At 40.3% G+C, this 288,358-nt stretch overlaps 2 protein-coding genes across 2 annotated transcripts; both read right to left on the bottom strand.

Moving 5' to 3' along the window:
* Positions 1 to 140,727: 140,727 nt before the first annotated feature.
* LOC137375051 (pneumococcal serine-rich repeat protein-like) lies at positions 140,728 to 225,748 on the bottom strand. Its single transcript, XM_068041677.1, has 109 exons — positions 225,615 to 225,748; positions 225,237 to 225,366; positions 224,814 to 224,928; positions 223,536 to 223,631; positions 222,258 to 222,353; positions 221,769 to 221,846; positions 220,979 to 221,074; positions 220,490 to 220,567; positions 219,700 to 219,795; positions 219,211 to 219,288; positions 218,422 to 218,517; positions 217,933 to 218,010; positions 217,142 to 217,237; positions 216,653 to 216,730; positions 215,862 to 215,957; positions 215,373 to 215,450; positions 214,582 to 214,677; positions 214,093 to 214,170; positions 213,302 to 213,397; positions 212,813 to 212,890; positions 212,022 to 212,117; positions 210,742 to 210,837; positions 210,253 to 210,330; positions 209,462 to 209,557; positions 208,973 to 209,050; positions 208,182 to 208,277; positions 207,693 to 207,770; positions 206,902 to 206,997; positions 206,413 to 206,490; positions 205,622 to 205,717; positions 205,133 to 205,210; positions 204,342 to 204,437; positions 203,853 to 203,930; positions 203,062 to 203,157; positions 202,573 to 202,650; positions 201,782 to 201,877; positions 201,293 to 201,370; positions 200,502 to 200,597; positions 200,013 to 200,090; positions 199,222 to 199,317; positions 198,733 to 198,810; positions 197,943 to 198,038; positions 197,454 to 197,531; positions 196,663 to 196,758; positions 196,174 to 196,251; positions 195,387 to 195,482; positions 194,898 to 194,975; positions 194,107 to 194,202; positions 193,618 to 193,695; positions 192,827 to 192,922; positions 192,338 to 192,415; positions 191,547 to 191,642; positions 191,058 to 191,135; positions 190,267 to 190,362; positions 189,778 to 189,855; positions 188,987 to 189,082; positions 188,498 to 188,575; positions 187,707 to 187,802; positions 187,218 to 187,295; positions 186,427 to 186,522; positions 185,938 to 186,015; positions 185,147 to 185,242; positions 184,658 to 184,735; positions 183,867 to 183,962; positions 183,378 to 183,455; positions 182,587 to 182,682; positions 182,098 to 182,175; positions 181,307 to 181,402; positions 180,818 to 180,895; positions 180,027 to 180,122; positions 179,538 to 179,615; positions 179,170 to 179,300; positions 178,747 to 178,885; positions 178,258 to 178,335; positions 177,467 to 177,562; positions 176,978 to 177,055; positions 176,187 to 176,282; positions 175,698 to 175,775; positions 174,907 to 175,002; positions 174,418 to 174,495; positions 173,627 to 173,722; positions 173,138 to 173,215; positions 172,770 to 172,900; positions 172,347 to 172,485; positions 171,858 to 171,935; positions 171,067 to 171,162; positions 170,578 to 170,655; positions 169,787 to 169,882; positions 169,298 to 169,375; positions 168,508 to 168,603; positions 168,019 to 168,096; positions 167,229 to 167,324; positions 166,740 to 166,817; positions 165,950 to 166,045; positions 165,461 to 165,538; positions 164,671 to 164,766; positions 164,181 to 164,258; positions 163,391 to 163,486; positions 162,902 to 162,979; positions 162,112 to 162,207; positions 161,622 to 161,699; positions 160,832 to 160,927; positions 160,343 to 160,420; positions 158,195 to 158,290; positions 156,915 to 157,013; positions 149,774 to 149,962; positions 142,427 to 142,681; positions 141,374 to 141,649; positions 140,728 to 140,759 (listed from the first exon to the last, which is right to left on the bottom strand). Exons 1-109 carry the CDS (start codon positions 225,746 to 225,748, stop codon positions 140,728 to 140,730), a joined length of 10,218 nt encoding a protein of 3,405 aa, XP_067897778.1.
* Positions 225,749 to 225,756: 8 nt separating this feature from the next.
* LOC137375050 (uncharacterized) lies at positions 225,757 to 243,655 on the bottom strand. Its single transcript, XM_068041676.1, has 17 exons — positions 243,616 to 243,655; positions 242,035 to 242,109; positions 238,336 to 238,434; positions 236,847 to 236,942; positions 236,358 to 236,435; positions 235,566 to 235,664; positions 234,781 to 234,858; positions 233,767 to 233,865; positions 232,490 to 232,585; positions 232,000 to 232,077; positions 231,210 to 231,305; positions 230,720 to 230,800; positions 229,930 to 230,025; positions 228,651 to 228,746; positions 228,161 to 228,241; positions 227,371 to 227,466; positions 225,757 to 226,187 (listed from the first exon to the last, which is right to left on the bottom strand). The coding sequence occupies exons 1-17, from the start codon at positions 243,653 to 243,655 to the stop codon at positions 225,757 to 225,759; spliced, it is 1,815 nt and encodes a 604-aa protein (XP_067897777.1).
* Positions 243,656 to 288,358: the final 44,703 nt, after the last annotated feature.

Here is a 288,358-nt window from a genome sequence, read left to right as displayed (position 1 = left end):
AGATAAAGACATCCTTGCCCCCTGCCAGCTCTGCTTTGCTTCCTTCTATTCTAAGCCAGCTTAGCATGCAAGGGAGAGGGCAGAATGTCAGTGGTTGTGTAGCTTTGTGCTTGAATGATGTGCCTGTCATAACTGAGTTGTTGCAGATATGTGGAGCCAGCGAGAGGTGACTGTGAGGTTGGCAGTTGAAAGGAGCGTGAGGGTGTTAGTTGTGAGCCCTGAGTGCTAGGGAGTGCTGTTGCGTGAGTGATGGGGGTGTTTTGCATTGAGCAGTGTGAGAGGTTGATGTTGTGGTGGGTAGGAAATGTCATGTGACGATGCATTCACTGACCTTGAGCACTATCATAAGGTCATAAGACCTCTTGTGGCACTGCTATCAGGTCCAGACTCCAGGAGTTGACCTTCCTGGGTATCTGCTCCCATTCCCTTCTGAAGGTGGTCCTTGTGGGTCTCCTGTCCATTTGCGGGTCCTTGGCGTCTCTCCTCCTATCCACCAGCACCACTAATGCCTCCAGTACCGCATCCGTCTCTATGGATCTCTCTGTCTGCCTTGGTGTTCACTTAGTAAGAATTTATATTGCAACATTCTTTTTGTGCAGTTTCCCTTTAGGATATAGCCTTCCTTTAAGAAAAGCAGGCTGCCTATACCACATGATCTGCAAACATAGCTGCAGGAGCTTACCAGCAACATTCTGGTGCATACAGCTAGCTCCACACTCATTCAGAGAGGTGGGTATACGAATTTTGCATGTTGCCCACCTCAATTTGAACAGGTATGGACAGCTCATGACTTGTGAACTACATGCCCAAAAAACAGGCCTATCTAAATCTCCAGCCCTTAGATTTATAATCCAATCTGACATTTCAGTGTACTGAGGCAGTTCTACACACTTGAAGGTGTTACCTTTTGGATTAGGCATTAAACCAAGGCTTTCTCTACCCTTTCAGCTGGACATAAAAGATCCCATGGCACTATTCTAAGATAATTAAGGGCATTTTCCAAGTGGTCGAGTCAATATTTATCTCTCAAAAATAGCACCAAAACAGATTATCAAGTCAATTATCTTATTGCTATTTGTATACTGGCTGCCATATTTAAATACGTTACAAATCTTACACTTCCAATGTATTTTAACAGCAATGAAGCACTTTGGAACATTGTGAGAATGAGAAAGACACTATATTAATTACAATTTCTTTCTTTTTAGGTTGTGCACAAACTCTGTGTGAGAATCATACAAATTAGCTCCATATGTTCAATTATTCTGTCTGCCGCTAACTTTGGTGCACACTGGTATACTTACCAACATATTCACTCACATGTTACAGTCTGTCAAAAACGTCACCCTACACTTTACTCAAAAATTCTCAGCAATTATATTGAACTAATTTAATGCCATTGGTTCTTAATAGAAATTAATATCAATGTTAAATAGTAGTTCTACCTTATAGAAAAGGTTTCCAACACCGGATGAGAGGTCTGCATCACTCCAGAACATGGCAATCATGGGTGGTTCAGAACTTGCAGTAAATCCATTAGGTAATGGATTGGTATAATGGAAAATCTCATTCTCTGATGATGGAAACACTATCAGGCCATTGTCTGTAAACTGTCAATCAAAAAAGTTTTTTAGTGACTTAAATAAGTAGCTTAAATATATTGCAAGGGAAAAGTAGTATAAAGTAAATATAAACAATACTAGCAGAGACCAGAAAAACATTGGTGGTTAAATTAGTAGACTTAACCAATTCCAACATTGCATCCACCCCTCCTATGCCCCATTGCTTCTTGCCCTCATGCTGGCCCCGCCCCCTCCCATGCTGTTCCAACCCCCCCCATGCCATGCCCACTCCTCCCCCCCTCCCCACCTCCTCAATGTCCCCAGGCAGGGTAACCTTGTTGTTGGGCTTCCCTCACCTTCTGTAGCTCTTTTTCTCCACCAATCATTCCCCTCAACCCTGCCCCACCACTGCCGCCACCAAGCATTGGCAGCCGCATGTGCGTCGCAGGCTCCAGTCCTCCACATGCCCCAAGTGCTTACGCATGCGCCCATCAAATTAACCCACTGACCAATCAGAAAAGTGCAGAAAAAAACCATTATTACTATAAATGAGTGCTGGCACAAATGAATTTCAAAATTGAATGAATCTAATTATGAACAATATTGCTGATCCTATTACTTTGATAGACAGGGAAGCAATACTTCAGATTAGTCACCTGAAAAATTGTATGAAACCGAAGAAATGGCAATTGGCTGGTTCATTACTGGGGGGGAGGGGTGAGGAGTGTTGGACTCAGATATCTTATGGCACTGATTTTCCTCCCAGGCGCTAGATAGGCACAGCATGGATGAAGTGTGCTGTGTCTGTACAGGCCCCAAGCACTTGCATTTGGTGCACTGGGTCACTTGCATAGTCTGGTTGCACTTCTGGTACAGGCCCACCCCTGGTGTGAGGATGGTGCTGAGAGGGTTGCAGTTGCAGGGCTACTTGTTAGGCCTAGGGTCTTCTGTCTGCTGTTGGAGAAATCTCTCATTTTCTGTTGCACAGGAGGCTTGGAACATCCCCTCCCTCCTCGTTTTTATGACTGCCGCTATCCTGTATCTGTTGTAAATGCAGGTCTAGGCCCACCTTGCTTGGGAAGCCCTGGAATTATGTAAGCATTTCCCAAGTACTTTGGTGAGGAATAATGGGGCCCATAACTTTACCATGTTCTACATGCGAGAAAGATTGGATAGGCTGAAGTGTTTCCTTTGGAACAGAGGAGGCTGAGGGGAGGTATGAGGGGTCTGGATAGAGTGATAGGAAAGACCTATTCCCCTTAGCAGAAAGGTTAATAACTAGGGGGCATAGATTTAAAGTAACTGGTACAAGGATTAGAGGGGAGTTGAGGAGAATATTTTTCACCCAGAGGGTGTTGGGGATCTGGAAATCACTGCCTGAAAGGGTAGTAAGGGCAGAAAACCACATTGCATTTAACAATTACTTGGATATGCACTTGAAATGCCATAATCTTTGTAGCTACCGACCAAGAGCTGGAAAGTGGGATAAGGCTGGATGGCTCTTTTAAAGCCGACACTGACACACAATGGGACAAATGCCCTCCTTCTGTGCTGTAAATTTTCTATATTTTCAATGTTTCTGTGCGGGTGCTCAATTGTGCATGATTCCTCTCTGGTAAAGCATAATTGTACATTGATGCACCGTGCTGCTGGCTAGCTCAATTGTATTAGATAGTAATCACTTCTGTTAGGATTATGTTTGTGTTAAATCTGTGATGAACTAAAGTTTTAATTAACGTCACTTCCAATACTTACATAAAGCAAAGGGTACCGAGTTTTCCCAAAAGCAAAGTCAATTTCTGGCTTAAAAACAGGAGAGACGACATCAGGCAATTTTTCCGTCAGCCTTTCATCACCAGCTTCTTCTCCATATTCAAAAAGTTTGGCAGCTAAACAAAGGCAAAAATATACAAATATGAAAGAAGAGAAACATTTTCACTAACAAAGGTAGAAACTTTTTTTTAAAACTCATTCTCAGGTCATAGATGTCACTGGCAAGGCTGGCATTTATTGCCCTGAGAAGGTGGTGTGGGGACATCTTCTTGAACCACTGCAGGTTTGATATAACTGGATTGCTTGTTAGCTCACTTCAAAGAGCAGTTAAGAGGCAATCATGTTGGTGTGGGACTTCAGAGAATTATCCCACATAGAACGAGGCCATCCAGTCCATTGTGTCATTGTCTGCTCTTTGAAAAAGCTGTCCCGTTAGTCCCATTCCTGTACTCTTTCCCCATAACCATGCAAATTTCTCCTTTTTGAGTACATTGTGTCAGCTGTGCCTCAGTTGGCAGCCCTCTTGCCTCTGAGGCAGAAGGTTGTGGATTCAAGTCCCATCCTAGCACAAAAACCTAGGTGGACATTCCAGTGTAAAACTGATTAGCAAGCTGCCTGTGGACTTGTCATTCAATTAGGGACAGTAGGTGGGTGGAGGAGGGAGAGCCAACCAGTGCACTGGCAGCCTTCAGAGTGGCTGGAATGTCAGTCTGCTGAGGCAAGAGCCTCAAAGGAGGGTGGAGCGAAATGGCTGCAGGAAAAGGCTGAGGGAATTGGCAGCCATCTCTGCCCTGAGCACCGTCTGTGAGAACAATTTCCAGGAGCTGCTCTTACAATGGCAAGCCTCGGCCCGCAGATGCCCTCAGGTTTGCAGATAGCATCTTATTTTTTTTCAGAGATACAGCACTGAAACAGGCCCTTTGGCCCACCGAGTCTGTGCCGACCAACAACCACCCATTTATACTAACCCTACAGTAATCCCATATTCCCTACCACCAACCTACCTTAGGGGCAATTTACAATGGCTAATTTACCTATCGCCTGCAAGTCTTTGGCTGTGGGAAGAAACCGGAGCACCCGGCGAAAACCCACGCGGTCACAGGGAGAACTTGCAAACTCCACACAGGCAGTACCCAGAATCGAACCCGGGTCGCTGGAGCTGTGAGGCTGCTGTGCTAACCACTGCGCCACTCTGACCTCCTGCTGTGCAGGCACCACCCCCGAGTAGCTGAGGTTGTGACACAGCGTGTCCCATGCAACGCTATCAATATTGCATTACCCCAGGAAATCGCTGCTAATTTCCCATTTAATAAACTTAATTGGCTTCCTGCCACTGCTGGGCGGGTTACCGTCACTACATAGAAGCTGCCTCTGGGAAATGTGATATTGTTCGCACCCTGCCCCCAAACCCGCCTCCAAGAGCCCGGTAAAATTCACCCAATGTTTCACATTAAACCATTTCAGTTCACTATTGATAATGAAAGTACTTACATTCAATAGTTTTTACGACTGTTGGCGTTACAGTAGTAATTTCAGTTGAAGCACTGCTTCTGTGTACTCTGGTAGTTGAGGTAGTTGAGGTGGTTGAGGCAGTTGAGGTAGTTGTTGCGATGGTTGTGATTGCCGGAGTTGTGGGGACTGTGGTTGTTGCAGTTGTCGTGGTTGAAGTAGTTGATGTTGAAAAGACTACAGGTAGGCCTGTAGAAGCATTCAGTTATACAATGACTTTAAGATAATGAGACAATCAAAAACATTTTCAAATACAAGATAAGAGTTAAGGGAAGTTAAGGCAGTGGTCAGAGGTACGTTTTCTGAAGCAAGGGTGAGGGGTATAGCCAGGCAAAAGAGTGTAAGGTGCAAGTTGGAAAATAGAACAGGAGGATTCAGAGATAGGGGCTGTAGAGGGAATATGGAGGTTCTAGAAGAGAAAACAGGTGAATGGAACTTATAGTAGAATAGAAACCAGGAGTACGACAGGCATTGGATGAAATAGAGTGGTTGACAATACTGAAGGCCAAAGGGTGTTAGGAGAACCAGCAGAGATAATGCACTGCAGTCACAGTCACATAAGTTACTATTTTATTCTGTGCTTGTACTTACGACTGAGTATATAAATTAAAGATTGCATATCCTCATGAAACTATTTTGTTGGTTCCTCTGTGGAATGAGAAGACGGTTTCAAGGTCTATGGGGGGCTGGGTGACTCTGGCCAGGTTTTTCTGATTAGATAAGTCGTGTTTTATTGAGAACTAGTGCAACATTCATTCTGTTAGGAACATAGGAACTGGAGTAGGCCATTCAGCCCCTCAAGCCTATGCTGCCATTCAATTAGATCAAGGCTGATTTGTATCTGAATACTACCTACCTGCCTTGGTTCCGTAACCCTTAATACCCGGGCCTAACAAAAATCTATCCAGCGCAGCTTTGAAATTTACAGTTGACCTCGCCCCAACAGCTTTTTGGGGGTGAGAGTTCCAGATTTCTACTGTAATTATGGTGGCAGTCTCTCAGTAGATATAGAGTTGTCTGTGTCCCTCTATACCCACTAGGTAGCCTGGAGTAGGGAGTATGACTGAATAGGCATTTGCAAAGCCAGAGGTAAGGTGCAAGCAAAAGAAAAAACTTGACTTGACTTGAACACTCTAATTTCACAGACAGGCAAGATTCATTAAGTACAATGGCTGGGATTTGATGAGTGCTGCGGTGTTTCCGATGGCGGAACTGGAAGTTGTTGGTATTTCTGCTTTCGCCCTTTTTCCAGTTTCACATACAATTTTACATGCAAATTAAAGGGGACGGTAGACACGTGTAATCATGCGGCAGGGACGGACTTTCATAGGTGGGACCTGCCGTCACTCTCAGAAGACGTCTATCAATCTTTCTGTGTTGTAAGCCTCAAGGATCAGCAGCCTTCGCAATTATCTGTTATTTGCAGCCACAGAAAATCTTTAAAGTATTTTGCACTAATGAGTATTCATAGTGTGGAAATGCATGCAAAGCTGCAATCTGTCACCATGCAGGGGGATCCCCAGACGGCCACAAACATGCCGCTGACTTAATTGCAATTCAAAAACCCGCCATCGGAAAACCAAAAAAAACACATGCCGAATTAAATCACCACACACACCACCAAAGCCGCTCTTGCAGAGCCCATAAAATTCCCTCCAATGTGTCAGTTGACAGAATCCTTATGCTATTAGAGAATTAAAGCTTTAAATACCCTGTGCGGGGATTAGCATGACAGTGACTATCAGTAGACATGTCTCGTCTCTTGAAAATTGGGTCAACGCTGCCTGATTTTGTTTCTATGCTGACCCCTGTGGTGCAGACACTGTACTCAGAAATATTCTCTTTGATTACCTTCTGAGTCCCCTCACTTTATACAAATGTCCCAATATTTTGAACAGTGTATTGGGCAACTAGTGCCTTTTCCAAGATCCGGATGATCTCCATGTCTAAAGGCAGATGATTTGGCTACCACCATTTTGACACTCATTGCACAATTGGTGATTGCTATTTTGCAATTTTCTTTATTTGTTCCTGTGATGTGAGCATCACTGGCAAGCTCAGCATTTGTTGCCGAGCCCTAGCAACCCTCGAGAAAGTGGTGGTGAGCTGCCTTCTTGAACACTGCAGGCACACCCACGGTGCTGTTAGGGAGGGCATCCCAGGATTTTGATCCAGCGACAGTGAAGGAACGGTGATATATTTCCAAGTCAGGATGGTGTGTGACTTGAAGGGGGACTTGCAGGTGTTAGTGTTCCCATGTGTCTGCTGCCCATGTCCTTCTAGGTGGTAGAGGTCGCGGGTTTGGAAGGTGCTGTCGAAGGAGGCATGATGAGTTGCCGCAGTGCATCTTGTTGATGGTACACACTGCTGCCACTGTGCCTTGGTGGTGGAGGGAGTGAATGTTTAAGGTGGTGGATGGGGTGCCGATCAAGTGGATTGTTTTGTCCTGGATGGTGTTGAGCTTTTTGAGTGTTGTTGGAGTTGCACTCATTCAGGCAAATGGGGAGTATTCCATTACACACCTGTCTAGTGCCTTGTAAATGGTGGACAGGCTTTGGTGAGTCAGTAGGTCAATACTTGCCACAGAATTCCCAGTCTCTGACCTGCTCTTGGAGCCACTGTATTGAAATGGCTAGTGCAGTTAAGTTTCTGATCAATGGTAACCCCCAGGATGTTGCTGGATGGGAATTCAGCGATGGTAATGTCGTTGAACACCAAGGAGAGATGGTTAGATTCTCTCGTGTGGCTCAAATCTTACTCACTACTTATCAGTCCAAGACTAAATGTTGTCCAGGCCCTGCTGCATTAAGAATTAAGAAACCTAACCGTTTACACAGGGACTTGCCTTTTCATAAATAAAAGCAAGATAAGATAGATGAAAGAAAGACATGAGTATCTATGAAAAAAAGCAGGCCTGCTGTAGATAGCTTCTACAGTTCAGTAACATCAATTGTTTCCATACATTGTCTGAATGGGGTAGATTTCAACTTGCTGCCTGGCTTTCTATTCCATTGAATTCAATAGAAAGGAGAATCAGGCGCTTTCCATAACAGGTGCCGATCTGCAACCCCAGTTATAGACCTGGGCAGCAATTTGAAAATATACCCAATATGTTATTTTTGCAGAGTTGACTCACTCTGCAATATTACCACTTGCTTGATAGCATAACCCAGAGACAGTATTTAAACGTGTACTAAATTTTTCCCTCTATTTTAAAGTAACTATTAAATGGATTAACACCTCTGTCAAAAAAGAAGAGAGAGAATTTCTACCAAGGACACGGTCAAGTATATAAATATGTTCCTCACGTGTGCAGTTGGGTCCTTCATACCCACTTCGACATGTACAGTTGAAAGAGCCCTCAGTATTGACACACATGGTATTGTTTTTCCATGAACACACGTTTCGGTCAAGACACTCATCCACATCTGATGGAATAGTGCAGAAAAACAGTATAAATTATTACTATTCATTCTAAAATTATTGGAGATGATCTTTGTTTGTAATTGTATTTTGCAGTGTTGCATTTGTAGTCACAAATTACAAGAAGATATGTAAACGAGAATAGAAACGTCCCATTGATAGGGATGACGGAGAAATAGATGGGGCAATTATCAAAAGAAGAAGTGGACCTGGAGAGTTTTGAAACCTGAATGGTGGGTGGGGCTGCAATTTTGGTATACATTTCTTTGAGGTGGGGTAACATGATCTGAAATATAGCAAGAATGGGAAAAGCAGGAGATACAGCAATCTTGGTAGGATTTTGGAGAGATATAAGGAGAATTATGTCTCACATACAGAAGGATCAGGTAATAGAATTTCAGAGACATGAAGCCAGTTCGGCGGAATGATTATTAGGGAAGACAAATAAAATCAGTCCCGTGCAGAAGACATCAGTTTCCAATTTAGAATGACATAACATGACAAAGACAAACACTGCCTTCTTTTATAACATATAAATTATCATGAAGTTACTCTGATATCACTGCTTTGTTTTCTCTGATGCTGCTGTTGATGAAAATGTTGCCTCATAAATAAGTGTCATTATTTAGTGAATGCTTTGGATTTTTGATAAATGATTGGGATCAGCATGATAGCAATGGTTACGCTGCTTTATTTCATGTGAGAGTATAGTTATGATCATATTCATTTGAGTCAATCAATACAAGTTATCTTTGTGTAATATGATAAAGTAAAGGTGCTTTTTTGCCCACATCAATGGACCACCTTACTAGATTTAACAGATGTCTTCTAACTGATTCTTCAGTAATTATTACTTTTTTAGCAAATCTATACTTTTTAGCAAATCAAACTGTCCTTACCGCCTAACCGCTTTAAAAGCCTCTCCTTGTCCCTCTCTTTTTATCATCCCTCTGTTCATAGGCAGATAGCAATCAAAGGTGCTTTTGCAAGTGATTGCCCTTGATCATAGGAGGAGAAATTGAGGCTGCATGCCTTGGAACACCCTGTCTGCCTCATTTGCATTACTGTGCTGTGCCTGCAGTTATTGCTGCCTGTTCATTCTCCATGGGGAGCGCTAAATTCCTGTAGAGCATAATAGGGCAGCGATTCAAGATATTAGGCACTATAGAGAGGAATATTGGGGCCAGTATCTCTCATATAAGGAGAGATATTGTTGTCGGTAATGTTATTGTTCTTCTGCTTCGTACACTCTTACTAAATTCCTTTCCCCAATTTTTTAAAGGAACGATTGGCCAGTTTTACAACAGGATTAACACCTCTGTGAGTACAATCGTGTGAGGAAGATGGTCTGAGTGTTTGTAGAATGACTTGAGGGAAAGCAAAATGCCATAGGGACCACAATATTCTAATCCAAGTTTTGGAATATGTTTTATAACTCTGAATATAAATTGGTGAAATAACCTGGTGTTTTTATTCTGAGCAGAAAGACAAATGTGAACAACAGCTGTTATGAGAACAATTCTTTCAAGAACATAGTCCTGTATATAATTACATTCCTCACCTGTGCAGTTCGCTCCGTCATACCCACTTCGACATGTACAGTTGAAAGAGCCCTCAGTATTGACACACATGGTATTGTTTTTCCATGAACACACGTTTCGGTCAAGACACTCATCCACATCTGATGGAATAGTGCAGAAAAACAGTATAAATTATTACTATTCATTCTAAAATTATTGGAGATGATCTTTGTAATTGTATTTTGCAGTGTTGCATTTGTAGTCACAAATTACAAGAAGATATGTAAACGAGAATAGAAACGTCCAATTGATAGGGATGACGGAGAAATAGATGGGGCAATTATCAAAAGAAGAAGTGGACCTGGAGAGTTTTGAAACCTGAATGGTGGGTGGGGCTGCAATTTTGGTCTACATTTCTTTGAGGTGGGGTAACATGATCTGAAATATTGCAAGAATGGGAAAAGCAGGAGATACAGCAATATTGGGAGGATTTTGGAGAGATATAAGGAGAATTATGTCTCACATACAGAAGGATCAGGTAATAGAATTTCAGAGACATGAAGCCAGGTCGGCGGAATGATTATTAGGGAAGACAAATAAAATCAGTCCCGTGCAGAAGACATCAGTTTCCAATTTCGAATGACATAACATGACAAAGACAAACACTGCCTTCTTTTATAACATATAAATTATCATGAAGTTACTCTGATATCACTGCTTTGTTTTCTCTGATGCTGCTGTTGATGAAAATGTTGCCTCATAAATAAGTGTCATTATTTAGTGAATGCTTTGGATTTTTGATAAATGATTGGGATCAGCATGATTAGAATTAGAATTAGAACTAGAACATTACAGCGCAGTAGAGGCCCTTCGGCCCTCGATGTTGCGCCGACCTGTGAAACCATCTGACCGACACTATTCCATTTTCATCCATATGTCGATCCAATGACCACTTAAATGCCCTTAAAGTTGGCAAATCTACTACTGCTGCAGGCAGGGCGTTCCACGCCCTTACTACTCTCTGAGTAAAGAAACTACCTCTCACATCTGTCCTATATCTATCACCCCTCAACTTGAAGCTATGTCCCCTCGTGATAGCAATGGTTACGCTGCTTTATTTCATGTGAGAGTATAGTTATGATCATATTCATTTGAGTCAATCAATACAAGTTATCTTTGTGTAATATGATAAAGTAAAGGTGCTTTTTTCCCCACATCAATGGACCACCTTACTAGATTTAACAGATGTCTTCTAACTGATTCTTCAGTAATTATTACTTTTTTAGCAAATCTATACTTTTTAGCAAATCAAACTGTCCTTACCGCCTAACCGCTTTAAAAGCCTCTCCTTGTCCCTCTCTTTTTATCATCCCTCTGTTCATAGGCAGATAGCAATCAAAGGTGCTTTTGCAAGTGATTGCCCTTGATCATAGGAGGAGAAATTGAGGCTGCATGCCTTGGAACACCCTGTCTGCCTCATTTGCATTACTGTGCTGTGCCTGCAGTTATTGCTGCCTGTTCATTCTCCATGGGGAGCGCTAAATTCCTGTAGAGCATAATAGGGCAGCGATTCAAGATATTAGGCACTATAGAGAGGAATATTGGGGCCAGTATCTCTCATATAAGGAGAGATATTGTTGTCGGTAATGTTATTGTTCTTCTGCTTCGTGCACTCTTACTAAATTCCTTTCCTCAATTTTTTAAAGGAACGATTGGCCAGTTTTACAACAGGATTAACACCTCTGTGAGTACAATCGTGTGAGGAAGATGGTCTGAGTGTTTGTAGAATGACTTGAGGGAAAGCAAAATGCCATAGGGACCACAATATTCTAATCCAAGTTTTGTAATATGTTTGATAACTCTGAATATAAATTGGTGAAATAACCTGGTGTTTTTATTCTGAGCAGAAAGACAAATGTGAACAACAGCTGTTATGAGAACAATTCTTTCAAGAACATAGTCCTGTATATAATTACATTCCTCACCTGTGCAGTTCACTCCGTCATACCCACTTCGACATGTACAGTTGAAAGAGCCCTCAGTATTGACACACATGGTATTGTTTTTCCATGAACACATGTTTCGGTCAAGACACTCATCCACATCTGATGGAATAGTGCAGAAAAACAGTATAAATTATTACTATTCATTCTAAAATTATTGGAGATGGTCTTTGCAATTGTATTTTGCAGTGTTGCATTTGTAGTCACAAATTACAAGAAGATATGTAAACGAGAATAGAAACGTCCCATTGATAGGGATGACGGAGAAATAGATGGGGAAATTATCAAAACAAGAAGTGGACCTGGAGAGTTTTGAAACCTGAATGGTGGGTGGGGCTGCAATTTTGGTATACATTTCTTTGAGGTGGGGTAACATGATCTGAAATATAGCAAGAATGGGAAAAGCAGGAGATGCAGCAATATTGGGAGGATTTTGGAGAGATATAAGGAGAATTATGTCTCACATACAGAAGGATCAGGTAATAGAATTTCAGAGACATGAAGCCAGTTCGGCGGAATGATTATTAGGGAAGACAAATAAAATCAGTCCCGTGCAGAAGACATCAGTTTCCAATTTAGAATGACATAACATGACAAAGAGAAACACTGCCTTCTTTTATAACATATAAATTATCATGAAGTTACTCTGATATCACTGCTTTGTTTTCTCTGATGCTGCTGTTGATGAAAATGTTGCCTCATAAATAAGTGCAATTATTTAGTGAATGCTTTGGAATTTTGATAAATGATTGGGATCAGCGTGATAGCAATGGTTACGCTGCTTTATTTCATGTGAGAGTATAGTTATGATCATATTCATTTGAGTCAATCAATACAAGTTATCTTTGTGTAATATGATAAAGTAAAGGTGCTTTTTTCCCCACATCAATGGACCACCTTACTAGATTTAACAGATGTCTTCTAACTGATTCTTCAGTAATTATTACTTTTTTAGCAAATCTATACTTTTTAGCAAATCAAACTGTCCTTACCGCCTAACCGCTTTAAAAGCCTCTCCTTGTCCCTCTCTTTTTATCATCCCTCTGTTCATAGGCAGATAGCAATCAAAGGTGCTTTTGCAAGTGATTGCCCTTGATCATAGGAGGAGAAATTGAGGCTGCATGCCTTGGAACACCCTGTCTGCCTCATTTGCATTACTGTGCTGTGCCTGCAGTTATTGCTGCCTGTTCATTCTCCATGGGGAGCGCTAAATTCCTGTAGAGCATAATCGGGCAGCGATTCAAGATATTAGGCACTATAGAGAGGAATATTGGGGCCAGTATCTCTCATATAAGGAGAGATATTGTTGTCGGTAATGTTATTGTTCTTCTGTTTCGTGCACTCTTACTAAATTCCTTTCCCCAATTTTTTAAAGGAACGATTGGCCAGTTTTACAACAGGATTAACACCTCTGTGAGTACAATCGTGTGAGGAAGATGGTCTGAGTGTTTGTAGAATGACTTGAGGGAAAGCAAAATGCCATAGGGACCACAATATTCTAATCCAAGTTTTGGAATATGTTTTATAACTCTGAATATAAATTGGTGAAATAACCTGGTGTTTTTATTCTGAGCAGAAAGACAAATGTGAACAACAGCTGTTATGAGAACAATTCTTTCAAGAACATAGTCCTGTATATAATTACATTCCTCACCTGTGCAGTTCGCTCCGTCATACCCACTTCGACATGTACAGTTGAAAGAGCCCTCAGTATTGACACACATGGTATTGTTTTTCCATGAACACACGTTTCGGTTAAGACACTCATCCACATCTGATGGAATAGTGCAGAAAAACAGTATAAATTATTACTATTCATTCTAAAATTATTGGAGATGATCTTTGTAATTGTATTTTGCAGTGTTGCATTTGTAGTCACAAATTACAGGAAGATATGTAAACGAGAATAGAAACGTCCAATTGATAGGGATGACGGAGAAATAGATGGGGCAATTATCAAAAGAAGAAGTGGACCTGGAGAGTTTTGAAACCTGAATGGTGGGTGGGGCTGCAATTTTGGTATACATTTCTTTGAGGTGGGGTAACATGATCTGAAATATAGCAAGAATGGGAAAAGCAGGAGATACAGCAATATTGGGAGGATTTTGGAGAGATATAAGGAGAATTATGTCTCACATACAGAAGGATCAGGTAATAGAATTTCAGAGACATGAAGCCAGTTCGGCGGAATGATTATTAGGGAAGACAAATAAAATCAGTCCCGTGCAGAAGACATCAGTTTCCAATTTAGAATGACATAACATGACAAAGACAAACACTGCCTTCTTTTATAACATATAAATTATCATGAAGTTACTCTGATATCACTACTTTATTTTCTCTGATGCTGCTGTTGATGAAAATGTTGCCTCATAAATAAGTGTCATTATTTAGTGAATGCTTTGGATTTTTGATAAATGATTGGGATCAGCGTGATAGCAATGGTTACGCTGCTTTATTTCATATGAGAGTATAGTTATGATCATATTCATTTGAGTCAATCAATACAAGTTATCTTTGTGTAATATGATAAAGTAAAGGTGCTTTTTTCCCCACATCAATGGACCACCTTACTAGATTTAACAGATGCCTTCTAACTGATTCTTCAGTAATTATTACTTTTTTAGCAAATCTATACTTTTTAGCAAATCAAACTGTCCTTACCGCCTAACCGCTTTAAAAGCCTCTCCTTGTCCCTCTCTTTTTATCATCCCTCTGTTCATAGGCAGATAGCAATCAAAGGTGCTTTTGCAAGTGATTGCCCTTGATCATAGAAGGAGAAATTGAGGCTGCATGCCTTGGAACACCCTGTCTGCCTCATTTGCATTACTGTGCTGTGCCTGCAGTTATTGCTGCCTGTTCATTCTCCATGGGGAGCGCTATATTCCTGTAGAGCATAATAGGGCAGCGATTCAAGATATTAGGCACTATAGAGAGGAATATTGGGGCCAGTATCTCTCATATAAGGAGAGATATTGTTGTCGGTAATGTTATTGTTCTTCTGCTTCGTACACTCTTACTAAATTCCTTTCCCCAATTTTTTAAAGGAACGATTGGCCAGTTTTACAACAGGATTAACACCTCTGTGAGTACAATCGTGTGAGGAAGATGGTCTGTGTGTTTGTAGAATGACTTGAGGGAAAGCAAAATGCCATAGGGACCACAATATTCTAATCCAAGTTTTGGAATATGTTTTATAACTCTGAATATAAATTGGTGAAATAACCTGGTGTTTTTATTCTGAGCAGAAAGACAAATGTGAACAACAGCTGTTATGAGAACAATTCTTTCAAGAACATAGTCCTGTATATAATTACATTCCTCACCTGTGCAGTTCGCTCCGTCATACCCACTTCGACATGTACAGTTGAAAGAGCCCTCAGTATTGACACACATGGTATTGTTTTTCCATGAACACACGTTTCGGTCAAGACACTCATCCACATCTGATGGAATAGTGCAGAAAAACAGTATAAATTATTACTATTCATTCTAAAATTATTGGAGATGATCTTTGTAATTGTATTTTGCAGTGTTGCATTTGTAGTCACAAATTACAAGAAGATATGTAAACGAGAATAGAAACGTCCAATTGATAGGGATGACGGAGAAATAGATGGGGCAATTATCAAAAGAAGAAGTGGACCTGGAGAGTTTTGAAACCTGAATGGTGGGTGGGGCTGCAATTTTGGTCTACATTTCTTTGAGGTGGGGTAACATGATCTGAAATATTGCAAGAATGGGAAAAGCAGGAGATACAGCAATATTGGGAGGATTTTGGAGAGATATAAGGAGAATTATGTCTCACATACAGAAGGATCAGGTAATAGAATTTCAGAGACATGAAGCCAGTTCGGCGGAATGATTATTAGGGAAGACAAATAAAATCAGTCCCGTGCAGAAGACATCAGTTTCCAATTTCGAATGACATAACATGACAAAGACAAACACTGCCTTCTTTTATAACATATAAATTATCATGAAGTTACTCTGATATCACTGCTTTGTTTTCTCTGATGCTGCTGTTGATGAAAATGTTGCCTCATAAATAAGTGTCATTATTTAGTGAATGCTTTGGATTTTTGATAAATGATTGGGATCAGCATGATTAGAATTAGAATTAGAACTAGAACATTACAGCGCAGTAGAGGCCCTTCGGCCCTCGATGTTGCGCCGACCTGTGAAACCATCTGACCGACACTATTCCATTTTCATCCATATGTCGATCCAATGACCACTTAAATGCCCTTAAAGTTGGCAAATCTACTACTGCTGCAGGCAGGGCGTTCCACGCCCTTACTACTCTCTGAGTAAAGAAACTACCTCTCACATCTGTCCTATATCTATCACCCCTCAACTTGAAGCTATGTCCCCTCGTGATAGCAATGGTTACGCTGCTTTATTTCATATGAGAGTATAGTTATGATCATATTCATTTGAGTCAATCAATACAAGTTATCTTTGTGTAATATGATAAAGTAAAGGTGCTTTTTTCCCCACATCAATGGACCACCTTACTAGATTTAACAGATGTCTTCTAACTGATTCTTCAGTAATTATTACTTTTTTAGCAAATCTATACTTTTTAGCAAATCAAACTGTCCTTACCGCCTAACCGCTTTAAAAGCCTCTCCTTGTCCCTCTCTTTTTATCATCCCTCTGTTCATAGGCAGATAGCAATCAAAGGTGCTTTTGCAAGTGATTGCCCTTGATCATAGGAGGAGAAATTGAGGCTGCATGCCTTGGAACACCCTGTCTGCCTCATTTGCATTACTGTGCTGTGCCTGCAGTTATTGCTGCCTGTTCATTCTCCATGGGGAGCGCTAAATTCCTGTAGAGCATAATAGGGCAGCGATTCAAGATATTAGGCACTATAGAGAGGAATATTGGGGCCAGTATCTCTCATATAAGGAGAGATATTGTTGTCGGTAATGTTATTGTTCTTCTGCTTCGTGCACTCTTACTAAATTCCTTTCCTCAATTTTTTAAAGGAACGATTGGCCAGTTTTACAACAGGATTAACACCTCTGTGAGTACAATCGTGTGAGGAAGATGGTCTGAGTGTTTGTAGAATGACTTGAGGGAAAGCAAAATGCCATAGGGACCACAATATTCTAATCCAAGTTTTGTAATATGTTTGATAACTCTGAATATAAATTGGTGAAATAACCTGGTGTTTTTATTCTGAGCAGAAAGACAAATGTGAACAACAGCTGTTATGAGAACAATTCTTTCAAGAACATAGTCCTGTATATAATTACATTCCTCACCTGTGCAGTTCACTCCGTCATACCCACTTCGACATGTACAGTTGAAAGAGCCCTCAGTATTGACACACATGGTATTGTTTTTCCATGAACACATGTTTCGGTCAAGACACTCATCCACATCTGATGGAATAGTGCAGAAAAACAGTATAAATTATTACTATTCATTCTAAAATTATTGGAGATGGTCTTTGCAATTGTATTTTGCAGTGTTGCATTTGTAATCACAAATTACAAGAAGATATGTAAACGAGAATAGAAACGTCCCATTGATAGGGATGACGGAGAAATAGATGGGGAAATTATCAAAACAAGAAGTGGACCTGGAGAGTTTTGAAACCTGAATGGTGGGTGGGGCTGCAATTTTGGTATACATTTCTTTGAGGTGGGGTAACATGATCTGAAATATAGCAAGAATGGGAAAAGCAGGAGATGCAGCAATATTGGGAGGATTTTGGAGAGATATAAGGAGAATTATGTCTCACATACAGAAGGATCAGGTAATAGAATTTCAGAGACATGAAGCCAGTTCGGCGGAATGATTATTAGGGAAGACAAATAAAATCAGTCCCGTGCAGAAGACATCAGTTTCCAATTTAGAATGACATAACATGACAAAGACAAACACTGCCTTCTTTTATAACATATAAATTATCATGAAGTTACTCTGATATCACTGCTTTGTTTTCTCTGATGCTGCTGTTGATGAAAATGTTGCCTCATAAATAAGTGCAATTATTTAGTGAATGCTTTGGAATTTTGATAAATGATTGGGATCAGCGTGATAGCAATGGTTACGCTGCTTTATTTCATGTGAGAGTATAGTTATGATCATATTCATTTGAGTCAATCAATACAAGTTATCTTTGTGTAATATGATAAAGTAAAGGTGCTTTTTTCCCCACATCAATGGACCACCTTACTAGATTTAACAGATGCCTTCTAACTGATTCTTCAGTAATTATTACTTTTTTAGCAAATTTATACTTTTTAGCAAATCAAACTGTCCTTACCGCCTAACCGCTTTAAAAGCCTCTCCTTGTCCCTCTCTTTTTATCATCCCTCTGTTCATAGGCAGATAGCAATCAAAGGTGCTTTTGCAAGTGATTGCCCTTGATCATAGAAGGAGAAATTGAGGCTGCATGCCTTGGAACACCCTGTCTGCCTCATTTGCATTACTGTGCTGTGCCTGCAGTTATTGCTGCCTGTTCATTCTCCATGGGGAGCGCTATATTCCTGTAGAGCATAATAGGGCAGCGATTCAAGATATTAGGCACTATAGAGAGGAATATTGGGGCCAGTATCTCTCATATAAGGAGAGATATTGTTGTCGGTAATGTTATTGTTCTTCTGTTTCGTGCACTCTTACTAAATTCCTTTCCCCAATTTTTTAAAGGAACGATTGGCCAGTTTTACAACAGGATTAACACCTCTGTGAGTACAATCGTGTGAGGAAGATGGTCTGAGTGTTTGTAGAATGACTTGAGGGAAAGCAAAATGCCATAGGGACCACAATATTCTAATCCAAGTTTTGGAATATGTTTTATAACTCTGAATATAAATTGGTGAAATAACCTGGTGTTTTTATTCTGAGCAGAAAGACAAATGTGAACAACAGCTGTTATGAGAACAATTCTTTCAAGAACATAGTCCTGTATATAATTACATTCCTCACCTGTGCAGTTCGCTCCGTCATACCCACTTCGACATGTACAGTTGAAAGAGCCCTCAGTATTGACACACATGGTATTGTTTTTCCATGAACACACGTTTCGGTCAAGACACTCATCCACATCTGATGGAATAGTGCAGAAAAACAGTATAAATTATTACTATTCATTCTAAAATTATTGGAGATGATCTTTGTAATTGTATTTTGCAGTGTTGCATTTGTAGTCACAAATTACAAGAAGATATGTAAACGAGAATAGAAACGTCCAATTGATAGGGATGACGGAGAAATAGATGGGGCAATTATCAAAAGAAGAAGTGGACCTGGAGAGTTTTGAAACCTGAATGGTGGGTGGGGCTGCAATTTTGGTCTACATTTCTTTGAGGTGGGGTAACATGATCTGAAATATTGCAAGAATGGGAAAAGCAGGAGATACAGCAATATTGGGAGGATTTTGGAGAGATATAAGGAGAATTATGTCTCACATACAGAAGGATCAGGTAATAGAATTTCAGAGACATGAAGCCAGTTCGGCGGAATGATTATTAGGGAAGACAAATAAAATCAGTCCCGTGCAGAAGACATCAGTTTCCAATTTCGAATGACATAACATGACAAAGACAAACACTGCCTTCTTTTATAACATATAAATTATCATGAAGTTACTCTGATATCACTGCTTTGTTTTCTCTGATGCTGCTGTTGATGAAAATGTTGCCTCATAAATAAGTGTCATTATTTAGTGAATGCTTTGGATTTTTGATAAATGATTGGGATCAGCATGATTAGAATTAGAATTAGAACTAGAACATTACAGCGCAGTAGAGGCCCTTCGGCCCTCGATGTTGCGCCGACCTGTGAAACCATCTGACCGACACTATTCCATTTTCATCCATATGTCGATCCAATGACCACTTAAATGCCCTTAAAGTTGGCAAATCTACTACTGCTGCAGGCAGGGCGTTTCACGTCCTTACTACTCTCTGAGTAAAGAAACTACCTCTCACATCTGTCCTATATCTATCACCCCTCAACTTGAAGCTATGTCCCCTCGTGATAGCAATGGTTACGCTGCTTTATTTCATATGAGAGTATAGTTATGATCATATTCATTTGAGTCAATCAATACAAGTTATCTTTGTGTAATATGATAAAGTAAAGGTGCTTTTTTCCCCACATCAATGGACCACCTTACTAGATTTAACAGATGTCTTCTAACTGATTCTTCAGTAATTATTACTTTTTTAGCAAATCTATACTTTTTAGCAAATCAAACTGTCCTTACCGCCTAACCGCTTTAAAAGCCTCTCCTTGTCCCTCTCTTTTTATCATCCCTCTGTTCATAGGCAGATAGCAATCAAAGGTGCTTTTGCAAGTGATTGCCCTTGATCATAGGAGGAGAAATTGAGGCTGCATGCCTTGGAACACCCTGTCTGCCTCATTTGCATTACTGTGCTGTGCCTGCAGTTATTGCTGCCTGTTCATTCTCCATGGGGAGCGCTAAATTCCTGTAGAGCATAATAGGGCAGCGATTCAAGATATTAGGCACTATAGAGAGGAATATTGGGGCCAGTATCTCTCATATAAGGAGAGATATTGTTGTCGGTAATGTTATTGTTCTTCTGCTTCGTGCACTCTTACTAAATTCCTTTCCTCAATTTTTTAAAGGAACGATTGGCCAGTTTTACAACAGGGTTAACACCTCTGTGAGTACAATCGTGTGAGGAAGATGGTCTGAGTGTTTGTAGAATGACTTGAGGGAAAGCAAAATGCCATAGGGACCACAATATTCTAATCCAAGTTTTGTAATATGTTTGATAACTCTGAATATAAATTGGTGAAATAACCTGGTGTTTTTATTCTGAGCAGAAAGACAAATGTGAACAACAGCTGTTATGAGAACAATTCTTTCAAGAACATAGTCCTGTATATAATTACATTCCTCACCTGTGCAGTTCACTCCGTCATACCCACTTCGACATGTACAGTTGAAAGAGCCCTCAGTATTGACACACATGGTATTGTTTTTCCATGAACACATGTTTCGGTCAAGACACTCATCCACATCTGATGGAATAGTGCAGAAAAACAGTATAAATTATTACTATTCATTCTAAAATTATTGGAGATGGTCTTTGCAATTGTATTTTGCAGTGTTGCATTTGTAGTCACAAATTACAAGAAGATATGTAAACGAGAATAGAAACGTCCCATTGATAGGGATGACGGAGAAATAGATGGGGAAATTATCAAAACAAGAAGTGGACCTGGAGAGTTTTGAAACCTGAATGGTGGGTGGGGCTGCAATTTTGGTATACATTTCTTTGAGGTGGGGTAACATGATCTGAAATATAGCAAGAATGGGAAAAGCAGGAGATGCAGCAATATTGGGAGGATTTTGGAGAGATATAAGGAGAATTATGTCTCACATACAGAAGGATCAGGTAATAGAATTTCAGAGACATGAAGCCAGTTCGGCGGAATGATTATTAGGGAAGACAAATAAAATCAGTCCCGTGCAGAAGACATCAGTTTCCAATTTAGAATGACATAACATGACAAAGACAAACACTGCCTTCTTTTATAACATATAAATTATCATGAAGTTACTCTGATATCACTGCTTTGTTTTCTCTGATGCTGCTGTTGATGAAAATGTTGCCTCATAAATAAGTGCAATTATTTAGTGAATGCTTTGGAATTTTGATAAATGATTGGGATCAGCGTGATAGCAATGGTTACGCTGCTTTATTTCATGTGAGAGTATAGTTATGATCATATTCATTTGAGTCAATCAATACAAGTTATCTTTGTGTAATATGATAAAGTAAAGGTGCTTTTTTCCCCACATCAATGGACCACCTTACTAGATTTAACAGATGCCTTCTAACTGATTCTTCAGTAATTATTACTTTTTTAGCAAATTTATACTTTTTAGCAAATCAAACTGTCCTTACCGCCTAACCGCTTTAAAAGCCTCTCCTTGTCCCTCTCTTTTTATCATCCCTCTGTTCATAGGCAGATAGCAATCAAAGGTGCTTTTGCAAGTGATTGCCCTTGATCATAGAAGGAGAAATTGAGGCTGCATGCCTTGGAACACCCTGTCTGCCTCATTTGCATTACTGTGCTGTGCCTGCAGTTATTGCTGCCTGTTCATTCTCCATGGGGAGCGCTAAATTCCTGTAGAGCATAATAGGGCAGCGATTCAAGATATTAGGCACTATAGAGAGGAATATTGGGGCCAGTATCTCTCATATAAGGAGAGATATTGTTGTCGGTAATGTTATTGTTCTTCTGCTTCGTACACTCTTACTAAATTCCTTTCCCCAATTTTTTAAAGGAACGATTGGCCAGTTTTACAACAGGATTAACACCTCTGTGAGTACAATCGTGTGAGGAAGATGGTCTGAGTGTTTGTAGAATGACTTGAGGGAAAGCAAAATGCCATAGGGACCACAATATTCTAATCCAAGTTTTGGAATATGTTTTATAACTCTGAATATAAATTGGTGAAATAACCTGGTGTTTTTATTCTGAGCAGAAAGACAAATGTGAACAACAGCTGTTATGAGAACAATTCTTTCAAGAACATAGTCCTGTATATAATTACATTCCTCACCTGTGCAGTTCGCTCCGTCATACCCACTTCGACATGTACAGTTGAAAGAGCCCTCAGTATTGACACACATGGTATTGTTTTTCCATGAACACATGTTTCGGTCAAGACACTCATCCACATCTGATGGAATAGTGCAGAAAAACAGTATAAATTATTACTATTCATTCTAAAATTATTGGAGATGGTCTTTGCAATTGTATTTTGCAGTGTTGCATTTGTAGTCACAAATTACAAGAAGATATGTAAACGAGAATAGAAACGTCCCATTGATAGGGATGACGGAGAAATAGATGGGGAAATTATCAAAACAAGAAGTGGACCTGGAGAGTTTTGAAACCTGAATGGTGGGTGGGGCTGCAATTTTGGTATACATTTCTTTGAGGTGGGGTAACATGATCTGAAATATAGCAAGAATGGGAAAAGCAGGAGATGCAGCAATATTGGGAGGATTTTGGAGAGATATAAGGAGAATTATGTCTCACATACAGAAGGATCAGGTAATAGAATTTCAGAGACATGAAGCCAGTTCGGCGGAATGATTATTAGGGAAGACAAATAAAATCAGTCCCGTGCAGAAGACATCAGTTTCCAATTTAGAATGACATAACATGACAAAGACAAACACTGCCTTCTTTTATAACATATAAATTATCATGAAGTTACTCTGATATCACTGCTTTGTTTTCTCTGATGCTGCTGTTGATGAAAATGTTGCCTCATAAATAAGTGCAATTATTTAGTGAATGCTTTGGAATTTTGATAAATGATTGGGATCAGCGTGATAGCAATGGTTACGCTGCTTTATTTCATGTGAGAGTATAGTTATGATCATATTCATTTGAGTCAATCAATACAAGTTATCTTTGTGTAATATGATAAAGTAAAGGTGCTTTTTTCCCCACATCAATGGACCACCTTACTAGATTTAACAGATGCCTTCTAACTGATTCTTCAGTAATTATTACTTTTTTAGCAAATTTATACTTTTTAGCAAATCAAACTGTCCTTACCGCCTAACCGCTTTAAAAGCCTCTCCTTGTCCCTCTCTTTTTATCATCCCTCTGTTCATAGGCAGATAGCAATCAAAGGTGCTTTTGCAAGTGATTGCCCTTGATCATAGAAGGAGAAATTGAGGCTGCATGCCTTGGAACACCCTGTCTGCCTCATTTGCATTACTGTGCTGTGCCTGCAGTTATTGCTGCCTGTTCATTCTCCATGGGGAGCGCTAAATTCCTGTAGAGCATAATAGGGCAGCGATTCAAGATATTAGGCACTATAGAGAGGAATATTGGGGCCAGTATCTCTCATATAAGGAGAGATATTGTTGTCGGTAATGTTATTGTTCTTCTGCTTCGTACACTCTTACTAAATTCCTTTCCCCAATTTTTTAAAGGAACGATTGGCCAGTTTTACAACAGGATTAACACCTCTGTGAGTACAATCGTGTGAGGAAGATGGTCTGAGTGTTTGTAGAATGACTTGAGGGAAAGCAAAATGCCATAGGGACCACAATATTCTAATCCAAGTTTTGGAATATGTTTTATAACTCTGAATATAAATTGGTGAAATAACCTGGTGTTTTTATTCTGAGCAGAAAGACAAATGTGAACAACAGCTGTTATGAGAACAATTCTTTCAAGAACATAGTCCTGTATATAATTACATTCCTCACCTGTGCAGTTCGCTCCGTCATACCCACTTCGACATGTACAGTTGAAAGAGCCCTCAGTATTGACACACATGGTATTGTTTTTCCATGAACACACGTTTCGGTCAAGACACTCATCCACATCTGATGGAATAGTGCAGAAAAACAGTATAAATTATTACTATTCATTCTAAAATTATTGGAGATGATCTTTGTAATTGTATTTTGCAGTGTTGCATTTGTAGTCACAAATTACAAGAAGATATGTAAACGAGAATAGAAACGTCCAATTGATAGGGATGACGGAGAAATAGATGGGGCAATTATCAAAAGAAGAAGTGGACCTGGAGAGTTTTGAAACCTGAATGGTGGGTGGGGCTGCAATTTTGGTCTACATTTCTTTGAGGTGGGGTAACATGATCTGAAATATTGCAAGAATGGGAAAAGCAGGAGATACAGCAATATTGGGAGGATTTTGGAGAGATATAAGGAGAATTATGTCTCACATACAGAAGGATCAGGTAATAGAATTTCAGAGACATGAAGCCAGTTCGGCGGAATGATTATTAGGGAAGACAAATAAAATCAGTCCCGTGCAGAAGACATCAGTTTCCAATTTCGAATGACATAACATGACAAAGACAAACACTGCCTTCTTTTATAACATATAAATTATCATGAAGTTACTCTGATATCACTGCTTTGTTTTCTCTGATGCTGCTGTTGATGAAAATGTTGCCTCATAAATAAGTGTCATTATTTAGTGAATGCTTTGGATTTTTGATAAATGATTGGGATCAGCATGATTAGAATTAGAATTAGAACTAGAACATTACAGCGCAGTAGAGGCCCTTCGGCCCTCGATATTGCGCCGACCTGTGAAACCATCTGACCGACACTATTCCATTTTCATCCATATGTCGATCCAATGACCACTTAAATGCCCTTAAAGTTGGCAAATCTACTACTGCTGCAGGCAGGGCGTTCCACGCCCTTACTACTCTCTGAGTAAAGAAACTACCTCTCACATCTGTCCTATATCTATCACCCCTCAACTTGAAGCTATGTCCCCTCGTGATAGCAATGGTTACGCTGCTTTATTTCATGTGAGAGTATAGTTATGATCATATTCATTTGAGTCAATCAATACAAGTTATCTTTGTGTAATATGATAAAGTAAAGGTGCTTTTTTCCCCACATCAATGGACCACCTTACTAGATTTAACAGATGTCTTCTAACTGATTCTTCAGTAATTATTACTTTTTTAGCAAATCTATACTTTTTAGCAAATCAAACTGTCCTTACCGCCTAACCGCTTTAAAAGCCTCTCCTTGTCCCTCTCTTTTTATCATCCCTCTGTTCATAGGCAGATAGCAATCAAAGGTGCTTTTGCAAGTGATTGCCCTTGATCATAGGAGGAGAAATTGAGGCTGCATGCCTTGGAACACCCTGTCTGCCTCATTTGCATTACTGTGCTGTGCCTGCAGTTATTGCTGCCTGTTCATTCTCCATGGGGAGCGCTAAATTCCTGTAGAGCATAATAGGGCAGCGATTCAAGATATTAGGCACTATAGAGAGGAATATTGGGGCCAGTATCTCTCATATAAGGAGAGATATTGTTGTCGGTAATGTTATTGTTCTTCTGCTTCGTGCACTCTTACTAAATTCCTTTCCTCAATTTTTTAAAGGAACGATTGGCCAGTTTTACAACAGGATTAACACCTCTGTGAGTACAATCGTGTGAGGAAGATGGTCTGAGTGTTTGTAGAATGACTTGAGGGAAAGCAAAATGCCATAGGGACCACAATATTCTAATCCAAGTTTTGTAATATGTTTGATAACTCTGAATATAAATTGGTGAAATAACCTGGTGTTTTTATTCTGAGCAGAAAGACAAATGTGAACAACAGCTGTTATGAGAACAATTCTTTCAAGAACATAGTCCTGTATATAATTACATTCCTCACCTGTGCAGTTCACTCCGTCATACCCACTTCGACATGTACAGTTGAAAGAGCCCTCAGTATTGACACACATGGTATTGTTTTTCCATGAACACATGTTTCGGTCAAGACACTCATCCACATCTGATGGAATAGTGCAGAAAAACAGTATAAATTATTACTATTCATTCTAAAATTATTGGAGATGGTCTTTGCAATTGTATTTTGCAGTGTTGCATTTGTAGTCACAAATTACAAGAAGATATGTAAACGAGAATAGAAACGTCCAATTGATAGGGATGACGGAGAAATAGATGGGGAAATTATCAAAACAAGAAGTGGACCTGGAGAGTTTTGAAACCTGAATGGTGGGTGGGGCTGCAATTTTGGTATACATTTCTTTGAGGTGGGGTAACATGATCTGAAATATAGCAAGAATGGGAAAAGCAGGAGATGCAGCAATATTGGGAGGATTTTGGAGAGATATAAGGAGAATTATGTCTCACATACAGAAGGATCAGGTAATAGAATTTCAGAGACATGAAGCCAGTTCGGCGGAATGATTATTAGGGAAGACAAATAAAATCAGTCCCGTGCAGAAGACATCAGTTTCCAATTTAGAATGACATAACATGACAAAGAGAAACACTGCCTTCTTTTATAACATATAAATTATCATGAAGTTACTCTGATATCACTGCTTTGTTTTCTCTGATGCTGCTGTTGATGAAAATGTTGCCTCATAAATAAGTGCAATTATTTAGTGAATGCTTTGGAATTTTGATAAATGATTGGGATCAGCGTGATAGCAATGGTTACGCTGCTTTATTTCATGTGAGAGTATAGTTATGATCATATTCATTTGAGTCAATCAATACAAGTTATCTTTGTGTAATATGATAAAGTAAAGGTGCTTTTTTCCCCACATCAATGGACCACCTTACTAGATTTAACAGATGTCTTCTAACTGATTCTTCAGTAATTATTACTTTTTTAGCAAATCTATACTTTTTAGCAAATCAAACTGTCCTTACCGCCTAACCGCTTTAAAAGCCTCTCCTTGTCCCTCTCTTTTTATCATCCCTCTGTTCATAGGCAGATAGCAATCAAAGGTGCTTTTGCAAGTGATTGCCCTTGATCATAGGAGGAGAAATTGAGGCTGCATGCCTTGGAACACCCTGTCTGCCTCATTTGCATTACTGTGCTGTGCCTGCAGTTATTGCTGCCTGTTCATTCTCCATGGGGAGCGCTAAATTCCTGTAGAGCATAATCGGGCAGCGATTCAAGATATTAGGCACTATAGAGAGGAATATTGGGGCCAGTATCTCTCATATAAGGAGAGATATTGTTGTCGGTAATGTTATTGTTCTTCTGTTTCGTGCACTCTTACTAAATTCCTTTCCCCAATTTTTTAAAGGAACGATTGGCCAGTTTTACAACAGGATTAACACCTCTGTGAGTACAATCGTGTGAGGAAGATGGTCTGAGTGTTTGTAGAATGACTTGAGGGAAAGCAAAATGCCATAGGGACCACAATATTCTAATCCAAGTTTTGGAATATGTTTTATAACTCTGAATATAAATTGGTGAAATAACCTGGTGTTTTTATTCTGAGCAGAAAGACAAATGTGAACAACAGCTGTTATGAGAACAATTCTTTCAAGAACATAGTCCTGTATATAATTACATTCCTCACCTGTGCAGTTCGCTCCGTCATACCCACTTCGACATGTACAGTTGAAAGAGCCCTCAGTATTGACACACATGGTATTGTTTTTCCATGAACACACGTTTCGGTTAAGACACTCATCCACATCTGATGGAATAGTGCAGAAAAACAGTATAAATTATTACTATTCATTCTAAAATTATTGGAGATGATCTTTGTAATTGTATTTTGCAGTGTTGCATTTGTAGTCACAAATTACAGGAAGATATGTAAACGAGAATAGAAACGTCCAATTGATAGGGATGACGGAGAAATAGATGGGGCAATTATCAAAAGAAGAAGTGGACCTGGAGAGTTTTGAAACCTGAATGGTGGGTGGGGCTGCAATTTTGGTATACATTTCTTTGAGGTGGGGTAACATGATCTGAAATATAGCAAGAATGGGAAAAGCAGGAGATACAGCAATATTGGGAGGATTTTGGAGAGATATAAGGAGAATTATGTCTCACATACAGAAGGATCAGGTAATAGAATTTCAGAGACATGAAGCCAGTTCGGCGGAATGATTATTAGGGAAGACAAATAAAATCAGTCCCGTGCAGAAGACATCAGTTTCCAATTTAGAATGACATAACATGACAAAGACAAACACTGCCTTCTTTTATAACATATAAATTATCATGAAGTTACTCTGATATCACTACTTTATTTTCTCTGATGCTGCTGTTGATGAAAATGTTGCCTCATAAATAAGTGTCATTATTTAGTGAATGCTTTGGATTTTTGATAAATGATTGGGATCAGCGTGATAGCAATGGTTACGCTGCTTTATTTCATATGAGAGTATAGTTATGATCATATTCATTTGAGTCAATCAATACAAGTTATCTTTGTGTAATATGATAAAGTAAAGGTGCTTTTTTCCCCACATCAATGGACCACCTTACTAGATTTAACAGATGCCTTCTAACTGATTCTTCAGTAATTATTACTTTTTTAGCAAATCTATACTTTTTAGCAAATCAAACTGTCCTTACCGCCTAACCGCTTTAAAAGCCTCTCCTTGTCCCTCTCTTTTTATCATCCCTCTGTTCATAGGCAGATAGCAATCAAAGGTGCTTTTGCAAGTGATTGCCCTTGATCATAGAAGGAGAAATTGAGGCTGCATGCCTTGGAACACCCTGTCTGCCTCATTTGCATTACTGTGCTGTGCCTGCAGTTATTGCTGCCTGTTCATTCTCCATGGGGAGCGCTAAATTCCTGTAGAGCATAATAGGGCAGCGATTCAAGATATTAGGCACTATAGAGAGGAATATTGGGGCCAGTATCTCTCATATAAGGAGAGATATTGTTGTCGGTAATGTTATTGTTCTTCTGCTTCGTACACTCTTACTAAATTCCTTTCCCCAATTTTTTAAAGGAACGATTGGCCAGTTTTACAACAGGATTAACACCTCTGTGAGTACAATCGTGTGAGGAAGATGGTCTGAGTGTTTGTAGAATGACTTGAGGGAAAGCAAAATGCCATAGGGACCACAATATTCTAATCCAAGTTTTGGAATATGTTTTATAACTCTGAATATAAATTGGTGAAATAACCTGGTGTTTTTATTCTGAGCAGAAAGACAAATGTGAACAACAGCTGTTATGAGAACAATTCTTTCAAGAACATAGTCCTGTATATAATTACATTCCTCACCTGTGCAGTTCGCTCCGTCATACCCACTTCGACATGTACAGTTGAAAGAGCCCTCAGTATTGACACACATGGTATTGTTTTTCCATGAACACACGTTTCGGTCAAGACACTCATCCACATCTGATGGAATAGTGCAGAAAAACAGTATAAATTATTACTATTCATTCTAAAATTATTGGAGATGATCTTTGTAATTGTATTTTGCAGTGTTGCATTTGTAGTCACAAATTACAAGAAGATATGTAAACGAGAATAGAAACGTCCAATTGATAGGGATGACGGAGAAATAGATGGGGCAATTATCAAAAGAAGAAGTGGACCTGGAGAGTTTTGAAACCTGAATGGTGGGTGGGGCTGCAATTTTGGTCTACATTTCTTTGAGGTGGGGTAACATGATCTGAAATATTGCAAGAATGGGAAAAGCAGGAGATACAGCAATATTGGGAGGATTTTGGAGAGATATAAGGAGAATTATGTCTCACATACAGAAGGATCAGGTAATAGAATTTCAGAGACATGAAGCCAGTTCGGCGGAATGATTATTAGGGAAGACAAATAAAATCAGTCCCGTGCAGAAGACATCAGTTTCCAATTTCGAATGACATAACATGACAAAGACAAACACTGCCTTCTTTTATAACATATAAATTATCATGAAGTTACTCTGATATCACTGCTTTGTTTTCTCTGATGCTGCTGTTGATGAAAATGTTGCCTCATAAATAAGTGTCATTATTTAGTGAATGCTTTGGATTTTTGATAAATGATTGGGATCAGCATGATTAGAATTAGAATTAGAACTAGAACATTACAGCGCAGTAGAGGCCCTTCGGCCCTCGATGTTGCGCCGACCTGTGAAACCATCTGACCGACACTATTCCATTTTCATCCATATGTCGATCCAATGACCACTTAAATGCCCTTAAAGTTGGCAAATCTACTACTGCTGCAGGCAGGGCATTCCACGCCCTTACTACTCTCTGAGTAAAGAAACTACCTCTCACATCTGTCCTATATCTATCACCCCTCAACTTGAAGCTATGTCCCCTCGTGATAGCAATGGTTACGCTGCTTTATTTCATATGAGAGTATAGTTATGATCATATTCATTTGAGTCAATCAATACAAGTTATCTTTGTGTAATATGATAAAGTAAAGGTGCTTTTTTCCCCACATCAATGGACCACCTTACTAGATTTAACAGATGTCTTCTAACTGATTCTTCAGTAATTATTACTTTTTTAGCAAATCTATACTTTTTAGCAAATCAAACTGTCCTTACCGCCTAACCGCTTTAAAAGCCTCTCCTTGTCCCTCTCTTTTTATCATCCCTCTGTTCATAGGCAGATAGCAATCAAAGGTGCTTTTGCAAGTGATTGCCCTTGATCATAGGAGGAGAAATTGAGGCTGCATGCCTTGGAACACCCTGTCTGCCTCATTTGCATTACTGTGCTGTGCCTGCAGTTATTGCTGCCTGTTCATTCTCCATGGGGAGCGCTAAATTCCTGTAGAGCATAATAGGGCAGCGATTCAAGATATTAGGCACTATAGAGAGGAATATTGGGGCCAGTATCTCTCATATAAGGAGAGATATTGTTGTCGGTAATGTTATTGTTCTTCTGCTTCGTGCACTCTTACTAAATTCCTTTCCTCAATTTTTTAAAGGAACGATTGGCCAGTTTTACAACAGGATTAACACCTCTGTGAGTACAATCGTGTGAGGAAGATGGTCTGAGTGTTTGTAGAATGACTTGAGGGAAAGCAAAATGCCATAGGGACCACAATATTCTAATCCAAGTTTTGTAATATGTTTGATAACTCTGAATATAAATTGGTGAAATAACCTGGTGTTTTTATTCTGAGCAGAAAGACAAATGTGAACAACAGCTGTTATGAGAACAATTCTTTCAAGAACATAGTCCTGTATATAATTACATTCCTCACCTGTGCAGTTCACTCCGTCATACCCACTTCGACATGTACAGTTGAAAGAGCCCTCAGTATTGACACACATGGTATTGTTTTTCCATGAACACATGTTTCGGTCAAGACACTCATCCACATCTGATGGAATAGTGCAGAAAAACAGTATAAATTATTACTATTCATTCTAAAATTATTGGAGATGGTCTTTGCAATTGTATTTTGCAGTGTTGCATTTGTAGTCACAAATTACAAGAAGATATGTAAACGAGAATAGAAACGTCCCATTGATAGGGATGACGGAGAAATAGATGGGGAAATTATCAAAACAAGAAGTGGACCTGGAGAGTTTTGAAACCTGAATGGTGGGTGGGGCTGCAATTTTGGTATACATTTCTTTGAGGTGGGGTAACATGATCTGAAATATAGCAAGAATGGGAAAAGCAGGAGATGCAGCAATATTGGGAGGATTTTGGAGAGATATAAGGAGAATTATGTCTCACATACAGAAGGATCAGGTAACAGAATTTCAGAGACATGAAGCCAGTTCGGCGGAATGATTATTAGGGAAGACAAATAAAATCAGTCCGGTGCAGAAGACATCAGTTTCCAATTTAGAATGACATAACATGACAAAGACAAACACTGCCTTCTTTTATAACATATAAATTATCATGAAGTTACTCTGATATCACTGCTTTGTTTTCTCTGATGCTGCTGTTGATGAAAATGTTGCCTCATAAATAAGTGCAATTATTTAGTGAATGCTTTGGAATTTTGATAAATGATTGGGATCAGCGTGATAGCAATGGTTACGCTGCTTTATTTCATGTGAGAGTATAGTTATGATCATATTCATTTGAGTCAATCAATACAAGTTATCTTTGTGTAATATGATAAAGTAAAGGTGCTTTTTTCCCCACATCAATGGACCACCTTACTAGATTTAACAGATGCCTTCTAACTGATTCTTCAGTAATTATTACTTTTTTAGCAAATCTATACTTTTTAGCAAATCAAACTGTCCTTACCGCCTAACCGCTTTAAAAGCCTCTCCTTGTCCCTCTCTTTTTATCATCCCTCTGTTCATAGGCAGATAGCAATCAAAGGTGCTTTTGCAAGTGATTGCCCTTGATCATAGAAGGAGAAATTGAGGCTGCATGCCTTGGAACACCCTGTCTGCCTCATTTGCATTACTGTGCTGTGCCTGCAGTTATTGCTGCCTGTTCATTCTCCATGGGGAGCGCTAAATTCCTGTAGAGCATAATCGGGCAGCGATTCAAGATATTAGGCACTATAGAGAGGAATATTGGGGCCAGTATCTCTCATATAAGGAGAGATATTGTTGTCGGTAATGTTATTGTTCTTCTGTACGTGCACTCTTACTAAATTCCTTTCCCCAATTTTTTAAAGGAACGATTGGCCAGTTTTACAACAGGATTAACACCTCTGTGAGTACAATCGTGTGAGGAAGATGGTCTGAGTGTTTGTAGAATGACTTGAGGGAAAGCAAAATGCCATAGGGACCACAATATTCTAATCCAAGTTTTGGAATATGTTTTATAACTCTGAATATAAATTGGTGAAATAACCTGGTGTTTTTATTCTGAGCAGAAAGACAAATGTGAACAACAGCTGTTATGAGAACAATTCTTTCAAGAACATAGTCCTGTATATAATTACATTCCTCACCTGTGCAGTTCGCTCCGTCATACCCACTTCGACATGTACAGTTGAAAGAGCCCTCAGTATTGACACACATGGTATTGTTTTTCCATGAACACACGTTTCGGTTAAGACACTCATCCACATCTGATGGAATAGTGCAGAAAAACAGTATAAATTATTACTATTCATTCTAAAATTATTGGAGATGATCTTTGTTTGTAATTGTATTTTGCAGTGTTGCATTTGTAGTCACAAATTACAAGAAGATATGTAAACGAGAATAGAAACGTCCCATTGATAGGGATGACGGAGAAATAGATGGGGCAATTATCAAAACAAGAAGTGGACCTGGAGAGTTTTGAAACCTGAATGGTGGGTGGGGCTGCAATTTTGGTATACATTTCTTTGAGGTGGGGTAACATGATCTGAAATATAGCAAGAATGGGAAAAGCAGGAGATACAGCAATCTTGGTAGGATTTTGGAGAGATATAAGGAGAATTATGTCTCACATACAGAAGGATCAGGTAATAGAATTTCAGAGACATGAAGCCAGTTCGGCGGAATGATTATTAGGGAAGACAAATAAAATCAGTCCCGTGCAGAAGACATCAGTTTCCAATTTAGAATGACATAACATGACAAAGACAAACACTGCCTTCTTTTATAACATAGAAATTATCATGAAGTTACTCTGATATCACTGCTTTGTTTTCTCTGATGCTGCTGTTGATGAAAATGTTGCCTCATAAATAAGTGTCATTATTTAGTGAATGCTTTGGATTTTTGATAAATGATTGGGATCAGCATGATAGCAATGGTTACGCTGCTTTATTTCATGTGAGAGTATAGTTATGATCATATTCATTTGAGTCAATCAATACAAGTTATCTTTGTGTAATATGATAAAGTAAAGGTGCTTTTTTCCCCACATCAATGGACCACCTTACTAGATTTAACAGATGTCTTCTAACTGATTCTTCAGTAATTATTACTTTTTAGCAAATCAAACTGTCCTTACCGCCTAACCGCTTTAAAAGCCTCTCCTTGTCCTTCTCTTTTTATCATCCCTCTGTTCATCGGCAGATAGCAATCAAAGGTGCTTTTGCAAGTGATTGCCCTTGATCATAGGAGGAGAAATTGAGGCTGCATGACTTGGAACACCCTGTCTGCCTCATTTGCATTACTGTGCTGTGCCTGCAGTTATTGCTGCCTGTTCATTCTCCATGGGGAGCGCTAAATTCCTGTAGAGCATAATAGGGCAGCGATTCAAGATATTAGGCACTATAGAGAGGAATATTGGGGCCAGTATCTCTCATATAAGGAGAGATATTGTTGTCGGTAATGTTATTGTTCTTCTGCTTCGTGCACTCTTACTAAATTCCTTTCCTCAATTTTTTAAAGGAACGATTGGCCAGTTTTACAACAGGATTAACACCTCTGTGAGTACAATCGTGTGAGGAAGATGGTCTGAGTGTTTGTAGAATGACTTGAGGGAAAGCAAAATGCCATAGGGACCACAATATTCTAATCCAAGTTTTGTAATATGTTTGATAACTCTGAATATAAATTGGTGAAATAACCTGGTATTTTTATTCTGAGCAGAAAGACAAATGTGAACAACAGCTGTTATGAGAACAATTCTTTCAAGAACATAGTCCTGTATATAATTACATTCCTCACCTGTGCAGTTCACTCCGTCATACCCACTTCGACATGTACAGTTGAAAGAGCCCTCAGTATTGACACACATGGTATTGTTTTTCCATGAACACACGTTTCGGTCAAGACACTCATCCACATCTGATGGAATAGTGCAGAAAAACAGTATAAATTATTACTATTCATTCTAAAATTATTGGAGATGATCTTTGTTTGTAATTGTATTTTGCAGTGTTGCATTTGTAGTCACAAATTACAAGAAGATATGTAAACGAGAATAGAAACGTCCCATTGATAGGGATGACGGAGAAATAGATGGGGCAATTATCAAAACAAGAAGTGGACCTGGAGAGTTTTGAAACCTGAATGGTGGGTGGGGCTGCAATTTTGGTATACATTTCTTTGAGGTGGGGTAACATGATCTGAAATATAGCAAGAATGGGAAAAGCAGGAGATACAGCAATATTGGGAGGATTTTGGAGAGATATAAGGAGAATTATGTCTCACATACAGAAGGATCAGGTAATAGAATTTCAGAGACATGAAGCCAGTTCGGCGGAATGATTATTAGGGAAGACAAATAAAATCAGTCCCGTGCAGAAGACATCAGTTTCCAATTTAGAATGACATAACATGACAAAGACAAACACTGCCTTCTTTTATAACATAGAAATTATCATGAAGTTACTCTGATATCACTGCTTTGTTTTCTCTGATGCTGCTGTTGATGAAAATGTTGCCTCATAAATAAGTGTCATTATTTAGTGAATGCTTTGGATTTTTGATAAATGATTGGGATCAGCATGATTAGAATTAGAATTAGAACTAGAACATTACAGCGCAGTAGAGGCCCTTCGGCCCTCGATGTTGCGCCGACCTGTGAAACCATCTGACCGACACTATTCCATTTTCATCCATATGTCGATCCAATGACCACTTAAATGCCCTTAAAGTTGGCAAATCTACTACTGCTGCAGGCAGGGCATTCCACGCCCTTACTACTCTCTGAGTAAAGAAACTACCTCTCACATCTGTCCTATATCTATCACCCCTCAACTTGAAGCTATGTCCCCTCGTGATAGCAATGGTTACGCTGCTTTATTTCATATGAGAGTATAGTTATGATCATATTCATTTGAGTCAATCAATACAAGTTATCTTTGTGTAATATGATAAAGTAAAGGTGCTTTTTTCCCCACATCAATGGACCACCTTACTAGATTTAACAGATGTCTTCTAACTGATTCTTCAGTAATTATTACTTTTTTAGCAAATCTATACTTTTTAGCAAATCAAACTGTCCTTACCGCCTAACCGCTTTAAAAGCCTCTCCTTGTCCCTCTCTTTTTATCATCCCTCTGTTCATAGGCAGATAGCAATCAAAGGTGCTTTTGCAAGTGATTGCCCTTGATCATAGGAGGAGAAATTGAGGCTGCATGCCTTGGAACACCCTGTCTGCCTCATTTGCATTACTGTGCTGTGCCTGCAGTTATTGCTGCCTGTTCATTCTCCATGGGGAGCGCTAAATTCCTGTAGAGCATAATAGGGCAGCGATTCAAGATATTAGGCACTATAGAGAGGAATATTGGGGCCAGTATCTCTCATATAAGGAGAGATATTGTTGTCGGTAATGTTATTGTTCTTCTGCTTCGTGCACTCTTACTAAATTCCTTTCCTCAATTTTTTAAAGGAACGATTGGCCAGTTTTACAACAGGATTAACACCTCTGTGAGTACAATCGTGTGAGGAAGATGGTCTGAGTGTTTGTAGAATGACTTGAGGGAAAGCAAAATGCCATAGGGACCACAATATTCTAATCCAAGTTTTGTAATATGTTTGATAACTCTGAATATAAATTGGTGAAATAACCTGGTGTTTTTATTCTGAGCAGAAAGACAAATGTGAACAACAGCTGTTATGAGAACAATTCTTTCAAGAACATAGTCCTGTATATAATTACATTCCTCACCTGTGCAGTTCACTCCGTCATACCCACTTCGACATGTACAGTTGAAAGAGCCCTCAGTATTGACACACATGGTATTGTTTTTCCATGAACACATGTTTCGGTCAAGACACTCATCCACATCTGATGGAATAGTGCAGAAAAACAGTATAAATTATTACTATTCATTCTAAAATTATTGGAGATGGTCTTTGCAATTGTATTTTGCAGTGTTGCATTTGTAGTCACAAATTACAAGAAGATATGTAAACGAGAATAGAAACGTCCCATTGATAGGGATGACGGAGAAATAGATGGGGAAATTATCAAAACAAGAAGTGGACCTGGAGAGTTTTGAAACCTGAATGGTGGGTGGGGCTGCAATTTTGGTATACATTTCTTTGAGGTGGGGTAACATGATCTGAAATATAGCAAGAATGGGAAAAGCAGGAGATGCAGCAATATTGGGAGGATTTTGGAGAGATATAAGGAGAATTATGTCTCACATACAGAAGGATCAGGTAATAGAATTTCAGAGACATGAAGCCAGTTCGGCGGAATGATTATTAGGGAAGACAAATAAAATCAGTCCCGTGCAGAAGACATCAGTTTCCAATTTAGAATGACATAACATGACAAAGACAAACACTGCCTTCTTTTATAACATATAAATTATCATGAAGTTACTCTGATATCACTGCTTTGTTTTCTCTGATGCTGCTGTTGATGAAAATGTTGCCTCATAAATAAGTGCAATTATTTAGTGAATGCTTTGGAATTTTGATAAATGATTGGGATCAGCGTGATAGCAATGGTTACGCTGCTTTATTTCATGTGAGAGTATAGTTATGATCATATTCATTTGAGTCAATCAATACAAGTTATCTTTGTGTAATATGATAAAGTAAAGGTGCTTTTTTCCCCACATCAATGGACCACCTTACTAGATTTAACAGATGCCTTCTAACTGATTCTTCAGTAATTATTACTTTTTTAGCAAATCTATACTTTTTAGCAAATCAAACTGTCCTTACCGCCTAACCGCTTTAAAAGCCTCTCCTTGTCCCTCTCTTTTTATCATCCCTCTGTTCATAGGCAGATAGCAATCAAAGGTGCTTTTGCAAGTGATTGCCCTTGATCATAGAAGGAGAAATTGAGGCTGCATGCCTTGGAACACCCTGTCTGCCTCATTTGCATTACTGTGCTGTGCCTGCAGTTATTGCTGCCTGTTCATTCTCCATGGGGAGCGCTAAATTCCTGTAGAGCATAATCGGGCAGCGATTCAAGATATTAGGCACTATAGAGAGGAATATTGGGGCCAGTATCTCTCATATAAGGAGAGATATTGTTGTCGGTAATGTTATTGTTCTTCTGTACGTGCACTCTTACTAAATTCCTTTCCCCAATTTTTTAAAGGAACGATTGGCCAGTTTTACAACAGGATTAACACCTCTGTGAGTACAATCGTGTGAGGAAGATGGTCTGAGTGTTTGTAGAATGACTTGAGGGAAAGCAAAATGCCATAGGGACCACAATATTCTAATCCAAGTTTTGGAATATGTTTTATAACTCTGAATATAAATTGGTGAAATAACCTGGTGTTTTTATTCTGAGCAGAAAGACAAATGTGAACAACAGCTGTTATGAGAACAATTCTTTCAAGAACATAGTCCTGTATATAATTACATTCCTCACCTGTGCAGTTCGCTCCGTCATACCCACTTCGACATGTACAGTTGAAAGAGCCCTCAGTATTGACACACATGGTATTGTTTTTCCATGAACACACGTTTCGGTTAAGACACTCATCCACATCTGATGGAATAGTGCAGAAAAACAGTATAAATTATTACTATTCATTCTAAAATTATTGGAGATGATCTTTGTTTGTAATTGTATTTTGCAGTGTTGCATTTGTAGTCACAAATTACAAGAAGATATGTAAACGAGAATAGAAACGTCCCATTGATAGGGATGACGGAGAAATAGATGGGGCAATTATCAAAACAAGAAGTGGACCTGGAGAGTTTTGAAACCTGAATGGTGGGTGGGGCTGCAATTTTGGTATACATTTCTTTGAGGTGGGGTAACATGATCTGAAATATAGCAAGAATGGGAAAAGCAGGAGATACAGCAATCTTGGTAGGATTTTGGAGAGATATAAGGAGAATTATGTCTCACATACAGAAGGATCAGGTAATAGAATTTCAGAGACATGAAGCCAGTTCGGCGGAATGATTATTAGGGAAGACAAATAAAATCAGTCCCGTGCAGAAGACATCAGTTTCCAATTTAGAATGACATAACATGACAAAGACAAACACTGCCTTCTTTTATAACATAGAAATTATCATGAAGTTACTCTGATATCACTGCTTTGTTTTCTCTGATGCTGCTGTTGATGAAAATGTTGCCTCATAAATAAGTGTCATTATTTAGTGAATGCTTTGGATTTTTGATAAATGATTGGGATCAGCATGATAGCAATGGTTACGCTGCTTTATTTCATGTGAGAGTATAGTTATGATCATATTCATTTGAGTCAATCAATACAAGTTATCTTTGTGTAATATGATAAAGTAAAGGTGCTTTTTTCCCCACATCAATGGACCACCTTACTAGATTTAACAGATGTCTTCTAACTGATTCTTCAGTAATTATTACTTTTTAGCAAATCAAACTGTCCTTACCGCCTAACCGCTTTAAAAGCCTCTCCTTGTCCCTCTCTTTTTATCATCCCTCTGTTCATCGGCAGATAGCAATCAAAGGTGCTTTTGCAAGTGATTGCCCTTGATCATAGGAGGAGAAATTGAGGCTGCATGACTTGGAACACCCTGTCTGCCTCATTTGCATTACTGTGCTGTGCCTGCAGTTATTGCTGCCTGTTCATTCTCCATGGGGAGCGCTAAATTCCTGTAGAGCATAATAGGGCAGCGATTCAAGATATTAGGCACTATAGAGAGGAATATTGGGGCCAGTATCTCTCATATAAGGAGAGATATTGTTGTCGGTAATGTTATTGTTCTTCTGCTTCGTGCACTCTTACTAAATTCCTTTCCTCAATTTTTTAAAGGAACGATTGGCCAGTTTTACAACAGGATTAACACCTCTGTGAGTACAATCGTGTGAGGAAGATGGTCTGAGTGTTTGTAGAATGACTTGAGGGAAAGCAAAATGCTATAGGGACCACAATATTCTAATCCAAGTTTTGTAATATGTTTGATAACTCTGAATATAAATTGGTGAAATAACCTGGTATTTTTATTCTGAGCAGAAAGACAAATGTGAACAACAGCTGTTATGAGAACAATTCTTTCAAGAAAATAGTCCTGTATATAATTACATTCCTCACCTGTGCAGTTCACTCCGTCATACCCACTTCGACATGTACAGTTGAAAGAGCCCTCAGTATTGACACACATGGTATTGTTTTTCCATGAACACACGTTTCGGTCAAGACACTCATCCACATCTGATGGAATAGTGCAGAAAAACAGTATAAATTATTACTATTCATTCTAAAATTATTGGAGATGATCTTTGTTTGTAATTGTATTTTGCAGTGTTGCATTTGTAGTCACAAATTACAAGAAGATATGTAAACGAGAATAGAAACGTCCCATTGATAGGGATGACGGAGAAATAGATGGGGCAATTATCAAAACAAGAAGTGGACCTGGAGAGTTTTGAAACCTGAATGGTGGGTGGGGCTGCAATTTTGGTATACATTTCTTTGAGGTGGGGTAACATGATCTGAAATATAGCAAGAATGGGAAAAGCAGGAGATACAGCAATCTTGGTAGGATTTTGGAGAGATATAAGGAGAATTATGTCTCACATACAGAAGGATCAGGTAATAGAATTTCAGAGACATGAAGCCAGTTCGGCGGAATGATTATTAGGGAAGACAAATAAAATCAGTCCCGTGCAGAAGACATCAGTTTCCAATTTAGAATGACATAACATGACAAAGACAAACACTGCCTTCTTTTATAACATAGAAATTATCATGAAGTTACTCTGATATCACTGCTTTGTTTTCTCTGATGCTGCTGTTGATGAAAATGTTGCCTCATAAATAAGTGTCATTATTTAGTGAATGCTTTGGATTTTTGATAAATGATTGGGATCAGCATGATAGCAATGGTTACGCTGCTTTATTTCATGTGAGAGTATAGTTATGATCATATTCATTTGAGTCAATCAATACAAGTTATCTTTGTGTAATATGATAAAGTAAAGGTGCTTTTTTCCCCACATCAATGGACCACCTTACTAGATTTAACAGATGTCTTCTAACTGATTCTTCAGTAATTATTACTTTTTAGCAAATCAAACTGTCCTTACCGCCTAACCGCTTTAAAAGCCTCTCCTTGTCCCTCTCTTTTTATCATCCCTCTGTTCATCGGCAGATAGCAATCAAAGGTGCTTTTGCAAGTGATTGCCCTTGATCATAGGAGGAGAAATTGAGGCTGCATGCCTTGGAACACCCTGTCTGCCTCATTTGCATTACTGTGCTGTGCCTGCAGTTATTGCTGCCTGTTCATTCTCCATGGGGAGCGCTAAATTCCTGTAGAGCATAATAGGGCAGCGATTCAAGATATTAGGCACTATAGAGAGGAATATTGGGGCCAGTATCTCTCATATAAGGAGAGATATTGTTGTCGGTAATGTTATTGTTCTTCTGCTTCGTGCACTCTTACTAAATTCGTTTCCCCAATTTTTTAAAGGAACGATTGGCCAGTTTTACAACAGGATTAACACCTCTGTGAGTACAATCGTGTGAGGAAGATGGTCTGAGTGTTTGTAGAATGACTTGAAGGAAAGCAAAATGCCATAGAGACCACAATATTCTAATCCAAGTTTTGTAATATGTTTTATAACTCTGAATATAAATTGGTGAAATAACCTGGTGTTTTTATTCTGAGCAGAAAGACAAATGTGAACAACAGCTGTTATGAGAACAATTCTTTCAAGAACATAGTCCTGTATATAATTACATTCCTCACCTGTGCAGTTCACTCCGTCATACCCACTTCGACATGTACAGTTGAAAGAGCCCTCAGTATTGACACACATGGTATTGTTTTTCAACGCACACGCATTTCTGTCAAGACACTCATCCACATCTGAAGGAATAATGCAGGAACACAATGTTGTTAATCATTCCAAGAGAATTGGGATGATCCGTGTTTACTATTGGTTTTTCTGGTGCTCAATTTACGGTACCTCTGTATTTGTTATTCCTGAGACGCTGAGTAAAACTTTCAGAGTTGTAACTGTTAAAAGGTTTACATCTGATAAATTGCCGCCTTCCCAGTATTTGCATATCCCTTGGTGTCAGTGGACTAAATCTAAAGAATGTTCCTACTCATAAAATATGTTGTGTTGTATTGCTTGGAAAATGACTTATTTTGTTGCATGTCCTGGGTCGTTAGCCATGGAGGAAGATATGGTGGAACTGATCAGTTTTTGAGACCTGGCCTGGTTTGCAACTGTTTTCTGGGAACCATAACTTTTGCAAAGGGTAACACAAAAACATATTAAATTCTGTGATTTTTATGCTTACCATTGCAAGTAATACCATCTCCGGAATATCCAGCCTTGCACTGACAGGAATAGGTACCCTCCAAGTTAGCACAGAGACCTTGAGCTTTGGAGCAGTTATTTGTTTCTGTCTTCAGGCATTCATTTATATCTGCAGAGTACATTTTCTGGTATTAGAGAAGACTTCATGCAAAGACTTGGTCATAAAAAGGCGTAAATTATGTGACTTTATTAAACTTTTTTAAAACAAATAACTGCAATAAAATTGTTTAATTTCTCGCATTTCTGCACTGGCATCTGTTAATTGCTCCCTTATTGTAAGTTGTGCAAAGAAACATTAAGGCTTTGAGTACCAGTAAGAATACCCAATAAACCATTCTTATCTGATACTTTTATTTTTTCACAAGTATTGGATGAAAAGTGGCACAGCAGGATGCAAAAACCATCAATCAGTATTGAGCTGAAACATGCACACCTCCTCAATGAGTACAGATTTCACAATGCTAATAGTGATAGCGGCTATTTAAGTTTAGCCAGTGCCTCCCTTGATGGCTTTATAGGGAAATATGATGTTTGGTCGACACAGAAAGCCTAGACAAACCTAGAAGAGCCCGGATTTGTTGGTGTTCGCCTCTGTTGAGTTAGCTGGTCTTAGCTGAGGCACTGGCAATTCTATAGTCGACTTCAGCAGCCTCAAGCTATTGAGGGAAAACTTGTCAGGTTTGCTAGTCAGCAACCCATATGTGTGCATGTGTATGTATGTACACCTGTGCGTTGATGTATGGAGAGTTCATTTTGGGCTTAGCTGTGTGATTGTCATGGATAAATAGCTTTGCAAGCTCATACATGTAGAATAGATCATTGGGTGAGATGCATAAGATAAAATAACTTGCTATATTTTTAACAGCTTTAATATTAAGGGCTAAATAAGTAGCTGAATAAATTGACCATAACTTTAACACAATAACAGTTGTAGTAAGTTCAGAACTACCTCCATTGGTTCAAAATCCCTTTACATTGGTGTAAAAACCCTGAGGAAAATTAATTCCAACATGTTGCCCTAATCTTCCAATCTTCCCTAGATACGGGGAAGGTGCCAGAGGATTGGAGAGTGGCAAATGTGACACCCTTATTCAAGAAAGGGTGTAAGGACAGTCCTAGCAACTGCAGGCCAGTTAGTTTAACATTAGTGATGGGTAAGGTTTTAGAAACAAAATCAGGGGAAAAAATCAGTGGGCACTTGGAGAGGTTTCAGTTTATTAAGGAGAGTCAGCACAGATACAAATCTAATTGAATTTTTTTAATGAAATAATAGAGAAGGTTGATGAAAGAAATGCAATGGATGTTGTCTATATGGATTTTCAGAAAGCATTTGACAAAGTACCATATAAAAGGCAGGTTAGTAAAACTGAGGTTCATGGAATAGGAGGGTCATGGTCAATGGTTATTTTTCAGACTGCAGGATGGTAGACAGAGGTGTTCCCCAAGTGACAGTGCTAGGACCACTGCTATTTTTGATATGTATAAATGACTTGGATACTGGAATTCAAAGTAAAATTTCAAAATTTGCTGATAATACCAAAGGTGTGGCATACAGTGAGAAGGATACCAATTGACTGCAACAGGACGTAGATCGGCTAGCAGAATGGGCAGACAAGTGGCAGATGGAATTTAATACAGAGAAGAGTGAGGTGATGAGGAAGAGGCAATATAGACTAAATGGCACAGTTCTAAAGAGTGTGCAGCAACAGAAGGACCTGGGGGTTCATGGCCATAGATCGTTGAAGATGGCAGGACATATTGAGAGAGTGGTCAGCAAAACATATGGGATAAAAACAAGAAATGCTGGAAACACTCAGCAGGTCTGGCAGCATCTGTGGAGGGAGAAGCGGAGTTAACGTTTCAGGTCAGTGACTCTTAGTCAGAACTGGCAAATATTAGAAATGTAAAAGGTTATAAGCAAGTAAAGTTGGGGGGGGGGGGGGGCAAGAGATAACAAAGGAGAAGGTGTAGATAGGACAAGGTCACAGAATAGCTGACCAGAAGGTCACGGAGCAAAGATATGTTAATGGTGTGTTGAAAGACAAAGCATTAGTACAGAAAGGGTGTTAACGGACTGAAAATTGAACAGCCGCAAGTACAAACATGAAAAAAACAGGGGGCAAGCAAACTGAACAAACTAAGATGAAATAAAATAAAATAAACACAAAAAAACATTTAAAAAAGGAAAAAGAAAAAAATAATTAAAATGAAAGTAAAATGGGGGCCCCGTCATGCTCTGAAATTATTGAACTCAATGTTCAGTCCGGCAGGCTGTAGTGTGCCTAATGAGATGCTGTTCCTCGAGCTTGCGTTGATGTTCACTGGAACACTGCAGCAATCCCAGGACAGAGATGTGAGCATGAGAGCAGGGGGGAGTGTTGAAATGGCAAGCAACCAGAAGCTCGGGGTCCTGTTTGCGGACTGAGTGGAGGTGTTCCGCAAAGCGGTCACCCAGTCTGCGTTTGGTCTCCCCAATGTAGAGCATATGGGTTCTTGGGCTTCATAAATAGAGGTATTGAGTACAAAAGCAGGCAAGTTATGCTGAACCTTTATGAAGTTCTGGTTAGGCCCCAACTAGAGTACTGCCTCCTGTTCTAGCCACCACACTTTAGGAAGGATGTGAGGGTCCTTGAAAGGGTGCAGAGGAGATTTACCAGAAGGGTTCCAGGGATGAGGGTATTTAGTTACAAGGTTAGGTTGGAGAAGCTGGTGTTGTTCTCCTTGGAGCAAAGGAGACTGAGGGGAGATTTAGTTTAGTTTAGTTTACAGCACTGAAACAGGCCCTTCGGCCCACCGAGTCTGTGCCGACCATCAACCACCCATTTATACTAATCCTACACTAATCCCATATTCCTACCACATCCCCACCTGTCCCTACATTTCACTACCACCTACCTCTACTAGGGGCAATTTATAATGGCCAATTTACCTACCAACCTGCAAGTCTTTTGGCTTGTGGGAGGAAACCGGAGCACCCGGAGAAAACCCACGCAGACATAGGGAGAACTTGCAAACTCCACACAGGCAGTACCCAGAATTGAACCCGGGATGCTGGAGCTGTGAGGCTGCGGTGCTAACCACTGCGCCACTGTGCCGCCCCTAATTTGATAGAAGTGTACAAGATTATGACAGATTTAGATAACATAGACAAAAAAAAGCTGTTCCCTTTAGCTAATGGTGCAAAAACTAGGCGGACACAGGTTTACAGAGTTAAGTTTTTGGGCAAGAGATGCAGGGAGGGCTGTGAGGAAGAAGATTTTTACACAGCGAGTGGTAATGACTTGGAACTCGCTAACTACTGGGCTGTTGGAAGCAGAGACAATGAATTCAAAAGGAAATTGAATGGGGACTTGAAAGGAATAACCTTGCAGGACTATACAGATAGAATGGGGGAATGAGACTGACTGATCACTCTCCAGAGAGCCGGCATGGACTCAATGGGCTGAATGGCCTCCTCTTATTTATCACATGTTGCTGATTGTCAATTATATCAGGTGAAACCATGGGCCGAGATCGATGGGGAGCTTCAAAACTGGTGCGGCGCACGCACAAGCTGTGCGCGTGGAGCTGCCGCGATACTTTGCATGGCAGCTCATTTACATGGAGAGGGTGGAATGTCCGTCTCTGATGACATAGAGGGGGTGGGTGCTCTGCCCCAACAACAGTGTCCGGTGCCACCACACAGGCACCGCCACCATTTTTAAAGGGCTTCAAGCCCTTCAGTTATATTTGAATTCTAAAAGATCCCGTTGTTCCAAAAATCAAAATAAATTTTGAATATAACTTTGAGTCCCCTCTCTCACCATCCCCCACCCACTGCGTACTCAATATATAAATTTCCCTATTCCCTCCCCCCAAAAATTCTTTGCGATCCCAAACTTTACCCCCCGAACTTCATTACCTTTGACCCTCAACTCCTTCCCAACATCTGCGAACCAATAGGAACCGTTTTTCCCGCTCCCGCCGCCCTGAAAAATTCAGTCCTCCCCCCTCCTCACTAGTGTCATGCCACGGATCTCCGAAAGCGCGGGAGTTCCGGCAAATGGCCGGAATATCGGCGTGGGATGACCATCGTGACGAAATAGGCAACTATTAATTTATTATCATTAATTTAAATATGTTAATCAAGTTTTTTCACCAAGCGGCGAGGGGGCTGCCACGAGGCCTTACTGCCACCCGTAAAATGGGGCGGGTCATTCCCGGCGTTGTAGCCCATTGTGGGCCTCTCCCAGAAGTATTTTTCAGGCCCCCTGCCATGACCCCTGACATCGGGGAGCTGGTAAAATACAGCCCCATTTTACAATCTTTAGGTACCTTTGCATGTTCCACTGCTATTCAAAAATCCATTCTTGCATTCACATTTGAAAGAGCCTTCAGTATTAACACAGAGTTGCCCAATCTTTGAACAATACACTGGGTTTTGGCATTCATCAATATCTGAAATTACAACAAAGCAAAATAATTGTGAAAACAGGTTTGTTTTTTTAATTCTTAGCTGGTTGAATAATTGAAAACAAACAGGGATATATTGGAATATAGTGTTATTAATCAATAGTCAATTTTCCCTATGCCAACTACAGCACATTTTCTGAACTCTGCATTTTAATTTTTTTACCCCATCTCCTGCCATTGACATTAATTATGCAAACATCAGCCTCATCACTGGTGCTAGAGTAATGGTCCTCAGGTAGAGGGAGACTGGAATTTATACTGATTAGGACAAAAATAAAGGGCCGAATCTTCTGCACTTAGACCCTGCTGGAACGGCGGGACCATTTGCGGGTTCGCAACCTGAGTAACTAATTAGTGAGCTTAGCCGAGGCTCTTTTCCAGAGCCACAGCATTAGCATCCCGCCTCCGGGTTCCCCAACCAATCAGGGAAAGCGGGTAGGATGATGATTTTTGAGGTTGCATCAACCACTAGAATGGAGGAGACCTGAAAAGGCTGCTCCACAGATCTCACACTCTTAGATGGAGGTCCTGTTGCAGGATCTGAGAGACTGCAGTATGGGAAGCTCTCCCAACAATGCGAGGAAGAGGACAATCTCTCCGACCAAGCAAATGTGGATAGAAGTGAATCAGAAAACCAACAGCAGAAGTGTGGTCCCTCCAACCTGAAGACAGTTCACCAAGAAGTTGGAGAATCTCAGGAGGGCAGGAAAGGTGAGTGGCATAGAAATTTCAGGTGCCAAGCCCCACAGTCTTGTTTTCCCAGCATTCTCCTGCACAGCATTCTTCAGGACAAACCTTACAGCTACATTCATTCCTCTCTCCCCAAGCATCACACATATGCATCTGAGCAACCAGCACCGACACTTGTTCTCAGCCTACTGTCCTCTTGCACCCCTGCCTCAAAGTTACCCTCTACAAATGCTATCCTTACCTTTTCTCTACACAAGCCATTATGAACAATCACGTCTCTCTGTTTTTTCTCCTTGCAGGAGAAGCATGTACACAATTATACAAAAGCCAGGGACCAGGACGTTGGGGAATGTGGTGGGGTGGTGCCCTCCAGTGACAGGCGTCTAATCGGCCATACAATGTGTGCCCACCTGCTCCACTGGGAAGGAGTTCTTGTTCTAGGAGGCTGTAGATGTCAGCACCGTCCTGCAGTGAGAGTCTGAGCCTCCCGAGGCACTGGTGCTCTGACATGTCAGGATAGCTGATTCTCTACCTGTAGGCCCTGTGTTGGGGGTTTCCCTTGCTTCCAGCTGGATCTCAGTGTCCATCCCTTCTGCTGTTTGGAGGGGCATGTGGCTGAGGCAAGGGCAGCTGGTGGTGTTGCTTTTGCTGTATGTATTTACTGTAAATCTTTTCTTTTTGGAGTGGGATTTATTTACCTGTTACTATTTAATACCTTGTCTAGTAGTTAATAGGCCAAGCCATACTCTGGTAAAATGTTTAATTTTCTATCTTCTGAAGTCAAGAGGTCATGTGTAGCCTGTGACATATCCCAGTAATCATGGGGACGCAGTGGTGTAGTGGTAATGTCACTGGACTAGTACCCAGATCCCCAGGCTAATGCTGTGGGGACATGGGTTTGAATCCCACCAGGGCAGATGGTAGAATTTGAATTCAATTAATAAATCTGGAATTAAAAAGCTAGTCTAGGAGTGATCATGAAACCATCGTTGATTGTTGTAAAAACCCACCTGGTTCACTAATGTCCTTTAGGGAAGGAAATCTGCTGTCCTACATGTTACTCCAGACCCACAACAATGTAGTTGACTCTGAAATGGCCTAGAAAAATATCTGGTTGCACCAAACTGCTACAAAGCCTAAGAAATAGAATGAAACCACATAGACCACCCGCATCGCCCTAGGCACCAGAAATGACAAACCCAGCCCTGTTGACCCTGCAAGGTCCTCCTCACTAACATCTGGAGCTTGCCCCAAAGTTGGGAGAGCTGTCCCACAGACAAGTCAAGCATCAGTCTGACACAGTCATACTCACCCAATCATACCTCACCGACAATGTCCCAGACACTGCCATCACCATCCCTGGGTATGTCCTTTCCCACCGGCAGGACAGACCCACCAGAGGTGGCGGCACAGTGGTATACAGTCGGGACGTAGTTGCCCTGGGAGTCCTCAACAAGACTCTGGACCCCATGAAGTCTCATAGCATCAGGCCAAACATGGGCAAGAAAACCTCCTACTGATTACTGCCCCCACTCAGCTGATGAATCAGTACTCTTCCATGTTGAACACCACTTGGATGAAGCAAAATGAGGTCTCAACCTGGTGAAGCTACAACCCAGGACTACTTGCGTGCCAAACAGCAGAAGCAACATGAGCTAAGCAGAGTGAAACAATTCCACAACCAACGGATCAGATCTAAGCTCTGCAGTCCTGCTACATCCAGTCATGAATGGTAGTGGACAATTAAACAGCTAACTGGAGGAAGTGGCTCCACAAATATCCGCATCCTCAATGATGGGGGAGCCCAGCACATCAGTGCAAAGGGCTGAAGCATTTGCAACAACCATCTGCCAGAAGTGCCGAGTGGATGATCCATCTCAGCCTCCTCCTGAAGTCCCCAGCATCACAGATAACAATCTTCAGCCAATTCGATTCACTCCACGTGATATTAAGAAATGACTGAAGGCACTGGATACTGCAAAGGCTATGGTCCCTGACAATATTCCAGCAATAGTACTGAAGACCTGTGCTGCAGAACTTGCCACGTCCCTAGCCAAGCTGTTCCGGTACAGCTACAATACTGGCAGCTCCCCGGCAATGTGGAAAATTGCCCAGATATGTCCTGTACACAAAAAGCAGGACAAATCCAAACTGGCCAATTACCGCCCTATCAGTCTACTGTCAATCATCAATAAATTGATGGAAGGTGTCATCGACAGTGCTATCAAGCGGCACTTGCTTAGCAATAACCTGCTCAGTGACGCTCAATTTGGGTTCTGCCAGGGCCACTCAGCTCCTGACCTCATTACAGCCTTGGTTTAAACATGGACAAAAGAGGTGAGGTGAAAATGATTGCCCTTGATATGAAGGCAGCATTTGACTGAGTATGGCATCAAGGAGCCCTAGCAAAATTGGAGTCAATAGGAATCGGGGGGAAAACTCTCTGCTGGTTCGTCTGTCTGGTTTCATTCTTTTCTTAGGCTTAGTAGCAGTTTGATGCTATTGAGTGTCTTGCTCGGCCATTTAAGAATCAACCACATTGTGGTGGGTCCAGAGTCACATGTAGGCCAGAAGATTTCTTTCCCTAAAGGACATTAGTGAACTAGATGGGTTTTTATAACAACCGACAATGGTTTCATGGCCATCATTAGGCCCGCTTTTAAATCCAGATTTATTGAAGAATTTGACCTTCTGCTGTGCTGCGATGTGAACCCATATCCCCACAGCAATACCCTGGGTCTCTGGATTACTAGTCCAGTGACAATATCACTACGCCACCTCCTCCCCCAACTGCTATGTGCAGAATGTTATTTTCAGCTGTCAGACCTGTGTTACATTGCCAATGGCTATTGCAAAAGGAGGCCTCATGCCTGCATACATATTCAGACTTCTGCCCCCAGGGGATTAATTTTTGTTGGAAATAAGCAGTTGGGAGTGTTAACCATCTGATCACATCAGATACATTGAAAAGTAGTTCATTAAGTTCCTGGGATGTCCAATGGACTGAATGGGTATTTTTAAAGTACAGTTTAAAGTGTGGGCTTCTCTTTGTCCTCCTTGTCTCGGGAGACAATGGGTAAGCGCCGAGAGATGGTCAGTGGTTTGTGAAGCAGCACCTGGAGTGCCTATAAAGGCCAATTCTAGAGTGACAGACTCTTCCACAGGTGCTACAGATAAAATTGGTTGTCGGGGCTGTTACACAGTTGGATCTCCCCTTGCGCTTCTGTCTTTTTTCCTGCCAACTGCTAAGTCCCTTCGACTCGCCACTCTTTAGCCCCACCTTTATGGCTGTCCGCCAGCTCTGGCGATCACTGGCAACTGACTCCCACGACTTGTGATCAATGTCACAGGACTTCATGCCGCATTTGCAGACGCCTTTAAAGCGGAGACATGGACGGCCAGTGGGTCTGATACCAGTGACGAGCTCGCTGTACAATGCGTCCTTGGGGATCCTTCCATCTTCCATGCGGCTCACATGGCCAAGCCATCTCAAGCACCGCTGGCTCAGTAGGGTGTATATGCTGGGGATGTTGGCCGCCTCGAGGACTTCTGCGTTGGAGATACGGTCCTGCCACCTGATGCCAAGGATTCTCCAGAGGCAGCGAAGATGGAATGAGTTGAGACATCGCTCTTGGCTGACACACGTTGTCCAGGCCTCGCTGCCGTAGAGCAAGGTACTGAGGACACAGGCTTGATACACTTGGACCATTGTGTTCCATGTCAGTGAGCCATTTTCCCACACTCTCTTGGCCAGTCTGGACATAGTAGCGTACCCCTTTCCCATGCGCTTGTTGATTTCTGCATCGAGAGACAGGTTACTGGTGATAGTTGAGCCTAGGCAGGTGAACTAATGAACCACTTCCAGAGCGTGGGCGCCGATATTGATGGATGGAGCAGTTCTGACATCCTGTCCCATGATGTTCATTTTCTTGAGGCTGAAGTTTAGGCCAAATTCGTTGCAGGCAGCCGCAGTCCTGTCGATGATACTCTGCAGACACTCTTCTGTGTGGGATGTTAATGCAGCATCGTCAGCAAAGAGGAGTTCCCTGATGCGGACCTTCCGTATTTTGGTCTTCGCTCTAAGACGGGCAAGGTTGAACAACCTGCCACCTGATCTTGTGTGGAGGAAAATTCCTTCTTCTGAAGACTTGAACGCATGTGAGAGCAGCAGGGAGAAGAAGATCCCAAACAGTGTAGGTGCGAGAACACAGCCCTGTTTCACGCCACTCAGGATAGGAAAGGGGTCTGATGAGGTGCCGCTATGCTGAATTGTGCCTTTCATATTGTCATGGAATGAGGTGATGATACTTAGTAGCTTTGGTGGACATCCCATCTTTGCTCGTAGTCTGAAGAGACCATGTCTGCTGACAAGTGTGGGCTTAATTATATTCTATCCAGCACAAACTCTAAGTAGTACCATGCTACCTATTGGAGATTGTCTCACATGTCTTGCTTTCTTACATTTAGGAGTCAGATCACTGGCCTGATTCCAAAGTTTATTGCCACCTTTTCATTTACATGAAAATGGCAGCATAATAGCAGCCTTAAAAGCATGATGATAATATTTCAGCAATAACACTCTGATACTTAATTCCATGGGCTAAATTTTATTCACAAAATTAGTGGCCCGCACATGTGGGTAGCTCGTCGCCGTACCGCCCTGATCTTGAGCCCGGCGGCTCATTTAAATATGCTGGGCTGTCCACCAACACCCCTCCCAAATTATGTGTTGGGGGCGGGCTCTGTGACGCCGGCAACAGAGTCAGCTGCCTCTGCACAGGTGCTGGTGCCATTTTTAAAGGGCTGCCAGACCTGTACAAGTGAACCCTGTACCCACCCCCAAATACACTTAAAATTAGTTTTTGACCCATTCCCCCCGCAACCCCCAAAACACTTACATTGTTGATTTGACCTCTGCCCCACCCACTAACTCTACAAAATGCAGAGGTCACCCCTTCCCCCCACCTACACTAGAAATGCAGCACTGAACCCCCTCCCCTACGTCACTAAAAAAAGTCCTAAACTCACTCCACCTCAGTGGTGCCAGCTGTCCCTGGATTAGAAAGTGAAGGCACCTGAGTGCCGGCTGCTGCATGGAAGATCGCAGTGAAAGGTATGCAAATGTATGCCTCTCCTTTATAGAGTCATAGAGAAATACAGCACTGAAACAGGCCCTTTGGCCCACTGAGTCTGTGCTGACCAACAACAACCCATTTATACTAATCCTACATTGATCCCATATTCCCTACCACATCCCCACCTTTCCTCAATTCTCCTACCACCTTACCTGCACTAGGAGCAATTTACAATGGCCCATTTACCTATCAGCCTGCAGGTCTTTGGCTGTGAGATGAAACTAGAGCACCCAGTGGAAACCCACACAGTCACAGGGAGAACTTGCAAACTCCACACAGGCAGTACCCAGAATTGAACCCGGGTAGCTGGAGTTGTGAGGCTGCAGTGCTAACCATTGCACCACTCCTACTATTTTATTTAAATATTTAAAGTTGGGTCCCATCGCCGAGCGGCAGGGGCCGCCATGCAGCCCGATGTCAGGAGCTCAACAAAATCCTTATTACTTATTACTCTTATTACTTTTTAATGTTTGTGACATTAGTTTTAGATTATATAGCATTTCTGTTTGATCAGCATCATGCTTAAAAACTGACCAACTTATATGGAAATTTCCAAGAAGTGCATCATTTTATGTGTTAATTAAAAATGTAAAAAGGAAAATCTACAGGAATGTAATCAGACTGAGCAATTAGTTTAGCAGTTTAACATGCCTCATTTCTCAACTGGGCTTTTAAAAAGTGACAATTGCACAAAGCATGCAAGTTATGGTCAATAGTTGTGAAATGGAAAATTGACAAGTTGTAGAATAATAAAAACACTAAATTAGCGCTGTTATTTATCAAAGTGTAAAGATATTAAACAGATAACTTTATGAACTATAATCTAAAGCTAATGTCACAAACATGAAAGAGTAATAAGGAATTAAATATCAGTATTATTGCTGTAATATTATCTTCATACATTTAAGGCTGCTATTTTGCTGCCATTTTCATGTAAATCAAAAGGTGACAATAAACCTTGGAATCAGGCCAGTGATCTGACTCCTAAATGTAAGAAAGCAGCACATGTGAGACAATCTCCAGTAGGTAGCATTGTACATACAAAGGAGTGAGGTTTACACCAAGCAGGAGCAGATTGACCGCTCGATTCCTGTGCCCATTGAAACCAATGAAAATCACAATCGGGTGGTGTGTAAAATGGGCAGCCGATCCACTCCTGCCTCCTCTCTGGCCCAACAGTAAATATAAAAATTCCCACTCCAAGGAAACAAACACAACTGGTCAGTAAGACAGGAAGTTCCAGTTAAGATGTTGCCCCAGTATATTTCCGGGTGTTACTTATGTTCAATCATGTCCCACATGAAACCTTTTTAGAATGTTAGGTACCGATGCTACATTGTCACTTAAAGACACAAATTAACAGACCTTCTGTTATTTACCTTGGCAAGAACCATTTACCCTTTCATATCCAGTAAGGCAATTACAAGTATAATTTCCAAAGGTGTTTTCACATGTCTCTTTTGAAGAACACTTTCCAATGCCCTCTACACACTCATCAATATCTGCAACACAAGGAAATTCCATCAGTAATACTCTTTATTAAATTTTATTTTACCCATATTGAATCCATAATTCGTCTATTTTGAGGAGCTTCAAGGGCAGGCATTCCTGATACTATGCCTGGGGCTAGTGGATTGCCTGGCTGCAGTGAATACAGGAAAATCGGCTGGGGAAAAGCACATGCTCAGGGAATGATTTTCCGTCTATTTAAGTTAACGGAAAATCTATCCCCAATTCTCTAGGCATTTAAATCTGTAATATTCTGCGATGAAAAAACTGCTGTATATTTTGCATTGTGGATAAATTGCTTGGAATTATGTTGCTATAGCATTATTCGAGTTCATTCAAGAGAAAAAAACAATGTTGGGTCTCTATGTAGGTCTGTACTTAATGGAATTAAAAACAGCAAATGCTGGAAATACTCAGCAGGTCAGGCAGCATCTGTGCAGAGAGAAACAGAGTTAACGGGCCGAATTTCCATTTTGCTATGGAGGTGGGACCGGAGGCAGATGGACCCTCAATTTCCCACTACCAGCTGGTGCGCTGGTCTCCTGCCATTGTCACACTTCTGGGCAACTTTCATGGAGTTTTCATGGAATTTTCCAGTTGGTATGGGGGTCCCCCGCTGAGGCTGAAGCACGGCTGAAGGATGGAGGCAGCCTCCCGGTGGCAGGCTGGGGGTGGGGGCCTGTGCTCCATCTAGCTAGGAAACCTCCCCCCACCACACCCACCATAGCCATAGAACTACAGTTACAGCCGCTGGCCGTCAAGTGGATGGATTGCCCCTCCATGATGATGGCCTCGCAGCTGCGGCCTCTTTGATTTTAAAAACTTGAAAAAAGTCTTCAGCAGGAGCCTCTATCATGAAGCACCCTCTTTTTCTTATATCTACATTGGCATCTCCCACCTCTGATGGTAGGGCTGTTGATCTCTCACTGCTGGAGGGCCTCCGATGGGCCCTCCAGCCTTGGGTACCTGCCCGCCGTCCTTCATTGGACGAGGTTCCAGGAGGCAGCTACTTAATTGGCCGTGACTTTGAAAATTGCTCTCTGGGTCCCAGCACTGTCATGTGTTGGTTCCCAACCTGCATTTCCTCCTCTCAGCAGGTTTGGAACCCACAAACGACAGTCCAGCCCAACGTTTCAGATCAATAACCTTTCACGAGAACTGATGGAACGTCATCGAATTGAGATGTTAACTCTGTTTCTCTCTCCACAGATGCTGCTGGACCTGTTGAGTATTTCCAGCATTTTCTGTTTTAATTTCAGATTTCCAGCATCTGTAATATTTTGCTTCTGTACTTAATGGAGCCCATTTCATTTTTTTTAGTCTGTTACACTTATTTAAAATGGTTTTGAATGCATGATAACTTAATTCAGAACATACATCATTAGTATTCTGTCATCCATTATTTTAAAGAGGCGTTATCCTCTTTACAATAATATTTTGATCCATTAAAATAGTTTGCTTTATGATAACAAATATATGGTAAAGCAGACAGCACCTTCACAGAATGTTCCATTTTCTCTTAATCCAGGCAGACAGAAGCACAAGAATGAACCCAGTGTGTTTTGACAGCCAGCGTTATTAGGACAGTCATCCAGAAACTTAGTACATTCATCAATATCAGTGCAGTTAGAACCTTCATATCCTTTATTGCACTGACACATGTATGAACCATCTGTATTGAGGCACGTAGAATTCAAGGGACAATCGCTCAAATGTTGTGCACATTCATCTATATCTATATTCATTTAAAAAGGGAAAACAGAAAATATTAAATCTTGCAAAATTAAGAAAAAGTATGACACCAGCCTAAAGCACATTCATGAAAGGTTTCAAGATCATTTGGTTAATTTTGATCGGTCCCTGGGTCCTACCACTTATCACCGCCTTTCTCTCCATGGTTACAATTTATCTGTTTATGTCCCATATTGATCTTGCTTTTTCACTCATATGAAGTATTACAGGGAGAGGGACATCCCAACATTGTCAGTGCTAATGATGGGGTTAAACAGAATTCATTAGCAATAGTGAATTAGCGATAGGCATAAAGTGAATACGGGTGGATTTGAAATCGAGTTAGCAGATGCAAATGACTTGTGACAGATCTTATTTAAGAAATGCCGCTGGAGATATTTAGGAAGGTTTTAAAATATATGGAGAAAAATATGAGAGGGGAAGAGCACTTCAGAAACATGCATGAGAGATGAGACCTTGAAAACAAGGAGGGGGTGGAGACAGTTCTGAGGGACATGTGTTGGCAGGAGGGGAAATTTCATATATATGTAGAGTATTTGTTGTATGAGTACTTTGTGATTAAAAAGTGAATGAACTAGTCATTTTATTTAGAGCAGAAAGACAATGGGACAGATTTTGGGCTCATCCTGATGGAATTCCGGTTCTGATTCTCCCAGGGGCAGGATAGGCCAACAACAGCCTTCCCAATCAGAGGCCAAATAAGGGCTTCTTCCCAACACCACTGGGATCTTAATTTGTGACTGACAGAGGACCCCCACTAGGAACAAATGTACCCCCACAAATGTACCCCCTGGGGTACCCTTCCTCCTGGACTGAACGCCCACCCTGACTTTTTGGCCTGCCTCCTACACAAAATCCAGCCCAAACAACCACTGTTACGAGATCAATTCTTCCAGAGGCACAGCCTTATATAAAAATATATTCCTCACCTGTGCAATTGGGTCCTTCATATCCCCTTAGACATGTACAGTTGAAAGAGCCCTCAGTATTAGTACAGATGGAATTATTTCCTGGACATGCATTATCTTCAAGACATTCATCCACATCTGAAAGAATAAGTACATTAACAAGAAAATGTATTACAGTATATATGACCGACCGCCCCTGTCAAAGCCCCCAATCAAAAGATACGATTCTAATTGTGGTGGGACCAATGTATTGTTAATTCAATCCGTCATTCCACAGATCAGCTAACATATCATTTAAAAACTTTCCAAAATAAAGAAAGACCCACCAAATTGTACCACCTATTAACCCCCGAATGAGGCTAACCAAACCAGGTGTCTTTAAATCAACAAGTTAACTCTTTAATTAAAAGTACAAAATTCTTAAACACTATGAACATTTAAAAATAGAAAAATTAGAGTCCTTGGAAATTTACAGTCCAATGTTGTTCAAATTCCTCGCAGAATGTTGTTCGAAGTCCAGCGAATTTCAACAATTAACAACTTGCAAACACTTTCAACAGAATCAATTTGACTTTAGAGTTTTTTTGAGGGATAAAAGATTATCACAGTCTAACTTCCCTTTCTTCAATTTAAATTACCAGACATCTCTGTCTTGGCTTGACTTTTTAGAATTTCGAGAGATAATTAAACAGACAAAAATCCTATTTCCTTCAGTTTACATGATTGAGAGCTCTTTTTCAGTGCTGACACCACAGCTGTCTGTGTCTTCTGTCTGTGTTCAGTTAGGACAAACTGTCTTCAACTACCAGTTTCGCATCAGGCTCACTCCCAGTGGCTGTATGTATGGTATCGAGAATGCATCCTTTGAAGCGCAGTCTCCAAATGGCTGTTTCTAAGGCAACAAAAATGCTCCTTCCTATGACTCCTAAGGCTTGCTGGCTCTTAAAGCAATACTGATCCCTTGCAAGCCTGAAAGGCAAACCGCATATTCCGAAAAAAAAACTGCAGGACCGTGACATAGAGTAGTTTGTATAGTACTAAATTATAAAAAACATATTAGCTCGGATTTTGCAGTTAGCAGAGAAGGAAGAGCACTTGCTGTTCATTCCACGTAACACTTGCCCACAGACTTTTTCTGGGCTTTTGTACTCAATTTGTGATTATTAGAGAATCAAAACAGCACGGCATCCTCTACAGGGGATCTGGGACAAGGATGATCTGAACAAAAAATGGCATGTTCCCTCAACCAATCAGACTGAAGAATCCTTACCAAGACATGTGCAGAGTCTAAACCAGAAAGTTAGAACATTTAATTCGATGCCTAATCATGTACAGAAAGCAAAATAAAAAGAGGGAAAGAAAGATGGGATTAAGAGATAGAGATAAAAGAGAAAGAAAAAGTAAAAAGAAACTCCAGCAACAATTAAAATCTGAAGGGATGAGACTCCAGCCTTTTAAAAGTAAATTTTCAGTGCCATAAAGGTTGTTTGGCAGTAATTAAGACTTATCACCCTGTTAAAAATTCACTTACACGTGAACAGAAAAACCTTAATTTTTTTTTGGCATGTTTATTGGGTATCCCGTGAAGAAGTACAGCAACTCATTCCCTTTACATAATTGAATGCCGCGTCTCTCAGTCAGATACTGTTAGAGCAAAGCTTCTGGAGGAGCAGGTCCACTCGGACAGCAATTTCCTGACTTCTGCATTTTATATTGTATGTGTGGATTACTCTTTAAAAATAGTGAGCGCTGTTACCTCACAATTATTCTTACCGCTAAATCTGGGCCCGAATTAATATTTGAAAAATTGACAGATAAAGAGATTGCAGTGGAGTGAATTATAAATTTCATAATTTATACTCAATATCACAGTAATACGGAATTGAAAAATAAAAACTAAGTGATGAAAGATTTGGTTTTGATGTTTGCCTAAATAACAGTCGCTGCACTAAAGTAATTTGTTAAATGTGAAGTGCTGTGAGACATTTGGGAGAATTGATAAGATGCAAGTTTTTTTTCAGATGTAGAGATTGAGCCGTATGACAAAACTCAGCATTGGGCAGAAATTTCCCAGCCCCGTGAAGGCGGCTTTGGAGCTGGTGGCGGAATGCGGGGCCGGGAGATTTTGGAACAAAAGTGTCAGGGCAGCTCCGCGATGCGTTCCGCCTCCTCACGTATTTCCCAGAGGTGGGAGCATGCCTGGCAGTGGCGGGCAGATAGTTAAGGCAGCTATTAATGTAATTAGTGGGTATTTTTTGAATGGACTGCAGTCTTGTCGAAGGGACCCCCGCTTTGTCTGCAGCTCACCTATTTACAGGAGGCAAGAGCAGAGCCAGAGGTCAGACTGCCATGAGATGAATATGAAGTTTTAACTTTGGAGGACCAAATTGGCTATTCATAGGCTATTCGCTTGCAAAGGCTTGCAAATGGATGCAGCTCATCTGCAGCCTGGAGAGAGCTGGGCAGGGAGCATTGGCTGCCAGTCACATTATCATTAGCATGCCTCCATCTTGTGCTGCCCTCTCTTGCTCCATTCTGATCAGTAGCACACAGCCTTCACAGTGGGGCTGCCATTTGCTTTGGGCGCTTTGATTGGCCCTCCCCCCTCCCTAACCCCATTTCTCTAATTACATGGTCAATGTGGAAGCAGCCTACTAATTGGCCACCTCCCATAACAGCAAGCTGGTGGGCGCACTACTGAAAGGTGTGTGATTGGGGCCTAGAAATCGTCCCAACGTTAGGTTCTTGATGCTCGCAGCAAACTTCAGCCCATTGTCTCTGCGGCCTGATTTGACTTGGATCATGATAAGAGAATAAAAGCTTCTTGGTTAAAAATCTTGAGTGAAATGATCTTTGGCAGGCTTAAATGATTTTTCCAAGGAATACAATGATAACCGTAGACGATTTGGAACTAATAGTCAGCTTTACTCAGAAATATAAAACAGAAATCAAGATCATACACCAAGCAATGCCCATCTGAGCTGGGATTAACTTATATTGTTGGGATAGTGCAGCAATAGCTTTAATTTGATTTTAATCTATGCTATACATGACCTAGGGCAGGATTTTATTCTGCCCTTGGAGACGGGCATGGAGACGGGGGTCCCAGGCCCCCTGCCATTTTTTCTGGGGCAGGAAAGGCCATACTGAGGGGCCAACTACTGCGGGGAGATGCCACCAGGTAAAGCCTGGCGGCCTCCTAGCAGGACCGGGGAGGTCCCTCCTTTGTGGTCAATCCAGGGCCCCTGGAGGCACACCCCCCCCCCTCAGAGGGTCCACTCGGCGGTGATCGCCATCCCTTGGGGAAGATCCCAACCCCCCCAACATTCACTAACCCCTCCCAGACCCCGTCACCAGGGCCTGCCTGAATGGCCACGGCGACCCTCAACTCCTCTCCCGGGGTCTTCTCCTCTCTTTGGTACTGCAGGGCCTCCAGTGGCACTACTGGTACTGCAGAGCTGCTGGCCTTCCGATTGGCTGCAGCTCTTGTAGGTGGATTCTCATCCCTTAAAGGAACGCGTCCCCGACGGCGGGCAGTTAATTGGCTACCCACCGTTAAATAGCTATGGGAGTCCAACGGAAGCCCGAGGCGTGTTCTACCCCCGCCTTCTGACCCGCTGCTGGGAACCCCATCACCAGAATAAAATGTAACCCCTCGTATGCTTGACTCTGATACAAACAAGTGAATTCCAGAGGTAATGTAAGTGTGAATGTGCTTGGCAGAAAGAGACAGAATTCCTAAGTTTAAGGACTGTTAAGATTGATATGAATTGATTGTGTTGAATACAGTAAAGTAAGGGAGGACACTTGACCCTCATGTGCAACTTTCAGTTTTTTCTTTGCTGTGAAAATAGCAATAATACAATAATACAATACAAATTGTTAAATTTGCAACTCACAATGATTAGTGTAATATGACCTTAGTCGGGACATCCTGTAAGAGTATTTAATTTATAAGAGTTTATAAATGATTGTATATCCCTCTGTCCATTGAAGAGGAAATAGATTGTACCCTAAAAGTACAATGGGAATGGTTTGTGCTTCCAATGAACAGAATGGGCAGAATTACATGCTTTTGATAATTGTCTGAAAAAAACAGGTGGTAACAAATGTAAAGTGCATTTTGTTTTAATGTTATTATATTTGTAAATTAACTTTAAATAATCACATCAGTTTTATTCATTACATATTAAACAATGACATTTTTAGAAAAACATACCAACGCAGAACCTGTATGGCTCTCCTTCATATCCTGACTTGCACACACATGAGTAGTTTCCTATTGAATTGAGACAGTCTGCATTTTGGGGACATGTCGAAGTATTACTGCATTCATTAATGTCTGAAAAAGAAGGATTGAAATAATGACTATCAGCCAATGCTCACTTTCATACCCTCCTATTCCGCTCTTATATGCTTTTTTACAAGTGAGATATACAGGATAAAATTGCTAATTATTTTCCTATGGTATTTTCATGTACAAGATTTACAAGACGCTCCTTTCAATTTTAATGGAATATAATACTTGCTTCAACAGTTATATTAGGAGAGCTTGCTGGTACAGTGCTTTGATTTGCACTTTGGAGGAAAAGAAAGTTGTAGCTTTGGATGTGTGATTTCAGCAATGGTTGAAGAGTTTATTTTATCATTCATTGTAACTAAATAATAAATGCAAGCTAAATAATGTCTGTTGTTTTGTTACAAAAAGCAAGCAGAGGGAAGGGTAGATTTTATTCTATGTATGTCTGTTGGATGCCTGACAGGCACAGTGTACCTGAAGTGCAATTTTCTTGTCCCTGACCATTTGTTGAAATGATTCATGCAGTGAGTTTATTGAGCAGCACCTTATCATGATTAAAAACAAAATAAATGGCCTAATCATCATGGTTCAATGACATAATGGACCACATTTTTTGACAGCAACTTTTCGAAGGAACTGCTAAAGTATGATTTGAATAAAACTAATTCCAACATTGGAAATTGAATAATAAGCATTTCTGGGTGTTTTAATAACAAAACAGTATTTTCTTGCTTTGTCCGCCCTTTTCTTCTAAAAAATCTTCTTTTAGACAGATAATAAGTGTTGGTACCCTACCAGTGCACAGGGAGCTGTTCGATTTGTCTACTGTGTAACCTTTGTTACAGCTACAGTTGAATCCTCCAAAAACATTTATGCAGATCTGTTCACAGGAGTCTTTGTCTTCTTCGCACTCATCTAAGTCTAGAATGCAAAACAAAAATATATAAATCAGTTGTTAAAAAGTCAGACACTTTCTTTGCATATAAACAAAAATGGATCAATTGTGACAGAACTTCATAATCTCTTTTAGTGGGGGACTTCTTCATTGTGATTCTTTTCAAAACCTCTACAGTTCCACAAATTCATTTCTACTATGCACATTTTCCATTGCAAAATTGATGATATGTGATTGTGCTTTTTAAAAAAATATAATTTTATAAATTCCTTATGGATGTTGCAAAATACAAAGTAATTTCCTCACAAGTTAAGAATGGTTGAATTGCAGACTACTTTTAAAACTGGACTGACCTCTATATAACCTACTAGGCAAAAACGCAAAAATAGTGATTCACAGTGGAGACAATTATATCAATATTTAAAGTATTTCAAAGAACAGAATTTTGAGATTTCATTTATCTTTAAAACAAAATTCTTTGTGCCTTTATGACTGTTATCTTCACAACACTGAATCTGCTAATTTTGTCCTTCCACATTGATAAGTCCCTTTGTTTTTCTCCTTCATAACTAGCAATTATCTACCTTCATTATATGTTAATCATATTAAGCAAAACATTTCTCACCAATTTAAGTTTTCTCCCTAATTAAGTTCCACTAAAACAGTAGCTACTATGACAATTCCTCACCTACTAATACTGTGTACCCCTAAAATAACTTTAATGACATATTCAGGGGTAGATTTTTCCTTACCATAACATTTTCGTCCATCTCCTTCTAAGTTGTCTGGACATGGAGCACATTCGTAGCCCTCCAGTGGTGCACGTTTGTCTTTGCAAGTGTCATTCAGGAAACATTGGTTGTCTTGACAGGCATCAAAATCCTCAGTGCAGTAATCGCCCGTGTAGGCAGAGGTACAGTTACATGCTGGGACCTAAATTATGAACAGGCAGGGTTTAGATTTATATATGATTTAGGTGCAGAGTATTTTCTTTTCTGATCATTATATCTCAATCCCTCTGCCCCCTCCCCATTCCCCCAACCACAACCAACTATCCTACAACAGATCAGCCTACATTCTAAGATAGACTTGTCAAACTCGAATTACTTTTGGATTTCCCAACGAATCTGCTTTCTCCCTCAGTAACAATCTGTTCTAATCACATAACTAAAGTATGACATGAACCATGCCTTTAATTTACTTTACCTTAAAGACAGTATTGTTTCTTTCGATGCTTAAAATTGATCTGGAATAATCACAGGTTGAATTGATGCTGCAGTTGCACAATATAAGTGTCAGTCCTAATTCAGAAACAGCCTTGGAATCATTAGCTTGTATTATGGCAAACACAGGAGTGGAGCTTGTTGGATGCCAAGAAAAGTTTCCATTTTCTATCGGCACAAAAGAAATAATTCATTCATGGTTTTCAGTAATGTTGTGCATTCATATTCAGATACATTTATTCGAAGTACAAAATGTCAATTCCCACAAAGACAAAATAATCTGAACAATGTAAGAATTTGAGAACTAGTAGACCAATTAATCATGTAAGGGTTATTAACTGAAGGGTTCCAGGTGAATTGTTAAACCCTTCACCTTTAATTTTTGTCAAAGAACTGTGCAAAAATTCACCATTCTCATCTAGGGAGGTACCAGATGTATGATTTTGGTTCATCTAACTCTCTTTTACATCAATTAGTTCTGTGTATATTAACATTTACACTACCACTTCCCCATTCCAAATAAGGATATGTATAGGCTACAGAATTAATGTGTGAACCTCTTCTTGTCAATGTCATCACATAGCATGGAATCATAACCTTTATTTTTCTTAGCACGCTTATGATAATACAATTAGTAGCATCTTTATGTTAAACAGGAAGGGTATATAAGGAACTGAAGTAGATATTATTAACTGATGGGATTAATATCTGAGGTTATGAAGTCAGTTCAAACACATCACAGTAACTTAGCATCAGTTGGGCTCTACATATACCAAGTTGATATTATACCCTATGTCCAGGGTTGACAAAAAGAAAAAATAAACTACATTTATATAGTGCCTTTGATGACCACAGGATGTCCCAAACCACTTTACAGCCAATTGCGTACAGACAAATGTAGTGAAAAGGGAACCAATTTGTGCACAGTGGGGTCCCACACACAGCAATGAAATCAATGGCAAAATAATTTATTTCAGTGCTGTTAGTTGATGGATATCTATTGGCCAAGACACAAAGCCAGGAAAGTTATTTAAACCAGACTCTGAGTATAGCTAAAAGTCTAGCTAGTTCATCTTACTGCTCATAAATCTGATAAATTCATAGCTGTAGTCATGATTCCAGCAGTTTATGCAATCTTGTCCTTCTGAGTTGGTCCTCTGGGGTTGTTTCTCTTGCATCTCTTTGGGATGTTTGGGCTTATTTCTAGTATGTAGCCTTGGAGCTTACTGGTGGTAGTCTCACCTCTAGGTCAAAAGACTGTGAGTTCATGCCTCACTCCAGAGACTTGAGCAGATAATACAGGTTGATGTTTCTGTGCAGTACAACCTCTCTGCATAATTTAACCCTCTAATCCCTGGTATCATTCTAAAATGAATCCAGTAGTTTCTCAGCAAAGCCAAACTGGAAGTGATTGAGGGAGAGACAATCCTAAGGTGAGACCATGGAGGGATTACATGTGAATAGAAAGATTTTTAAATGAAATGATGGTCCTCTTATCCCCACAGTGGCGCAGTGGTTAGCACCGCAGTCTCACAGCTCCAGGGACCCGGGTTCGATTCTCGGTACTGCCTGTGTGGAGTTTTCAAGTTCTCCCTGTGACTGCGTGGGTTTTCGCCGGGTGCTCCGGTTTCCTCCCACAGCCAAAGACTTGCAGGTTGATAGGTAAATTGGCCATTATAAATTGCCCCTAGTGTAGGTGGTAGGGAATATGGGATTACGATAGGGTTAGTATAAATGGGTGGTTGTTGGTCGGCACAGACTCGGTGGGCCGAAGGGCCTGTTTCAGTGCTGTATCTCTAAATAAATAAATAAAAAAGTATTGGCAATATTTTTATGAACAGCCTTGAAGGACTGCTACTATGGCTACTCAATGCTCAGATCCAAAATTGCATCATGGCCCTAAATACAACGTAAGCCCTCAATTTGCATATTGTAAGTAGGCTTCCATCTGTAGTATAGTCATTGTTCTAATGTAGGGAATTGCAGTAGCCAATTTAAGCAGCAAGATCCCACAAACAGCAATGAGATACGTGACTACATAATCTGTTTAGTGATGTTGGTTGAGGGAAATATATTGTCCAGGACACCAGGAGAACTCTCCTGCTCTTCTTCATATGGTCCTTAGTTTAACATCTCATCCAAAAGACAGCATCTCCAACAGTGAATTGTTAAACCCTTCACCTTTAATTCTTGTCAAAGAACCATCCGAAAATTCACCATTCTCCATCTAGGGAGATACCATTTTGGTTCATCTAACTCCGGCGAGGTTGCATAAATTTGCCTTGTATTCCTTTGAATACAGGTAATTGAAGGATTAGCTAATTGAGGTGTTTAAAATGATAAAGGGATTTGATAGGGTAGACACAGAGAAACAACTGCCTCTGGAAGGAGAATCAAAAATAAGGGGGCAGAATGTAAAAATTAGAACCAGGTCATTTAGGGCTGCAATCAGGAAACACTTTTTCTACACAGAGGATCATAGAAATTTGAAACACTCTCAAACGCTATGGATGCTCGGTCAATTGGATTTTTCTAGTGGTCTGTGCAAAAACCATGATTCATCAGGTGGCAGGACCATATCTCTAACACAGAAGTCCTCGAGGCAGCCAACATCCCTAGCATATACACCCTAGTGAGCCAGCGGTGCTTGAGATGGCTTCGCCATGTGAGTCGCATGGAAGATGGTAGGATCCCCAAGGACACATTGTACAGCGGGCTCGTCACTGCTATCAGACCCACCGCCCGTCCATGTCTCCGCTTTAAAGATGTCTGCAAACGCGACATGAAATCCTGTGACATTGATCACAAGTCGTGGGAGTCAGTTGCCAGTGATCGCCAGAGCTGGTGGGCAGCCATAAAGGCGGGGCTAAAGTGTGGCGAGTCGAAGAGATTTAGCAGTTGGCAGGAAAAAAGACTAAAGTGCAAGGGGAGAGCCAACTGTGTAACAGCCCCGACAACCAATTTTATCTGCAGCACCTGTGGAAGAGTCTGTCACTCTAGAATTGGCCTTTATAGCCACTCCAGGCGCTGCTTCACAAACCACTGACCACCTCCAGGTGCTTACCCATTGTCTCTCGAGACAAGGAGGCCAAAGAAGAAGAAGACGTGCAAAAACCATGATTCATAATAAAAGGAACAATCAAGCAATCAGATACTGATTGCAGATACAAGAAAGTGGATGAATGCTTAATCCTATTTTTTGTAAAATCTGACTGCCTCGGTTCCTCATTTCTTTTATACTGTGACTACATTGACAACAATGGGCTGGATTTTACTCTGCCCTTGGAGACAGGCACGGATGCAGCATTCCCGATGTTGCCTGGGTCCCCTGCCATTTATTCTGGGACAGGGAAGGCCAAAGATGATCTTTCCACCCCAGGGCAACTGAGGCCCTTAAGTGGCCAAATAATGGCCAGTTAAGGACCTCTTCCCACCTCCACTTCAATTTTATTGAAGGTGGAGGGGCCTGCCACCAGTTGCAGACGGCAACAGGTAAAGCCCGATGGCCTCCCAGCGGGTCAGGTGGGTTCCCTCCTTTGGAGGCAATCCTGGGCTCATGGAGGATACCCTCAGCGGTGATTGCCATCCCCTTTGGGAAGACACCCTCCCAACCCTCACCAACCACTCCTCCCACCCCCTCGCCAAGGCCTGCCTGAATGGCCCCGGCGACCCTGACCCCACTCACCTCTCCTGGGGGGGTCTTCTCCTCTCTTCAGTCTGGCAGGGTCCCCTGCAGTACCAGCAGTGGACAATGCTGCCTGTGGCGCTGCCGGCACTGCAAAGCTTTCAGCCTTCGGATTGGCCAACAACACTTGGAGGCGGGAGCTCGTCCCTTAAAGGGATGGCATCCCTGAAGGTGGGCAGTTAATTGCGTGCCCACCATTAAATAGCTACAGAGGTAAGCTGAGGCGAGTTCACACATTGCTTTCCGGCTGGCCACCGGGACTCCCATCACCAGAATAAAATGCGGACCAATGGCTAACAGCCAAGTGCAATATTTAATTAACCCAGATACTTAATTAAGCACATTAGATCAGAAATTCCTCTATCTGAGCAGAAGGAATGTGAATTTTGGGGATATCAGCAACAATTCATAAAAGGTTTTATATGGGAAACAATAGGGAAACTATCAGGTACTGCTGTTTCATCTGTTCTTAGTTTGAATAATTTCTTTAACAATATTTTGCTTTGAATAGTAAATATTCTACACCCACCGCTGGTAGTTCTGAGGCAAGGTATTTATTTAGTGCCTTTCCAGTTCTCTCATTTTTCACTATAAGTTGGCCCTTTTCTATCCTTTCTTGATTATCCCCATATTACTAATGTGTCTATCAAAACACCAATGCATATTCAAATTATTATTTTTGGTCCAGATTGATGCCAAAATAATAATTGACCTGAGCTGTAAATGATAAAATCACTGGTCGTCCAACCTTACCTGTCATTGTGATATCTGAAGAATCAGTCAACACGGAAAATGTCACCTCATCATTATCGTCATCAGTTGCAGTAAAAAGAGCGAACACTGGTTCATCAAGACGAGTTTGAATTGTTGAATATCCAGTGATGTTAGGCGGGAAATTATCTGTGAATATTACACTAATATTATTGAAAGGTTTCAAATTTAAGGCATGTAAACTTCATGCTGCCTCCTCATTTCCATGATTGTAGCATTCAGCCAAGTGTCACCCATTCTGCTGTCTGACTGAACACTGAATGGGGCACAGCAGTGTGCAAGGCTAGCACATGCTCCAGCTAGCCTACAACTCTTAAAAACAGTCTGATGGTGTATACATGGACCTCTTGCTTTCCATCCCATTCTCCATCCCTCATCCCAACCCTTCCCTTCTGATTTTCTACATTCTGAGACCCAAGTACAACCGCCTGCCCATCCACAGCAACCTCCGAAGGACGAAAGCAACATTGATGAAGAACCATCACTTGACCACCAGCTCAGATATTAGGACTGCTCATAACTTAAAGGCTATTATAAAGTCAGGATCAGCACGTGGTGAGTCACCAGTCACATGTGGGCTGCAGCCAGGCCAAGGGAAAGGATAGTTTGTGTTTCAGTTTCCTGGGGGGCAAGGTTGCAGACAATTTCAGCTAAAGGGGTGTCAGATGAGGATTTTTATGGGGAGGGGTTGCTGCAGGAGAACACTGATGAGCGTGCAACATGAAATGCATGGAGCATTGGCAGGTCTGACAGACAGAGACTTGTTACTGTCAAGGAGCATGGAGGAGTCCAGCTCCAATGTGGCACAGGGCATTGTGCAGAGCTTGGAGCCCATTCTTTTCACTGTGGAGGTGGTGGCCAAATCTGTAACAGCACTTGTGAACTCAGCTGTGGTACAGCATCTGGTGGCTGCTGTCTCAGCTCCAACAGTAGCACCAGGAGGATGTGTTGTTGGATAAAGGTGTTATGTTTTGTTAGAGGCTTTAATTGTAGGATATTGGCCTGCAGGATGATGTGATGGAATATCACAGATGGCTGGGAACATGGGGAATAGTGGAGCCATGGTGATCAAGGGATGACGTCCTAAGGGAAATGGAGTCTGAGTAGGCACTCATGGACAGCCCATCTGGAGCAACTATGTCTGGGATGCCTCCTCCCTCTTCTTCCTCCTGCCCCTTCCGAGTCAGCCTTTGTATGCCTGCTGGGAATGGCTGTTCCCTCACAATAGTGAGGTTGTGGAGGATGTGACAGACCATAGCAAACTAAGATACCTTCATTAGTTGAGTATTGTAGGGCTCTCCCCAGGTGGTCCAGGCAGCAGAGCTATTGTTTAAGAACACCGATGGTCTGCTCCGCAATGTGCCTGTTGACAGCGTGGCTCTCATTGTACGATCATTATCCACGCATGGCCTGGTGGTGGAGGGAGGTCATTAGCCATGTGCAGGGAGCATCCTTTGCGTCCGTGCAGCCAGTCTCTGGTTCTTTGTGGTGGCCCAAGAAGCAGGAACGGCACACTGGCTCAGGATGAAAGCATCGTGGCTGCTGCCAGGATAGGTGGGTATTCACTGACATGATGGTTTGGGCATGGTTGCACACCAACTGCACAATAATGGAGTGGAACCAATGTACTCTCTAATTTTTTTTTGGAGTGCATGGGTGATTTATTTAAGTGCGCAGCCCCTTTAAAGTTTCTGTAATTTAGTGAGACCACAGACAAAAATAAAGTTGATAAAGCCAAAAGCAGATGAATATTTCAATAACATGTTTTTTACTTCATATTTGGAATAACATAAAAACAGGTATTGGATATTGAACAGACTGACCCCATTCTATTACTGCCATTATTAGACCAAATACTGCTGTCAATGTCCAGTGAGGCCAGTGCTGCTGATCAGTGTTTATGTGTAAATAGTACAGCAACTTCACCGAGAAGCTAATGCACAGTTAAATATAAATATCCAAATGTTACTATTCAAGATACGCCACTCCACCAATAGTTTTGCGAAAATGGTATCTTGCTGTCTGCCTCAGCAGTGAAATGCAGTGAATGACGTGAAGTTACTGTATTTGTGTGGTAGATGCAAATTTAATTAGCCACAGAAAGTTAAGACCTGTCATTTCAAGTCTAAGTACCCTTTAAATTATGTGCTATTTGATAATTACTGCCATTCAACCTCTCTGGCACTGAAAATTAACCACTGCAAATCTGGAGTCTCATTCCACTTGGTATTAATTGTTGTTGGAAGATTTTGAAAATGTCAAATTTTAAATTTGAAAAATATTTTTTACTTTTCCTTTCTGTCTCTTCTTTCTTCCTCTCTTAATCCATGTTTCTTTCCTGCTCTTTATTTCTTTCTGTACCTGATATGACATTGAATTCACCCATTCTATTTTACACTTACTTCTCAGTCCTTCACGATTTATTTATTATAATCTTACAATCTGATTGGTTATACACAGTTGCTTGCCCTGTTCACTCAGGTCCCTGATGCTCAGTTTCCCTCACTGTTTTGTTACCAGCTTGCACTTTCAGCAACTTGCCACACGAAAAATTACACAAACCTAAACATGCAAGGATAAGACTAACTAACAGTAGATGCCATTAGATGTCCTGCCAAAATCTGGGCCAATAATTCCTTATTAGCAATTCTCTATCTCAGTGGTTATCAAGCTGGACTCTATAGAGACTTTCAAGGGGCCCACAAAATAATGTGAAAGTGTTTACCAAACTGGGCAGCCCTTATGGGTGAGTGACGTGTGCAACTGCCCAGGGAGCCATTGTCACGGGAGGCTATGGCCAAAAATAAGCGAATGAGCAGCGGCTGGAAGCAGGCTTGGTGTGAGCCAGGAGGTGGAAGTGCAGGGCGGCCACCACACATAGCAGGCTGGCTGTCCCACCTTGGAGGGAAGCACACACAGAGGACTGCTGAGAGTGGCTTGAAGATTGCCAGGTAGACCCACAATGACCAAGGCTGATGGTGGACACCAAGTGACTTCTGTAAGTAAATAACTATTTTCTTAAAAACATTATTAAAACACTCTTTACGTGCAGCGATTTCATATTATGAGTAGGATACAGTATTATAATTTAGATGGGAAGGTCTGTGAATACTAATCCCTTTGAAAAGGGTCCTTTAACCAAAAAAGTTTGAGAACCACTGCTCTTTCTAACATTGTAAATGACTATGTGTCAACATTAACTTCATTATTTAACAGATGTGCATACATACTCATTGTGCTGTTCTGAGCTGCAAATGTTGTCAGACTTTGTAATGTTGCTGCTCCAAAAGAGAAATCATCTGTACTTAAAACATCAAAAATACAGTCGTCGTTTCCTTGGCAAGTTTCGTTAGCTTTGTTGATTTTCTCTTTTTCCGTGGTTTGCAAAAGCTCATCATAAAACTTGGGCATAAAACTGTTGTTGTTATAGGTGTACCAAGTCTCTCCTGGGGTTGTGTTATATGTAAATACACTGTCGTTCACAGTTGTTTTCCCTAAAAGAATCATATTATCATTGTCACATAATTAGTTACATGCTGAGTCAGTTATCCAGATTATCCATTAAATATTACCTAGCAATAATGTTTTGAAATATATGAAAGCTGTTCTTACATGTCAGGCCAAAATCAAAGAATATCTGAACTTCCTTGGGCAAATTTGTTCCATCAAAGTCAAGGTATGTTCCATTGGCGGCTTTAAAATCATCTGTTTTATCATCATTCCAGACACCTAGACATAAAAATGGGAAATAATGCTGTAGTACATGGAAAGTTAGGAACAATTCCTACACTTCATTCTGCTTCTGAACTGTTATAATTATTACTTTAACGCTATCATTCAAAATGAGAAGAGATAAACATATGGGAAAAGTAAAGCAATACTGGAGCCAACCTTGAGATGGAATTTCAAAACTGATGCATCTCAGCTCTAACTCATCCAGAATTTTAGCTCAGAGACTAAAAGAATAGCATCTTTCATGACCTCCAAAGCGTTTTACAACCAATTAAGTATTTTTGAAGAGGAGTGAATGTTGTAATGTAGGAAACATGGCTGCCAATTTTCACACAGCAAAGTTCCACAACCAGCAATCTGATAATGACCAGATAACCTGTTTTTAATGATGTTGGTTGGAGGATAAATATTGGCCAGGACAGCAGAGAGAACGCACCCCCAACTCCGTGCATCTTCCATGGGATCTTTTACACCCATCTGAGTTTCATCTGAAAGGCTAACACAAAGCCTTGGTTTGGTCTTGCCTTCACTCTATGTTTAAATAGCTGGACTTCTCAGTTCTGTTTCAAAAATGCGAAGCAGTTAGTCTACAATATCAATCGGTAATAAAATGATTCTACAAAGTGCCTTTTTATATTACATAGTGATAAAAGTTGATAGTGATTTATAAGGGACTACATGTCATTGTAAGTGTTTGTATGATATATGGTTGTTCGCGAGCCATATTAAGATGTGATTAGTCACTAATTTTGAGAAAATGTTTGCCTTAATCTGCATGGGTTGCTCAATCAAGCAAATTAACAGAGTTGCTAGACTTACTTCAACTTAAACTAGGCTGCACAATAAATTCACTTTGTCCTTAAAGGGCCACAGTGCAGGCCTGACTAGCACAATACTGCAGACGAGGTTAGCTGTTGAGCTAGCTGGTGAAAATTCAGTGGGGATACCACCTATCCTTCGTGGGAAAGTTTCTGCGGAAAAACACCTTTGACCACCAATCCATCAGGCAGTGGTCTGCATGGAATGTCCTCAAGGCCCTACGGGAAAAGGAGATGGTGGATCCTGTTGAATGGTTCCCCGAGCAGACAGCCAAAGTCATTTGGCAGAATGCCTCATCACCAGAACTTTCAAACAAGCACCAAGACGTAGCTTGGCTGGTGGTGAGAAGGGTCCTTGAGATGGCGGCTGTGGGGAAGTGACAGTTGCCCACCTCCTTCTGAAATGTGTCTTTGCAAAGCAGGTGTGGAAAGCGATGCAATGGTTTTTGTCAAGGTTCATCCCAAGCAACTCTGTAACACAGGAGTCTGTGCTCTACGGGCTGTTCCCAGCGATGCACACCGAGATGAACATCAACTGCTGCTGGAGAACCATCAATTCAGTGAAAGACGCTCTTTGGTCTGCCCGAAATTTGCTGGTCTTCCAGCGCAAAGAGTTGTCCACGACCGAGTGTTGCAGACTGGCACATTCCAAGGTCCAGGACTACGTGCTGAGGGACACACTAAAGCTTGGGCCAGCCACTGCAAAGGCCCAATGGGGAAAGACACTGTGTAAGGTCCTCCCATCAAAGTGAACTGAGAGGCTGGACCCATGGGAAACCCCTGGGGCTGTATACACCAAATATGGGTTTGCTTTAAAATGTACATGGCATGTAAAATGAAATGAAAGGGTTGTGAGGCAACTCATTCCTGTATTGAAGAAAACTGATTTCCTTTGCACGTTTTGGAATGTCAACTTGGTGCTGTTTTGAACTGTTTTGTAATGTATTTTTTTTTACAGATTTTTATTAATAAAGTATATTTTGGAAAAAAAAGATAATTTTAACTTTTATTGGCAGATGAAAAATGAATTATAGTGAATTGGGCACCCAGTTTTAAAAATTGGCCGGTGTTTAAAATGCGCATCCAATTCACTATTGCCTGCTTTTTGCCAGAGATAAAAGTTAAAATTACCCCCATGGGGCAATTTTAGCTTTCAATGATGATGTAAGACAGGTGGTGGTGGTTTTGGGTGGGGTCTATGAAGGGCAGCTGATCCAATGTTGCCTGTTTTAGACTACTGCTGAAATTTAAAATTACTCCTAGTATTCATTGCTTATGCAGTGGTAGGGCTGGAAGAGCCACTGTTACTGTCCTCTGCTCACTCACTATTTTCCATTTGGAAACAGTGCTGGGTAAAAGTTCCTGGTCCTCTCTGATAACTGACAGACCAGGTAACCTATATTTCAACAAGACGAGAAAGAAATCTTTGAATTTCTTTGAACCTTTGAAGAACAGAAAATGCTGGAAATACTCAACCGGTCTCTGGAGAGAGAAACACAGTTAATGGACCCTATCTTAACTCTGTGCCAGTGGATACGTTTTGAATGAATGGGTGAGATTTCAACTCACTTAACTCTGTGCTAGTGGATGGGTTTATTTAATTGTGTTTCTCTATCCACACAGGCTGCCAGACCTGCTGAGTATTTCTAGCATTTTCTCTTTTTATTTCCGATTTCCAGCATCCACAGTACTCTGCTCTTGTATTTGCATAGAGAAATGTAACAAACAGATTCTTTTGTAGACTGTTCATTATTTAACGTGTAATAAAGACACATTTTTAAACGTGCTGTCATTACTTACCCAAGAGACCTTCTGTTTTATTTTTTAAAGAATTATGTAATGAAGTAGTGAAAGCCAAAGTCCCCTTCTTTCCTGAAACAGTAACTGATGTTCCACCTTCAAAAGTAGCCACTGTTTCATTGTTGCTTGTCTTTTGTAAGGTCACTTGATTTATAAAGGTAGAATTTTCTGCAAAGAGGAATAATCACAAAAATCTAATTTAATTAATGTTCTATCTAATATTATATTGGCCAGTCAGGTAATGAAATGATTACTGTTTATGAATAAATTTAATAGCAGGGCCTTCTTAAGAGATACATTTTGTTTATATCAAATCCCACTTAAAATCAAAGCATTGTTAAAAAAAAGACAATCGAAAAGATCAATAAATACGGTAATCAATATATTATGATCAAATCCTGCTGCAGAAAATTTTTCCGTGAGTGGAATCTGGATCTCTGCCCTGTAAACCACAATAATTTGATAATCATGTTTTTCCATCAATAAGATTTTTGTACTTATAAATTGAGTCAGACATCAATTTAATTAATAACAAAAAAATGTAAGCCTTTATTCATAAATATTTAATGATTAGATGCACAGTTCTATTAATCCCATTGTGGGAACTTTGTAAATTAACACAATGCTATTATTCATTATACTAAAATAGAAAATCTAGATATCAACAAGCACAGTGAATAGATAAATGGACAGTGAAATAACAAGCAGGGATTACCAGTAACAAAGACTCTTTTTAGTTTTTTTGAACGTTGCAGCTCCAATGGACAAATTGAGCAAGGCTTTCAACTACTGGCTTCCTGTTTCTCAACTAAGAAATGGACGGCCAGCAGTTAAAAGCCTGCTGGCAACCTTGTGCACCCATTTGCCTGACTGAATCAACTTTCAGACAGATTTTTAAAGGGGTGCCCAGTACTCTGGCACATAGCAGCCAGGAGGCTGTTTAGGTATACACGTCAGGGTCCTACCTCTATTTTAGGACCCTGAATACAACTTTCAAAGAGAAATGGGTGGGGCATACACGGCATATTTCAGCCCCATTTCTCTATGTGCTGAGAGGCCTAGCTGGTGATCCTTAAAGGGACTGCTGGAGGCCTCTCCCAAAAAGCACCTTTTGTGGGACTTTCATCGGAGATTTTTGTGGGGGCAGAAGGAGTGCTCCTTGGGGGTCCTATAAAAATCTGGTCTGCAGCTTGCCCATTCTCACCCACCCCAACATCCCCTTCTGGTGGCTTTCCCCTACCAGCCCCCATACCCCCTCCATCAGCACACCATACAATGGCGAATTTCCAACTCGTGAAACCTACAACCTGCTTAGTACCTGCAGCTCGGTGAAAATATTTAAATGAAGGCTAAACCTGAAAGAAGTCTGTGCCTCCCTTCTGGTGCATTGGGAGGACACTGTGGGCATTTCACCAACATCATGCCCATTCTGCCCCCAAACTGAGTGTCTATCCCATAAATTCTATGAAATACCTGTTTTGATTTTTCTTATCACCACCTTAGATTTCTTAAAAAATGTATGCACTTGGTTTGTGGCTGCCGCAGAGAGGAATGAATGAAGGCAAAGTTGAACGATTCATTCTAACCTGTAACGTTGACAATATTTCCATCGGCCATGAGAGTTATTTCATCATTGTCATTGATGTTCCACTGAATCTGTAAAAAGAAATAATTTCACTGTCTGTACTTAGTCAATGGTAACAAATATTTGCAAATGTGGGCATGTGCACTCTGTTGCTTTTTTAAAAAAGTCTTGTGGGTAAACCTTGTGAGTGCTGAAGAATAAAAAGAAAAATCCCATTTAGCCAATTGGAGTACATTTTCTGAGCATACATTAGTTTTAACCACCCCTGTTTGGCAGAAATTAATCAGGGATGGGGTGGGGTGGGATGGGGGACTGTTAAAATGGAGCTGGGGACTTACCCACACCTTTCTCACCTTGATCTGATGGCATACAATTTTATAGAGCAGATGGAAATGAAACCTGCCCCAAACCAGGAGGGGCCCCTTAAAATATTTAGGTCAGACTCCAATGACTTCACCATGGTATGATTTGCTATTTTAATATGAGGCCTGAGCAAGGGAGCAGTGATGGGTTCCTCACCAGATCAACCCTGCTGGGAACTGGATTGAGCGCCAGGAAGGTATGTTTATTTGCGGGCCAGGAGGAGCACGAGTGCAATATGTCTGTCATTTTGCGACATGTGCCGGTAAGGTAAGGTTTCTTGCTGCCAACATGTACTCAGAAATGTTAGAATCTAATGCCAGCATCAAAGGGCCTTAGGTCAGTGGAATCAGGGAATAAAGTTACATGAGAATAGGGAAGATGTATTCTGGTCATTGGGTATAAGTCAACTTCTAAACAGAGCAGGATGATTTCCTATGCTTGCTATTGTCAGTGATATTGCAAACTAATTCCAAACTAAAGTACCTACAGGTTATTAGAAACAGAAAAAAAGACATATTCCTACTACTTTTATTGCGTTTCTAATAATTAGGAACCAGAAATATATTTCCCCAACTGCAGCTTACTGATATCCACTGAGCTTGTATGGCCAGATGGACTGCAATGGTCTTTATCAGTCCTGTATATTCTGATGTTCCTGCATATTCCCATGTAAGTTGCGAATTAGAGGCAACAAAAGTAAAACATTGGAAACATGCATTACTGTGCAGCATAAGATAGAACATTGCTTTGAGATTTAGTAATCACTGGGCTGGATTTTATAATTGGTGGCGAGCTTCTAAAATGGTGGCCCGCCTCTGCGGGCCGTACGCCAAACAGCCACCGCTATTCCAAGTGCAGCGGCTCATCTAAATAGCCGGGGCTTGCTGCGCCCCCCCACCCCCCTCCCCTGCGCCTGTGCACAGGCGCTGCCGCCATTTTTAAAGGGCTGTCGGCCTTACCAGCTAATTTATATATTTAAAGACAGAATGAATTAAATTAAGTAAAACATTTCTTTTGCTGCTCTCCCACCCATCCCCCAATAACAATTAAATTATTTGCCCTTTCCCCCCAAAACACTTACCTCTGCCATCTGACCTTTCCCCTCAAAACTGCAAAAACTTTAAACTACAAACCTTCCCACCATCCCTTACATTCATGACGTTAATTTGACCCCATTCCCCCCCCACACTGATAACCTTACCTCCTCTCTCCTCCCCACCAGTGTTGCACTTTGTTTTCCTGGATGGGGATCCGAAAGCGGGGGAATGCTGACGGCCGGGCCAAAGATCGCAGTGGTGCATCAGGAGGCGACGTAAGTTTATTTCATAGAATCATAGAAAGTTTAAGGCACAGAAAGAGGCCACTTGACCCATTGTGTCTGTGCCAACTGAAAAACAATTCACCTGTTCTAATCCCACTTTCTAGCATTTGGTCCCTGCAGATTATGGCACTTGAGATGCATATCCAGACTCCTTTTGAATGAGTTGAGGGTTTCTGCCTTAACTACCCTTTCAGGCAGTGAGTTCCAGACCTCCACCACCCTCTGGGTGAAAAAGTTTTTCCATATCTCCCCTCTAATTTTTCTACCAATTACTTTAAATCTATTCCCCCTTGTCACTGACCTCTCTGCTAAGGTGAATAGACCCGTCACCTTCACTATTTTATTTGATTTGATATTCAAATTGTGGTCCCTTCGCCCAGGGCGGTGAGGCCGGCACAGAGCCTTGCCGCCACTGGGAGTTTAGGGCCAGATCCTGCCGACATCGAGAATGGTGGCGGGCCTCATCCGGGGCCATCTTCAGTCCCCCATCCCGCCACAGATCCCAACCTCGAGGGCTCCGTAAATTCCAGCCCACTCATTTGGTCAGAAGGTTGTGGGTTTAAGTCCCCATTTCAGGATTTTGAGCACTGAACTCAAGGCTGACACTCCAGTTAAACTGAGCTCCTTCTGCCCTCTCTGGGGTGGACTTAAAAGATAACATGGAATTATTTTGAAGAAGAGTAGGGTTGTTATTCTAGCTGCCCTAGCCAATATTTATCTCCCAATCAACATCGTAAAACAGAGTGTGGGAGCTTGCTGTGCACATACTGGCTGCCACCTTTCCTACATTGCAAAAGTGACTGCACCTCAAAAGTACTTCATTGGCTGTAAAGCGCTTTGGGACGGCCTATGGCTGTGAGAGGCACTATATAAATGCAAGTCATTCTTTTATTTGTTCTCAGGATGTGGGTGATGCAGTCAAGACCACAGTTCCGAAGAAGGGTCACTGACCCGAAACGTTAACTCTGCTTCTCTTTCCACAGATGCTGCCAGACCTGCTGAGTGATTCCAGCATTTCTTGTTTTTGTTCCACATTTACATTCAAGGATTAGTTTTATGTTTGGTAAAGTTAGTCAAAAAGAGAAGGCACTGCATTTATATAGCACCTTTTACTTCCTCGGGATATCTCAAAGTCTTCACAGGCAATTCATTATTTTTCAAGTGTAGTCACTGTTGCTATGCAGACAAATTTGGCATCCAATCTTCTTACAGAAAGGTCCCATAAACAGCAACACAACTACATGATCTGTTAATTTACATTTAGTGATGCTTGTTGAGAAATCAATGCTGGCTAGGACATCAGATGAGCTTCCCTGTCCTTCTTCAAATAGTGCCTTGGGATCTTTTATGTTCATCTGAACAGCAGATGTTTGAGATGGCAGCTCCAACAATACCACACTTCAGTATTGCACTGAAATATTAACCAAGATTAGATACTAAAATCCTGGAGTGGGACTTGAATCTATATTGTCAAACTGTAAGGCATGAGTGCCAGCACTGAGCCAAGCTGGCACTTAAACAGGTTAGTGTCACATTAGAGTAATGTACATTATTTAGTGCACAGTTTACTGTGAATTTCTTATATCCAGCACTAATCACCTTTGTTCCACTTGATCCTTGTGCTGCCAATGCTACAAAGCTTGTTGCCTGTGAAGTTCTATTTTCTCCAGCTCTGAGTGTTCGTCCCTGTAAGCTGAATGTCAGTGTATCATTTTCATCTTTCACATTTAATAGGATGAATTCTCCCAGGCCATTGAAGGTGTATTTTACACTGTCCAGGGTTACGACATGAGGATCTCCAAAGAAGAAACCTGGTAAGTTTAAAAAAAAGTGCCTCATAAATTTTTTGTTCAAGTTAAAATGGAAACCACAGGGGGAAAGTTTAACCCTTCTTGTTGGGCATGAATGGAGTCAGTGTGAGTAGTTAAAATCGAGAAATTCCATTCCCGGCTTGATTCCCGCTGGTTTTAACATCGCTGGTTTTGATGGCGGATGAAGAACCTGCTGCACTCGGGAAGGAGCCTCCTACATAAATAAATACTCAAAGTCCTATGAAGTCAGTAGGATCTTGATTGCATTTTAAATGCGATCTAAATGGGGAAGTCACCACTTCCGCACTAGGCTGAGGCAGGTTGGCTGGATGGTTGAGATTGAATAATTGCTTACAAACTACCTCAAATGCACAATTGACGAAAATTAAGTTGAGACATGCTCATACTCTTATTTGGAGTCAATTAGGACATATTCTGAACTCTTTTGAAAATCTCTTCTATTGTGAGAAAAGATTATCCTTTCTTTGTGATAGCATGTAAATTTGAAGAATAGAACCAATGAGTTCAGGTAGGTGAAAAAAAGATGGATAATTTTTGTGAAAAGGAAAAATATACCCAAAGTGTCTGCATTCTTTAAATGACGTACCTATCCGTGGAGGAATGTATCCAATGCAATAGTCCAGGGGTCTCCTTGTTCGGTAGAGAAAGCAGTAAAATTCATCACCAGAGTCTCTGCAGCAGTCATGGTATGGGTCAACTTCTATTTCTAAACAATGACAGAGAAAAATCATTTCATGAAAATAACTGATTAGGATTAAGAAAACACGTTCAACACTAGCATTAAATATTGGGAATAATCCTGACATTTCCTGGCTGGTTCCATTTCTAGGTTTGGTCCTGATAAGAGTGGAGAATTTTTCCTAAAATGGTTGCCTTATCCTAAAACTAAGGCACAAATATAAAAATAATACCATTGATGTCTTATTACATTAGTGTCCATAGATAAATGGAAATGTCCTATTCCTTCAAATAAAAACAAAAAATTGCAAGATATTTACATTCAATCAGTGTTTATCTGGCCTCATAATTCCATTGATTATTAATGATCCTCTAAAAAGACTCTGCATCCCTTATTATCAAGCATTTACTTTTAGTGGCCAATGCTTCCCCGCATCCAACAAGATACCCTGTTAATGGTACCAGCCCTGCTTGCAATCAGATCCGCCCCCAAACTTTCCAACCTCTGATCTACCTCTCCAATATCTCAGACCTCAGACACACGATCTCTCCGGGGCCCGACCAACCCGCGAACTATCCCTCCCTCCTTCACCCTCCTCAGCTGTGGCCTGCTGCACAGATCTAACCGCTCGACACCCAGCCAGCCTTTCAATTTGGCTGGCTGTGCTGGAAAACAGTGTCCAAAAATGGTAATCAGATCCTTTCCTGCCTCCCCATAAATATTGGGGCCAATAAGACTCCCCTTGTTATATGAACCGGATACCATAACCTGACACGTGCAACCATAGACACGAACGTTTCTCTAATCTTCTGAAAATTAGGCTTAGTGAGATCAACCCAATGCATATTAACATACTGGTTTATTTTATAATTATTAAGAGAATGCCCAGAGTAACATTGAAGGTCAAGTGTCAGCGGTTGGGTTTTCTCTTGTTGGTGATGGCCATTGCATGGCACTTAAGTTATAAAAACAAGAAATGCTGGTAATACTCAGCAGGTCTAGCAGCATCTGTGGAGAGGAAGAAGCAGAGCTAAAGTTTCAGGTCAGAGACCCTTCATCAGAACTGGAGTTAAGCTACTTGTCAGCCCAAGCCTGGGTGTTATCCATAGCTTTTATCGGCCAGCAGGGATAAGTTGTGAATGGAGCTGGACAGTGTGGAATCATCAATGGACAGCCACCACTCCTGATCCCATATTGGAGGGAAGGTGATCGGGCTGAGGATGCTGCTTTCAGCAATTCCTGCAGTGATCTCCTGTAGCTGCTATGATTGGCTTCTGAAAACCATGTACATCTTGATGACTCCAAATATGTTCATAACAATTGGATGGGTTCTCCCTTAACAGCCATTTACTAGAGTTCCTTGGTGGCATACCTGGTTGAATGCAAATTTTATGTCAAGGGCAACCACTATCACCTCTTCTCCAGCTTTCAGCTTTTGTATGTTTATCTGAATCAAGTCTGCGAATGAGGTCTGGAAGTGAGTGGTTCTAGTGGTACCTAAACTAAACATGGTTAGCAGCTTATTGGTAGTTAGGTGCTGTTTGATGGTATTATTAGCTAGTGGGGCAGCTGGTTTTGGTGTGCACGTATTCAGTACTACAGCCAGGATGTTGTCAAGATTGATAGCCTTTGATGTGTTCTGTGCACTTCCTGTTGGCTTATTAGCACCTTAACTCCAATAGAGGTACCTGCCTATGCCAGCATACCTGGATCTTTAGAGAATGATGAACATAACATAATATTGGCAGATAATTAGTGCAGACTGATTTATAAATTAGGTTGTGACTACAGTCCTGATGGAACAAATATATATGAAGGCCTAACTAAACATTACCACAGCATATCATGATTTACATGGTTCTGAATGAAAGATCATTGACCTGAAACATTAACTCTGTTCTTCTTTCCACAGATGCTGCCAGTCCTGCTGAGTATTTCCAGCATTTTCTGCTTTTATTTCAAAAGTACAATACTTTACCTTGGTCTTTTTTGTTAGTATTTTAAAGCATTATTTAAAAGCAGCAGATATTTTTTTCTTACCTTTGTATTTCTCTTGCAGAGCTGGTAAAACAGAGTTCCAAAAATAGTTCAACTGTTGAATATAATATGAGTATCCGATCCACCACCACACCCACTGGTTGTTGTAAATCCATGGTGCTGGGAGGAATTTTTCTTTTTCACCGTAGATTAAACCACCACTCCATGAATAGTAACATCTCGTTCCAGAACCTAGCCGACTAGGGAATCTGCTTTGCATTGTGAAATAGAAAGCTGGGAAAAGATAATTGTTTTTCTGCATTTAATTGGCACTCAATTGCTTAATCTCCTTGCTTGTCTTACCATCTTTCACCCTACATAAAGTCCATTTCCAAAAAACTGTTGCACATAACCTGGGCACAGTGGCGCAGTGGTTAGCACCGCAGCCTCACAGCTCCAGCGACCCGGGTTCAATTCTGGGTACTGCCTGTGTGGAGTTTGCAAGTTCTCCCTGTGTCTGTGTGGGTTTTCTCCAGGTGCTCCGGTTTCCTCCCACAAGCCAAATGACTTGCAGGTTGGTAGGTAAATTGGCCATTACAAATTGTCCCTAGTATAGGTAGGTGGTAGGGAAATATAGGGACAGGTGGGGATGTGGTAGGAATATGGGATTAGTGTAGGATTAGTATAAATGGGTGGTTGATGGTTGGCACAGACTCGGTGGGCCGAAGGGCCTGTTTCAGTGCTGTATCTCTAAAACTAAAAACTAAAACCTGTCCCATATTAAGTTCGGCTTGTCCAGAAATTCAGTCTTCACTGATTTACATTGGCTCCCAGTCTTTCAATGCCTCAAGTTTAAAATTCTCATTCTAACTTTTAAATCCCTCCATGCCTTGTCCTCCTTCCCCATCACTGCCTTTCAGCTCTATTTATGATACAGAACTTGGAACAACTGTGAAGAGGATAGTGCAGAACTTCGAAAGGACATAGACAAGTTGGTGGAATGGGCGGACAGCTGGCAGATGGAGTTCAATGTGGAGAAATGTGAAGTGATTCATTTTGGTAGGAAGAACATGGAGAGACAATATGAAATAAAGGGTACAATTCTAATGGGGATTCAAGAGCAGAAGGATCTGGTGGTATATGTGCCTAAGTCATTGAAGGTGGCAGGACAGGTTGAGAGGGGGGTTAATAAAGTATACAGTATCCTAGGCTTTATTAATAGGGGCATAGAGTACAAGAGCAAGGAGGTTATATTGAACTTATATAAGACACTAGTGCAACCTCAGCTGGAGGATGGCGTCCAGTTCTGGGCACCGCACTTTAGGAAAGATGGGAAGTCATTGGAGAGAGAAAAGATTCATGAGAATGGTTCCAGGGATGAGGAACTTCAGTTATGAAGATAGATTGGAGAAGTTGGGACTGTTTTCCTTGGAGAAGAGAAGGCTGAAAGGAGATTTGATAGAGGTATTCAAAATCATGAGAGGTCTGAACAGAGTGGATAGGGAAAAACCATTCCCACGCATGAAAGGATCAAAAGCACACAGATTTAAAGTGGTTGGCAAAAGAAGCAAAAGCGACATGAGGAAAAATGTCTTAATGCGGTGAATGTTTAGGATCTGGAATGCACTGCCTGAGAATGTGGTGGAGGCAGGTTCAATCGAGGCATTCAAAAGGGAATTAGACAGTTATCTGAAAAGGAAGAATGTGAAGGGTTATGGGGAAAAGACAGGGGAATGGTTTTACATGAATTGCTCATTCAGAGAGCCGGTGTAGACATGATGGGCTAAATGGCCTCCTTCTGCACTGTAACAATTCTGTGATTTCCACCCCACCCCCAAACTCTCTATTCCTCTGACTTGGGTCCCTTTCACTCACTTCCCCATTGGTGGCAGAACCTTTAACTGCCTGGGAACTACTTTCATGAGCTTCCTGTCTAAACCCCTCCACCATTTCACTTTCTCACTTTTAAAACCCTCCTCAAAACATATCTCTTCACCTAACCTTTTGTTTCCCTTCCTAGTTTATTTTTTCCTGATTTTTATACAACTTCTGTGAACCATCCTTGATTTTTTTTAACTTAAGGCATTATAATCAATGGAATTTGTTGTTGCTACTTTCCCCAGTTCCTTCTCACTTCAAACCCAGCTTAGTTAACTCGGGTCTCCAGTGCCTATTAACATATGAGGAAACTCATTTCTTTCATTGCTGTCTGCCCAAAGAAGGGTATTTGACTGCATCAGAATATCATCTTATTTTACAGCTTACAGATCATAGGAACATGAGTATACCATTCCGCTCCTCGAGCATGTTCCGCCATTCAATCTGATAATTGCTGATTTGTATCTCAACTCCATTTATCCACATTTGCTCCACATCTTTTGATAACCTTATCTAACAAAAATCTATCCTCTTCAGTCTTGAAAATTTCAATGACGCAGCATCCACAGTCTTTTGTGGGGGAGAGTTCCAAATTTCTACTACCCTTTGTATGCAAAGGTGCTTCCTGATTTCACTCCTAAATGGTGTAGTTCTAATTTGTGCCCCCTTGTTCTGAATGCCCCCACCAAAGGAAATAGTTTCTTTGCATCTACCCTATTGAATCTATTTATAATTGTTATAAACACCTCAATCAGATCACTCCTCAGCATTCTAATCTTACAGGGATACAAGCCATGTTTATGTACCCTGTTCTCGTAACTTAATCCTTTAAACCTTGGTTTCATTCTGCTGAATCTGTGCTGTATCCTCAGAAGGCCAATATATCCTTCCTGAAATGCTGTGCGCAAAGGTGAGGGCAGTAATTCAGATGGTGTCTAAACAAAGCTCTGTACAACTGAAAAATAACTTCCTCCCTTTTATATTCCAGCCCCCATTCCATTGGCTTTTTCATTACTTATTGTATCGAGCACTAGCTTTTAGAAATTTACATACATGGACACCCTTTGAGCTGTGTGGCCCAGTCCAGAAGTTACCATGCAGACCATCCACAGCTCATTCCCTTTCAGATAGCATGCATGTGCAATTGCACAAAAAATTAAAAGATAACACACATTTAACTGAATTTTCCGTGCACAACAAAAAAAATTCAAGGGGTCATAGATGGACACTCAAATCTCTTTGCAACTCCAGTGTTCTTAGTCTCTTGCTATTAATAAAAATTCTGATTTGTCTTTCTTGGATCCAAAGTGGATGACATCACACTTCTCTGCACTGAACTTCACCTGTCACTATTTAACCCACCTGTCTTTGTCTGTTTGTAATTTTCTTTTCCCATAAGAACATAAGAAATAGGAGCAGGTGTAGGCTATTTGGCCTCTCAATCCCGCACCACCATTCAATAAGATCATGGATAATCTGATTGTGGCCTTAACTCCACTTTCCTGACTGCCCCCCATAACCCTTTACTCCTTTGTAGATCCAAAATCTGTCTAGCTCAGCCTTGAATATGTTCAATGACCTCGCCTCCACTGCTTTCTGGAGTAGAGAATTCCAAAGATTAACAACCCTCTGAGTGAAGTAATTCCTCCTCATCTGTGTCTTAAATGGAAGATCCCTTAGTTCTAGATTCCCCCACAAAGGAAAACATCCTATCGGCATCTACCCTGTCAACCCCCTCAGAATCTTACATGTTTCAATAAGGTCACCTGACCAAGTTTAGTTTAGAGATACAGCACTGAAACAGGCCCTTCGGCCCACCGAGTCTGTGCCGACCATCAACCACCCATTTATACTAATCCTACACTAATCCCATATTCCTACCACATCCCCACCTGTCCCTATATTTCCCTACCACCTACCTATACTAGGGGCAATTTATAATGGCCAATTTACCTACCAACCTGCAAGTCATTTGGCTTGTGGGAGGAAACCGGAGCACCTGGAGAAAACCCACGCAGACACAGGGAGAACTTGCAAACTCCACACAGGCAGTACCCAGAATTGAACCCGGGTCGCTGGAGCTGTGAGGCTGCGGTGCTAACCACTGCGCCACTGTGCCGCCCATTGTTCTGAACATTGTTCTAAACTCCAATGAGAATAGTCCCAACCTGCTCAACCTCTCCTCATCCCAGGAAGCAACCTAGTGAACCTTCTCTAGAGCTGCATCAATGCGAGTATATCCCTCCTTAAATAAGGGGACGAAAACTGTACGCAGTACCCTAGGTGTGGTCTCAACAACTTACTGTGCCTCTGAACTTTATGCCATCTGCAAATTTGGATATACAACTCTCTATATCTTCATTCAAGTCATTGATAGAAAGCTGAGCCTCTGGAGAACACCACTTGTATGTCTTTCCAATCAGAATACATTCCCTTTATCCCTACTCTCTGTCTTCTATGGTGGTTCTCCACAGTTATATTTGTAAGTCTGTAACAGATTCATCTTGTCTTTGGGCTATTTCTATAACAAAAGGCATTTTTACATGGACATATCATTCGATGAATTGGGGCCTATTAAGGACAGAGGGTAATATATACTGAGAGGTGCAGGGCAAGGCTAGAATACTAATGGTATTGGTGTTTACTAAGAAAGTGGAATCTGATGATATATTGGTAGAAGCAGAAAGTGTAGAGGCAATGGATAGGGCAAAAATTGAGAGGGTGGGAAGTACTGGAAAGACTGGCTCTGTTTAGAATGATAAGTCACCTGGTCCGGATGGTTTGCATCCCAGACTGCTAAATGAAGTGGGGGTGGAGATTGTGGAAAGGCTTGCCATAATCTTCCAGTCTTCCCTAGATATGGGGGAGGTGCAAGAAGATTGGAGATTGACAAATGTGACACCCTGATTCAAGAAAGGATGTGAGGACAGTCCTAGCAACTATAGGCCAATTAATTTAACATCAGTGGTGGGTAAAGTTTTAGAAACAATAATCTGGAGAAAAAAATGGACACTTGGAGAGGCTTGAGTCAATTAAGTATATGCAGCACAGATTTGTAAAAGGCAGATCATGCTTGACCATTCTACTTGAATTTTTTGCGGAAGTAACTGAGAAGATTGATAAAGCTAATGTGATGGATGTTGTCTAAATGGATTTTAGAAAAGCATTTGATAAAGTACCACATAAAAGGTTGGTTAACAAAATTGAGGCTCATGGAATAGGAGGGTCAGTGTCCAGTTAAATTAAAAAACTGGCTAAAGGACAGAAAACAGTGAGTTGTGGTAAATAGTTGTTTTTCAGACTGGAGGATGGTAGACAGTAGTGCTCCCCAAGGGTCACTTGGAGGGGTGGCAAACAGTGAGGATGATATGAATCTCCTGCTACAGGACATAGATAGACTAGCAGGCAAGTGGCAGATGGAATTTAATACATACAAGTGTGAGGTGATGCATTTTGGCAGAAAGGATAGGGTGAGGCAATATAGACTTAATGGTACAGTTCTAAAGGGCTGGATTTTGTTCCCAGCCTGATGTTGGGTTCCCTGGTGGGAGGTGGGGGGGGGGGGAGGGCCAGAGAATCGGAGTGGCAGTGGCTGCCATGGAACGCGATGCCAAGATTACTGGGCCCAATCATCCCAGTGGTGGGGAAGCTCCATGGCAGCCCTTCTGCCACTCTGTGACAGGACCCTGCTTTTCATATGCTAATTAGATCTTTACATTAATTTAAATATAACCCACAGCGATCTTACCTTTCAGTTTCTGATCATCAGCGTGATGGATTCATGCACCTTTACTTTCCCGTCTAGGGAAAGCTGGCACCACCGAGGTGGGGAAGGTTTCAACTTTGCATTATTTATATAGGGAAAGGGGGAAGGGGTCAACGCTGCATTTTGTTGAACTCTCTGCAGGACTGGTAGTATTTTTTAAATGGCGCCAGCACCTGCTCCTGCATCAGGTAACACCATGAACGGCGTTGCCAATGCCATCCCTGCCATGGGATTGGGGAGGGTGGGGCAGCCGCTGTGAATATATTAAGTAGCTACTCACAGCAGAATCACAGCGGCGTGATGACGTGGGTCCCATGCAGGACGGCCGCTATTTTCTGCACTTGCTGCCAGTCCCAATGGCAGGACAACAAAATCCAGCCCAAAGAGTGTGCAGGAACAGAGGGACCTGGGGGTGCATGTGCATCGATCTTTGAAAGTGGCAGGACATATTGAAAGAGTAGTTAGATTTGGATCTTGAGCTTCATAGATAGAGGCATTCAGTACAAAAGGTAGGAAGTTATGCTGAACCTTTATAAAGCTGTGGTTCGGCCCCAACTGGAGTATTGCGTCCAGTTCTGGTCTCCACATTTTAGGAAGGATATGAGGATCCTTGAGAGGGTGTAGAGGAGATTTACCAGAATGGTTCCAGGGATGGGGGATTTTGGTGACAAGGTTAGGCTGGAAAATCTGGGGTTGTTCTCCCTGCAGCAAAGCAATTTGAGAAGAGATTTGGTAGAGGTATACAAGATTATGATATGCTACATAAGATAGACAAGGAATAATTGTTCCCATTAACTGATGTTACAAAGACTAGGGGACACAGATTGAAGGTTTTAGGCAAGAGATGCAGGGGGAATGTGAGGACGAACTTTTTTACACAGTAACTGGTAATGACCTGGAACTTGTTGCCCACGAGGGTGGTGGAAGCGGAGACGATCAATGATTTCAAAAGGAAATTGGATAGGCACTTGAGGGAAATAAACTTGCAGGGCTACGGAGATGGAGCTGGAGAATGGGATTGACTGAATAGCTCCATGGAAAGCTGGCAAAGTGGCATAGGCTCGATGGGCTGAATGGCTTCCTTCTGTGCCATAAATGACTCCAGGACTCTATGAATATATGACTGACTCACTACTCATTATCAGGAGAAACAATGAACTGCCTTTAGTCTGGTTTCTACCTTTCAACTTGTCTTTTAGTTCTCAGGGTCACAGCAGCAATCATGCCTTCTTACCACATCAAGGTGCAATCTCTAAACCTCCATTTTCAAGTACTTAGGGGAATAAATTCATCCGTGTAGCACCACTGGAATGATATCAATGATGAACGTCGTGCAGGCTGTGTGGGTAGCACCCCATGGCATTGCTTGCCCCCAGGGAATTGAGGTATGTCTAGCAGTGCAACGTGAACAATTTTCTTCCCATTTATGCCTTAAAAAACTCACCAATTTTTCAACAAAAAAACTTTTCAAATTTATTTTCATTCTACGTAATTAAAACCCACCATACCGAAAGCTACACTAATGTCATAGACTCCATATGCAACAAAATTGTATTCCCAGACTTGTATTCTTCTCAACATTCACTCCTTTGTATAATTAGTCCTGTCCCAGGAGGTAGTACACCACACATTCAAACATTACTCAAAGAATCACCTTTAAACTGCCAACATTTTTGTCAGTATTTCTGTGGAAATGAAAATCTAAAGACCTCATCTATGATGAAGCAGCAAATAGTCATGCTGAGAGTACAGAGAGCCCATAGGCCAACCGTCAACATTTTAAGCTGACATTTAGTATTTCAGTCCATGTATCAACTTTCACTATTTCATAAGAAAATTGCTTTTTACACTGATGAAGGCTATCAGTTAGAACATTTGTAGGGCAATACTGCAGATTATTAGAAAAAAGCTGGCACAGGATCAATAGGCTGAATGGGCTCCTTCTGTGTGCATCGCTCTATGATGCTGCTGCTGCTGAGTAAGTGTGGGATCAATGTGGACTGTTTCTTGATTGCAGTAATTTGTACTTGTGTGCATGTGTGAATGTCAATGACTTGCACGCATGTGGAGCTTTGCATATGTGTACAAGGTATTCAAGCCTTAGGACTCACGTATGCACAGCACAAAATTTTGGAACATTCTGAAGTGACTTGAACAGAAAACATCTCTTGTAACAAAGGCCTGATTTCAGATGCTTGCTGATGTTCAGTATTTCTAATATTATTATTTCTATCACACAATTACAAAATAAGAAAATTAACCATTACCTTGAGGTTCTTTAACATCAAATCCATAATAATATATGTTTTGTCCCCCTGTAAAATCATTATCAAATATAGCCTGCCAAAATGAGCAGGGACAAGGGGAAGTGCTGAAACTCCAGTATGGCACAGGTTCGTTTATAAACCAATCATAGCATTTTTGTCTTGGGTTTCTTGTAGATTGACTATTTCTTTCCAAGCGATAAGCCCACCGTCCATTTTTGCCTATAAATAATTTAAGATTACAGAAATTAAAACAAAAAACTACAACCTCAAAAAAAAAATCACATTCAATTCAACTGAGTGATGGAATCACATATTAAACACATTTGGGTTCATGTTGAAGTTTTGGATTGGACATGGACTCCACTCACTAGATAGTAAAGGACTCAATGAGACAGAATATGCTAGCAAAATAACAGTGAATTACAACAGCAAGGTGTTATTAATGTGTACAAAATCCAAAAAATTATGGCAAGAAAGAGATGCGCCATGAATTGTGAAACACCACAAATTGACGATTTGCACATCTCTGCCATTAGCCTTACAAAAACCAGAGCTTGCTGTCAACCAAACATGAATTTCAAGAAATTGCTGCATTTTTGCTGTAAGTATGAATGAAACTTGTCACAGAAAGTTAGGGCTGCTATTTAATGACATAAGGACACTATTAATGGAGTAATTTATATTTTCAATGATCTCCACATTGAAACCAATTAGCAATTAAATGATAGTAGTTCTGCACATGCTACAGCACACATCCAGGAAGCAAGTTACTCTGATTTGATTAACAGATTAAACTGATTTGTTATAAAAATAGAAAATGCTGGAAATGCTCAGCAGATCTGGCAGCATCTGTGGAGAGAGAACCAGAGTTAATGTTGCAGGTCTGTGACCTTTCATCAGATCTGTCTTGATGAAAGGTCACAGACCTGAAATGTTGGGCTGAATTTTGTTGGAACTTGAGAAGTCCCTGCCACCGGGACCAAAAGCAGGAGCCGACCCCACACTGGCAGGCGGAAGGACCCGGGAGTGGCAACTGAGGACGGCAACGCATCTCGCAGAGCCGTCGGCCCAATCAGAAGGGCTGGGAGCTCAGCAGTCTTGGCAGCTGCAGCAGGCAGGCAGGCAGGCCTTGGTGATCGGGGGCAGATTGCAGCAGTGGCACCCTGGCCATGGGGACGGCTATTGCTGTCTGGAGGCCCAATTCGTGGGTCATGGATCAGCTATAAAGGAGAAAACCTACTGGGAACCAGCTGTCGGTCTCCCCATGCAGCAGTGGGCTCTTCCAACACAGGCAAAAAATTTTTTAAATTCATTCATGGGATGTGGGTGTCGCTGGCCAGGCCAGCATTTATTGCCCATCCCTAATTACCCTTGAGAAGGTGGTGGTGAGCTGCCTTCTTGAACCGCTGCAGTCCATTTGGGGTAGGTACACCCATAGTGCTGTTAGGAAGGGAGTTCCAGGATTTTGACCCAGTGACAGTGAAGGAACGGCGATATAGTTCCAAGTCAGGATGGTGTGTGACTTGGAGGGGAACTTGCAGATGGTGGTGTTCCCATGTATTTGCTGCCCTTGTCCTTCCAGCTGGTAGAGGTCACGGGTTTGGAAGGTGCTGTCTAAGGAGCCTTCTTGCAATGCTGCAGTGCATCTTGTAGATGGTACACACTGGGGAGTCAGGAGGTGAGTTACTCACCTCACGATTCCTAGCCTCTGACCTGCTCTTGTAGCCACGGTATTTATATGGCTACTCCAGTTCAGTTTCTGGTCAATGGTAACCTCTAGGATGTTGATAGTGGGGGATTCAGCGATGGTAATGCCGTTGAATGTCAAGGGGAGATGGTTAGATTCTCCCTTGTTGGAGATGGTCATTGCCTGGCACTTGTGTGGCGTGAATGTTACTTGCCACTTATCAGCCCAAGCCTGGACATTGTCCAGGTCTTGCTGCATTTCTACATGGACTGCTTCAGTATCTGAGGAGTCACGAATGGTGCTGAACATTGTGCAATCATCAGCGAACATCCCCACTTCTGACCTTATGATTGAAGAAAGGTCATTGATGAAGCAGCTGAAGATGGTTGGGCCGAGGACATTACCCTGAGGAACTCCTGCAGTGATGTCCTGGAGCTCAGGGGCAGGAAGTAGCCTGTAACTGGGCAATTAATTGTCTCAATTGGCTGCCAGCTGGGTGGCCGCGCTGCAGAGCTTCCCACCACTGGTAATATGTCATGGCAACGTGAACATGGGCTCCCCTCCCTATGCCTCCCTCCCTATGCCTCCCCCCCTGTGATATTACCAGCCCTATAATTAATTCATCCCATTAGCTCTGTTTTTCTCCCTACAGATGCTGCCAGACCTGCTGAGTGTTTCCAGCATTTTCTGGGGAGGATTTTATGCTGGCGGTGGGGGTTTCGATGTTGGGAGAAACCGATGTCGTGATACCCGCGTCGCCTCTTTTCCAGAAGGCCTGCTGAATTTAGTGCCAATCAAACACTTAACTGGACAGCATCGGGCCTTCCATAGCATTTAGGACCCTGTGGCCAGAAGTCAGAGGCGTTGGCTGCTGCTGTAGCTGCAGCGACCTGACATGAAGGAGCTGACATGCTGGAACCAAGCTTATGGTAGGTGAGGGCGGGAGGGGACTCGGGGGAAGAGCGGGAAAGGGGAATTTGGCAGCAAGGGCAGGGGAGTGGCCCTCAGCAGGTCCCCCCTTTCCGATGCCAGGTACCTCATTCAGGCACTTAATGCCTTTGAACGAGGGACCCCCCCCCCCCCCCCCTCTCACCCTACAGCTGGAAAGCAGCCCGCATGGTTTTTCATGCCATGCTTCACGTGTGGCGACTGGGCCACCTGCCGCATGGGTAATTGTGGTTGCGGTGGGAATAGGCCCTTAACGGGGTTAATTACCCAGTTTACAGCCTCAATTGGCAGCGAGGTGGGATGGCTGTTCATAGGCCTTCCCATCCCAACTAAATTTCAGCGGAGGAGGGACGATGGCAGGGCCTCTCTCAACACCATCCCACCTGATTTTATACTCTCCCAGCTCCAAATCTGTTGTGGGGGAGAGCATAAAATTTCACCCTCTGTTTTTACTTCAGATTTCCAGCAACCACAGTATTTTACTTTTGTAATCCAATTCGTTAAATTGATTTGTTGTGCATTCTGGCTGGACATATATGCCAAATTCATTTCAGCGTGTCAGGATTTAGAGCTTTCCCTGCTACCACCCATGCAGCAGCCCCAAAATATGTGGGTCATGAGTTTGTAAGGAACCGACAATCAACATGCCAATTTCACAAGTAACACATACTTTGAATTGTTGTAAAATATATAGCTTTCACATGCAGGCAGCAGCCTTTGGTTCCTGAATTTCATAAATTAAAAAGTAATAATATGAACTGTGGGCAGGAGGATGTCTTATTCATATATTTGTGTCATGTGCCATAGGCAAAATAACTTAACAGGGCACATTTTCCTGTTTTAATAGAGCAAAAGAACAGGCTAGGGTGTGTGGCCCAAATAACCGTTGTTTGTACAAATGCATGGAGTATAAGGAACAATTGAATGAATTACAGACACAAATTCAACTGTGAAAGTATGACATGGTAGTCATGACAGAGACATGGCTGCGATATGATCAAGACTGGGCATTAAATACTCCAGACTATAAGGTCTACAGGAAAGACAGGAAAAATGGTGGAGAGGGAGAAGTAGCCATGATGATTAAGGACAAATTTGCTTCCATGATAAAACAGGATATAATGCGAGGTAAGCAGGCAGTGGACACTTTATGGGTAGGACTAAAAAATATAAAGGGAGTTAAGACTATAGAAAGAGTTGTGTATCGGCCCTCTGATAATAGCTGTGAATTGATAGCTTGTATAAATGCTGACATTAGACAAGCATGTAGTAAAGGCAGGGTGGTTTATTGGAGAAATGGCCCTGTGAGTTCTCAACATAGATACCGGACCCCATGAAAACTCATGGCACAGGTCAAACTCGGTCAAGGAAACTTCCTGCTGATTACCACCTACTGCTGTCCCTCAGCTGATAAGTCACTACTCCTCCATGTTGAACACCACTTGGAAGAAGCACTGATGGTGGCAAGGGCACAGAATGTACTCTGGGTAAGGGACTTTAATGTCCATCACCAAGAGTGCTTGGTAGTGCTACTACTGACTGAGCTGACCAAGTCTTAAAGGACATATCTGCCAGACTGGGCTTGTGGCAAGTTCTACATAAATCAAGAAGAGGGAAAAACATACTTGATCTCACCCTCACCGGGCAACCTGTCACAGATGCATCTGCCCATGACTGTATTTTCACACTGAGGATACCCTCCATTGTGTTGTGTGATACCACTGCTGTGCCAAATGGGATAGATTCAGATCAGATCCAGCAGCTCAAAACTGTGGGCTATCAGCAGCAGCAGAATTGCATTCAAACACAATCTGTAACCTCGTGACCTGGCATATCCCTCACTCTACCATTACCATCAAGCTGGGCGACCAACCCTAGTTCACTGACAAGTGTAGAAGAGCATGCCAGGAGCAGCAGCAGGTATATCTAAAACTGAGGTGCCAACCTGGTGAAGCTACAACACAGGACTATGTGCAAACAAAGCAGCAGCAGCATGTGATAGACACGGTAAATTGATCCCACAACCAACAGATCAGATCAAAGCTCTGCAATCCTGTCACATCCAGTCATGAATGGCGGTGGACAATTAAACAACTAACTGGAGGAGGAAGTTCCACAAACATCCACATCCTCAAAGATGGGGGAGCCCAGTGCATCTGTGCAAAAGACGAGGCTAAAGGATTTGCATCCATCTTCAGCCAGAAGTGACGAGTGGATGATTCTTCTCAGCTTTCTCCTGAGGTCCCCAGCATCAGTGATGCCAGTCTTCAGCCAATTCGATTCACTCCAGGTGATATCAAGAAACAGATGAAGACATTGGATACAGCAAAGGCTATGGCCCTTAACAGCATACCAGTTGTAGTACTGAAGCCTTGTGCTCCAGAATCAGCCGCGACCCTAGCCAAGCAGTTCCAGTGCAACGATAACACTGGCATCTACCCAGCAATATGGAAAATTTCACAGGTATGTCCTGTCCACAAAAACAGAACAATTCCAATCCAGCCAATTACCACCCCATCAGCCGACTCTCAATCATCAGCCAAGTGATGGAAGATGTTCACATTGCTATCAAGCAGCAGCTGTTACTTGCCAATAGTCTGCTCAATGATGCCCAGTTCAGGTTATGTCAGGTTCACTTGTCTCCAGACCTCATTACAGCCTTGGTCCAAACATGGACAGAAAAGTTGAATTCCAGAGATGAGGTGAGAGTAGGTGCTTTTGACATCAAGGCATCAAAGAGCCCTAGAAAAATTGGAGTTAATGGGAATCGGGGAAAATTCTCCACTGGTTGGAGTCATACCTAGCACAAAGGAGGATGGTTGTGGTGTGAAGGAATCCAGCCACAATAAAGGGTTATAAGGTCCAGTTATTTTCCTATGAATTAGGGATTATAAAATTAAAAGCAGGGTCCATCTTCCTAAAAAGTTCAAAGAAGTTCATAGGCATGCCTCTGATATGCCTCTGTGGTGAAGGGCTTGCCTCATCTTAGAGCATAGAGGCAGCTTCTGATAAGAGAGACTCACTCCTAAAAGTCACAAACCTCATCACACGGTAAAATATTGATAACACAGTTTGCAAATGATCACGTAAGCTACCATTGTGTGCTAGTTGATAAGATGGTCTTATACAGACAGTCCACAGTCAACTAAAACTTTGACAAAACTGACCAAAGCCAAGACACTGAATTACAATCTTGAAGCACAGTTTGGTGACGAAGGGAATTGACCACCATGACAAGCTCCCAGCTTTCTCCTGGCCTAACCTTTCTTAGATATCAAAGGAGGTGGATCTTAACCAGAAATTAATAGTTATACAGCCCTATTTGGGAAATAGGAGGGGATGAACCTACTTGCAAGAGAGGTAACACCCCCATATGTAAAAAAAAAACTAGTTATGCAGCTTAGAAACAGCACAAATACTGGAATCACACAGTGGATCTTTAGAGTCCTTGGATTCACTCCAGCGTTTCTCATGGTAAAAGTATGGCCTACTGTGGTGTGGTGATGATAGTTCTCCCTTTAATTGGGATGGAGGTATCTCACTAAACTCTGCACTTTCTACTCAGGGATTTAAAGTAAATGCTGCTTTAAATATTGATGGATATCTTAAATATTTTACTGTAACAATATTAGGTTTAAAACTAAGAATAACAATAAAAATAAGATTATACCATCTTTCTTTTCCTGGAACTATTAATGTTGTGATTGACTTCTCATCAATGTGAATTGCATGTTCGGTTCTTTAATAAACTTTTATATAACAAACAAATTTTGTCTTATATAGTCTTCTATATTGCAAACTCAAGTATCCATCTCCATACACTCTTTGGTGGGGAGGTACATTATTGAGGAGAGATACACAGATCCTTATAATATCCGGGTTGTTATAATCTGGCTGAAACTCGTTAAAAAGTTTATATGGAGGGCAGTAATATCCTCTACAACTTCCTTTCCTTTGGGCAGAGTTAGATCAGTTCTTCAGACCCATTCAAGTGTCTGTGAGATCCATCTTTCTCAACCTTAAATGAGAGTGGTCAGCTGGGGAATACACGTGATCCAGGATGGTCCCAAAAAGGGGCTAGGATTATAATCCACTCAGCTCTAGTACATTGCTGTAGGAGCTCCTCAGGGTAGTGCCCTCGGCCCAATCATCTTCAACTGCTTCATCAATGACCTTCCCTCCATCCGAAGGTTAGACGTGAGGATATTCGCTGATGACTGCACAGTGTTTAGTGCCATTTGCAACTGCTCAGATACCGTAGCAGTCTATGCCAGCATGCAGCAAGACCCAGATAACATTCAGGGTTGGGCTGAAGTAACATTTACGCCATAAAAGTGCCAGGTAATGACCATCTCCAACAAGAGAGAATCCAACCATCTCCTCTTGAGGTTCCACAACATTACCATCGCTGAAACCCCTACCTGAGGGTTACCACAGATCAGAAACTTAACTGGACCAGCCATATAAATACTGTGATGACAATAGCAGCTCAGAGGCTGGGAATTCCGCAGCATATAACTCACCTCCTGACTCCCCAAAGCCTGCCCACCATCTACAAGGCACAAGTTAGGAGTGTGGTGGAATGCTCTCCACCTGCCTGGATGAGTTTAGCTCTAACAATACTCAAGAGGCTCGACACCATCCAGAACATAGTAGCCCTCTTGATCAGCACCCCATCTAACCACCTTAAACATTCACGCCAGAGTTGGCGGACAGCCATAAAGGCAGGGCTAAATAGTGGCGAGACTGAGCTGTTAGCAGGAAAAAAGATAGAGGTGCAAGGAGAGAGCCAACTGTGTAACAGCCCCGACAACCAATTTTATCTGTTGCGTCTGTGGAAGAGTCTAGAATTGGCCTTCAGGCGCTGCTCCACAAACCACTGATCACCTATAGGCACTTACCCATTGTCTCTCGAGACAAGGAGGCCAAAGAAGAAGAAGAAGAAACATTCACTCCCTCTACCATGGCACGCAGTGGCAGCAGTGGGTACCATTTACAAAATGCACTGCAGGAACTTGCCAAGCATCCTTTGACAGCACCTTCTAAACCCATGACCACTAGAGGATCTAGAAGGACAAGGGCAACAGATGCATGGTATCACCATCACCTGTAAGTTCCCCTCCAAGCCACCATCCTGATTTGGAACTATATCGCTGTTCCTTCACTGCCACAGGGTGAAAAACCTGTAACTCCCTTCCTAACAGCACTGTGCATGTATCTACACCACTTGGACTGCAATGGTTCAAGAAGGCAGCTCACCACCACCTTCTCAAGGACAATTAAGAATGGGTAACAAATGCTGGCCTTATCAGAGATGCTCATCTCCCATGAATGAATAAAAAGAATGCTGTTTCTATATTATGCACTAGTTTCCAAAGTTCAAGTCTCAAATAGCTGACTGCAAGCTGAAAGCAAACTTACTGTGCTTAACAAATGCTGGTGGCCAGGAAGTACAGTAGTGCATTTACAGGTACTGCTAGCATGGGATTTCCCAATATAAAGTCAGCTCTAAATTATTACAGTGTGAGTAAGAATTTCAGTTCTGTAAAATTATTTGGCATGATGAAACAATAAATGATGATTTGGGTGCAATATCACTGATATGATTAATGTAACCAAATCTCAGTGATCATAATAAATAAATAGAAACACATAGTTACCTATGGGTTGCAATTTTTGAAAGAATAGATTAATGATTACAATTGAATGATCACGGCGAGCATTGTCACTAAAACCAAATTGTGGGTGGCACAGTGGTGCAGTGGTTAGCACCGCAGCCTCACAGCTCCAGCGACCCGGGTTCAATTCTGGGTCCTGTCTGTGTGGAGTTTGCAAGTTCTCCCTGTGTCTGCGTGGGTTTCCTCCGGGTGCTCCGGTTTCCTCCCACATGCCAAAGACTTGCAGGTTGATAGGTAAATTGGCCATTAGCAATTGCCGCTAGTATAGGTAGATGGTAGGGAAATATAGGGACAGGTGGGGATGTGGTAGGAATATGGAATTAGTGTAGGATTAGTATAAATGGGTGGTTGATGGTCAGCACAGACTCGGTGGGCCGAAGGGCCTGTTTCAGTGCTGTATCTCTAAATAAATAAAATAAATAAATAAAAAATAAATATATGCTGAACATCTTAAATATCTATTTAACAGTTTTCAAAATTTATATTACTCTATTTAAGGGGATATTGTCTGTGGAAGACAAACCCTTTAAAACAGCTCTGCATTAATAGATTTTGTTGTATTTTAATATTACTAACAACATGACCAACCTGTTTTAAAGCCTGTGTATTTATCTGGGTGGTAGATTTTTTCAGGTGGCACATTAAATCTGGTGTGAGGGTCATCAAAGCTTGAAAATACATTTGAATCCTGGGATGAACTTGTAGACCCACTGTAAATGAAAAAAATGTGAAATCGTATCAACTTGTAATACAATTAATGAAATGGAAATCAACAGTGATACCTGAGCCAAGCAGAGAAGTTTGAGGAAACAAAAGCTGCACTGAATAAATGTTGCAACAAATAATAAACAAAATAATGCAAACAAATAATTTATCATGGTGAAGAGTTCAAATAGCAGGAGGCAGAGAGTCATTATAGCACAGAAGGAGTCCATTAGTCCCATCGAGTCCATGCGGGCTCTCTGTAGAGAAATCCAATCAGTTCCATTCCCCCACTCTATCCCCTCAGTCCTGCAGCTTCATTTCCCTCAAGTGCCCATTTAATTTCCTTTTGAAATCATTCATCGTCTCCTCTTCCAGCACACTCATAGGCAGTGAGTTCCAGCTCATTACCACTTGCTGTGTAAAAAGTTCTTCTTCACATTCCCCCTGCACCTCTTGCTACAACCTTCAGTCTGTGTTCCCTAGTCCTTGTAGCACAGCTAATGGGAAGAGTTTTTATTTTTCTACGTTATCTAAGCCTGTCATAATCTTGTACACCTCTATGAAATCTCCCCTCAATCTCCTTTGCTCCAAGAAGAATAAGCACATCTTCGCCATACTAACCTTGTACCCAAATCTCTCATCCCTGGAACCATTCTGGTAAATCTCCTCTGCACCCTCTCAAGGACCCTGACATCCTTCCTAAAGTGTGGCGACTAGAAATGGATGCAATACTCTAGTTGGGGCCTAACCAGAGTTTTATTAGGGTTCTGCATAACTTCCCTGCTTTTATACTCAATATCTCTATTTATGAATCCCAAGATCCCATATGCTTTGCTAATTGCTCTCTCAATATGACCTGCCATCTTCAAAGATCCATGCACATGAATCCCCAGGTCCTTCTATCCCTCTACACTCTTTAGCACTGTACCATTTAGTTTATATTGCCTCTCCCTATGTGTTCTCCCAAAATGCATCACCTCACACTTCTCTGTCTTAAATCCCATCTGCCAATTGTCTGACCATTCTGCTAGCCCATCTATGTCCTGTTGCAGTCGCTTTCGATTATCCTTACCGTCTGCTACACCTCCAAGTTTGGTATTGCGGCAAATTTTGAAATTTTACTCTAGATTCCAAAATTTAAGCCATTTATCTATATCAAAAAAAGCAGTGGACTAGCACTGGACCTTGGGAGCAACTGTCGACCATCATCCAGTCTAAAAAGCAAAAATTTACCATATCTCTTGTTTTCTGTCCTTAAGCCAATTTTTTATCCAAGCTGACAGTGAGTCTCAATTTTGTTACCCAGCCTTTAATCTGGTACTTTGTCGAAATGCTTTTTTAAAATCCATGTGGACAATATCCATTGCTTTCCCTTCATCAACCTTCTCTGTTACTTCATTAAAAAATTCAATTAGATTAGTCAAACACAATCTGCCTTTTACAAATCCATGCTGGCTCTCCTAAATAAACACAAATCTAAGTGCCTGTTGATTTTTTCCCTGATTATTGTTGCGAAAACCTTACCCACCACTGATGTTAAACTAACTGGCCTGTAGTTGCTAGGACTGTCCTTATACCCTTTCTTGAATAAGGGTTTCATATTTGCCACTCTCCAATCTAGGGAAGAATGGAAGATTATGGCAAATCCTTCTGCTATCTCCACCCCCACTTCCTTGAGCAACCTAGGATGAAAGCCATCCAGACCAAGCAATTTATCCACTCTAAGCAAAGCCAGCCTTTCCAGCACATCCTTTCTACCAATTTTCACCTGATCCATTACCTCCACCATCTCTGCTTTTACCGATAAGTTGTCAGTATCATCCTCCTTAGCAAAGGCTGATACAAGGTACTAATTGGCCAGAAGTTTATGCCCCCACTCCCCACCGGAGTGAGCCAGCAGGTGGGGGCATAAAATCAAGGAGGATAGTGGAGGTGGTGTGCCCATCGCCTACCCACCCCTGCTGCTATTTTACTAGAGGCGGGGGAGGTGGCAGGAGGCCCACCCGCCCTTCGGCTAATGAGGCCCTTAAGTGGCAAATTAATGGCTACTTTAGTGCCTCTTCCCATTACCACTGATATTTTGCCAGCAGCGGTTGAGCACCGGCACATGAAGATGCCACCCAGCAATATTTGGTGGCCTCCTTGTGGGCTTTCCGGGGGAGGGCCCTCCTGATCGGGCACCATGTGCCCCAAGAAGGGACACCCAGCAGCATGGGCCACCCTACTGAAACAACAACCCCCCCCCCACCCCGCCCTATTGTTTTTTCCCTGCTCTTCCTTGCCGGGAATTGGCTGATTGTCCCCGATGAGGAACAATCCCACTAACCTTTTCTGAATTCGTTGTCCATCATGGCTCCTCTCACTGGGTGCAGTCCCAGCAGTGGCCACAACTCCTGGTGGCGTTTCTGGGACTGAAGAGATGTCAGCCGTCTGATTGGCTGGCAGTGGGGCATCCTGCCTCAGAGGGTTTCCAGACGGTGGGCAGGGCCACTGTCTCCACAAAAAATCCTAGCCATTACGTATTCCAGCCTTGTCCTGTGCCAAATTTGAACCAGGCAAAGATTCCAGTTGGAGCTTTTTTTGCCCCAAGACTAATAGACCTGTGAAATATACTCCCAGTGATGGCTGTTCATCAGACTGTATAAATAAGTTCAAGAAAGACTAGGAATTAAGAAATATAATACAAAGGCAGGTCGGTGAAGTTGAGATCTATTGAAGAGCCAATAGCTTGTTGCACCAAATGTCTTGTTGCTAAAAAATCTTGTATTCTGCTATAATAAAATAATATTTGCAACCACAGTCTTGGAAGTCTCTCTTTTAAAATAGAGTACTGACTATAAGTTGTAAATACCTGTAGTATCCCATGAGTGCATAATTTCTATAGTAAGGCCTTGTGTAATATTTCCAGTTCATTCCACCATCTTTGAATTGAATTAAACAGAAGGAATAGATACCATCAGTTGTTAGGACAGCCTGGTACGTATTGGTCTGAAAAAGAAAACGTCACATTTGTCATTCCATTACTATAGAATTAAGGCACAATGGCACATTTCGAATTTCAAAGAAAAATAAGACTCATCAGAACCAAGTATTGAGTCAAACTTATAAACATTGAAGGTAATAAACCAAAGTTTCTGTTAAAAGCAGCTGTATATCTATCAGGTCAGAATGTATCCATACACAATACACTCTCTGTACCCTTATCTGCACTGACATTATGATTAATGAATAAAATGTCCAAACGTGGTCTAGTTTACTTTTAACTTTGTTTAGTTTTATATTTGCCTATATCAACCACCTGAAAGAGAAGTATACAGCATATGACTTATTGATCTACATAAAAATGAGAAGAACATAAAGTAACTCGACAGAGTTAGGCTTAATATATTTTAATCCAGAATCACAGTTGTAAAAATTGATTCAGGTGTGTGAAAAATTCCACATGTATCATATTATTGTGGTATCAGCCAGACTGTCATGCTGAGTGGAGATATGCAGGCTTCCAGAAGGGCAAATGTGGGTCTCACTGAAGGCTTCAGCCTTTTAAATTTAACCAGTTAAACTCATGAAGCTTAAGAGAATGTGGCTGGGGTTCAGCAGGGATTTTGGGTAGGCCCTGACTTTCCAGAATTTATGAACAGGCAGGTACCAGACAACATAGGAACCCCCCACTATCAACATCCTGGGGGTTACCATTGACCAGAAACTAAACTGGAGTAGCTATATAAATACTGTGGTTACAAGAGCAGGTCAGAGGCTAGGAATCCTGTGGCAAGTAACACACCTTCTGACTCCCTAAAGCTTGTCCACCATCTACAAGGCACAAGTCAGGATGGAATATTCTCCACTTGCCTGGATGGGTGCAGCTCCAACAACTCTCAAGAAGCTCAAAACCATCCAGGACAAAGTTGCCCACTTGATTGGCACCCCATCCACAAACATTCACTCCCTCCTCCACCGAAGCACAGTGGCAGCAGTGTGTACCATCTACAAGATGCACTGCAGCAACGCACTAAGGCTCCTTAGACAGCCCCTTCCAAACCCACGACCTCTACCACCCAGAAGAACAAGGGCAGCAGACGCATGGGAACACTAACACCTGTAGATTCCCCTCCAAGTCACACACCATCCTGACTTGGATATATATCGCCGTTTTTTCACTGCTGTTGGGTCAAAATCCTGGAATTCCCTTCATAACAGTATTGTGGGTGTACCTACCTCACATGGACTGCAGTGGTACAATAAGGCAGCTCACCACCACCTTCTCAAGGGGCAATTCAGGATGGGCAATAAATGCTGTCCTGGCCAGCAATGCCCACATCCCCATAAATGAATAAAAACAAACACAGCTCGAGAAGCTTCAGATCCATTTTCTTTATCAGCAAAGTGACAGCCAAGAGGAATTTGGACATAGCATGGGTAGTTAATAAATACATACATTATGAGGATCCGTGTTCCAATATCCAGTATATGGAAGGACATTTTCCCAAGTGATCTTGAGTGCCCATTTAGGGATGAAGCTTGAAATGTCAAGTTCCGATCCATAGTAATCATTCACTTGTGTTTTCAGGTCATTCTGGAAATTCTGACTCTGAGTATCAGTTCTGATTTGGAAATCAAACACCTGAAATGGTTGTTTAAAAAAAAATTGTTGTTGTTAGTTTACCTTTGCCTTGGATGCATAGAGAAAATATCTTGTGAAAATGGCCTGGCTGGATTTAATAGGCTCTCCAGAGACAGAGAGTCAGGCTAGGAGGCGGGAGGGGGGCCTGTTAGGATTGTGATGGGAGGCAGGGGGCAGATGGCCCATCGCCATCCTGTCACATCGCAATTAGGTTGGGAGCGGGATATGCCAAAGACGGCCTTCCCACCCAGAGCCCAATTAAGGCCCTTAAGAGGCCTATTATCAGCCACTTAAGGACCTCTTCCAGACGCTACTGGAATTAAGCTAGCGGCAGGGCTGGCCTCCACTACATTGGGAGGTTGCCCAGTAAAACGAGGGGACCTCCCTGCTGGCTTGGGGTGGGGAGCTTCCTCTGTAACGAATCTCGTGACCTCGCCTCACTTACCTTGGGTCCAGGAATCCCACCCTAGGCAGTGGTCACTGCTCCCAGTGGCGCTGGTGATACTACTGAGCTGCTGGCCCTCTGATTGGCTGGCAGCTCTTGAAGGCAGGATCCTCGTCTTTAAAGAGACCCAGCACTGGCCTGGTAATTGCCCGGGTGCCATTAAACACAGTCGGGGGTTGGGGATGGAGGGGGGGTGGAGAGGGGGTCTCCACACGGCTGAGGCGGGTTTCTCGCCACCTTTTCGGCCTGGTGCTGGGAGCCCCACTGGTTCCAATAAATCCAGCCCGTTGTGTAAAACTGCTAAATATTTGGAACTTATTATGAGCAGCAACTAATAGCTGGTATAGCAAATGTGGTTCAGTAAACACTAACTATAACATAAACTGCTAGAAATGCTCAGCAGGTCAGGCAGCATTTGTGGAGAGTGAAACAGTTAACATTCAGGTTGATGATTTTTCATCATTCACAGAATTTGCTTTTGCAGTAACTATAAACAAATGCGGTTCTGGAACAGCCATTTTCATTTTTTCAATTGATTGGCTACAATGAAACTTTGGGTGGGTAATTCTTTTTTTTTTCTGGGGAAGTGACAAAGCTGATTATGAGACATTGCCCTTGCCTGAATTGCTGCCTAGAATGGTTGGATGTGGACGATGAAGGAACATGTTTAGAAGATTGCTTTTTTGGCTATAATCCCAACACTCACCAACATTGAAGGGCAAATAATGTAGTCAATAGACAATTCTGAGTTTGTTACCTTTCAGAGTTTCTGAGCATTTGCTCCATATGTCTCCCTGTTCCCCCTCAGTTATGTATCAGCTTAAAAGGCCAATTTTGTAATCATGGTGCGGTGTTGTTGGGACAAGCTTACAGTGATGTTTAAAGGCTGACCTTGCGTGATCTTGCAAAGTGAGCTCACTTGCATGTGACCAGCAAGCTCACTACCTGGATTAGGCTGGGGCTCACTGATTGCAAGGTGGGGGCACTGTGCAACAGCAGCTAGCAAAGGGCTGATGATGCTGTTTTATTGAATAGGTTGGACTGTGTAAAATGGAATTTTTCAGTCAGCGGTTGAATGGTCAATATTCGACTCTTATGGAGAAGTCAACCTTTTGTGATAAGGACCCTGTCATGCCAGGTTGCAAATGTATTCTAGGTGAGTGATTCTTGGAGTTCCTTGTCCTGTTAGGGTGGAGCTGAGATACATTAGGGCTCAGTATTGTGCCAACCTTATTCTGGACTGGTTGTTTCCAGATTTCTGCTGACACTTTTTGAGGGTCTTTGAAGGGCAGATTGCACAGGGAACAGGGGAAGCTTTTGTTTTCAAGCTTGGTCTAGCAAACAAAATCTAAGTTTCACGTTAAGCAGAAGCAGATTGCTTAAATTAGCATATATAATCAAAATCTTTGAATTTTTATTAGTTTTAGCAATAATAACATTTCTCAAGCTTATAAATACAATTTGAAAAGAAATGGAAAGATATAAGTTTCAACTTATCATGTCTTTATTTATTCATATATCCTCAGATGCTTATGAAGGTAATTTCTTTGGCAAAGATGTAATATGATCCGCTGTACCTGGTAGTAAATGGATCCCATTCCTCTTCTGAAGTCTGCATCATCCCAGAAAACAGCAATCATTGGTGGAGTCCACAAAGAAGAGAAACTGAATGTCCAGAATGGATTTGAGTACACATACTGTAGATAATCATTGCTTCTTTGAAATATAATCAGTCCATTATCTGAAAACTATATAAAGATAGTTCATTATGCAATTCTGTTGTTAGAGTTTTAATAGAAGAAAAATCATCAGCTACGTGCTTGTGATTTATTGAGATGTGCTTTCTGCAGAATTATTAGTGATGCTGTTGCCTGGAATAATGACAGGAAAAGAATTAAATTGCTGCAGGAACAATTTTAACGTTATGGATGGGCAGTTAAAATCCTTCAAGTTACCACTCAGATAAGGACACCAGCCCGAAGCTGATCAAGGTTCCTTTTAAACATATGCATTTGGGCCCCGATAACATCATTGAGGCCCGAATGCAGTTCTTCCTTAACAGCCTAAGTGGGAAGTGGCTGCGAGGTTCCCACTAGGTTAACTCAGAGGAAGCAGATTAGGGCAGGAAGAGGCCCATAAAAGCAGCCAATCATACCACTTGTCTGCTGTCACTGTGTGGCCCATGATTGTCCATCGCTTACTACCAATTCCTGCCTGGAAGGGTTGGAAAGTCAGCTGACAGGTTTCAAACAAGGCTCAGGAGTTAAAATCCTCATTTTTGGAGTCCTGGGTCAGTTTCTCACCTATTCAAATTAGCCCAGAATTTAAATGAGGGCTTATATCTGTTAGGGTTATCTTTATAAAATGTAACAATTAATTAGAAAGGGACAAAATTATAGGGCTGGATTTTAAGTGCCCACCAAGCTGCCACTGTGTCCTGCATGGCGGCTCATTTAACTACCCTAGTTGGCCTGCCGCCCCCCCCCCCCCCCATCACATGGAGGGGTGGGCTCTCCAACACCGACAATGGTGTCAGCTGCCTATGCACAGGCCTTTTTTAAAGGGCAGCCAGCTCTGCCGGCTAATTTAAATTTTTTAAGGGAACCACCGCCCCCAGCCCATCCCTCACTGTTCAAATCAAAATTCCATTGCCCCTTTCCCACCCCCAATAACAATAAAATTAAGAATCTGCCCTTCCCCCCTCAATAAATTACCTTTGAAATGTGACTTTTCCCCCCCGAAAGTTCACAGGTCACCACTTCCCACCGTCCCTTACAGTAATGATGAAGGTTTGACCCTGTCGCCTTCTCCCCGCCCCCCCACGCACTAAAAATCTCACGTTCCTCCCTTCCCACCACTGTGGTGCCTGCTTTCCCCCGACGGGAAAGTGAAGGAGTGGGAGTGCCAGCTGCCGCTCTGAAGATCATAGCTCAACTGTTAGATCGCAGGTAAGTGTATTTAAATATATATATTTAATTAATTAACGTTTGTTAATCCAGGTCCTGTCAGGCTCTGTGGCAGGCTTCTGCCAGAACAATCTTCTGGCCACCCTCCCGCCATGGAGCCCAATGTCGGGAGCCCTGTATAGTCCTGGCCATAGTGCACAGTAAATGAAGTGCATAGAATATTCTTTCAAAACACCATGTCGATAAACTGTAACTCATTGGCCCCAAAATGTTTGCCTTTCACAGCCCCAGTCTGGAGCCTCAATCCAAATCCCAGGGACGCAGTCATTTGCATAGTCAGGGTGGGCCCTTGGCACCTGCAAGGGTACATGAGTGGTGCACATCTTGATGCAGGCTTTTAGGCTGAATAGTTTTGAAATCTTTAGTCCCAAAAGGAACCATTCTGCCTTCAGACAAGAAAAATAGTCCCTTCTAGCCCTTCCACTGGGAAATGGCTGCACAGATATAACATGGTAGAATCTTGGCAGCACTGAGTTCTAGTCATTGGTGGCTGATCTACTCCCTCTTTTACCATTGGTCTGGGCCAGAATTTTGGCATCAATAGTTAGCATACAAAACAGCCAAGATATTAAACCCATACATCTCCAGTTCTTCCTGAACAGCATCACAGTCATCTACAGATGGTTTCTTGAAACTAAGGATAAATTTCTTTGTAATGGTTAATTTGATGTGTGTAAAAACTAACTATTAAAGTATAATTAAGTTACTTACAATAAATCTTTAATTTGGACTTTGGAGTTGATTTTAACCCTACCCATACAGCAGAAAGCAGGTGATGGAGGGTTAAAATGAGCACGTTACTTACCCATTTAGATCTAACCATTTCTGTTACTAACCTGCAGGGTTTTTCAGGCACATGAACCACTTTTGGGGACCTCATGTTAAATCAATAATTTTAACCAGGGCCTGAGTGAGGAAGCCACAATAACCTTCCTGCTAGGCAGAAGGAAGTTTGCAGCTGGTCTGCAGACAGAAGAAGCCCTTCAGCTAAGTATAAAACTTTTCTTTGTGGGCCAGGAGGAGCAGGCCTCCCTCGTCCAAGACTTTCACCCCATCCCTCCTTCTCTCCCATGAGATGCCTCCTGAAACCAGCACCCCCCCCCTCCCCACTACTTACAAAGAAGCTGCCTTGTGCCCTCTTTACTTCCACTCTGGATGGGAACTCGACTGACGCTTCTAAATGAGGCCCGGTGATTAAAATTGAGAAACCCACTCCCAGCTAAAATCTGCCCCTTGTATCTTCTTCTCCTTTCAATTTATACTCCTCTTCTAGTCCTCTGAAAGCAGCGGACAACTATTCCAAAGATGCTGCCTTCCTTTGAAACCTTACTGCTAAGTAGCCAATTCTTGGATGTGAGGTCTTGGAAGTTATATGGGGTTTTGCTTGAGTAGATAGGGAGAACCTGCTTCCACTGCAGGGGAGTCGGTAACCAGAGGACACAGATTTAAAATAATTGGCAAAAGATCCAGGTCGGAAGTTAGGGGAATTCTTTATATGCAGGACATTCTTATGATCCAGAATGCATTACCTAAAAAGGTGGTAGAAGCATATTCAATAATAATTTTCAAAAGAAGAATGCATATATACTTGAAAATGAGAACTTTTCAGGCCTGTGGGGAAAGAGCTGGAAAGTGGGACTAATTGGACAGCTCTTTCAACGAGCTGGCACAGACACGATAGGCTGAATATCCTCCTTCTGCACAGTATGATTTTTATGAGAAATTACACCAACACTGTTGGTAGGCTGAGCCCAATGTGTCTTTAGTCAGTGTCCACAAGCATACACTTCCAAAAGCCATTAGTTAGTTAGGAGTGGGAGCCCGGACTGATTTTTCTTCTCTGTAGCCCGGGGTGCTCAAACCAATGATTCGTGTCACTATCGTTATCCTCTGTACTGACCGTGGATCAAGCCTATACCCTTTGATGTGCATATGACTCAATTCTACATGAATCAATGCATGCAATAAATGAAACATTGTAAAACTCATGTATTAAAAGGGAAAATAATAATTAAGAGAAATTAATGTTCTTAAACTGTTATGTAATTAAGTTTGATTTTCATTGGAATTGTAGAATATGTTCACTGCATGAGATTTAAATAAGCATCCTAGAAATGTTTGTCTTAGTGAGTACTAAAGTAAGTTTTACTGTAAAATTAATTTTTAAAAATAAAAACCTTAAACGTACATATAATCTGTAGTAATATGCATCATCAAAAGGAAAGCCAACTGGGATGCTGATGATTGGAGAGCTAAAGTCACGGGCTGCTCTGTAGAATTTTATATCGCCAGCATTTTCTCCATAGCTAAACAACCGTTTCTCTATATCAAAAATAATTGCACAATTATGTCACTTAAAATTAAATGCAGTTATATAATTGCTACAAAATCATATTGAATAGTAAACCCTAATTTTGTGTAAACACATTTTTAATTGTTGACAACATTAACTATTAAATGCTAAGTAGAGATAAAGGGGCTGCATTTTACAAGTTCGCCGCCCACGCGCACTGTAACGATATTAAACGCAGCAGATCATTTAAATGGCTGGGGTGGACCGCACCCCTCCCACCACGATGACGTGGAGGGGGCGGGCTGTCCGTCCCCGGCAATGGCGCCGATGCCATTTTTAAAGGGCTTTGAGCCCTACATCTCAATTTACATATTTAAAAGAATAGTGATTTAAAATGGATTTGAAAAAATAAATGAGTGTTTTTAACTTCTCTCCCACCACCCCCAATAACCATATAATTCATTCCTTGCCCTCTCCCCTTTGAAATACTTAGCTTGTGCACCTGACCTTCCCACCGCAAAGTTCATAAACTATGGACTTTACCCCTTCCTACCATGTGGTTCAGACACTACAAGTGTCCTTAGAGCTCTGAAATGGTGTCCGCAGCATGCGGGCACTCTCTTAGGGTGAATCACACTGGATACCACACTGGTGAGGGCATTAGCACATGTGTAGTGAATGGCTGAAAGGCTGCCAGAAGTATGCAGAGCAAACAGATTATGATGTCAATCAGCATGCAATACTAATTTGATGCCATTGGTGCCATTTTGGAGCTCAACAATCCAGCAGACGACCCCTCTTAACCTCACACATTTGGACACATGATCAGCAGCAGGAAGAAACCTCCACTAGTGCTATTTAAAGGGTTCATCAACTACTTCCAGGGCTGGGTGATTCCTTCTGACTTTTGCTATTATTCTACAAGTGTTTGTTGCTTTCTACAGTTGTTTCAAGTTGTAAAGGTCTACAGGAAGTGGTGTGACAGGTGCAGAAAGACTTTGTGCTGTCTTCAAGGCTTCTGCACAAACCAGTTGCTCCAGACATGTGTGCACTAGCAGCCATTCTCCATGAAATACAGCATGACTGAGAGAATGAACAGAGGCCATGCAGAGCGAGACAAGCTGCTGAGAGAGGGAGGAGGAGCAGGAGTCTCAGCAGGAGGCCACATCCACCCAGGGAGTTCAGGGAGCAATTTTCCCCACCTAAACCTCAGCAAGGAACAATGTGTGAGACACCTGCCCTTCAGCAAAGACAACTTCATTAAAATTGGCCACCTGCTTCATCCTGACCTGCAAGCTCAGCACAGGACAAGAACCATATGGCCAGTGGCTGGGAAGGTGACAGTGGAGATGAGCTTTGATGTGTTTGGCTCCTTCCAGGCTGAAGATATTTGCAACATCTCACAGTTTGCCATCCACTGTTGACGAAAGGGAGGTCACTGAGTCTCTCTGTTCAATGAGAGCTAACTACATTTCATTCACTCTTGCCAGAAAAAAGCAGGCAAAGCAAGCATGTGCTTCGCTAGGATTGCAGGAATCCCCAGGGTGCAGTATCCCACTGACTGTATGCACACCGCTTTGAAGGTACCACATATCAATTCTGACAGGTACTGGAACTGAAAGAGATTCCACTCCTTCAACATCAGCTAGTATGTGGCCATGCTCAGCAAATCAAACAGGTCAATGACTGGTATCCTGGCAGCAGTCATGATGCCTTCAATCTTTGGCAGTCTGTTGTGCCAGCTCCATTTGAGCCAGCATGACAAACCCAAAGGCTGGGTACTGGGCGACAAGGGTTATCTGTTGATGACATGGCTGATGACTGTGGTGCGCAACCCATGCACATGTGCACACCAAACATACAATGAAAGGCATGGTGCCACACAAAGTGTGACAGAGCAGATCACTAGCATGCTGAAACATTGGTTCCCCTGCCTGGACCACTCTGGAGGAGCCCTGCAGTACTTGGCAGAGCAGGTATCAAGTTTCCTGGTGGCCTGCTGCATGCAGTACCAACTCGCCATCATGAAGGGTCAGCCCTTGCCACCAGCTATACATTGAACAGCTGAAGAGCATGAACAGGAGCAAGAGGAGGAGGAGGAGAAAGAGTGAAGGGAGGAGACAACCTAGACAGTCTCTTTCTGTGCAGGCTGTCCGTGAAAAACCCATTCAAGTGCGATACCAGAAACTGCAACCCCAATTTCCCATTCACCAACAGTCCCACACCTACTGTCACTGATGATCACTGTATCCACTTGGCCATAATCCAAAAATAAAAAACACCAAAAAAAATATTCCGAACCAAATTTATAAATTAAATCATACCATATTTCATACAAAATTCAACTAATCATCCTTGTCCAGTCCCTGTAGCGCATGTATTCTGTGTGCCTTTGCCTGTTGTAGTGCTCCTATGCTGTGCGATCCCATGGCGGCAACATGGCTGATGGAAGAGACTGCACATGACCTCCAATGTCATTTTTGGGTCTACAAGTGTGTGAATTAAATTGTCACACTTCCACACTGGCTCCAAACTCTGCACAAAGCCCTACGCCAAGTTGGTGGCAAGTCTCAGTGCTCCCCGACATTGAACACAGGCTTTCTGGCAGGCTTCCCAATGCACCAAGCATTTCATTGTGCACAGCCATCAACCTTTTTCTGGAGGCAGCCTTATCGAAACCCTCAGTGGAGTCTTCTGCAGCAGAACTTGTTTATGACTTCGCCCTCCGGAGAGCTGGTACCTCCACTATCCATGTCCCCTGCCCTGGCTGTAGGCCACATTTGCCTGGTGTCTCAACACATGCAGATCCTGCCACTATGCTATCCTCTAAATTACGTGCAAAGCCAGTATATGAGCTTGTGGCTGCTTGTGTGCAATAGAGTGATGGTGTATCTCCATCATCACTGCTCTTTTCTGTTCCTCCACGGCCTGGCCAGATTGCACGTCTTGGGTATCTGAAAGCTGAAAGGCACAAGGTTGAAGATGTAGTGCAGGAAGTGGAGAAAGTAAGAAGTGCATGCTTAGACCAGCTGCAGGTAGTAAATCAGAAGTAAGTGCAGGATGAGGAGGAGGTGGAAAGTGTGAAGGAGGATTAGGTATGAGAATGGTTTCAGCCCCACTGCTGGCCATGGCCTCAGCAATGGGTGTCCCAGGAATGACTAGCGCCACCTCCTCCATGGGAGTTAGGACATGCAGACGTGCCTGTCCTACTTCAGTTAACTCCTGCTGGTTATGTGCCAGCTTGTCCTGCAAGAGAGAGAGGGAAGTGTGTCAGTGAGAGTAGTGCAATTTGTTTGGGTAATGTAACTGTCATGGTTGAATAGCTGACTGTGTGTGCAAGCTGAGGTGTGAGTCTTGCAGCAGTTCTCACTGTGTGAGGTTGAGGTGAGGCATTTGAATATCAGTTATGAGTCATGATTGATAGAGAATGTTGGCAGGTGACTGATGGGGGTGTGGTAAATGGAGCAGTGTGTGAGGCTAGTGGTGCAGTTAGTAGATGCATTCACTGACCTTGACCACTTGAGTGAGGTCATCACTGCATCCTGGTCCTCGGGGCTAGGCATCCTGGCATTGACCTCTATGACTATCTCCTCCCATAGCCTTTTAAGCATATGTCTAGAGGCTCTCTGGCTCTCTGCGGATACAGGACATCTCTCCTCCTTTCCACCTCCTACACCAAGGCCTTCAGTGGAGCATCTGAAAACCTCGGCACCCATGCTCTCCTATATTGTGCCATTCTTCAATGTTTTCCAGGCCAGATTCACATTCTGCACGACTCCCAGCATCTGCTCTAACTACAATGCACCTCCCTTTAAGTGGTACAGGATAGCTTTAAGTGGTGCTAACCACTCACAATACTGGCCCCCTGCTGACTTGTTGAGTCTATAAACAATGTGATTCGTGCTGGCTGAACACTGAAATCATTCAAATCAACAGCACGAAGTTGGCACGCTGCCTGCATTGTAATGAATGGACACAGGATAATCACACATCGCTATCCGTGTACCTGTTTTTAGGAGCTTTCCAATTTAGCCCTCACTTAGTCCCTTCTTGGTCTTAGACATTTAACCAGTACTGCATTTGTGCACTGGAGATTAATCCTTATCGATTACTCAATGTACTGTATGTATGCACAATCATATTTATGTTTAGGACTCAATGTTTTGTGAATTTCAATACATTTGTAATTTTGATAGCTGTTTAAACCTGACTGGAGCAGAAAAAAATTAGTTGCAAGAGATAGTGAAAACATGGGGAAAAATTATTTTGCATGGCAATGATTGAAGTGGCGCTGGGCTGACTATGTAGATTCCCTGGGGACAGACAGCGCCTTGGGCCACTACCTGTGCGGCCCATGTGGGTTCCTCAATTATATCATTGCTGAACACTGCGGTGCTGTCTGCCCCCGGGAGTCTATGTAGTCTGCGTGGCATTGTTTTGAAATGGTGCCATGCAAACAAATTTTTCACCCATGGTGTAAATGGGTATTAGACATGTTTACATTCACAACATTGGGTCAGTTCTTTAATTACTTCTATAATTATCATTGTATGTTTGGTGAATAATCATTTTATTGGCAGTAAATTTAAAAGAAATGTTATGTTGAGGATAAATGTGTAAGATATACACCAATAATAAAGAGGCCACATCTCACTTTAGGATTAATATAGGAATGTTATTAAACTTGTATAATATAGCAGATGATTGCTTGCCGCCCTAAATTTTAAAAATAATTAAAATGATTAGTCCATAAAAATTAACTGATCTATTTTAATCATAACTTTTACTTTGTTGTTCTATTATTGCAATCTAGTTTAAAATTTTAATAATTCATTATTCAAATTATTATTACCAAAGATTTCTATGAAAAAGTAATAGTTTGGTTGTATGACTGTTTTATGTATAGTCATTACAATATATGGACAAAGATCTGCAATCACAGGACTAATGTAGGATAGTGTTTTATCATATTGATCACATTAATTTTCTCATGAAATTGTACCTTTGCAAATGAAGCCATTGCCTTCATACCCATTTTTACAGGAACATGTGTAGGATCCCAATGTATTATGACATATTCCAGCATGCCGGTCACAATCATGAAAACCATTGGAACATTCATCCACATCTGAATCAGAAAAAAAGTTTTTAGAAATTTTAAAATATGTCCATTTAATCTATCTCTTTATTAATAAGAAGTGACAAAAAGCAACAATCTAAAAAAATACTTGTTCTATATCACAACTATTCATATAAGGCATATACAGATAGATTGAGGGTAGCAATTGGTAACTTATATCAGAGTAAGCAATGTGTATTATGTTAAATCAATCAAATTTGTTAGCGTATGTGATATGCTTTAGGATAGAAACATTGAAAAGAAACTATTTCTCAAAGTATCTCCCAGTTCTCTACCTTATTCCCTCCAAATTTATTCATGCTCTGGTAGCAGTAGGTGCCTAACAGATGCATGAGTGACAAATGCATTAAGCGACCATTTCCTTCTCTTTTTATTACTGGAAGCATTGGCCTTTTTTCTGTTCTAAATGATAGAGCTGGATTTAGCAACTCACCCATTCAAAATTCTGGCTGCTAAAGCTTCCTATTAAACTTTCTGATACAGTGGCCCCACTGGGGTAACAAAGACGTCCAGCCCATTTCTCCTCAGCTCCACCAGAATTCTGTACCATTTACACTGAACCTTTAAACTCTGGAGGTGGAGGGGAAAACCATAGGTGCATCTTCCACCTGCCTCCTACATTAAGGAGGAATGTTTGACATACCTCCATTTATGCTCTCAGAAGAACTTGCACTAGTTGAATAAAAGCAAAATATTGCGGATGCTGGAAATCTGAAATAAAAACCAGAAATGCTGGAAATAGCAGGTCTGACCTGAAACGTTAACTCTGCTTCTCTCTCCACAGATGCTGCCAGACCTGCTGAGTATTTCCAACATTTCTTGTTTTTATTGCGCTAGTTGAACATGAAATGAGAGTCCATTTGAAGGATTATGATGGTCCCAAATGTTTACTAAAATAAACTGATTGATCTTGGAGAGGATTAATTATCTTCTTTAGTTGGAGTGGCTCCAGTGGGAGCTGAAGACTTTGAATTTTTTAATCCTCGGCCAAATTGGGCCTTTGGAGGACTCCATTCTGCCTCTGAAGGGCTGATTGACTTGGGTGGCTGCCGTTGATTTGCTCTTGCAATGGCAGTCCAGCCATGAAATTGACCTAATTCATAGGACTTAGGCAAGGTCTGTTATGTGAGACAAGGGAGGCAAGGGAGGGGATAGCAGGGGCTCTGACACAAATTTTCAAATCCTCTCTGGCCACAGGAGAGGTACCAGAGAACTGGAAGACAGCGAATGTGATACCATTATTCAAGAAGGGTAGCAGGGATAAACCAGGTAATTACAGGCCGGTGAGTCTAACATCAATGGTTGGGAAACTATTGGAAAAAATTCTGAGGGACAGGATTAATCTCCACTTGGAGAGGCAGGGATTAATCAGGGATAGTCAGCATGGCTTTGTCGGGGGAGATCGTGTCTAACTAACTTGATTGAGTTTTTCGAGAAGGCGACTAGATGTGTAGATGAGGGTAAAGCAGTTGATGTAGTCTACATGGATTTCAGTAAGGCTTTTGATAAAGTCCTGCATGGAAGATTGGTTATGATGGAGCTGTATAAAACGCTAGTTAGGCCACAGCTGGGGTATTGTGTACAGTTCTGGACACCACACTATAGGAAGGATGTGATTGCACTGGAGAGGGTGCAGAGAAGGGTCACCAGGATGTTGCCTGGGCTGGAGCATTTCAGCTATGAAGAGAGACTGAAAAGGCTCGGGTTGTTTTCCTTTGAGCAGAGAAGGATGAGGGGGGACATGATTGAGGTGTACAAAATTATTAGGGGCATTAATAGATTAGATAGGAAGAAACTTTTTCCCTTAGCAGAGGGGTCAATAACCAGGGGGCATAGATTTCAGGTAAGGGGCAGGAGGTTTAGAGGGGATTTGAGGAAATATTATTTCACCCAGAGGGTGGTGGGAATCTGGAACGCACTGCCTGAAGGTGGTAGTAGAGGCAGAAACCATCACAACATTGAAGAAGTATTTAGATGAGCACTTGAAATGCCATAGCATACAAGGCTATGGGCCAAGTGCTGGAAAATGGTATTAGAGTAGGTAGGTGCTTGATGGCTGGCACAGACACAATGGACCGAAGGGCCTGTTTCTGTGCTGTATGACTCTATGACTCTAAGGTCACCAATCTTGAATGAAAGTGAACAGTGGTTCTGCTTTGCTGCACTTACACTAATGGACAGTAATCTTATGAATATCCAGCTCAATATATTAGAACACCAATTGATGAATTAGCCTTACAAAGAGTTTTATTTGTATACAATAATTTGTTCAATAATGATTAGAAGGGCCAATTATAATTTAAAAATTGTACAAGTTGATTGGTTATAGATAGCAAAAACAATTATCATACATGGTAAAAATACATATCAATCAGTTACTGATTTGCTTTAAAAGTTAAATATTTCTCCTACTGTACCTGTACTGCAGTCTTTGCCTTTCCAATTGCTATGACATATGCAATTATAGTCGTTAATGCGGTTCTGGCAGAACCCATTATGTTGGCACGGCTTGCTCGCACAGTTATTAATCACTGTATTTAAACAAAGTAAAAATTAATCAGACTGTTGTAACACAGTAAAGGATATGTTACAATTAACTTATCTGCAAACTGTTTTTTCACTAGGAAATCTGGTAGATGAATGCTTGAAGTGTTTAGTTGAAATTTCTCTCGAGAACCACCTCTCATTTTCTCTTAGACAATGTCTCTGGACCTATCTTTTGTATCCATGTTTTCTCCATTATTACCTCCTTTGGTTTGCAGCATTATCCCTTTGTCTTGTCCTTCACCCTATCATCATCCCTACCCCTTTTTCCTGGGCTGTGTACTTGCTAAAAAAAAGGTGTTCATCTTGAACATGTTCCAATTCTGATGAAAGGTCATCGACCTGAAATGTTAACTACCACAGATGCAGCCTGACCTGCTGAGTGTTTTCAGCATTTTCTGTTTGTATTTCAGATTTACAGCATTTGCAGTATTTTGCTTTTATTTGACAAAAATGTTGAAAACCATCAGATCAGATCCTGAAACTGGTACTGGATGGCAAAACAAATTTAATGTGCTGAACAGATGGTTCTCATTTCTACCCTCTTTTTTTAGGTTTATTAACTGAAATGTTGTAGGTTTGTCCTAAAATAAGGATAACTTAAAAGAAGCATGTGTAAATATATTGTTGATAATAGTAATGTTTCAAAATCCTTATGTAAAAACATAAGAAATAGGAGCTGGATTAGACCATATGGCCCATCGAGCCTGCTCTGCCATTCAATATGATCATGGATGATTCTCTGCCTCAACTCCACTTTCCTGGCCCGCTCCCCATATCCCTTGATTCCCTAAGAGACCAAATATCTGTCTATCTCAGCCTTGAATATGCTCAATGATGGAGCATCCACAACCCTCTGGGGTAGAGAATTCCAAAGATAACCCTCTGAGTGAAGAAATTTCTCCTCATCTCAGTCCTAAATGATTGACCCCTAATCCTGGAACTTTGCCCGTGTATTCTAGATTCCCAGCCAGGGGAAACTATCTCTCAGTGCCTACCCTGTCAAGCCCCTTCAGAATCTTGTTTGTTTCAATAATATCACCTCTCATTCTGCTGAACGCCAGAGAGTATAGGCTCAATTTACTCAGCCTCAAATTTTAGGACAACCCTCTCATCCCAGGAACCAATCTAATGAACCTTTGCTGTACTGCCTCCTATGCAATGTCCTCTTATGCTGGGCAGTTGACAACTTTGTTTGCAGTGTATTGTTGATAGGACTGGAAACATTTAGCCATCTATACCAGAACAGGGGAGTTCTTCAATTTTTTAAATTCATTTATCGTATGTGGATGTCACTGGCAAGTCCAGCATACATTGGCCACCCCTAATTGCCCTTGAGAAGGTGAGGGGGAGCTGCCTTCCTGAATTGCTGCAGTTTGTGTAGTGTAGGTACTCAAACAGTGCTTTTAGGCAGGGAGATCCAGGATTTTGACTCTACAGTATTAAAAGAACAGTGTTATGTTTCCAAGCAACTCAAGTGGATTAAAACAGAAAATGATGGAAATGATGGAGAAACAGAGTTAATGACTGGAATTTTACCAGCCCTCTAGAGGCGGGCTGGGAGGTGGAGGGCTAGTAAAATGGCGGCGGAGGGTTTTGGGAGGGAAGCCCAACATCATCCCAGCACCACAGATATGTCAACTGCGGGAATGGCAGCGTAAAATTCTCTCTATGGTCCTGCTGTTCCACCCGCGCAAGCTCGGGACCCGCATTTAGTCCTGGCGGCGGGTCCCATGACATGCTGGTATAATCCCGGTCAACATTTCAGATCGATGACCTGTCATCAGAACATTGATCTGAAACAGAAACTCTGTTTCTCTCTCCACAGATACTGCCAGACCTGCTGAGTATTTCCAACATCTTCTGTTCTTATTTCAAATTTTCAGCATCCATAGTATTTTTCTTTTGTCTCACTCAAGTGGATGCTCAGTTGTTGAGTATATTAAAGACAATGGTTGATAGATCTTTGGGTACTAAGAGAATTAAGGAATATATGGATAGCGCGGGAAGATGAAGTTGAGGTAGAAGATCAGTCATGATCTCATGGAGTGACGGAGCAGGCTTGAAGGGCCAGATGGCCTACTCCAGCTCCTATTTTTTATGTTCTTAAGTCAGGATGGTGAACGGCTTGCAGGTGATGATGTTCCCATGCGTCTGTGGAAGAAGTCATGGGTTTGGAAGGTGCTGTTGAAGAAGCCTTGGTGAATTTCTGCAGTGCATCTTGTATATGGTACATACTGCTGCCACTGTGCATCAGTGGTGGAGGCAGTGAATATTTAAGGTGGTAAATGGGGTGCCGAACAAGCAGGATACTTTGTCCTGAATGGTGTCAAGCTCCTTGAGTGTTGTTGGAACTGCACCCATCCAGGCAAGTGGACAGCATTCCATCACACTCCTGACTTGTGCCTTGCAGATGTTGGAGAAGCTCTCGCGCAGTCGGGGTGTGAATCACTCGTCACAGAATTCCCAACCTCTGACCTGCTCTTGTTGCCACAGTATTCACGCGGCTAGCACAGTTAAGTTTCAGGGTACAAAGAATCGAATTCACCACTTAATTTGTGTTAATCTCAAAAATATGGAGGAAAGATTAACACATATAAAGCGGCAACTGAGTGTTGCCAACTAAATATGTTCACAGCACTCTTGTCTCAGTGTTAGGAAGTTGTGAGTTAGAGTAATGCTCCAGTCATGCTTCCATGCACCTACATTAAAAGAGTCACTACACTTCAAATTAATTCAATTTTTGTGTGTTGACATATTTGAGACATGATAAGGTTTTATATAAATTCAAGTGTTTCTTCCATATATAACAGGCAACCTATGTCTATTCTGAAGTTGTGCAACACCTAGTGCCATTAACCAGTTGACTGAATTTAGGATATATAAATCTGGGAGGAAACACCACAGGAATTTATCTGTCCTGATAGTTATAAATTAATAAATTAGGGAATATCTGAATTAGTTTCAGTCTAAGTGCTGTTTACTAATCAATAGCCCATTATTCATCCACTACTTTCTTTTAGTTTTCTCAGGAGAGCTGCCAAGACCACTGCTCCATCAGTGCTGGCTATGCCCTGCCTCCAAATAGCTGATCTCACATCATATTTTAAAGTGCTTGGCATGCGGGGAGCAGTAAAGGGTTTGCGGACCTGAATGTCAGGCATCAGCAGCTAGTGAATGTCTTATAAAGCTACCATTTCTTCTTCTGCATTGGAAACAGAAACCCTATTGCTGTTCAGGAGGGAGGGCAAGCACTTGGGGTGGTCCTATAAGGAGAAAAGAACCAAGGATTTCACCTTTAATTTTTTTTTTAAGTAAACCTCTCCTTCAGTGCCTACTGGGAAAAGTTTGTTATTCAGGTACTTCACAGTGCTAATTGATTGCTCCCTAAATGCATAGGATTTGGTGCTGTTGAACCTCATGGACAGTCGTCATGCAGATTCCAGCCACTCCACATGTTTTCTGTTGTTATTGCCCAATGTTCAGCACATGTGGCATAGAGTAGGCCTGAGGTCTACTCAGTGCCCAAAAGTCACATTATTATGTAGAACAATAATCAGCATTGCAGAAAAACGATTTACATTACAAGTTTAATGGTTTCCTGAAATCAGATGATGCAAACTAATATTGCCACTAGGGTAGAAATCCTTTAAGAAACAGAAGAGGAGGCAGAAAATATTAAGCATTGAGAGTAAAGAAGGATAACAGCAAGGTGCTAAGGTCAAATAAAAATACAGCAATGGTCAAGAAGATATTTTACAAAACCCTTGATCAAATTGTATAATGAAGTATGATTCACCCCTCACTATATGATAACGAACTGTTTGTCTAGACCAGTAACCAGAAAATCACATATAACGCACCTTTTTGACAGAGTCGACCTGTATATCCAGGTAAACAGTCACAGGCAAAGCTATTTATGGAATCTATGCAGATGGCTCCATTCCTACATGGTTGGTTGGAACATTCATCAATATCTGTTTAGGTAAACAAAATAAAATTAAAATATAAAAATATTGACTACTGAAATAAATTCATAATTTTTTATTTCTACGTAAATAGTAACAGATGATAAAATTAAGAACAGTAAAAGGAGTGTGATTATAACTTGTTCAAATCTTTAAACACAATTATATGTTTGCATGCATATCTCAGGTTCAGTTCATTTTCTTTAACTGTAACTCATATGGTTCCCAAATGCTTGGTGTGTAGTAGTTCAAACTCTGAGTATGTGTGTAGTATGGCAATGCTGGATCATTGTTCTTTAAAACATTTCTTTCAAACTTCACAAAAATGGAACAGAATTCGGAATGTACTGCATACCAGTTTCGCAGAGTTGTCCTGTGAAGCCCCCGTAACAATGGCATTGGAAACTTCCTACAATATTCAAACATGTTCCTTTCATACATGGATTAGAGACACATTCATTTACATCTGAAAATAAAAGTCACAATTAGTGTCCAATTAGTGAGTGCATTAGCAAGGTTAAACATTTGGATTCTATGTTAGAAATAAGAATATGTGTTACATCTCTCAGTAATATTTGATATTGTGATATATGTATCCACTTAAGAAGTTTATTGCATGTTAAATTCTTTAATAAATATATAAGAGTTAATAAATCGTCTCATGTAGCATTCTGTATACAACTACAGGAACCCCCTCTCTGTGTCTTTTTGAGTGGAGAGATACGTATTGAAGAGAGTTTCCCAGACCCTTATAATATCTGGAATATTTGTGACTTAGCCATAAATATTAAAAAATAGGCTATCCAAAAGATGGTAATATTCTCTGTTGGTTTTCTTTCTTTGAAGGAAAGCTAGTACAATTCTTTGGACCCAAATAAGTGTCTGAGAATTTGTCTGGTTTGAACTTAATTAGGGGATATTTATAGGGATGTACTCCTGATTTGGTTTAATTCCTATAAGGGGTTAAAGTCATAAATCACTTCAGTATGATTATAAACTGCCTCAAAAATAATCATACATGTTATGCATATTAATTTTTTTACATATCAAAAACATTAATCAAATGGCTATGTAAGTTTTAAATTGAATGAAAATACCAGACGTAAAACAGAGTCCAACATGGCCATAGGTATGTTAGAACTGGATTTTGTATATATAAAAAAGGAAAGCAATCAGGAGGGAAGGGGGGGTGGGGATCTGGAAAGTGGGGAGCAAATAGCAGAGGCATTTTCGAAAGCTGTTTACATTTTGTCCGCACATGAGCAGTTACTTGTATTAAAGCGCACAACCTTTGAATTTTACCCATTACCCCTTTGAGCAACTTCTAATGCCAGGATCAACTTGATTGGAAACTCACCCACATTATTTAAATAAAACAGACCCCAGAAAATGAGTCAGGATGAACATGTTAGGCAGATGCTAATAAAGCATCAGTGACAGGAAGTCTGTTCAGGAAGTTAGCATTTTGTAATTGTCTTCCACATATATCATAACAAAAGAAGAATCCAGTCATCCTGAGCTTTCACATTAAGTGGAAAGTTATTTTAGCTGCTATTTCGAAAAAAAAATTTCAAAATACTCATTACCAAAAACCCATTCTGAAGCAGTGAACAAAGCATATGTAAATAGGTAGTTGATGGGCTGAATTTTATAAGCCCCTGACGTTGGGGGTTGTGGCGGGGGGGGCCCAGAAAATACTTCCAGGAAAGGCCTGCCACAGGCCTTGACACCGTGAAGGCCCCATTGCATTTTACTAGCGATGGCGAGGCCGCGTGGCGGCCCCCCCCACCCCCCACCAGACGGCAACAGAGAATTTATTTAAATATGTTAATTGCATTAAATTAATGAATAATGTCTTAGCATGCAGCGATGGCCATCCCACACCGATATTCCGACCGGTTGCCGCAAGTCCCGTGCCTTCAGATCTCTGTTCAGAGATCCGAGGTGTAACACTGGTGGGAAGGGGGAAGGAGTGACATTTTCAGGTTGGTTGTGGGTGGGGGAGGGGGGGGTGGTTGGTGCGGTGGGCGAAAGGGCAAAAACTTACATAATTGGTGGAGGGAATGTTGGGAAAGGGTTAAAGGGTAAAGTGGAGAAAGTTCGGAAGGGAAAGGTTGGAATCTAATTTTTAATTCTTTGGGCTGGAAAGGGCTATTTAGCTATTGTGTACTCATTATGTTGTGTGGGGGGGGGGGGTGGGGGGAAGAGTGGATTTTCAGGTTAATAATAAGGTTTCCACGTTAATGTTTTCACACCTGTCACTTCAAAAATTTAAATTATACTGCAGGGTTTGAAGCCCTTTAAAAATGGCGCCGGCACCTTGGCGGTGGCACCGGGCACCATTGCCAGGGACGAAGCGCTCACCTCCTCTATGTCATCGGGGATGGGCGCTCCACCCCCTCCATGTAAATGAGTCACCGTGCGAAATATCACGATGGCTCCGTGGCGCACGTCTCGCGTTTGTGCTTCACACCTTTTGAAGCTCGCCACCAAGAACAGCAGCGAGCTAATAAAATTCAGCCCAATATATCTCTTTAATGGAATACCTTACCTTCTGAACATGATTTCCCAGTCCAGCCAGTTACACAATTGCAATAAAAGGAACCCTGTGTGTTGTGGCAGGAACCTTTCCTGTTGCATGGATTTGATAAGCACTCATCGATATCTGGGGGAAAGAGGCCAACATATTTCAATACAATGAAAAATATGACAATTTGAAAAAAAATCTTTCTAATTTTCATCTTCTGTTTTCTCCCTGCACCTTATTACTGAAACACAGAGCTATGACATGGGCATTGGCCACTCTGGTACAAAGACCTGACTATTCATGTTTGATGCTTGACCACATTGACAATAAGATACTTGACTCCAGGAGGCAAGAAAAGGCATGGTATCAGATTTGAGCTTAATCCTCAATTGACAGCCACACAAATGTACTAACTCACTTCCAGCCAACCTTTCTCCTCCTCGTGATGTTGAAATGAGTCACTGCAACCCTACTACCACTCTGACTGAATAAACCTACTAAGACACAATCTTATCGTATAATAAGTTGTATTTAGTATAACCTATAGTTTTTGGTGTTGCCTTGAGCTTTAAACTATAAGGATAAATAAAAACATCCTGATCAAATACTATGTGGAACTGTGTTATTGGGTAGAAAGATGTAGGTTGGAATGTTACATTGATGAAATGCAGGTTGCTTGGTTATGGTAAATTTGTAGTTTCTTGGAAGGTTTATACATGATTATTGAAGTCCCTTATGGGAGGTCAAGCAAAGTTTAATTGGAGAAATCATACATTGAAGTGTTGAAAGTAAGGGGCTGACAAATTTAATTCTTTATCTCACTTTATTCTTGTTAACTTCCATGCATAAACTAACCTTCATCACACTGTCTTCCTTTCCAACCAGTCTGACAATTGCATTTGTAATCAGTATTAGCATTAATACATTCTCCATTGACACAGGGAGAGCTTTCACATTGATCGATAACTAAAACAAAAAACATATTTTAAAGAATATTCAACATTTGTTTGAGATTTCATAAATAATGGAATCAACATGATACTTTACTACAATATTTTATAATACAATTCAGTAAAGAACCCTGTCACAAAGCATGCTCTGATTGAGGGCAAAGTTTCATGAAGAACTCTAAGATCCCCAATAAACTGCATAATGAAATTCATAAATTTTCCCATAAATTATACCATTTTTTCTGCACATTAACAACATTTGTAGGCACATCATTTAACATTTTCTAATGATATTACTTAAACAAAAGTATCACATGTCATATTTAAGGCATCTTTAATAGAAAAGGAACTTGCTGGGCAAATCTAGTCTTGCTTATAGCAGGACTAATTATACCAGTTCTTTATGTTTGAGTCTCAGGCAAACCCCATCTGCCAAGTCTGAGGCACACATTATTTTGCCACATGAACATTAAAACATAAAAAATTGCAATCTCTGACTAGAAGGACATTTGCATAATACAAGACAATGTGGAAACAAAGGCAGCCAGTCCCTGTTTCTCCAATACACAGAAGTGATCAAACCAATTCTAGTCACATGTATAGCTGGCTGGAGCTTTTGGATTTGAACTTTCAACAACTTGCATCCATCTTCAGCCAGAAGTGCCGAGTGGATGATCCGGCCTGGTCTCCTCCTGAGGTCCCCAGCATCGTGGATGCCAGTCTTCAGCCAATCCAATTCACTCCACGCGATATCAAGGAATGACTGAAGGCACTGGATACTGCAAAGACTATGGGCCCTGACAACATTCTGTCAATAGTACTGAAGACATGCGCTCCAGAACTAGCTGCGCCCCTAGCCAAGCTGTTCCATTACAGCTACAACACTGGCATTTAGCCGGCATTGTGGAAAATTGCCCAGGTATGTTCTGTACACAAAAAGCAGGACAAATCAAATCCAGCCAATTACCGCCTCATCAGTCTACTCTCAATCAGCAGCAAAGAGATGGAATGTGACGTCGACAGTGCGATCAAGAGGCACTTGCTTAGCAATAACCTGCTCAGTGATGCTCAGTTTGGGTTCCGCCAAGGCCACTCAGCTCCTGACCGCATTACAGCCTTGGTTCAAACATGGACAAAAGAGTTGAATCCAGAGGTGAGGTGAGAGTGATTGCCCTTGACATCAAGGCAGCATTTGATCGAGAATGGCATCAAGGAGCCCTAGCAAATCTGGAGTCAACGGGAATCAGGGGAAAAACTCTCTGCTGGTTGGAGTCATACCCAGGGCAAAGGAAGATGGTTGTGGTTGTTGGAGGTCAATCATCTCACTCCAGGACATCACCACAGGAATTCCTCAGGGTAGTGTCCTAGGCCCAACCATCTTCAGTTGCTTCTTCATTGACCTTCCGTCTATCATCAGATCAGAAGTGGGGATATCTGCTGATGATTGCACAATGTTCAGCACCATTCATGACTCCTCAGATATTGAAGCAGCCCATGTCCATATGCAGCAAGACTTGGACAACATCCAGGCGGGCTGATAAGTGGCAAGTAACATTTGCGCCACTCAAGGGCCAGACAATGACCACCTCAAACAAGAGAGAATCTAACCATCTTCCCTTGACGTTTGATGGCATTACGATCGCTGATTCCCCGACTATCAACATCCAGGGGTCACCATTGACCATAAACTTAACTGGACCAGCCACACAAATGCTCTGGCTACAAGAGTAGGTCAGAGGCTGGGAATTCTGTAGCGAGTAACTCACGTCCTGTCTCCCCAATGCCTGTCCACCTTCTACAAGGCACAAGTCAGGAGTGTGAGGGAATGCTCTCCACTTGCCTGGATGGGTGAAGCTCCAACAACACTCAAGAAGCTCAACACTATCCAGGACAAAGGAGCCTGCTTGATTGGCACTCCATGCTCCACCTTCAACATTCACGCCCTTCATCACCGATGCACACTGGCAGCAGTGTGTACCATCTACAAGATGCACTGCAGCAACTCACCAGGGTTCCTTAGACAGCACCTTCCAAACCCACAAACTCTACCACCTGGAAGGGCAAGGGCAGCAGATGCATGGGAACACCACCACCTGCAAGTTCCCCTCCAAGCCACACATCATCCTGACTTGGAATTATATTGTCGTTCCTTCACTGTCACTGGGTCAAAATCCTGGAACTCCCTTCCTAACAGCACTGTTGATGTACCTACACCCCAAGGACTGCAGCAATTCAAGAAGGCAGCTCACCACCACCTTCTCAAGGGCAATTAGGGATGGGTAATAAATGCAGGCCTAACCAGTGATGCTCACATCCCAGAAACAAATAATTAGACAAAATAAATAAATTCTATAGTATATATGATCAATTGTGCTAATTTACCTCATAATGGATTTTAATTATAACTGGCACAGTTCAAATTTAAATATTACTACTAAAGAGCCCTCCAAATTATTAAACCATAATTGCTAACAAAGACTTTGAACTAAGTTTTATGGCCCCCTGGGGAGGAGGGTGAGGCCCATAAAATTGTGTGGGAAGGTGGGGGTTGGGGAGGGGAGGTGGTGGGCGGTGGAGTGCCTGTTTCTTTCCCGACGTCTTCAAATTTAGTCCAGGGCAGGGAAGGCCTTCCCACCCAGAGGCCAATTGAGGCCCTTAAGTGGCCAATTAATGGCCACTTAAGGGCCTCTTTCCGCCACTGGTATTTTACCCCAACATGTAAGGAGGCCATCCAATAATTCAAGGCGGCTTCCATGTGGGCTTGGTAGAGGGGGGCGGGGGGGGCGCCCTCCTCCATGGGCAATCTGTGGCCCACGGAGGGCCCCCGGCAGCAAAGGCTGCCCCTGTGGCATCACCCACCCCCTGCCCTTGGTAACCCACACACACCCTTTCGCCGGGGCCTACCTGAGTGGCCCTGGCAACCCTGCCCCCTCTTATCTTCAGTCCAGGCTCCGGTGCTGCTCTTCTTCAAGTGACTGCTGCATTTCCAGCAGTGGCTACCGCTCCTGGTGGCGCTGCTGGGAGTGTTGAGCTGCCATCCTCTGATTGGCTGGCAGCTCTTGGAGACGGGATCCCTGTCCTTAAAGGGACGGTGACCCCAGCACCAGGCAGTTAATTGCCTGAGCGCCGTGAAATGCAGCTGAGTGTCCCCCAAATGGCCAAGGCAGGGCTCCCCTTGCCTTTTAGGCCCACATCGAGGCTCCCATCCTCTGGATAAAATCCAGCCCTTTAACTGTAAACTCATTTAATATTCCAGATATTTATATAGTATTTTAATATATTGATCATCGTTGCATTAATCAAGACAATTGCAGCCATGCTTTTTGTATTCCTGCAATCAAGACTCAATGGACCAAATGGCCTCCTTCTGGGCTGTAAATGATTCTATAAGATACTTAATTGGAATAATAATTATTTATTAACTTGTAGGCACTTAACAAATGGATATTAATGCAATACTTAAATGGTTGTTGAAAATATATAACATTTTAAAACTGCTTATATATACAAGGGATTATACAGTTCCATGGAATGGGAAATATTAATAAGGGTATAAAGTTCAAATATCTTCCATAAATATTAATGAACATTATAACAAAATGCCATTTGGGACACATGTGAAAAAATACAAGAACACTCTAATTAGAGAGATACTCTCATGGTTTGACAACTGCATTTTAGAATAAACTACACTTCTGTTTATTTCTTTGAAGAATTTAGGAAGCAAATCACTGAGCAAAGTGGACAATGGGGAGGGTGACTCTACTACCCTGACAAATATTCTTTAAGGAAATCAACCCAGTGTTGTACAGAGGAAATAAGAATAGAGTGATGATATTATTCTCATCAAATATTTTCTAAGAAAATCATCCTACCTTGTATTCTGATTCCTAAGAATCCTTCAGTTTTGATGTCAAAACAATTTATCAAAAATTACTATGTGATGTTGTCTTTTCGATATATATTAATGAAATTCAGACTCACCATGGCAATTTCTTTTGTCTCCATTATCTAATAGGTAACCAGGTAGACATGAACATTTATAACTTCCAATAGTATTTTGACAAGTTTGGTTACAATTGTTGAGTTCTGAATTACATTCATTGAGATCTGTAAAGAGAGAAGGAATGGATATTATTTGAGATCTATTTACAGCATGGAGTGTGATAGCTTTTTAAGATTTTTGTATTCAAATAAATATTGGAGGTTCATGGATCATACACTTTGTAAGCTTTTAGTCATACATAGAATCATAGAAAGTTTAAGGCACAGAAAGAGGCCACTTGGTCCATCGTGTCTATGCCAGCCGAAAAATGATCCACCTATTCTAATCCCACCTTCCAGTATTTGGTCCATGGCCCTGCAGATTATGGCACTTGAGGTGCATATCCAGACTCTTTTTGAATGAATTCGCTGCCTCAACTACCCTTTCAGCAATGAGTTCCAGACTCTCACCACCCTCTGGGTGTAAATGTTTTTCCTCAACTCCCCTCTAATTTTTCTACCAATCACTTTAAATCTATGCCCCCTCATCACTGACCTCTCTGCTAAGGTGAATAGACCCGTCACCTCCACTCTATCCAGGTTCCTCACAATTTTGTTCATCTCAATCAAATTTCCCCTCAGCCTTCTCTGTTCCAAGGAGAACAACCCCAGCCTATCCAATCTTTCCTCATAGCTGCATTTTTCCAACTCTGGCAACATTCTCGTAAATCTCCTCTTTACCCACTCTAGTGCAATTACATCCTTTCTATAATGAGGTGACCAGAACTGCACACAGTACTCAAGTTGTGGCCTAACCAATGAGTTATACAGTTCCAGCATAACCTCCCTGCTCTTAAATTCTATACCTCGGCTAATAAAAGGAAAAGATTCCATATGCCTTCTTAACGACCTTAATGACCTGTCCTGCTACCTTCAATGATCTGTGGACATTCACTCCAAAGTCCCTCACTTCCTCTACACCTCTCAGTATTTTCCCATTAATCATGTATTCCTTTGCCTTGTTTGACCTCCCCAAATGCATCACCTCACACTTCTCCAAGTTGAATTTCATTTGCCACTTTTCTGCCCATCTGACTTAGACGATCAATATCTTCCTGCAGCCTACAGCTGTCCTCCTTGCTATCTACCACACGGCCAATCTTTGCATTGTCTGCAAACGTCTAGATCATGCCCCCTACATTTACATCCAAATCGTTAATATATACCACAAAAAGCAGGGGACCCAGTACTGAGCCCTGCGGAACGCCACTGGAAACAGCCCTCCAGTCGTTAAAACACCCGTCAACAATTACACTTTGTTTCCTGCCACTGAGCCAATTTTGTATCCACCTTGCTGCATTTCCCTGGATCCCATGGGATTATATTTTTTGAACCAGTCTGCCATGTAGGGCCTTGTCAAAAGCCTTGCTAAAATCCATGGAGACCATATCAACTGCACTACCCTCATCTATCTTCCTTGTTACTTCTTCAAAAAATTCAATCAAGTTCGTCAAACAAGATCTTCCCTTAACAAATCCATGCTTACGATCCTTGATTAACCTGTGCCTTTCTAAGGGACAGTTTATCCTGTCTCTCAGAATAGATTCCAATAATTTGCCCACTAGTGAGGTTAGACTGATTGGCCTGTAATTATTCGGTCTACCCTTCGCTCCCTTTTTAAACAGAGGTACACATTAGCAATTCTCCAATCCTCCGGCACTACACCTGTATCCAGTGAGGACTGTAAAATGATGATCAGACCCTCTGCTATTTCCTCTCTTGCTTCTTTTAACAGCCTAGGGGACATTTCATCTGGCCCTGGTGATTTGTCAACTTTCAAGGATGCTGGTCCCATTAATACTTCCTCTCTCCCTATGTTTAGCACATCTAATACTTCACATATAAGTTCAACATATAATTTAATGAAATGAAAAGGCAAAATCAAACAGCCCTCTCATTGCATCAATTTATATTAAATACTAAGCAAAAGGAAGAGCCCATTTCTTCACAATCAACATTCTATTTTTATTTTGCTCCACATAGGTAAATTTCAGCTTTTTCAGCATTAGTGCAGTTATTGCGTATCCACTTTCTTCTGAGTGAACCTCTTCTTTCATGCATTTTATGTTAAATACTAATTGATCCTCCATAATATTGCACATGCTGGCATGATTTCATATTTCGGGTACCAACTGGCAGAGAGAAAAAATGCAAATTGATAGTTTAGTTTAGAGATACAGCACTGAAACACGCCCTTCGGCCCACCGAGTCTGTGCCGACCATTTATACTAATCCTACACTAATTCCATATTCCTACCACATCCCCACCTGTCCCTATATTTCCCTACCACGTACCTATACTAGGGGGCAATTGCTAATGGCCAATTTACCTATCAACCTGCAAGTCTTTGGCATGTGGGAGGAAACCGGAGCACCCGGAGGAAACCCACGCAAACACAGGGAGAACTTGCAAACTCCACACAGGCAGTACCCAGAATTGAACCCAGGTCACTGGAGCTGTGAGACTGCGGTGCTAACCAATGCGCCACTGTGCCACCCACAGCTCACAGGTTATCTCTTCCTCGCTGCAAATTGCGGTTTTTTATGCACTCATGATGCCAGGGGCTGCAAACTCACCACTGGGCTGGATTTTAATAGCCTCCCAACACCAGGGGTCATGGTGGGAGGCCCTGAAAATTCCTCCGGGAGAGGCCCGTTATGGGCCTCGATACCGGGAAGGCCCCGTCCAATATGACCGGCAGTGGCAAGGCCTCGTGGCAGCCCCCAATCCAATTAAAATATTCTGGTTTATTTAAATAACATGAATAAGGACCTACTTTGACGCGATGGCCGTCCCGCTCCGATATTCCGGCTGATTGCTGGAACTCCCACGCCTTCAGATTTCCACTTGGAGATCCGAGGCGGAACACAGGTGGAGAGGGGAGAGGAGTGAAGTTTTCAGGGCAGAATGTGCGGGGGGGGTGGGGGGCCAGTGGGGAGCAGGTAAAAACTTTGATCTTGGTTGAGGGGATGGTGGGAAGGGGTTGAACGTTAAAATAAAGAAAACTCAGGGGGGGAAAGGTCAGGATCGACTGCTGACTTTTTTTTGTGGGGGGGGGAGGAGGGCAATTAATAAATTGGGGGGTGGGGAGAGAGGATTGAAACTGCTAATAATGTTTTAAATCTATTTTTTAAAGACCTGCACATTTCAAAATTTAAATGGGCCTGAAGGGCTTGAAGCGCTTTAAAAATGGCACCGGCGTCTGTGTGGTGGCGCCAGACGCCATTGCCGAGGATGGAGCGCACACCCCCTCCGTCATTGGGGGCGGGCATTCCTCCCCTTCCATGGAAATGAGCCACCGCGTCAAATATCACGGTAGCTCCACAGCGCACATCTCACGCGTGGGCCCCGCTGCTTTGGAAGCTTGTGGCAAGCTGGAAAAATTCAGCTGATTATCTTTCCACTAATTTTTGGACCAATATTTTTCATATGTCATCCCAAACAACCAATCCATCTGATATCCCCTGAATTTGATCTTCTTAATCCCAGCTATCATCAGCAGCACCACTTCTCCTTGCTTTGTATCATCAGTAAACCTAGGCGGTTTCCTTTGTGTCTTAAGTTCCATTGTTTGTTTACAATGTAGGCAATAATGACTACAGAAGTGATGGCTAAAGCAGCCCACTGATTGGGCTGAATTGTGTTTTCGTGCTGCTGACGGTAGCGGTGGGCGAAAAAAATGGCGGACCACATGCACGGGCTGCTTGCCACCATGCTGCCGCAATCTTCAGTCCAGCAGTTCATTATAATACGTAGGGTGGCTGCCATCCCAATCACATGGCCTGCTTCTGCGCAGGCGCTGGCGCCATTTTGAAAGGGCTGCCAGGCCTGGGTTGATCAAAGTTGACCCCATTTCCCAACCCCCTCCCCCCCCCCCCCCCCCCCCCGCCGCAAGTGCAACAAAAAATAAATATTGACCCCCCCCTCCCCCAACTACATCAGAAAAGCCCTGATTACCTCTTTCCCATCCCAACTGCATGAAGTGCAGAATTGATCCTTTCACCCTACCAATTGACCTAAGTGCAGAGTTCAACCCTTCCTCCCCTTACTTCAGTACAAATACAGGGTTCCCCCCTTCCCCACCTAGGTGGTGCCAGCTTTCCCTGGATGGGCGAGCGAAGGTGTGGGAGTGCCACATGCCACTCGGAAGATCAGCAACTCCCAGTAAAATTGCTCTGGCTTCCATTTAAATGTATCTAAATGGCTGATTTGAATATTGAAATCTGGGTCCTCCCGAAGAGCGGCGGATGTGCCGCTACAGAGCTTCCCCTTGCCTGGATGATCGGGCCTGGTAATCCTGGCATCAGGCTCCGTGGCGGGCCACTGCCATTCCGATATTCTGGCCCCCTCGCCACGGAGCCCGATGTCGGGAGCTCAACAAAATCCATCCCATTATCTCCTTCTAGTCTGATCCAGCACTTATACAATTATCTTTTGTTTCCTCTGACTGATCTAGTATCTCTGACTGATCTAGTATTTGTTTATCTGTTGACTGTTTAACCAGTGATGTTAACACAATTATTGTCCTCAGCTAGAATCTTCATATATGAAGGTGTCGATGTTTTTATCCTGAATTAGTCATGGTTGATTATCATAATGCTCATTTCAAGCTCAAAGTAAGAAAAGATACTGTTTTGAAAGCTATCATATATGGTTGTCCATTCCAGGTTACATAGCTTTATTCTTCCATAATAAGTCATTATTATTATTATAAAACAACACGGACATGTTAATAAGCTCTGCATTTTGCCCTCTATGATACGTAATTCTAAATGACGAAATTAACTTTCCTTTAAAGTTTCACTGATACCCTATTGAGTAAACATACATTACAATGTTGCACTGAGATACATTTATGTCAATGGAAAACAAAATCAGGCAGCATGTAAATCAGGCAGTCAATCTGATTAGTTCACTTTTAGTTGTACAGGTTAGGTTAAAACTAGCCCATGGTCTCAGATTTGACTATTCCCAGCTGTGCTAGCAGGAAAGGTGGTACAGCTATCATCAGGCCCCTGGCTGGGGAGCACTAAAAATCAAACAAAATTCACATTCCTGGTCACTACGCACTGCTCCTTGCTGGAAAGCATGAAATGTGTGTTAGGTGGCATGTGTGGCATGCATTAAATTCCTACCCCTCGGCTACATAGTGGGTCTTCCTTACCAAGCACAGTTAGCTAGTAATTACAGCAGAGAAATGCATAAAGAGGCTGAAGCTTAGCACAGAAATATTGCTCGAGAAATTATATCTCCTCACAACGTGTAATGTCAGTACAGCACAGTTAGTAGATCTCAAAGACAGTAGGGAAACATAATTCACCAAAGCGCTGGCTTTCCCAAAGAATAGATGATCAGTGAATTCCACCCAGAATGCTATTCTGGTTCATGGGCGCAGTGCCACCACAAATCACAAACACAATGTTATACAAACCCAGGAATACATGTTGTGTATCACAAAATAATTATGGCTGGAATTTTACATTGGGCGGGAGGTCCCGCTCACCAGCCCAAAAGTTGGGGGCAAGCCTGCCTCCGCCGGGCCAGGGCAGCCACGCCAGGATTTTTCACTCCCCAGGCTCTTAACTGGCCTTCGGCGGGACTTCCACTTCTCTGAAGCAGGAAGTCCCGCCTAATGGAGCTGCTGCCAGCCAATTAGCGGGTCGGCAGCTCTTAGTCCCAGCAGCACCATGGGAACAGTGGCCACTGCTGGGACTATACCCAGGCAATGGAAGCAAGAGGAAGGAAGGCCCTGGAACTAAGCTTTTGAGGCCTCACCGAGGACAATTGACCGAACTCCAGCAAAGCAAGGGGAGGGTCACCTAGGAGAGGAGGGGGAGTGTTGTCCAGTGGGGGCGGTTGGGCCGTGGTCGGTGGGGGGGAGGGCCTCCGTGGGACAGCACTGATGGACATGCACACCATGATGCTGTGTGCATTGGCTGGTCTGTCAGGCAGCTCCTATCACTGTCAAGGAGCATGGAAGAGTCCAGCTCAAAGTTGTCAGAGATCATGACACAGAGCTTGCTCTCCCTTTAGTCTCAGCTCCACATCCCTGTTGTGCTGCAGACTCAGAGGAACTGCCATTGTTACCCCTATATCTGTTGCAGCTTTTGTGCGGACAGGTCACCTACTCCTCTACCCTCCCTATGAGGATGCAGCAACACTCCCTGGCAAATCCAGGAACTCATCACAGCACCTCCAAAAACACTCCAGCGTACTTCCAGACACTTTGCAATAGGAAAAGTTCTTAACAATCACCTTACTTGCAATTTGTACCTGATCCTTTCAATAATGCTACTGCAAAACCCAGCTTGCAGTAGAATGTTTATTGTTTGCAGTCCGATTTAGGAATTTGTTACCCGCATGGTCCAAATTTGGATTCTTGGCATCACATAAACAATTTGGGCTGTGTAACGGGAGGATAGCATTAATTCAAGGCCTTCTGGCGCACACAGGGCATGCCCCTGCATGCACCGTTCTGCTCACAGAACGCTGCCTGGGCTGTGGCGGAAGTGGCCTGCAGCGCAAGGCACCCAACAAAAGCGGTGTTAGGCCTCCATAGTGCTGCTTCATTTTAAATACATAGGATGTGAAATAAGTAAAATAGTATTAATAATGTCTCACCTCTGCAGACTGTGCCTGATTCACCCAAAAGGTATCCTTTATTACATTGGCATGTAGGTTGTTTGGAGGCTTTGTTGATGAAACATTTTCCATTTGTGCAGCTGAGAGTGCAACTGACAATAGCTGTAATGACAGAAATAGAATAACTTATTAAAAGGTTCACTCCATATTTGTTCCCTGCTAGAGTAATAACTTCTACATTCATGATGTTGTTTTCCACAGCATGCAATCATAATGTAAATATAAATAGATAAACTTCTTAAATCGTCTAAAATGGTTACTAATTGGTGTGTGCAATGACCACTTTTTAATATTAAAATTGATAAGTAATAACCTAAGTTTTTAACCTTTCACTGATTTTGAAAAATATTTTGTTTAATTCTGTTTATTAATTTAACAATCTTACTTTAACAGGTTCAATAATTCTGTTAAATTAATACCTTAAACACAAGCTTAGATTTCCACGTGAATTACATTAGTTCCTTGGTATAAAGCTCCTCACCTTGGCCATTCTGGGATTTGTTTCTGAAAGTGACTGAGAAATGTACAATATATCTGCTCATATTGGGGTGGGCGCGTTGTGATAATATGGAAATGAGGCAAGTACGTCATTCTATACATTTTCCGTCATTTGCACCATAGCAATGCTGGATGCAAGGATCGTGACTGGCATTAAGTGTCGTTATGGCAGTGTTAAAATTTAAATGGGCCAAAAGCCTGTAGCCTTTGATATTGGATTCCAAAACAAAATCATTTATTTACCACACTTATAATGACAGCACAGTGCCACCAGCATACCGACACTGTGTCACTGGGGATGGGGATGCATCTTTGTGGAGGTGGGAGAGTCGTACCCACCATGCATAAGACATACCTCAATTCACCTAGCACAGGAAATCTCAGCTCCAATGTCAAAAAGGCAACAAGACGTGAACAGATATCGGGGTAATTCTGATTGTGTGTAATTGTGCAATACAGGTGTTAGCGAATCGGCAGCCTGTTTTTCATCTCTCCTGATTTTTATTCACATGAATGGACTAAATATTTTAACACTAATATCACCAAGTCATTTGTTTTAAAATTATTTTTGTATTGAAAATGAGATATTTAAGCAAATATTTTGACCTCATAGGAAAAAAACTTCTTAAAAATGTTTGTTTGTTATTTTCCCATTTAGTAGTTGAAAATTGACTCCAAAATGGATTGTGATTGTTCAATCAAAGCTCCAAGTCTAAAGATTGATGTAGTTGCATCATAGCATTAAAGGATAAGGAAGTTTAATGAGTGGGGTGCGAATGATCATCAATGCCCGATATATGATTCCAAAATAAATGTACAAGCATAGGATAATTATTATGAGTAAAATGTATCCTTCTGTAGATTTCCTCTCACCTGTGCAACTTTTTCCGTCTGAATCCAATTCAAATCCAGTTGTACAACTACATTCATAGCCTTGAATGTTTTCAAACTTATGACGTTCAATGCAGATCTGGTCACACTGATTATCTCCATTGCTACATTCATCTGAATCTGGAAGTTCAACAATACATGCAATTCAGCGATATGAAAATTGAAAATTCAATTTGTCCAGGGTTTCACTACTGCTTTATTACCAGACAATAAATAAACAATGTCCATCTTCTAACAGGTAACTATTGTGACTCTGGGATCTTCCCTGAGGCTCCAGTGAGCAAAGAACCACAGTTTGACATGTAACTTTTCGTACCTGCTTGGCTGCACAAATCATTGGATAATCTGATTGGGGGTGAAAATTCTCCTGGGGCTTTGGCTTGGTGGGTTGAATTTTGGGGTAAGCCTCGAGGCCTCACCGCTGGGACTGGAAGCTGGAGCTGCTGCTGCTTAGTGTGGTGGGGGATGGAGGTCAGAGGGGTGCTGGGTACATGCATGAGAACGTGATTCAGTGGCAGCTGGTTAGTTAACTGTTGGGAGGCGGAGGAGCTGACCTCTCAGGTGGTGAGGGCGTCATGCGATCACGTTGCTGGAAGTGCTGGTGCTACATTTAAAGGGCTGCCAGCACTCTGACAATTCCATCCACCTACAAAGGCAGCACAGTGAAGATCTGAAGCAGGAGGCAGCACAGGATGTGGCTGAAGGATGCCTCCCTGCAGGTTATCTTCCAGGCTGCTCAGGCAAGGAGGGAGGTTCTCTTCCCCCAGGATGGGAGGAGGAGACTGGCCTGCCAGACCAAGTAAGCCTGGATGGAAATCGCTGAGGAGGTCAGCAGCCATTGGGTCATCCCTCGAACCTGCCTGCAGTGCCGCAAGACTGTTAATGACATGCGTTCTGCGAAGGTGAGTGCACCACACATTGCCTTCCTTATAGCCTTGCATATGACTAGGTGTGAATGTGAGATTGGCAGAAAGGGAATGCCCACCCAGTCACTGACAATGGCCAGGCAGCAGCATTGGCTGTCAGAGGCAGAGCAGCCTCCCCATGAAGAGCCCCAGTCAGTCAGAGAGCCACTTAGTGGCTGCATGCAGGAGGCATTCCTGTGGCACCATCATGGACAGTCAGGCTGGCACCAGCATTGGTGTTTTGCATGTCTTTGGGGATGACTAACAATGGTCATTTCTGTGCTTACAGGAGAAGACTGCCCACAATGCCAAAGAAAGGGCGAAGACCAGCGGTGGTGACCCTTATCTGGCCATCCTGATGCCGATGGAAGAGGAGGCTATGGAGTTTGGAGATCAGCATGCGGCCTGGTCAATCACAAATGGTGAGACAAGAGTGGAGCCCTGAGTGAGTGAGTGGCCTAAAGGATGGGCACAAGAGAGCCTTGGGTGGCCAGGAGACATATTGCTCATGTGTCCACTGATGGTCACATGGAACTCCACAGTAGGAGTAGTCTGAAGAACAGGATGGAATGAGCATTACCCTCTAATTAATCTTCTCTCTTACACAGGTCAAGAACAAGAGCAGACAGCCGTCATCATTTGGAACAGCTGTTCACCTCTGAGGAGCAGGAGGGGACCTCAGAGGGTGCACCGGCACATCATTCCCCGGCATCCTTCACCAATGTAGATACTCTCATGTTGGTGTGTATCTGCTTGTGCGTAGATTTGGGGTCACAACCTGGTGAGCGCAGCACAGACGCACCCGAGCAGCTGATGGAGGCTGTGATAGCTGAGGCCACTGATACTCGGAGGACTGTTGGAGGCCAGGGCAATGCTGAGCCTCAAATTGAAGATATGCCTCTGGAGTCATCAGCAAGGCAGCAGATGCTGGAGCTGCAGTGTGAGGTGCAGGAACATCTGGCAGAGCTTCCAGAGGCTACGTGCACCCTGGCACGGACGATGGAGGAGTCCATCCAGGCCATGTATCTGGCGTATGCACACTTGGCTTTCTCCATCGAGAGGTTGGCAACCCTTATGGAGACCACTCAATGGATTCTGGAGATGCTCACAGACATGTATGCTATTGGCAACTCCATGAGCTCCACGGAGCAATGGCTGGGCGAGAGGGGGACGAGTAACCTGGACTCACCGCTAGGTTCTCGCACCCCTCAGGTGAGCAGCGAGGTACAAGTGTGTCCTGAAAGGGTAGAGGAGTGGCAGCTTGCTGCATCTGGGGCTTCACTCAGGATGCTCCTGGCACGGGTAGCGGATCCTCAGCCCCTCTGTCAGTGACTCTGGTACCTCACGTAGCTGCGACAACAGAGGTTGCTCTGGCACCTATGCAGGAGGCCTTCAATATGCTGGGCCCTGCAGGCCTCAGGCCAACAGAGGATGACTGTCAAATTCATTGAAAGCCGTGGGGCAGCAAGGTCAGCAGTCTACCTCCATCTCAGCTGGCAGTGCAGGGGGAGCACCACGTAGGAGAACATGTAAGAGATTTAGGAACAATATCAAGCTGCATTTGGGGTTCACGGGTTTAAATTTTGTTAATGCAATGCTGACTTGCAATCTTTTTGTTCTCCAATAAATGTGTGATGTTGCAAGGCAAGAGGAATCCTTTCATTTTTGCACCCCGGCTGGGCCTTCAGCAGTATATTGGTTTCCTCAAATAATGTGATGGCAAGGACCACAGCGAGTGAGGTTGATGCATTCCCCAAGCTGCTGTCTTATGTTTTAATCAATAAAGGTAAATGTTAAGGACAATCAAGGAAATGGCAATAGGACTGCAGAAGGCTGTAGCTTTAAAGGATTGCATGAATCTGTCATAAAGGAACATCTGAAAAGTGTCTGAATTAGCTTGTCCCGAGCCTTACTTGCGCATATCTCATTGGTGCCTTGCCTGTGGTTCCTGGGGTTCTTCAGCATGCAGTGTCTGGCTGGCATCTTCCTCCATATCCTCAGCGTAGGAGGAGGCATCGCATCCATGATATCCTCATTGTTCAAAGCCTCTACCCTCTGTAGCCAGGTTGTGCAGAGCACAGCAAACCACCACAATATGCAAGACCCTTACTGGGTATACTAATGGGCTCCACCAGATTGATCTAGGCATGAGGGCCGCTTGAGTTGTCCCATGGCAGGTGTTAACCTCTCCTCTACATCAGTGCTCTGGCTCCTCACAGGCATCAGTAGCCACGTCTTCAGTGGGTAGCCCTTGTCACACAGTATCCATCCTTGAAAGCATGCAGCGAGCCTGAATAGGTTGGCCACCTGGGATTGCCTTAGTACAACGATCAAGTGGAAGCCCTTCCTGTTGATAAAGGCTGCAGTCTAGTCTGTGGGAGCCTTGAAGGCTACAGGCATGCAGTCAATGACACCATGCCCTCGGGGAATCTAGTGATGGCCCTGAACCCTAAGGCCCTCTCAGCCTGGTTCCCAGATCAGTATGAAAGCACATGTCCTGGCTGGCCCTCTTGAGGATGGCATTGTTGACCCTCAATGCAGCGGAGCCACAGAATTTGAGATCCTGTATATACCTCCTGTGGATCCTTGGAATTCTCCTGAAGCCTAGAAATTCATTGCCACAGTGACCATCAATGTGGCCACCATTTCCCAATAGGCTCAACACGTCCACCATCAATACGCACAACTCAGTGATGGCCTCCCTGGAGAGAAGCAGTCTTTGGCGACATTGCTGCTCCAACATTTGCCGGAAGCTGAGCCTTTGACAGTAGACCCTCTCTGGTGCTTAACCTCTTCTGCACAAAAGAGGCTGGCTGCATGCCCCTCTTTGCCCTCCTCCTGTGTTCCCCGCTCCAAGGCTGCAGTTCCTGTTGGCCCTCAGGTTTCTGCTGTCCTGCTGCCTGTGGCTGCAGCTGTCTCCCTCTCTGATGCTCCTCCTCACTGGCGGTCTCAAAACCTGAGTGAATGAGGCCCTTGGCAGGTCATCGCACAGTTTGTCAGGGCCTCTCACACCCCCTGCTTTATTCACACAACTGCCACTTCCGAGATGGCACTCAGGCGGTATGCCCCTGCTGTGCTGGCATTTTTGTCCCTGCTCCCCATTGCCACTGTCCCCCCTTCTCTGCCAAGCCACTTTAGTATTCCCAATGGCTGTTATCTGCAGCCAGCACTGACCTCTACTGCTTCGTTTTATTTGGTGATGCTCTGAAGCCCCGCAGTTCCCAGGGACACTTTGTAAAGTTCAAAATCCTTGGTTAAAATTGCAGTTAATTGCCTGTCCAGCAGGCTTAATTACCTTCCCACCACATTTCAACACAAGGTCCTTCCGCCATGCAAGCCACCCTTCGGAATATCCGGTTGAGACGATAAGGCTCTGGCTTCCTTCTTGATGCCTTTCGTCGCAAAATTCCGACTCCTCCCACCTTCCAGCCCATCGTCTTAGGGCTGGTAAACTACAGCTGGTAAACTAATGCACAGGCAGCTCGTGCCCAGGGCACACACTTGCTGTGTGAGCTGCTCGCACCTGTGGCACCTCCACAGGCAGCTCGTGCACTGAGAGTGACAGATGTTGCGGCGTTTGCCTTGCCAACAGTGGCACGAAGGGAAGTTCCTGGAGTGGGCTTCAACTGGGTGAGGGCCTGATCACGACAACTGTGGAAGTAGAGGAGCACCTCTGCTCCTCTAGAGAAAGTTTTTTTAAAAACTGTTATTTTAAAAGGGTGGTTGGTTGTGTTAGGGTAATGTAATGTAAAGGTTAATCCAAGACAGTTTCAGTGAGCCAAATTTAGCCATCTAGTATTTCCCAGATGTGAATAGTTGAATCTTTTTCTTGACAGGGAGTTAAGCTGAAGGGGTCAGAGATTCATCTCTTCCTGTCAACCAGCAAGATTTATTGATTTATCAACCATAGCATTCTTCTTACAATTGAAACTGTGATCTATGCCCATCTTGCAAGCCTGGTTAAATAATACATTTTCAATAAATTTGGACATGAATTTACAATATATCAAGCTAGCCATGAAGCCAGTGTTAACTATAAGCATTGATCAGTGCATTTCTAGCATGTGTTTTACACAAATAATTTTCTAAAGTCACATTTGATTATTAATATCAGTTAATCTACAGCTAACTTAAATTATGATATTTAAACCAAAGTTAAGCCCGGGAGAAACTATTCTGATAGCATCTTAACAACAATATTAACAATTCTGATACCATTTTAACAACAATATTAAGCTATGATGATATAATAATATAATTGGCCTTGGACCAAATTGTAAGTTGCGACATAAATCATAGAATTTTATAGTATGGAGCATGGAAGGAGGCTATTGGGCCCATCATGTCTGTGCTGGCTTTTTGCAAGATCAATCCAAAAGTCATCCCACTGCCCACTGAAGCTTCATTACTTTATAAATTACTTTACTTACAATGGATCACACTAGTCTCTATATTAAATGAATGACAGTAGTTCGCCATATGTTACCTGTACTCTGCTGTACTGTCACTCCTTTATTGGACAAGTTGCTGCTTGTCATGGTTATCACTGTGATGGTGTAAGTGCGTCCAGGTTGTAAATGAGAAAACTCAGCAGAGAAATTTTGGTTTGACTGTACAACAATCTTCTGCTCCTCATTAAACAGTGATGTCAACTGAATGATGTATGAAAGCAGGTATCCCTCTGCTGCTGCCCAAGTAACTGTTAGAGAGGTGTTTTGGATTCCATCCGATGGGAATTCGATGCTTGATACAAATGCTGGCACTACATTAAGCAGAATAGTTAACAGAATGATGATTCTAATTTTGTACGAGATAGACTAAATAAATAAATAAAACTGGATATCTGACCACCCTCTGCCTCCAATGTGCCTACTTCTGCTTTTAACAGACGGGTTGGGGGTGGACAACTAATTTGCTCTCTGAAGGCAGGTTCAACCTTAAAATATGTTAGAGGCTGTTTGCGTCAAACTTAACCTCTGTTTCACATTTAACTCATGGTGTCTGGGTTTTCCAGGCCTCAGGAAACCAGGCATCTGAAGGAAAGTGAGAATGGCTGTGTGAAAAGGTTCAGTGCCTTTTCAGCAGTGCTTGTGGGCCAGGAAGAGCAGAAGTACTTCCCCCAGCCCTCCAAGGTATCCAGTAAACCAACCCAAGTTGGGAATCCAACTCCCTTGATCAGCCGACCCATTCACAATTGGACCTCTCCTCCCGCGATCTGACATCCCATGCTCAATCTCCTGAAGCCTGCAGTCCAACTTCCGCATCCAACCTCTGATATTCATCTCCTCCTCCACCCCCGATGTCTGAAGTCTATTCATGTCTCAATCTGGCTAATCACGGCTGGGAATACGATTCAAAAGCTTTAAATCAGGTTCTATCATTAAATTTGACAGGACCTCCGGGAAACCCTCATTTCTGGGCTTCCCGGCTGTTAATTCTCTCTCCCCTGCTCCCTTCCCACATCCCCATTATTATTGGGGCACTTAAGCCTGGAAGCATTAGAAATTTGGTCAGTACAATTTAGATTTGATAACTGTACCTGTAGTAACATTCAAAGCACGTGTTAGAGTTTTGTTGGCATTGTCGATATAATGAACGTTCAGTTTATAAGTTTGACCAGGGCTTAAATCAACAAAATCACAGGTGTTTTCAATGAAGTTGAGATTACAATGAAATGATCCATCTCTGGGTGATTTCTCCACATTATAGCTGCCACACAATTCTAAGGTCTGATCCAACCATTTTATTGTAAAACTGTTGTTTCCAACGTTTTCTGCTTTAATGTTTCCAAGATCTAAAATAAAATAAATCATACAGAATAATTTAATTTAAAAATGAAGAACTAATGCATGGAATGATGACGCTAATAAGAAGGCAAGGCAGCCAGCCCGGAAAGATTGCACATTAAGGTACTTTAGAAAGTGATGAATTAAATCGGATATGTCCTGACTGCTATTTTTAAGGTTCAGTTTGAAAACTGCAGAAGGGCAAATACGACAACAGATTATAAAAAGGGGCAAAAATGGTGACCAATAAGTCTGACATCTACAGCAACTAAACTATTCGAGGTCATCCTGAAGGAGTGAATAATGGGTGCCGAGAGAAATAAAAAGAACTCAGTGCAGCTTTATGGAAGGCAGTTTATATCTAGCAAACTACTTCTTCAAGGAGTTAATGAACCCAGTGGACAAGAGGAACTCAGGAGATGATATGGGGTTGAATGTCCATGATTCTGCTCTGTACCGGTAACTATGGCAGAACAGAAATAAGGTGACATCTTGACCTGGCTGGGGTTTCCATGGTCAGGTCATTTACATGAAACAGGTGGGTACAAAGGTCAGTATCAGCGCATCTTGAATGCCAGCTGCATGCGGGCAAAGCTGACAGGCTGGCATGAAACATTCAGCGGAATTTGAAATCATTCCACTGTAAAGGGGGCCAATTTCACTTGGTCGGTCATTTATTTTTCAAAGTATTCCAGGCCAAGATCTTGACCTGCAATGTTCCTTTGGGCCTCATTTAAGAAATTCCACTCAGCTGGATGCCAGCACCTTGCCAGTACCCAGTTCAGCAATGGTAGGGGCAGCAGGAATTCTGGCAACTTGTGCCATCCTTTCATTTCTGTCTCCTTTTCATATTTCAGGTTCCCAGAGACTGGAGGAAACAATTGCCTGCTCCTCCCTAGAGAGGAAACTCCCACAATTTGCTCTTCGGGGTGGAGACTTAACTTTACTGGGGCCTGTTGCATTTCCTGTATTCGCCTGTTGGGTTATTCTACCTGTCCCAAGGAAATTCAGGCCTTAGAGATTTATGTTTTAGCAGTGCTTTTGTTGTGGTGCTGCTGCACAGAAGATTTCTTGCTGATAAGGGAACCAAGGTGAGGATGTGAGACAATAGGGATAATTTTGTGAGACTGTGCTCCCAGTGGGAGCTGCACTCATAGGGAATGCGGGTGGGAAATGGTGTCAAAATATTATGGGTTAATTTTCGATTTGGATGGGTACTGGACAATCGCACCACCTGTCCATCGTTGCTGGTGGGGGGCTCGATCAATTTAGAGCCTCATTGTAATAAAATTGATGAGCTGGAAGCACTAAATGAGCACCAACAGGTAACTTGGGAGGCAGGGATGGGAAGGGAAATCCAGTGACTCCTCTGTGGAGCTGAGCTGGCAGGGCTCCCTTGGGCAGGAGGAAGCAAGCAATCGCTCGGGACTCTGCAGAGGGACTGACAGCAGACAGGATGATTTTGAGGGGCCAGGAGATGAATTTATACTTCTTCTGATCCCACAAAAATCATTTAAAAAAACTAACTGTGATTGCTTTCACTGGTCCATTTAAACAGCAATGCTTTGGCCACCTTTCATCCATTTCCACTGAGCATAACATGTGCAGTGTGCGCTCTGATCAGTGGAAGACAACATTGCTTTGGGGTGCTAAATGCCTTATAGAATCCCAAATCAAATATTGGAATGAGGCTCCTATCTCTGGCTGCTTAAGTAAAGGCCATTCAAAGTAGATAAGATTTTAAAAAAACACATTTTTGTCTCGCATTCATGCTGAAAAAAGTGGTGAGATGAAAATTGCCCCCTAATGACCTGGTTCCCTCACCTACTCTGTCTGTGACTGCAGCTCTCTGCTGAGAGAGTGTTGCCAAATTTGAGCATATTAATAATTTTAGTCTATGCAGAAGAGGGATTTAAGTGCACTGATAGATACCACATTGAAGCCATCAGAAAGATAACGGGTTAGAAGTTCGCCTTGGCAGTAGCACAACATGAGCAGACTCGGAGGGCGGAGTTCCAGAGCGGTGAGTATATAAAAAAACTTACCTCAGAGATTCTCGGAGCAGACTCGGAGGGCGGAGTTCCAGAGCGGTGAGTATATAAAAACTTACCTCGGGGATTCTCGGAGCAGACTCGGAGGGCGGAGTTAACCTCGGGGATTCTCGGAGCAGACTCGGAGGGCGGAGTTAACCTCGGGAATTCTCAGAGCAGACTCGGAGGGCGGAGTTCCGGAGCGGTGAGTATATAAAAAAAACTTACCTCGGAGATTCTCGGAGCAGACTCGGAGGGCGGAGTTAACCTCGGGAATTCTCAGAGCAGACTCGGAGGGCGGAGTACCGGAGCAGTGAGTTTACAGAGTAAGTTACCTTGGGTGGGGGAAAAAAAAACTGAAAAAGTGTCGTCACAGGAAAGCTGTGACCTGATTGGCTGGTAGGGAATTTGTACCGAATTTGAAAATAAAACTGATAAAAATTGATTAAAACACTAATTAACTAATTAATAAGTAGAGTAACTAAACCAGACGGAGGAGATTACTGTATTTAGATAGCATTTAATATTTATTGTAGAAATCTAGCGCTAGGGACCACATAGTGAAGTGTATCATAATTTAGTAAGGATTTAATAAGTATTTATTTATTTTATATCAATTAACCAATTAGTGATAGAAATGTCAGTTAGAGGGGTGAAGTGCTTCACCTGTGAGATGTGGGAGGTCCGTGACGCTTCCAGCGTTCCGGGCGGTTACATCTGCAGGAAGTGCACCCAGTTGCAGCTCCTCACAGACCGCATGGATTGGTTGGAGCGGCAACTGGATGCAATTAGGAGCAAGCAGATGGCGGAAAGCGTCATAGACAGGAGTTTTAGAGAAGTGGTTACACCCAAGGTGCAGGCAGATAGATGGGTGACCGCTAGAAGGGGCAGGCAGTCAGTGCAGGAATCCCCTGTGGCTATCCCCCTCTCCAACAAGTATACCGTTTTGGATACTGTTGGGGGGGATGGCCTATCAGGGGAAAACAGCAGCAGCCAGAGCAGTGGCACCACGGCTGGCACTGTTGTTCAGCAGGGAGGGGCAAAGCGCAGAACAGCAATAGTTATAGGGGACTCTATAGTCAGGGGCACAGATAGGCGCTTCTGTGGACGTGAAGGAGACTCCCTGGTGCCAGGGTCAAGGATGTCTCTGAACGGACAGAGGGCATTCTGAAGGGGGAGGATGAACAGCCAGAGGTTGTGATACACATCGGTACCAATGACATAGGCAGGAAGAGTGATGAGGTCCTGCAGGGGGAGTTTAGGGAGTTAGGTAGGAAGTTAAAAGACAGGACCTCCAGGGTTGTAATCTTTGGATTATTCCCTGTGCCACGTGCCAGTGAGGCTAGAACTAGGAAGACAGTGCAGCTAAACACGTGGCTGAGCAGCTGGTGTAGAAGGGAGGGTTTCAGATATCTGGACCATTGGGCTCTCTTCACGGACAGATGGGACCTGTACAAGAAGAATGGGTTGCATCTAAACTGGAAGGGCACTAATATCCTGGCTGCAAAGTTTGCTAGCGTCACTCGGGAGGGTTGAAACTAGTGTGGCAGGGGGGTGGGAACCAGAGCAGTAGGACAGCTAGTGAAGTAAATGAGGAGGACATAGTAAATAAGGCCAGTAGGACTAAGAGGAAGAGCAGGCAGGGAGATGTTGCTGAGCACAGCGGGACTGGTGGTCTGAAGTGCATTTGTTTCAATGCGAGAAGTATAACAGGTAAGGCAGATGAACTTAGAGCTTGGATTAGTACTTGGAAATATGATGTTGTTGCTATTACAGAGACTTGGTTGAGGGAAGGGCAGGATTGGCAGCTAAATGTTCCAGGCTTTAGAAGCTTCAGGCGGGATAGAGGGTGATGTAAAAGGGGTGGGGGAGTTGCATTACTGGTTAAGGAGAATATCACAGCTGTACTGCGGGACGCCACCTCAGAGAGTTCATGCAGCGAGGCAATATGGGTGAAGCTCAGGAATAGGAAGGGTGCAGTCACGATGTTGGGGGTTTTCTACAGGCCTCCCAACAGCCAGCGGGAGGTAGAGGAGCAAAGGAACCTCTGCAACAAAACCCCAGCCGCGCTCCCGCCGGCAAAGGCGAGTGCGATTGATTGTCAAGCGACCCTCAGACAGGCGTAGACAGATTTTGGAAAGATGTAAAGGTAACAGGGTTGTAGTGGTGGGTGATTTTAACTTCCCCAATATTGACTGGGACTCACTTAGTGCTAGGGGCTTGGATGGGGCAGAATTTGTAAGGAGCATCCAGGAGGGCTTCTTGAAACAGTATGTAGATTGTCCAACTAGGGATGGGCCATTCTGGACTTGGTATTGGGGAATGAGCCCGGCCAGGTGGTCGAAGTTTCAGTGGGGGAGCATTTCGGGAGCAGTGACCATAATTCCATAAGTTTTAAGGTACTTGTGGATAAGGATAAGAGTAGTCCTCGGGTGAAGGTGCTAAACTGAGGGAAGACTAATTATCACATTATTAGGCAGGAACTGAAGAATTTAGATTGGGGGCAGCTGTTTGAGGGTAAATCAACATCTGACATGTGGGAGTCTTTCAAACGTCAGCTGATTAGAATCCAGGACCAGCATGTTCCTGTGAGGAAGAAAGACAAGTTTGGCAAGTTTCGGGAAGCTTGGGTAACACGGGATATTGTGACCCTAGTCAAAAAGAAAAAGGAAGCATTTGTAAGGGCTGCAAGGCTAGGAACAGATGAAGCACATGAGGAATATAAAGACCGTAGGAAGGAACTTAAGCAAGGAGTTAGGAGGGCTAAAAGGGGTCATGAAAAGTCATTGGCAAACAGGATTGAGGAAAATCCCAAGGCTTTTTATACATATATAAAGAGCAATAGGGTAACCAGGGAAAAGGTAGGCCTACTCAAGGACAGAGATGGGAATCTATCCGTGGAGCCAGAGGAAATGGGTGAGGTGCTAAATGAGTACTTTGCATCAGTCTTCACCAAGGAGAAGGACTTGGTGGATGATGAGCCTAGGGAAGAGAGTGCAGATAGTCTCAGTCATCTCATTATCAAAAAGGAGGAGGTGTTGGGTGTCTTGCAAAGCATTAAGGTAGATAAGTCCCCAGGGCCTGATGGGATCTACCCTGGAATACTGAGGGAGGCAAGGGAAGAAATTTCTGGGGCCTTGACAGAAATCTTTGCATCCTCGTTGGCTACAGGTGAGGTCCCAGAGGACTGGAAAATAGCCAATGTTGTTCCTTTGTTTAAGAAGGGTGGTAAGGATAATCCAGGAAATTATAGGCCGGTGAGCCTCACGTCAGTGGTAGGGAAACTATTAGAGAGGATTCTTCGGGACAGGATTTACTCCCATTTGGAAACAAATGAACTTAATAGCGAGAGACAGCATGGTTTTGTGAAGGGGAGGTCGTGTCTTACTAATTTGATTGAGTTTTCTGAGGAAGTGACGAAGATGATTGATGAGGGAAGGGCGGTGGATGTTGTCTATATGGACTTTAGTCAATCCTTTGACAAGGTCCTGCATGGCACACTGGTGCAAAAGGTGAAGTCACACGGGATCAAAGGTGAGTTGGCAAGATGGATACAGAACTGGCTCAGTCAAAGAAGACAGAGGGTAACAGTGGATGGGTGTTTTTCTGAATGGAGGGATGTGACTAGTGGTGTTCCGCAGGGATCAATGCTGGGACCTTTGCTGTTTGTCGTATATATAAATGATTTGGAGGAAAATGTAGTTGGTCTGATTAGTAAGTTTGCGGACGACACAAAGGTTGGTGGTGTCGCGGATAATGATGAGGATTGTCAGAGGATACAGCAGGATATAGATCGGTTGGAGACTTGGGCGGAGAAATGGCAGATGGAGTTTAATCCGGACAAATGTGAGGTAATGCATTTTGGAAGGTCTAATGCAGGTGGGAGGTATACAGTAAATGGCAGAACCCTTCGGAGTATTGACAGGCAGAGGGATCTGGGCGTACAGGTCCATAGGTCACTGAAAGTGGCAATGCAGGTGGATAAGGTAGTCAAGAAGGCATATGGCATGCTTGCCTTCATCTGTCAGGGCATAGAGTATAAAAATTGGCAAGTCATGTTGCAGCTGTACAGAACCTTAGTTAGGCCACACTTAGAATATTGCGTGCAATTCTGGTCGCCACACTACCAGAAGGACGTGGAGGCTTTGGAGAGGGTACAGAGGAGGTTTACCAGGATGTTGCCTGGTCTGGAGGGCATTAGCTATGAGGAGAGGTTGGAAAAACTCGGATTGTTTTCACTGGAATGACAGAGGTGGAGGGGCGACATGATAGAGGTTTACAAAGTTATGAGCGGCATGGATAGTCAGGAACTTTTTCCCAGGGTGGAAGAGTCAGTTACTCGGGGACATAGGTTCAAGGTGAGAGGGGCAAAGTTTAGAGGGGATGTGCGAGGCAAGTTTTTTACACAGAGGGTGGTGAGTGCCTGGAACTTGCTGCCAAGGGAGGTGGTAGAAGCAGATACGATAGCGACGTTTAAGAGACATCTTGACAAATATATGAATAGGAAGGGAATAGAGGGATATGGGCCTCGGAAGTGCAGGAGGTGTTAGTTTAGGCAGGCATCAAGATCGGCGCAGGCTTGGAGGGCCGAATGGCCTGTTCCTGTGCTGTACTGTTCTTTGTTCTTTCGTACATCACTGCCAATTGTACTCACCGCTCGATATTCAGCTCCAGTGACTTCAATAGAACTGACTCACAGGGAGCTGATATGATAACACCTGTTTATCGCCTCAGCCCAATTTCGAACCCAACATTTTTGGGTGTATGGTCAGAAGATAGAGTATAGGTTCCAGTGAGTTAAAGCAGGCTTATAAAGAGATATTCTGTGGCATTTGTTTTTGTCTTGGCACTGGATAGTTCAGTCACAACAGACTTTTCCATTCCTGGTATTTCACCAAAACTAGCAAGAACTAGGTTCTGTTTGTTGTTTTTCAATAAGGAACATTTGAAATCTCAGCTTGGGGTAAAAGGAGGATTGCATATTTGATTGTCTTCTGTCACAAAATCACAAAGAGGCAAATATTTGAAATGCTCAGGAATCATATACATGAGAAATATACACTACAATACCTTGTTCAGTAATGTCAGGGCATAATGCTGTCGTCATCATCCTTGTTGTGCTAGTTGGTAATGAATGTGTAGTAATGACAATAGTGGAGTCAATGGCCGATGTATCAATGGTTGATGATCTCGTATTAAATTGTTGAGAAAATGATGTCGAGCTTGTTGCTGCTCTGGAAGTCGTCATATTCCGCATAACTGCATAGAAAAGATTAAGAACATCCTTTAAACGGAGTCATAATAAAAGTACACTGAGGGAACAAGACAGTATGGTGAATTAGCACTCAGTCCTTTTATTTCTGGGTCATGCATTGGGTGAAATCCTGTTCCATGTGTTTGCTCCAATGGTTTCAATTTGAACTGAATTCTGACAGTGACAAGTTTCTAACAGGTGTGGAAATGCAGTGCACTGCCACCCAGGAACTCATACAACTGCAATGAAAATCAAGTTGCATGCAACTGAAAAGGGAGTCATGTAGGACAATTTTAAGCAGCAAAGAGTTTAATAGGTGTGTCTTAAAAGATTTGCTCAAGTTGTATAATTTTTGACCAATCCAACATATTGACCGGAAAATTCCATGGAGTTGCTCCTGCTCCACCACCGTAACCTTACCACTGATAGTTGCAGATGGTTCTATTTTGACATTAAAGGTGATGATGTAGTAGCGCTAACATTAAGAAACTTTTCAGTTGAACAAAGCAAGGCTTTTGCTGAGACAATCAAAGCTTGAGAAAATCGATAAAGGTAAGATTCACAATATTTTCTGACAGGTTTGAAATTCTGTAAGAAGAATCATAAGTCTTTTTAGTTCTCAGCTGTGGTTGATCAATTTAAATTTATTTGCTGCATGCTATCAGAAAACCTCTCAGCGACCTTTGTCTTTGCTGTCTTGTTTTGTCCATGTTGTGGAGGATACGATTCAAAATGTGGTATGTAAAATGTCTGTTCCAAGGCATATTAATGCCACTGTTAAATTAAAGTGTATCCATAGCCTTTCATGACTTACTCAGGAGGAAAGACATATTCATGTGAAAGTACATTCTGATTTTTGAATAACTTGGAACCACTTAATATAAATTGCCTGTTCTGTCCTGAAAATAATCAGTTGAAGATAAGCCACTTACTAGCATGCAATTGAACATTTAGGCAGAGCTTTAGAACAATGGCCCCCAAATTCTTTGGAATCTGTTCCACCAGTGCCACTGTGGCCATGCAGAACCCCCATCTGCCCTAATGCAAAAACCGGGACATGCCTATGTTTCATAAATTGGGTCATTTATGGGGTCACCTTAAAGGATATTTCAACAGTGTCCACTGCAGTGTGCTTGCCAGAAAGTCTATATGCTAGAAAGGTACCCACAGGCCCTTCTGAATTGAAGGAAGAAAAGCATTAGGGGAAAAGATATCTTTGTTTCCCCTCAGAGTAAGCTAATTACCTTTCTGGGCCCTTTTGTTTTGTGCACTAGTGTGTTTAAGCGACTTGTTTTAGAATAGACCAATGGAAACTATACCTTACAATAAGTATTATAGGTATGATGCATTAGCATGCAGTCAATATGCTTTTTGATAAATTATTTTTTAATCAAACGAGAGACAATAATCTTCCTTTGACCATTGTACAAACATTATCTTGGAAAGAGTACAATGCTTTCTGCCTTGTCATTGAATGAGTAAAGTAGCTTTTATGCAAAAAGTTTAAAATGCTTTAAATCTGAAACAAAGCACAAATAGCTGGAAGCACGCAGTAGATGTAGATGTGGAGCACCTGTGAAGCGGAGGCGATATTTTGGGTAAACACCATTTTTCAAAATGAAAAAAAAACAAAAAGGACATGGGCAGACATATTGGTATAATTAGAAAAAGGGAAGGGGCAAATCATATATATATGTATATGTGTAGGAGGACCTCCTGCCTTATCCAAGCAGCCTGGAGGAGAACCTGCAGGGAAGCATTGGCAAACCATGGGAATTGGTATTCTGTAGAGTCAGGTTGTGCAGAGCACAGCACCCCACCACAATACGCAAGAACCTTGCTGGGGCATACTGAAGGGCTCCACCAGATCGATCCAAGCATCTGGATCACATCTTCAGAAGCCCTATGGCCTGTTCGTGGTCACAGAAGTTGTCCTGTGACCGGTGTTGTACTTCTCTTCTGCAGCAGTGCTAGGGTACCTCACAGGCGTCAGTAGTCATATCTTCACTGCCATTGTCACCTGGTATCCATTCTTGAATGCGTGTGGGGGGTCTGAAAAAGTCTGGCACCTAGGATTGCCTTAGTATGTGGGCATCGTGGCTGCTTCCTGGGAACTGTGCACACACCTGCAGGATGGCTTTGCGGTGGTCACAGACCAGTTGTATGCTGAGTAAGTGGAAGCCCTTTCCGTTGAAGGAGGCTGCTGGCTGGTCTGTAGGAGTCCTGATGGCTACGTGCGCGCAGTCGATGACACCCTGCAACGGGCAGTATTAGCGATGGCCCCAAACCCTATGGCCCACTCAGCCTGACTCTCTGGGTCAGAGCAAAAGCATGCGTATTGGCTGGCCCTCTTGAACTTGGCAGTGGTGACCGTCTTGATGCAGTGATTAAGCCACAGGCTCAATCCCACACATATCTCCAGAAGATCCCAGAATGATCCTGAGGCCTAGAAATTCAGTGTCACTGTGACCTTCAGTGGCACTGGCATTGGATGGCCGCCACATCTCTCTTTGGGGCTCAGTTCATCCTTCACCATGGCACACAGCTCTGTCTGTGATGGCCTCTCTGGAGAGGTAGAATCTTCAGTGACACTGCTGCTCCAACATCTGACGGTAGCTGAGCCTTGGTCGGTGGACCCTCTGTGGTTGTTAAACTCTTCTTCAGACAGGAGGCTGGTAGCATGCCCCTCTGTGCCCTTCTCCTGCATTCCTCCCCACCCCCCCACGCCCCATGCACCTTGAGGCTGGAGCTCCTGTTGCCCCTCTGGTTGCTGCTGCTTCACTGTCTGTGGCTGCACTCTCTCCCTCTCTGATGCTCCTCCTTAGTGGAGGGCCTAAAACCTGAATGAATGAAGCCCCATAGCAGGTAGATGTCATGGGAACTCCTGCAGCTGTGTCCTGGAGATGAGACGATTGGCCTCCGACAACCACAATCTTCCTTTGTGCTAGGTATGACTCCAGGCTGAGTTCCCCACCCCCACTGCCCCCACCCTGCCTGCACCCCCCTGACCCCCAGCCCCCAATCTCCATTGACTTCAGTTTTAGTGGGGCTCCTTGATGCCACACTAGGTCAAATGCTGCCTTGATGTCAAGGGCAGTCAGTTTCACCTCACCTCTGGAATTCAGCTGTATTGTCCATGTGTGGACTAAGGGTGCAAAGAGGTCTGGAGCTGAGTGTTCCTGGTGGAACCTAAATTGAGCATCAGTGAACAGGTTATTTGTAAGTGCCACATGATGGCACTGTCATTGACACCTTCCATCACTTTGCTGATGATTGAGAGTAGACTGATGGGGCAGCAGTTGGCTGGATTAAAGTTGTCCTGCTGCTTGAGGACAGGACATACCTGATGCCAGTTCTGTAGTTTATAAGTCCATCTCAATTGGCATAGAGATTGGGAGACACGGGTTGCCTTTGTCGGTGGGAGAGGTCATCGCACCTCACTGGACAGCTACCGCCCGCCACAAACCAGGCAGCCCCTGGTCAGTAAGGTTCTGTCCCGCCACAGTCCACCTGCCTCAATGGGTGCTTGGAGCTCAGGGTCATTGCCTGACAAGTGGACTGTAACAGCGCACCAAACAGCACGACAAAAAAAGGAAAGAAGGTACCAGCCCTTTGTTTTGCAAGCTGGAACTTCAGAACGATGTGTCCTGGCCTGTCGGAAGACCTTACACAATTCAACGATTCTCGGAAGACCGCCATCATTAACAACGAGCTCATTAGACTCAATGTGGACATTGAAGCACTTCAGGAGACACGCCTCCCTGCGAGCAGATCTCTAAGAGAGCAAGACTACACCTTCTTCTGGCAGGGTAGGTATCCTGAAGAACCAAGACAGCATGGAGTGGGCTTTGCCATCAGAAACTCTTTGCTCAGCATGATAGAGCCACCCTCAAATGTCTTGGAACGCATACTGTCCATCCGACTGTTCACCGCCTCTGGTCCAGTACACCTACTCAGCATCTATACTCCAACACTCTGCTCCCCGCCTGAAGCTAAAGACCAGTTCTACGAAGAAATCCATAATATCATTAGTAGCATCCCCAACACCGAACACCTGTTCCTACTGGGGGACTTTAATGCCAGGGTTGGGCTGACCATGACTCATGGCCCTCCTGCCTTGGGTGCTACGGCATTGGAAGGATGAATGAGAATGGACAGAGACTGCTTGAGTTGTGTACCTATCATAACCTATACATCACCAACTCATTCTTTCATACTAAACCCTGTCACCAGGTTTCTTGGAGGCACCCAAGATCACGTCGTTGGCACCAGCTGTACCTCATCGTCACAAGGCGAGCTCTTTAGACAGTGTTCAAATCACACACAGCTTCCACAGTGCGGACTGTGACACTTGACCACTCCCTGATGAGCAGCAAGGTGAAACTCAAACCAAAGAAGCTGCATCACTCCAAGCAGAAGGGCCGCCCGCGCATCACCAGCAGAATTTCTCATCCACAGCTGTTAGATAAATTTCTAAATTGACTTGAAAAAGCCCTTCAAAACTCGCCTACAGGGGATGTCCACCTTTGGCAAACATGTGAAGCGAAATGCAGACTGGTTTCAATCTCACTTTGAAGAGCTGGAACCTGTCATAGCCGCTAAGCGCATTGCACTGCTGAACTACAAGAAAGCCCCCAGCGAGTTAACATCCGTTGCACTTAAAGCAGCCAGAAGTACGGCACAAAGAACAGCCAGTTGCGTCGCAAATGACCACTGGCAACACCTACGCAGTCACATTCAGCTGGCCTCTGACACCGGAAACATCAGAGGAATGTATGATGGCATTAAGAGAGCTTTTGGGACAACCATCAAGAAGATCGCCCCCCTTAAATCTAAATCATGGGACACAATCACTGACCAACGCAAGCAAATGGACTGCTGGGTTGAGCACTACCTAGAACTGTATTCCAGGGAAAATGTTGGCACTGAGACCGCCCTCAATGCAGCCCAGTCTCTGCCAGTCATGGATGAGCTGGACGTACAGCCATCAAAATCGGAACTCAGTGATGCCATTGATTATCGAGCCAGCAGAAAGGCCCCTGGGAAGGACAGCATTACCCCTGAAACAATCAAGAGTGCCAAGCCTGCTATACTTTCAGCACTGTACGAACTGCTTTGCCTGTGCTGGGACGAGGGAGCAGTACCACAGGACATGCGTGATGCCAATATCATCGCCCTCTACAAGAACAAGGGTGACCGCGGTGACTGCAACAACTACCGTGAAATCTCCCTGCTCAGCATAGTGGGGAAAATCTTCGCTCGAGTCGCTTTAAACAGGCTCCAGGATCTTGCTGAGGATGTTCACCCTGAGGCACAGTGTGGCTTTCAAGCAGAGAGATCCACCATTGACATGCTGTTCTCCCTTCACCAGCTACAGGAGAAATGCCGTGAACAACAGATGCCCCTCTACGTTGCTTTCATTGATCTCACCAAAGCCTTTGACCTCATGAGCAGACGTGGTCTCTTCAGACTACTAGAAAAGATCAGATGTCCACCAAAGCTACTAAGTAACATCACCTCATTCCATGACAATATGAAAGGCACAATTCAGCACAGCGGTGCCTCATCAGACCCCTTTCCTATCCTGAGTGGTGTGAAACAGGGCTGTGTTCTTGCACCTACACTGTTTGGGATTTTCTTCTCCCTGCTGCTCACATGCGTTTAAGTCTTCAGAAGAAGGAATTTCCCTCCACACAAGATCAGGTGGCAGGTTGTTCAACCTTGCCCGTCTAAGAGCGAAGACCAAAGTACGGAAAGTCCTCATCAGAGAACTCTTTGCTGACGATGCTGCATTAACATCTCACACTGAAGAGTGGCTGCAGAGACTCATCGACAGGATTGCGGCTGCCTGCAACGAATTTGGCCGAACCATCAGCCTCAAGAAAATGAACATCATGGGACAAAACTTCAGAAATCCTCCATTCATCAATATCAGCGACCACGCTCTGGAAGTGGTTCAAGAGTGCACTTACCTAGGCTCAACTATCATCAGTAACCTGTTTCTCGATGCAGAAATCAAAAAGCGCATGGGAAAGGCTAGAGTGGCCAAGAGGGAGTGGGAAAATGGCGCACTGACATGGAACACAAAAGTCCAAGTATATCAAGCCTGTGTCCTCAGTACCTTGCTCGAAGGCAGCGAGGCCTGGACAACGTATGTCAACCAAGAGCGACGTCTCAATTCATTCCATCTTCGCTGCCTCCGGAGAATCCTTGGCATCAGGTGGCAGGACCATACCTCCAACACAGAAGTCCTCGAGGCGGCCAACATTCCCAGCATATACACCTTACTGAGCCAACGGAGCTTGAGATGGCTTGGCCATGTGAGCCACATGGAAGATGGGAGGATCCCCAAGGACACATTGCACAGCGAGCTCGTCACTGGTATCAGACCCACCGACCGTCCATGTCTCCGCTTTAAAGACGTCTGCAAATGTGACATGAAGTCCTGTGACAATGACCACAAGTCATGGGAGTCAGTTGCCAGCGATCGCCAGAGCTGGCGGGCAGCCATAAAGGCGGGGCTAAAGTGTGGCGAGTCGAAGAGACTGAGCAGTTGGCAGGAAAAAAGACAGAAGCGCAAGGGGAGAGCCAACTGTGTAACAGCCCCGACAAACAAATTTCTCTGCGGCACCTGTGGAAGAGTCTGTCACTCTCGGATTTGCCTTTATCGCCACTCCAGGCGCAGCTTCACAAACCACTGACCACCTCCAGGCACTTACCCATTGTCTCTCGAGACAAGGAGGCCAAAGAAGATGAAGTTGCTGCAAGATGTTTTGTTAAATATAAAATTTACCAAAACAGAAAGTATAAAAATGGCAGTTTAATGTCATTTTTGCCTTTTCAAAGCATCAACCCGGAAGACCATTGGTAGCATTTCATTTCATGAAAGGACAATTATCAACATTTATAATTTTTCCCTTCCATGATATTGGATTTCGAGATTGCAATAGATTATACCTGATGATGCTGGTGATGTAGTTGCTGTGGAATAGGTCGCAGTTGTTGTTGCTTCAGTTGAAGTGCTTCCTTCTGAGGTTCCAGAAGATGTCACATATTCTAAGATAGAATCATAGGAATATGAGGAAAACAGGGAAAAGCTCTTATGGGAACCATCATAAATTGTACAAACTGATCAAATATGTCACTGAGTTGAACTCAAACAGTTTGACTCGAGAAGTGTTCACTAGAATAATGATTCTGCAGTCGTATAGATTGCATCTGAAGTCAATTGCGTGTTTATATTTTCCCACAGATATAGACTCCATGATATATGATGTGAGATATCAAGATTCACTAAGGTTTGAGCTTCTTTTTAATTTTGTCTTTTATAATATTAGTTATGGCTATTTGTATAGAGAATATAAATATGGCTGGATTCCTAACTTTATTGTCTATTTTGCATCAAATGTGGATCCAAGAAATGACTGTACATGTTGTGACAAAGTCACGTCTGAGGTTCTTGAGTTCAAACCATCCTGTGAGATAGGGACATGAAATTGGAAATTCTGATGTCTGTCAAAGGAAGAAAATACGTTTAAAATTCTCGTCATTGGTTTAACACTGGTGTTGGGATTGATAGTATAACATTAGAAATATAACTCTATTCACAGACACAGAATCGTGAAAGCACAAAATGCCTTTACATTTGGGAAAATATTGTTTAGAATGGTCAAGTTAAAAGTATTGTCTGTTCCTTGATTAAAATGTGATTTATCAGCATGAAGACAATTGTGTGGTATTGTGAATACCTGTTGTTTCACTTGTTGTGGCCAACGTGGTTGCAGATGTGGTTACACTTGTCGATGGTTGTGTTGATGCGCTTTGTACTGATGTTGAAGATGATGATAAAAGAGTTGTTAGTGAAAGAAAGCAATGCTGCTGTTGATTGCAACATAAAGCACATCAAATCAGGAAGTTAATTTCAATGACATGACTTAAAACATGAACGTCATAAAAATAGTGTGCTGGTTTGATACTTAGTAAGTTGGTGTCACTCTTCTCCATGTTAGGCATTACACAATTCATTTTAATGATGTTGCTACAAAATGTTTTGTCAAATATAATGTTTACCATTTCAGAGAAGGTAAATGTCGCTGGTTTAATGTCATTATTGGCTTTTCAAAGCACCAACTTTGAAGAGGAGTGGTAACATTTTTTTTGATGAAAGAAAATATTGGCAACATTTATAATATTTTCCCTTCCATAATATTGGATTCCTAGATTGCAATGGATTATACCTGTTGATGCTGGTGATGTTGTTGCGATGGAAGTGATCACAGTTGTTGCTTCAGTTGAAGTGCTTCCTTCTGAGGTTCCAGAAGATGTCACATATTCTAAGATAGAATCATAGGAATATGAGGAAAACAGGGAAGAGCTCTTATGGGAACCATCATAAATTGTACAAACTGATCAAATATCTCACTGAGTTGAACTCAAACAGTTTGACTCGAGAAGTGTTCACTAGAATCATCATTCTGCAGTCGTGTAGATTGCATCTGAAGTCTTGTGCGTGTTTATATTTTCCCACAGATATAGACTCCATGATATATGATGTGAGATATCAAGATTCACTAAGGTTTGAGTTTTTTTTAAATTTTGTCTTTTATAATAATAGTTATGGTTATTTGTATAGAGAATATAAATAAGGCTGGATTCGTAACTTTATCGTCTATTTTTGAATTAGAATTAGAATTAGAACATTACAGCACAGTACAGGCCCTTCGGCCCTCGATGTTGCGCCGACCTGTGAAACCATCTGACCTACACTATTCCATTTTCATCCATATGTCTATCCAATGACCACTTAAATGCCCTTAAAGTTGGCGAGTCTACTACTGTTGCAGGCAGGGCGTTCCACGCCCCTACTACTCTCTGAGTAAAGAAACTACCTCTAACATCTGTCCTATATCTATCACCCCTCAACTTAAAGCTATGTCCCCTCGTGTTTGCCATCACCATCCGAGGAAAAAGACTCTCACTATCCACCCTATCTAACCCTCTGATTATCTTATATGTCTCTATTAAGTCACCTCTCCTCCTCCTTCTCTCCAATGAAAACAACCTCAAGTCCCTCAGCCTTTCCTCGTAAGACCTTCCCTCCATACCAGGCAACATCCTAGTAAATCTCCTCTGCACCCTTTCCAAAGCTTCCACATCCTTCCTATAATGCGGTGACCAGAACTGCACGCAGTACTCCAGGTGCGGCCTCACCAGAGTTTTGCACAGCTGCAGCATGACCCCGTGGCTCCGAAACTCGATCCCCCTACTAATAAAAGCTAACACACCATATGCCTTCTTAACAGCCCTATTAACCTGGGTAGCAACCTTCAGGGATTTATGTACCTGGACACCAAGATCTCTCTGCTCATCGACACTACCTGAACATGAGGCTTAGTAAGCTTGCAACAAAGTGTGACAGTACCATTTGCTGCAGCTTCTTTACTCTGAAGCTGGTGTTTGAAGAACACAGATAAAACTGGATGATTTAAGACAACAAACACACAGCCACATTAGGTAAACAAAATCAGGAATCAGAAATATATATCGGAGAATACAGCATCATAAAAAATCACAAAGGTAATTAGACATAAAGGAATACATTTGTAGCAGCTAGTTCATCTTTCCTTAGAAACCTATGGACCCACCATCACAGAATCCAACTGCCTCTTTAAGTGATTCCAGAGTGATGGCCACTACCATTTAAATAAGTGAATAAAATAATAGAAAAGAAAAATGCTCTTCTCACTTTTCTTCTTTCTTTTCTAACTTGCATGAAAATAACCTAGTTAATGCCTCGTTCTAATAAGAAGTACATGGTATTTTCTGGACAGAATAAAGGAGCATCCCAAAACAAAAGTAATCAGACAGAAGAATACTCATGTGTTTGCCTCAGAACTTTATAACAGAAGATGGAATTCTCGCAGTAACCAGCATTTAAACATGCTTGAAACTGAAGTTTTATTGGGAGTTTACTTTAAAATGTCATGTAGCCCATGTTTCACATAAGATTTTTAATTTTGCATATCATAGGGTTGGCATCAAATGTGGATCCAAGAAATGACTGTACATGTTGTGACAAAGTCAGGTCTGAACTTTTTGAGTTCAACCCATTCTGTGAGATAGGGACATGAAATTGGAAATTGTGATGTCTGTCAAAGGAAAAAAATATGTTTATAATTCTAGTCATTGGTTTAACCCTGGTGTTTGGATTGATAGTATAACATTAGAAATATAACTCTATTCACAGACATAGAATCGTGAAAGCACAAAATGCCTTTACACTTGGGCAAAATATTGTTTAGAATGGTCAAGTTAAAAGTATTGCCTGTTCCTTGATTAAAATGTGATTTATCAGCATGAAGACAATTGTGTGGTATTGTGAATACCTGTTGTTTCACTTGTTGTGGCCAACGTGGTTGCAGGTGTGGTTCCAGTTGTCAATGGTTCTGTTGATGTGCTTTGTACTGATGTTGAAGATGATGATAAAAGAGTTGTTAGTGAAAGAAAGCAATGCTGCTGTTGATTGCAACATAAAGCACATCAAATCAGGAAGTTAATTTCAATGACATGACTTAAAACATGAACGTCATAAAAATAGTGTGCTGGTTTGATACTTAGTATGTTGGTGTCACTCTTCTCCATGTTAGGCATTACACAATTCATTTTAATGAGGTTGCTACAAAATGTTTTGTCAAATATAATGTTTACCATTTCAGAGAAGGTAAATGTCGCTGGTTTAATGTCATTATTGGCTTTTCAAAGCACCAACTTGGAAGAGGAGTAATAACATTTTTTTTGATGAAAGAGAATATGGGCAACATTTATAATATTTTCCCTTCCATAATATTGGATTCCTAGATTGCAATGGATTATACCTGTTGATGCTGGTGATGTTGTTGCGATGGAAGTGATCACAGTTGTTGCTTCAGTTGAAGTGCTTCCTTCTGAGGTTCCAGAAGATGTCACATATTCTAAGATAGAATCATAGGAATATGAGGAAAACAGGGAAGAGCTCTTTTGGGAACCATCATAAATTGTACAAACTGATCAAATATGTCTCTGAGTTGAACACAAACAGTTTTACTCGAGAAGTGTTCACGTGAATAATGATTCTGCAGTCATATAGATTGCATCTGAAGTCATGTGCGTGTTTATATTTTCCCACAGATATAGACTGCATGATCTATGATGTGAGATATCAAGATTCACTAAGGTTTGAGCTTTTTTAAAATTTTGTCTTTTATAACAATAGTTATGGTTATTTGTATAGAGAATATAAGTAAGGCTGGATTCCTAACTTTATTGTCTATTTTTGCATCAAATGTGGATCCAAGAAATGACTGTACATGTTGTGACAAAGTCAGGTCTGAAGTTTTTGAGTTCTACCCATTCTGTGAGATAGGGACATGAAATTGGAAATTCTGATGTCAGTCAAAGGAAAAAAATATGTTTATAATTCTGGTGATTGGTTTAACACTGGTGTTTGGATTGATAGTATAACATTAGAAATATAACTCTATTCACAGACATAGAATCGTGAAAGCACAAAATGCCTTTACACTTGGGCAAAATATTGTTTAGAATGGTCAAGTTAAAAGTATTGTCTGTTCCTTGATTAAAATGTGATTTATCAGCATGAAGACAATTGTGTGGTATTGTGAATACCTGTTGTTTCACTTGTTGTGGCCAACGTGGTTGCAGATGTGGTTACACTTGTCGATGGTTCTGTTGATGTGCTTTGTACTGATGTTGAAGATGATGATAAAAGAGTTGTTAGTGAAAGAAAGCAATGCTGCTGTTGATTGCAACATAAAGCACATCAAATCAGGAAGTTAATTTCAATGACATGACTTAAAACATGAACGTCATAAAAATAGTGTGCTGGTTTGATACTTAGTAAGTTGGTGTCACTCTTCTCCATGTTAGGCATTACACAATTCATTTTAATGAGGTTGCGACAAAATGTTTTGTCAAATATAATGTTTACCATTTCAGAGAAGGTAAATGTCGCTGGTTTAATGTCATTATATGGCTTTTCAAAGCACCAACTTGGAAGAGGAGTGGTAACATTTTTTTTGATGAAAGAAAATATTGGCAACATTTATAATTCTTTCCCTTTCATAATATTGGATTCCTAGATTGCAATGGATTATACCTGTTGATGCTGGTGATGTTGTTGCTATGGAAGTGATCACAGTTGTTGCTTCAGTTGAAGTGCTTCCTTCTGAGGTTCCAGAAGATGTCACATATTCTAAGATAGAATCATAGGAATATGAGGAAAACAGGGAAGAGCTCTTATGGGAACCATCATAAATTGTACAAACTGATCAAATATCTCACTGAGTTGAACTCAAACAGTTTGACTCGAGAAGTGTTCACTAGAATCATCATTCTGCAGTCGTGTAGATTGCATCTGAAGTCAATTGCGTGTTTATATTTTCCCACAGATATAGACTCCATGATATATGATGTGAGATATCAAGATTCACTAAGGTTTGAGCTTCTTTTTAATTTTGTCTTTTATAATATTAGTTATGGCTATTTGTATAGAGAATATAAATATGGCTGGATTCCTAACTTTATTGTCTATTTTTGCATCAAATGTGGATCCAAGAAATGACTGTACATGTTGTGACAAAGTCAGGTCTGAACTTTTTGAGTTCAACCCATTCTGTGAGATAGGGACAAGAAATTGGAAATTGTGATGTCTGTCAAAGGAAAAAAATATGTTTATAATTCTGGTGATTGGTTTAACCCTGGTGTTTGGATTGATAGTATAACATTAGAAATATAACTCTATTCACAGACATAGAATCGTGAAAGCACAAAATGCCTTTACACTTGGGCAAAATATTGTTTAGAATGGTCAAGTTAAAAGTATAGCCTGTTCCTTGATTAAAATGTGATTTATCAGCATGAAGACAATTGTGTGGTATTGTGAATACCTGTTGTTTCACTTGTTGTGGCCAACGTGGTTGCAGATGTGGTTACACTTGTCGATGGTTCTGTTGATGCACTTTGTACTGATGTTGAAGATGATGATAAAAGAGTTGTTAGTGAAAGAAAGCAATGCTGCTGTAGATTGCAACATTAAGCTTATCAAATCAGGAAGTTAATTTCAATGACATGACTTAAAACATGAACGTCATAAAAATAGTGTGCTGGTTTGATACTTAGTAAGATGGTGTCACTCTTCTCCATGTTACGCATTACACAATTCATTTTAATGAGGTTGCTACAAAATGTTTTGTCAAATATAATGTTTACCATTTCAGAGAAGGTAAATGTCGCTGGTTTAATGTCATTATTGGCTTTTCAAAGCACCAACTTGGAAGAGGAGTGGTAACATTTTTTTTGATGAAAGAGAATATGGGCAACATTTATAATATTTTCCCTTCCATAATATTGGATTCCTAGATTGCAATGGATTATACCTGTTGATGCTGGTGATGTTGTTGCTATGGAAGTGATCACAGTTGTTGCTTCAGTTGAAGTGCTTCCTTCTGAGGGTCCAGAAGATGTCACATATTCTAAGATAGAATCATAGGAATATGAGGAAAACAGGGAAGAGCTCTTTTGGGAACCATCATAAATTGTACAAACTGATCAAATATGTCTCTGAGTTGAACACAAACAGTTTTACTCGAGAAGTGTTCACGTGAATAATGATTCTGCAGTCATATAGATTGCATCTGAAGTCATGTGCGTGTTTATATTTTCCCACAGATATAGACTCCATGATATATGATGTGAGATATCAAGATTCACTAAGGTTTGAGCTTTTTTTAAATTTTGTCTTTTATAATAATAGTTATGGTTATTTGTATAGAGAATATAAATAAGGCTGGATTCGTAACTTTATTGTCTATTTTTGCATCAAATGTGGATCCAAGAAATGACTGTACATGTTGTGACAAAGTCAGGTCTGAAGTTTTTGAGTTCAACCCATTCTGTGAGATAGGGACATGAAATTGGAAATTCTGATGTCAGTCAAAGGAAAAAAATATGTTTATAATTCTGGTGATTGGTTTAACACTGGTGTTGGGATTGATAGTATGACATTAGAAATATAACTCTATTCACAGACAGAGAATCGTGAAAGCACAAAATGCCTTTACACTTCGGCAAAATATGGTTGAGAATGGTCAAGTTAAAACTATTGTCTGTTCCTTGATTAAAATGTGATTTATCAGCATGAAGACAATTGTGTGGTATTGTGAATACCTGTTGTTTCACTTGTTGTGGCCAACGTGGTTGCAGGTGTGGTTCCAGTTGTCAATGGTTCTGTTGATGTGCTTAGTTCTGATGTTGAAGATGATGATAAAAGAGTTGTTAGTGAAAGAAAGCAATGCTGCCGTTGATTGCAACAGAAAGCACATCAAATCAGGAAGTTAAGTTTAATGACATGACTTAAAACATGAACGTCATAAAAATAGTGTGCTGGTTTGATACTTAGTAAGTTGGTGTCACTCTTCTCCATGTTAGGCATTACACAATTCATTTTAATGAGGTTGCGACAAAATGTTTTGTCAAATATAATGTTTACCATTTCAGAGAAGGTAAATGTCGCTGGTTTAATGTCATTATATGGCTTTTCAAAGCACCAACTTTGAAGAGGAGTGGTAACATTTTTTTTGATGAAAGAAAATATGGGCAACATTTATAATTCTTTCCCTTCCATAATATTGGATTCCGAGATTGCAATGGATTATACCTGTTGATGCTGGTGATGTTGTTGCTATGGAAGTTATCACAGTTGTTGCTTCAGTTGAAGTGCTTCCTTCTGAGGTTCCAGAAGATGTCACATATTCTAAGATAGAATCATAGGAATATCAGTAAAACAGGGAAAAGCTCTTATGGGAACCATCATAAATTGGACAAACTGATCAAATATATCACTGAGTTGAACGCAAACAGTTTGACTCGAGAAGTGTTCACTAGAATAATCATTCTGCAGTCGTATAGATTGCATCTGAAGTCATGTGCGTGTTTATATTTTCCCACAGATATAGACTCCATGATATATGATGTGATATATCAAGATTCACTAAGGTTTGAGTTTTTTTTAAGTTTTGACATTTATAATAATAGTTATGGTTATTTGTATAGAGAATATAAATAAGGCTGGATTCGTAACTTTATCGTCTATTTTTGCATCAAATGTGGATCCAAGAAATGACTGTACATGTTGTGACAAAGTCAGGTCTGAAGTTTTTGAGTTCAAACCATTCTGTGGGATAGGGACATGAAATTGGAAAATGTGAGGTCTGTCAAAGGAAAAAAATATGTTTATAATTCTGGTGATTGGTTTAACACTGGTGTTGGGATTGATAGTATAACATTAGAAATATAACTCCATTCACAGACATAGAATCGTGAAAGCACAAAATGCCTTTACACTTGGGCAAAATATTGTTTAGAATGGTCAAGTTAAAAGTATTGTCTGTTCCTTGATTAAAATGTGATTTATCAGCATGAAGACAATTGTGTGGTATTGTGAATACCTGTTGTTTCACTTGTTGTGGCCAACGTGGTTGCAGATGTGGTTACACTTGTCGATGGTTCTGTTGATGTGCTTTGTACTGATGTTGAAGATGATGATAAAAGAGTTGTTAGTGAAAGAAAGCAATGCTGCTGTTGATTGCAACATAAAGCACATCAAATAAGGAAGTTAATTTCAATGAAATGACTTAAAACATGAACGTCATAAAAATAGTGTGCTGGTTTGATACTTAGTATGTTGGTGTCACTCTTCAACATGTTAGGCATTACACAATTCATTTTAATGAGGTTGCTACAAAATGTTTTGTCAAATACAATGTTTACCATTTCAGAGAAGGTAAATGTCGCTGGTTTAATGTCATTATTGGCTTTTCAAAGCACCAGCTTGGAGGAGGAGTGCAAACATTTATTTTGATGAAAGAAAATATTGGCAACATTTGTAATTTTTTCCCTTCCATAATATTGGATTCCTAGATTGCAATGGATTATACCTGTTGATGCTGGTGATGTTGTTGCTATGGAAGTGATCACAGTTGTTGCTTCAGTTGAAGTGCTTCCTTCTGAGGTTCCAGAAGATGTGACATATTCTAAGATAGAATCATAGGAATATGAGGAAAACAGGGAAAAGCTCTTATGGGAACCATCATAAATTGTACAAACTGATCAAATATGTCACTGAGTTGAAGTCAAACAGTTTGACTCGAGAAGTGTTCACCAGAATAATGATTCTGCAGTCGTGTAGATTGCATCTGAAGTCATGTGCGTGTTTACGTTTTCCCACAAATATAGACTCCATGATATATGATGTGAGATATCAAGATTCATTAAGGTCTGAGCTTTTTTTAAATTTTGTCTTTTATAATAATAGTTATGGTTATTTGTAGCGATAATATAAATATGGCTGGTTTCCTAACTTTATTGTCTATTTTTGCATCAAATGTGGATCCAAGAAATGACTGTACATGTTGTGACAAAGTCAGGTCTGAAGTTTTTGAGTTCAACCCATTCTGTGAGATAGGGACATGAAATTGGAAATTCTGATGTCTGTCAAAGGAAAAAAATATGTTAATAATTCTGGTGATTGGTTTCACACTGGTGTTGGGATTGATATTATAACATTAGAAATATAACTCTATTCACAGACATAGAATCGTGAAAGCACAAAATGCCTTTACACTTGGGCAAAATATTGTTTAGAATGGTCAAGTTAAAAGTATTGTCTGTTCCTTGATTAAAATGTGATTTATCAGCATGAAGCCAATTGTGTGGTATTGTGAATACCTGTTGTTTCACTTGTTGTGGCCAACGTGGTTGCAGATGTGGTTACACTTGTCGATGGTTCTGTTGATGTGCTTTGTACTGATGTTGAAGATGATGATAAAAGAGTTGTTAGTGAAAGAAAGCAATGCTGCTGTTGATTGCAACAAAAAGCACATCAAATCAGGAAGTGAATTTCAATGACATGACTTAAAAGATGAACGTCATAAAAATAGTGTGCTGGTTTGATACTTAGTATGTTGGTGTCACTCTTCTCCATGTTAGGCATTACACAATTCATTTTAATGAGGTTGCTACAAAATGTTTTGTCAAATATAATGTTTACCATTTCAGAGAAGGTAAATGTCGCTGGTTTAATGTCATTATTGGCTTTTCAAAGCACCAACTTGGAAGAGGAGTGGTAACATTTTTTTTGATGAAAGAAAATATGGGCAACATTTATAATATTTTCCCTTCCATAATATTGGATTCCTAGATTGCAATGGATTATACCTGTTGATGCTGGTGATGTTGTTGCTATGGAAGTGATCACAGTTGTTGCTTCAGTTGAAGTGCTTCCTTCTGAGGTTCCAGAAGATGTCACATATTCTAAGATAGAATCATAGGAATATGAGGAAAACAGGGAAGAGCTCTTTTGGGAACCATCATAAATTGTACAAACTGATCAAATATGTCACTGAGTTGAACACAAACAGTTTGACTCGAGAAGTGTTCACGAGAATAATGATTCTGCAGTCATATAGATTGCATCTGATGTCATGTGCGTGTTTATATTTTCCCACAGATATAGACTGCATGATATATGATGTGAGATATCAAGATTCACTAAGTTTTGAGCTTTTTTTAAATTTTGTCTTTTATAATAATAGTTATGGTTATTTGTATAGAGAATATAAATATGGCTGGATTCGTAACTTTATTGTCTATTTTTGCATCAAATGTGGATCCAAGAAATGACTGTACATGTTGTGACAAAGTCAGGTCTGAAGTTTTTGAGTTCAACCCATTCTGTGAGATAGGGACATGAAATTGGAAATTCTGATGTCAGTCAAAGGAAAAAAATATGTTTATAATTCTGGTGATTGGTTTAACACTGGTGTTGGGATTGATAGTATGACATTAGAAATATAACTCTATTCACAGACAGAGAATCGTGAAAGCACAAAATGCCTTTACACTTCGGCAAAATATGGTTGAGAATGGTCAAGTTAAAACTATTGTCTGTTCCTTGATTAAAATGTGATTTATCAGCATGAAGACAATTGTGTGGTATTGTGAATACCTGTTGTTTCACTTGTTGTGGCCAACGTGGTTGCAGATGTGGTTACACTTGTCGATGGTTCTGTTGATGTGCTTTGTACTGATGTTGAAGATGATGATAAAAGAGTTGTTAGTGAAAGAAAGCAATGCTGCTGTTGATTGCAACATAAAGCACATCAAATCAGGAAGTTAATTTCAATGACATGACTGAAAACATGAACGTCATAAAAATAGTGTGCTGGTTTGATACTTAGTAAGTTGGTGTCACTCTTCTCCATGTTAGGCATTACACATTTCATTTTAATGAGGTTGCGACAAAATGTTTTGTTAGATATAATGTTTACCATTTCAGAGAAGGTAAATGTCGCTGGTTTAATGTCATTATTGGCTTTTCAAAGCACCAACTTGGAAGATGTGTGGTAACATTTTTTTTGATGAAAGAAAATTTTGGCAACATTTATAATTCTTTCCCTTCCATAATATTGGATTCCGAGATTGCAATGGATTATACCTGTTGATGCTGGTGATGTTGTTGCTATGGAAGTTATCACAGTTGTTGCTTCAGTTGAAGTGCTTCCTTCTGAGGTTCCAGAAGATGTCACATATTCTAAGATAGAATCATAGGAATATGAGGAAAACAGGGAAAAGCTCTTATGGGAACCATCATAAATTGTACAAACTGATCAAATATGTCACTGAGTTGAACTCAAACAGTTTGACTCGAGAAGTGTTCACTATAATAATGATTCTGCAGTCGTGTAGATTGCATCTGAAGTCATGTGCGTGTTTATATTTTCCCACAGATATAGACTCCATGATATATGATGTGAGATATCAAGATTCACTAAGGTTTGAGCTTTTTTAAAATTTTGTCTTTTATAATATTAGTTCTGGCTATTTGTAGAGAGAATATAAATATGGCTGGATTCCTAACTTTATTGTCTATTTTTGCATCAAATGTGGATCCAAGAAATGACTGTACATGTTGTGACAAAGTCAGGTCTGAAGTTTTTGAGTTCAACCCATTCTGTGAGATAGGGACATGAAATTGGAAATTGTGATGTCTGTCAAAGGAAAAAAATATGTTAATAATTCTGGTGATTGGTTTAACCCTGGTTTTTGGATTGATAGTATAACATTAGAAATATAACTCTATTCACAGACATAGAATCGTGAAAGCACAAAATGCCTTTACACTTGGGCAAAATATTGTTTAGAATGGTCAAGTTAAAAGTATTGTCTGTTCCTTGATTAAAATGTGATTTATCAGCATGAAGACAATTGTGTGGTATTGTGAATACCTGTTGTTTCACTTGTTGTGGCCAACGTGGTTGCAGATGTGGTTACACTTGTCGATGGTTCTGTTGATGTGCTTTGTACTGATGTTGAAGATGATGATAAAAGAGTTGTTAGTGAAAGAAAGCAATGCTGCTGTTGATTGCAACATAAAGCACATCAAATCAGGAAGTTAATTTCAATGACATGACTTAAAACATGAACGTCATAAAAATAGTGTGCTGGTTTGATACTTAGTATGTTGGTGTCACTCTTCTCCATGTTAGGCATTACACAATTCATTTTAATGAGGTTGCTACAAAATGTTTTGTCAAATATAATGTTTACCATTTCAGAGAAGGTAAATGTCGCTGGTTTAATGTCATTATTGGCTTTTCAAAGCACCAACTTGGAAGAGGAGTGGTAACATTTTTTTTGATGAAAGAAAATATGGGCAACATTTATAATATTTTCCCTTCCATAATATTGGATTCCTAGATTGCAATGGATTATACCTGTTGATGCTGGTGATGTTGCTGCTATGGAAGCGATCACAGTTGTTGCTTCAGTTGAAGTGCTTCCTTCTGAGGTTCCAGAAGATGTCACATATTCTAAGATAGAATCATAGGAATATGAGGAAAACAGGGAAGAGCTCTTTTGGGAACCATCATAAATTGTACAAACTGATCAAATATGTCACTGAGTTGAACACAAACAGTTTGACTCGAGAAGTGTTCACGAGAATAATGATTCTGCAGTCATATAGATTGCATCTGATGTCATGTGCGTGTTTATATTTTCCCACAGATATAGACTGCATGATATATGATGTGAGATATCAAGATTCACTAAGTTTTGAGCTTTTTTTAAATTTTGTCTTTTATAATAATAGTTATGGTTATTTGTATAGAGAATATAAATATGGCTGGATTCGTAACTTTATTGTCTATTTTTGCATCAAATGTGGATCCAAGAAATGACTGTACATGTTGTGACAAAGTCAGGTCTGAAGTTTTTGAGTTCAACCCATTCTGTGAGATAGGGACATGAAAATTGGAAAATGTGATGTCTGTCAAAGGAAAAAAATATGTTTATAATTCTGGTGATTGGTTTAACCCTGGTGTTTGGATTGAAAGTATAACATTAGAAATATAACTCTATTCACAGACATAGAATCGTGAAAGCACAAAATGCCTTTACACTTGGGCAAAATATGGTTGAGAATGGTCAAGTTAAAACTATTGTCTGTTCCTTGATTAAAATGTGATTTATCAGCATGAAGACAATTGTGTGGTATTGTGAATACCTGTTGTTTCACTTGTTGTGGCCAACGTGGTTGCAGATGTGGTTACACTTGTCGATGGTTCTGTTGATGTGCTTTGTACTGATGTTGAAGATGATGATAAAAGAGTTGTTAGTGAAAGAAAGCAATGCTGCTGTTGATTGCAACATAAAGCACATCAAATCAGGAAGTTAATTTCAATGACATGACTTAAAACATGAACGTCATAAAAATAGTGTGCTGGTTTGATACTTAGTATGTTGGTGTCACTCTTCTCCATGTTAGGCATTACACAATTCATTTTAATGAGGTTGCTACAAAATGTTTTGTCAAATATAATGTTTACCATTTCAGAGAAGGTAAATGTCGCTGGTTTAATGTCATTATTGGCTTTTCAAAGCACCAACTTGGAAGAGGAGTGGTAACATTTTTTTTGATGAAAGAAAATATGGGCAACATTTATAATATTTTCCCTTCCATAATATTGGATTCCTAGATTGCAATGGATTATACCTGTTGATGCTGGTGATGTTGCTGCTATGGAAGCGATCACAGTTGTTGCTTCAGTTGAAGTGCTTCCTTCTGAGGTTCCAGAAGATGTCACATATTCTAAGATAGAATCATAGGAATATGAGGAAAACAGGGAAGAGCTCTTTTGGGAACCATCATAAATTGTACAAACTGATCAAATATGTCACTGAGTTGAACACAAACAGTTTGACTCGAGAAGTGTTCACGAGAATAATGATTCTGCAGTCATATAGATTGCATCTGAAGTCATGTGCGTGTTTATATTTTCCCACAGATATAGACTGCATGATATATGATGTGAGATATCAAGATTCACTAAGTTTTGAGCTTTTTTAAAATTTTGTCTAATATAATAATAGTTATGGTTATTTGTATAGAGAATATAAATATGGCTGGATTCGTAACTTTATTGTCTATTTTTGCATCAAATGTGGATCCAAGAAATGACTGTACATGTTGTGACAAAGTCAGGTCTGAAGTTTTTGAGTTCAACCCATTCTGTGAGATAGGGACATGAAAATTGGAAAATGTGATGTCTGTCAAAGGAAAAAAATATGTTTATAATTCTGGTGATTGGCTTAACCCTGGTGTTTGGATTGATAGTATAACATTAGAAATATAACTCTATTCACAGACATAGAATCGTGAAAGCACAAAATGCCTTTACACTTGGGCAAAATATGGTTGAGAATGGTCAAGTTAAAAGTATTGTCTGTTCCTTGATTAAAATGTGATTTATCAGCATGAAGACAATTGTGTGGTATTGTGAATACCTGTTGTTTCACTTGTTGTGGCCAACGTGGTTGCAGATGTGGTTACACTTGTCGATGGTTCTGTTGATGTGCTTTGTACTGATGTTGAAGATGATGATAAAAGAGTTGTTAGTGAAAGAAAGCAATGCTGCTGTTGATTGCAACATAAAGCACATCAAATCAGGAAGTTAATTTCAATGACATGACTTAAAAGATGAACGTCATAAAAATAGTGTGCTGGTTTGATACTTAGTATGTTGGTGTCACTCTTCTCCATGTTAGGTATTACACAATTCATTTTAATGAGGTTGCGACAAAATGTTTTGTAAGATATAATGTTTACCATTTCAGAGAAGATAAATGTCGCTGGTTTAATGTCATTATTGGCTTTTCAAAGCACCAACTTGGAAGAGGAGTGGTAACATTTTTTTTGATGAAAGAAAATATTGGCAACATTTATAATTTTTTCCCTTCCATAATATTGGATTCCTAGATTGCAATGGATTATACCTGTTGATGCTGGTGATGTTGTTGCTATGGAAGTGATCACAGTTGTTGCTTCAGTTGAAGTGCTTCCTTCTGAGGTTCCAGAAGATGTCACATATTCTAAGATAGAATCATAGGAATATGAGGAAAACAGGGAAGAGCTCTTTTGGGAACCATCATAAATTGTACAAACTGATCAAATATGTCACTGAGGTGAACTCAAACAATTTGACTCGAGAAGTGTTCACTATAATAATGATTCTGCAGTCGTGTAGATTGCATCTGAAGTCATGTGCGTGTTTATATTTTCCCACAGATATAGACTCCATGATATATGATGTGAGATATCAAGATTCACTAAGGTTTGAGCTTTTTTAAAATGTTGTCTTTTATAATATTAGTTCTGGCTATTTGTAGAGAGAATATAAATATGGCTGGATTCCTAACTTTATTGTCTATTTTTGCATCAAATGTGGATCCAAGAAATGACTGTACATGTTGTGACAAAGTCAGGTCTGAAGTTTTTGAGTTCAACCCATTCTGTGAGATAGGGACATGAAAATTGGAAAATGTGATGTCTGTCAAAGGAAAAAAATATGTTTATAATTCTGGTGATTGGTTTAACCCTGGTGTTTGGATTGATAGTATAACATTAGAAATATAACTCTATTCACAGACATAGAATCGTGAAAGCACAAAATGCCTTTACACTTGGGCAAAATATTGTTTAGAATGGTCAAGTTAAAAGTATTGTCTGTTCCTTGATTAAAATGTGATTTATCAGCATGAAGACAATTGTGTGGTATTGTGAATACCTGTTGTTTCACTTGTTGTGGCCAACGTGGTTGCAGATGTGGTTACACTTGTCGATGGTTCTGTTGATGTGCTTTGTACTGATGTTGAAGATGATGATAAAAGAGTTGTTAGTGAAAGAAAGCAATGCTGCTGTTGATTGCAACATAAAGCACATCAAATCAGGAAGTTAATTTCAATGACATGACTTAAAACATGAACGTCATAAAAATAGTGTGCTGGTTTGATACTTAGTATGTTGGTGTCACTCTTCTCCATGTTAGGCATTACACAATTCATTTTAATGAGGTTGCTACAAAATGTTTTGTCAAATATAATGTTTACCATTTCAGAGAAGGTAAATGTCGCTGGTTTAATGTCATTATTGGCTTTTCAAAGCACCAACTTGGAAGAGGAGTGGTAACATTTTTTTTGATGAAAGAAAATATGGGCAACATTTATAATATTTTCCCTTCCATAATATTGGATTCCTAGATTGCAATGGATTATACCTGTTGATGCTGGTGATGTTGTTGCGATGGAAGTGATCACAGTTGTTGCTTCAGTTGAAGTGCTTCCTTCTGAGGTTCCAGAAGATGTCACATATTCTAAGATAGAATCATAGGAATATGAGGAAAACAGGGAAGAGCTCTTTTGGGAACCATCATAAATTGTACAAACTGATCAAATATGTCACTGAGTTGAACACAAACAGTTTGACTCGAGAAGTGTTCACGAGAATAATGATTCTGCAGTCATATAGATTGCATCTGAAGTCATGTGCGTGTTTATATTTTCCCACAGATATAGACTGCATGATATATGATGTGAGATATCAAGATTCACTAAGTTTTGAGCTTTTTTAAAATTTTGTCTAATATAATAATAGTTATGGTTATTTGTATAGAGAATATAAATATGGCTAGATTCGTAACTTTATTGTCTATTTTTGCATCAAATGTGGATCCAAGAAATGACTGTACATGTTGTGACAAAGTCAGGTCTGAAGTTTTTGAGTTCAACCCATTCTGTGAGATAGGGACATGAAAATTGGAAAATGTGATGTCTGTCAAAGGAAAAAAATATGTTTATAATTCTGGTGATTGGTTTAACCCTGGTGTTTGGATTGAAAGGATAACATTAGAAATATAACTCTATTCACAGACATAGAATCGTGAAAGCACAAAATGCCTTTACACTTGGGCAAAATATGGTTGAGAATGGTCAAGTTAAAACTATTGTCTGTTCCTTGATTAAAATGTGATTTATCAGCATGAAGACAATTGTGTGGTATTGTGAATACCTGTTGTTTCACTTGTTGTGGCCAACGTGGTTGCAGATGTGGTTACACTTGTCGATGGTTCTGTTGATGTGCTTTGTACTGATGTTGAAGATGATGATAAAAGAGTTGTTAGTGAAAGAAAGCAATGCTGCTGTTGATTGCAACATAAAGCACATCAAATCAGGAAGTTAATTTCAATGACATGACTTAAAACATGAACGTCATAAAAATAGTGTGCTGGTTTGATACTTAGTATGTTGGTGTCACTCTTCTCCATGTTAGGCATTACACAATTCATTTTAATGAGGTTGCTACAAAATGTTTTGTCAAATATAATGTTTACCATTTCAGAGAAGGTAAATGTCGCTGGTTTAATGTCATTATTGGCTTTTCAAAGCACCAACTTGGAAGAGGAGTGGTAACATTTTTTTTGATGAAAGAAAATATGGGCAACATTTATAATATTTTCCCTTCCATAATATTGGATTCCTAGATTGCAATGGATTATACCTGTTGATGCTGGTGATGTTGTTGCTATGGAAGTGATCACAGTTGTTGCTTCAGTTGAAGTGCTTCCTTCTGAGGTTCCAGAAGATGTCACATATTCTAAGATAGAATCATAGGAATATGAGGAAAACAGGGAAGAGCTCTTTTGGGAACCATCATAAATTGTACAAACTGATCAAATATGTCACTGAGTTGAACACAAACAGTTTGACTCGAGAAGTGTTCACGAGAATAATGATTCTGCAGTCATATAGATTGCATCTGAAGTCATGTGCGTGTTTATATTTTCCCACAGATATAGACTGCATGATATATGATGTGAGATATCAAGATTCACTAAGTTTTGAGCTTTTTTAAAATTTTGTCTAATATAATAATAGTTATGGTTATTTGTATAGAGAATATAAATATGGCTGGATTCGTAACTTTATTGTCTATTTTTGCATCAAATGTGGATCCAAGAAATGACTGTACATGTTGTGACAAAGTCAGGTCTGAAGTTTTTGAGTTCAACCCATTCTGTGAGATAGGGACATGAAAATTGGAAAATGTGATGTCTGTCAAAGGAAAAAAATATGTTTATAATTCTGGTGATTGGTTTAACCCTGGTGTTTGGATTGAAAGTATAACATTAGAAATATAACTCTATTCACAGACATAGAATCGTGAAAGCACAAAATGCCTTTACACTTGGGCAAAATATGGTTGAGAATGGTCAAGTTAAAACTATTGTCTGTTCCTTGATTAAAATGTGATTTATCAGCATGAAGACAATTGTGTGGTATTGTGAATACCTGTTGTTTCACTTGTTGTGGCCAACGTGGTTGCAGATGTGGTTACACTTGTCGATGGTTCTGTTGATGTGCTTTGTACTGATGTTGAAGATGATGATAAAAGAGTTGTTAGTGAAAGAAAGCAATGCTGCTGTTGATTGCAACATAAAGCACATCAAATCAGGAAGTTAATTTCAATGACATGACTTAAAACATGAACGTCATAAAAATAGTGTGCTGGTTTGATACTTAGTATGTTGGTGTCACTCTTCTCCATGTTAGGCATTACACAATTCATTTTAATGAGGTTGCTACAAAATGTTTTGTCAAATATAATGTTTACCATTTCAGAGAAGGTAAATGTCGCTGGTTTAATGTCATTATTGGCTTTTCAAAGCACCAACTTGGAAGAGGAGTGGTAACATTTTTTTTGATGAAAGAAAATATGGGCAACATTTATAATATTTTCCCTTCCATAATATTGGATTCCTAGATTGCAATGGATTATACCTGTTGATGCTGGTGATGTTGTTGCTATGGAAGTGATCACAGTTGTTGCTTCAGTTGAAGTGCTTCCTTCTGAGGTTCCAGAAGATGTCACATATTCTAAGATAGAATCATAGGAATATGAGGAAAACAGGGAAGAGCTCTTTTGGGAACCATCATAAATTGTACAAACTGATCAAATATGTCACTGAGTTGAACACAAACAGTTTGACTCGAGAAGTGTTCACGAGAATAATGATTCTGCAGTCATATAGATTGCATCTGAAGTCATGTGCGTGTTTATATTTTCCCACAGATATAGACTGCATGATATATGATGTGAGATATCAAGATTCACTAAGTTTTGAGCTTTTTTAAAATTTTGTCTAATATAATAATAGTTATGGTTATTTGTATAGAGAATATAAATATGGCTGGATTCGTAACTTTATTGTCTATTTTTGCATCAAATGTGGATCCAAGAAATGACTGTACATGTTGTGACAAAGTCAGGTCTGAAGTTTTTGAGTTCAACCCATTCTGTGAGATAGGGACATGAAAATTGGAAAATGTGATGTCTGTCAAAGGAAAAAAATATGTTTATAATTCTGGTGATTGGTTTAACCCTGGTGTTTGGATTGATAGTATAACATTAGAAATATAACTCCATTCACAGACATAGAATCGTGAAAGCACAAAATGCCTTTACACTTGGGAAAAATATGGTTGAGAATGGTCAAGTTAAAAGTATTGTCTGTTCCTTGATTAAAATGTGATTTATCAGCATGAAGACAATTGTGTGGTATTGTGAATACCTGTTGTTTCACTTGTTGTGGCCAACGTGGTTGCAGATGTGGTTACACTTGTCGATGGTTCTGTTGATGTGCTTTGTACTGATGTTGAAGATGATGATAAAAGAGTTGTTAGTGAAAGAAAGCAATGCTGCTGTTGATTGCAACATAAAGCACATCAAATCAGGAAGTTAATTTCAATGACATGACTTAAAACATGAACGTCATAAAAATAGTGTGCTGGTTTGATACTTAGTATGTTGGTGTCACTCTTCTCCATGTTAGGCATTACACAATTCATTTTAATGAGGTTGCTACAAAATGTTTTGTCAAATATAATGTTTACCATTTCAGAGAAGGTAAATGTCGCTGGTTTAATGTCATTATTGGCTTTTCAAAGCACCAACTTGGAAGAGGAGTGGTAACATTTTTTTTGATGAAAGAAAATATGGGCAACATTTATAATATTTTCCCTTCCATAATATTGGATTCCTAGATTGCAATGGATTATACCTGTTGATGCTGGTGATGTTGTTGCTATGGAAGTGATCACAGTTGTTGCTTCAGTTGAAGTGCTTCCTTCTGAGGTTCCAGAAGATGTCACATATTCTAAGATAGAATCATAGGAATATGAGGAAAACAGGGAAGAGCTCTTTTGGGAACCATCATAAATTGTACAAACTGATCAAATATGTCACTGAGTTGAACACAAACAGTTTGACTCGAGAAGTGTTCACGAGAATAATGATTCTGCAGTCATATAGATTGCATCTGAAGTCATGTGCGTGTTTATATTTTCCCACAGATATAGACTGCATGATATATGATGTGAGATATCAAGATTCACTAAGTTTTGAGCTTTTTAAAAATTTTGTCTAATATAATAATAGTTATGGTTATTTGTAGCGATAATATAAATATGGCTGGATTCGTAACTTTATTGTCTATTTTTGCATCAAATGTGGATCCAAGAAATGACTGTACATGTTGTGACAAAGTCAGGTCTGAAGTTTTTGAGTTCAACCCATTCTGTGAGATAGGGACATGAAAATTGGAAAATGTGATGTCTGTCAAAGGAAAAAAATATGTTTATAATTCTGGTGATTGGTTTAACCCTGGTGTTTGGATTGATAGTATAACATTAGAAATATAACTCTATTCACAGACATAGAATCGTGAAAGCACAAAATGCCTTTACACTTGGGAAAAATATGGTTGAGAATGGTCAAGTTAAAAGTATTGTCTGTTCCTAGATTAAAATGTGATTTATCAGCATGAAGACAATTGTGTGGTATTGTGAATACCTGTTGTTTCACTTGTTGTGGCCAACGTGGTTGCAGATGTGGTTACACTTGTCGATGGTTCTGTTGATGTGCTTTGTACTGATGTTGAAGATGATGATAAAAGAGTTGTTAGTGAAAGAAAGCAATGCTGCTGTTGATTGCAACATAAAGCACATCAAATCAGGAAGTGAATTTCAATGACATGACTTAAAAGATGAACGTCATAAAAATAGTGTGCTGGTTTGATACTTAGTATGTTGGTGTCACTCTTCTCCATGTTAGGCATTACACAATTCATTTTAATGAGGTTGCTACAAAATGTTTTGTCAAATATAATGTTTACCATTTCAGAGAAGGTAAATGTCGCTGGTTTAATGTCATTATTGGCTTTTCAAAGCACCAACTTGGAAGAGGAGTGGTAACATTTTTTTTGATGAAAGAAAATATGGGCAACATTTATAATATTTTCCCTTCCATAATATTGGATTCCTAGATTGCAATGGATTATACCTGTTGATGCTGGTGATGTTGTTGCTATGGAAGTGATCACAGTTGTTGCTTCAGTTGAAGTGCTTCCTTCTGAGGTTCCAGAAGATGTCACATATTCTAAGATAGAATCATAGGAATATGAGGAAAACAGGGAAGAGCTCTTTTGGGAACCATCATAAATTGTACAAACTGATCAAATATGTCACTGAGTTGAACACAAACAGTTTGACTCGAGAAGTGTTCACGTGAATAATGATTCTGCAGTCATATAGATTGCATCTGAAGTCATGTGCGTGTTTATATTTTCCCACAGATATAGACTGCATGATATATGATGTGAGATATCAAGATTCACTAAGTTTTGAGCTTTTTAAAAATTTTGTCTAATATAATAATAGTTATGGTTATTTGTAGCGATAATATAAATATGGCTGGATTCCTAACTTTATTGTCTATTTTTGCATCAAATGTGGATCCAAGAAATGACTGTACATGTTGTGACAAAGTCAGGTCTGAAGTTTTTGAGTTCAACCCATTCTGTGAGATAGGGACATGAAAATTGGAAAATGTGATGTCTGTCAAAGGAAAAAAATATGTTTATAATTCTGGTGATTGGTTTAACCCTGGTGTTTGGATTGATAGTATAACATTAGAAATATAACTCTATTCACAGACATAGAATCGTGAAAGCACAAAATGCCTTTACACTTGGGAAAAATATGGTTGAGAATGGTCAAGTTAAAAGTATTGTCTGTTCCTTGATTAAAATGTGATTTATCAGCATGAAGACAATTGTGTGGTATTGTGAATACCTGTTGTTTCACTTGTTGTGGCCAACGTGGTTGCAGATGTGGTTACACTTGTCGATGGTTCTGTTGATGTGCTTTGTACTGATGTTGAAGATGATGATAAAAGAGTTGTTAGTGAAAGAAAGCAATGCTGCTGTTGATTGCAACATAAAGCACATCAAATCAGGAAGTTAATTTCAATGACATGACTTAAAACATGAACGTCATAAAAATAGTGTGCTGGTTTGATACTTAGTATGTTGGTGTCACTCTTCTCCATGTTAGGCATTACACAATTCATTTTAATGAGGTTGCTACAAAATGTTTTGTCAAATATAATGTTTACCATTTCAGAGAAGGTAAATGTCGCTGGTTTAATGTCATTATTGGCTTTTCAAAGCACCAACTTGGAAGAGGAGTGGTAACATTTTTTTTGATGAAAGAAAATATGGGCAACATTTATAATATTTTCCCTTCCATAATATTGGATTCCTAGATTGCAATGGATTATACCTGTTGATGCTGGTGATGTTGTTGCTATGGAAGTGATCACAGTTGTTGCTTCAGTTGAAGTGCTTCCTTCTGAGGTTCCAGAAGATGTCACATATTCTAAGATAGAATCATAGGAATATGAGGAAAACAGGGAAGAGCTCTTTTGGGAACCATCATAAATTGTACAAACTGATCAAATATGTCACTGAGTTGAACACAAACAGTTTGACTCGAGAAGTGTTCACGAGAATAATGATTCTGCAGTCATATAGATTGCATCTGAAGTCATGTGCGTGTTTATATTTTCCCACAGATATGGACTGCATGATATATGATGTGAGATATCAAGATTCACTAAGTTTTGAGCTTTTTAAAAATTTTGTCTAATATAATAATAGTTATGGTTATTTGTATAGAGAATATAAATATGGCTGGATTCGTAACTTTATTGTCTATTTTTGCATCAAATGTGGATCCAAGAAATGACTGTACATGTTGTGACAAAGTCAGGTCTGAAGTTTTTGAGTTCAACCCATTCTGTGAGATAGGGACATGAAAATTGGAAAATGTGATGTCTGTCAAAGGAAAAAAATATGTTTATAATTCTGGTGATTGGTTTAACCCTGGTGTTTGGATTGATAGTATAACATTAGAAATATAACTCTATTCACAGACATAGAATCGTGAAAGCACAAAATGCCTTTACACTTGGGAAAAATATGGTTGAGAATGGTCAAGTTAAAAGTATTGTCTGTTCCTTGATTAAAATGTGATTTATCAGCATGAAGACAATTGTGTGGTATTGTGAATACCTGTTGTTTCACTTGTTGTGGCCAACGTGGTTGCAGATGTGGTTACACTTGTCGATGGTTCTGTTGATGTGCTTTGTACTGATGTTGAAGATGATGATAAAAGAGTTGTTAGTGAAAGAAAGCAATGCTGCTGTTGATTGCAACATAAAGCACATCAAATCAGGAAGTTAATTTCAATGACATGACTTAAAAGATGAACGTCATAAAAATAGTGTGCTGGTTTGATACTTAGTATGTTGGTGTCACTCTTCTCCATGTTAGGTATTACACAATTCATTTTAATGAGGTTGCGACAAAATGTTTTGTAAGATATAATGTTTACCATTTCAGAGAAGATAAATGTCGCTGGTTTAATGTCATTATTGGCTTTTCAAAGCACCAACTTGGAAGAGGAGTGGTAACATTTTTTTTGATGAAAGAAAATATTGCCAACATTTATAATTTTTTCCCTTCCATAATATTGGATTCCTAGATTGCAATGGATTATACCTGTTGATGCTGGTGATGTTGTTGCTATGGAAGTGATCACAGTTGTTGCTTCAGTTGAAGTGCTTCCTTCTGAGGTTCCAGAAGATGTCACATATTCTAAGATAGAATCATAGGAATATGAGGAAAACAGGGAAAAGCTCTTATGGGAACCATCATAAATTGTACAAACTGATCAAATATGTCACTGAGTTGAACTCAAACAGTTTGACTCGAGAAGTGTTCACTATAATAATGATTCTGCAGTCGTGTAGATTACATCTGAAGTCAATTGCGTGTTTATATTTTCCCACAGATATAGACTCCATGATATATGATGTGAGATATCAAGATTCACTAAGGTTTGAGCTTTTTTAAAATGTTGTCTTTTATAATATTAGTTCTGGCTATTTGTAGAGAGAATATAAATATGGCTGGATTCCTAACTTTATTGTCTATTTTTGCATCAAATGTGGATCCAAGAAATGACTGTACATGTTGTGACAAAGTCAGGTCTGAAGTTTTTGAGTTCAACCCATTCTGTGAGATAGGGACATGAAAATTGGAAAATGTGATGTCTGTCAAAGGAAAAAAATATGTTTATAATTCTGGTGATTGGTTTAACCCTGGTGTTTGGATTGATAGTATAACATTAGAAATATAACTCTATTCACAGACATAGAATCGTGAAAGCACAAAATGCCTTTACACTTGGGCAAAATATTGTTTAGAATGGTCAAGTTAAAAGTATTGTCTGTTCCTTGATTAAAATGTGATTTATCAGCATGAAGACAATTGTGTGGTATTGTGAATACCTGTTGTTTCACTTGTTGTGGCCAACGTGGTTGCAGATGTGGTTACACTTGTCGATGGTTCTGTTGATGTGCTTTGTACTGATGTTGAAGATGATGATAAAAGAGTTGTTAGTGAAAGAAAGCAATGCTGCTGTTGATTGCAACATAAAGCACATCAAATCAGGAAGTTAATTTCAATGACATGACTTAAAACATGAACGTCATAAAAATAGTGTGCTGGTTTGATACTTAGTATGTTGGTGTCACTCTTCTCCATGTTAGGCATTACACAATTCATTTTAATGAGGTTGCTACAAAATGTTTTGTCAAATATAATGTTTACCATTTCAGAGAAGGTAAATGTCGCTGGTTTAATGTCATTATTGGCTTTTCAAAGCACCAACTTGGAAGAGGAGTGGTAACATTTTTTTTGATGAAAGAAAATATGGGCAACATTTATAATATTTTCCCTTCCATAATATTGGATTCCTAGATTGCAATGGATTATACCTGTTGATGCTGGTGATGTTGTTGCTATGGAAGTGATCACAGTTGTTGCTTCAGTTGAAGTGCTTCCTTCTGAGGTTCCAGAAGATGTCACATATTCTAAGATAGAATCATAGGAATATGAGGAAAACAGGGAAGAGCTCTTTTGGGAACCATCATAAATTGTACAAACTGATCAAATATGTCACTGAGTTGAACACAAACAGTTTGACTCGAGAAGTGTTCACGAGAATAATGATTCTGCAGTCATATAGATTGCATCTGAAGTCATGTGCGTGTTTATATTTTCCCACAGATATAGACTGCATGATATATGATGTGAGATATCAAGATTCACTAAGTTTTGAGCTTTTTTAAAATTTTGTCTAATATAATAATAGTTATGGTTATTTGTAGCGATAATATAAATATGGCTGGATTCGTAACTTTATTGTCTATTTTTGCATCAAATGTGGATCCAAGAAATGACTGTACATGTTGTGACAAAGTCAGGTCTGAAGTTTTTGAGTTCAACCCATTCTGTGAGATAGGGACATGAAAATTGGAAAATGTGATGTCTGTCAAAGGAAAAAAATATGTTTATAATTCTGGTGATTGGTTTAACCCTGGTGTTTGGATTGATAGTATAACATTAGAAATATAACTCTATTCACAGACATAGAATCGTGAAAGCACAAAATGCCTTTACACTTGGGCAAAATATTGTTTAGAATGGTCAAGTTAAAAGTATTGTCTGTTCCTTGATTAAAATGTGATTTATCAGCATGAAGACAATTGTGTGGTATTGTGAATACCTGTTGTTTCACTTGTTGTGGCCAACGTGGTTGCAGATGTGGTTACACTTGTCGATGGTTCTGTTGATGTGCTTTGTACTGATGTTGAAGATGATGATAAAAGAGTTGTTAGTGAAAGAAAGCAATGCTGCTGTTGATTGCAACATAAAGCACATCAAATCAGGAAGTTAATTTCAATGACATGACTTAAAACATGAACGTCATAAAAATAGTGTGCTGGTTTGATACTTAGTATGTTGGTGTCACTCTTCTCCATGTTAGGCATTACACAATTCATTTTAATGAGGTTGCTACAAAATGTTTTGTCAAATATAATGTTTACCATTTCAGAGAAGGTAAATGTCGCTGGTTTAATGTCATTATTGGCTTTTCAAAGCACCAACTTGGAAGAGGAGTGGTAACATTTTTTTTGATGAAAGAAAATATGGGCAACATTTATAATATTTTCCCTTCCATAATATTGGATTCCTAGATTGCAATGGATTATACCTGTTGATGCTGGTGATGTTGTTGCTATGGAAGTGATCACAGTTGTTGCTTCAGTTGAAGTGCTTCCTTCTGAGGTTCCAGAAGATGTCACATATTCTAAGATAGAATCATAGGAATATGAGGAAAACAGGGAAGAGCTCTTTTGGGAACCATCATAAATTGTACAAACTGATCAAATATGTCACTGAGTTGAACACAAACAGTTTGACTCGAGAAGTGTTCACGAGAATAATGATTCTGCAGTCATATAGATTGCATCTGAAGTCATGTGCGTGTTTATATTTTCCCACAGATATAGACTGCATGATATATGATGTGAGATATCAAGATTCACTAAGTTTTGAGCTTTTTTAAAATTTTGTCTAATATAATAATAGTTATGGTTATTTGTAGCGATAATATAAATATGGCTGGATTCGTAACTTTATTGTCTATTTTTGCATCAAATGTGGATCCAAGAAATGACTGTACATGTTGTGACAAAGTCAGGTCTGAAGTTTTTGAGTTCAACCCATTCTGTGAGATAGGGACATGAAAATTGGAAAATGTGATGTCTGTCAAAGGAAAAAAATATGTTTATAATTCTGGTGATTGGTTTAACCCTGGTGTTTGGATTGATAGTATAACATTAGAAATATAACTCTATTCACAGACATAGAATCGTGAAAGCACAAAATGCCTTTACACTTGGGAAAAATATGGTTGAGAATGGTCAAGTTAAAAGTATTGTCTGTTCCTTGATTAAAATGTGATTTATCAGCATGAAGACAATTGTGTGGTATTGTGAATACCTGTTGTTTCACTTGTTGTGGCCAACGTGGTTGCAGATGTGGTTACACTTGTCGATGGTTCTGTTGATGTGCTTTGTACTGATGTTGAAGATGATGATAAAAGAGTTGTTAGTGAAAGAAAGCAATGCTGCTGTTGATTGCAACATAAAGCACATCAAATCAGGAAGTTAATTTCAATGACATGACTTAAAACATGAACGTCATAAAAATAGTGTGCTGGTTTGATACTTAGTATGTTGGTGTCACTCTTCTCCATGTTAGGCATTACACAATTCATTTTAATGAGGTTGCTACAAAATGTTTTGTCAAATATAATGTTTACCATTTCAGAGAAGGTAAATGTCGCTGGTTTAATGTCATTATTGGCTTTTCAAAGCACCAACTTGGAAGAGGAGTGGTAACATTTTTTTTGATGAAAGAAAATATGGGCAACATTTATAATATTTTCCCTTCCATAATATTGGATTCCTAGATTGCAATGGATTATACCTGTTGATGCTGGTGATGTTGTTGCTATGGAAGTGATCACAGTTGTTGCTTCAGTTGAAGTGCTTCCTTCTGAGGTTCCAGAAGATGTCACATATTCTAAGATAGAATCATAGGAATATGAGGAAAACAGGGAAGAGCTCTTTTGGGAACCATCATAAATTGTACAAACTGATCAAATATGTCACTGAGTTGAACACAAACAGTTTGACTCGAGAAGTGTTCACGAGAATAATGATTCTGCAGTCATATAGATTGCATCTGAAGTCATGTGCGTGTTTATATTTTCCCACAGATATAGACTGCATGATATATGATGTGAGATATCAAGATTCACTAAGTTTTGAGCTTTTTTAAAATTTTGTCTAATATAATAATAGTTATGGTTATTTGTATAGAGAATATAAATATGGCTGGATTCGTAACTTTATTGTCTATTTTTGCATCAAATGTGGATCCAAGAAATGACTGTACATGTTGTGACAAAGTCAGGTCTGAAGTTTTTGAGTTCAACCCATTCTGTGAGATAGGGACATGAAAATTGGAAAATGTGATGTCTGTCAAAGGAAAAAAATATGTTTATAATTCTGGTGATTGGTTTAACCCTGGTGTTTGGATTGATAGTATAACATTAGAAATATAACTCTATTCACAGACATAGAATCGTGAAAGCACAAAATGCCTTTACACTTGGGCAAAATATGGTTGAGAATGGTCAAGTTAAAACTATTGTCTGTTCCTTGATTAAAATGTGATTTATCAGCATGAAGACAATTGTGTGGTATTGTGAATACCTGTTGTTTCACTTGTTGTGGCCAACGTGGTTGCAGATGTGGTTACACTTGTCGATGGTTCTGTTGATGTGCTTTGTACTGATGTTGAAGATGATGATAAAAGAGTTGTTAGTGAAAGAAAGCAATGCTGCTGTTGATTGCAACATAAAGCACATCAAATCAGGAAGTTAATTTCAATGACATGACTTAAAAGATGAACGTCATAAAAATAGTGTGCTGGTTTGATACTTAGTATGTTGGTGTCACTCTTCTCCATGTTAGGTATTACACAATTCATTTTAATGAGGTTGCGACAAAATGTTTTGTAAGATATAATGTTTACCATTTCAGAGAAGATAAATGTCGCTGGTTTAATGTCATTATTGGCTTTTCAAAGCACCAACTTGGAAGAGGAGTGGTAACATTTTTTTTGATGAAAGAAAATATTGCCAACATTTATAATTTTTTCCCTTCCATAATATTGGATTCCTAGATTGCAATGGATTATACCTGTTGATGCTGGTGATGTTGTTGCTATGGAAGTGATCACAGTTGTTGCTTCAGTTGAAGTGCTTCCTTCTGAGGTTCCAGAAGATGTCACATATTCTAAGATAGAATCATAGGAATATGAGGAAAACAGGGAAAAGCTCTTATGGGAACCATCATAAATTGTACAAACTGATCAAATATGTCACTGAGTTGAACTCAAACAGTTTGACTCGAGAAGTGTTCACTATAATAATGATTCTGCAGTCGTGTAGATTACATCTGAAGTCAATTGCGTGTTTATATTTTCCCACAGATATAGACTCCATGATATATGATGTGAGATATCAAGATTCACTAAGGTTTGAGCTTTTTTAAAATGTTGTCTTTTATAATATTAGTTCTGGCTATTTGTAGAGAGAATATAAATATGGCTGGATTCCTAACTTTATTGTCTATTTTTGCATCAAATGTGGATCCAAGAAATGACTGTACATGTTGTGACAAAGTCAGGTCTGAAGTTTTTGAGTTCAACCCATTCTGTGAGATAGGGACATGAAAATTGGAAAATGTGATGTCTGTCAAAGGAAAAAAATATGTTTATAATTCTGGTGATTGGTTTAACCCTGGTGTTTGGATTGATAGTATAACATTAGAAATATAACTCTATTCACAGACATAGAATCGTGAAAGCACAAAATGCCTTTACACTTGGGCAAAATATTGTTTAGAATGGTCAAGTTAAAAGTATTGTCTGTTCCTTGATTAAAATGTGATTTATCAGCATGAAGACAATTGTGTGGTATTGTGAATACCTGTTGTTTCACTTGTTGTGGCCAACGTGGTTGCAGATGTGGTTACACTTGTCGATGGTTCTGTTGATGTGCTTTGTACTGATGTTGAAGATGATGATAAAAGAGTTGTTAGTGAAAGAAAGCAATGCTGCTGTTGATTGCAACATAAAGCACATCAAATCAGGAAGTTAATTTCAATGACATGACTTAAAACATGAACGTCATAAAAATAGTGTGCTGGTTTGATACTTAGTATGTTGGTGTCACTCTTCTCCATGTTAGGCATTACACAATTCATTTTAATGAGGTTGCTACAAAATGTTTTGTCAAATATAATGTTTACCATTTCAGAGAAGGTAAATGTCGCTGGTTTAATGTCATTATTGGCTTTTCAAAGCACCAACTTGGAAGAGGAGTGGTAACATTTTTTTTGATGAAAGAAAATATGGGCAACATTTATAATATTTTCCCTTCCATAATATTGGATTCCTAGATTGCAATGGATTATACCTGTTGATGCTGGTGATGTTGTTGCTATGGAAGTGATCACAGTTGTTGCTTCAGTTGAAGTGCTTCCTTCTGAGGTTCCAGAAGATGTCACATATTCTAAGATAGAATCATAGGAATATGAGGAAAACAGGGAAGAGCTCTTTTGGGAACCATCATAAATTGTACAAACTGATCAAATATGTCACTGAGTTGAACACAAACAGTTTGACTCGAGAAGTGTTCACGAGAATAATGATTCTGCAGTCATATAGATTGCATCTGAAGTCATGTGCGTGTTTATATTTTCCCACAGATATAGACTGCATGATATATGATGTGAGATATCAAGATTCACTAAGTTTTGAGCTTTTTAAAAATTTTGTCTAATATAATAATAGTTATGGTTATTTGTAGCGATAATATAAATATGGCTGGATTCGTAACTTTATTGTCTATTTTTGCATCAAATGTGGATCCAAGAAATGACTGTACATGTTGTGACAAAGTCAGGTCTGAAGTTTTTGAGTTCAACCCATTCTGTGAGATAGGGACATGAAAATTGGAAAATGTGATGTCTGTCAAAGGAAAAAAATATGTTTATAATTCTGGTGATTGGTTTAACCCTGGTGTTTGGATTGATAGTATAACATTAGAAATATAACTCTATTCACAGACATAGAATCGTGAAAGCACAAAATGCCTTTACACTTGGGAAAAATATGGTTGAGAATGGTCAAGTTAAAAGTATTGTCTGTTCCTTGATTAAAATGTGATTTATCAGCATGAAGACAATTGTGTGGTATTGTGAATACCTGTTGTTTCACTTGTTGTGGCCAACGTGGTTGCAGATGTGGTTACACTTGTCGATGGTTCTGTTGATGTGCTTTGTACTGATGTTGAAGATGATGATAAAAGAGTTGTTAGTGAAAGAAAGCAATGCTGCTGTTGATTGCAACATAAAGCACATCAAATCAGGAAGTTAATTTCAATGACATGACTTAAAACATGAACGTCATAAAAATAGTGTGCTGGTTTGATACTTAGTATGTTGGTGTCACTCTTCTCCATGTTAGGCATTACACAATTCATTTTAATGAGGTTGCTACAAAATGTTTTGTCAAATATAATGTTTACCATTTCAGAGAAGGTAAATGTCGCTGGTTTAATGTCATTATTGGCTTTTCAAAGCACCAACTTGGAAGAGGAGTGGTAACATTTTTTTTGATGAAAGAAAATATGGGCAACATTTATAATATTTTCCCTTCCATAATATTGGATTCCTAGATTGCAATGGATTATACCTGTTGATGCTGGTGATGTTGTTGCTATGGAAGTGATCACAGTTGTTGCTTCAGTTGAAGTGCTTCCTTCTGAGGTTCCAGAAGATGTCACATATTCTAAGATAGAATCATAGGAATATGAGGAAAACAGGGAAGAGCTCTTTTGGGAACCATCATAAATTGTACAAACTGATCAAATATGTCACTGAGTTGAACACAAACAGTTTGACTCGAGAAGTGTTCACGAGAATAATGATTCTGCAGTCATATAGATTGCATCTGAAGTCATGTGCGTGTTTATATTTTCCCACAGATATAGACTGCATGATATATGATGTGAGATATCAAGATTCACTAAGTTTTGAGCTTTTTTAAAATTTTGTCTAATATAATAATAGTTATGGTTATTTGTATAGAGAATATAAATATGGCTGGATTCGTAACTTTATTGTCTATTTTTGCATCAAATGTGGATCCAAGAAATGACTGTACATGTTGTGACAAAGTCAGGTCTGAAGTTTTTGAGTTCAACCCATTCTGTGAGATAGGGACATGAAAATTGGAAAATGTGATGTCTGTCAAAGGAAAAAAATATGTTTATAATTCTGGTGATTGGTTTAACCCTGGTGTTTGGATTGATAGTATAACATTAGAAATATAACTCTATTCACAGACATAGAATCGTGAAAGCACAAAATGCCTTTACACTTGGGCAAAATATGGTTGAGAATGGTCAAGTTAAAACTATTGTCTGTTCCTTGATTAAAATGTGATTTATCAGCATGAAGACAATTGTGTGGTATTGTGAATACCTGTTGTTTCACTTGTTGTGGCCAACGTGGTTGCAGATGTGGTTACACTTGTCGATGGTTCTGTTGATGTGCTTTGTACTGATGTTGAAGATGATGATAAAAGAGTTGTTAGTGAAAGAAAGCAATGCTGCTGTTGATTGCAACATAAAGCACATCAAATCAGGAAGTTAATTTCAATGACATGACTTGAAACATGAACGTCATAAAAATAGTGTGCTGGTTTGATACTTAGTATGTTGGTGTCACTCTTCTCCATGTTAGGCATTACACAATTCATTTTAATGAGGTTGCTACAAAATGTTTTGTCAAATATAATGTTTACCATTTCAGAGAAGGTAAATGTCGCTGGTTTAATGTCATTATTGGCTTTTCAAAGCACCAACTTGGAAGAGGAGTGGTAACATTTTTTTTGATGAAAGAAAATATGGGCAACATTTATAATATTTTCCCTTCCATAATATTGGATTCCTAGATTGCAATGGATTATACCTGTTGATGCTGGTGATGTTGTTGCTATGGAAGTGATCACAGTTGTTGCTTCAGTTGAAGTGCTTCCTTCTGAGGTTCCAGAAGATGTCACATATTCTAAGATAGAATCATAGGAATATGAGGAAAACAGGGAAGAGCTCTTTTGGGAACCATCATAAATTGTACAAACTGATCAAATATGTCACTGAGTTGAACACAAACAGTTTGACTCGAGAAGTGTTCACGAGAATAATGATTCTGCAGTCATATAGATTGCATCTGAAGTCATGTGCGTGTTTATATTTTCCCACAGATATAGACTGCATGATATATGATGTGAGATATCAAGATTCACTAAGTTTTGAGCTTTTTAAAAATTTTGTCTAATATAATAATAGTTATGGTTATTTGTAGCGATAATATAAATATGGCTGGATTCGTAACTTTATTGTCTATTTTTGCATCAAATGTGGATCCAAGAAATGACTGTACATGTTGTGACAAAGTCAGGTCTGAAGTTTTTGAGTTCAACCCATTCTGTGAGATAGGGACATGAAAATTGGAAAATGTGATGTCTGTCAAAGGAAAAAAATATGTTTATAATTCTGGTGATTGGTTTAACCCTGGTGTTTGGATTGATAGTATAACATTAGAAATATAACTCTATTCACAGACATAGAATCGTGAAAGCACAAAATGCCTTTACACTTGGGAAAAATATGGTTGAGAATGGTCAAGTTAAAAGTATTGTCTGTTCCTTGATTAAAATGTGATTTATCAGCATGAAGACAATTGTGTGGTATTGTGAATACCTGTTGTTTCACTTGTTGTGGCCAACGTGGTTGCAGATGTGGTTACACTTGTCGATGGTTCTGTTGATGTGCTTTGTACTGATGTTGAAGATGATGATAAAAGAGTTGTTAGTGAAAGAAAGCAATGCTGCTGTTGATTGCAACATAAAGCACATCAAATCAGGAAGTTAATTTCAATGACATGACTTAAAACATGAACGTCATAAAAATAGTGTGCTGGTTTGATACTTAGTATGTTGGTGTCACTCTTCTCCATGTTAGGCATTACACAATTCATTTTAATGAGGTTGCTACAAAATGTTTTGTCAAATATAATGTTTACCATTTCAGAGAAGGTAAATGTCGCTGGTTTAATGTCATTATTGGCTTTTCAAAGCACCAACTTGGAAGAGGAGTGGTAACATTTTTTTTGATGAAAGAAAATATGGGCAACATTTATAATATTTTCCCTTCCATAATATTGGATTCCTAGATTGCAATGGATTATACCTGTTGATGCTGGTGATGTTGTTGCTATGGAAGTGATCACAGTTGTTGCTTCAGTTGAAGTGCTTCCTTCTGAGGTTCCAGAAGATGTCACATATTCTAAGATAGAATCATAGGAATATGAGGAAAACAGGGAAGAGCTCTTTTGGGAACCATCATAAATTGTACAAACTGATCAAATATGTCACTGAGTTGAACACAAACAGTTTGACTCGAGAAGTGTTCACGAGAATAATGATTCTGCAGTCATATAGATTGCATCTGAAGTCATGTGCGTGTTTATATTTTCCCACAGATATAGACTGCATGATATATGATGTGAGATATCAAGATTCACTAAGTTTTGAGCTTTTTTAAAATTTTGTCTAATATAATAATAGTTATGGTTATTTGTATAGAGAATATAAATATGGCTGGATTCGTAACTTTATTGTCTATTTTTGCATCAAATGTGGATCCAAGAAATGACTGTACATGTTGTGACAAAGTCAGGTCTGAAGTTTTTGAGTTCAACCCATTCTGTGAGATAGGGACATGAAAATTGGAAAATGTGATGTCTGTCAAAGGAAAAAAATATGTTTATAATTCTGGTGATTGGTTTAACCCTGGTGTTTGGATTGATAGTATAACATTAGAAATATAACTCTATTCACAGACATAGAATCGTGAAAGCACAAAATGCCTTTACACTTGGGCAAAATATGGTTGAGAATGGTCAAGTTAAAACTATTGTCTGTTCCTTGATTAAAATGTGATTTATCAGCATGAAGACAATTGTGTGGTATTGTGAATACCTGTTGTTTCACTTGTTGTGGCCAACGTGGTTGCAGATGTGGTTACACTTGTCGATGGTTCTGTTGATGTGCTTTGTACTGATGTTGAAGATGATGATAAAAGAGTTGTTAGTGAAAGAAAGCAATGCTGCTGTTGATTGCAACATAAAGCACATCAAATCAGGAAGTTAATTTCAATGACATGACTTAAAAGATGAACGTCATAAAAATAGTGTGCTGGTTTGATACTTAGTATGTTGGTGTCACTCTTCTCCATGTTAGGTATTACACAATTCATTTTAATGAGGTTGCGACAAAATGTTTTGTAAGATATAATGTTTACCATTTCAGAGAAGATAAATGTCGCTGGTTTAATGTCATTATTGGCTTTTCAAAGCACCAACTTGGAAGAGGAGTGGTAACATTTTTTTTGATGAAAGAAAATATTGCCAACATTTATAATTTTTTCCCTTCCATAATATTGGATTCCTAGATTGCAATGGATTATACCTGTTGATGCTGGTGATGTTGTTGCTATGGAAGTGATCACAGTTGTTGCTTCAGTTGAAGTGCTTCCTTCTGAGGTTCCAGAAGATGTCACATATTCTAAGATAGAATCATAGGAATATGAGGAAAACAGGGAAAAGCTCTTATGGGAACCATCATAAATTGTACAAACTGATCAAATATGTCACTGAGTTGAACTCAAACAGTTTGACTCGAGAAGTGTTCACTATAATAATGATTCTGCAGTCGTGTAGATTACATCTGAAGTCAATTGCGTGTTTATATTTTCCCACAGATATAGACTCCATGATATATGATGTGAGATATCAAGATTCACTAAGGTTTGAGCTTTTTTAAAATGTTGTCTTTTATAATATTAGTTCTGGCTATTTGTAGAGAGAATATAAATATGGCTGGATTCCTAACTTTATTGTCTATTTTTGCATCAAATGTGGATCCAAGAAATGACTGTACATGTTGTGACAAAGTCAGGTCTGAAGTTTTTGAGTTCAACCCATTCTGTGAGATAGGGACATGAAAATTGGAAAATGTGATGTCTGTCAAAGGAAAAAAATATGTTTATAATTCTGGTGATTGGTTTAACCCTGGTGTTTGGATTGATAGTATAACATTAGAAATATAACTCTATTCACAGACATAGAATCGTGAAAGCACAAAATGCCTTTACACTTGGGCAAAATATTGTTTAGAATGGTCAAGTTAAAAGTATTGTCTGTTCCTTGATTAAAATGTGATTTATCAGCATGAAGACAATTGTGTGGTATTGTGAATACCTGTTGTTTCACTTGTTGTGGCCAACGTGGTTGCAGATGTGGTTACACTTGTCGATGGTTCTGTTGATGTGCTTTGTACTGATGTTGAAGATGATGATAAAAGAGTTGTTAGTGAAAGAAAGCAATGCTGCTGTTGATTGCAACATAAAGCACATCAAATCAGGAAGTTAATTTCAATGACATGACTTAAAACATGAACGTCATAAAAATAGTGTGCTGGTTTGATACTTAGTATGTTGGTGTCACTCTTCTCCATGTTAGGCATTACACAATTCATTTTAATGAGGTTGCTACAAAATGTTTTGTCAAATATAATGTTTACCATTTCAGAGAAGGTAAATGTCGCTGGTTTAATGTCATTATTGGCTTTTCAAAGCACCAACTTGGAAGAGGAGTGGTAACATTTTTTTTGATGAAAGAAAATATGGGCAACATTTATAATATTTTCCCTTCCATAATATTGGATTCCTAGATTGCAATGGATTATACCTGTTGATGCTGGTGATGTTGTTGCTATGGAAGTGATCACAGTTGTTGCTTCAGTTGAAGTGCTTCCTTCTGAGGTTCCAGAAGATGTCACATATTCTAAGATAGAATCATAGGAATATGAGGAAAACAGGGAATAGCTTTTTTGGGAACCATCATAAATTGTACAAACTGATCAAATATGTCACTGAGTTGAACACAAACAGTTTGACTCGAGAAGTGTTCACGAGAATAATGATTCTGCAGTCATATAGATTGCATCTGAAGTCATGTGCGTGTTTATATTTTCCCACAGATATAGACTGCATGATATATGATGTGGGATATCAAGATTCACTAAGTTTTGAGCTTTTTTAAAATTTTGTCTAATATAATAATAGTTATGGTTATTTGTATAGAGAATATAAATATGGCTGGATTCGTAACTTTATTGTCTATTTTTGCATCAAATGTGGATCCAAGAAATGACTGTACATGTTGTGACAAAGTCAGGTCTGAAGTTTTTGAGTTCAACCCATTCTGTGAGATAGGGACATGAAAATTGGAAAATGTGATGTCTGTCAAAGGAAAAAAATATGTTTATAATTCTGGTGATTGGTTTAACCCTGGTGTTTGGATTGATAGTATAACATTAGAAATATAACTCTATTCACAGACATAGAATCGTGAAAGCACAAAATGCCTTTACACTTGGGCAAAATATGGTTGAGAATGGTCAAGTTAAAACTATTGTCTGTTCCTTGATTAAAATGTGATTTATCAGCATGAAGACAATTGTGTGGTATTGTGAATACCTGTTGTTTCACTTGTTGTGGCCAACGTGGTTGCAGATGTGGTTACACTTGTCGATGGTTCTGTTGATGTGCTTTGTACTGATGTTGAAGATGATGATAAAAGAGTTGTTAGTGAAAGAAAGCAATGCTGCTGTTGATTGCAACATAAAGCACATCAAATCAGGAAGTTAATTTCAATGACATGACTTAAAACATGAACGTCATAAAAATAGTGTGCTGGTTTGATACTTAGTATGTTGGTGTCACTCTTCTCCATGTTAGGCATTACACAATTCATTTTAATGAGGTTGCTACAAAATGTTTTGTCAAATATAATGTTTACCATTTCAGAGAAGGTAAATGTCGCTGGTTTAATGTCATTATTGGCTTTTCAAAGCACCAACTTGGAAGAGGAGTGGTAACATTTTTTTTGATGAAAGAAAATATGGGCAACATTTATAATATTTTCCCTTCCATAATATTGGATTCCTAGATTGCAATGGATTATACCTGTTGATGCTGGTGATGTTGTTGCTATGGAAGTGATCACAGTTGTTGCTTCAGTTGAAGTGCTTCCTTCTGAGGTTCCAGAAGATGTCACATATTCTAAGATAGAATCATAGGAATATGAGGAAAACAGGGAAGAGCTCTTTTGGGAACCATCATAAATTGTACAAACTGATCAAATATGTCACTGAGTTGAACACAGTTTGACTCGAGAAGTGTTCACGAGAATAATGATTCTGCAGTCATATAGATTGCATCTGAAGTCATGTGCGTGTTTATATTTTCCCACAGATATAGACTGCATGATATATGATGTGAGATATCAAGATTCACTAAGTTTTGAGCTTTTTAAAAATTTTGTCTAATATAATAATAGTTATGGTTATTTGTAGCGATAATATAAATATGGCTGGATTCATAACTTTATTGTCTATTTTTGCATCAAATGTGGATCCAAGAAATGACTGTACATGTTGTGACAAAGTCAGGTCTGAAGTTTTTGAGTTCAACCCATTCTGTGAGATAGGGACATGAAAATTGGAAAATGTGATGTCTGTCAAAGGAAAAAAATATGTTTATAATTCTGGTGATTGGTTTAACCCTGGTGTTTGGATTGATAGTATAACATTAGAAATATAACTCTATTCACAGACATAGAATCGTGAAAGCACAAAATGCCTTTACACTTGGGCAAAATATGGTTGAGAATGGTCAAGTTAAAAGTATTGTCTGTTCCTTGATTAAAATGTGATTTATCAGCATGAAGACAATTGTGTGGTATTGTGAATACCTGTTGTTTCACTTGTTGTGGCCAACGTGGTTGCAGATGTGGTTACACTTGTCGATGGTTCTGTTGATGTGCTTTGTACTGATGTTGAAGATGATGATAAAAGAGTTGTTAGTGAAAGAAAGCAATGCTGCTGTTGATTGCAACATAAAGCACATCAAATCAGGAAGTTAATTTCAATGACATGACTTAAAACATGAACGTCATAAAAATAGTGTGCTGGTTTGATACTTAGTATGTTGGTGTCACTCTTCTCCATGTTAGGCATTACACAATTCATTTTAATGAGGTTGCTACAAAATGTTTTGTCAAATATAATGTTTACCATTTCAGAGAAGGTAAATGTCGCTGGTTTAATGTCATTATTGGCTTTTCAAAGCACCAACTTGGAAGAGGAGTGGTAACATTTTTTTTGATGAAAGAAAATATGGGCAACATTTATAATATTTTCCCTTCCATAATATTGGATTCCTAGATTGCAATGGATTATACCTGTTGATGCTGGTGATGTTGTTGCTATGGAAGTGATCACAGTTGTTGCTTCAGTTGAAGTGCTTCCTTCTGAGGTTCCAGAAGATGTCACATATTCTAAGATAGAATCATAGGAATATGAGGAAAACAGGGAAGAGCTCTTTTGGGAACCATCATAAATTGTACAAACTGATCAAATATGTCACTGAGTTGAACACAAACAGTTTGACTCGAGAAGTGTTCACGAGAATAATGATTCTGCAGTCATATAGATTGCATCTGAAGTCATGTGCGTGTTTATATTTTCCCACAGATATAGACTGCATGATATATGATGTGAGATATCAAGATTCACTAAGTTTTGAGCTTTTTTAAAATTTTGTCTAATATAATAATAGTTATGGTTATTTGTAGCGATAATATAAATATGGCTGGATTCGTAACTTTATTGTCTATTTTTGCATCAAATGTGGATCCAAGAAATGACTGTACATGTTGTGACAAAGTCAGGTCTGAAGTTTTTGAGTTCAACCCATTCTGTGAGATAGGGACATGAAAATTGGAAAATGTGATGTCTGTCAAAGGAAAAAAATATGTTTATAATTCTGGTGATTGGTTTAACCCTGGTGTTTGGATTGATAGTATAACATTAGAAATATAACTCTATTCACAGACATAGAATCGTGAAAGCACAAAATGCCTTTACACTTGGGCAAAATATGGTTGAGAATGGTCAAGTTAAAACTATTGTCTGTTCCTTGATTAAAATGTGATTTATCAGCATGAAGACAATTGTGTGGTATTGTGAATACCTGTTGTTTCACTTGTTGTGGCCAACGTGGTTGCAGATGTGGTTACACTTGTCGATGGTTCTGTTGATGTGCTTTGTACTGATGTTGAAGATGATGATAAAAGAGTTGTTAGTGAAAGAAAGCAATGCTGCTGTTGATTGCAACATAAAGCACATCAAATCAGGAAGTTAATTTCAATGACATGACTTAAAAGATGAACGTCATAAAAATAGTGTGCTGGTTTGATACTTAGTATGTTGGTGTCACTCTTCTCCATGTTAGGTATTACACAATTCATTTTAATGAGGTTGCGCCAAAATGTTTTGTAAGATATAATGTTTACCATTTCAGAGAAGATAAATGTCGCTGGTTTAATGTCATTATTGGCTTTTCAAAGCACCAACTTGGAAGAGGAGTGGTAACATTTTTTTTGATGAAAGAAAATATTGGCAACATTTATAATTTTTTCCCTTCCATAATATTGGATTCCTAGATTGCAATGGATTATACCTGTTGATGCTGGTGATGTTGTTGCTATGGAAGTGATCACAGTTGTTGCTTCAGTTGAAGTGCTTCCTTCTGAGGTTCCAGAAGATGTCACATATTCTAAGATAGAATCATAGGAATATGAGGAAAACAGGGAAAAGCTCTTATGGGAACCATCATAAATTGTACAAACTGATCAAATATGTCACTGAGTTGAACTCAAACAGTTTGACTCGAGAAGTGTTCACTATAATAATGATTCTGCAGTCGTGTAGATTCATCTGAAGTCATGTGCGTGTTTATATTTTCCCACAGATATAGACTCCATGATATATGATGTGAGATATCAAGATTCACTAAGGTTTGAGCTTTTTTAAAATGTTGTCTTTTATAATATTAGTTCTGGCTATTTGTAGAGAGAATATAAATATGGCTGGATTCCTAACTTTATTGTCTATTTTTGCATCAAATGTGGATCCAAGAAATGACTGTACATGTTGTGACAAAGTCAGGTCTGAAGTTTTTGAGTTCAACCCATTCTGTGAGATAGGGACATGAAAATTGGAAAATGTGATGTCTGTCAAAGGAAAAAAATATGTTTATAATTCTGGTGATTGGTTTAACCCTGGTGTTTGGATTGATAGTATAACATTAGAAATATAACTCTATTCACAGACATAGAATCGTGAAAGCACAAAATGCCTTTACACTTGGGCAAAATATTGTTTAGAATGGTCAAGTTAAAACTATTGTCTGTTCCTTGATTAAAATGTGATTTATCAGCATGAAGACAATTGTGTGGTATTGTGAATACCTGTTGTTTCACTTGTTGTGGCCAACGTGGTTGCAGATGTGGTTACACTTGTCGATGGTTCTGTTGATGTGCTTTGTACTGATGTTGAAGATGATGATAAAAGAGTTGTTAGTGAAAGAAAGCAATGCTGCTGTTGATTGCAACATAAAGCACATCAAATCAGGAAGTTAATTTCAATGACATGACTTAAAACATGAACGTCATAAAAATAGTGTGCTGGTTTGATACTTAGTATGTTGGTGTCACTCTTCTCCATGTTAGGCATTACACAATTCATTTTAATGAGGTTGCTACAAAATGTTTTGTCAAATATAATGTTTACCATTTCAGAGAAGGTAAATGTCGCTGGTTTAATGTCATTATTGGCTTTTCAAAGCACCAACTTGGAAGAGGAGTGGTAACATTTTTTTTGATGAAAGAAAATATGGGCAACATTTATAATATTTTCCCTTCCATAATATTGGATTCCTAGATTGCAATGGATTATACCTGTTGATGCTGGTGATGTTGTTGCTATGGAAGTGATCACAGTTGTTGCTTCAGTTGAAGTGCTTCCTTCTGAGGTTCCAGAAGATGTCACATATTCTAAGATAGAATCATAGGAATATGAGGAAAACAGGGAAGAGCTCTTTTGGGAACCATCATAAATTGTACAAACTGATCAAATATGTCACTGAGTTGAACACAAACAGTTTGACTCGAGAAGTGTTCACGAGAATAATGATTCTGCAGTCATATAGATTGCATCTGAAGTCATGTGCGTGTTTATATTTTCCCACAGATATAGACTGCATGATATATGATGTGAGATATCAAGATTCACTAAGTTTTGAGCTTTTTTAAAATTTTGTCTAATATAATAATAGTTATGGTTATTTGTAGCGATAATATAAATATGGCTGGATTCGTAACTTTATTGTCTATTTTTGCATCAAATGTGGATCCAAGAAATGACTGTACATGTTGTGACAAAGTCAGGTCTGAAGTTTTTGAGTTCAACCCATTCTGTGAGATAGGGACATGAAAATTGGAAAATGTGATGTCTGTCAAAGGAAAAAAATATGTTTATAATTCTGGTGATTGGTTTAACCCTGGTGTTTGGATTGATAGTATAACATTAGAAATATAACTCTATTCACAGACATAGAATCGTGAAAGCACAAAATGCCTTTACACTTGGGCAAAATATGGTTGAGAATGGTCAAGTTAAAACTATTGTCTGTTCCTTGATTAAAATGTGATTTATCAGCATGAAGACAATTGTGTGGTATTGTGAATACCTGTTGTTTCACTTGTTGTGGCCAACGTGGTTGCAGATGTGGTTACACTTGTCGATGGTTCTGTTGATGTGCTTTGTACTGATGTTGAAGATGATGATAAAAGAGTTGTTAGTGAAAGAAAGCAATGCTGCTGTTGATTGCAACATAAAGCACATCAAATCAGGAAGTTAATTTCAATGACATGACTTAAAACATGAACGTCATAAAAATAGTGTGCTGGTTTGATACTTAGTATGTTGGTGTCACTCTTCTCCATGTTAGGCATTACACAATTCATTTTAATGAGGTTGCTACAAAATGTTTTGTCAAATATAATGTTTACCATTTCAGAGAAGGTAAATGTCGCTGGTTTAATGTCATTATTGGCTTTTCAAAGCACCAACTTGGAAGAGGAGTGGTAACATTTTTTTTGATGAAAGAAAATATGGGCAACATTTATAATATTTTCCCTTCCATAATATTGGATTCCTAGATTGCAATGGATTATACCTGTTGATGCTGGTGATGTTGTTGCTATGGAAGTGATCACAGTTGTTGCTTCAGTTGAAGTGCTTCCTTCTGAGGTTCCAGAAGATGTCACATATTCTAAGATAGAATCATAGGAATATGAGGAAAACAGGGAAGAGCTCTTTTGGGAACCATCATAAATTGTACAAACTGATCAAATATGTCACTGAGTTGAACACAAACAGTTTGACTCGAGAAGTGTTCACGAGAATAATGATTCTGCAGTCATATAGATTGCATCTGAAGTCATGTGCGTGTTTATATTTTCCCACAGATATAGACTGCATGATATATGATGTGAGATATCAAGATTCACTAAGTTTTGAGCTTTTTTAAAATTTTGTCTAATATAATAATAGTTATGGTTATTTGTATAGAGAATATAAATATGGCTGGATTCGTAACTTTATTGTCTATTTTTGCATCAAATGTGGATCCAAGAAATGACTGTACATGTTGTGACAAAGTCAGGTCTGAAGTTTCTGAGTTCAACCAATTCTGTGAGATAGGGACATGAAAATTGGAAAATGTGATGTCTGTCAAAGGAAAAAAATATGTTTATAATTCTGGTGATTGGTTTAACCCTGGTGTTTGGATTGATAGTATAACATTAGAAATATAACTCTATTCACAGACATAGAATCGTGAAAGCACAAAATGCCTTTACACTTGGGAAAAATATGGTTGAGAATGGTCAAGTTAAAACTATTGTCTGTTCCTTGATTAAAATGTGATTTATCAGCATGAAGACAATTGTGTGGTATTGTGAATACCTGTTGTTTCACTTGTTGTGGCCAACGTGGTTGCAGATGTGGTTACACTTGTCGATGGTTCTGTTGATGTGCTTTGTACTGATGTTGAAGATGATGATAAAAGAGTTGTTAGTGAAAGAAAGCAATGCTGCTGTTGATTGCAACATAAAGCACATCAAATCAGGAAGTTAATTTCAATGACATGACTTAAAACATGAACGTCATAAAAATAGTGTGCTGGTTTGATACTTAGTATGTTGGTGTCACTCTTCTCCATGTTAGGTATTACACAATTCATTTTAATGACGTTGCGACAAAATGTTTTGTAAGATATAATGTTTACCATTTCAGAGAAGATAAATGTCGCTGGTTTAATGTCATTATTGGCTTTTCAAAGCACCAACTTGGAAGAGGAGTGGTAACATTTTTTTTGATGAAAGAAAATATTGGCAACATTTATAATTTTTTCCCTTCCATAATATTGGATTCCTAGATTGCAATGGATTATACCTGTTGATGCTGGTGATGTTGTTGCTATGGAAGTGATCACAGTTGTTGCTTCAGTTGAAGTGCTTCCTTCTGAGGTTCCAGAAGATGTCACATATTCTAAGATAGAATCATAGGAATATGAGGAAAACAGGGAAAAGCTCTTTTGGGAACCATCATAAATTGTACAAACTGATCAAATATGTCACTGAGTTGAACTCAAACAGTTTGACTCGAGAAGTGTTCACTATAATAATGATTCTGCAGTCGTGTAGATTGCATCTGAAGTCATGTGCGTGTTTATATTTTCCCACAGATATAGACTCCATGATATATGATGTGAGATATCAAGATTCACTAAGGTTTGAGCTTTTTTAAAATGTTGTCTTTTATAATATTAGTTCTGGCTATTTGTAGAGAGAATATAAATATGGCTGGATTCCTAACTTTATTGTCTATTTTTGCATCAAATGTGGATCCAAGAAATGACTGTACATGTTGTGACAAAGTCAGGTCTGAAGTTTTTGAGTTCAACCCATTCTGTGAGATAGGGACATGAAAATTGGAAAATGTGATGTCTGTCAAAGGAAAAAAATATGTTTATAATTCTGGTGATTGGTTTAACCCTGGTGTCTGGATTGATAGTATAACATTAGAAATATAACTCTATTCACAGACATAGAATCGTGAAAGCACAAAATGCCTTTACACTTGGGCAAAATATTGTTTAGAATGGTCAAGTTAAAAGTATTGTCTGTTCCTTGATTAAAATGTGATTTATCAGCATGAAGACAATTGTGTGGTATTGTGAATACCTGTTGTTTCACTTGTTGTGGCCAACGTGGTTGCAGATGTGGTTACACTTGTCGATGGTTCTGTTGATGTGCTTTGTACTGATGTTGAAGATGATGATAAAAGAGTTGTTAGTGAAAGAAAGCAATGCTGCTGTTGATTGCAACATAAAGCACATCAAATCAGGAAGTTAATTTCAATGACATGACTTGAAACATGAACGTCATAAAAATAGTGTGCTGGTTTGATACTTAGTATGTTGGTGTCACTCTTCTCCATGTTAGGCATTACACAATTCATTTTAATGAGGTTGCTACAAAATGTTTTGTCAAATATAATGTTTACCATTTCAGAGAAGGTAAATGTCGCTGGTTTAATGTCATTATTGGCTTTTCAAAGCACCAACTTGGAAGAGGAGTGGTAACATTTTTTTTGATGAAAGAAAATATGGGCAACATTTATAATATTTTCCCTTCCATAATATTGGATTCCTAGATTGCAATGGATTATACCTGTTGATGCTGGTGATGTTGTTGCTATGGAAGTGATCACAGTTGTTGCTTCAGTTGAAGTGCTTCCTTCTGAGGTTCCAGAAGATGTCACATATTCTAAGATAGAATCATAGGAATATGAGGAAAACAGGGAAGAGCTCTTTTGGGAACCATCATAAATTGTACAAACTGATCAAATATGTCACTGAGTTGAACACAAACAGTTTGACTCGAGAAGTGTTCACGAGAATAATGATTCTGCAGTCATATAGATTGCATCTGAAGTCATGTGCGTGTTTATATTTTCCCACAGATATAGACTGCATGATATATGATGTGAGATATCAAGATTCACTAAGTTTTGAGCTTTTTTAAAATTTTGTCTAATATAATAATAGTTATGGTTATTTGTAGCGATAATATAAATATGGCTGGATTCGTAACTTTATTGTCTATTTTTGCATCAAATGTGGATCCAAGAAATGACTGTACATGTTGTGACAAAGTCAGGTCTGAAGTTTTTGAGTTCAACCCATTCTGTGAGATAGGGACATGAAAATTGGAAAATGTGATGTCTGTCAAAGGAAAAAAATATGTTTATAATTCTGGTGATTGGTTTAACCCTGGTGTTTGGATTGATAGTATAACATTAGAAATATAACTCTATTCACAGACATAGAATCGTGAAAGCACAAAATGCCTTTACACTTGGGCAAAATATGGTTGAGAATGGTCAAGTTAAAACTATTGTCTGTTCCTTGATTAAAATGTGATTTATCAGCATGAAGACAATTGTGTGGTATTGTGAATACCTGTTGTTTCACTTGTTGTGGCCAACGTGGTTGCAGATGTGGTTACACTTGTCGATGGTTCTGTTGATGTGCTTTGTACTGATGTTGAAGATGATGATAAAAGAGTTGTTAGTGAAAGAAAGCAATGCTGCTGTTGATTGCAACATAAAGCACATCAAATCAGGAAGTTAATTTCAATGACATGACTTAAAACATGAACGTCATAAAAATAGTGTGCTGGTTTGATACTTAGTATGTTGGTGTCACTCTTCTCCATGTTAGGCATTACACAATTCATTTTAATGAGGTTGCTACAAAATGTTTTGTCAAATATAATGTTTACCATTTCAGAGAAGGTAAATGTCGCTGGTTTAATGTCATTATTGGCTTTTCAAAGCACCAACTTGGAAGAGGAGTGGTAACATTTTTTTTGATGAAAGAAAATATGGGCAACATTTATAATATTTTCCCTTCCATAATATTGGATTCCTAGATTGCAATGGATTATACCTGTTGATGCTGGTGATGTTGTTGCTATGGAAGTGATCACAGTTGTTGCTTCAGTTGAAGTGCTTCCTTCTGAGGTTCCAGAAGATGTCACATATTCTAAGATAGAATCATAGGAATATGAGGAAAACAGGGAAGAGCTCTTTTGGGAACCATCATAAATTGTACAAACTGATCAAATATGTCACTGAGTTGAACACAAACAGTTTGACTCGAGAAGTGTTCACGAGAATAATGATTCTGCAGTCATATAGATTGCATCTGAAGTCATGTGCGTGTTTATATTTTCCCACAGATATACACTGCATGATATATGATGTGAGATATCAAGATTCACTAAGTTTTGAGCTTTTTAAAAATTTTGTCTAATATAATAATAGTTATGGTTATTTGTAGCGATAATATAAATATGGCTGGATTCGTAACTTTATTGTCTATTTTTGCATCAAATGTGGATCCAAGAAATGACTGTACATGTTGTGACAAAGTCAGGTCTGAAGTTTTTGAGTTCAACCCATTCTGTGAGATAGGGACATGAAAATTGGAAAATGTGATGTCTGTCAAAGGAAAAAAATATGTTTATAATTCTGGTGATTGGTTTAACCCTGGTGTTTGGATTGATAGTATAACATTAGAAATATAACTCTATTCACAGACATAGAATCGTGAAAGCACAAAATGCCTTTACACTTGGGCAAAATATGGTTGAGAATGGTCAAGTTAAAACTATTGTCTGTTCCTTGATTAAAATGTGATTTATCAGCATGAAGACAATTGTGTGGTATTGTGAATACCTGTTGTTTCACTTGTTGTGGCCAACGTGGTTGCAGATGTGGTTACACTTGTCGATGGTTCTGTTGATGTGCTTTGTACTGATGTTGAAGATGATGATAAAAGAGTTGTTAGTGAAAGAAAGCAATGCTGCTGTTGATTGCAACATAAAGCACATCAAATCAGGAAGTTAATTTCAATGACATGACTTAAAACATGAACGTCATAAAAATAGTGTGCTGGTTTGATACTTAGTATGTTGGTGTCACTCTTCTCCATGTTAGGCATTACACAATTCATTTTAATGAGGTTGCTACAAAATGTTTTGTCAAATATAATGTTTACCATTTCAGAGAAGGTAAATGTCGCTGGTTTAATGTCATTATTGGCTTTTCAAAGCACCAACTTGGAAGAGGAGTGGTAACATTTTTTTTGATGAAAGAAAATATGGGCAACATTTATAATATTTTCCCTTCCATAATATTGGATTCCTAGATTGCAATGGATTATACCTGTTGATGCTGGTGATGTTGTTGCTATGGAAGTGATCACAGTTGTTGCTTCAGTTGAAGTGCTTCCTTCTGAGGTTCCAGAAGATGTCACATATTCTAAGATAGAATCATAGGAATATGAGGAAAACAGGGAAGAGCTCTTTTGGGAACCATCATAAATTGTACAAACTGATCAAATATGTCACTGAGTTGAACACAAACAGTTTGACTCGAGAAGTGTTCACGAGAATAATGATTCTGCAGTCATATAGATTGCATCTGAAGTCATGTGCGTGTTTATATTTTCCCACAGATATAGACTGCATGATATATGATGTGAGATATCAAGATTCACTAAGTTTTGAGCTTTTTAAAAATTTTGTCTAATATAATAATAGTTATGGTTATTTGTAGCGATAATATAAATATGGCTGGATTCGTAACTTTATTGTCTATTTTTGCATCAAATGTGGATCCAAGAAATGACTGTACATGTTGTGACAAAGTCAGGTCTGAAGTTTTTGAGTTCAACCCATTCTGTGAGATAGGGACATGAAAATTGGAAAATGTGATGTCTGTCAAAGGAAAAAAATATGTTTATAATTCTGGTGATTGGTTTAACCCTGGTGTTTGGATTGATAGTATAACATTAGAAATATAACTCTATTCACAGACATAGAATCGTGAAAGCACAAAATGCCTTTACACTTGGGCAAAATATGGTTGAGAATGGTCAAGTTAAAACTATTGTCTGTTCCTTGATTAAAATGTGATTTATCAGCATGAAGACAATTGTGTGGTATTGTGAATACCTGTTGTTTCACTTGTTGTGGCCAACGTGGTTGCAGATGTGGTTACACTTGTCGATGGTTCTGTTGATGTGCTTTGTACTGATGTTGAAGATGATGATAAAAGAGTTGTTAGTGAAAGAAAGCAATGCTGCTGTTGATTGCAACATAAAGCACATCAAATCAGGAAGTTAATTTCAATGACATGACTTAAAACATGAACGTCATAAAAATAGTGTGCTGGTTTGATACTTAGTATGTTGGTGTCACTCTTCTCCATGTTAGGCATTACACAATTCATTTTAATGAGGTTGCTACAAAATGTTTTGTCAAATATAATGTTTACCATTTCAGAGAAGGTAAATGTCGCTGGTTTAATGTCATTATTGGCTTTTCAAAGCACCAACTTGGAAGAGGAGTGGTAACATTTTTTTTGATGAAAGAAAATATGGGCAACATTTATAATATTTTCCCTTCCATAATATTGGATTCCTAGATTGCAATGGATTATACCTGTTGATGCTGGTGATGTTGTTGCTATGGAAGTGATCACAGTTGTTGCTTCAGTTGAAGTGCTTCCTTCTGAGGTTCCAGAAGATGTCACATATTCTAAGATAGAATCATAGGAATATGAGGAAAACAGAGAAGAGCTCTTTTGGGAACCATCATAAATTGTACAAACTGATCAAATATGTCACTGAGTTGAACACAAACAGTTTGACTCGAGAAGTGTTCACTATAATAATGATTCTGCAGTCATATAGATTGCATCTGAAGTCATGTGCGTGTTTATATTTTCCCACAGATATAGACTGCATGATATATGATGTGAGATATCAAGATTCACTAAGTTTTGAGCTTTTTTAAAATTTTGTCTAATATAATAATAGTTATGGTTATTTGTATAGAGAATATAAATATGGCTGGATTCGTAACTTTATTGTCTATTTTTGCATCAAATGTGGATCCAAGAAATGACTGTACATGTTGTGACAAAGTCAGGTCTGAAGTTTTTGAGTTCAACCCATTCTGTGAGATAGGGACATGAAAATTGGAAAATGTGATGTCTGTCAAAGGAAAAAAATATGTTTATAATTCTGGTGATTGGTTTAACCCTGGTGTTTGGATTGATAGTATAACATTAGAAATATAACTCTATTCACAGACATAGAATCGTGAAAGCACAAAATGCCTTTACACTTGGGAAAAATATGGTTGAGAATGGTCAAGTTAAAACTATTGTCTGTTCCTTGATTAAAATGTGATTTATCAGCATGAAGACAATTGTGTGGTATTGTGAATACCTGTTGTTTCACTTGTTGTGGCCAACGTGGTTGCAGATGTGGTTACACTTGTCGATGGTTCTGTTGATGTGCTTTGTACTGATGTTGAAGATGATGATAAAAGAGTTGTTAGTGAAAGAAAGCAATGCTGCTGTTGATTGCAACATAAAGCACATCAAATCAGGAAGTTAATTTCAATGACATGACTTAAAAGATGAACGTCATAAAAATAGTGTGCTGGTTTGATACTTAGTATGTTGGTGTCACTCTTCTCCATGTTAGGTATTACACAATTCATTTTAATGAGGTTGCGACAAAATGTTTTGTAAGATATAATGTTTACCATTTCAGAGAAGATAAATGTCGCTGGTTTAATGTCATTATTGGCTTTTCAAAGCACCAACTTGGAAGAGGAGTGGTAACATTTTTTTTGATGAAAGAAAATATTGGCAACATTTATAATTTTTTCCCTTCCATAATATTGGATTCCTAGATTGCAATGGATTATACCTGTTGATGCTGGTGATGTTGTTGCTATGGAAGTGATCACAGTTGTTGCTTCAGTTGAAGTGCTTCCTTCTGAGGTTCCAGAAGATGTCACATATTCTAAGATAGAATCATAGGAATATGAGGAAAACAGGGAAAAGCTCTTATGGGAACCATCATAAATTGTACAAACTGATCAAATATGTCACTGAGTTGAACTCAAACAGTTTGACTCGAGAAGTGTTCACTATAATAATGATTCTGCAGTCGTGTAGATTGCATCCGAAGTCATGTGCGTGTTTATATTTTCCCACAGATATAGACTCCATGATATATGATGTGAGATATCAAGATTCACTAAGGTTTGAGCTTTTTTAAAATGTTGTCTTTTATAATATTAGTTCTGGCTATTTGTAGAGAGAATATAAATATGGCTGGATTCCTAACTTTATTGTCTATTTTTGCATCAAATGTGGATCCAAGAAATGACTGTACATGTTGTGACAAAGTCAGGTCTGAAGTTTTTGAGTTCAACCCATTCTGTGAGATAGGGACATGAAAATTGGAAAATGTGATGTCTGTCAAAGGAAAAAAATATGTTTATAATTCTGGTGATTGGTTTAACCCTGGTGTTTGGATTGATAGTATAACATTAGAAATATAACTCTATTCACAGACATAGAATCGTGAAAGCACAAAATGCCTTTACACTTGGGCAAAATATTGTTTAGAATGGTCAAGTTAAAAGTATTGTCTGTTCCTTGATTAAAATGTGATTTATCAGCATGAAGACAATTGTGTGGTATTGTGAATACCTGTTGTTTCACTTGTTGTGGCCAACGTGGTTGCAGATGTGGTTACACTTGTCGATGGTTCTGTTGATGTGCTTTGTACTGATGTTGAAGATGATGATAAAAGAGTTGTTAGTGAAAGAAAGCAATGCTGCTGTTGATTGCAACATAAAGCACATCAAATCAGGAAGTTAATTTCAATGACATGACTTAAAACATGAACGTCATAAAAATAGTGTGCTGGTTTGATACTTAGTATGTTGGTGTCACTCTTCTCCATGTTAGGCATTACACAATTCATTTTAATGAGGTTGCTACAAAATGTTTTGTCAAATATAATGTTTACCATTTCAGAGAAGGTAAATGTCGCTGGTTTAATGTCATTATTGGCTTTTCAAAGCACCAACTTGGAAGAGGAGTGGTAACATTTTTTTTGATGAAAGAAAATATGGGCAACATTTATAATATTTTCCCTTCCATAATATTGGATTCCTAGATTGCAATGGATTATACCTGTTGATGCTGGTGATGTTGTTGCTATGGAAGTGATCACAGTTGTTGCTTCAGTTGAAGTGCTTCCTTCTGAGGTTCCAGAAGATGTCACATATTCTAAGATAGAATCATAGGAATATGAGGAAAACAGGGAAGAGCTCTTTTGGGAACCATCATAAATTGTACAAACTGATCAAATATGTCACTGAGTTGAACACAAACAGTTTGACTCGAGAAGTGTTCACGAGAATAATGATTCTGCAGTCATATAGATTGCATCTGAAGTCATGTGCGTGTTTATATTTTCCCACAGATATAGACTGCATAATATATGATGTGAGATATCAAGATTCACTAAGTTTTGAGCTTTTTTAAAATTTTGTCTAATATAATAATAGTTATGGTTATTTGTATAGAGAATATAAATATGGCTGGATTCGTAACTTTATTGTCTATTTTTGCATCAAATGTGGATCCAAGAAATGACTGTACATGTTGTGACAAAGTCAGGTCTGAAGTTTTTGAGTTCAACCCATTCTGTGAGATAGGGACATGAAAATTGGAAAATGTGATGTCTGTCAAAGGAAAAAAATATGTTTATAATTCTGGTGATTGGTTTAACCCTGGTGTTTGGATTGATAGTATAACATTAGAAATATAACTCTATTCACAGACATAGAATCGTGAAAGCACAAAATGCCTTTACACTTGGGCAAAATATGGTTGAGAATGGTCAAGTTAAAACTATTGTCTGTTCCTTGATTAAAATGTGATTTATCAGCATGAAGACAATTGTGTGGTATTGTGAATACCTGTTGTTTCACTTGTTGTGGCCAACGTGGTTGCAGATGTGGTTACACTTGTCGATGGTTCTGTTGATGTGCTTTGTACTGATGTTGAAGATGATGATAAAAGAGTTGTTAGTGAAAGAAAGCAATGCTGCTGTTGATTGCAACATAAAGCACATCAAATCAGGAAGTTAATTTCAATGACATGACTTAAAACATGAACGTCATAAAAATAGTGTGCTGGTTTGATACTTAGTATGTTGGTGTCACTCTTCTCCATGTTAGGCATTACACAATTCATTTTAATGAGGTTGCTACAAAATGTTTTGTCAAATATAATGTTTACCATTTCAGAGAAGGTAAATGTCGCTGGTTTAATGTCATTATTGGCTTTTCAAAGCACCAACTTGGAAGAGGAGTGGTAACATTTTTTTTGATGAAAGAAAATATGGGCAACATTTATAATATTTTCCCTTCCATAATATTGGATTCCTAGATTGCAATGGATTATACCTGTTGATGCTGGTGATGTTGTTGCTATGGAAGTGATCACAGTTGTTGCTTCAGTTGAAGTGCTTCCTTCTGAGGTTCCAGAAGATGTCACATATTCTAAGATAGAATCATAGGAATATGAGGAAAACAGGGAAGAGCTCTTTTGGGAACCATCATAAATTGTACAAACTGATCAAATATGTCACTGAGTTGAACACAAACAGTTTGACTCGAGAAGTGTTCACAAGAATAATGATTCTGCAGTCATATAGATTGCATCTGAAGTCATGTGCGTGTTTATATTTCCCCACAGATATAGACTGCATGATATATGATGTGAGATATCAAGATTCACTAAGTTTTGAGCTTTTTTAAAATTTTGTCTAATATAATAATAGTTATGGTTATTTGTATAGAGAATATAAATATGGCTGGATTCGTAACTTTATTGTCTATTTTTGCATCAAATGTGGATCCAAGAAATGACTGTACATGTTGTGACAAAGTCAGGTCTGAAGTTTTTGAGTTCAACCCATTCTGTGAGATAGGGACATGAAAATTGGAAAATGTGATGTCTGTCAAAGGAAAAAAATATGTTTATAATTCTGGTGATTGGTTTAACCCTGGTGTTTGGATTGATAGTATAACATTAGAAATATAACTCTATTCACAGACATAGAATCGTGAAAGCGCAAAATGCCTTTACACTTGGGCAAAATATGGTTGAGAATGGTCAAGTTAAAACTATTGTCTGTTCCTTGATTAAAATGTGATTTATCAGCATGAAGACAATTGTGTGGTATTGTGAATGCCTGTTGTTTCACTTGTTGTGGCCAACGTGGTTGCAGATGTGGTTACACTTGTCGATGGTTCTGTTGATGTGCTTTGTACTGATGTTGAAGATGATGATAAAAGAGTTGTTAGTGAAAGAAAGCAATGCTGCTGTTGATTGCAACATAAAGCACATCAAATCAGGAAGTTAATTTCAATGACATGACTTAAAACATGAACGTCATAAAAATAGTGTGCTGGTTTGATACTTAGTATGTTGGTGTCACTCTTCTCCATGTTAGGTATTACACAATTCATTTTAATGAGGTTGCGACAAAATGTTTTGTAAGATATAATGTTTACCATTTCAGAGAAGATAAATGTCGCTGGTTTAATGTCATTATTGGCTTTTCAAAGCACCAACTTGGAAGAGGAGTGGTAACATTTTTTTTGATGAAAGAAAATATTGGCAACATTTATAATTTTTTCCCTTCCATAATATTGGATTCCTAGATTGCAATGGATTATACCTGTTGATGCTGGTGATGTTGTTGCTGTGGAAGTGATCACAGTTGTTGCTTCAGTTGAAGTGCTTCCTTCTGAGGTTCCAGAAGATGTCACATATTCTAAGATAGAATCATAGGAATATGAGGAAAACAGGGAAAAGCTCTTATGGGAACCATCATAAATTGTACAAACTGATCAAATATGTCACTGAGTTGAACTCAAATAGTTCGACTCGAGAAGTGTTCACTATAATAATGATTCTGCAGTCGTGTAGTTTGCATCTGAAGTCATGTGCGTGTTTATATTTTCCCACAGATATAGACTCCATGATATATGATGTGAGATATCAAGATTCACTAAGGTTTGAGCTTTTTTAAAATGTTGTCTTTTATAATATTAGTTCTGGCTATTTGTAGAGAGAATATAAATATGGCTGGATTCCTAACTTTATTGTCTATTTTTGCATCAAATGTGGATCCAAGAAATGACTGTACATGTTGTGACAAAGTCAGGTCTGAAGTTTTTGAGTTCAACCCATTCTGTGAGATAGGGACATGAAAATTGGAAAATGTGATGTCTGTCAAAGGAAAAAAATATGTTTATAATTCTGGTGATTGGTTTAACCCTGGTGTTTGGATTGATAGTATAACATTAGAAATATAACTCTATTCACAGACATAGAATCGTGAAAGCGCAAAATGCCTTTACACTTGGGCAAAATATGGTTGAGAATGGTCAAGTTAAAACTATTGTCTGTTCCTTGATTAAAATGTGATTTATCAGCATGAAGACAATTGTGTGGTATTGTGAATACCTGTTGTTTCACTTGTTGTGGCCAACGTGGTTGCAGATGTGGTTACACTTGTCGATGGTTCTGTTGATGTGCTTTGTACTGATGTTGAAGATGATGATAAAAGAGTTGTTAGTGAAAGAAAGCAATGCTGCTGTTGATTGCAACATAAAGCACATCAAATCAGGAAGTTAATTTCAATGACATGACTTAAAAGATGAACGTCATAAAAATAGTGTGCTGGTTTGATACTTAGTATGTTGGTGTCACTCTTCTCCATGTTAGGTATTACACAATTCATTTTAATGAGGTTGCGACAAAATGTTTTGTAAGATATAATGTTTACCATTTCAGAGAAGATAAATGTCGCTGGTTTAATGTCATTATTGGCTTTTCAAAGCACCAACTTGGAAGAGGAGTGGTAACATTTTTTTTGATGAAAGAAAATATTGGCAACATTTATAATTTTTTCCCTTCCATAATATTGGATTCCTAGATTGCAATGGATTATACCTGTTGATGCTGGTGATGTTGTTGCTGTGGAAGTGATCACAGTTGTTGCTTCAGTTGAAGTGCTTCCTTCTGAGGTTCCAGAAGATGTCACATATTCTAAGATAGAATCATAGGAATATGAGGAAAACAGGGAAAAGCTCTTATGGGAACCATCATAAATTGTACAAACTGATCAAATATGTCACTGAGTTGAACTCAAACAGTTTGACTCGAGAAGTGTTCACTATAATAATGATTCTGCAGTCGTGTAGATTGCATCTGAAGTCATGTGCGTGTTTATATTTTCCCACAGATATAGACTCCATGATATATGATGTGAGATATCAAGATTCACTAAGGTTTGAGCTTTTTTAAAATGTTGTCTTTTATAATATTAGTTCTGGCTATTTGTAGAGAGAATATAAATATGGCTGGATTCCTAACTTTATTGTCTATTTTTGCATCAAATGTGGATCCAAGAAATGACTGTACATGTTGTGACAAAGTCAGGTCTGAAGTTTTTGAGTTCAACCCAGTCTGTGAGATAGGGACATGAAAATTGGAAAATGTGATGTCTGTCAAAGGAAAAAAATATGTTTATAATTCTGGTGATTGGTTTAACCCTGGTGTTTGGATTGATAGTATAACATTAGAAATATAACTCTATTCACAGACATGGAATCGTGAAAGCACAAAATGCCTTTACACTTGGGCAAAATATTGTTTAGAATGGTCAAGTTAAAAGTATTGTCTGTTCCTTGATTAAAATGTGATTTATCAGCATGAAGACAATTGTGTGGTATTGTGAATACCTGTTGTTTCACTTGTTGTGGCCAACGTGGTTGCAGATGTGGTTACACTTGTCGATGGTTCTGTTGATGTGCTTTGTACTGATGTTGAAGATGATGATAAAAGAGTTGTTAGTGAAAGAAAGCAATGCTGCTGTTGATTGCAACATAAAGCACATCAAATCAGGAAGTTAATTTCAATGACATGACTTAAAACATGAACGTCATAAAAATAGTGTGCTGGTTTGATACTTAGTATGTTGGTGTCACTCTTCTCCATGTTAGGCATTACACAATTCATTTTAATGAGGTTGCTACAAAATGTTTTGTCAAATATAATGTTTACCATTTCAGAGAAGGTAAATGTCGCTGGTTTAATGTCATTATTGGCTTTTCAAAGCACCAACTTGGAAGAGGAGTGGTAACATTTTTTTTGATGAAAGAAAATATGGGCAACATTTATAATATTTTCCCTTCCATAATATTGGATTCCTAGATTGCAATGGATTATACCTGTTGATGCTGGTGATGTTGTTGCTATGGAAGTGATCACAGTTGTTGCTTCAGTTGAAGTGCTTCCTTCTGAGGTTCCAGAAGATGTCACATATTCTAAGATAGAATCATAGGAATATGAGGAAAACAGGGAAGAGCTCTTTTGGGAACCATCATAAATTGTACAAACTGATCAAATATGTCACTGAGTTGAACACAAACAGTTTGACTCGAGAAGTGTTCACGAGAATAATGATTCTGCAGTCATATAGATTGCATCTGAAGTCATGTGCGTGTTTATATTTTCCCACAGATATAGACTGCATGATATATGATGTGAGATATCAAGATTCACTAAGTTTTGAGCTTTTTTAAAATTTTGTCTAATATAATAATAGTTATGGTTATTTGTAGCGATAATATAAATATGGCTGGATTCGTAACTTTATTGTCTATTTTTGCATCAAATGTGGATCCAAGAAATGACTGTACATGTTGTGACAAAGTCAGGTCTGAAGTTTTTGAGTTCAACCCAGTCTGTGAGATAGGGACATGAAAATTGGAAAATGTGATGTCTGTCAAAGGAAAAAAATATGTTTATAATTCTGGTGATTGGTTTAACCCTGGTGTTTGGATTGATAGTATAACATTAGAAATATAACTCTATTCACAGACATAGAATCGTGAAAGCACAAAATGCCTTTACACTTGGGAAAAATATGGTTGAGAATGGTCAAGTTAAAACTATTGTCTGTTCCTTGATTAAAATGTGATTTATCAGCATGAAGACAATTGTGTGGTATTGTGAATACCTGTTGTTTCACTTGTTGTGGCCAACGTGGTTGCAGATGTGGTTACACTTGTCGATGGTTCTGTTGATGTGCTTTGTACTGATGTTGAAGATGATGATAAAAGAGTTGTTAGTGAAAGAAAGCAATGCTGCTGTTGATTGCAACATAAAGCACATCAAATCAGGAAGTTAATTTCAATGACATGACTTAAAAGATGAACGTCATAAAAATAGTGTGCTGGTTTGATACTTAGTATGTTGGTGTCACTCTTCTCCATGTAAGGTATTACACAATTCATTTTAATGAGGTTGCGACAAAATGTTTTGTAAGATATAATGTTTACCATTTCAGAGAAGATAAATGTCGCTGGTTTAATGTCATTATTGGCTTTTCAAAGCACCAACTTGGAAGAGGAGTGGTAACATTTTTTTTGATGAAAGAAAATATTGGCAACATTTATAATTTTTTCCCTTCCATAATATTGGATTCCTAGATTGCAATGGATTATACCTGTTGATGCTGGTGATGTTGTTGCTATGGAAGTGATCACAGTTGTTGCTTCAGTTGAAGTGCTTCCTTCTGAGGTTCCAGAAGATGTCACATATTCTAAGATAGAATCATAGGAATATGAGGAAAACAGGGAAAAGCTCTTATGGGAACCATCATAAATTGTACAAACTGATCAAATATGTCACTGAGTTGAACTCAAACAGTTTGACTCGAGAAGTGTTCACTATAATAATGATTCTGCAGTCGTGTAGATTGCATCTGAAGTCATGTGCGTGTTTATATTTTCCCACAGATATAGACTCCATGATATATGATGTGAGATATCAAGATTCACTAAGTTTTGAGCTTTTTTAAAATTTTGTCTAATATAATAATAGTTATGGTTATTTGTAGCGATAATATAAATATGGCTGGATTCGTAACTTTATTGTCTATTTTTGCATCAAATGTGGATCCAAGAAATGACTGTACATGTTGTGACAAAGTCAGGTCTGAAGTTTTTGAGTTCAACCCAGTCTGTGAGATAGGGACATGAAAATTGGAAAATGTGATGTCTGTCAAAGGAAAAAAATATGTTTATAATTCTGGTGATTGGTTTAACCCTGGTGTTTGGATTGATAGTATAACATTAGAAATATAACTCTATTCACAGACATAGAATCGTGAAAGCACAAAATGCCTTTACACTTGGGAAAAATATGGTTGAGAATGGTCAAGTTAAAACTATTGTCTGTTCCTTGATTAAAATGTGATTTATCAGCATGAAGACAATTGTGTGGTATTGTGAATACCTGTTGTTTCACTTGTTGTGGCCAACGTGGTTGCAGATGTGGTTACACTTGTCGATGGTTCTGTTGATGTGCTTTGTACTGATGTTGAAGATGATGATAAAAGAGTTGTTAGTGAAAGAAAGCAATGCTGCTGTTGATTGCAACATAAAGCACATCAAATCAGGAAGTTAATTTCAATGACATGACTTAAAAGATGAACGTCATAAAAATAGTGTGCTGGTTTGATACTTAGTATGTTGGTGTCACTCTTCTCCATGTAAGGTATTACACAATTCATTTTAATGAGGTTGCGACAAAATGTTTTGTAAGATATAATGTTTACCATTTCAGAGAAGATAAATGTCGCTGGTTTAATGTCATTATTGGCTTTTCAAAGCACCAACTTGGAAGAGGAGTGGTAACATTTTTTTTGATGAAAGAAAATATTGGCAACATTTATAATTTTTTCCCTTCCATAATATTGGATTCCTAGATTGCAATGGATTATACCTGTTGATGCTGGTGATGTTGTTGCTATGGAAGTGATCACAGTTGTTGCTTCAGTTGAAGTGCTTCCTTCTGAGGTTCCAGAAGATGTCACATATTCTAAGATAGAATCATAGGAATATGAGGAAAACAGGGAAAAGCTCTTATGGGAACCATCATAAATTGTACAAACTGATCAAATATGTCACTGAGTTGAACTCAAACAGTTTGACTCGAGAAGTGTTCACTATAATAATGATTCTGCAGTCGTGTAGATTGCATCTGAAGTCATGTGCGTGTTTATATTTTCCCACAGATATAGACTCCATGATATATGATGTGAGATATCAAGATTCACTAAGGTTTGAGCTTTTTTAAAATGTTGTCTTTTATAATATTAGTTCTGGCTATTTGTAGAGAGAATATAAATATGGCTGGATTCCTAACTTTATTGTCTATTTTTGCATCAAATGTGGATCCAAGAAATGACTGTACATGTTGTGACAAAGTCAGGTCTGAAGTTTTTGAGTTCAACCCATTCTGTGAGATAGGGACATGAAAATTGGAAAATGTGATGTCTGTCAAAGGAAAAAAATATGTTTATAATTCTGGTGATTGGTTTAACCCTGGTGTTTGGATTGATAGTATAACATTAGAAATATAACTCTATTCACAGACATAGAATCGTGAAAGCACAAAATGCCTTTACACTTGGGCAAAATATGGTTTAGAATGGTCAAGTTAAAAGTATTGTCTGTTCCTTGATTAAAATGTGATTTATCAGCATGAAGACAATTGTGTGGTATTGTGAATACCTGTTGTTTCACTTGTTGTGGCCAACGTGGTTGCAGATGTGGTTACACTTGTCGATGGTTCTGTTGATGTGCTTTGTACTGATGTTGAAGATGATGATAAAAGAGTTGTTAGTGAAAGAAAGCAATGCTGCTGTTGATTGCAACATAAAGCACATCAAATCAGGAAGTTAATTTCAATGACATGACTTAAAACATGAACGTCATAAAAATAGTGTGCTGGTTTGATACTTAGTATGTTGGTGTCACTCTTCTCCATGTTAGGCATTACACAATTCATTTTAATGAGGTTGCTACAAAATGTTTTGTCAAATATAATGTTTACCATTTCAGAGAAGGTAAATGTCGCTGGTTTAATGTCATTATTGGCTTTTCAAAGCACCAACTTGGAAGAGGAGTGGTAACATTTTTTTTGATGAAAGAAAATATGGGCAACATTTATAATATTTTCCCTTCCATAATATTGGATTCCTAGATTGCAATGGATTATACCTGTTGATGCTGGTGATGTTGTTGCTATGGAAGTGATCACAGTTGTTGCTTCAGTTGAAGTGCTTCCTTCTGAGGTTCCAGAAGATGTCACATATTCTAAGATAGAATCATAGGAATATGAGGAAAACAGGGAAGAGCTCTTTTGGGAACCATCATAAATTGTACAAACTGATCAAATATGTCACTGAGTTGAACACAAACAGTTTGACTCGAGAAGTGTTCACGAGAATAATGATTCTGCAGTCATATAGATTGCATCTGAAGTCATGTGCGTGTTTATATTTTCCCACAGATATACTGCATGATATATGATGTGAGATATCAAGATTCACTAAGTTTTGAGCTTTTTTAAAATTTTGTCTAATATAATAATAGTTATGGTTATTTGTATAGAGAATATAAATATGGCTGGATTCGTAACTTTATTGTCTATTTTTGCATCAAATGTGGATCCAAGAAATGACTGTACATGTTGTGACAAAGTCAGGTCTGAAGTTTTTGAGTTCAACCCATTCTGTGAGATAGGGACATGAAAATTGGAAAATGTGATGTCTGTCAAAGGAAAAAAATATGTTTATAATTCTGGTGATTGGTTTAACCCTGGTGTTTGGATTGATAGTATAACATTAGAAATATAACTCTATTCACAGACATAGAATCGTGAAAGCACAAAATGCCTTTACACTTGGGAAAAATATGGTTGAGAATGGTCAAGTTAAAACTATTGTCTGTTCCTTGATTAAAATGTGATTTATCAGCATGAAGACAATTGTGTGGTATTGTGAATACCTGTTGTTTCACTTGTTGTGGCCAACGTGGTTGCAGATGTGGTTACACTTGTCGATGGTTCTGTTGATGTGCTTTGTACTGATGTTGAAGATGATGATAAAAGAGTTGTTAGTGAAAGAAAGCAATGCTGCTGTTGATTGCAACATAAAGCACATCAAATCAGGAAGTTAATTTCAATGACATGACTTAAAACATGAACGTCATAAAAATAGTGTGCTGGTTTGATACTTAGTATGTTGGTGTCACTCTTCTCCATGTTAGGCATTACACAATTCATTTTAATGAGGTTGCTACAAAATGTTTTGTCAAATATAATGTTTACCATTTCAGAGAAGGTAAATGTCGCTGGTTTAATGTCATTATTGGCTTTTCAAAGCACCAACTTGGAAGATGAGTGGTAACATTTTTTTTGATGAAAGAAAATATGGGCAACATTTATAATATTTTCCCTTCCATAATATTGGATTCCTAGATTGCAATGGATTATACCTGTTGATGCTGGTGATGTTGTTGCTATGGAAGTGATCACAGTTGTTGCTTCAGTTGAAGTGCTTCCTTCTGAGGTTCCAGAAGATGTCACATATTCTAAGATAGAATCATAGGAATATGAGGAAAACAGGGAAGAGCTCTTTTGGGAACCATCATAAATTGTACAAACTGATCAAATATGTCACTGAGTTGAACACAAACAGTTTGACTCGAGAAGTGTTCACGAGAATAATGATTCTGCAGTCATATAGATTGCATCTGAAGTCATGTGCGTGTTTATATTTTCCCACAGATATAGACTGCATGATATATGATGTGAGATATCAAGATTCACTAAGTTTTGAGCTTTTTAAAAATTTTGTCTAATATAATAATAGTTATGGTTATTTGTATAGAGAATATAAATATGGCTGGATTCGTAACTTTATTGTCTATTTTTGCATCAAATGTGGATCCAAGAAATGACTGTACATGTTGTGACAAAGTCAGGTCTGAAGTTTTTGAGTTCAACCCATTCTGTGAGATAGGGACATGAAATTGGAAAATGTGATGTCTGTCAAAGGAAAAAAATATGTTTATAATTCTGGTGATTGGTTTAACCCTGGTTTTTGGATTGATAGTATAACATTAGAAATATAACTCTATTCACAGACATAGAATCGTGAAAGCACAAAATGCCTTTACACTTGGGCAAAATATTGTTTAGAATGGTCAAGTTAAAAGTATTGTCTGTTCCTTGATTAAAATGTGATTTATCAGCATGAAGACAATTGTGTGGTATTGTGAATACCTGTTGTTTCACTTGTTGTGGCCAACGTGGTTGCAGATGTGGTTACACTTGTCGATGGTTCTGTTGATGTGCTTTGTACTGATGTTGAAGATGATGATAAAAGAGTTGTTAGTGAAAGAAAGCAATGCTGCTGTTGATTGCAACATAAAGCACATCAAATCAGGAAGTTAATTTCAATGACATGACTTAAAACATGAACGTCATAAAAATAGTGTGCTGGTTTGATACATAGTATGTTGGTGTCACTCTTCTCCATGTTAGGTATTACACAATTCATTTTAATGAGGTTGCGACAAAATGTTTTGTAAGATATAATGTTTACCATTTCAGAGAAGATAAATGTCGCTGGTTTAATGTCATTATTGGCTTTTCAAAGCACCAACTTGGAAGAGGAGTGGTAACATTTTTTTTGATGAAAGAAAATATTGGCAACATTTATAATTTTTTCCCTTCCATAATATTGGATTCCTAGATTGCAATGGATTATACCTGTTGATGCTGGTGATGTTGTTGCTATGGAAGTGATCACAGTTGTTGCTTCAGTTGAAGTGCTTCCTTCTGAGGTTCCAGAAGATGTCACGTATTCTAAGATAGAATCATATGAATATGAGGAAAACAGGGAAAAGCTCTTTTGGGAACCACCATAAATTGTACAAACTGATCAAATATGTCACTGAGTTGAAGTCAAACAGTTTGACTCGAGAAGTGTTCACCAGAATAATGATTCTGCAGTCGTGTAGATTGCATCTGAAGTCAATTGTGTGTTTATATTTTCCCACAGATATAGACTCCATGATATATGATGTGAGATATCAAGATTCACTAAGGTTTGAGCTTTTTTTAAATTTTGTCTTTTATAATATTAGTTCTGGCTATTTGTAGAGAGAATATAAATATGGCTGGATTCCTAACTTTATTGTCTATTTTTGCATCAAATGTGGATCCAAGAAATGACTGTACATGTTGTGACAAAGTCAGGTCTGAAGTTTTTGAGTTCAACCCATTCTGTGAGATAGGGACATGAAATTGGAAATTCTGATGTCTGTCAAAGGAAAAAAATATGTTTATAATTCTAGTCATTGGTTTAACACTGGTGTTTGGATTGATAGTATGACATTAGAAATATAACTCTATTCACAGACATAGAATCGTGAAAGCACAAAATGCCTTTACACTTGGGCAAAATATGGTTGAGAATGGTCAAGTTAAAACTATTGTCTGTTCCTTGATTAAAATGTGATTTATCAGCATGAAGACAATTGTGTGGTATTGTGAATACCTGTTGTTTCACTTGTTGTGGCCAACGTGGTTGCAGATGTGGTTACACTTGTCGATGGTTCTGTTGATGTGCTTTGTACTGATGTTGAAGATGATGAAAAAAGAGTTGTTAGTGAAAGAAAGCAATGCTGCTGTTGATTGCAACATAAAGCACATCAAATCAGGAAGTTAATTTCAATGACATGACTTAAAAGATGAACGTCATAAAAATAGTGTGCTGGTTTGATACTTAGTATGTTGGTGTCACTCTTCTCCATGTTAGGTATTACACAGTTCATTTTAATGAGGTTGCGACAAAATGTTTTGTAAGATATAATGTTTACCATTTCAGAGAAGGTAAATGTCGCTGGTTTAATGTCATTATTGGCTTTTCAAAGCACCAACTTGGAAGAGGAGTGGTAACATTTTTTTTGATGAAAGAGAATATGGGCAACATTTATAATTTTTTCCCTTCCATAATATTGGATTCCTAGATTGCAATGGATTATACCTGTTGATGCTGGTGATGTTGTTGCTTTGGAAGTGATCACAGTTGTTGCTTCAGTTGAAGTGCTTCCTTCTGAGGTTCCAGAAGATGTCACATATTCTAAGATAGAATCATAGGAATATGAGGAAAACAGGGAAAAGCTCTTATGGGAACCATCATAAATTGTACAAACTGATCAAATATGTCACTGAGTTGAACTCAAACAGTTTGACTCGAGAAGTGTTCACTATAATAATGATTCTGCAGTCGTGTAGATTGCATCTGAAGTCATGTGCGTGTTTATATTTTCCCACAGATATAGACTCCATGATATATGATGTGAGATATCAAGATTCATTAAGGTCTGAGCTTTTTTAAAATTTTGTCTTTTATAATAATAGTTATGGTTATTTGTAGCGATAATATAAATATGGCTGGATTCCTAACTTTATTGTCTATTTTTGCATCAAATGTGGATCCAAGAAATGACTGTACATGTTGTGACAAAGTCAGGTCTGAAGTTTTTGAGTTCAACCCATTCTGTGAGATAGGGACATGAAATTGGAAATTCTGATGTCTGTCAAAGGAAAAAAATATGTTAATAATTCTGGTGATTGGTTTAACCCTGGTTTTTGGATTGATAGTATAACATTAGAAATATAACTCTATTCACAGACATAGAATCGTGAAAGCACAAAATGTCTTTACACTTGGGCAAAATATTGTTTAGAATGGTCAAGTTAAAAGTATTGACAGTTCCTTGATTAAAATGTGATTTATCAGTATGAAGACAATTGTGTGGTATTGTGAATACCTGTTGTTTCACTTGTTGTGGCCAATGTGGTTGCAGATGTGGTTACACTTGTCGATGGTTCTGTTGATGCGCTTTGTACTGATGTTGAAGATGATGATAAAAAAGTTGTTAGTGAAAGAAAGCAATGCTGCTGTAGATTGCAACATAAAGCACATCAAATCAGGAAGTTAAATTCAATGACATGACTTAAAACATGAACGTCATATAAATAATGTGCTGGTTTGATACTTAGTAAGTTGGTGTCACTCTTCTCCATGTTAGGCATTACACAATTCATTTTAATGAGGTTGCTAAAAGATGTTTTGTCAAATATAATGTTTACCATTTCAGAGAAGGTGAACGTCGCTGGTTTAATGTCATTATATGGCTTTTCAAAGCACCAGCTTGGAAGAGGAGTGGTAACATTTTTATGATGAAAGAAAATATTGGCAACATTTATAATTTTTCCCTTCCATGATGTTGGATTCCCAGATTGCAATGGATTATACCTGTTGATGCTGGTGATGTCGTTGCTTTGGAAGTGATCACAGTTGTTGCTTCAGTTGAAGTGCTTCCTTCTGAGGTTCCAGAAGATGTCACATATTCTAAGATAGAATCATAGGAATATGAGGAAAACAGGGAAAAGCTCTTATGGGAACCATCATAAATTGTACAAACTGATCAAATATGTCACTGAGTTGAACTCAAACAGTTTGACTCGAGAAGTGTTCACTATAATAATGATTCTGCAGTCGTGTAGATTGCATCTGAAGTCATGTGCGTGTTTATATTTTCCCACAGATATAGACTCCATGATATATGATGTGAGATATCAAGATTCATTAAGGTCTGAGCTTTTTTAAAATTTTGTCTTTTATAATAATAGTTATGGTTATTTGTAGCGATAATATAAATATGGCTGGATTCCTAACTTTATTGTCTATTTTTGCATCAAATGTGGATCCAAGAAATGACTGTACATGTTGTGACAAAGTCAGGTCTGAAGTTTTTGAGTTCAACCCATTCTGTGAGATAGGGACATGAAATTGGAAATTCTGATGTCTGTCAAAGGAAAAAAATATGTTAATAATTCTGGTGATTGGTTTAACCCTGGTTTTTGGATTGATAGTATAACATTAGAAATATAACTCTATTCACAGACATAGAATCGTGAAAGCACAAAATGTCTTTACACTTGGGCAAAATATTGTTTAGAATGGTCAAGTTAAAAGTATTGACTGTTCCTTGATTAAAATGTGATTTATCAGTATGAAGACAATTGTGTGGTATTGTGAATACCTGTTGTTTCACTTGTTGTGGCCAATGTGGTTGCAGATGTGGTTACACTTGTCGATGGTTCTGTTGATGCGCTTTGTACTGATGTTGAAGATGATGATAAAAAAGTTGTTAGTGAAAGAAAGCAATGCTGCTGTAGATTGCAACATAAAGCACATCAAATCAGGAAGTTAAATTCAATGACATGACTTAAAACATGAACGTCATATAAATAATGTGCTGGTTTGATACTTAGTAAGTTGGTGTCACTCTTCTCCATGTTAGGCATTACACAATTCATTTTAATGAGGTTGCTAAAAGATGTTTTGTCAAATATAATGTTTACCATTTCAGAGAAGGTGAACGTCGCTGGTTTAATGTCATTATATGGCTTTTCAAAGCACCAGCTTGGAAGAGGAGTGGTAACATTTTTATGATGAAAGAAAATATTGGCAACATTTATAATTTTTCCCTTCCATGATGTTGGATTCCCAGATTGCAATGGATTATACCTGTTGATGCTGGTGATGTCGTTGCTATGGAAGTGATCACAGTTGTTGCTTCAGTTGAAGTGCTTCCTTCTGAGGTTCCGGAAGATGTCACATATTCTAAGATAGAATCATAGGACTATGAGGAAAACAGGGAAGAGCTCTTATGGGAACCATCATAAATTGTACAAACTGATCAAATATGTCACTGAGTTGAACTCAAACAGTTTGACTCGAGAAGTGTTCACCAGAATAATGATTCTGCAGTCGTGTAGATTGCATCTGAAGTCAATTGTGTGTTTATATTTTCCCACAGATATAGACTCCATGATATATGATGTGAGATATCAAGATTCACTAAGGTTTGAGCTTTTTTAAAATTTTGTCTTTTATAATATTAGTTATGGCTATTAGTAGAGAGAATATAAATATGGCTGGATTCCTAACTTTATTGTCTATTTTTGCATCAAATGTGGATCCAAGAAATGACTGTACATGTTGTGACAAAGTCAGGTCTGAAGTTTTTGAGTTCAACCCATTCTGTGAGATAGGGACATGAAATTGGAAATTCTGATGTCTGTCAAAGGAAAAAAATACATTTATAATTCTAGTCATTGGTTTAACCCTGGTGTTTGGATTGATAGTATAACATTAGAAATATAACTCTGTTCACAGACATAGAATCGTGAAAGCACAAAATGCCTTTAGACTTGGGAAAATATTGTTTAGAGTGGTCAAGTTAAAACTATTGTCTGTTCCTTGATTAAAATGTGATTTGTCAGTATGAAGACAATTGTGTGGTATTGTGAATACCTGTTGTTTCACTTGTTGTGGCCAACGTGGTTGCAGATGTGGTTACACTTGTCGATGGTTCTGTTGATGTGCTTTGTACTGATGTTGAAGATGATGATAAAAGAGTTGTTAGTGAAAGAAAGCAATGCTGCTGTTGATTGCAACATAAAGCACATCAAATCAGGAAGTTAATTTCAATGACATGACTTAAAACATGAACGTCATAAAAATAGTGTGCTGGTTTGATACTTAGTATGTTGGTGTCACTCTTCTCCATGCTAGGCATTACACAATTCATTTTAATGAGGTTGCTAAAAGATGTTTTGTCAAATATAATGTTTACCATTTCAGAGAAGGTGAACGTCGCTGGTTTAATGTCATTATATGGCTTTTCAAAGCACCAGCTTGGAAGAGGAGTGGTAACATTTTTATGATGAAAGAAAATATTGGCAACATTTATAATTCTTTCCCTTCCATGATATTGGATTCCCAGATTGCAATGGATTATACCTGTTGATGCTGGTGATGTTGTTGCTATGGAAGTGATCACAGTTGTTGCTTCAGTTGAAGTGCTTCCTTCTGAGGTTCCAGAAGATGTCACATATTCTAAGATAGAATCATAGGAATATGAGGAAAACAGGGAAAAGCTCTTATGGGAACCATCATAAATTGTACAAACTGATCAAATATGTCACTGAGTTGAACTCAAACAGTTTGACTCGAGAAGTGTTCACCAGAATAATGATTCTGAAGTCGTGTAGATTGCATCTGAAGTCAATTGTGTGTTTATATTTTCCCACAGATATAGACTCCATGATATATGATGTGAGATATCAAGATTCACTAATGTTTGAGCTTTTTTAAAATTTTGTCTTTTATAATATTAGTTATGGCTATTAGTAGAGAGAATATAAATATCGCTGGATTCCTAACTTTATTGTCTATTTTTGCATCAAATGTGGATCCAAGAAATGACTGTACATGTTGTGACAAAGTCAGGTCTGAAGCTTTTGAGTTCAACCCATTCTGTGAGCTAGGGACATGAAATTGGAAATTCTGATGTCTGTCAAAGGAAAAAAATACATTTATAATTCTAGTCATTGGTTTAACCCTGGTGTTTGGATTGATAGTATAACATTAGAAATATAACTCTATTCACAGACATAGAATCGTGAAAGCACAAAATGCCTTTAGACTTGGGCAAAATATGGTTGAGAATGGTCAAGTTAAAACTATTGTCTGTTCCTTGATTAAAATGTGATTTGTCAGTATGAAGACAATTGTGTGGTATTGTGAATACCTGTTGTTTCACTTATTGTGGCCAATGTAGTTGCAGATGTGGTTACACTTGTCGATGGTTCTGTTGATGCGCTTTGTACTGATGTTGAAGATGATGATAAAAAAGTTGTTAGTGAAAGAAAGCAATGCTGCTGTTCATTGCAACATAAGGCTTATCAAATCAGGAAGTTAATTTCAATGACATGACTTAAAACATGAACGTCATATAAATAATGTGCTGGTTTGATACTTAGTAAGTTGGTGTCACTCTTCTGCATGTTAGGCATTACACAATTCATTTTAATGAGGTTGCGACAAGATGTTTTGTCAAATATAATGTTTACCATTTCAGAGAAGGTGAACGTCGCTGGTTTAATGTCATTATATGGCTTTTCAAAGCACCAGCTTGGAAGAGGAGTGGTAATATTTTTTTTGATGAAAGAAAATATTGGCAACATTTATAATTTTTCCCTTCCATGATATTGGATTCCTAGATTGCAATGGATTATACCTGTTGATGCTGGTGATGTCGTTGCTATGGAAGTGATCACAGTTGTTGCTTCAGTTGAAGTGCTTCCTTCTGAGGTTCCAGAAGATGTCACATATTCTAAGAAAGAATCATAGGAATATGAGGAAAACAGGAAAAAGCTCTTATGGGAACCATCATAAATTGTACAAACTGATCAAATATTTCACTGAGCTGAACTCAAACAGTTTGACTCGAGAAGTGTTAACTAGAATAATGATTCTGCAGTCATGTAGATTGCATCTGAAGTCATGTGCGTGTTCATGTTTTCCCACAGATATAGACTCCATGATATATGATGTGAGATATCAAAATTCATTAAGGTCTGAGCTTTTTTAAAATTTTGTCTTTTATAATATTAGTTATGGCTATTAGTAGAGAGAATATAAATATGGCTGGATTCCTAACTTTATTGTCTATTTTTGTATCAAACGTGGATCCAAGAAATGACTGTACATGTTTTGACAAAGTCACATCTGAAGTTTTTGAGTTCAACCCATTCTGTGAGATAGGGACATGAAATTGGAAATTGTGATGTCTGTCAAAGGAAAAAAATATGTTTATAATTCTGGTGATTGGTTTAACACTGGTGTTTGGATTGATAGTATGACATGAGAAATATAACTCTATTCACAGACATAGAATCGTGAAAGCACAAAATGCCTTTACACTTGGGAAAAATATTGTTTAGAATGGTCAAGTTAAAAGAATTGTCTGTTCCTTGATTAAAATGTGATTTATCAGCATGAAGACAATTGTGTGGTATTGTGAATACCTGTTGTTTCACTTGTTGTGGCCAACGTGGTTGCAGATGTGGTTCCAGTTGTCAATGGTTCTGTTGATGTGCTTTGTACTGCTGTTGAAGATGATGATTAAAGAAGAGTTGTTAGTGAAAGAAAGCAATGCGACTGTTGATTGCAACATAAAGCACATCAAATCAGGAAGTTAATTTCAATGACATGACTTAAAACATGAACGTCATAAAAATAGTGTGCTGGTTTGATACTTAGTATGTTGGTGTCACTCTTCTCCATGCTAGGCATTACACAATTCATTTTAATGAGGTTGCTAAAAGATGTTTTGTCAAATAAAATGTTTACCATTTCAGAGGATGTGAACGTCGCTGGTTTAATGTCATTATATGGCTTTTCAAACACCAGCTTGGAAGAGGAGTGGTAACATTTTTATGATGAAAGAAAATATTGGCAACATTTATAATTTTTCCCTTCCATGATATTGGATTCCCAGATTGCAATGGATTATACCTGTTGATGCTGGTGATGTTGTTGCTATGGAAGTGATCACAGTTGTTGCTTCAGTTGAAGTGCTTCCTTCTGAGGTTCCAGAAGATGTCACATATTCTAAGATAGAATCATAGGACTATGAGGAAAACAGGGAAAAGCTCTTATGGGAACCATCATAAATTGTACAAACTGATCAAATATGTCACTGAGTTGAACTCAAACAGTTTGACTCGAGAAGTGTTCACCAGAATAATGATTCTGCAGTCGTGTAGATTGCATCTGAAGTCAATTGTGTGTTTATATTTTCCCACAGATATAGACTCCATGATATATGATGTGAGATATCAAGATTCACTAAGGTTTGAGCTTTTTTAAAATTTTGTCTTTTATAATATTAGTTATGGCTATTTGTAGAGAGAATATAAATATGGCTGGATTCCTAACTTTATTGTCTATTTTTGCATAAAATGTGGGTCCAAGAAATGAACGTACATGTTGTGACAAAGTCACGTCTGAAGTTTTTGAGTTCAACCCATTCTGTGAGATAGGGACATGAAATTGGAAATTCTGATGTCTGTCAAAGGAAAAAATATACATTTATAATTCTGGTGATTGGTTTAACACTGGTGTTTAGATTGATAGTATAACATTAGAAATATAACTCTATTCACAGACATAGAATCGTGAAAGCACAAAATGCCTTTACACTTGGGCAAAATATGGTTGAGAATGGTCAAGTTAAAACTATTGTCTGTTCCTTGATTAAAATGTTATTAATCAGTATGAAGACAATTGTGTGGTATTGTGAATACCTGTTGTTTCACTTGTTGTGGCCAGCGTGGTTGCAGATGTTGTTACACTTGTCGATGGTTCTGTTGATGTGCTTTGTACTGATGTTGAAGATGATGATAAAAAAGTTGTTAGTGAAAGAAAGCAATGCTGCTGTTTATTGCAACATAAGGCTTATCAAATCAGGAAGTTAATTTCAATGACATGACTTAAAACATGAACGTCATATAAATAATGTGCTGGTTTGATACTTAGTAAGTTGGTGTCACTCTTCTCCATGTCAGGCATTACACAATTCATTTTAATGAGGTTGTGACAAGATGTTTTGTCAAATATAATGTTTACCATTTCAGAGAAGGTGAATGTCGCTGGTTTAATGTTATTATATGGCTTTTCAAAGCACCAGCTTGGAAGAGGAGTGGTAACATTTTTTTCATGAAAGAAAGTATTGGCAACATTTATAATTTTTCCCTTCCATAATATTGGATTCGCAGATTGCAATGGATTATACCTGTTGATGCTGGTGATGTCGTTGCTATGGTAGTGATCACAGTTGTTGCTTCAGTTGAAGTGCTTCCTTCAGAGGTTCCAGAAGATGTCACATATTCTAAGATAGAATCATAGGAATATCAGTAAAACCGGGAAAAGCTCTTATGGGAACCATCACAAATTGTACAAACTGATCAAATATCTCACTGAGTTGAACTCAAAAAGTTTGACTCGAGAAGTGTTCACCAGAATAATGATTCTGCAGTCGTACAGATTGCATCTGAAGTCATGTGCGTGTTTATATTTTCCCACAGATATAGACTCCATGATTTATGATGTGAGATATCAAGATTCACTAAGGTTTGAGCTTTTTTAAAATTTTGTCTTTTATAATATTAGTTATGGCTATTAGTAGAGAGAATATAAATATGGCTGGATTCCTAACTTTATTGTCTATTTTTGTATCAAACGTGGATCCAAGAAATGACTGTACATGTTTTGACAAAGTCACATCTGAAGTTTTTGAGTTCAACCCATTCTGTGAGATAGGGACATGAAATTGGAAATTGTGATGTCTGTCAAAGGAAAAAAATATGTTTATAATTCTGGTGATTGGTTTAACACTGGTCTTTGGATTGATAGTATGACATGAGAAATATAACTCTATTCACAGACATAGAATCGTGAAAGCACAAAATGCCTTTACACTTGGGAAAAATATTGTTTAGAATGGTCAAGTTAAAAGAATTGTCTGTTCCTTGATTAAAATGTGATTTATCAGCATGAAGACAATTGTGTGGTATTGTGAATACCTGTTGTTTCACTTGTTGTGGCCAACGTGGTTGCAGATGTGGTTCCAGTTGTCAATGGTTCTGTTGATGTGCTTTGTACTGCTGTTGAAGATGATGATTAAAGAAGAGTTGTTAGTGAAAGAAAGCAATGCGACTGTTGATTGCAACATAAAGCACATCAAATCAGGAAGTTAATTTCAATGACATGACTTAAAACATGAACGTCATATAAATAATGTGCTGGTTTGATACTTAGTAAGTTGGTGTCACTCTTCTCCATGTCAGGCATTACACAATTCATTTTTATGAGGTTGCTGCAAGATGTTTTGTCAAATATAATGTTTACCATTTCAGAGAAGGTGAACGTCGCTGGTTTAATGTCATTATTGGCTTTTCAAAGCACCAGCTTGGAAGAGGAGTGCTAACATTTTTTTGATGAAAGAAAATATTGGCAACATTTATAATTTTTCCCTTCCATTATATTGGATTCCTAGATTGCAATGGATTATACCTGTTGATGCTGGTGATGTTGTTGCTATGGAAGTGATCACAGTTGTTGCTTCAGTTGAAGTGCTTCCTTCTGAGGTTCCAGAAGATGTCACATATTCTAAGATAGAATCATAGGAATATGAGGAAAACAGGGAAAAGCTCTTATGGGAACCATCATAAATTGTACAAACTGATCAAATATGTCACTGAGTTGAAGTCAAACAGTTTGACTCGAGAAGTGTTCACCAGAATAATGATTCTGCAGTCGTATAGATTGCATCTGAAGTCAATTGCGTGTTTATATTTTCCCACAGATATAGACTCCATGATATATGATGTGAGATATCAAGATTCACTAAGGTTTGAGCTTTTTTAAAATTTTGTCTTTTATAATATTAGTTATGGCTATTTGTAGAGAGAATATAAATATGGCTGGATTCCTAACTTTATTGTCTATTTTTGCATCAAATGTGGATCCAAGAAATGACTGTGCATGTTGTGACAAAGTCACATCTGAAGTTTTTGAGTTCAACCCATTCTGTGAGATAGGGACATGAAATTGGAAATTCTGATGTCTGTCAAAGGAAAAAAATATGTTTATAATTCTGGTGATTGGTTTAACACTGGTGTTTGGATTGATAGTATGACATGAGAAATATAACTCGATTCACAGACATAGAATCGTGAAAGCACAAAATGCCTTTACACTTGGGAAAAATATTGTTTAGAATGGTCAAGTTAAAAGAATTGTCTGTTCCTTGATTAAAATGTGATTTATCAGCATGAAGACAATTGTGTGGTATTGTGAATACCTGTTGTTTCACTTGTTGTGGCCAACGTGGTTGCAGATGTGGTTCCAGTTGTCAATGGTTCTGTTGATGTGCTTTGTACTGATGTTGAAGATGATGATTAAAGAAGAGTTGTTAGTGAAAGAAAGCAATGCTACTGTTGATTGCAACATAAAGCACATCAAATCAGGAAGTTAATTTCAATGACATGACTTAAAACATGAACGTCATATAAATAATGTGCTGGTTTGATACTTAGTAAGTTGGTGTCACTCTTCTCCATGTCAGGCATTACACAATTCATTTTAATGAGGTTGCTGCAAGATGTTTTGTCAAATATAATGTTTACCATTTCAGAGAAGGTGAACGTCGCTGGTTTAATGTCATTATTGGCTTTTCAAAGCACCAGCTTGGAAGAGGAGTGCTAACATTTTTTTGATGAAAGAAAATATTGACAACATTTATACTTTTTCCCTTCCATGATATTGGATTCCTAGATTGCAATGGATTATACCTGTTGATGCTGGTGATGTTGTTGCTATGGAAGTGATCACAGTTGTTGCTTCAGTTGAAGTGCTTCCTTCTGAGGTTCCAGAAGATGTCACATATTCTAAGATAGAATCATAGGAATATGAGGAAAACAGGGAAAAGCTCTTATGGGAACCATCATAAATTGTACAAACTGATCAAATATGTCACTGAGTTGAACTCAAACAGTTTGACTCGAGAAGTGTTCACCAGAATAATGATTCTGCAGTCGTATAGATTGCATCTGAAGTCATGTGCGTGTTTATATTTTCCCACAGATATAGACTCCATGATATATGATGTGATATATCAAGATTCACTAAGGTTTGAGCTTTTTTAAAATTTTGTCTTTTATAATATTAGTTATGGCTATTTGTAGAGAGAATATAAATATGGCTGGATTCCTAACTTTATTGTCTATTTTTGTATCAAACGTGGATCCAAGAAATGACTGTACATGTTTTGACAAAGTCACGTCTGAAGTTTTTGAGTTCAACCCATTCTGTGAGATAGGGACATGAAATTGGAAATTCTGATGTCAGTCAAAGGAAAAAAATATGTTTATAATTCTGGTGATTGGTTTAACACTGGTGTTGGGATTGATAGCATAACATTAGAAATATAACTCTATTCACAGACATAGAATCGTGAAAGCACAAAATGCCTTTACACTTGGGCAAAATTTGGTTTAGAATGGTCAAGTTAAAACTATTGTCTGTTCCTTGATTAAAATGTGATTTATCAGCATGAAGACAATTGTGTGGTATTGTGAATACCTGTTGTTTCACTTGTTGTGGCCAATGTGGTTGCAGATGTGGTTACACTTGTCGATGGTTGTGTTGATGCGCTTTGTACTGATGTTGAAGATGATGATAAAAGAGTTGTTAGTGAAAGAAAGCAATGCTACTGTTGATTGCAACATAAAGCACATCAAATCAGGAAGTTAATTTCAATGACATGACTTAAAACATGAACGTCATAAAAATAGTGTGCTGGTTTGATACTTAGTAAGTTGGTGTCACTCTTCTCCATGCTAGGCATTACACAATTCATTTTAATGAGGTTGCTCCAAGATGTTTTGTCAAATATAATGTTTACCATTTCAGAGAAGGTGAATGTCGCTGGTTTAATGTCATTATATGGCTTTTCAAAGCACCAGCTTGGAACAGGAGTGGTAACATTTTTTTGATGAAAGAAAATATTGGCAACATTTATAATTTTTCCCTTCCATGATATTGGATTCCTGGATTGCATGGATTATACCTGTTGATGCTGGTGATGTTGTTGCTATGGAAGCGATCACAGTTGTTGTTGCTTCAGTTGAAGTGCTTCCTTCCGAGGTTCCAGAAGATGTCACATCTTCTGAGATAGAATCATAGGAATAAGAGGAAAACAGGGAAAAGCTCTTATGGGAACCATCATAAATTGTACCAACTGATCAAATATGTCACTGAGTTGAATTCAAACAGTTTGACTCGAGAAGTGTTCACCAGAATAATGATTCTGCAGTCGTGTAGATTGCATCTGCAGTCAATTGCGTGTTTATATTTTCCACAGATATAGACTCCATGATATATGATGTGAGATATCAAGATTCACTAAGGTTTGAGCTTTTTTAAAATTTTGTCTTTTATAATAATAGTCATGGTTATTTGTATCGAGAATATAAATATGCCTGGATTCATAACGTTATTGTCTATTTTTGCATCAAATGTGGATCCAAGAAATGACTGTACATAATAAAAACAAGAAATGCTGGAACCATTCAGCAGGTCTGGCAGCATCTGTGGAAAGAGAAGCAGACTTAACGTTTCGATGAAGGGTCACTGACCCGAAACGTTAACTCTGCTTCTCTTTCCACAGATACTGCCAGACCTGCTGAATGGTTCCAGCATTTCTTGTTTTTATTTCAGATTTCCAGCATCCGCAGTATTTTGTTTTTAATTAAATGACTATACATGTTGTGACAAATTCAGGTCTGAAGTTTTTGAGTTCAACCCATTCTGTGAGATAGGGACATGAAATTGGAAATTCTGATGTCTGTCAAAGGAAAAAAATATGTTAATAATTCTGGTGATTGGTTTAACCCTGGTGTTTGGATTGATAGTATGACATTAGAAATATAACTCTATTTACAGACATAGAATCGTGAAAGTACAAAATGCCTTTACACTTGGGCAAAACATTTTTTAGAATTGTCAGGTGAAAACTATTGTCTGTTCCTTGATTAAAATGTGATTTATCAGTATGAAGACAATTGTGTGGTTTTGTGAATACCTGTTGTTTCACTTGTTGTGGCCAACGTGGTTGCAGATGTGGTTACACTTGTCGATGGTTCTGTTGATGCGCTTTGTACTGATGTTGAAGATGATGATAAAAGAGTTGTTAGTGAAAGAAAGCAATGCTGCTGTTGATTGCAACATAAAGCACATCAAATCAGGAAGTTAATTTCAATGATTTGACTTAAAACATGAACGTCATAAAAAATAGTGTGCAGGTTTGATACTTAGTAAGTTGGTGTCACTCTTCTCCATGTTAGGCATTACACAATTCATTTTAATGAGGTTGCTACAAGAGGTTTTTTCAAATATAATGTTTACCACTTTATGGCGGGCAGCCATAAAGTCGGAGCTAAATGTGGCGAGTTGAAGACACTTCATAGTTGGCAGGATAAAAGACAGAGGCGCAAGGGGAGAGCCAACTGTATAACAGCCCTGACAAACAAATTTATCTGCGGCACCTGTGGAAGAGCCTGTCACTCTAGATTTGGCCTTTATAGCCACTCCAGGCGCTGCTTCACAAAGCACTGACCACCTCCAAGCGCTTACCCATTGTCTCTCCAGATAAGGAGGCCAAAGAGTAAAAGAGAAGAGAGAAGAGAAGAAGAATGTTTACCACCTCAGACAAGGTGAACGTCGTTGGTTTAATGTCATTATTGGCTTTTCAAAGCACCAACTTGGAAGAGGAGTGGTAACATTTTTTTTGATGAAAGAAAATATTGGCAACATTTATAATTCTTTCTCTTCCATGATGTTGGATTCCGAGATTGCAATGGATTATACCTGTTGATGCTGGTGATGTTGTTGCTATGGAAGTGATCACAGTTGTTGTTGCTTCTGTTGAAGTGCTTTCTTCTGAGGTTCCAGAAGATGTCACATATTCTAAGGTAGAATCATAGGAATATCAGTAAAACAGCGAAAGCTCTTCTGGGAACCATCATAAATTGTACAAACTGATCAAATATGTCATTGAGTTGAACTCAAACAGTTTGACTCGAGAATTGTTCACCAGAATAATGATTCTGCAGTCATATAGATTGCATCTGAAGTCAATTGCGTGTTTATATTTTCCCACAGATATAGACTCCATGATATATGATGTGAGATATCAAGATTCACTGAGGTATGAGCTTTTTTTAAATTTTGTTTTTTATAATATTAGTTATGGCTATTTGTAGGGAGAATATAAATATGGTTGGATTTCTAACTTTATTGTCTATTTTTGCATCAAATTTGGATCCAAGAAATGACTGTACATGTTGTGACAAAGTCAGGTCTGAAGTTTTTGAGTTCAGCCCATTCTGTGAGATAGGGACATGAAATTGGAAATTCTGATGTCAGTCAAAGGAAAAAAATATGTTTATAATTCTGGTGATTGGTTTAACACTGGTGTTTGGATTGATAGTATGACATTAGAAATATAACTCTATTCACAGACATGGAATCGTGAAAGCACAAAATGCCTTTACACTTGGGCAAAATATAGTTTAGAAAGGTCAAGTTGAAACTATTGTCTGTTCCTTGATTAAAATGTGATTTATCAGCATGAAGACAATTGTGTGGTATTGTGAATACCTGTTGTTTCACTTGTTGTGGCCAATGTGGTTGCAGATGTGGTTACACTTGTCGATGGTTCTGTTGATGTGCTTTGTACTGATATTGAAGATGATGATAAAAGAGTTGTTAGTGAAAGAAAGCAATGCTGCTGTCGATTGCAACATAAAGCACATCAAATCAGGAAGTTAATTTCAATGACATGACTTAAAACATGAACGTCATAAAAATAGTGTGCTGGTTTGATACTTAGTAAGTTGGTGTCACTCTTCTCCATGTTAGGCATTACACAATTCATTTTAATGAGGTTGCTACAAAATGTTTTGTCAAATATAATGTTTACCATTTCAGAGAAGGTAAATGTCGCTGGTTTAATGTCATTATTGGATTTTCAAAGCAGCAACTTGGAAGAGGAGTGGTAACATTTTTATCGATGAAAGAAAATATTGGCAAAATTTATAATTTTTTCCCTTCCATAATATTGGATTCCTAGATTGCAATGGATTATACCTGTTGATGCTGGTGATGTTGTTGCTATGGAAGTGATCACAGTTGTTGCTTCAGTTGAAGTGCTTCCTTCCGAGGTTCCAGAAGATGTCACATCTTCTGAGATAGAATCATAGCAATATCAGTAAAACAGGGAAAAGCTGTTATGGGAACCATCATAAATTGTACCAACTGATCAAATATGTCACTGAGTTGAATTCAAACAGTTTGACTCGAGAAGTGTTCACCAGAATAATGATTCTGTAGTCGTGTAGATTGCATCTGAAGTCAATTGCGTGTTTATATTTTCCCACAGATATAGACTCCATGATATATGATGTGAGATATCAAGATTAACTAAGGTTTGAGCTTTTTTAAAATTTTGTCTTTTATAATAATAGTCATGGTTATTTGTATAGAGAATATAAATATGCCTGGATTCGTAACGTTATTGTCTATTTTTGCATCAAATGTGGATCCAAGAAATTACTGTACATAATAAAAACAAGAAATGCTGGAACCATTCAGCAGGTCTGGCAGCATCTGTGGAAAGAGAAGCAGACTTAACGTTTCGATGAAGGGTCACTGACCCGAAACGTTAACTCTGCTTCTCTTTCCACAGATGCTGCCAGACCTGCTGAGTGGTTCCAGCATTTCTTGTTTTTATTTCAGATTTCCAGCATCCGCAGTATTTTGTTTTTAATTAAATGACTATACATGTTGTGACAAATTCAGGTCTGAAGTTTTTGAGTTCAACCCATTCTGTGAGATAGGGACATGAAATTGGAAATTCTGATGTCTGTCAAAGGAAAAAAATATGTTAATAATTCTGGTGATTGGTTTAATACTGGTGTTTGAATTGATAGTATGACATTAGAAATATAACTCTATTTACAGACATAGAATCGTGAAAGCACAAAATGCCTTTACACTTGGGCAAAATTTTGTTTAGAATGGTCAAGTTAAAAGTATTGTCTGTTCCTTGATTAAAATGTGATTGATCAGTATGAAGACAATTGTGTGGTATTGTGAATACCTGTTGTTTCACTTGTTGTGGCCAACGTGGTTCCAGTTGTCGATGGTTCTGTTGATGAACTTTGTACTGATGTTGAAGATGATGATAAAAGAGTTGTTAGTGAAAGAAAGCAATGCTGCTGTTGATTGCAACATAAAGCACATCAAATCAGGAAGTTAAGTTCAATGACATGACTTAAATCATGAACGTCATAAAAATAGTGTGCTGGTTTGATACTTAGTATGTTGGTGTCACTCTTCTCCATGTTAGGCATTACACAATTCATTTTAATGAGGTTGCTACAGGATGCTTTGTCAAATATAATGTTTACCATTTCAGAGAAGGTGAACGTCGCTGGTTTAATGTCAGGATTGGCTTTTCAAAGCAGCAACTTGGAAGAGGAGTGGTAACATTTTATTTGATGGAAGAAATTTTTGGCAACATTTATAATTTTTTCCCTTCCATGATATTGGATTCCTAGATTGCAATGGATTATACCTGTTGATGCTGGTGATGTTGTTGCTATGGAAGTGATCACAGTTGTTGTTGCTTCTGTTGAAGTGCTTCCTTCCGAGGTTCCAGAAGATGTCACATATTCTAAGATAGAATCATAGGAATATGAGGAAAACAGGGAAAAGCTCTTATCGGAACCATCATAAATTGTACAAACTGATCAAATATGTCACTGAGTTGAACTCAAACAGCTTAATTAGAGAAGTGTTCACTAGAATAATGATTCTGCAGTCGTATAGATTGCATCTGAAGTCAATTGCATCTTTATATTTTCCCATGGATATCGACCCATGATATATGATATATGATCTGAGATATGTTCTGACAAGAGGCAAAGTCACATAGTCATAGAGTCGTGTCGTACAGCATAGAAACAGGCCCTTTGGCCCGCCACGTCCATGCCGACCATAATACCTATCAAAACGAATCCCACCTGCCTGCATTAATTCCATATCCCTCTCTACCTTGCTCATTCAAGTACCTGTCCAGATGCCTTTTAAATGTTGCTACTGTTCCTGCCTCCACCACCTCCTCAGGTAGCTCATTCCAGATATCCACTATTATTTGTGTGAAAAATTTACCCCTTTGATCCTCTTTTAACCTCCTCCCTCTCACCTTAAATCTATGCCCTCTAGTTTTAGTCATCCCTCCCATGGGAAACAGAGTCTGTCTATCTACCCTATCTATGCCTCTCATAATTTTATATACCTCTATCATGTCCCTTCTCAGCCTCCTTCGTTCCAGGAAAAACTGACCCAGCCTATCCAATCTCTCTTTATAACTCAAGCCCTCCAAACCAGGCAACATCCTTGTGAATCTTTTCTGCACCCTCTCTCGCTTAATCACATCTTTCCTATTGTGCGGCAACCAGAACTGCACACAGTACTCCAAATGCGGCCTAACCAACATTATGTACAACTGTAACATGACATCTCAACTCTTGTACTCAGTGCCTCGGCCGATGAAGGCAAGCATGCCATACGCCGCCTTCACCACCCTATCTACCTGTGTTGCCACTTTCAGGGAACTATGTACTTGCACCCCAAGGTGTTTCTGCTCAACAACACTCCCCAGGGCCCTGCCATTCACTGTATATGTCCTGCCCTGGTTTACCTTCCCAAAATGCATTACTTCACACCTGTCTGTGTTAAATTCCATTTGCCACTCCCTTGCCCACTTTCCCAGTTGATCTATATCCTGTTGTAACCTTAGACAACCTTCTTCACTATCCACTATACCACCAATTTTGGTGTCATCTGCAAACTTACTTATCATGCCCCTTACATTAATATCCAAGTCATTAATATATATGACAAACAACAGAGGGCCCAGCACCGATCCCTGCCGCATACCACTGGTCACCGGCCTCCAATCTGAAAAACAACCCTCCACTACCACCCTCTGCCTCCTATCACCAAGCCAATTTTGTATCCAATTTGCTAGCTCACCCTGGATCCTATGTGTTCGAGCCTTCCGGACCAGCCTACCATGTGGGACCTTGTCAAAGGCCTTGCTAAAGTCCATGTAGACAACGTCCATTGCCCTGCTCTCGTCAATCCTCTTGGCCACCTCCTCGAAAAACTCAATCAAATTCGTGAGACATGATTTCCCATGCACAAAGCCATGCCAACTATCCCTAATCAGATCATGCCTTTCCAGATGCATATAACTCCTGTCTCTCAGAGTCCCTTCCAATAACTTTCCCACCACTGACGTAAGGCTCACCAACCTGTAGTTCCCCGGCTTATCCCTGCTGCCCTTCTTAAATAAAAGCACAACATTAGCTATCCTCCCGTCTTCCGATACCTCACCTGTGGCTAACAATGATACAAAAATCTCTGCCAGGGCCCCAGCAATCTCCTCCCTTGCTTCCCATAGCATCCTAGGATACACTTGGTCAGGCCCTGGGGATTTATCCACCTTAATGCACTTCAAAACCTTCAACACCTCCTCCTTTGTAATGTTGATATGCTCCAGGATATCGGTGTTCCCTGCCTTGAACTCACTAGCTTCCATGACCTTCTCCATGGTAAATACGGACGAGAAATATTCACTTAAGACCTCGCCCATTTCCCGTGGCTCCACACATAGATTGCCACACTGATCCTTAAGGGGACCTACTCTCTCCCTAGCTACCCTTTTACTTTTAATATACTTATAGAATCTTTTAGGATTCTCCTTTATCTTATCTGCCAGTTAAATCTCATGGCCCCTTTTCGCCCTCCTAATTTCCCTCATAAGTGTAATCCTACATTACCTATACTCCTTGAGAGATTCGCTCGATCCCAGCTGCCTCTACCTGACATATGCCTCCTTCTTTGTCCTGACCAGACCCTCAATATCCCTCGTCAACCAAGGTTCCCTAAACTTGCCAGCCTTGCCCTTCCATCTAGCAGGAACATGCTGGCCCTGAACTCTTCCTTTCTCACTTTTAAAAGCCTCCCACTTGCCAGATCTCCATTCACCTGTGAACAGACTCTCCCATTCAACTTTTGAGAGTTCCTGTCTGATGCCATCGAAATTAGCCTTCTCCTGATTTAGGACTTCAACCTGAGGACCAGTCCTATCCTTTTCCATAACTATCTTGAAGCTAATAGAGTTTAGTTTAGTTTTGAGATACAGCACTGAAACAGGCCCTTCGGCCCACCGAGTCTGTGCCGACCATCAACGACCCATTTATACTAATCCTACACTAATCCCATATTCCTACCACATCCCCACCTGTCTCTACATTTCCCTACCACCCTACCTATACTAGTGGCAATTTATAATGGCCAATTTACCTACCAACCTGCAAGTCTTTTGGCTTGTGGGAGGAAACCGGAGCACCCGGAGAAAACCCACGCAGACACAGGGAGAACTTGCAAACTCCACACAGGCAGTACCCAGAATTGAACCCGGGTCGCTGGAGCTGTGAGGCTGCGGTGCTCACCACTGCGCGCCACTGTGCCGCCCCGTCACTGGTCCCAAAGTGCTCCCCCACTGACACATCAACCAACTGCCCATCCTCATTTCCTAAGAGGAGGTCGAGTGTAGCCCCTTCTCTAGTAGGGCCATCCACATACTGCTTCCGAATCTGAGGTTTCTGAGTTTAATCCCATTCTGTGAGTTATGGAAATGAGATTGGAAATTTTGATATCTGTCAAAGGAAACCAAAATATTGCTAGTTCTGCTGATTTGATTAACATTGATGCTTAAGCTGATAGTATGGCAATAGATATATGAAGCTTTTCACAGATAACGAATCGTGAAAGCAAAAAAGGCCTTTAAACTTTTGAAAAATATTGTTTACAATGGTTAAGCTAAGACTATGGCTGTTCCTTGTCTGTTGATTGCAGCATTAGGCACATCAAATGAGCAAGATAAATTTGATGACACGAATTAAAAACATGATTGACATGAAAATAGTGTGTTGATTTGATACTTATTCTGAGAGTGTCCCATATCTCAAGTTTAATCGCTATACAATATATTGTATATACGTTGTTTCTGGAGTATTTTGTTTCATACAAAGCTTACCATTGTGGACAGAATCAATTTAATTTTTTAAATATTATTATTGAATTTTCATATACCAGCTCGGAAGACCATTGGCAATTTTTAGTTTTCTGAAAGAAAGTAGTAGCAACATTTGTAATATTACCAATCTATGATATTGGATTTCTAGATTGCAATAGATTATACCTGTTGATGCTGGTGATGTTGCTTTGGTCACAGTTGTAGTTGCTTCTGTTGAAGTGCTTCCTTGAGAGGTCGCATCTAATGTGCATAGAAATGTCAGTGAAACACGGAAAAGCTCTTTTAGGTACCATCATAAATTGAGCAAACTAGCCAACAAATTCAATGAACTGAAATCAAGCAGTTTGACTACAGCTGTGTTTGCTCGGATAATCATTGTGCATCTGTGTTGTTTGGAACTGAAATGAATACAATGCTATATTTTCCCACTGAAGGATCTTCCTTGATGTGTGACTTGAGATATCAAGACTTGGTAAACTTGGTGCTTTTTGTCAAAGTGATCCGTTATTAGATTAGTCCAAACCATAATTAGAGAAAATCGGAAAGTGAATCGATTCGTATACTAATTGATTGTACCAGGCATCAACTTTGGATCCGAGGTGTCACTATACATGTTGTGACATGAAGCTCAATCACATGTGTGGTTTCTGACTTTGAAATCATTGTTGGAGATCGGAAAATGACATTGGAAACATTGTTGCATGTAGTAGGAATCAATGATGCTGAGATGTTTAATATTGATGGCTTGACTGGTGTTATGGCAATAGAAATGTAATGTTATTTAAAGACATGGAACTGTGAAGGCACAAAAGGCTTTTACACTATTGAAAAAAAATTGTTTATGATGGTTTAAATTTCTCATCCTTATTTTCAAATCCCACCCTGGCCTTGCCCCTTCTATCTCTGTAATCTCTTGCAGCCCTGTAACCTTACAAAATATCTGTGCTCCTCTGGCACCTTGAGAAACCCTGTTTGTAATTGCAGCACCGTTCATACACTTGCCTTTAGCTGCCAAGGTATTATGCTCTGGAATTCCACCCCTCTAATTCTCTCCGCCTCTCTGCTGCTGCGTATTCCTTGAACCTCTGTGTTTGTTTAGACTGTACACAAAGACTGATCACTCACGATGGGATCAGTAACACAATATTGTGGGTTCTTTATTGATTACTGAGAGAGCAGCAATTACATTGAAATGGTTCCCATACAGGTGTATCTTCAAGACTAACGCTCAGAATCACATGGTGTGTTACATCATAGCTCTTACATGACTACCATTTTGTAGCCACATCTCTAAAATGTGTACACACATAACAGGCTGAAATTTATACTTCAATGTGCAGGCCGCATTTTGTGGAGCTGCCGCGATATTCAATGACATCCCCCACCGATGATGTGGAGGGGCAGGCGGACCGTCCCCGGTAATGGCGTCAGCTGCCTTTGCGCAGGCACTGACATCAGTTTTAAAGGGCTTCGAGCCCTAAATTTCAATTTAAATATTTGAAGGTAAGTTCAATGAAAAAATTTAAATCCATTTAAATTGTCCCTCTCCCACCTCCCACAATAACCATACAATTCATTACTTGCCCTCCGCCCCAAAACACTTCCCCTGCCCACCTGACCTCCACCAACCCCCCCACCCCCGTCCAAGTACATAAACTTTAAACTCTAACCCTTCCCACCATCCCCTAAACCAATGATATCAGTTTGACCCCACTCCCCCTCCCTCCCCCGCACTGAAAAACTTACCTGATCCCCCTTCCCCAACAGTGTTCCACCTCGGATACATGGACGGGGGTCCGAAGGCGCAGGAGTGTCGGCCACCGGCACCAATTTCGCAGCGGGACGGAAGGCAGAGACGAGAAGGTAACGAATTCCTTTATTTAAATTAAATTGCATATTTAAATTTAGCTCCCGTCGCCAAGCAGTGTGGCGGCTGCCACGAGGCCTCACTGACATCGGCAATATCGGGCCAGGCCTTCCTGGTGTTGAGGCCCGTGGCGGGTCTCTGCCGGAGGCATTTTCTGGACCCCCCACACGACCCAACGTCAGAGGGGTCTGTAAAATTCACACCAACATATACCTCTCTTTCCTCCTTTAAGGCTCTCATTAAAACCTACCTCTTTGACCAAGCCTTTGGTCATCTGCCCTAATATCCCCTTACATAGCTTGGTGTCAAGCTTTGATTGATAACACTCCTGTGAAGTGCCTTTGGATGTTTTACTATGTTAAAGGAGGGTTATAAATGCAAGTTGTTGTTGCCAAGGTAAGGGTACTGTCAATTGCTTGACTAACAAATGATTTATTAGTGGCAAGGTTGAACATTGACAATTGGCATGGTAAGGTGGATACCTATTGTTTCACTTTTTGAAGATAAAATGGTTGAAGACATGATTCCTGTTGTAGGTGGTGTTGTTGAAGTACTTTGTTCAGAAGTTGAAAATGGCAATGATGTCACTGTTAGTGTTCATCATCTCCAATTTAAGTTTTATGCATTAAATTGCATGTTTGTTGCTGCAGGATACATTTGTTTTACAAATAAAATGTACACCATGAGAAAGAGTAACAATTTGGCTAGTTTCATGTCATTATTAACTTTTCAAAGCACCTGCTGTGAACAGCAGTGGTGGCATTTAGTTTAATGAAAGAAATTATGATCAATCTTTGTAATTTTTTCCCCTCCATGATATTGGATTACTAGATTGTAATAGATTATACCTGATGATGCTGGTGATGTTGTTGCTGTGGAAGAGATCACAGTTGTAGTTGCTGCTGTTGAAGTGCTTCCTTCTGAGATTCCAGAAGATGTGCAAATTGGCTTAGGGATAAGAATATTAGGGAAGTAAACACGTGGCTAAGGGAGTGGTGTGGGAAAGAGGGGTTCCATTTCATGGGGCATTGGCATCAGTTTTGGAACCGGGGGGATCTGTACCGATGGGACGGTCTCCACCTGAACCGATCTGGAACCAGTGTTCTAGCGAAACGGATAAATAGGGTGGTCTCTAGGACTTTAAACTAGTGACTCGGGGGGGAAGGGAAAGGGAAAACGACAGGGACTATGATAAATAAAAAGGTAAGCAGCAGGCTAACATGTGTGCAGGAGGGTTTAAGTTCAAGGCAGACGATGAAAGAAGCAGAAAGGAAGGATAACTCAGGAGTTATTATTAGAGATGTTGGGAATCATGAGGGTAAGAAAGCTAGCATAAAGGCACTTTACCTGAATGCTCGTAGCATTCGTAACAAGGTTGATGAGTTAACGGCACAAATCATCGCGAATAAATATGATTTAGTAGCCATTACGGAGACATGGTTGCAGGTTGGTCACGACTGGGAGTTAAATATCCAGGGGTACCAGACTATTCGGAAGGCCAGACAGGAAGGTAAGGGAGGTGGTGTAGCTCTGATACTCAAGGACGACATCAGGGCCGTGCTGAGAGATGATATAGGTTCTATGGAGAATGAGGTTGAATCCATTTGGGTGGAAATTAGAAACTCTAAGAAGAAAAAGTCATTGATAGGCGTAGTCTATAGGCCACCAAATAATAACATCACATTGGGGCGGGCAATAAACAAAGAAATAACTAATGCCTGTAAAAATGGTACGGCAATTATCATGGGGGATTTTAATCTACGTGTAGATTGGTCGAACCAGCTCAGTCAGGGTAGCCTTGAGGAGGAATTCGTTGAGTGTATCCGTGATAGTTTTCTTGAACATTATGTAATGGAACTGACGAAGGAGCAAGCTATCCTAGATCTAGTGCTGTGTAATGAGACAGGAATAATTAATGACCTCATGGTTATGGATCCTCTTGGAAGGAGTGATCACAGTATGGTTGAATTTAGAATACAGATGGAGAGTGTGAAGATAAAATCCAATACCAGGGTCCTGTGCTTGAACAAGGGGGACTACAATAGAATGAGGGAGGACTTGGCTAAAGTGGACTGGAAACAAAGATTTTACGGTGGAACAGTTGACGAGCAGTGGAGGACTTTCAAAGCAATTTTTCAAAGTGCTCAGCAAAAGTATATTCCAGTGAAAAGGAAGGACTGGAAGAAAAGGGGTAATCTGCCATGGGTGTCTAAGGAAATAAGGGAGGCTATCAAATTGAAAAAGAAGGCATACAAAGTGGCCAAAAGCAGCATGAAACTAGAAGATTGGGAAAACTTTAAAGGTCAACAGAAAGCTACAAAAAGAGCTATAAAGAAAAGTAAGATGGAACATGAGAAAAAACTAGCACAGAATATAAAGACAGATAGCAAAAGTTTCTATAAATATATAAAACGAAAAAGAGTGGCTAAAGTAAACGTTGGTCCTTTAGAGGATGAGAAGGGGAATTTAGTTATGGGATATGATGAAATGGCTGAGGCATTGAACAGGTATTTTGTATCGGTCTTCTCAGTGGAGGACATTAATAACATGGCAGTAATTGACAAAGAGACGAACGCAGGTGAGGACCTGGGAACAATCATTATTACGGAAGAGGTAGTGTTGGGCAAGCTAATGGAGCTAAGGATTGATAAGTCTCCTGGCCCTGATGGAATGCATCCCAGGGTACTACAAGAGATGGCAGGAGAAATAGCAGGTGCACTGACGGTAATTTTCCAAAATTCGCTGAACTCTGGGGTAGTCCCAGTTGATTGGAAAACAGCAGATGTGACGCCACTGTTTAAAAAGGGAGGTAGACAAAAGATGGGGAATTATAGACCGATTAGCTTAACCTCTGTAGTGGGGAAGATGCTTGAGTCTATTATCAAGGAAGAAATAGCAGGGCATCTCGATAGAAATTGTCCCGTTGGGCAGACGCAGCATGGGTTCATGAAGGGCAGGTCATGCTTGACAAATCTTTTGGAATTCTATGATGACATTACGAGCAAGGTGGACAATGGGGATCCAGTGGATGTGGTGTACCTAGATTTCCAAAAGGCCTTCGACAAGGTGCCGCACAAGAGGCTGCTGCATAAGATAAGGATGCATGGTGTCAGGGGTAAAGTATTAGCATGGATAGAGGATTGGTTGACTAACAGGAAGCAGAGAGTGGGGATAAATGAGTGCTATTCTGGTTGACAATCAGTCACTAGTGGTGTGCCTCAGGGATCAGTGTTGGGATCGCAATTATTTACAATTTATATAGATGATTTGGAGTTGGGGACCACGTGTAGGGTGTCAAAGTTTGCAGATGACACTAAGATGAGTGGCAGAGCAAAGTGTGCAGATGACTGTGAAACTTTGCAGAGGAACATAGATACATTGAGTGAGTGGGCAAAGGTCTGGCAGATGGAATACAATGTTAATAAATGTGAAGTCATTCATTTCGGTAGGAGTAACAGGAAAAAGGATTATTACTTGAATGGTAAAAAGTTGCAGCATGCTGCTATACAGAGGGACCTGGGTGTCCTTGTGCATGAATCGCAGAAGGTTGGTCTGCAGGTACAGCAAGTAATTAGGAAGGCAAATGGAATTTTGTCCTTCATTGCTAAAGGGATTGAGTTTAAAAGCAGAGAGGTTATGTTGCAGCTGTATAAGGTACTGGTGAGGCCGCACCTGGAGTACTGTGTGCAGTTTTGGTCTCCTTACTTGAGAAAGGATATACTGGCACTGGAGAGGGTGCAGAGGAGGTTCACTAGGTTGATTCCGGAGTTGAGGGGGTTGGCTTATGAGGAGAGACTGAGTAGATTGGGATTATATCCATTGGAGTTCAGAAGAATGAGAGGGGATCTTATAGAAACATATAGAATTATGAAGGGAATAGATAAGATACAAGAGGATGTTTCCACTGGCAGGTGAAGCTAGGACAAGAGGGCATAGCCTCAAGATTAGAGGGAGCAGATTTAGGACTGAATTAAGAAGGAACTTCTTCACCCAGAGGGTTGTTAATCTATGGAATTCCTTGCCCAGTGAAGTAGTTGACGCTTCTTCAGTAAACGTCTTTAAAGCTAAGGTAGATATCTTTTTGAACAATAAAGGAATTAAGGGATACGGTGGGAGCGCGGGTAAATGGATCTGAGTCCACGAAAAGATCAGCCATGATCTTATTGAATGGCAGAGCAGGCTCGAGGGGCCGGACGGCCTACTCCTGCTCCTAGTTCTTATGATCTTATGTCACATATCCTAATACATATAGAAATTTCAATAAAACAGGGCAAAGCACCTTGAGGTACCATCATAAATTGTACGAACTGACTAAAATGTTAATGAGTTGAGCTCAAACAGTTTGATTACAGTTATATTTGTAAAAATAATAATTATGCAATTGTGTAGTTTGGAGCTGAAGTGAATGAGAGGCTTATATTTTCCACTGGAGGAGCCTCCATGATCTATGATGCAAGGTATCAAGGGCCATTAAACTTTGAGCTTCTTCTCAAAGTTCTCTGTTATTAGACTAGTAAAATTCACTTAGAGAGAATAAGACTATGGCTGGAATGGTACGTTTATTGCTTTTGCTTAGTCATCAAATTTGAATCCAAGAAGTGACCGTACATGTTGTGACAAGAAGCACATTCATGACTGTGGTTTTTCACTTTGAAATCATTCTGTGGATAGCAAAATGAGATTGGAAATTTTGATATCTATCAAAGGAATCAAAAATGTTGATGGCTCTGCTGATGTGTTTAATGTTAATAGCTCACCTGATGTTATGACAATAGAAATGTAACACTATTCACAGATGTGGAATCATAAAGGTACAAAATGTGAACACACATAACAGGTTGAAATTTATACTTCAATGTGCAGGCCGCATTTTGTGGAGCTGCCGCGATATTCAATGACCCCACCCCACCCCCCACCCCGATGATGTGGAGGGGCAGGCGGACTGTCCCTGGCAATGGTGTCAGCTGCCTTTGCACAGGTGCTGACATCATTTTTAAAGGGCTTCGAGCCCTAAATTTCAATTTAAATATTTAAAGTTAAGTTCAATGAAAAAATTTTAATCCATTTAAATTGTCCTTCTCCCACCTCCCACAATAACTATACAATTCATTACTTGCTCTCCCCCACAAAATACTTCCCCTGCCCACCTGACCTTCCCCCTCACCCCCGTCCAAGTACATAAACTTTAAACTCTAACCCTTCCCACCATCACCTAAACCAATGATATCAGTTTGACTCCACTCCCCCTTCCCCCCGCACTGAAAAACTTACCTGCTCCCCCTTCCCCACCAGTGTTCCACCTCGGATACTCAGACGGGGACCCAAAGGCGCGGGAGTGTCGGCCACCAGCACCAATTTTGAATACAATTTTGATTTTTTTTTTAAATTTTTAAATTCTCGTCCTTGTTTTCAAATCTGTCCATGGCCCCGCTCCTCCCTATCTCTGTCATGTCCTCTTCGAGATATCTGCACTCTAATTCTGGCCTCTTGAGCCTCCCTGATTTTAAACGCTTCCTTATTAGTGCCAATGCATTCAACTCTGGATTTCACTCCATCCATGTCTCCATCTTTATACCTCTCTTTCCACCTTTAAGATGTTCCTTAAAATCTACCTGTTTGACCTAGCATTTGGTCATCTGCCCTAATGTTTCCTTATGTGTCTTGGTGTCAAGTGTTGTTTGATAACGCTTCCTGTGAACTGTTGTGACATTGAAGGTATGGTATAAAATACAACTTAACGTTGTCATCAAGGTAAGTCTATTATCTGTTTCTTAATTAAAAATTGAGTTAACAGTGAGAACATCGAGCATTGAGAATAGGGATTGCATTATGGATGCCTGTTATATCACTTGTTATGGCTAAAGTGGTTAAAGACATGGGGCGGAATTTTATGAGGCCCCCGACGTTGGGGGTCGTGGCGGGGTGGTCTGGAAAATTCTTCCGGGAGAGGCCTGCCACGACCCCCAACACCGGGAAGGCCTCGTTGCACTTTACCGGCGGCGGCGAGACCTTCATTTGCCTTCTAAAATTTATGCAAAAAAATGTTAATTAACTTACCGGACGGCCGTACAATGGCGATATTCCGGCCGGTGGCCGGCAGTTCCGTGCCTTCCGATCCCTGTTTGGGGATTCAAGGCGAGACACTGGTGGGGAGGGGGGAGGAGTGAAATTATCAGGGCGGGAGTTGGGGGGAGCAGGAAAAACACTTTTTATTGGCTGCGGGGATGGTGGGAAGGGGTTGAAGGGCAAACGTGACGAAGTTGGGGGACAAAGTTCAGGTTGGGAATGAAGTAAATTTTCGAGATACAGGTCAATAAAAAAAATTGGGGGTTGGGAAAGGGCCTCTCTCTTTTAATTATTTTTATGAAGAGAATGCACATAAATGTAACTTCAAAAATTCATTTTTTTCCTAAGGGCTTGAAGCACCTTAAAAATGGCACTGGCGCCTGCGAGGTGGCGCCGGATGCCATTGCTGGGGAGGGAATGGCTACCCCTCTACTTTATCGGGGGAGCTGCGCCACCCCCTCCACCTAAATGAGCCCCCGCACGAAATATCGCGGGGGCTCAGCGATGGTGCATCCACGCCTGAAGTCTGCTGACTTCAGAGCGCGCCGCCGCGATCTGTGGTGACAGTTGCAGATGATTCTGTTGATGTGTTTTGTTCTGATGTTGAAGATGATGATGATGTAGCTGTTGATGTTAAAAGAGTTGTCAGTGAAAGAAAGCAGTGCTCCCGTTGATTGCAGCATATGGCACATCAAATGAGGAAGATACATTTGATGACATGAATGAAAAACCTGATCTACATGAAGATTGTATGTTGGTTTGATTCTTATCATGATCTCAAAGTTAAGAAATAAGCATTGAATTGCAAGTATGTATTACAGGAGGGTTATTTTTTACATGCAAAGATTACTTTTATCATCTTGCCTGCTGTAATGTCACTGTTGATTTTTCAAAACTCCAGCTCAAGACAGCAGTGTTGGCATTTACTTTCATGAAAGAAGATATTATTAACCTTTGTAATTTTTCCCTTTCATGATGTTGGATTGACACATTGTAATAGATTATACCTGTTGATCCTGGTGGTGTTGTTGCTGTGGAAGAGATCACAGTTGTTGCCGCTGTTGAATTGCTTCCTTCTGGAGTTCCAGATGATGCAGCAGAAATGCCAGGAAACAAAGGGCAAACCTCTTATCGGTATCATCATAAATTGTGAAAACTGACCAACAAAGTTAACAAGCTGAATTCAAACAGATTAAATATAATTGTATTTGCAACAATAAGTATGCAGTAGTGTAGTTTGGAATTGAAGTGAATGAGATGTTTATATTTTCCACTGATATATGCTTTTTGACGCGAGATTTTTAGACTAGACATAACCATCATTAGAGAATATAGGAATGTGGCTGGATCAGTATGTTTATTCATCATGCTAGGAATCAAATTTTCAACCAAGAAGCAACCGTACATGTTGTGACAAGAAACACAATCACATCTGCCCTAATTTGTGTGTGCATCAGTTTCTAGGCTAATGTGGCTGCATCAGTTATTCCCAGTAGCAAAGCACTCCATGCTATCACAACTATCTATGTGAAAAGATTGCTCCTAAATTCTATCCACACTCCATTAGCCATAGTTTTAAATTGATGGTCCCTTGTTGCTTACACCTCAACCAGAGGAAATAGTCCGGGAAGTTTTAATTCCATCCACATGAAACAAATCTGCAGAGCTATAAACATATTTGAAAAGAAAACTATCATTAAGTTGTCTAACAGAAACTTGATGACACCAGGGCACTGTGTGTGGATGATCAAAATACCATGGCATAAAGGTTACTAAAAGCAAAACCTGTACAGGTAAACCAGAGATGGAAGGGTGTTAATATGGTAAGAAATGCACCATAACATATAAGAATGCAGATAGAAGTCAGGAACAGGACATTAGGAGAATAGCTGATTGTTGTTTTAGATCTAGATTGGAAAGAGGAAGACAAGGAACTATAGGATTGCATCTTTACTTGGTTTGTTGGACAGTTAACACGACACCTGGATATTCTGGTCTAGTCTTGACTACTAATGAATATCAAATAAATTAGAAAAAGCGGAATGTGTAGGATCTCATAATTATATCATGAGAATTATAACAAATATTAAGTTCTGAGAAAATAAAAATGTGGGACCTTAAACGAGCATAATTTGAGATAATGCAAATGCTAAAATAAAGTTTTGCTGGAATACAATAATGGGTGGATTTATAGTGGCAATATGAAAACTGTTGATAAGGCTATTGATGTGCATTCTAGCTAAGTCAAAATGAATCAAAGGACAACAAAGATCAATATGGCTAAGATGAGCTGTAAAAAAGTTTGTCAAGGTAGGTTAAGTGTCAATGGTTCCATTGTTTTATCATGAAGAGTGAGGGAAATTTGTCCCACCATTCCATTGTGACGTGGTTCAATATTGGGTGTCACAAATCTAACATTTGGAGATTTTGCTGCCGTTTATTTTTTTCATCTCCTGTGGCTCATTGCACCTTTTTTATAATTTCCTGTGGCTGACTGCACATCTTTATAAACTCCTGTAGCTTGCTGCACCTTTTTTTTTTATCATCGCTTGTGTCTTCTTTGAAGTCTGTCCTTAACAAAAAAAGTAACCTGCATCCAGGAAATCTATTTTGGGCTTAGGAAAGGATGACAATCCTATTCCCCGCCCCAAGTGGCAATCAGTGACATCCTCTCACTACGTTTCCTCAGGTTTCAGAAAAGTTTAACAAAAACTTCTGCAAGCAAAAACGTAAACGAGTATGACCTTCCAAAATTAGAAATGAGAAAATGTTGCAGGACCAGTTTTCCCACCTTATCCCTCTCTATTCACACACAAGTCCATTTCATGCCACTGATTATGAAAGGACCTGAAATGTTGGCTGGAATTTTACGCCCCCCCACCCCCTTACGAGTGGGCTGGTGGTGGGGGAGGAGGGCCGTAAAATTGGAGGTGGGGAGAGGGTGCCATTCCTGACACCTTCCCACTCCTGCTGCAATTTTCGGAGGGGTGACAGTGGTGAAAAATGGCCCGCTCGCCCCAGGCCAATCAAGGCCCTGAAATAGCCAATTAACTGCAACTTAAGGGCCTCCTGCAATTGCCACAGGTATTTTACCAGTGGCCAGCAGGTGGCAAAAGCCCCCAGAATGCCACCAGGTTAAACTGATTTTGGATGGTGGCTGTTGGTGATGATTTAGTTATTCTGCATTTTCCCATTTACACCTCCTATTTATTTCTTTACTTGTTCCATTACCATCTCCTGCTGTCTTGTACAATCATCCCATTTGTCTTTTAATCTCTCCTGCCCGCCATCCTATCGCAGACCCTTCTTTTCGTTCTTCCCCCACTTCCCTGTTTTCCCGCCTCTGCACATGCTTAAAACCTATTCTCTCTTTTTCCATTTCTGATGATAGATTATCGACCTGAAGCTTTAACTCTGTTTCTCTCACCACAGATCCTGAGTATTCCAGCACTTTCCACCTTCATTTCAGATGTTCAGTGTGGATAGTATTGTGCTATCGAACAGCGCTCTGCTTTGCATGTGTATGGACAGTTCCACCCAGAATTGACCCTTCACTTTGTCAAGTGCAGTGAAATGGCAGGGTCAAAGTAATAAAATCAGAACTGATCGGAGTGGAATCCATTTTTTAAAAAATAGCCCCTAAAAACGGGAATCACAACTAAACAAAAACAATTTCGGAGATAATATTGCTCCGTCTAATTACACATTCAGATCGTTTCACTTCACTGAAACATTTCTTTTCAGTGGGTTCTTTAGTGTATTTTAAGCATTATTGGAGACTTCTCAGAACCTCAAACTTCGAGGTATTATACCAAAAAATAGTACACAAAGTACTGCAAACTTGAGAAATCTCAGAATTGGGAACTAAGGCTGTTCAAATGAATGATTCTGATTGTCAAAAACGAAAAAAGGTCCGGCTGGTTAAACATTACCTAGAAATGTTCGGCACACTTATAAGACGCGTTGTTCCCAATGCTGAAGACAGATACACTTACTCAAAGCATTAACTCAACAACGTTTACAGTTTCCAACAATTAATTCTTACCAGGAGTGGCGCAGGCAGTCATACATGGTTTCTGAGCCAGGGCAAATACCAGAATGTAGTAAAGCCACATCTTGTAGCCAACTTCGTGATGCTTCAGTCTCAATCGTTCTTTCTGCAGAAATGCGAAAACAAAAATCAGAAAGAGTATAATTTGAAACAATTTGAGTTAGCAGGTGCACCTGCCTGTTATGCCAGAATTGAGACTTCTTTCCGGGTTGATCATTTATATTCCTTGAATAGAGGTGGGGTTGGAATGTTCTATTTTCTATTGTTCACACCTTATCTCCTCGCCGTTTTTCAGTGCGTCAGTGGTTTTATTTAGCTTATTTTCTGTGAATGATTCGCTTTGCTCGTGCGGGTACCATTTAAATAAACGTCTGGTATTTACCAATCTCCTTTACTCATTTTAAGTCTGATATTAAGATTTTTGATCTGTTAATAGTTACCACACTTACGAAAAGAGATTCACAGACTGGCATCGTAAGGCTTTATTGAACCCAGTTTCCATTGTTCCTGTCAGACATCGTAAGCTGTTGAGTGTGTATGGCGAGAAGAGGTTGATATTTAATAAATCTTAACTTGCATCTTGGAACTTATTTCGAATTTTTAATGTGTCAAACTTTCTATTTTCAGTCAGAAACTTAACTGGACCAACCACATAAATACAATGGCAACAAGAGCAGGTCATAGGCTGGGAATTCTGCAGTTAGTAACTCACCTCTTGGCTCGCCAAAGCCTGTTCGCCATCTACAAGGCACACGTCAGGAGTGTGATGGAATACTCTCCACTTGCCAGGATGGGTGCAGCTTCAACAACACTCAAGAAGTTCGATACCATCCAGGAAAAAGCAGCCTGCTTGATCACTCCCTCCACCACTATCGCACAGTGATAGCAGTATACCATCTACAAATTACACTGCAGTAAATCACCAAAACGTACTCAACAGAACCTCCCACTCCCACAACCTCTACCATGTAGAAGGACAAGGGAAGTAGGCACATGAGAACACCATCACCTGCAAGTTCCCCTCCAAGTCACATACCACTCTGACTGGGAAATATATCACCGTTTCTTCATTATCGGTGGGCTGAGATCCTAGAACTCCCTCTCTAACAGCACTGTGGGAATACTTTGACTACCTGGACTGCAGCAGTTCAAGAAGGTGGCTCACCACCCCCTTCTCAAGGGCAACAAATGCTTGTTTTGCCAGCGATGCTCACATCCTGTGAATAAATAAGTAAAAATGCCCTGAATCTGATAGGGTCACTAAAATGTAACAAAATACAGAATAGAATTTTGAGAAAGATGTAGCACCTCATTTGAAATATAGTTTGCTTTAAAGTTGTTCAATGTGAGCAGATCCTAACATAATTTGAAAAGTGTGATTTCACCCACATTATTTAAGTTGTATATCGCTCACGATTGTCATTTGGTTAATGTAATTGCATAAAAGTGAAATTGTCTTAATTTTTGGGCTGTTTTATTATTAATGTGCTTTATAGATTAATGCAGAATGTAAGAAGTATAAACAATATTCCACATAAACATTAAATTCCACCTAATTCCCAAAATACTGTGTCAAATAAAATCCCATGTGTAAGCTATAGAATCAGACAAGCCTTTCCCTTCTCTCTGTCTCACATACATGTGCAATAGATAGAGATATATCTGAAATTAGATTTGGATTTACCATTTCAGTAAAAGGTTTTATATATTTATGCTCGAAGATATTTGCATATCGCCGAATGTAAAATTTGCCATGCACCCAGTGAAGTCGGTCAACGTTTAGAACAAAATTATTTAAAAATATTTTTTGCTTTTATAAACATACATTGGTATATTTAAGAGTGGTATTGGTGCAGTTTGATTAATACAGTTGAAAATTGGTTTATCTGCCACCTGTGAGTCATCTGATTTAAAATGACTTTAAAAGAAACTGTACAGAGCCATTTGCTAGTTATTTGGTATACAGTAGGCAGTTTCCAAGTAAATTTGAAAGAAAATTATATTCAAAAGCTTTTAAAAGATGCCTATTTGTGTCTTTGTTGACATCTACAGGCTCCTGGAAGAAGACTGTCTTCCAAGAAGGCCAGGTGGGCACACATTGCCAGTGACCATCAAGGTAACCACAGCCCTGAATTTCTTCACCACTGGTTCCTACCAGGGATCTGTTGGTGACATCTCGAGGATCTCTCATCTGCTGCCCATAAGTTTATCTCTCAGGTCACTGATGCCTTGTTTTTCAAGGCCGCCAACTATGGGAACTTTGCCATAGATGAGGCTGGTCAAACACAGAGGGCTGTTGGCTTTGCTGCAGTGGCTGGCTTCTCAAAGTGCAGAGAGTCATTGCATGCATGTGGCACTCAAGGTGCTCTCAGATTAGACAGGCACCTTTATCAAACACAGGGGATTCAACTCCCTCAATATCCAGCTAGCTTGTAACCACTGGAAGGTGATCCAGCATGTCTGTGCCAGGAATCCAGGGAGCTGATACGATTCATTCATTCTGCGACAGTCACATCTTTCAATCCTCCACTCAGCCTCAGTGACTGGCTTGTGGGAGACATGGGCTCCTCATCATCTAATGCTGTCACCAGGACTCTGGGCCACCCCCTTCTCCCCATCGCCAACAACTAGAGTATTTGCCACCCTGACGATCTCCAAGGGGTTCTCCTCTGTTCAGGGTGTCTAAGCTGGAGGTCAGCCTTTTTGCCTTTCCCTGGAGTTGTGAGTTCTCTCCTCCTGCAATAAAGAAGGCAGAGAGTTATGAGTGTGAGAAGTGGAATATGTGTTGAGGATAGAATGAGAATATTTGAGGAAGGTGACTGTGAGGGATGGGTGCAAGAAGGCAATAGCATGAAGGTGAATGTGAGTGTTGGCTGTTCAATTGGAGGTTTGAGGAGATGCCTGGAGAAAAAGGATTATGTGGAACTGCTTGCTGTGTCAGTCTGATTCAGGGACCTGGACACCACACTCCTGCTGGTCACAGCCTCTGCTACTCCAGCCACACCTGCTTAGTTTGGATGGTTGGCCTTTTCCTTCCATGCACAGGGAGGGGTACCTCTCTTCAGGCCCTCACCACCTCTAATATCACCTCCAGGGAGGAGTCAGAGAACCAGGAGAACTTCCCACATCTTCCTTCCCTCCTCTTAAATTTAGATTGTTTCAGCAGTAAGCTTGCCTGCAGCCATTCCAATCCCTGCCAGAGTCCATTTAAATACACAGTCTTCATTGACAGAGTGCAGGTTGTCATCTCTCTGGGCTGGCAGCAGTGATGCCGATGGTGGGCTGGAAAGCCAAGGCACAGTGTTCCGGCCATTACTGGGAGCTCCGCCGTGATTTTGTGCCCATCAGCCAATTGACTGCCTTCCGTTGGGCTCCCGCCCCTTTAAGGATGGAAATCCTGCCTCCAAGAACCGCCGGCCAATTGAGGGCTGGCACCTCTCCAGTCCCATCAACGCTACTGGGAATGGTGGCAACTGCTGGCATTGCACCCAGACAGGACCAGCAAGCCCCGGAACCCTGATAAATGGGGTTGGGGTCGCCGGGGCCAGTCAGGCAGGCCCTATTGAGGTGGGGGAGGGCAGTTGACAAGGGCAGAGGTGGCTGTTTCAATAGGGGGGCCCTCTGTGGGCCACAGGGTGCTCAATCATGAGGGAAACCTCTCCCAAGCCTGCAGGGAGGCTGACAGCTTTTCCTGGGCACCCCTGCTGCTGATAGAACACCAGCATGGATTTGTTAAGGGAAGGTCATGTCTTACTAACTTAATTGAGTTTTTTGATGATGTAACAAGAAGGATTGATGAGGATAGTGCAGTGGATGTGGTCCACATGGATTTTAGTAAGGTATTTGACAAGGTCCCACATGGCAGACTGGTCAGTAAAATGAAAGCCCATGGGATACAGGGGAATGTGGCAGGTTGGATCCAGAACTGCCTCAGGGACAGGAAACAAAGGATAGTAGTAGACCGATGCTTTTGTGAATGGAAAGCTGTTTCGGCTGGTGTTCCACAGGGCTCAGTGTGGGGTCCCTTGCTATTTGTGGTATATATTAATGATTTGGACTTAAACGTGGGAGGCATGATTGGGAAATTTGCTGATGACACAAAAATTGGCTGTGTAGTTGATAGTGAAGAGGATAGCCGTAGACTCCAGAAAGATATCAATGGTTTTGTTGAGTGGGCGAAAAAGTGGCAAATGGAATTCAATCCAGAAAAGTGTGAGGTAATGCATTTGGGGAGGGAAAATAAAGCGAGGGAATACACAATAAACGGGAGGATATAGAGGGGGGTAGAAGAAGTGAGAGACCTTAGAGTGCATGTCCACAGGTCCCTGAAGGTGGGAGGACAGGTAGATGGAGTGGAGAAGAAGGCATATGGAATGCTTTCCTTTATTGGCCGAAGTATAGAATTCAAAAGCAGGGATGTAATGCTGGAACTGTGTAATACACTGGTTAGGCCACAGTTGGAGTATTGTGTACCGTGCTGGTCACCACATTACAGAAAGGACATAATTGCTCTGGAGAGAATGCAGAGGAGATTTACAAGAATGTTGCCAGGGCTTGAAAGTTGTAGCTATGAGGAAAGATTGGATCGGCTACGGTTGTAACCCTTAGAACAGAGGAGGCTGAGGGGTGACTTAATTGAGGTGTACAAAATTATGAGGGGTCTAGATAGAGTAGACAGGAAGGACCTGTTTCCCCTAGTGGAGAGGCCAATTACCAGGAGACACAGATTTAAGGTGATTGGTAGAAGGATTAGAGAGGATATGAGGAAATGCCTTTTCACCCAGAGGGTGGTGGGTGTCTGGAATTCACTGCTAGGAAAAGTGGTGGAGGCGGAAACCCTCAATTCTTTTAAAAGGTACCTGGACATGCACCTGAAGTGCTTTAACCTGCAAGGCTATGGACCAGTTGCTGGAAGGTGGGATTAGATTGGACGGTTAGTTTTTTCAGCTGGCTTGGACACGACGAGCTGAATGGACTCCTTCTGTGCCATAATTTTGTCTATGGTTCTAAATGTTGAAATGTTACCACCTGTGCTGTAATTTCTATAATTCTATGAAAACCCTCCTTTCTTTAGTCCAAGCTCAGGGAGTGACTTAGAAATGTTGGTGCTGAGCTGAGTATAGGATGTTGTGCCCTGTGAGAATTGCCCTAAGCACTGAGCCCGCTGCCCTTTTGCGATTTCTTTGTTTGATTTTGGTCAGACTGTGCCAAACTGTTTTGATGTGTGAAGCCTAAGTACAGATCAGCTCAGACTCAGGTTCCCAGTTCAGATTTGTCACATTCAAACAGAACCAGAGTCCAAACCAGAGTCCATGAAGATAGGGAGACAACTCTGGTGTGTTGAAAGTGGTCAACTGAGAACCTGACTACAGCTGGTACAGTGCAAGCTGATTCTGACTATATGGGTTTTCGGATTACTACTGGTTACAGGTAAGATATTGGGGCATTACACATATTACTGCCAGTTACATGTGGACTATCAGTGAATTATTATATTACTGTTGGTTATGATATGAATCTGAGTTTTACCAATATTATTATTAGTTATCAGTGCAATTTCAGAGTTAACATTAGTTACTGGTGGAATCATAGCTCCTTCCACCTCTGATTTCCCCTCTGCAAATTGCTCTCTCACCTACAGATTCTCTGCCTTCAGTTTCCCCTATTCTTCACACTCAGTTTCCCCTCTTCCCAACTTTTCATTTCCCCTCTTCGTCCCCACCCTCAGTTTCCCTCCTTCCAGAAGGCACATGGAATCTGAACCAGGAAGTGTGAGTTAGAACTCATAAAATAAAGAAAGGGAATGAAGGATGGGATTAAAGCAGAGATAAAATAGAAAAATAAAAGTAATAATCATTTGCATATTTTTATTTTTTAAAATCTCCTATAAATAATTAAAATCTGAAGGAATGAGACTCCTCACTAGGAAAAGTTAATTTTCAGTGCCAGAGAGGCTGCTTAAGACTTATCATGCTACTAAATTTCACTTACACTGGAATGGATATGCACTAACTTTTTCTGGCGAGTTTAGTGGGCATCAATTATGTATTTATCACAATTTAATGGCCTTTCATATGTTTCAATAAAAAAAAAGAAAGATTTTCATTTATATAGCACCTTTCATGACCACAAGACATCACAAAGTGCTTGACAGACAATTAGGTACTTTTAGAAGTATAGTCACTGTTATAATGGAGGAAATACAACAGCCAATTTGCACATGGCAAGCTCCCACAAACAGATACTGGCAGCGTTCTGTCTCGTGAGATGATGGTTTGCGCTTTGGTGGTCAACTCTGTGTTAAACATCACCTGGTGAGGCTCAGGAGCCTGGCATGGCAATCTCTGCTGCGCTTTCTGAAGATGAAGACAATGGGCTGAGAAGGTGCAGGATTCACTGGTCTCTATTTTCTCTGTGCCTCTTCTCAGTCAGCTGAGCTTTCTGTTTCAACTTGTCTCTTCTAAAGCCTTCTAAACAGTTAGCCTCCAGAGGTCCCGGCTGTCAGCGACTGTCTTCCAGTTGTCTGTGTTGATGTCGGCAATCTTCATATCTTGCTTGCAGGCGTCCTTGGAGCAGAGGTATGGATGGCCAGCAGGTGGTGACCCAGCAGCCAGTTCATTGTGCAGAAAGTCTTTGGGAGAATGGCTGTCACCCATCCGATGAAGGTAGCCAAATCATTGCAGATGTTGTTGGCTTAGTAATGAGTCCAGGACCTCTGAGTTGGTGACCTTGTCCTGCCTAGAGATACCAAGGATACGTCTAAAACAGCGAAGGTGTAAATTGTTCAGACTTTTCTCCTGCCTAGCATATGTTGTCTGAGTCTCACTACTGTATAGCAGTGCACTGAGGACACAAGCTTGGTAGACTCACAATCTGGTGTTCTCCATCAGGTTGCTATTGTTCCACACTCTCAAATCTCTTGGACATAAATGCAGCAGCTTTTGCAAAGTGTGTGTTAATTTTAGCATCAAGTGACAGATTGCTGGCGCTTGTGGAGCCTGGACAGGTGAAGCTATCAAAAATCTCCAGCGTCACATTATCAATGCTGATTGATGGTAGTGTGGCAATGTCCTGGACCATGACATTTGTCTTCCTGATGCTGATGGTTAAACCAAACTCTTTGCAGGCGTGAGAGAGTCTGTCCATTTGCCGCTGAAGGTGTTCCTTGGTATGGAATGCTATTTCAGCATCATCAGCCGAAAGCAACTCTCTGATGAGAACTTGGCGCACTTTTGCCTTGGATCATAGGTGAGCAAACATTCTCTGTAAATGAACTGAAAGCATATGACAGCAGCAAAGAGAAGATGCCAAAGAGTATCTACACCCTGTTTGACCCCACCACAGATCTCAAAGGGTTCCAGTGTTGCAGGTAGTGGTGTTCCCATGCATCTGCTTCCCTTGTTTTTCTAGGTGGTAGAGGCTGTGGGTTTGGAAGGTGCTGTCGAAGAAGACTTGATGAGTTGCTGCAGTGCATCTTGTAGATGGTGCACACTGCTGCCACTGTGCATCTGTGGCGGAGGGAGTGAATGTTGAGGTGGTGGATGGGGTGCCAATCAAGTGGGCTCCTTGCCCTGGATGGTGTCGGGCTTCTTGAGTTGCACCCATCCAGGCAAGTGGAAAGGATTCCATCACACTCCTGACTTGTGCCTTCTGGATGCTGGATAGGTATTATTACATAATTAATGTTATTATGTAACATTAAGAGCTAACATTCACCCTGCATTAAAGCTTGAGGCTTAGGTCATGGCTGCAGCAGGTGACATAGCTCAGTGAAGCGAAGATATCTTACACATCTTGGTGAAGTTGAGGTATAAGATGTGCTCCCTGAATACTTGCTGAGGCTATGCCCTCCTATGCTGTGTCCACCTCCTCCTCCCTTTACCTCGCTTCTTCTGCTCTCTCCTGTCTTCTTTGCTGTTCCTGCTCATCCTTCAGCCCAAAGGACAGCCTTTCAGACCACCCACAACTGCAGTAAACCTTTTAAGGCACAAAAACAGTTCAGCGCCAGCTAAAGCTTGTTAGCAGAAGTCACAAATTAGTTACGGAAAGCAGAAAATAGGCAAAAAAAAAACAGCCAGAAGTTAACAAGCAGCCTTAAGGAACAATCTAGCAACTAACCTGGATAGAGTGGATTAGCCCTTTAAATAGTGTTGTTGAAGGGTCTTTGCTGCCTGTTAGCGTCATGAATTGCTGATTGTGTTTATCATGTGGCGAGTCAGGCTTGGGAGGACACCAATTTCACAAAAGTGTTCTGCAACAAGCATAGGGCCCTTATTTAAATATTATAATAAGAATTTTTAATACTTTTGACACATTCCCTGGACACCTTCAGAGCAGCCTGATGCGTTCTGACGGGCAACGCACTTGCACCGCAGAATGAGCGTGCATGTGCTGCCTGTCATATTGGATCGTTAGGTATCCATTAGACACCTATAAAATGAGCGCTCAGTGATCTAATTTCTAGGTGATTGTTTTTCCATCTCTGGGCTTGAGACTATCATGACCTCAGCCCTCCGCTCCTCCCAAAAATCCCTTTTGTCAGTGCACACTGACATTATTAATGAGTCCATTTTATAAGCACCTTTTGCTACCCTTTCACCTTCAATTTTGATGTCATGTGAATTAATGCCACTTTTTAACCAACATTTTCTCACAAAGTTCTTTACATATATGTCACCACCCAGATTCACATTCATTTTTCCCACTGTTCCCTATCCGAGTCCTTTTAGTTTCTGCCCAAACAACCGAATTCTCCTTGTGATTGTGTCCATGGTATCACTCCTTATTTTCCTGTATCTCTGCTGCATGTTTGTTCATTGTCAGACTTTGGCTAAGTTAATACCAGCTCCAATTTAACATTAGTTAAAAAAAAGCCAGACTTGACAGCAAGTTCAAAAACTTCAGATCCTAATCATTGTTCCCAAGTTTTCAGACAGGTAATGATTTTGTTGCCATTTACAGCTCTCTAAAACAAAGAACAAGAACAAAGAACAAAGAACAGTACAGCACAGGAACAGGCCATTCGGCCCTCCAAGCCTGCGCCAATCTGGATGCCTGCCTAAACTAACACCTTCTGCACTTCCGGGGCCCATATCCCTTTATTCCCTTCCTATTCATGTATTTGTCAAGATGTCTCTTAAACGTCGCTATCGTATCTGCTTCCACCACCTCCCCTGGCAGCAAGTTCCAGGCACTCACCACCCTCTGTGTAAAAAACTTGCCTCGCACATCCCCTCTAAACTTTGCCCCTCGCACCTTAAACCTATGTCCCCTAGTAACTGACTCTTCCACCCTGGGAAAAAGCTTCTGACTACCCACTCTGTCCATGCCGCTCATAACTTTGTAAACTTCTATCATGTCGCCCCTCCACCTCCGTCGTTCCAGTGAAAACAATCCGAGTTTTTCCAACCTCTCCTCATAGCCAATGCCCTCCAGACCAGGCAACATCCTGGTAAACCTCCTCTGTACCCTCTCCAAAGCCTCCACGCCCTTCTGGTAGTGTGGCAACCAGAATTGCACGCAATATTCTAAGTGTGGCCTAACTAAGGTTTTGGACAGCTGCAACATGACTTGCCAATTTTTATACTCTCTGCCCCGACCGATGAAGGCAAGCATGCCATATGCCTTCTTGACTACCTTATCCACCTGCGTTGCCACATTCAGTGACCTGTGGACCTGTACGCCCAGATCTCTCTGCCTGTCAATACTCCTAAGGGTTCTGCCATTTACTGTATACCTTCCACCTTCATTAGACCTTCCAAAATGCATTACCTCACATTTGTCCGGATTAAACTCCATCTGCCATTTCTCCGCACAAGTCTCCAACCGATCTATATCCTGCTGAATCCTCTGACAATCCTCATCATTATCCGCAACTCCACCAATCTTTGTGTCGTCCGCAAACTTACTAATCAGACCAGCTACATTTTCCTCCAAATCATTTATATATACTACAAACAGCAAAGGTCCCAGCACTGATCCCTGCGGAACACCACTAGTCACATCCCTCCATTCAGAAAAACACCCATCCACTGATACCCTCTGTTTCTATGACCGAGCCAGTTCTGTATCCTTCTTGCCAGCTCACCTCTGATCCCATGTGACTTCACCTTTTGTACCAGTCTGCCATGCGGGACCTTGTCAAAGGCTTTACTAAAGTCCATATAGATAACATCCACTGCCCTTCCTTCATCAATCATCTTCGTCACTTCCTCAAAAAACTCAATCAAATTAGTAAGACACAACCTCCCCTTCACAAAACTATGCTGTCTCTTGCTAATAAATTTGTTTGTTTCCAAATGGGGGTAAATCCTCTCCCGAATAATCCTCTCTAATAGTTTCCCTACCACTAGACCCATCTTTCTTTCTTTACTTGTGCCATTACATCCCCTTTGCCTTGTCTCTATTGTCATTTAATCACTCCCGCCTTCCGTCCCATCACAGACCTTCCCTTTTGTTTTTTTCTTCCCTCCCCCTACATGCCCTACCTCTGTACTTGCTTAACAACTATTACATCTCTAACATTTTCCAGTTCTGATGACAGGCCATCAACTTGAAACATAGTGCTGTTTCTCTCTGCACAGATTCTGTTTGACATGCTGAGTATTTCCAGCATTTTCTGTTTTTACTTGAGCTTTCCAGCATCTGCAGTAATTTGCAGTAATTTTGTAAATGAAAACCATTCTGTTTGACTCCCACCAAAATTCAGTATTCTGAACCTGACTCCATTCCTCTCTCAAGCCACTCGCTCAGGTTGCAACTGACTGCATGAATTCTCTGGGGTTGATATTGACTTTGCAATACTGTAAAATGAAAGGCGGTGAATCAGCAAGTTTTTCATCTCCCCCAGTTTTTATTTCTGGGAGAGATGTACAACAAGCTGCTGATTCGCAAACACCCCTTTTACACTACCTCACACAGTCAACCCTGCAATGTGCTGTTACACCACAGACTGAATTTGAAATACTATGATATTAATAGTTGTTTGGTAGTACAAAACTTGAATATTGCTGAAAACAGAGACATTTTGTCAAAGCTTTTCATCTTGCACTCATCAGGACAAGTTGCAAGAATACCAATGTAAGGAAAAGCAACAAAAATATACTGTCTGAGAATAGAGTGGTGATTGGTTGGCAAGTGGACTCTGATTGGTAGAGGCGGCGCCATGGAGAATGCACCAGTGTATGTGACTGTCAGTTAACTGCCAAACTTTGTTTGAAATTTAAAACAGGCAGCTTGACTCTGATTGGTCAAGGCATTGCCCTGAGGAATGAACCAGCAAATGGCTGTCACTTATTTTGTTTAGCTGAAACAGGCACAATGTGTGTACATGTTCTTTCTGTCTGCAAAGAACAGGGCCCTGTGTATTAACATATGTAGCTTCCGGTACGATCAAATGCGCAACACTGCGAGCCCGACTGACAATCTTAAATTGGTTGTCAGCGTAATTCTTAGCACACTGAGGATTATTCAGCAAATGTTGTCCAATTGCAGAATCACATCTAAAGGTGGACACTGTGTTTTGAGTTTTGCAAACACGGGCTTGTTGGGTACGGTCTGTACCTTGCCCGTTGCGAACAGCGGAAGGGACATGCTGTTTGATACAATCTGCCAGTCTTTGGGACGTATGGCCTATGTACCTAGCGTCACACTGGCATTAAAATTCTTATACCACATTACTCATTTGTGCGATAGGCAGAATGTCTTTTTGGCTTGACGGCAGCCACCTGCTAGTGGGACAAGAGGTTCCGTCCCCGTGCCCCCTTACTACAGTTCTTGGGCTTTCGGAATTACGAGAACAAAATTGCACATGACACATGGTTTGGCTTAACTATGGATTGTCATTTTATTGAATCCAATAAGATCCCTAATACAGGCACCTGTACAGTTAGTTGAAACAGAAACAAAACAAAATTGTCCTCAGTACAAGGTCTCCTGCAGTAATTTAAAATTGACACCACAATTCCCTGCTGAACCCTTCAGCGATTGGACCACTGTTCCCAGTTACCCAAAACAAAGTGACTACGAATTGGCTCAAACTTACAAATTTCAGGCAAAAACAATACACTTTTGACTCAAAACCCTCAGACCAATATCACGACGAATTGGCTGAAAATACTTACAACCACCCACATGGTCGGTTAGTCCCGGTTGTGATTGTAAGTCCTGAGTCAAGATGACCAACTTTGACCCTTCTTCCGACTGCAGCACCCACAGTACCCTTTTTTTTGAAGCACAAACCCCTTCAAGATTTGACTGAAAAACACACAATCACCCACAAGGCTGGTCATTACCAATGTTGATTGTAGGCCCGGACCTGAGATGACCAGTTCCCGTCCTTCTTCACATAACTGCAGCACCCTCACTCTGATGTGGCTGCTTTTTATGATGATCCTTATCGAAATATCATAACCACATCTCTTGAAGCAATCCTGCTAGATGGTCAGCACTTAGCACCTTTTAATCTTTTTCCTCTGTTATCTGCCTGGTCCAGACAGATCCACTTAGTGCTGATGTTATTTCCCTGACTGAGAACAATGAACTCCACCAAGGCGAGGCAACCCAGTCTCCAAAGCCAACATCCATGAAAGAGGTTTCTCTCCTGTCTTGACGGGAGTGAATGCTGTGCTCTGGGGCCAGTTAGTTGCAACAATGGCCTTCCCAATTACTCAACATGATGGCAGCTATCCTGTGCCACAGTCACGACAATGTCCCAAACTCCAGTTCTTTAACAGTATCAGCTCTGCTGTGATGTTGGCATGTTTGTAATTGACCCACCGAGTGCAGCGTGCTTCTGTGTACTTTGTGTTGAGGTTTGGTTCCCCCTCACAGCACTATTGTCCGTGGGGCTTGGGGTTTCTTCCCCGTACTCCACAAAGTACAGTCCCAAAGTCTAGTTGGGAGGGGGGGGGGGCGAAGGAACTCCGATCCCGCATCTCCCCCCCTTTAATATCTCTATTATACTAGAGATATTACTTCTGATGAATCTTCTGCCGCGATGAGTGTATTGTAGGTTCCAGCCATTTCTTTAAAGTGTTTCTACAAACAGTCTATACATTTGCATCTATCATCCCAAATCCCCTCTTACACAATCTTTCCGATTTTTCTCTTTTTGCTTTTCGTTTTAACTAACATGATAATTTTAACACATACAATATTACAAACAATTGTGCAATTACTAGTACATGTGAAGCAATTCGAATTCAGGAAGGGATTTCAATATTAAACCCAATATCCCATCAAAGTGGGGGTAGTTATTCCGCTGATCTCTTGGGTCCCTGTTTTTATGTTCAAAAGTATAATAGTGCTTTTGGGAGAGCTCCACTTCCTTTACCAGTTTTGCCAAATGCTCAGGTAATGATGGGATATCATACCCAAAATGGGCTATGTATTCATGAAGGTTTGGTAAAGCATCGCTCACTGTTAGATTTACTGAAGTATGGTCTCATAGGTTAGATTTACTGAGGTATGGAAGGAATGAGATAGGGATAATCCCTTCCTGTGAAATTGTACCTCTATCTGGAGTTTAAAACAAAAGGTTGAGTTGTAAACTGGGCACCATGTGTCATTGCGTATCCTATACTGGTAGTGGTACAGTAGGTTCCATTACCCTCATATGCAACCTGCGGAGGGACATGGTTCTGAGCCATCACCTCCATAGTACAGTTGATGGGCTGTGTACCTTCAGACTCAAACCCACATACTGGTCGGTTGAACTTTTCGTTTTAACAACACGTCATGTGTGCCCCTTCCCCGACACCCCTTCAGATCAGTGCCAATCATAGAGTTCCCCACTTAGCCACATAAACCCCTTGCTCTTCCTTCCACTACTTGTTCCAACACAATTTCACACCCTACTTTATCCCCGTAATCCATCTGGGTATGTTCCCCAATCCTTCCCAATCCCCAAATTCATCACCCTTCGCCTTGTCTGTCTTAACCACCAAGACCATCCCACGGGGATGCTTCCAAGACATTCTAGGCCACCCGCCTTCCCTCTGTCACCTGTATCTTGCTGGTTGTGTTATATAATTTTGGGCAGGGCACTGATGCTTCAACGAATGTGTACCTAGTGTGATTGGGATACATGGTTGAATTTGACCCCAAGCAACCCGGCCACCTTCCCTCATGGAAGTATGTAGCTATCCCGTCAGTGCCCCATGTCTTACCCCACTGTGTAATAATGGGCCTGGCTCCTCCCATATACCCGTAAATGAAAGACATCTCGAAGCGCCCTCGATCCGTATGTCCTGCTCCAATCAGGATTATCATCACACTCAGTCACAGGGTACGTCCTGTCTTGTGTCCCTGGCTTGACTTTGCTTCTGCAGATAAGGAAAAGAAAAGAAAATAGCACTGCTCTGTCAGGGGTCTTCCTTCCACAGGTATGACTTAGGTTATGTACAAATTTACACTACCTGAGAGATCTTCTCTCCACAGGTCAGACCTCCTGTTATGTTACTTTACACTGTGGGCTTGAATCACTGTGTCCCTTTTCTGTTTTTCCCAGGTTGGGACTTTTTGCGATGTGGGGTCGGTGTGCGAGGAGGTGTCCAGGGCACCCTGGATCGGGGTGTCCGACTACTCCTTCTTACCACCCTCCTCACTGGGTCTTGCCTTTAAACAAAGGAAACTCCCTTTTCCAAAATTAAAACCCTTTTATTTAAAAAAAAACATTTTCCCAAATTGCCTTTTTTCACCCTTTAAATTCCTTTTGTCAAATGATCTTTTGTTCTTCCCGCAGTCTGAGCTTAAAATACACAGTTGAAGTGTTTTTTTCCCCCAATCTCTAACTTGCATGTGTAAATTTCTATCCGGAATAAAATCCACACATGTTTAACAAAACAAAATTCCATACGAATTTAAATTTTGATCAGAAATTCCAACTCGAATTTATAACTTTGAACATATGCTTATTTCCATTACTGTCCCCCTTTAATAAGGACACAATTCCCATCATGAAAACCCCTTTAACCCAAAAGTAGTAAAACTAAAGACTACAAAATCACAATTTCAGAAAACAAACTTAAAACATACATCTTCCACACAAAACCTTTATTACACACACACATTATCTCACTGGAAGCTTCCCACTTGCATTCTTCATGCAAACACCTTAAACTTTATCAATTTAAATCAGTTAGCATAGTACGTGTTTTACAAAGAAACAAAAGAAAATAACAAGTTCTGGGTTCTCAGGTCTTCTTTCTTCAAGGTCCCCTTTGAAGCAACTGTAAGCAGGAACTCAAGACAAAGGTGAATTTTCAAAGTACAACTTCAGACAACATTTAAACCTAACAGCAGCCTCACACAGCATGGGAGAGTATCCCCTATATCTCTCTGTCTCCCACAACAATGAAACAATCGTTTTTTTCACAGTTCAATATCCATGTTATAGAGGGTGATGAGATTAGTATCACACATGTCCTGTGGTACTGCTCCCTCATCCCAGCACAGACAAAGCAGTTCATGTAGTGCTGAGAGTATAGCTTTGCCTGTGATCCCAAGATTAGAAACCATTAGAATAATCTGGCAGCGGTCCTTGCTGAATTCAAATAAATAGAGGTACCATATGAACAATACGTGGGTCTGATCACTAGACTGTTAAACTATCTTTCATTATCTGCAGAACTGTGGCCTCATAAATATTTTGCTGACCAGCTCCCTGCTCCAAAACAGGCATAACAAGATATCTGGTCAGCTTTCAACCCACAAAGATCGGTCAGCCTGGAGGTCATCTACTAATACTCAGGTTGATAGGTAAATTGGTTATTGTAAATTGCCCCTAGTGTAGGTAGGTGGTAGGGAATATGGGATTACTGAAGGGTTAGTATAAATGGGTGGTTGTTAGTCGGCACAGACTTGGTGGGTCGAAGGGCCTGTTTCAGTGCTGTATCTCTAAATAAATAAAGGGGAGGGGAGCATGAGAGGGTTTTACAAGCGGGAAGGGGAAGCCTAGGAGCAGGGTGGACAGTGGCGTCACCGTTCCTTGTGGGGCTCGGAGGAGCATTCCTGTTTCTCCTGGCTCTACAAAGATAAGCTTTGTGACTACCTTTTGGGGCCTTTGCATCTGGTCCAGCAATTTATACTGGTCAGAGCATTAATGACAACTATTAAAATGGCCTCAGGGTTCTATGTGTAAAATGTGAGGCTGAGGTATTGTTTTATGAGGGGAGTGATAACAGTTTTGAAAGAGAGGAGGTCAATGCTGAGGAGAAGGAACCAATATTAACTCCACACCTTAGTCTATGACTTTACCCATCTATCCTGTTATATGAATAGATCCTTAATTGTGTAATGTACAATGAACTCCTGACGTTGCGAAAACAAAATAGGTGAAAATATTCAACCACACCCACAGGTTAATCTAATAGTTCTTATGATAAAACTTGTATTATCTTTTCCTATTGCCACTTCTAAACTATTTCATGCATGTCAAAAGATCCATGCTTACAGCATCTGCAATTTGTAAATTAGGAGCAATTGCATGGCCAGGAGGATATGGAATGTGAGAAGGAGGATATGGTGGGGTTATGCGATCATTTTCAGTGGTTTCAGCCCCGCCACTAACCACAGCCTCAGCAATGGCCACACCAATAATGGCCAGCACTGTCTCCTTCATGGGGGCTAGGACAAACAAGTGCATCTGTCCCTCTCCAGTTAATTCCTGCTGCCTTCGGTTGTGCACCACCTTATCCTGCACCTAATTGGGTGATGTGGCTGTCATGGTTGCAACAGCTGTCAGTGTGTGCAAGCTGTGAGATATGTGTGTGAGGCTTGCAACAGTGATAGTGTATAGGGTGAGGTGAAGCATATGAATGTCAGGTATGAGTCCTGATTGATAGAGAATGTTGCTGGATGAGTGATGAGGGTGTGGTGAATTGAGAAGTATATGAAGCTGGTAGTGTATTTGGTAGGATATGGCATTTGAAGATGCATTCACTGACCTTGACCATTCATGTGAACTCATTGAACCTACTATGGCACTGCATTCAGGTCCTCGAGGCTTGACCCCTGGCCTGGACCTCCATGGCTATCTGCTCCCACTACCTTATAAGTACATGTCTGGAGGGCTGCCTACAGATACAGAACATCTCTCCTCCTTTCCACCTTTTCAACCAATGCCTCAAGTGCCGTGTCCGATAACCTTGGAGCCCGGTCTCTCCCATTCTTCCACACATTGCCATTCTTCAATATTTCCCAGGTCAGATTCACTTCCTGCATGACTGCCAGCACCTGCTACAGCCACAATACAACTCTCCTTTTAGAGGTACAGACTAGCTTTAACAAATTCAGGTTCGCTATAAGTGGTGTTGGCCACTCACATTATTGGTCCCCTGCTGATATGTTCAGCCAAACAGCACTGAATGCTGAAATTATTGAAATGAGCAGGCAGCACGAAGTTGGTGTAGTGCTTATATTACAATCTACGAGCGCAGATTAATCATGAATCTTAACCCTCGTGCTCATTTTCAAGGGCTATCAAATTTTGCTGCTGATATAAACAAATAGTTAACTCTCAATTATGACCAGCTTGCAGCCACTCCTCTGTAATGGCCATAATATCATACCCTCGAAAACTGTTTTAGAGCCTCTAATTCACTCGATTTATTTCTCATGCTCCGTGCATCAGTATATAAATATCTTATTTGGGCCGGAGATCCTGACCTCTCCTTTTTCCCTGATGCTGCCTTTCTCACACCATTTAACTTAACTCACTTCTTATTTGTCATTCCTGCTGTAACTACTTTTGTTGTTTTCGTATTCCATTCATTTGGAATCTCTATATTGCTGTTAGTAACCTGAATTATTACCTTTTCAATATATAAACTAATATTTTTACTATTGTTCCTGACTCCCATTTATAAGTGCTCCCCCATTTATAAGTTCAAAGTCCTTTTTACCACCCTGTTTTTCATTTCTGCTACATAGGAGCATAGGAACATAGGAAATAGGAGCAGGAGCAGGCCATTCGGCCCCTCAAGACTGCTCCACCATTCAACTAAACCATGGCTGATCTTCTACCTCAATGCCATTTTCCTGCACTATCCCTAGATCCCATGATATCTTTAATATCTAGAAATCTATCCATCTCTGTCTTGAACATACTCAGTGACTGACCCTCCACAGCCCTCTGGGGTAGAGAATTCCAAAGTTTCACCACCCTCTGAGTGAAGAAATTCCTCCTCAGTCCTAAATGGCCTACCTCTTATTCTGAGACTGTCCTCTGCTTCCCGAGCCCCCAACCAGGGGAAACATCCTTCCTGCATCTACCCTGTCGAGCCCTGTAAGAATTTTGTATGCTTCTATGAGATCACCTCTCATACTTCTAAACTCTAGAGAATATAGGCTCAGTCTCCTCAATCTCTCCTCATAGGATAATCCTACCATCCCAGGGATCAGTCTGGTGAACATTCATTGCACTTCCTCTATGGCAAGTATATCCTTCCTTAGGTAAGGAGACCAAAACTGTACACACTACTCCAGGTGCAGTCTCACCAAGGTTCTATACAATTGCAGCAAGACTTCTTTACTCCTGCACTCAAATCTTCTTGCAATAAAGGCCAACATACCTCTTGCCGCAAGGGGAGAGCCAACTGTGCAACAGCCCCGACAAACAAATTTCTCTGCAGCACCTGTGGAAGTGCCTGTCACTCCAGAATTGGCCTTTATAGCCACTCCAGGCGCTGCTTCACAAACCACTGACCGCCTCCAGGCGCGTATCCATTGTCTCTCGAGATAAGGAGGCCCAAAAGAAAGAAAGAAAAAAAAAGAAAGAAAGAACCTTTTGCCTTCCTAATTGCTTGCTGCACCTACAGGTTAGCTTTTTGTGGCTTATGAACAAGGACGCCCAGGTCCCTCTGGAAATCAATACCTCCCAATCTCTCACCATTTAAGAAATACTCTGCATTTCTGTTTTTCCTACCAAAGTGGATAACATCACATTTTCCATCTGCCATGCTCTTGCCCACTCACCTACCTGTTTAAATCCCCTTGAAGCCTCTTTGCATCCTCCTCACAACTCACATTCCCAGAACCGTGACAGGGTTCCCCTTGTCCTCACTTTTCATCCCACCAGCCTCCATATCCAAAGGATCATCCTCCGCCATTTTTGCCACCTCCAGCGTGATGCCACTACCAGTCGCATCTTCCCCTCCCTTCCCCTGTCAGCATTCCGAAGGGATCGTTCCCTCCGCGACACCCTGGTCCACTCCTCCATTACCCCCACCACCTCGTCCCCGTCCCAGGGCACCTTCCCTTGCAATCGCAGGAGGTGTAATACCTGCCCATTTACCTCCTCTCTCCTCACTATCCCAGGCCCCAAACACTCCTTTCAGGTGAAGCAGCGATTTACTTGTACTTCTTTCAATGTAGTATACTGTATTCGCTGCTCACAGTGTGGTCTCCTCTACATTGGGGAGACCAAGCGCAGACTGGGTGACCGCTTTGCGGAACATCTCCGCTCAGTCCGCAAGCAGGACCCTGAGCTTCCGGTTGCTTGCCATTTCAACACTCCCCCCTGCTCTCATGCTCACATCTCTGTCCTGGGATTGCTGCAGTGTTCCAGTGAACATCAACGCAAGCTCGAGGAACAGCATCTCATCTACCGATTAGGCACACTACAGCCTGCCGGACTGAACATTGAGTTCAATAATTTCAGAGCATGACAGCCCCCCACTTTACTTTCATTTTTAGTCATTTTTAGTTATTTTTTCTTCCTTTTTTTTTTGCATTCCTTTTTACATTTTTTGCATTTATTTCATTTCATCTTAGTTTGTTCAGTTTGCTTACCCACTGTTTTTTTCAGGTTGTTTTTCTTCAGGTTTGCACTTGCTGATGTTCTATATTCAGTATATTCACACCTAATCTGTACTAATGCTTTGTCTTTCAAAACACCATTAACATATTGTTTGCCTTTGCTCCGTGACCTTTTGGTCAGCTATGTGGCCTGGTCCAATCTGCACCTTCTCCTTTGTTATCTCTTGCCCAACCCCCACCTCACTTGTTTATAATCTGTGACTTTTCTAATATTTGTCAGTTCCGAAGAAGGGTCACTGACCCGAAACGTTAACTCTGCTTCTCTTTCCACAGATGCTGCCAGACCTGCTGAGTGAATCCAGCATTTCTTGTTTTTGTTTCACATTCCCACCTAGTTTTGTGTCATCAGCAAACTTGGAAATATTACATTTGGTCCCCGCATCCAAATCATTGATATAGATTGTGAATAGCTGGAGTCCCAGCACTGATTCTTGCGGCACCCCACTAGACACAGCCTGCCAATCTGTGAATGACCCATTTATTCCTCCTCTCTGTTTTGTGTCCATGAACCAATTCTCAATCCATACCTGTACATTACCCTGAACCCCATGTGCTCTAATTTTGCTTACTAACCTCCTGTGTGGGACCTTATTGAAAGTCTTCTGAGAATCCAAATACACCACATCCACTGATTACTCCTTGTCTATTCTTCTAGTTACATCCTCAAAAAACACTAACAGGTTTGTCAAACATGATTTCCCTTTCATAAATCCATGTTGACTCTGCCCAATCCTACGATTATTTTCTAAGTGTCTCGCTATCACATCTTTTATCATAGATTCTAGTATTTTCACTACCACTGATGTCAGGCTAAAAGGTCTGTAGATCCCATTTTCTCTCTCCCTTCTAGGAGCCTGGTTTCAGCCCGGCTTCTTTTTTTATTCATTCATGGGATGTGGGTGTCACTGGCGAGGCCAGTATTTGTTGCCCAATCCAAATTGCCCTTGCCTTCTTGAACTGCTGCAGTCAGTGTGGTATAGGTACTCCCACAGTGCTGGTAGGGAGTTCCAGGATTTTGACCCAGTGACAATGGAGCAGTGACAACAGATTTCCAAGACAGGATGATGTGAGGGGTGACACCACCTTCCCTCTAACTAAAGCGTCCTGGCCGAGCTATACCTTCCACTATTTGCCTTGCACAGATCACAGCAGTGGCAGAATGACTCATCACAAAATCACACCTTGGTCTATCCCTTTACTCCTCAAGCACATTCTCTTCTTTGGAGCCTCTCACCTTGTTCCACCCCGCTCACCTCTCATTTAAAATCTTCATTCTCTACCGTCCATCCAAGTACCATGCCAATTTACTCACTGAGCCAGCTTCATTGCTTTCCTCCCTCAGGTTCTGCACTGAGCAACTTCTCATCCCAGGTAATTTCAACCTCCATCTCAATTTATCAAGGTCACTGTTCTCTGAGTCACTGCGAGCCTCCACCACCCCCTCCCCCCCCACCCCCACCAGTCCTCCCTTAATCTCTCCCTCCACGTAAACTCCCCAACTGAGATTCATGGCCACACCTGACCTTGCCATCTCAAATGGCCTTACTCCTCCCATAGTATCAATCACAGATAAGGTCATGTCTGATCATTTCCTTGTATTGCTCTCCACCCACATCCCACTTTCCCCTCCAAACCCTACTTCTTTCTGTGTATGCACCTGGAAAAAACTCTCCCCCAATTCACATATGCACTTTCAAAATCCCAATCATTCAGCCTTTGACCGTGCATTCATCACAACACTTCTTTAGCTACTGGACTGCTCAACCCACCCTCATATACTCTTTTGGTGCCCTCGTCCATAATAAAACCATTACTCTCTCTCACCCTGGCTATTTTTCCGGTATGACCCTCACCTATGCTCCCTTAAGTCCAAGAGATAAAAACTTGAATGAATACAGTGGACAACTGGTTTAGCCATTCACCGCCTGATCTGGCTGGACTACACAAAAAAAAACAACTCTTGACCCCTCCGTCCTTGCAAACTGCCACCCCATCGCCAAACTTCCTTTTCTTCTTCAAAACACTTGAACATGTTGTCACCTCCAAAATTCATGCCCATCTTTCCAGGAACTCCATGTATGACTTCAGCCAATCAGGTTTTTGCCCCTGCTTCAGATACTATGGGCTGAATGGCCTCCTTCTGTGCCGTAATTGTTCTCTAGTTCTATTAGCTGGGGGTTCACTTATGTTTCTATAAAATGGAACAGTCTGAAACTGAGGTTCATATTTGTAATATGTATTTCTGTAAATAAATGCTTATAAAAGAGTGTAAAGATTGGCCCCAGTGTGATCCTTCACCACCTGGCTTTATGGAGTATAACACCATTTCCAGTGGTTGTGGAGGTGACGTGGCTATGAACTTTTGTGTGCCTGCCTCCTTCCTGGAGTTGGAAATATTAGCAGCATCTCGCAGTTTTCAGTGCACTGTTGAAGAAGGGAGGATACTGAGGCTTGCTATTCAAAGAGAGATAACTTCATTTCATTCTCTCTTGCCGGTGAGAAACAAGCAGATTTAGCACAAGAGTTTGCAAGGTTTTCAGGCTTCCCCATGGAGCCATTGATTGCACACATATCGCTCTGTGCGCGCCAATTGTCAACTTTTCTAAGTACCGGAACTGAAAAGCATTCCACTTTCTCAACATGCAGCCAGTGTGTGACCATAGGCAATGCAAAATGCTGGTCAATGCTCACTATCCTGGCAGCAGTTTGCGATAGTCTGTTGTGCCAGTTGTATTTCAGCTACCATGGCAGGTGACTGGGCGAAGAGGGTTGTACATGGCTCAGGAATTTGGTTTGCATGCGCATAGCATACATACAATGAGAGCCATGCTGCCACAAGAAATGTGATAAGGCAGACCATCGACATGCCGAAGCTATGATTTCACTACCTGGATGGTTCTGCAGGAGTCCTGCAGTACGTGGTTGAGTGTGTCTCAACATTTGTGTTGGTATGCTGCATGCTGCATAACATTACCATCATCAGAGAACAGCCCTGGCAACCAGCTATTAGGCGAGAAGCTGAGGAGCAGGAGCAGAAAGAGGAGGATGAGAAGGAGAAGGAGGAAGAACAGGTGGAAGAGACACTCCCTTTCTGCTAGCTGTCCATGAAGAAATAATTCAAGTGCATTCATTACCAGTACCCTCATCCCAACTCCCCATTCACCAACGGTCCCACACTCCAAACCTTCCCTCTGTAACTGAACATCACATCAACATCTTGGCCAGAATGCAAAAATAAAAACCAAAACAAAATACATCTTGCAAACTGTAACAGGGTTTTATTTTTAAACACACTGTTTTTAGCTTCCCCTTGGTGAATCCTTGTTCACCGCTTTCCAATTATAAGGTAAAGAAACAAGCACAAACAGGCTTTCTTAGGTTTAACGAAGAAAGGTGAAATTTTATTAAACTTAAACTTAAACTCTAATTTGGTTGAAGCCTACGGATGCATGACGCACCCACGCTAGCATGCATATACGATACACATATGCAAATAGAGACAGAAAGGAGCAGAAGAAAAATTAAAGTGGAAAGGTTTGAGGCAATATCTGAAGAGATGTTGTTATGGTTCTTCAAGCTCACTGTAGAGTCCTTGATTGTAGGTAGGTCTTGATTTATGTTGGGGCCCAATATTCATCTTAAACCTTGTTCACTGTAGGAGACTTTTCTCTCTTGGTCTTCAGTTGGTTTTTGGAGTTCTGTGAGAAAGAGATGGGGGCAGACAGGAGATGAGAGGTCTTTTCAATCCAGGATCGAAGAGCTTTCTCCCAGTTCAAACACTGGCTTTCCAATTTAAAACTCACAGTTCAAACTCTGCAACAGCCAGTTAGTCATGTGACTAACTGGTCTGACCACGTCTGTTTGTGTATTTGGCCATCTTAGCAGTCAACCTGGTATGCGAGCTCCCCCACCTTCAACGTCTGGTGATTGAAAGTCCATTGTGGGTTGAATGTCAGGGAATGGCTGCTTTGCCCTTTCCAAGTACTGTCTGTTAATATGCAAATGTCCTTTTTTCAGCCAAGGTCTGGCCGTCCTTGTAACAGGTTTTCTCTTCCCAGCAACAATTTGAAATTTAATGTCCGTGTGGCAAAATTAATATGCGGCATTCTTGGCAGGTGGGGGCCTGCATGACACAAACCAAATTCATAAATCATATCATGCCATATTGTATATACATTAGACTAATCACCCTTGCATATTCCCTTAGTGCCTGTCTTCTATTTGCCTTTGCCCGTCCTAGTGCTACCCCGGTGGCTGCAGCATGGCTGGTGGAAGGCTGATGACTTTCAGTGGAGGAGACGAAATATGACCTTAGAAAATAGTTCAAGCTATTTGGGCCTAGAAGGCCCAGCTTCAGACTCGAGACACCATCTTGGCAAGGGCAGCAGCAGCCTTGGCTGGCTGACATGTTCGAAATTAGATATATGCTTAGAATAAACATATATTTAGTAGTTAGCCTGAAATAGGTAAAAGGATAGGTAGGTGCTGTAAGTTTCATTTTACTGGAACTTGCTTATAGTTTAGTTTCATTTCTCCAGAAACAAACAAGTGAAATTATTATTCTTAGGTGATGACAGCTGGAGTTAGCCTGAAGAGGGGCCATGATGGTTCTGCAATAGTGAGAGAGTAGATACTTAAAACAACCATTCTACAAAGATGTGTTAGAAATTTCATTTAACTTTGGCCAGAATTTCCTGAGGAGGCGGTGGCTCCACCCACCAGTGGGAAGTGCAGGGGCAAGCCCATTTCTGCTGGCTTTGGAAGCCACAATGTTATTTAACGGTCCTCTGGCATTTAATTGCATGCAGTTCTGGTTTCTGCCCCTCGAAGGCAGAATGTATCACCTCCAGGAGCTGCTGGTCGTTTGAGAGGATGGGGGAGGTGCTCCAGCAGGGGAGGCCCATGTCACTGTGGGCGCCCTCTGTGGGGCACAGAGTGGCTGATCAGGAGGGTCCTCCCAGTCTAAAAGGAGGTGATCAAGTGTTACTGGGCGGCGTCCTCAGGTAGCGAAGTGCCCATTCCCAGTTGGTATGTACCAGCAATGGCGGGCAGAGGCCCTTAAGTGGCCACAACTTACAGGCCTCAATTGCCCTAAGGACAGTCAGGATGCCTGCCACCTCACCTGCTGCTGGTAAGATACCAGTGGGGGTGGACGGACAGGCAGCAGACACAGTGCCCCGGCATCCTACACGATTTTACGATTTCCGCTCCACACCACCCCCCCCCCCCCACCTGCCTCCCCGCTTGTTTCTTCAGCCAGGGGCTGCAGGTGGGATGTAAAATCCCAGCTCTACTTAATTAGGATGCTTGCTGGAATGTAAAGCTTAATTAGTGTGTGGAAGTAAAATAGAAGTTACTTTGTGAACAAACCTATGGTACAATAATCTGATAAGGAATTAGACCACTTAGACTGGATAGCCATCATGCACAGCTCATTGACAGGCCTTCCTTATGAACAGCATAAACAAATGATAACAGGCCAGGACGAACAATGGAGCCCCTGGAAGTTAGTCCAGGGATGAGATGAAAAAGAGTTATAAAAAACACAGTCATTGGGAAGAGCCTAGGGTGAGATAAAAGAATGATGTAAACAGCCCGATTGATCAAGGACAGAAGGTACTTGCAAAGGCTCAAGAAGCTAATGGCAGGTGGATAACATTAAAGGAAAGCTTTTAACCCATGGTTGAGACAAGGAATTTGACATTTTATTAGATATTTCATAATAAAGTAAATCTTTATAGGGCAATAAGGCCCTGTTAATAATCCAACCAGGTCCACCCCTGAAAAAGAGTACAAAGTAAGAGACTTTAGGAGGCCTCAGTGCAGTAGGTAGTAAAGAGAAACTGCTTAGGGTAGATCCATGTTATCATTCTTGGGTAGTTTGACAAGTTGTCAAGACGTGAGGCATCAAGAAGAAAAGAGGAAGAAGAAAGAGCTGTTCTCGCATGTCAGCCATCCTGCCCGACCTGGACCGGTGCTCACTACGTGTCACAGTTGTATGTTTTTGCTGTATTACTAGTGTATTATATCCCATCTTATATTCCAATTAAACGCAACATACCCACCATATTGGTTGCAATCAATCATGATTGATTAGACAATTGATGGCAAAAAAATTGTGATTAAATTAAAATATCAACAAACTGGAAAGATTAGAAAACTTAGAGGCAACAGCATGGGCACTGGAGGTGTGCAGGGGTGGGAGCATGAATGCTGTCATCCTGAGAGAAGGCAGCAGGTTTGCGCTCCATGGAAATACTGCCACTCCCCAGGGCAGTACCTCCTGCTGGACTGCTGTGACAGCCTGCAAGCCCCGTTGAACACCAGGATCCACAGCTATGATTGAAGCAGTCTGAGCTTCAACTGCAGCATGCAGTGGACATTTGGTGAAAGCTGCTTGTATTTCAATGGAAACTGAGACATTTGCCATTAGATACTGCATCATGGTTGAGTCTACAAGTGTGTTGATGGAGCTGGCCACCAGTTGCTTGCTAGAAAAAAATGGGCTCCAAGCTCTGCAGAAAACTCTTGGTGCCAGGCTCTTCCATGCCCTTTGAGATTGAACACGGGCTTTCTGGCAAGCTTCTCAATGAACCACTGAAGCATTTTAGTGTGTAACCCTGTTACGACCAGGTGAGAAAGAGGTCTAGGGGGCTCTTTCAGCCTTCAGCTGGTTTTACTGTAACAGGGTTTAATTTTAAGCACACCATGTTTTTTTAGCTCCCTCTTGGTGAATCCTTGTTTACCGCTTTCTAATTATAAGGCAAAGAAACCAGCACAAACAGGCTTTCTCAGGTTTAAAGAAGAAAAGTTGAAATTTGTTAAACTTAACCCTAAACTCTAATTCGGTCGACGCCTATGGATACACAACATGTCCACGCAAGCATGCATATGCGATACACACATGCTAATAGAGACAGAAAACAGCAGAAGAAAAATAAAGTGGAAAGGTTTGAGGTAATAACTGAAGAGTTGTTGTTACAGTTCTTCGAGCTCACTGTAGAGTCCTTGATGGTAGGTAGATATTGCTTTTTGTTGGGGCCCAGTATTCTTCTTAAACTTTGTTCACTTTAGGAGACTTTTCTCTCTTGGGGTTTCATGTGTCTTCAGTGGATTCAGAGGCTTGTGAGAAAGAAATGGGAGCAGACAGGAGAGAAATCTTCTCAGTCCAGGAGCAAACAGACTTTCACCCAAACTGTTTGTACAAATTCAAAAAACTCAGGTTTTATTTATTTTATTTAGAGATACAGCACTGAAACAGGCCCTTTGGCCCACCGAGTCTGTGCCGACCATCAACCACCCATTTATACTAATCCTACATTAATCCCATATTCCTAACACATCCCCCTATTTCCTCAATTTCCCTACCACCTACCTATACTAGGGGCAATTTATAATGGCCAATTTACCTATCAACCTGCAAGTCTTTGGCTGTGGGAGGAAACCGGAGCACCCGGTGAAAACCCACGCAGTCACAGGGAGAACTTGCAAACTCCACACAGGCAGTACCCAGAATTGAACCCGCGTCGCTGGAGCTGTGAGGCTGCGGTGCTAACCACTGCGCCCCTGTGCTGCCCAACAGATTGCCCAGCAGGTTAGTCATGTGACTAGCTGGTTTGACCATGTTCGTTTGAGTATTCAGCCATCTTAGCAGTCAATCTGGAATGCGAGCTCCCCCACCTTCAAAGTCTGGTGCTCAAAAGTCCATTGTGGGTTGAATGTCAGGGAATGGCTACTTTGTCCTTCCAAACACTGTCTGTTAATATGCAAATGTCTTGTCCAGCCACGGCTGATCTGTTTAACAAATGTTCTTCACTCCAGTAACAGAAAATCAATGTTCATGATAAAATTAATGTGTCTCATTCTTGGCTGGTGGGGGCCTAGAAGGACAACACCATCGACCTTTTTCTGTCACCTGTCCCCTTATCTGAGTCCTGTGCAGCAGATCCTGTGCAGTCTCGCCCTCTGGAGAGTTTCACCAGCACTATCCTTACCCCCTGCCCCAACTGTATCATAATTGTGCCCTGGGTCTCATTACGCACAGGTGCCACCTCTATGCTGTTCTCTAACATATGCACAATGTCAGGATCTGAGATAGTTGCTGCACATGTGAAATCAAGTGATGGCGTATCTTCATTATCACCGTCTTGTCTCCATTGCCTGGCCACTTTACAGTTCTTTGGTATCTAATAGGAACATACGAACATATGAATTAGGAGCAAAAGTAGGCCATTCGGCCCCTCGAGCCTGCTCTGCCATTCAATAAGATCATGGCTGTTCTGCTTGTGTTTCGAATTCCATGCTCCCTTCTACTCACAATAACCTTTGATTTCCTTGCCTAATAAGAATCTATCTATCTCCGCCTTGAAAATATTAAATGACTCTGCCTCCACAACTTACTGAGGAAGTGAGTTGCAAAGTTGCACAACCCTCTGAGAGAACAAGTTTCTCCTCATCTCTGTCCAAAAAGGGCATCCCCTAATTTTAAAACATTGCCCCCTAGTTCTGGACTCACCCACAAAAGGAAACATCCTTTCCACATCCACCTTGTCAAGACTGTTCAGGATCTTATATACTTCAATCAAGTCTCCCCTCACTCTTCTAAACTCCTGTGTAAACAACCTTTCCTCATAAGACAGCCCACTCATTCCAGGTTTCGATCTAGTAAACCTCCTGCGGACTGCCTCCAATGCATTTACATCCTTCCTTAAATAAGGAGACCAAACTGCACACAGTATTCAAGATGTGGTCTCACCAATGCCCTGTACAACTGAAGCATAACATTCTTACTTTTATTTTCAATTCCTCTCATAATAAAGGATAGCATTCCATTAGCCTTCTTTATTACTTGCTGTACTTGCATACTAACTTTTTGTAACTCATGCACTAGAACACCTAGATCCCTCTGCACCTCACAGTTCTGCACTTGTTCTCCGTTTAAGTAATACTCTGCTTTTGTATTCTTCCTGCCAAAGTGAACAACTTCACATTTTCCCACATTATACTCCATTTACCAGATTTTTGCCCACTCGCTCAATGTATCTGTATCAGTCTCCAATCTCCTTATGTCATCTGCACAACATACTTTCCTACCTATTTTTGTGTCAACTGCAAATTTAGCTACCATACCATCGCTCCCCTCATCTAAGTCATCGATATAAATTGTAAAACGTAGCGGCCCCAGCACAGACTCCTGTTGGACTCCACTCGCCACATACTACCACTCAGAAAAGGACCCTTTTATGCATACTCTCTGTTTTCTGCCAGCCAGCCAATTTTCTATCCATGTTACCCACTACAGCATGAGTTCCTACTTTGCACAATAACCTTTTCTGTGACACCTTGTCAAATGCCTTCTGGAAATCCAAGTGCTGTACATCAACAGGCTCCCCTTTATCCACAGCGCATGTTACTCCTTCAAAGAACCCCAATAAATTGGTTAAACATGATTTCCCTTTCACAAAACCATGCTGACTATTCCCGATTACCTTGAATTTTTGTAAGTGCCAGCTACAACCTCCTTAATGATCGATTCTAACACCTTCCCCGCAACAGACGTCAAGCTAACTGGTCTATAGTTACCTGTTTTCTGCATCTCCCCCCCTTTCTTGAATAGAGGGTTATATTTGCGACTTTCCAGTCTGATGGAACCTTTCCAGAATCTTGCAAATTTTGTAAAATTAACACCAATGCATCTACTACCTCATCAGCCACCTCTTTTAAGGCCCTAGGATGAAGTCCATCAGGGCCTGGGAACTTGTCAGCCCGCAGCTCTATTGGTTTGCTCAGTACTGCTTCCCTGGTGATTATAATTTCACCAAGTTCCTCTCCTCCTTCCACCTCCTGATTTACAGCTATTACTGGAATGTTTTTTTGTATCCTCTATAGCGAAGACAGCAAAATATTTGTTCATTTCATCTGCCATTTCCTTATTATCTACTATTAACTGCCCATTTTCACTCTCTAGAGGACCAACACTCACTTCACTTACTGTTTTCCTTTTTAAATACCTGTAGAAACTCTTGCTATCCATTTTTACATTTCTAGCTAGCTTCCTCTCATACTCTAATTTCTTTCTCCTGATTAACCTTTTAGTCATTCTCTGCCTTTCATTCTTTATATTCTGACCAATCATCTGGCCTGCTACTCATCTTTGCACAATTATATGCTTTTTCCTTAAGTTTGATGCTTTCCTGAACATCTTTTGTTAACCACGGATGGTAGGTCCTCCCCTTAGAATTTTTCTTTATAGTAGGAATATACTTATTCTGTGTATTCTGAAATATCCCCTTAAATGTCTGCCACTGCTTCTCCAATGATCTATCTCCTAGCCTAGTAAACCAGTTCACTTCAGCTAGCTCAGCTTTCATGCCCACATAGTTGCCCTTATTTACGTTTAAAATACTAGTCTTAGACCCGCTCTTCTCTCTTTTAAACTGATGTAAAATTCAATCATATTGTGGTCGCTGCTAGAGGTGCCTTTACTCTGAGGTTATTAATTAATCCTGTCACATTACACAATACTAAGTCTAATATTGTGATGAAATATAGGTATAATAGGCTTAATTAGGTAGAATTTATATATAATTAATACACTATGCTGTTTAGAATGAAAAATTGAATAAATGTCAGTTTTCAAGACTCACTGAAATTCCCTTTAAGGGCAGAGTTAAAAAATCCATTCCAAGATTTCTGCTACATTGGAAACATACCGATACAGGCTATACATGCTCCGTAATGATAACTATAATCCTAATTAGTTGATAATGTTAATGATATAGACAGACTGACTTAAGGAGATGGTACAAGGTACCATCAAAGAACCATCACAGATGATCAATCACAAAATGGAATGTTACCTACAAAAAACAGATGCCACGTAAACCCAAATTAACCCAAAAAGGCAAAAACAGTTACTGCACAAATTTAATTTAAAATCTTTTAAGTATAAAACACATTTGTAAAGTTAAGTCTTAGTGTTACTATAAAACACTACAATCATTTTGACCAGATAAAAGCTCACGACTTCATGAGAAAGCAATTCTCAGCAGATAATTAATTGGGAATAAGTAGCTAATGATATTACCATATATGGATAACAAAAGTGGGAAAAACACACAAAGGCAACACCTACATTCCAAAAGATGTGTTAATAGATTACTAACAGTATAAATGTGAGAGTTCTGAAACAAAAAATCAGGGGTACTGAAATTCCTTATGAATATTTCTCAACCTATGGTAAGAATGGTTGACTGCATGACAAGAGTATTCTGCTCTTAACCAAGAATGTTTTGCTTTGAAGCTTACTCGGGGAATTTAAGGTAACAGTTTACTTTGAATTTTGATGGATATCCTAAGATACTTTGTTGTAACATTGTCAAGGTTAAACTTTTGGATTCTATTTTAGAAATAAGATTATGCTTTACATCTCTTAGTAATCTTTGATATTATAGTATACTTATCCACTTAAAAGTGTATTGCATGTTAAATTCTTTAATAAATATATAAAAGTTAATAAATCGTCTCATGTAGCATTCTGTATACAACTACAAGAACCCCCTCTCTGTGACACTTTAAGTGGAGAACTACATATTGAAGAGAGTTTCTCAGATCCTTATAATATCTGGGATATTTATGACTTAGCCATAATTATTTTAAAAATAGGCTCTCCGAATGGTAATATTCACTGTTAGTTTTCTTTCTTTGAGAGAAAACTTGTTCAAGTCTATGGACTCAAACAAGAGTTTGTCTGGTTTGAACTTAATTAAAGGAGATTCAGTGGGATGTATTCCTGATTTGGTTTAATCCCTATAAAGGGTTAAAGTCATTAATCACCTCAGTTGGCGCCATTCCCCAGTTAGTTCCCTAGCCTGATTTCACATTTAGCAACACAAAACTAGACATCCATGAGGCGCTATGGGCCAGAAACAGCAGCAGAATTGTACTCACCGACAATCTGTAACCTCATGGCCCGGCATATCCCCCACTCTACCATTACCATCAAGCTGGGGAATCAACCCTGGTTCAATGATAAGCGCAGGAGGGCATGCCAGGAGCAGCGCCAGGCATACCTCAAAATGAGGTGTCAACTAGGTGAAGCTACAACGCAGGACTACTTGCATGCCAAACAGCGTAAGCAGCACATGATAGACAGAGCTAAGTGATTTCATAACCAATGAATCAGATCTAAGCTCTGCAGTCCTGCCATATCCAGTTATGAACGGTGGTGGACAATTAAACAACAGACAGGAGGAGGTGGCTCCACAAATATCCCCATCCTTAATTAATGGGGAGCCCTGCATATCAATGCAAAATTAAGGCTGAAGCATTTACAACAATCTTCAGGCAGAAGTGCTGAGTGGATGATCCATCTCGGCCTCCTCCTGCAGTCCCCAGCATCACAGATACCAGTCTTCAAACAATTCGATTCACTCCATGTGATATCAAGAAACGACTGAAAGCAGTGGATACTGCAAAGGCGGTGGATCCTGACAACATTCTGGCAATAGTATTGAAGACCTGTGCTCCAGAACTTGCCGTGCCTTTAGCCAAGCTGTTCCAGTACAGCTACATCACTGGCATCTACCCTGCAATGTGGAAAATTGCCCAGGTATGTCCTGTACACAATAAGCAGGACAAGTCCAACACAGCCAGTTACCGCCCCATCAGTCTACTCTCGATCATCAGTAAAGTGATGGAAGGTGTCGTCAACAGTGCCATCAAGCGGCACTTGCTTAGCAATAACCTGCTCAGTGACGCTCAGTTTGGGTTCTGCCAGGGCCACTCAGCTCCTGACCTCATTACAGCCTTGGTTCAAACATGGCCAAAAGAGCTGAACTCAAGAGGTGAGGTGAGAGTGACTGCCATTGACATCAAGGCAGCATTTGACCGAGTATGGCATCAAGGAGCCCTAGCAAAACTGAGGTCAATGGGAATCAGGGGGAAAACCGTCCACTGGTTGGAGTCATACCTAGTGCAAAGGAAGATGGTTGTGGTTGTTGGAGGTCAATCATCTGAACTCCAGGACATCACTGTAGGAGTTCCACAGGGTAATGAGCCAGACCCAACCATCTTCAGCTGCTTCATCAATGACCTTCCTTCAATCATAAGGTCAGAACTGGGGATGTTCGCTGATGATTGCACAATGTTCAGTACCTTTCGCGAATCCTCAAACACTGAAGCAGTCCTTTTGGAATGCAGCAAGACTTGGACAATATCCAGGCTTGGGCTGATGAGTGGCAAGTAACATTCACACCACACAGGTGCCAGGCAATGACCATCTCCAACAAGAGAGAATCTAACCATCTCCCCTTGACATTTAATGGCATTACAATCGCTGAATCCCCCACTATCAACATCCTAGGGGCTACCATTGACCAGAAACTGAACTGGAGTAGCCATATAAATACTGTGACTACAAGAGCAGGTCAGAGGCTAGAAATCCTGTGGTGAGTAACTCACCTCCTGACTCCCCAAAGCCTGTCCACCATCTACAAGGCACAAGTCAGGAATGTGATGGAATACTCTCTACTTGCCTGAATTGGTGCAGCTCCAACAACACTCAAGGAGCTCGACACCATCCAGGACAAAGCAGCCCGCTTGATTGGCACCCCATATACAAACATTCACTCCCTCCACCACTGATGCACAGTAGCAGCAGTGTGTTCCATCTACAAGATGCACTGCAGCAACGCACCAAGGCTCCTTAGACAACACCTTCCAAACCCGCGACCTCTACCAACTAGAAGGACAAAAGCAGCAAATGCATGGAATCACCACCACCTGCAAGTTCCCCTCCAAGTCACACACCATCATGACTTGGAACTATATCGCCGTTCCTTCACTGTCGCTGGGTCAAAATCCTGGAACTCCCTTCCTAACAGCACTGTGGGTGTACCTACCACACATGGACTGTGGCAGGTCAACAAGGCAGCTCACCCTCACCTTCTCAAGGGTAATTATGGATGGGCAATAAATGCTGGCCTGGCCAGCGATGCCCACATTCCGTGAATGAATAAAAAAAAAGGGGCCATTCCAATGCCGGTAAATGCCAGCAGTGTGGTAAAATAGGCCTCCAGTCAGTGGGCAGCCAAGCCACTAACATTCCTAACACTGGGAATATCCCCTGGCAGGAACACATTGGGCTTCCCTCCCAACACCTCTCGCCACCATTTTACCACCCCTCCCATCTCCCAGCCCATTTCCAAAGGGTTGGTAAATTCTGGCCTTTATGTCATCTAGGTCAGAATATAAACTTTTTATCAAAGGTTTTGATACCAGCAAAAATTCTCCCATCATTTGTTACCTTGTGGCTTGTACTATCAATGTCTTCATAATGCAGATTATGAAGAGTTACAGTTCCAACACCAATCTCTGCAGGACTCCACTGGTAACTGATCTGTCACTTAAAATTCATGACAACTCTCTGTTTATGAGAGTTCCCTAGCCAATCCAGGATCTACCCAATCACATTGGACTCTATCTTACATTTCAGTCTTATATAATAGCCTACTGTGTGGTACCCTAGCTTTTTCAAAATCTAAATATACATGTGGGGCTAAATTGGATAGCCCCTCAAAAACAGGCACTGCTATCTTAATGCCCAATTACCCGGCACCCACTCAATGGACTGCAGACAGCAAATATCTTCATACTGCCTGCTCAGTGTCGTGATTGCAAACCTCTGG

This window comes from Heterodontus francisci, chromosome 11 (assembly GCF_036365525.1).
Source record: "Heterodontus francisci isolate sHetFra1 chromosome 11, sHetFra1.hap1, whole genome shotgun sequence".
Taxonomy (NCBI): Eukaryota; Metazoa; Chordata; class Chondrichthyes; order Heterodontiformes; family Heterodontidae; genus Heterodontus; species Heterodontus francisci.
The sequence above is the reverse complement of the archived record's forward strand: the minus strand, read 5'-3'. Positions and strand labels throughout refer to the sequence as shown.

Bases quoted from the DNA above. Each gene is read 5' to 3' on its own strand.
- LOC137375051 (XM_068041677.1), bottom strand. From the start codon at position 225,748: ATGTTGCAATCAACAGCAGCATTGCTTTCTTTCACTAACAACTCTTTT. The intron at 186,016-186,426 runs GTATAATCCATT...CTTCAACATCAG, and splicing joins AACATCACCAGCATCAACAG to TACAAAGCACATCAACAGAA. The intron at 185,243-185,937 runs GTATTCACAATA...ATTCTATCTTAG, and splicing joins CACAACAAGTGAAACAACAG to AATATGTGACATCTTCTGGA.
- LOC137375050 (XM_068041676.1), bottom strand. From the start codon at position 243,655: ATGTATCCGAGGTGGAACACTGTTGGGGAAGGGGGATCAG. The intron at 235,665-236,357 runs GTATTCACAATA...ATTCTACCTTAG, and splicing joins CACAACAAGTGAAACAACAG to AATATGTGACATCTTCTGGA. The intron at 232,586-233,766 runs GTATAATCCATG...ATTCTATCTTAG, and splicing joins AACATCACCAGCATCAACAG to AATATGTGACATCTTCTGGA.